This window comes from Pangasianodon hypophthalmus, chromosome 21 (genome assembly GCF_027358585.1).
Source record: "Pangasianodon hypophthalmus isolate fPanHyp1 chromosome 21, fPanHyp1.pri, whole genome shotgun sequence".
Taxonomy (NCBI): Eukaryota; Metazoa; Chordata; class Actinopteri; order Siluriformes; family Pangasiidae; genus Pangasianodon; species Pangasianodon hypophthalmus.
The window spans coordinates 4,636,964-4,925,321 of NC_069730.1; the positions used below are offsets into that span (position 1 = coordinate 4,636,964).

Consider the following 288,358-nt stretch of genomic DNA (forward strand, 5'->3'; position numbering starts at 1 on the left):
AGAGGTAATTATCATAATAATAGTGGTTTATTTTTTTTTTTAAATACTGTTTGGCTTTTAACTTAGCTTTCATCTGTATTTTAAAAACAAAAGTCCCTGAAAGATCTATTTGGATTACTTATTAAAAAAAATGCATGCATGGATGGATATATGGACAGATCTATAGATGATACATAGATAAATAATTTCTTATTTAAAATAATTAAACAAAAGATTGCTGGGTGATATATTTAGATTATTTATAATAAACAATTAAAAAAAGAAATATATATATATTTTAAATTATATTTTAAATAAATATTTTTTTTATTTAAAATAATTATACCAATTTTTTAGAAGATATATTTGGATTATTTATAATAAAGAAACAAATAAATCAATTTTAAATAATTAAGCAAGATATTTTAAGTATTCATGATGTAAATCAATATTTTAATTTTAAATATTTATTTTTTTAATCCTGGAAGATATTTGTATTATTTATAATAAACAAACCAGCAAATATTTTTAAATGTAAAATAATTATTAATAATTCTTTAATCATATAATTATATTAATATAAGAAGATATATATTATAAACAAACAGATAAATCAATTTTAAATAATTATACAAGATGTATTTTTTAATCCTAGAAGATATATTTGGATTTTTCATAATAAATAAATACATTTTAAATTTAAAACAATTAAAAGTTTGAAGATGTATTTGAATTATTCATAAGTAAAAACAATCAGTCTATCAATTAATTAATCAATTAATCAATCTTATTTAAAGTAATATAGTGACCTGCTTGCAAAAGGTTCCTGAAACAAAATCCAGTTTCCGTAAGAACCACCAAAGGTTCTTCTATGAACTTTTTATTTATTTATTTATTTATTTATTTTTGCTGAATCCAAACCAGAAGTGTTTGAACGACGGCGCGCGCTTACGCTGTCATTCACAGCAACCTCCTACATCAATCAAACATCAAACATTAAACATCAAACAGTTCGGCGGCTGATGACGTGTGAAAAAGCGCTGGGCGTGTCCCAATAATCTACAGCCAAAGCGTCACGTGACCGCACTCAAACAACAACACGCTAAAATAATCGGCCACCTGTATGACACGCGCTGTTAGTACAGTGAGCCTGCTGTCCATCAGTCCCACCTTCCTGTAGGAGCAGAGCAGAAGCTGGAGGAGGTGGGGAAGAAAAAAAAAAAAAATCACGCGCTCCGGTTACGCGAGAGATGCGCGCGCCACCCTGCACGCTCCCACTCGTTACGCTCTTTTGCACAGAATTAATTTCGCCAGGAAAACGCGCGCGCTGATTCTGGCTGGGGGGCTGAGGGTCGTCTCGGTAGAGTGCAGGACGTAGTTTGGAAACATGAAGGACCGCACGCACGAGCTGAGGCATGTAAGTAAAAGCTTCAGGATTTAACGCCACTTTTACTGATTTGTTGTTCTTTCTCAAGTTGCGCGCGAGGCGAGGTGTTGAGCGCAAGCGGTGGCAGTCTGAATCCAAGAGCACGCGCACGCGAGCGGCTGTGAATATGCAAGTAAAAATAACTGCTAGTAAAAATAAATAAAAAAAAACAACAAACAACCCACACCACCTGTTTATAATCCAGTATAAATAAATGAGCTGATTTATGTTGGAGAGACAGTGCAGTCCGTGTGATGGGACAGATGCATGCTTATTACTATTATTATTATTATTATTATTATTTTTTGCACACGCCCGCTTTTTACACGTTATCTTCATAGTCTGGTTTCCATGGACGTGAAATGCCAACAAAATAATAATAATACTAAATAATAATAATAACAACAACAAAAAATCACATCTAGACATGTGGAATAGTCCACGCCTGTAGAATTGGTTGCCAAATCTGAAAAGATGAAGCTGGAAGTGGCCTGATTTACGCGTAACGGCGCTCAGCGCGTGAAAATCTAAAATAGGAAAGTGGCCCCGGTGTGAAGCGCGGCTCCGGTTGCGCATGCTCCGTATTCCCGAACACGCTCTGCGCCTTTTATTTAAATCAGCAGGCTGCAATCTGAGAGTCCCAGCAACAGTGTTCACGCCAGGTTTGCCGACTTTCTGGACTTTTTGTGCAGAAAAATGAATTCAGAAATGAGATTCAGGCTCGGGGTGGCTTAGTGGGTAGCACCCTTGCCTTGCACCTGCAGGGTTGTGGGCTCGGTTCCTGCCTCTGCCCTGTGTGTGTGTGTGTGTGTGTGTGTGTGTGTGTGGAGTTGGCATGTTGTCTCTATGCTTCAGGGGTTTCCTCTGGGTACCCCAGTTTCCTCCGCAGTCCAAATTTAGACTGCACTGTATACTACTGCGCTGTAGGCTGATTGGCATCTCTGAATGGTCTGTAGTGTGTGAATGGGTGTAGTAGTAATGTGACCTGCAATGGGTTGGCACCCCTTCCAGGGTGTCCCCTGCCCTGTGCCCCAAGTCCCCTGGGAAAGGCTCCAGGTTGTGTAAGATAAGCAGTACAGAAAATGGATGGATGGATTCACCCATTCTTGGGGTGACACAGAGGATAGCGTTGCTGCCTCATAGCTCCGGGTACCTGGTGAATTGTGCACTGAAAGGAGTGTGCGAATGTGTGTGTGACTCCAGTCTAGACTGGGGTGTTTTTTCATTTTACACCCAGTGTTCCGTGGGATAGACACCAAATCCACCTGACCAGTGCTGCTGCCTTAAAGCTTAAAGAACCAACAGTTCCAGGTTCGATCCTGAGCTCGGGTTACTGTGGGTTTCTTCCAGGTTCTCAGGTTTCCTCCCTTTTCCCAAAAACATGCCAGTTGGTGGATTGTCTACATTAAATTGCCGCCTAGGTGTGAATGTGAGTGTAGCTGGTGCCCTGCGTATTCTCACCTTGTGCCCAGTGTTCCCAGGATAGGCTCCAGATGCACTGTGACACTGACCAGGATAAAGCACTTACTGAAAGTGAGTGAGTGACTGACTAAAGGCTTTCAAGATACATCGGTGGTCCATTTAAGGTGAAAAATACTAAACGAACAAATGATGTACCCTTACATCAATGATACAAATCCAGCGACAAAGCAAAGTTCAGTTTGGTACCTGTATTTCTCAGAGTGTAACTAACCAACAAACCATTTGATAAACATTATATGGAGGATCTCATATTCTAGCTAACAAGTAATAGCCACCAGTTAGCGTTAGACACACTGTATTAATATGCAAACAATTTTCAAGGCTCAATTTTGGACCCTTGAGTCACAGACACTTTGTTTACTTATGGCGCTTAGAGTCATCCATTCAAAATGGCTGCCACTGATGTTAATATAGATTTATAATATTTAAATTTCATGTTTAAATGTAATGCATCAATGATAGAAATGTTCCAAATGGCATAGATTATATTAATCTGGTTCTATCCTTATCTAATCTTTGCATTAGTTTTATTATTATTATTATAAGTAGTTGTTGTTCTAGTAGTCCTAGTCATCGTAGTAGTCGTAGTTGTTGTAGTAGTTGTAGCAGTAGCAGTAGTAGTAGTAGTTGTAGTAGTCATAGTCATAGTAGTATTAGTAGTAGTAGTAGTAGTAGTAGAAGGACTCGTATTAGTAGTAGTATGAGTAGTAGCTGTAGTAGTAGTTGTTATAGTAGTCTTAGTAGCTGTAGTAGTAGTTGTAGCAGTGGTTGTAATAGTTGTAGTAGTTGTTGTAGTAGTCATAGTAGTAGTAAGAGAAATAGCTTTAATTGGAGCTTTAATTGTTTCACCATATTTGAATAACGTCTATAAGATCGAGAGCATCGAGACCGTCTCACTTGTATCACATAAGAATGAATAAGCGGCGTTTATTTCCTTTCTAACCACAGACTATAAACATTAACCTGACTATAAATTCCACATTTGTACAGTCGATTTTTATGTATAGTCACTGTTAGGTCCATCTGGTACATCCATCTGCCGTGTCTAGACGGAAACACGTTGTAACATTTTTATGTATTTGCTATTACGTGTTAGTATTTCACATTAGAGCGCTGCCCCTTCAGTCCTCTGTACTTAATCACTCATATACTGGGCAACAGTTGGGCCTGCTGGAATCCTGTTCTGCTAAAATAATCCAGCAACCAGGAATGCAGTTACACTTGTTTTTTTTTTTTTCGTCTACAGCATTGTAAGCTCATTAGAAAATCATTGACTGCTTCAACTTCTGTTTGACTGAACAAATATCACAACCGTGAGTGGAGTTTTGTCTCACTGATAAGGGGGCAGAAACAGGCCTGCCTCTGGCCTTTGGAAATTCAAACTCTGCTCTGCGGGAACCTGGCCACATATTGATTTTTTTTTAAATGACAGGGTGACTAATTTTCCTCATGGCTGTGGTTTGTTTTCATGCTATTGACTGTTTCGGGCAGAGCCTATTAGGTCTGTTTCTCCTGCAGACCTGGTGTGTGTGTGTGTGTGTGTGTCTGCATTGGTGGGTGTGTGGTAGGTGGTAATGTGTAGGCTGCTTGTGTAGAGTCAGTATGACTTTTCTCATGCCTCAGCTTATTGTGTATGTGTATGTGGGCATGTTTTTATATTAGTGAAGACCAAATGTCCCTACGAGTATAGGAATATCAGACAGTTTTGACATTCTGGGGACATTTGACTGCTTTTTGTTTTAAACAAAAACGTTTCCTTTTGTTTACTGAGGTTAAGGTTAGTGTTAGATTCAGGTGTAGCGTAGCATTAATTAGCTGCATTAATAAGTCAATGAAAGGTCCTCACAAGGACAGGAAGGCAAATGTGTGTGTGTGTTTGTGTGTGTATTTACAGGTCACAGAAGCTCTGAATGACCTCGGGTCACGGAGGGGAAAGGAAATTGTTGTAGAGGGCCTGTGAGCTGTAAATAATGAGACAAAGGGGAACAAAATGGAGTAATTTGATGGTGGCTTCCTGGGTGAATTGTGCCCAGGGGGGCAATTGACTCCTCCTCCTTCATAACGTATTCTTCACTGTAACCTGTAAATGAGACAGCGTCCAGCAAGAGCTGGAAAGGCATGACGGGTGAAATAGATAGGCAGTTATAATGGGTGTTAGAGACAACTCTGGAAAAATGAGAACTGGAAATTTTTTTTTGATTCTTTCCTTTTGAAGCCCTGTCCACTTTTTCCCCCCATGATTAGATTTGAATTATTTTCTATAATTTCTGTGGTGAGCTTGTGTCACTCCTGTTGTGTTATGTTAACTCGTGTTATCCCACTCACAGATTTAACGCTAGTCACTTATGATATAAAACCAAACCTTCAGGGTTATATTGTATTATATTTGAAAATGCAAAGTTATAATTTTTTTTTTTTTAATTCCATGTTAATTTCACTAAATAATTCCGCTGTAACCAGCATTGTCTGAGCCACGGGTTGCACATCACTATCCAGTCCCACATGGGCCACTTTGAGGGTGGCTGTCACTGCATGCCAGCTAGTTAGGATACTCTGACTGGAGTTGAAGAAGAACTCTGTTGATGGGCATGAGCTTCTGTGCTGTGCGCTCTCAGTTCCAGAATCAATTATTTCTTTACTGTTGTTTATCAGTATTTAAATGCACTATAATGATGTCCTGAGTTAGATTTTGCTTTAATGATGGAAAAGGTGAAATAAAGTAAGCAAAAATATATAGTATAATAACCCTACAAGCCACAGTTGTCGTATATCTCTGTATCTGTGTACCAAAGCTTGCATGGCTATTAATTTTTACGCAAGCTTTGGTTCTGATACTGGCTTGTATGGTTATTATACTATATATTTTTGATTGTAGTCTTTACTTCGTTGGTCCTTATAGCTTCATCAAAATCTCTGCATCCCTGAATGGGAAAGAAAGAGTTAACGTGTTAGTGTGTGCATGTGTCTGTGTGTGTTAGACAGAGAGAGAGAGAGAGAGAGAGAGAGGCTAATATTTGTTTTAGGCACATATGGAAGCTCTCTTTCCAAATATAGCCCTGGCTATGAAACCTATTTAGCAAGCATGTGGAACATCTGTCTGTGGCCACTGTCAATTATATTTATTCATTAGGTTCTGGTTTATAGTTGTCAGCAGGCATCAGTGGCGGCAGAAGAAAGTGCCGCAGGTCATGCTGAGAGTAACGGCTTCCTGACAGGTGCTGTGAATCTTAACACCCTCACTGTTTAAGGTTGCTGTACCTAAACCTAATGACATTTTAGCACCAGCTAGATCTCAAATGGTGCCAGATTTCAGAAAATCAAAACAAAGAAAAGTGAGATTCTAGAGCACACTATAAAGGTTTGAGGGTCTTATTTAATCCCTTCCCTTCTCTTCCTTTCCCTTCCCTTCCCTTCCCTTCCCTTCCCTTCCCAAGAAGCTGTGTTAGGTGTATTAACACAAAGGGGGTCCTAACACTGCCTCATGCTTATATTCTCCAAAAATTACCAAGATATCTCCTAGGGTCTCAAAGTGACCGGCATTGATCAGACGACTATTCCACATGAACAGATAAAACACCTCTACTTGCCTAACTTTATATTTTATCTTTTATCTGAAGCCAGTCTTACTGAATCCTTACCAGGGAAAGTAGCTAAGGCATGCTCTAAAAAAAGTCACTAGAAGTCACAAGGTGATGTCATGTAATTTGCATATTCACTGAATCATCAATCATTTGAATATAAGCTGTTGCATGAAGAAGGAAGAATTTCAGAAACTATGTATTGTATATAGAATAGAACAGAATAGTGTTTTATCTGAATTGAAAATAATACATTACGAAGAACAAAGAACTGCACAGGTAGGACAAATGATTGTGATCACAAATTGGTCTTTAGGAATACTGGTGATCAGTGATTGGTCATTGGGGACAGTGATGATCAGTGATTGGACACTGAGGAGTAATGGTGATCAGTGATTGGTCATTGGGGACAGTGATGATCAGTGATTGGACACTGAGGAGTAATGGTGATCAGCGATTGGTCATTGGGGACAGTGATGATCAGTGATTGGACACTGAGGAGTAATGGTGATCAGTGATTGGTCATTGGGGACAGTGATGATCAGTGATTGGACACTGAGGAGTAATGGTGATCAGCGATTGGTCATTGGGGACAGTGATGATCAGTGATTGGACATTGAGGAGTAATGGTGATCAGCGATTGGTCATTGGGGACAGTGATGATCAGTGATTGGACACTGAGGAGTAATGGTGATCAGCGATTGTTTGTTGGGGAACAATAGTGATCAGTGATCGGTTTTTATTACCAGTGATAATTGGTGATTGGTCCTTGGAAATAATAGTGATCAGTGAATAGTCATTGGGAACAATGGTGATTAGTGATTGGTTGTTTTTGCAGAATGATGATCAGTGATTGTTTGTCTGGGAACACTGGTGATCATTGATTTGTTGTTGGGAAACAATGGTGATCAGTGATTGGGCGTTGAGAAAGTGGTGATCAGTGATTGATTGTTGGGAAACACTGATGATCAGTGATTGGGCGTTGAGAAAAATGGTAGACAGAATGACTTTCTGCACAGTCATAAGCAATTCATAAGTGATGATGTGGTTTCTAAACGAATGACTTTGTAGATTTAGAGGAGCCCATGTCTGAAGTTAAATCATATGCAGCATTCGTGGTCAAATCCTGGCACATCTTGTCAGGTGTGAATTAGCGTTTTATTCCATTGTAGGACACCCACACACTCCTTTGCAATAAGCTTGAATGTTTGACTTCTTTTTTCTGCAGAGAGATGCTCATCTGTGTTTGATATTAAAGTTGAAGCCCTTCATTTGCAGCCACCTGATGCTGTCTGGCCTTCTGGGCTTGAGCAGGTCTCTCACAGCGAGCAATGATACACTTTTACACTAATGTGTGCAATTAGGTGACTCACATCTTACTAAACCTGGCGGTTTTGTTCCTTGTGCTTTGGATTTGAAAGCCTGTGTGATTTAACATCATGAATCATAATCTGATGGCCGGAGAAATCTAATTCTACAAAATGAACCTTAAATCGATTAGATTGTGGCTCAAATTGTTCCTTCTTGAGGTTGTTCCTCAATAATTTTTTCAGTATTGTGGGTTTTCTCAATATTATGATCCTCACTGTCTTTTCCCTACTTCTCAAGTATATAAGTATTCTCAATATAAGTATTCATGCCTCTTGAACTGGACAAAATTTAACTGGCATTATATCTAATGAATCTGTACAAAATAGCGGTAACACTGAAATGGGGGGAAAAAATCAATGTAGACATTTGTGATTACCTATACAATGGTAACATTTGCATTTATTATTTGTGGAGGTTATTTGTGGTTGTTTTTCGTGTAGATTCATAATATATGATCCCAATTATGTCCATTTTAGTTCCAGGTTGTAACACTGTATAAAAGTTTCATGACTCTAGTTTAGTCATGAAATATATCAACGAAAATATGTTGTTTGGCCAATTTCCGTATGTTAATCTAGACCGAAAACATTGTTCAAACCCGAAGAAACGTTTTTATTGACCATTTGTTGCTCATTAACCCGAGGGTAAATTTTTGACTCACAAACTAGACAATAGGACCTGTCTGTCTCTGATAGCCAGATTGGTGATTATCCTCAAGATGCTGCAGTCTGAGCCTCATAAAGAGTTCTTTTTGTTTATGCCAAATAGGAAATGGCAAGTGAGATCCACATTAGTGCCGTAAAAAGGCACGAACCAGATGGAGTTGGATATAAACCACTGCCTTTGCTTGGATTCACTCTTCAGTGTACTCTAGCTTTGGTCAATCTTGTATTTGAAGATTTGTGTAATTTTCTGTTTGTGTTGCATTTAAATGACATTGTGAATCTGTCTTTAGCCATTATTTGAGAAAACTAACTAAAGCTGGTTTTAGACTGTGCTATTCCAAGGGTCTTATAAGATTATTAATTGTTAAGATGATCCTAATAATATCTTCTATAACAGACTGCATGATAACATGTTCTCCATGCCAGATTATACAATGAAGATCCTATAACGGTAGACTTGCGGAAAATTACTGTTCTTCGTATGTTCATTGTTATGATCATTCAGCATGATCTGAACTCACGTAGAAAACAAGGTCGCATAAACAGAAACATTCTTCAGAGCGAGCTTGCGGTAATAAGGATATTTTTTCTGTCCATTTGCATGTTTCATTTCCGTTTCGCCATTGGCTGCTACATTATTTGTAGCTGTCCCGGGAGTATTGCACCATCCTATGCTGTTTTCATAAAACATTTCTGGACAACACTGCCAGAACTTTGTCATTGACTATCTTTTGGACATATAATGTGAGCACGCCACATTATAGATCATAAGACCGCCAAGCTCAATCGGAAACACAACTTTAAAACTGACTTAAGTATTGATATAAAATAGTGCATTCGGGGGACAGTGGCTTAGTGGTTAGCACTGTTGCCTCGCACCTCCAGGATTGGGAGTTTGAATCCTGCTTCCACTCTGTGTGTGCAGAGCTTGCATGTTCTCCCCATGCATCAGGGGTTTCCTCTGGGTGCTCCGGCTTCCTCCCCCCATCCAAAGACATGCACTGTAGGCTGATTGGCATTTCTAATTTGTCCGTAGTGTGTGAACGAATGTGTGCGCTGTTGTGCCCTGCAGTGGATTGGCACACTGTCAAGGGTGTCCCCTGTCTTGTGCCCAGAGTCCCCTGGGATATGCTCCAGGCAACACTGTGAACCCTGTGTAGGATATGTGGTACAGAGAATGGATGGATGGAATAACTCAGGAATACTTGTGCAACCACAACTTTTATGTTATATATTTGTAAAAGAAAATTCAAACTACATTAGATTTTTCTTACTATGTGCTATTTTGTGTAGTTTCATGACATAATCCCAATTTAGTTCATTACAGTTCTAGGCTGTAACACTACAAACTGTGGAAAAAGCTTAAGGGGGTGAATACTTATGCAAGGCACTGTGTATATTGACAGTAGGGACCAGCGTAAAGGATGAATATATTAATACGTTGCTCTTTGTTTGTTTTCACCTGTCTGTGTTCGTCTGTATAATCCTGATTGCCTCCCACTCACAGTTCTGCTCCCGTATGCAAACTCCATCGTGTGAAAGAGACGCTTTTAGCCAATAAGATTCTGTTCTCTGAATATTACCAAGCAAGGTCTCACAGTAGTCTCTCAGAATCGCTCTGTAATTTTATTGAATTAGAATTTTATCTCTGAAATTTCATTTGCACCAGTCAGCATTTCATCTTTCAACTGCATCGTAACTAAAGGCTTCTAGCTGATCTTATATAGACCATTCCTAATGAATGTTTTATTCCAAACTATTCTGTTATTTTTTTTTTTTTTAATGTTTTGTTTCCCTTGGGTTTTATTATGAAGCTGAACACCTGTAAAATTTGTCATCCATCACAAGGAAAAACATAGAGCTTTCAAGCTCTGAAGTAAAGACACATTATACAGTTCAGTGTTACTGACCTCTAAAGTCCATGGTCTCCTCTCATGCAGCACTGTCCTTAGACTTTTAACATGACAGGTTTATTAATATTGGAATGCATTCACGTACTATAGTGAGTTACGTTATTAAATTACAGAATACAATAATCGATTGAAGCTTAAGAGGAAATTGATATTCAGTGAGAAGTAGGTCAGTGAAGTAGGTCAATATTGGAATGCAGCCTTGATTTTGACAGATTTATAGGTGTGAATGTTCCTATAATATTATAATAATATATTCCTATATATATATATATATATATATATATATATATATATATATATATATATATATATATTATTTTACACAAGATTTTAAGGGCATTTTCACATCTATAATTTTTTCTGAGTCTGAATCAGAGCGAAATTGAACTTTTAGTTTGTTTGCTATTAGGTTCGACACTGAACGTAGTTAAACGAACCAAACCAAAAAAATCTTAGCGTAGGAGTGTTTAGGGCTGAAAACACACACTTTAACCTCTTTCACTGATTGGGCAGAAAAATGGTGATGGAAAAAGATAAACACTTTACTAAGTGCACATCACAAATCCCAAAAGCCACCCAAGCATGGCGAATATAGAGCCATGTTTAGATCATAATTAATGCATTATATAAATTATCTAATATAAAAAAATAATAAACTAGTTTTATTAATTAAATCATATAAACAAGTTTAAATCATTTTGTGTATCACATCAAATATATGGAGGGTTGAATTCAAATGGATTAAACATATGTGTGTTAAAAGATCCTAAAAGACCAAAGTCTTAATGTGCACTGAAGATTTTTCAGGCAAAACGAATCCAGTAGAAATGCTGTTTTATTTCATAGATCTCCAAAAACCTGTGCAGTATTTGGGATAGTCAGAATCAGTGCCTCTTTACTGGCTAAATGCGACGCCAGACATCAGCGTGTGATACGGAGGGTGTTGGTATCTCTGCCGCCTGAGCGAGAGACTACACGCCAGAGTGTTGATTGATGAAGATGCAAATGCCACAGTCGGTGGTCTTTTCTTTTTCCACAAGACGACAAGAACGTCAGCATGGTGTAATTGGATTTGTGTCGCCACACACTTCGGGGTCGGTCTGCAAAACACTGTGTATAAAACCCAGAGGGAGAGAGAGGAATGAGAGGTGACGGCGCATCACTCTCTCCTTGCCTGCTATCTGTCATTACAGGCCACTGCAGGCTTAATGACATTTTCCTCTCAGACTGAGGCAGAGTTGCTCCTGCGGGGAAAATAATTCCCTGTTTCCCTGGGCAACTAGATTACATGAGCAAAGTGAGCTAGCTGAGTGTGGCACGGCACGCAGGGTGTAACGCTTTCACCTGGATATGTGCTGAGAGTAGATTTTCTCCTCACAATCGTCTAAAATTTTATCACCGTTACTGACAGCATGATTTGCAAACTTTCCAGAATTCTTGTCTGATAAACAGAATGATTGGATTACCTTAACTGAGCAGGATACGCATAATTAAATTTCAAAATCTGCCCAAATCTGTCATAGCATTATGAATGGGGCAGATTTTTTTCCCAGGAGCACACAAATATTGTGTAAAAATGCAGTTTTTCCAGACCACTTCTTCCACATGGAATGTATAGATAGTGATGACATTTTTAATATGTTCATAATTGCATAATATTGTGCGTGTTAATCATCACAGCATTTGTATCACAGATTATCGGAACGTTTATGGTTAGTAAAATCTTGTCATCACATACCTAACGTAACATATCATCCGATATCAATTTCTAGATAATTATTATGTGTATTGTGTATTCCTTGATGTTTAATTTGAGATCTCAATAATATTTGTAGCAAAATTTGTTGAAATGATTATTTGCTCAAGAACATCATACTATTTTTCCATTGATAATGATACTTTTTGTCCATTTATAGTTACATTAAATGTTGTAGAACATCCATGAAACAAGTTAGTTCATGTTCTCACTTATGTTAAAACAGCTATAAACTGTCATTACCTCACCAGCCTCTCTTTTGTCTCTCTCTCTCTCTCTCTAAACAGCTTTAGTTCTTACTGATACAAGCTCTGACACTGGAGACTCCTTTCAAAAATAAATGTCTCCTCATAAAAAAATGAGCCATATCAACAACTGCACATCTTTTTAATGGTTTTGTAACACAAGTCTCTGTGTAAGTTGTTACTATGGAAACAATGATGCTTCTAAATCACACAATTAGAAAATCTGTATTTTTGTAAATGAATAAAAATCTCTGAGTTGGCATTTTATCATAATAATATTCTCATAATAATATTCTCATAACTTCTTTGATGTTGCTTTGGAAAACCTGAGCAAAATGAAATATTGTGATGTTCAGTGTGCACCGTGAGTGTAATTTTTTTTTTCATATCACCAAATCAAAGTAAAAATATTTTAAAAGAATGAAGGCGTGAACAACAAAGTACTGAAATAATTAAAATTGGTAAAGAAAATCCCAACAATACCCATCCCTTTATATACTATATGCCCAAAAGTTTTTGGACACCTGACCGTCACACCCATATGTGTTTGCTGAACATCCCATTCCAGATTTATTCCCCTTTTGCTGTTATAATAACCTCCACTCTTCTGGGAAGGAGTTCCACTAGATTTTAGAGCGTGGCTGTGGGGATTTGTGTTCATTCAGCTACAAGAGCATTAGTGAGGTCAGATACTGATGTCAGGTGAGGAGGTCTGGGGTGCAGTCGGTGTTCCAGTTCATCTCAAAGGTGTTCAGTGGGGTTGAGGTCAGGGATCTGTGCAGAAGTTCTTCCACACCAACCTTAACACACCATGTCTTCATGGAGCTCGTTTTGTGGCATTGTCATGACATCTTAGTTCCAAAGAAGGGAAATTTTATGCTACAGCATACAAAGAAATTTTATACAATTGTGTGCTTTCTCCTTTATGGCAACAGTTTGGAGAAGAATCACATATCGGTGTGATGGTCAGCTGTCCACATACTTTAGGCTATATAGTGTATTATACGGTTATTATATTGGACACAAAATGATGTTAATACCTTCAGGATGCAACAGCATGGACAGATATAGTGTGTATCGTATGGTTTCATCAAATATCAAATCGTAGCCTTAAGAAACAAAATTGTATTGTATTGTATTGTATTGTGTGGAAGCCTGAGGTTTACACCTATAAGCAATTTATGACAGATGATGACTAGATTAGGTCTAGGTTCTAGGTTACTAGATAGACTCAGAGTATTTTAAAAAAACACAATATTATGATAATATTGTAACCAATAAAATGGTTAGACAGCTATGAGTAATTAAAATTAGGACAACATCAAAACGTTAACATCTTGTGTAATTGGCCATTTGTTGGTTATTTGTTCTCAGTTGGTAAAGTGCTGTAACACCATAAACACAAAAGGGATAAACTGGCAACGTATATGAAAAGCCTGAAAATAACGTAGGATGTGCATTGAGGAAAAAATAACAAGTGTAGCAGTGAGCGGGAGGCAGCCGCAGGTAACTCGGTCCATGTTGTGTGGGCCGTCTGCTGTAATGAGACTCGGATTGAGCTCAAGCCTCCTCCCTATTGTCTGCTGGCTTGAGAGAGAGAGAGATAAAGAGAGAGAGCTGGGCAGAGAGAAAGCAAGCCAAACTGAGAAGCATGAAGAGAAGGGCGGAGAGAGATGACAAAGGACAGGAGAAGAGAGTAGGTGGATGGAAGATAGCAGATGGGGAGGAGAGGACTGGAGATGCATTCCCCACTTGTGTTGCCTCTCTCTTTCTATCTGCCTTGCTCTCACTGAAGACTTTCTGCTATATTTCATCATTAAGTCCACAGGGCACTCAAGTGAACATGGGAGAGATCACTTCACAGCTTTTACATCAGCAAGGTGCTGGGGCTTGCAGTGACATTAAATGACATTAAATGAGCATTACCAGAACATATTTGGTTACTGAACTCATATTTCCAAACCCTAGTTTTAGGCTAGATTGGACTTGTAGGTGGACTCTGTGATCACGGTGAATTGATCATAGCCAGTGATGTGACTCATTGTTAATCACCATATATTAATGATTTGGGTGTGTTTTGTATTTCTGCCTTTTTCAGCTTCAAAGCTGTCTGAATTTCACTGTTTGAATATTCTTTGGACTTTCTGTCCAAATTTCTATTGCAAGTTATGACATAAAACATTTTACATGTTTTTTTTTTTGTTTTTTTTTAAATTAGACGTTAAAATTTGCATGTAGAAATTTACAACTTATTCCAGACCCTATTTTTCAGGCTTAATCTCCGATTGAATCTGCTGAATCTATTGTACACACAGGGTCATATTCAGAGTTGAGCTAAGCATGGGTAGTGAGGAGTTAATACCAAAATTGTGCACAGGAGTTGAGTGCAACTCTTAGTCAGAATCTTAATTAAAGACATTGCTTATATTAGGGGCCAGATTTTTTTTTTATGGAAAAAATTAAGATCACTCACTTCAAGTGAGCAGTACGTGTAGCAGATACATGCTAGGTCAGCTTTATTTACAGTAGAGCATGTGGAATTAGCAAAAACATTGGCATCATTTTATTAATTGGACAGCTCATTATAGCAAATGAAAAGCATGATAAAATAGCCTATATCTCACACACATTATTTCATTACCTACTGTATATTTAGTAACTAGTGGTTTCATTAAATTGTGTACACAACTACCTGCCAGCACATGATATAAAAAAGTAAAATGCAAAATAATAGGATGTGCTGGATCAAGTGCTATTTTATAGGCAGCTGAGTAATGTTAAATTATTCAGCAGCCTATAAAATAGCACTTGATCCAGCCAAGTTTAAACCAAATTTAACCAAAAGCTTATTTAATGCTTGCCATCTTCTCATTCTTACAGTATATCATCATATTACTATTTTTTTTACTTTTCATTATTAAATTGTTTCTTGCTTTTATGTTACATTGTACCGTATTTGACTGCCTAGAAAAAATACGATCTTTAGTCCGTATTTTCTATCCCACATCTGTTTTCAGCCTTAAAGACAAGTGCTTATGTCTAAAGGTGGTGATCTAGATGCTACTGAAAAACTCATCTCTACTCGACACTTCTTCTCAAGAAAATTCTGGAAACTTCATAATGTTAATCTAAGGTAACGTTAATAACAGGTAATGTTAATAATCTGAATAAGGAACCCAGAAAATCAGTTTAAGTACCTGTATAACTCAACTCTGAATACGAGGAACTTTCCCTGTGTAAATATTGACATTGAAGCCAAGGTGAACATGGTGAATGTTTATGTCATTCCCGGGTAGCAATGTAAGAAATGTAAAATCAAGCTAATATCACCATTGTGGATCAACAATAAATCCCAATCTGACGCATAAGGATTTATGGTGAAATTGTGATATTTCTTCACCATAGTGTTCTTTGTTTATGAAGGTGACACTGTTTCACCTTTCGTGGTTTATGTATAGTGACACTTGTAGCGTAGCGCTTCTGATAACGTTCACTCTGTCTGTAGCAGGTAATCTTTCCGGTAATTCAAATGTGAATAAAACGTGAATACATGAATGCAGAATCGTATATTGCATTTCAGTAGGAGTAGGAGATGATTTGTCACATGGCTTCTGTTATTACAGAGTGATTCATTCATTCATTCTCTCACACAATTCTTTTCCTTGAATTGAATTGAATTGAATTGAGGGTGATGAGAAGAATTGACAATAGCATCTGTTCAACAACTAGATCTCAGAATATGTCAATACTTTCAATGATTTGTTAATTATATTATCCCAGATTAAATGTTTTTTTTTAATGATATTGATTGTTGGTTCGAAGAATACTCTCTACCCCTGTGTCTTCTCTCAGTTGTATTGATATCTTGAGCATTTCTACATTGTACATCAGGTCCTTTTTCCAAGGACTCCACAGATTTTTCTTTTTTTTTTTTTCACTCAAATTTGATCATTGTCTAGGACTCGGAATAATGAGGGGTATAAAGAGGTAACTGTGTTTCTGCTAGACATGGCTATTTGACCTTGCTTCCTGTTTGGTTCGTTCACTTCTTTCTTTTGTTCACGTTGTCCATAAGTTTTTTTTTTTGGTTTTGTATTCCAAAAGTGTTGTCTTTATGTTTTTTTTGCCAGCATCTTATCATTATCTAACCTGCTGTGGTGAGAGATGTGTAGTTGGATTGAGAACCTTTTGTTGGACCTGGCTGTTTGACCTTGCTCCAAGTGGGGCAGAGGGTTCTAGTGGGCTAATTGACGAGCGAGTCGTTTCAATCTGTTGGAGATTGGCTCTGGGCGGAGAGCTGCTCTTCCCCGGGGTGCTGTACACCACAGAGAGAAAGTCACTGTCCTCTGAGGCTTATTGCTGTCTCAGAGCTGCTACCCTACATGTCCTAAATAAGGAGATGAAGTAAATGATGCTGTAGAATGAGTCTAATAAGAAGCAAATGTGACTTATCAGAAGTGGCATATCTCAAGGCTCTAGTACAGGCGCCAATAAACACATATAAACTGGCCATTTGAGATACGTTAATCCAGGAAATGAGCTCTGCACTGTCAGAATTTATCTCTTGGTCTATACTAGTCTGAGACGTTGTAGTATCATTGCTTTGAATGACTTTGTAATTAAGTATGATTAGAAACCATTAACAGTATTGCTCAGGATAGCAGTACTGAAAAGGGTACAAGGTGTCAAATTGAAAACAGATCCATGAGAGACCCATGCTGAAAAACATGAGGATTATCAATGAGATAACTCTGCCATTGCATCTTAATTGCTATTCTCATTTAAGCGCTTTGACTCAGGACTGAGACGTAACTGTGTTTTGTAGTGTAATACAGCACAGTTTAGTGGAATGTCAGTTGTAATGAAATTAATTTTAGCATTGATTTATGTAATTAGTGCCAAAATGGTGGTCCTGTGTTTGTTTGGGGATTTTAGAAAACAAGGCCACCATTTTAAAGTGTTCTTAATCTGGTATTGGTTCCAGATTTGGTATCAGTTGAAAGTTTTGTACTGTGAAATAAGCTTGGCTTGTCTTATCAGGTTGCATTGCACAGAGTAATCCAATAATCTGTCATCTGTCCAATGTTGCTAATGATAATATGAGGTACATCTGCCCTGTTATCTATACACAAATTGTAATGCTTATCATTTGTGACATGTGGACAATGTGCTACACTGAAAAGCATAGCCTTCACTGCATTGCTTGATCTCTTCAGTGAAAAAACAGGGGAATATATATATATTTAACTTGTTCCTTTGCTAATGCTAGGTTAGACTAATATAGAACCCAGTAGCTAACACACATTGACTAGGCAGCAAGTCAGTTTCTACCTAATTATAAATATTGGTTATTTAGATGATATTTAACTTCTGATTAATTTATTAGCGAGCTATGTAGCATGAATGTGACCACAAACTTAGAGACTGAATGATGTTTGCTGTAAAATGAAAATAATAGTTTTAGATAAGTAAGAAAAGTTAGTTTTCACATGAAAACGTGACATTAATTTTTTTCGTCAGATGAGAATTACATCAGTTAAAAACATTTACTATTTACTTTTTATTTTCTATACTTTCAATTCAGTTCAGTTCAATTCCATTCAGTTTTATTTGTATAGCGCTTTTAACAATGGACATTGTCACAAAGCAGCTTTACAGAAATAAATAGATTCAAATTAAGTTAAACCAAAATAAAATAAAATAAAAATAAAATTATACTTTCATTATGTATAAATAATTAAAACACCCTGATTAAATGCCACACTTACACCTTCTAGCTTGAAAGTTGGCAACTCTATGTATACTTTTATACATTCATATACACTGATACATTAATTCAAGACAAAGCAGTATGTTTCTTTTTAATGTGCAAACTCCATTCATATTGTATATTTAAGTATAAATACACCTCAACTCAGCACTTATGTATTGTTAAACTTCTCGTTAACAGATGAACAACAGAATCTATAGTAAGATGGCCAGTCAGATTTTTGTTCTTCAGAAATATTGCTGGAACTAACATCCTGAAACTAACATTTTTTATTAATAATAGTGTGGTCCAGGTTGGGCTTCCCAATGAGACATGTCTTTAGTAGGCATATTTGATATTTCCAGTATGAAATATATATCTGTCTTTTTCCAGTTGGTCATAATTGAAAAGCAGTAAGATAAAAATGACTACCATGGGTTTAGCTGAGCTCAGGACTGAACTGAAGGAAGATTAGCATGTTAGCAAAGCTTTATTTATTGTCAATAGACAACATGATGTTCTACAGCTTGTAAACTCGTTGTGAACGTGCTTAATCTCTTCCTCTATTGATAAATGTCTTCAATTTGTCGTTAAGATTAGATTAGGATCTGTAAGACATATCTGAACAGTTACAGCTCTGGGAGCACATATTGACTACTTATAATCCTCAGCAGCGGGACTGTAGAGATCTGTAGTTGAGCTAATATTGGCTATTTGTCTTTATTGGATTCTTTGCAATACCATATAAGTTTGTTTTCCCTGGCTATTAGGTCATTTTCCAATTTTCAGTTTGATTTATCTGAGTAGCACTGTGCAGTTTTTATATAAACTGTTTATCTGAAAATTGCATTATTGTAATTTCAATATCAATATCCTTCCACGGTAATTTAATTCAATGTAATATTTTTTTATTTCTCTCTCTCTCTCTCTTTTGTTTTAATAAAGTTACAACTCTACACATTTAGACCTACCTGCATAATAGAGAAAAAGTTCCTTGCAGACTTTTTTTTTTTTTGCATTTTTTTCCACCTTTATTGTAAAATTGACTTTATTACTTAGCTACAAACACGTGCATAGTGATTTATGACCTAAGTCTTGTGACTATGTATGACGTATGATGTATGATTATGATTAAGGTTATGATTCATTGTGACCTGACCAGAATAAAGAAGTTAATGAAGATTAATAAGTTAATGTTTAAATTTTGGTTGATAGTGATGTCGATAATGTTGAAAAATGTATTAAGCTAATGATAAAATTAATACGTCAAGTGAAAATCAGCCTCTTATGGAAACACCACATAAACTTCAGGTGATCATATGTTTTTCCCATGTGATTATATGAGTAATACACTATATGGCCAAAAGTACTGTATGTGGATGCCTGCCCATCACACCCATATGTGCTTGTTGAACAGCCCATTCCAAAGTCAGTCCCCCCCTTTAGTGTTGTAATAACCTCCACTCTTCTGGGAAGGAGTTCCACTAGATTTTGGAACGTGGCTATGGGGATTTGTGTTCATTCAACCACAAGAGCATTAGTGAGATCAAGCACTGATGTTGGTGAGGAGGTCTGGGGTGCAGTTGGTGTTCCATTTCATCCCAAAGATGTTCATTGGGGTTGAGGTCAGGGCTCTGTGCAGGACACTCAAATTTTTCGACACCAGCCTTGGCAAACCATGTCTTCATGGAGCTCGCTTTGTGCATAGGAGCATTGTCATGCTGGAACAGGTTTGGGGCTCTTAGTTCCAGTAAAGGGAAATCTTAATTTTACAACATACAAAGACATTCTAGATAATTCTGGGCTTCCAGCATTGTGGCAACAGTTTGAGAAAAGCCCACACATTTGGGTGTGATGATCAGGTGTCCACATACTTTTGACCATATTGTGTACTGTATACTTTATAGTCTATAATACATCAAGTTAATGACAGTCCCTAGCAGAAATACCACATGCATTTTGGTATACATGTTTTTCATACATGATCATGTGACCACACGTGAACATGCGTTTCAGTGTTATGCCCTGAAATTGAACATGAGAACTCATGTGAACATGTGTGACATCATGTGAATAATGTATGACCGCATAAAATAATCGTTTTTTTATGTGGAAAAATGAAAAATAAATGAGTAGTGAAAAATAAAACCACAGGCCCTACATGTGAACAATGTGTGAAACAAGTGTCAAAGCCACATGTGTAAAGTTCACACAAGAATCATCCTGTTATTAACATGTGAAGTTTTGTCTGACTTTTCTGTAAGTGAGTGTGAAATGGGAATAATGGGAATCATAATACATATTCTTCTGCAGCATGATAGTTTTCCGAGTGAAATGTCCAGCAAACGGAATTAGATATTCTGAAATGAGCACAGGTTATCAGAGGAAAAAAAAAAAATTCCTACCAGGTCTTGTGCTCGTCGGTCTCACGGCGTCTTGATTGAATAACAGGCTGCTAATAACTTGACCTGCTGTGCTAATCAATGCAGAGCGCAGCTGTAATGACTCACGGTCCACAACTTTTCATGAGCACGAGGTGAATAGAGCCAACCGCCGCTCACTTCATGTCATCTTCTGTATGGAGCCCAAATGAGACATTTAGAGCCAAAATGAAGTTAAAGTCGGTTTTTTGTGCGATTATATAGTTTCAATGGTGCACAGTAGTATGAACATTATAAGATTAGAGAATTCAACAGAAATCATCTTAAGAGTTTGGAAAATTCATCTCATTTAAGTTAATTGCAGATGCTTGTTTAGGTTACAGAGGCACCAATCACACAGAGCCACAGTCTCCTGTTAAAAACACAGTTCAGCCAAAAAAGGAAATGAACTCATATGTAATCAGTCATCCAAGCCATTTTGGCTATCTGAAGTTTTCTGTAATTATGTTAAATGAAGGTGTGAGCAGCAGCGGCGCATGACCATATGTTTTGGTGAGGCGGGACGACGTTAATAACAACATAGCCTCGAACAAAATTAAGTCGAGAAGCTATCACAGTTAAATTATGCTATAGACTACTGTCTAGTGACGTTTTAGAATAACAGGAAGTTGAGTTAGCAACACACGTACAGTCATCCACCTGAAGAGCTGATATTATTGACCAGTGTTGCCAGGTTTCAGCTCAACAACATCTTAAAAGACCTGAAAAGACCTAAAATTTCGGACATTGGGAAATGGAAGCACATTTTTCTCAGCCTTTGTGTGGGAAACAAGATCACCGTGGTGCACACATATTTCTGATGTAGGGACATTACCCACGCCATAATCTCCCTTTCCTTCTCCCAGTCTTTGCAACATAGTGTATCTTATAGTAGAAATGGTTCTGTACATCAAAGATACACCGTCTGCATTAACATGTTGTCTTTGTTTGCGTACATTTATTAGGTTTAATTCTGATTATTAAAAACAAGTGATTGCAAACTAGACTAATATGGTGTAAAATAAGATAAGATAAGATAAACTGTATTGATCCCACAGTGGTGAAATTCACTTATCACAGCAGCTCACAGACAGTTAAAGTGCAGGAAGAAAGAAAAGGAAGGAAGAAAGAAAAGTTAAAACTATAACTTTATATGCACCCTTAGGAATAATAAAAGAAATAAAATTATATAAAATTTATAAAATATTGCACAGATGAACAGCACAGTAATGCAGTGTTGTAAGAAATAAAATTATATAAAATTATAAAATATTGCACTTTGAACATTACTGTAATGCGGTGTTGTAAAGTCTGACAGCCACTGGTATGAATGACCTGCGTGAACGTGAACCTGGCAACCCTGTTATTAACTGTCCTGTCCGGTGCTCCTTTTTCACAGAGAGAGCATGGGGCAGCGTGATTTCTGTCCCAATGGGCCTCTATTAGTGCTTGTTGCAGTTCCCATTTTTGATCACTAGGTGTCAAAAAATAATAAATAATAACTATATACAGCTAAACAGGGCAGTTCACAGTTGTGCAACTTCTAGAAAGGTGAGGGGGAGTGGGAGGTCTATGGCAGAACCTTTTTGCTTTTGAATTATTATTGTATTTCTTTTTTTTTTTGCTGTCTTGATGTAGGATGCTGACTTTTGCACTCAGCTGTGTACTTATTTGCACTTGTAAGTCCCAGACGTAGCAAAAGAAGCTTGAAATGTATTTCATAATTGGAGTCGCCTATAAATAAACTGCCTATAGATAGCGTGACTAATTAATCTGTTGAGAACTAAATCCCGCACTGTAATGTCATGACTTGTGTAAAGCGATCCTGGGAAGCTCTTTTACATTGACATTAAGAGCTAATGTTAATTGGATGTTATTTGTCTCTCAGGGTAAGGAGAATGAAGAGGAGGAAGAGGTGGCAGTGGGCATGGAGAAAGGCTTCATGGACGAGTTCTTTGAACAGGTACGCTGTCAAGATTGTGGTGTTCTCTTACCTGCTCCACATTGATCTGGTTCCTGGAATTTAAAATTAGAGGAGTCCTCAGAGTCATCACACACACACACACACACAGGTGGTATCGTTCAGTGTTTGATTAGAAAGATTGGATGGGTCTGCCTGCTTTCATCTGCACTGAAGCTTAAAATCCCGCCCGGGATTTCCATGTGAAGAAGATTCATCAGCTTCCCACAGTGGGTTTAAAGAGATTTGCGGTGGAATTTCTAAAAGGAAAAGGAGCCAGAAGCTGCGATTTCCTTTCAGAACTGAGTTTATTCTGAGGCAGAAAATCATCAGTGGTCTGAACTTCTTATTCAAACTGTTTTGAAAGGGTAATACTGTTACATTTGAGGCATGCTGACATTCTCATTTGCTTCCCTGGTTCACATTTGAAGACATTTACAATTACATTTATTCAGTTGCCAGACATTTTTATCCAGAAATACTAACAATGCAGACTGAATTACATCTAAATGTACAGCTAAAAGAGACTAGTACAGTGATACAAGCGCGTCCTTAAAATGCACTGTATTCTTACACTATACGTTATTGACTTCATTATGTAGTACCTGGATTTTTTTTCCTGAAACACTTTAAACAAGTTTAGCAATAAAACTAAAATGACCTCACTTCACAGGAATAACCGGGCATTTTTAACACCAAAATGTTCGGTCTCAACACAGTGTTGCAGCATTCTTGCTGTTTTCTGGCCATTAACTCTTTGGGGGTGCCTGTTTTCAGCATTGAATTTATTTATGATGTCATACTCCACAGTAGTTGTTAATGGCTCATATGAAAGTAGACACTCAGGGCTTTAAGAATTTGCAGTTGCATACATATTTCTTTTTTCCCTAGCCGACTAGGTTTAAATGTTGTAATTTTATTGTGGCAGTTGTGCATGATGTTTTGTTATCAAAAAAGTCTGTTTTGTCTCTTTACCAATGTTATTGTGGAGAGGTAAGAATCGTTTACCCAGTGGGTGCTCACACCCCTCCTGTGGACATCGCCCTGCTCACCAGCAGCTAAACACAGAGTCATGATACTCTACACACAGAAACCCAACAGTGTCCTGACTAATCTTATAACAGACTTGCAGCGATAAAATAATAGATTTGTTTGTATTGATCGAAAATGTCCGATAAGTCGATCTTGGCATGCCAGTGTACTGTGAGAAAGGGTTTCAAACTATGACCTCCATGAGTGAATCTTTTTGGACTTAAATTGCTTCACTTCAATGATATCAGCTCATCAATCTGAAAGATTTGTTGCAAATCTTTCAGATTTGTGCTGAGTATCTTCTCCCTTTTGTCAAAATGATAGCGATCTTATATGAAAAGGTTGATTTCATACTTAACCTACTCAACAAGGGGTATTCAACAAAAATTTCTAGGTTCAACTATGTACAATCCAGATAATCAACTAACATGACTGAATTGTGACGTCAGTTACGGTTTAAAGCTTAACCATTAGTTCATGGCATTAAATGAGACATTTTGAAGTGGTTTTGTTTCATAGAAGCCCCTTCAGATTAGTACCATGGACTCTGAACAGGTGAGACATATTTGTCTTTTCTGTGGTCTAATGAGGTGCCTACAGCGAAATAATTTACATAAATGCGATTGGATCTGGTACACAAGCTGCAGTGGTTCATGTTTAGAAAACTAGAGTCATGACCAGACCTACGGCAAGGTTCTTCGTATGTTTATCATCTCTGCCATCTTATTTTCCAGATTCAGTATGTGTGTCTTTTTAAAGCAAAAAAACAACCAAAAAAATCCAGATTATAGTATTCATGTTTTGAATGCACAGAAAATAAAATAATAGTAAAGTAATAAAATGTGAACATACTATAATCCTTATGTTATAATGTTCACCACACTCGTCATTGTATTTTATAAGAAAGAAAATAACAAACTTTTTGTAATAGATGAAGCCAGTCAGTACTATATCACTGTTATTGATGTCTTTAATGAGTTCTCCTAAAGTTATAACTCATATTTGGCTAAAGGCAGAATTCATATACTCAAAATGGAAAATTCATTTGACTAGATTCATATTTCAGTAGCGTTTGTAATCTGAGGAGTCAGACATTTCCACGTTAACAGCAAACCATCACATCAGACCAAACGCATACTGAATGCATTAGGTGAAACTGTAGCATATGTGAAATATATTAGTTTTGCAATGTAATGAAAATTAATCTACACCTTCTGACCAGTTTCATTCAAGAATTCAACACCACTGTGCTATTGTGCTATTGATATTGTTAGTGTAAAAATATCGCAGTGTGATTTAAAGATAGTATTGCTACACACTGTTACACACTGTTCTACTGAATGTAAACATTTATGGTCAGTGTCTTTATTTTCTTTACAACTCCCAGAGCAGCTCATACTGTATATTAAAACAAATATTGATTCCTGATAAAATCATCCACTGAGTCTTTTATATATAAAACCCAGCTGCTACAAGGCCTGTCCTAGTTTTTCTCCCAGCAGTCAGCCAGTGGGTTGTAGTCGAATACTATTTTGATATTACAGTAGTATTGTGTTTGGTAGCTTTTAATCCATGTGTAATATTTATATTCTAAGATGAGCATAGCCTAAATATTACATCCAGGGCTTGTGTCATTTCTGTTCAGGGTAAAGATAATGAGGCAGGTTATGAATTTTGCCAACAGACAAAACAAACAAACAAAAAAATCCCATTCTTCATAATGTTCAGACTTTCAGATCAAATCAATATGAATATATATCCATGTATCCATATAGCAGCATACTATATCATCATAGTGTCTGAGTGTATATAATTATTTATACCACAGCGCTCCTGAATTCTCGATTCTGATTGGTCAGAAGGTTGTTATAATATGTTATCATTTCTAGAGTACAACTTCTACAGAGACTTTCAATATGGTGGACGCTCCACGTAATCTAAGTCTAATAAGGAACAAATTTTAAAAAAAATGTGCTGCTATTTAACAAAGAAAAATATGTAATTGTTGATATAGGGAAGGTTTCTGTATGAAGATGTTTATTTAACATTTATGGAAGGAGTCTCCAGTGTCAGTGCTTTGTAAGTCAGTGAGTTTTCTCACTGCATTTTTTGTCTCATTAACTTTAAAAGAGTGAAAAAAAAAGAAGCTGGTGAGGGAATGACTGTTTATATGTGGTCACTAACTTGTTTTGCGGACGTTCCACAACATTAAATGTTACTATAAACAGTTAAAAGGTATTAAAAGGTTAAAAGATGTAGTTTGTTAGCTTTTTTCCTATAAGGACATGCTGTGAAATGTTTTATTCTGCTCATATTTACCACAGTGATCAATTCCTTACTTAGTATAACTGTTGGCTTAGCCTCACACCTCTGGGGTTGGGGGTTGGAATCCCGCCTCCGCCCCGCGTGCAAAGAGCTTGCATGCTCTGCTTGTGCTTCAGGGGTTTCCTTCGGGTATTCCAGTTTCCTCCCCCGGCGTGCATTGTAGGCTGACTGGCATTTCCAAACTGTCCAGAGTGTGTGTGTGATTGTGCCCTGCAGTGGGTTGGCACCCTGTCCAGGGTGTCCCCCGCCTTGTGCCCTGAGTCCTCTGGGATAGGCTCCAGGCTACCCTGCAACCCCCTGTAGGACAAGCAGTATAGAGAATGGATGGATGGATGGATTTCTGCCTATCTGTAAGTGATATTTCATTTCATTGGTGTTTTGGGGCATCTGAAGTGTTAGATAATCATATTTGTGCCTTGATCACATCTCAGTGATGATGACTCAGCTCTCAGCAAAGGTGACTCAGCTCTCGATGTCCTGCCTTAGTCAGGAGGTTAATGTAGCTGTCATGTGAACACACACTATTACACACATCAAGCCCACGCTTACATCTGTACTCCTTGCAGTGCAAAATGTAGACAGCCACTCTCAACTTGATTTTCATGCTTGATTGGAAGCATCAGGTCACACATCTGGCTGTAATTGCAATCACTGCCTTTTACTAGTACTATTTTACTATTCTGGAATAGTACTAGTCTTTTACTATATCTTCCGTACCATTTTTCTATCGATATCTCCTACTGTAATGTTGAATCGTGTCGTTAGTGTTAACCGGCAAAATGATTTCAGACAGAAAATACCATTATATTTCAAACGATATAGCATTTGATATGAGTGTATCAGAGCTTTAGTACATTGTTCTACTAGTTAATTAATGGAATGGATAATTAGACCTAGCTAGTTTGCAAGCCAGCTAGTTTGCACAATATGAGTTTATTCTAAGGGTTTATCTGTATCTGTTTAGGTATTTTTATTCGGAATTTAAACTGAAGTGGGCGTGGACTAAAATGAAAATCTCTAGAGATGTGTGTGAGGAACTGATTTTTTTTTAAACTGTTATTATTTTTCTTTGTACCTCCCTGCCATGGTTTTTATATTTCCCAAAATATCAACAAACTAATAGCCCAATTAAACCATCACAACCCTGACCAGGCAGTTACTAAGGATGCTGTAAATGCATTAATGTGAACGTGGTCTCTATTTGTCCTGAAGCTTCATATCTGATCAAATGCTTGTATCCACATTGTTGCTTCCCATGGGGTCCCAGTGCCCGTGCACACCTCTACTCTCAGCCAGATGCCCTGCGGACATTTCTGGCAAGCTTTCAAAAAACCTGCACCTCATATTCACATCTGTATTTGTAACACATTATCAGTTTATTCTGAATAATGTGTTTGTATTTGGTTACGTCCCTTTTCTGTTGAAAGGAAACATATTGCCATAGAAAACGTGTTCAACAACATTGTACTTGCGAGTGTCCACTTGTATGAATGTGCATCGCATGTATCTCATCTTTGCCATAAGGAGAAGTTGTAAGGAGAAGTAAAAAAAAATGCAAGGGGTAGGTTAATGGTGTTGAAATGACCTGAAAGCATCATGAATACATTTTGTAGTGACGTAGAACCACATAAAACCACTTTATTGCTTGTAAGAACTGCTGCTGTAATCATAAAGACTGTCCTGTATGCATCTCAGGATTCACAATCTGCTCCTATTGAACATCATTTCAACACACTTAGGACAGTTTGCTTTATATTTCTACTGTCCACTGTCACCCAGAAGAGCTTCCCTTTTATGTCAGGTTCCTTTCCAGGTTCCTCGTGTCATCTCAGGGAGTTTTCCTTGCCCGTGTCTCCTCTAGCTTGCTCATAAGGGATTAAAAACCAACTTTCTGTAAAGCTGCTTGGTGACAATTGTTAAAAGTGCTACACAAATAAATTTCATTCAAATTGAATTAAATTACAGAGCAGCATTGTAAAACCTTACAGTGTAAAACATGGTTTGGCATTTTTACAATCTATTCTTCAAGATTAATGTACTTGTAAGTGATCAGTGCAGAGACTGGCTTTGTAAGTGATCAGATTAATCACCTGCTGCCGCTCGATTGTGATCTTGTGTTCGACTAATGAAAACTTCCTTGAGAATTTCCTAGCATTTCAGTGGTGTAATTTCACAATCAAAAGCTAATGTTGCTTTTCCAGGATCATACAGAACAGAGCAAGACGTCTTTGCTGTAATGTGTTTTTAATGGGGCTGTTTAATTGGAACAGTCTGCCACTTCAGCTCATTACATTTCCTGGCAGGTAAAATCGAAGGTGGGCCAAATAAGCTTCTTATCGTGCACGATTTATTGCTGTTAGGTCACCTGCCAAATGGAAGAGCTCTCAGCTAGTGGAAAGGATAGGAAAGTATGAAAGATAAGCTTATGTTTCAATTACAGTGTTATTATTATTATATTAGCTTAATTGAGTACATTATGTTCTTGCCTCTATAGAGTAGTGTAATCTTATTAAAAATGAACACTGATAAAGATAAGGATAAAGATACACCGACTGATATCTTTACACTATAATACTGATATACATACTGTGTTACTGTCACACAGTTGGAAATTGTGCTAGTGAACATTCCCAGTTCACCAAGAACATTCCAGACTAATGTTGCATAGCATAAATTTGTCTTCTTGTACATAGGAAGTGCATTCAATGCTGCAGATACTTAAAATCCATCCATCCATTTTCCATACTCCTTATCCTGCAAAGGGTTATCCATATCCAATAAAATCCATCCATCCGTCCATTTTCCCTACTCCTTATCCTACACATATCCAATAAAATCCATCCATCCATTTTCCATACTCCTTATCCTACACATATCCAATAAAATCCATCCATCCATCCATTTTCCATAATAATTTACCCTGCACAGGGTTATCCATATCCAATAAAATCCATCCATCCATTTTCCATACTCCTTATCTTACACATATCCAATAAAATCCATCCATCCATCCATTTTCCATAGTCCTTATCCTACACAGGGTTATCCATATCCAATAAAATCCATCCATCCATCCATTTTCCATAATAAGTTACCCTGCACAGGGTTATCCATATCCAATAAAATCCATCCATCCATCCATTTTCCATACACCTTACCCTGCACAGGGTTATCCATATCCAATAAAATCCATCCATCCATCCATTTTCCATACACCTTACCCTGCACAGGGTTATCCATATCCAATAAAATCCATCCATCCATCTATTTTCCATAATAATTTACCCTGCACAGGGTTATCCATATCGAATAAAATCCATCCATTCATCCATTTTCCATACACCTTACCCTGCACAGGGTTGCCCAGACGGAGTGCCAACACACTGCAGGGCACACTCACACACCCACAAACCCATTAGACACAAACCCACAAAAAATCCCCCCCCCCCCCCCCCCCCCAATTTTTTTTCAAATCTAATTTCAGTCTTTTCCATTTGCTATGAGATAGAATCAAATTCATTTTCTTTTTTCTCTGATATCCAGTCCACCATTTTTTCTGGTATTAGCCCGATACCGATTCTGTGTATCGGGTCAGTGCTATCCCTAGTAATATTGTTACGTGATGCAGCATTTTTGCTAATATTTACTCAGTATGTATTATTCACATCCTCACTTGGGGATTTTTCATTATAAGGTTGTCACAGAGCCGCCATCTGTAGCATCTGTCCTTGAGCCCTGCAGCATCTTTACTCACAGAGCCTTTGAAAGGAGGTGTTGGACACACACACACACACACACACACACACACACACACACACAGGCACTTGTTCTTCCCAGGCTGTGCCCATGTCATCATTGACTGGACCATGCTTGCCATACACATGCAATCACACCCATCTTAGCCAATTTAAGGCTGCCACATTGAGCTTTCATTTATCCGTTAAAGAGCACTGGGTCTGCTTCTGGCGTCATACCAGAGACAGAGAGAGAGATAATGCATGGATGTGAGTGTGTAAGGATGTGCCATCAATGAGGGTCAAAGAGTGCAATTAAACTCCCCACTCATTCAAGGGTCTGTCAGTAATTAACAATTCAAGGGCAGATTGGACAGGGTGGCAGACAGCACACAGACCACACCAGCCTTTTGCCCTTGACTGTGACTCCCTCCCTTATGCTTCCAACTGCTATTTTTAAAAAGGAATTTCAGAAATAGTGTTTTTTCCAGTCACACACTGAGAGAGATCAGACAAGGCAAGAGCTCAAGTGCTATTCTTTGTAAAAGGGTCACTAATTAACGCTCATTTTGTGTTCATTTCCACTGAGAGACAGCAGCTCTCATTGTAGCTAGTGCATTAGTGAGGTAGAGCAATTAGTGCGATGGCCGACACAACACGTTCCTAAAAATAAACCACAACTATTACTGCTTTCAGAACTGTTTATTGTGAATCCCTGTCCAAATCCCCCAAGTTTAGTCTTACTTACAGCGGTCAGTTCCATAAATGAGGACTTACGAAAAATTGCTTATTTCAATATTTACGTTTATTTAAACTAAATAAATTACAGTTTCACTCAATTGCATTGTGTACTACACTGATACAGTACATACAAAGCACAAAAGCAATTAATCCCATCTCATTGTGTCTGCGTAATTGTTAAAGTAAGGAATAAAACATGACAAAGTGTCTATCACGTGAAGCAACATGAAGCAGAGTTACTGTTAAAAACCTGAAGTTGATTATTTTCCAAAAACTGCCCATCCTGTTCTATTCAGCAATTTGCCAGTGATGAGAATTTTCATTTATTAAAGAACAACATATTGTGGACCATCGGCAAAAGAAGTTCGTTCCTGATATCGCTTACATTATAGCAGCTATAAACAGTCATTCCCTCACTTTCGCTTGAAGTTACAGAAAAAAACAGAAGAAATGAAATTTCTGCTCATCAAGAAATTGCAAACCTCTTGACTTTTGTTGCAAAGCTCTGCCACTGGAGACTCCTTCCAAAAATGTGAAATAAACATCTCCTCAAGGAAATCATCATATCAACAATTATATGTTTTTTTTTTGTTGTTAAATAACAACACATTTTAAAGCAGTTTGTCATTAGGCTTATATTATGTGATGCGTCCACCATACAAGCCCCTGTGTAATTAACTGTACAGGGTGTTGTCACGGTAGTGGCGATCACCCACAAGCCATTATAAGTCACATGCCCACTGCATGCACCATGTCACATGACCACAAGCACCTGTATCACATTGTTGTCTAATTAGCACGAGTATTTAAGACACACATTGTATAGCACTCCTGGTTGATTTTTAGTCATTGTCACCCTTATTTGTATCATGTTTATGTTGTTGTCTATCCTCACTGTTTCTCGTTCATGTTTTATAGTGTGTAAATTAATGTTTTCCTGCACTTCCATCCTCCTCCATCTCCAAATCATGACAGGTGTCTGAAAAGTCAGGAACCAATGGGAATATGTTGAGCAAAATCAACAAAAACATGATACAGAGGCTGAGAAAATGCGTAGAGCATAAGGGTCGACAGCATGTACAGCATATGTTGTATAAATAATAAAAACAAAATTAAGTATTGTGTAGTTGTATTCTCATTCGTTCCTGACTTTCGGGACACCCTGTAACGTATCCAGAAATGTATTAAAAGAGCACGGTATAATAAACATGTGATTTGCGTTGCACACGGAACTACTGTCAGACTGCTGTTACACAAAATTAATCAATGCCTTCTGACCAATGGGAATCAAGTATACAACAGTGTAGTAGTATAATAAAAAAAAAATTATGGACTTGAAATGGATATGGATATGAAATATTTTTTTCCTATACTTGTTTACATCTATCTATTTAAATTCCAATATCTATTTCTGCTTTGCTGCTACTGTCGTGGCTGTGTTATTGCGATGTTCTTGTTTTGTATGAAGGCGCTGTCTATTACTTCTCAGTTTGTATACTAGCCCTAATTAGGCTATATTAAACTGATGCAACCTCAGGTAAACAAGGTAGATGATCATGATATTCTCATCGCCGCATTTAAAAAAGAGGTATTCAGATGTTTGCAAAGATTATTTTTAAATTGTTTCTAAACTTGTATTGTTCTTTGGCACAAGAATGCATGGTGTCCAATAACAATACATAGAAATATAATGGCACTTTAAGGCCTAACTATGGAACAGGAAACTTTCCAGAACAATTTCCCCTCTATAGAATTTTAACTTATTAATTATTTACATTATTTACATTGACATTTAAATATTTGGCATCCGCTTTTATCTCAAGTGAGTTACAATGAGAAAGAGGATACAATCCAAGCAGACGACAGTTCAAGGCCTTGGACCCTCAGGACCCTCTGGCAATCTTAAGATTTAAAATGACAAGCTTATGATCACTCGCAGAGAAACCTAACCACTTTTATGTCATTTTTAATATTCTTTCTCGGTATTCAGGAGCAGCAGATGAGAAATGGAAATCAGCTGTAACTTAGTAGCACTATTATCGCGAAAGAAATTCACCATGTAAGACAAGAAATAGCTAGAAGGAAAGAAGAGAGAAAACAAACAATAGTTAGTCGAACTTTATATTTCAGCCACTACAAGAAAAATTAGGCTTTTAAATAATGAAAGTGAACACGTAGTTTGCTTAAGTGGCTTTTCTAATAGCGATTGGGACTTGTGCTAACACTCTGAGTGTAGATTAACTCACATCATTCAATGTCTTATTAAATCAGGACCTCAAGGAGGCACTGGAGTGAAAAGAGGATCGATGAGGAGGGCAGATGAAGGCCTGCAGCTAAGCATGTGTGTAGGTGTGTGTTTATTAGCTCGAGGGGTACTAAATCATGAGTTCTCAAACTTTTTGCAGCCCTTTAATTGTAAAGAAAAAAAATCTACTGACCCCCTCAGTACAGATTTATTTTCTGAATATAATACAATTATTCTAACATTAGAAGTATTAACACTATATAAATGTATACAGTTATTGTGTGGCTATTTATTAGAAGCCAGGTAGCATTTAATTCCTGAACCTTCCAGTAACGGAACACATTTTTATTAAAAAATATTCATTAGATTCAGGTTATTTATAGGCTATTTGTTTTTGAGTTATTGAGGTTTGGATTAAACCCATTCAATTCAAGTAACCAGTCAAGTAGATCAATAACTGCAAGAACTCAATTATAATTTTGGTAATGATGTTGTGATTTTCACCACTGTAACAAAAAAATTATCGACCCCACAGTCTGTGCTTTCCGGACCCCTCATTATGAACCATGGTACTAAATGAACCAAGGGGAATTTGTGCTGTGGCATATGAAACTATGTCTGATTAGCTATATGCTATATGTGATTAGCAAGAATGGGATGTTGATACAGCTAACAATAATACAACTAAAATACAATAAATACAACAATATACAAATGTAAATGTCGTGGTTCCACGCAGTATTCTGTGAAGGTCATCATGGCTAAGACATAGTTGATACTAGGGGGGAAATGCAATGACACTATCTGTATTTATAGCTGTATCTTTTCAGTGGTTTTAAATATCTGTATCTCTGATTTAAACTCCAAGTGGGCATGGCCTAAACCAGATGGGTTTTTAAAATAAATAAATAAATATGAATGCTACCACTGTGTTCCCAAAAACACTGGATTAAACCCAGATTTAGAAATGCCAGCACTATCAGCAAGGTGTGCATTCTGTCTTAGACAGTTCCTCAGCCTCAGCTACATCACTCAAGCACATCATTGGTCGCAACTAGCGGTGTGTGCGGAACTGTTTTTTTAATCCGACTTGCACAGTTATTATATTTGTTTGTACTGGTTTGTGATATTTTCTAATGAATTTAGTCGGTTCTATTTCCCAAAATATAAACAAACTAGAAGCCTAATTTGAAAAAACATGACCCTGAAGAGGCAGTTACTAAGGATGAATGATTGAAAAAATGCATTGTGCAGAGCTGCAGCAAAACTCGAAACTCTAGCCTCAAACAGATGCCCTTTCCTTTGCAGGAAGCTTTAAAAAAAACGTATTTATATCCACTAGAACCTCCCAAATAGCCCTCGATGAACCTTTTTCTTTTCGAAGATTGCAGGAACCACCATAAATGTTTGGGAAATATACAATCCTACAGTGCTGAATAGTGACAGGGCCTCCATGTAGGGCTCCGTTTTATAGTTTATCAAATATAAAGGACTTCACAGTATACGAGGTATTATTTTAATTTTACATCCTACTATTTTTATCACACAACACCATGCTGGGACAGAAATGATGGGCTGAATAGGTTGCAAAATTAAACTGCATCCCCACTTCAATAGCGGCAGAAACATTGAAGTGTCATAGAAAGAAATAGGAAGTGGAATTTCATGCAGAAGCAATAGTATCTGTTCTGCTTGATTTTTTACAGTCTGAGATTTTCTTCCATAGTCTTCTTTTTTTATCCAAAGAACTTTTTTTTTTTTTTAGCTCTAACAAAAATAAAATGAAATTAGATAATAATTGTAACCAGGTGCATTTGTCCCTGTCTTTCCTCTGTACATTTTTGTGAAAAAATAAATGAGTTTGTATTTGGAACACAGCCAGTATTTACAGCCGTATTCTCTTGTATCTTGTTTAAAATGCACGCATGTGTGCGTGTGTCTGGTGTGAAAATATTGATATCCTACAAACTCATTTACTTAATGACCCTTAAAATGCATCTGCATTCTGGAGCTATTCGTGGCCTCCGCGGCGCACCTCAGCCTGGTGTTTGATAAACCGAGCTCCCAGCGGAAACAAGCCAATTATCAGTGTATTAAAAATGCAGATGTATTACGCAGGCTATTAAGGACATAATGAGTGATTTTATATGGCAGAGGAGAAGAATGATGAAGAGGATGTGGGATGATATATGTTGCAGGATTAATGAGTGTGATTTTAATGTTTTTAAAGAATTATATAAGAAAATTACAACATTAGGACCGTGAGGAATATAAAACTGTATCACTAACCCACTGTCTCAGGGCAGAAGGATGTTGTGTGTATAAAATATTACGGTTTGCTAAATCATATGGAGAAGGTGTCACGCTTAGGTATCTATTTTTGTTAAGCAGATTATCTTCTGTCAGTGATGTCAGCAACTGGGCAACACGTCATCAGTAGGTGAATTTTAATTAAGTCACTTTAAAGTGGTGGGATGATGTCTCATTTGGTAATTGTATTTTTTCTCTCAATACCTCCTGTCCTTGGTTCAGGGAGTAGCTAAGAAGCGAGGAAAGGGTTAACTTTCTGACTAACACTGCTTAACTTTAAATGGTGAGTAATGTGTCTTCATCACCGCCAATTGTTTCCATTTCTTTCCAGTCCAGCTGCCATCCATCCAACACCTCCACTGGGTCAGCCTTGGCAGCCCAGTTTTTTCTTTTCTGGGGGATTTTCTAGGTTTTTTTTTTTTTTTTTTTTTATCTCACTACTCCACTACAGCAGGCCCTTTCCATAGAATGATTCAGATAATTCTTTCATAAATGGCAGCCAGACTGTTTGGCTGTCATACAGCTTATCAAGAACCAGCTTCAGTGTTTCTACCTCTATAACACAACTGGTTGTGCATCCAGTATTGTCAAGTGCAGACAAGGGTGAAAGTAAAGTGTTGCATTTTTGTATTTTCAAGCGGAAGTACTCAGTGAAGTTCCAGCCTTTCCACCTCTGGAACCACAGCCCACTGGCCACTCTGGTTACATTGATGGTTCAAAATCCTACAATGGTACTCCTTCATATAAAAATGCAGTGGTCATACCCTTCGTAAATGTTTTGAACAGGGACCATATATAGAAACTACCAGAAAACAGATGAGTAAATTATTTTTTAAACATTTTATTCAGTATTTGCACAATTTTGATTTGTTTAATACCAGGAATCCATGATGCGCCTCATGCTCATGAACCTCATTCCGCTCATTCCCATCATGTCCCTGAAGCTGCGGTACTCTCCGGGCCTGAAGTACCACATCCTGCCTCTGTAGTGGGGATGCTCGTACATGAGCCAGTGGCCGTCCATAATGTGGCACGAGTGGCATCCGCCGGACCAGTGGTAGCGATCCATGATGGAGTCGCAGTCGTCAGTCACGTCCATCATCTGACCCATGAAGTTCTCCCTCTCGTACATCCTCATTCTGTAGGAGCCCCTGTACTGTTTTATGGGGAAAATAAACACAATTTTTAGGAAATGTGTTTTATAAGTAAATGTTGAGAACTTGTTATGCTAGCATGTAGCAGAGTTTATTAGCATACCATTGGGATCATGCGGCAGGACCTGATCCAGTTATTGCCCCAGCCCCACATGTTCATGTAGTCAGCGTACTCGCCCCTCCTGAGGAAATACTGGTTTCCCATGAAGTTGGGGTGATCGTACACCATCCAGCAGCCGCCCTCCACCCTGCAAGAGTGGCAGCGGCTCAGGTAGGAGGACATGTCAGAACAGTCACCGCTGCTCTCATAGGAGCGGCCCATGAAGTTCCTGTCCTCGTAGAAGATGATCTGTTTTTTGGGTAAAACATTTCAGGAACTGAGTTAGGCCAAAGCAAGATAATAGAACTGTCATGTTCTTGTTACAAATACACTAATCTCCTATAGGCCAAGACCATGTTTTTAGATTTAGAATAAAAATTATTTCATTTCAATATTAGAACCCCTTTGTGGATCGAGACCTTGAACAGATTTGAAAAGAGAGGTCAAACAAAGAGCGATTCTAAAGACTCCTATGAAAGGTACAAAGAAGACTAAGTGTACCCTGCCCAGATTAGGGCTTCTGGGCCTTTCCCCTGGAGCCAGACCTCAAGGAGAGCAATTTGGTGACCAGGCCACTGACATAACCTGGTAAACGCAGCCAGAAATGGCAACATGGAGCCACTTTATGAGCTCATCACCTGCAACATGGCAGTTGGGGGTCAGTTAGAATGCGAATTGGCTTGGCATTGAGATGGACTAGACCCTGTGATGGAAACTGGCTTTGAGAACAATAATAGAAACACAAAGTTTTTCACATGATACAGGATCCACCTGATACTATTTGTAAATACAAGATGGATGAAATGTCATATAGAGTAAAAACGACTTTCTGTTTCATATTTCTCTACACTTTTATTCCACTTTGTTACTCTCTGGTGAATATAGCCAGGACGTTTGTATATGTATATTTGTAGTCAACTTTAGAATGGAGCATTTTCTCCCAAATAGTAATAGTAAATTATAAATCTTTAATTAAAACTCTGGTACTCACCCTAGCCATGGTGATGTTCTTCGTCACAGCAGTGGATTTGGTAGTTGGAGCAGTTTCCAGTGGGTGAACTGACACTGTGCCACATTTAACCCCTGAATTTATACCTGACCAGAACAAAACAACGTGCACCTCCTATTGTGAAATGTCCTGAGCAAGCAACAGTGAACAGAACTGAAGTGCATTCGTTACATTTCCATGTGCCTCGGTTCTCTATAAGACTTCACAATGGGACTGACTGGTGTGACAAAGCAGCTGAAATCCATTCTTTTTAGTTCGTATGTCTGTTAAGCAAACTGTACACAATTCATACACTAAGTACATAATAGGCATGTTAGCTTTATTATTATTACTTCTATATGTAAACAGCATTGTTTTTTTTTCATTAGATGTTTCTGTTTTTAGCTGCAAGAGAGTTGCTTAATTTGTGTAATTTCCTTATTTGCATGAGGCTGAGCACTAAAGGCAGCGTTTTATAATAACTGCACTTTACAGTGTGCATATATTCATGGGCTACCAGAGGATAGTTACTTATAGTATTTAAAAAATTATATTATTATCTAAAAAAATGTAAAAAATATAAATACATGTAACGCATGAACACATAAAATTTGGATAGAATCTATCTATCTATCTATCTATCTGTCTGTCTGTCTGTCTGTCTGTCTGTCTGTCTGTCTATCTATCTGTCCGTCATTCCATCTGTCTGTCCATCCGTCCATCCATCTGTTCACCTGTCCATCTATCTGACACATTTGATAATTAACATTTATCTTTAAAATTGTTATATCTTTGCATGGCTTCTTAAATTTATCATTTTTGGAATATTTATAATTATTATTATTTTTTTGTGGGGGGGGAATTTAGATTTTTAACCACTGCTACATCAGTTGTAAACCTGACCACTCGTCTTGTACATGCAGTAACCCAGCCGTCTCTAGAGCAAGCTTTCTTAATTTAAATACTGATGAATCTCGGAGATGGCAATGAATTTTGATGAACTACATTCGTTTAGGGATGATATTTCTTTATATTTGTAGGGCTCTTTTTTTCGCTAGCTGTTTCTCCAGCAAATGAATAAGGAATCAGAGACTAACGGTACTCAAAGCTCCTCATAGGAATCTGTATATCTGATTAACTATAATATTGGATAAAATGCTGCTGTCATTTTCTTGAGATTAGCATTACATTGAAAAGCATGAATTAGTCCAGCAAAAGAAACGACTCTTCATATTATGAGATTTTTCAAAAAAAAAACCATTTTTATTTAGTAAGGCACAGCACTATCCAAATGTCTGCGTTCATGAAAGGAAAACTACAACAGAGCACAAAGTCAATCCTCACTAGACTTGCAATAAAGCATGTAATAATAAGCAAGTCTTTTCAAATTAACTGGAGGCAAGTAATTAAAGTACAATTTTCACAACTGTATCCAGATTTATTTATTTATTTATTTATTTTCCTGGGAGAAAAAAGACACCCCCCTTCCCACAACCATATCCTGAGAAATCTCAGAACACATTTGTCTGTTTAATGACTCAGCTGCACGAAGTGGAGGTTTTACTGATGAAATGAAGGAAATTGAGAAGTTTAGAATTGCCTTCAAAGGTTCCTTGTTCCATGATCCCATTATATCTGTTTCTGTGAACATCTGCAAACTTCATGGTGGTCTACAGAACCAGAATTTTCTCCTGGTTGCATTCTCAAGCTGAATTTTGCACTTTCACGTTTTTGCAGACTTTCAGGACATGAGCTGCTTCTTTTGATCCAAAGCTGGAGATCAGCTTTCTTCTTTATCTGATAATGTTTTGCACAGGAACGAAGGGTGAAAAGTTTAAGATATCAGATTTACAGTGTAAATGCTTTCAATAACCTTACTGTTGGGCTATATTGGAATAATCCAGCTGCCTTTGTTGGATTTTAGTTTTTTATTTCAATAATAGATCTAGTAGATAAATGGACAGGATATAAATTAGTAGTGGTCAATCTCTGCAATGCCTAAATGTGCAGGAATTACCCAAAAAACGTAAAAGCTTAATCATGCAGCATTTGCAATTATAGGAACTTGTTTATTTTTGTAGTATTCTGTTTACATGGCCACTTGAATCATGAGATAATGAGGTAATGATCAGGGGCCCATTTATTAAAAGAATCATGCAGTTAAGACCATCATGACTTGGAGAGTGTTTAATTTAATGCTCACTTTAGCATTTAATGATAATCTTGGTGGATTTTTGGACATTTCAACTTATGAAATGAATTTTTAACCTCATGCTTTACTTCATTATTACAATCTCACTCACTTCTTGCTGCCATTACTGTTAACTTGTCAAACTCCAGAAGTGCACATTTCTTAAAATGGTTGATGTTCTATTTAATTGGACATGAATTACAGCTTTTGGGACAGAGCAAATATGACCAAACTGCAGCACAAGCACTTAGGTATATAACAGACATTGATTTAAGAACAGATAAGTGGCTTTAATGGTTTATTTTGGACCCATGTTGATTAGGACATAGGCTTACGACATTGACTTGATTCGGTAGAGAAGGGCTTGCGAACGAATGCAATCCCAGCAACATATTTCAGTAGATTGAACCCTCAGTGGATTGAGCACTCAAAAATACGTTAACAGACCTGATCAATGTATGACGTTGCTGGCTGTAGTTCAGCGACTCTAGTTTGAACCATTGTTGCGGCTTGTTGCAGACAATCACATGCATTTATATCAATTATATTATTCAATAATATTATATAATTATATATATATGTATCAGCTGAACTCAGCTCATTCAAAACTTTACACAGACTTTCATAGATTTAACCTTTCGGATCTGATTAGTGAAGTGATGATGTGGCTTATATTCTCCACTTCAAGTTCAAAACAGATGTCTCATCAGTTCAGAGTCCGTGGTGATAGTCACAAGTTGTAATGTGAAGTACTAACATGAAACAAAACATAACCACTTCAAGTTGTCTTTTTTTTTAAATAGCCACAAAATAATCACTAAATGGTAACTGCTGTAACCACTCTGTCATATTAGTTGCTTGATCTTTGTAAGCTAGGAATATTGTATAGATGGTGTTTCAAAAATTGTAGTTAAATACCCCTATTCTAGAGGTTTCTAGAGGTGTACTATAATTGTAATAGTCCTGTGAAACCCAGATAATTAAACAGCCTTCCATCGCTGGAGCCCGTCTACATCCATTCAGGAGTTAGCACAAAAGACAGACCAGTAAATTAATTTTTAAACATTTTATTCAGCATTTGCACATTACAGAAATCGACCTGTTTAATACCAGGAATCCATGATGCGCCTCATGCTCATGAACCTCATTCCGCTCATTCCCATCATGTCCCTGAAGCTGCGGTACTCTCCGGGCCTGAAGTACCACATCCTGCCTCTGTAGTGGGGATGCTCGTACATGAGCCAGTGGCCGTCCATAATGTGGCACGAGTGGCATCCGCCGGACCAGTGGTAGCGATCCATGATGGAGTCGCAGTCGTCAGTCACGTCCATCATCTGACCCATGAAGTTCTCCCTCTCGTACATCCTCATTCTGTAGGAGCCCCTGTACTGTTTTATGGGGAAAATAAACACAGTTTTTAGGAAATGTGTTTTATAAGTAAATGTTGAGAACTTGTTATGCTAGCATGTAGCAGAGTTTATTAGCATACCATTGGGATCATGCGGCAGGACCTGATCCAGTTGTTGCCCCAGCCCCACATGTTCATGTAGTCAGCGTACTCGCCCCTCCTGAGGAAATACTGGTTTCCCATGAAGTTGGGGTGATCGTACACCATCCAGCAGCCGCCCTCCACCCTGCACGAGTGGCAGCGGCTCAGGTAGGAGGACATGTCAGAACAGTCGCCGCTGCTCTCATAGGAGCGGCCCATGAAGTTCCTGTCCTCATAGAAGATGATCTGGTCAGACAGAAAGAATACATTTTACCAACAGGAATTTAGTGAGTTAGGCCAAAGCAAGATTATAGAATTTCAAGTTCATAAATTTCATAGATTAAAAAGATAAACAGAGTTTTCCCTCAAGTAAAACCCCAAGATAAAATAATTCATCTTTCATCAATCTCTGGTGCTCACCCTGGCCATGGTGATGAGTTTGTTGTTAGGCACAGCACTGGATTTGGTAGTTGGAGCAGTTTCCAGCTGGTGAACTGATGCTTTGCCACGTTTAACCCCTGAATTTATACCTGACCAGAACAAAAAAAAGTGCCCCTCCTATTGTGAAAAGTCCTGAGCAAGCAACAACACATACGATTTACAGTGGAGGTCACTGGATAGCTGAAGAGCTTTTGTGTCACGCAAATATCTAGAAGATTAACTCAAATGTGTAATGGATACAATGACCTGCTCTGATAGGCGTTCGGACATTTCACATAATCTAAGACTAATAATAACTAGATTTTTAAAAATGTTTTAAAAAAAATAATAAAAATTTGTTGATATGGTGAAGTGTTCTTCAAGGAGACTTTTTTTTTAAAAACATTTTTGGAAGGAGTCTTCAGTGTCAGTGCTTTATAATAGTCATAGGTGAAGCTATTCCTTTCATTTTTCCACCACAGGAAAGTCTTCAGGATAAAGTTCATTGAGCTTTGCAGTTCAAAAGATATGCACTTACTGATACCATAGAAGAAGTAACACGTTTCATTAGTCCAATTATTAATTCAAATTTGAAGGGCTCACTCTTTAAAAAAAAACACTCTCTGTACTTTATGAATATTAATAAATGACATATTATATTTTCCTCAAGCGCAAAGTGCGCTAAGCCTTCAGGGACTAGAGTTGCCTAATGAAATTATGATAACAATTTGCCATTCCTCTTTCAGCATGCTTTAGGAGATATTGGCAATTTCATACAGAAATCTTTATGTTTGTTATTTTATTATTGGTGGTAGGTATGTGTCAATAACCAGTTATACAATATATCACAATATTCAATATTATAAACACTTAAAAACATCATACGTAGCCTTGAGAGGCTGCATTTCTGTGCAGTGCGTCCCATTTACAAGACGGTATTAGGACAGGTGTCTTGATTTTGATTAAGTTCATTGCAGTTTTTGAGATTTATTGAGATAAAGTGTATTGCAGAGAGAGAGAGAGAGAGAGAGAGAGAGAGAGAGAGAGAGATAGTATGCTAGAGATAGTATGCTTTAGTTTTATTACAGAATTACAGAGGAGCTTAAAAAAGCAGAATGAAGAGACTTTATCACAGTTCATTCTAGGCAGGTTTTAGGGTCTAATGGATTTTCTTGGACACCTTTAGTACCCTTTACCTGATTGTTCTCTCTCTTGCTGTGTTTTTTTTATTGCTGTTAACTGTTCCACACCAAACAGTATGTTCTACAGTCCTAATACCCTGACTGCTATACAAAATCAGCTGTATTTTCATAGCCATGCTCACAAAAAGGTTGCTAAAGTAGGTAACATTTAAGGGCAGTATTTTTTGTAATCTAAGATAAAATCTGTAAGAACATTCCAGATTGTGGACAAATTTAGACAAAAGACAGGTTGAGAGTTGTGTGAAAGCATGGCAGAAAGACTCGTCTCTCCAGTAAGATATTGTGGTATTCATGATAAAAGGGTTGTCAATTATTGTGATTAAAATTTAACATGTTCAGCCTACTAACCCACACACGCTCACTCAGTGCATCAAAGTGAATTTATATACACAGAATCACAGAATGAAGGACCGTTTTTAATTTCCAAAGGCATTACATGAATGAGATCAATCAATAGGATCAGAATGAGTCATATGTGGGTTTTTGTGTTGGATTCCAAAGCTCACACAACCTCTCTTTCAGCCAGTGAACAACAAAACCTAAGGGTGAAGGCTTTTTGTTTCTTTTTCTGTCTCTCTTAGGTGGAAGAGATACGTGGCTACATCGACTCACTGGCTGAGAAGGTAGAGGAGGTAAAGCGGAAACACAGTGCCATCCTTGCCGCGCCAAATCCAGACGAAAGTAAGATGCTACTTTATGAAGCTTTATGACCATATTTGTAATTGTTCGTCATCGATAACAATGCAATAACATTATGATGAATAGTTGAATAGTGTATAAGTCATCAAGGGATTACGACAGGGTTATAACAGGCATATCTGAATACATGAACTAATACACAAGCATGGGTCAAAAACAACAAGAAACACAAAGCCCTCTCTAAAGTCTGTTCTTAGCTACAACCTGTTTACACTGCCTTAGTTAACTAGCCTAGAGGTGTGTATCAGGATTGGGATCCAGGTAGATCCCCCCAAAAACTTCACAATAGTTGGTGGTTTTTACTTGAGAGTGTAAGAGCGTAGAGTGCACTCAGAGAGCGAGTCCTGGAGAGCAAATTTGGGCTGTGGATGGGAGGGATGGCATACTCTCTCTCCCCTGTCAATCACTGTGACACTAGCCAATCATAGGTGTCTATGAGCTCATGTATGTGGAAGAGGGTAGATAGCGCTTTCTGCAGTTCAGAAACATTCAGTGTTTGGCTACACATGTCTCAGAGAATCACAAAAATAATAATTGTGGGACCAGGATTAAAAAAAAACAGTCTTGCCTTCACCTGTAAACCAAGGTTAATCTGTCTTACAGGGACTTGTTGCAGTGCTCGTAATAGTTCTCAAAGCACAGAATGTTAAAATTTTGTAAACTCATGTGCATTCATTTCAACCTTCTAACTGAAAGAAAATGATTGTGTTACATTCTTTCTATACATAAATTCAGTCACTGCATGTCTTTTCTATAGGTCCTTACATTGGTTTACTATCTGACTGTGGCCTTTACGTAGCTTTCTATGTATTGTGCTGTCTCAATATCAGTCTTTCTATCACACACTATTATTATGCAACATTGGTGTATCCTAGTACAGCTCATCTATTTTCCAGCGGCCTCTATGAGTCAGCAACATGTAAACACTACAGCTAAGCTCTCTTTCTCATTTCTAATGTTTTGACTGATCCGGTTATAGATGGCCCACGCGGGCGGTGCCAAACGCACACAACTCCTGCCCACATGCTCTATCGATGGACTCTTTGACTCTCCCACCCCACACATTCAGTCTTGCTTTGTGCACTTTGGAAATATAATGGTTTAGAGACGACCGCTTTCTGCTCTTTGAGAGAAGGTCCAGGAAGCGATATGTCATCAGTTGTGTTTAGAAATGTCAGTGTAATTAACTATGCGCAGATGGAGTTCATTACACAGCACCGTCCTACTGTGGATAGTGGCGTTGAGGAATGTGTCATTCACTCCAAAATGTGTGGCATCATTGCGAATGAGTAATGAACAGCTAGTATATTTTTTATTCTCATTACAAATCAATTTGATTTGTTTTACTAATTGATTTTCTACTATTTATTGATGCTATATCACTGCAATAAACAAGTAATTGGAGCTTTAAAGTAGGAAGAGTTGAGAATGACAATAACTCTTTATACCACAGCATTGTTGAATTCTCAAATCTGATTGGTCAGAAGGTGTGGATTAATGTTCTATAACAAGGCAAATCACAGGTTTATGTTAATGCACTCGTTCTAGTATGTTATCATTTCTTTAGTAACATCTAACTAAAACATGCTGTTATTTAACAAAGAAAAATGTGAGGAGACATTTATTTAACATTTATGGAAGGAGTCTCCAGTGTGAGGACTTAGTAACAGATAGCAAGTTTTCCAACACTTCAGGACAGAGGACTTTACACACTTTCTCTGGTGTCTTGGTAACAATGACAATTTTTTTTTTGTCTTATTAACTTCAAGAGACGTGACATTAAGTGTAACTATAAATGGATAAAAAGTACATTTTAATCAATACAAAATTGTAATCATTGTCATATTGCTGTGGTATTAGAGGAATGAAACAGTCCAGGATGTGCTGTTATTGGAAAATAATTAACTTTGTGACCCCATTGTTGATTATTTTCCTAGAACAGCACATCTCCAAGTGTTCTAACTTGGTCTAGTCATTAAACCTTGCGAGGTGAAACATAAATCTGTCACCTTTTTTAAGTTCTTTTCAGAGAGTTCTTTGACTGGACATTTTTCGCTGTTCCTCTTTAGTCAAAGAAATGCCAAGGCTGAATTGTCTGATGTCTGATTTGTCTGAGAATACACAATGTACTATTGAGAGACACTTAGACAATTTGCAGCTCATCACAGCTATTGCTGAACATGTCTGCACTTCTACATTTCTGCCTCTGCATTTCCTGTCTTCTTTTGTTCATCTGTCTCTTTCCCTAACACCATTTTTTTTACCCAGTGCTGTAATGACTACACTTCTATTTATTTCTTTTATTTTGTCATTTTAGTCATGGTTGTTCAAAATGGTACATGCATACTATTCATACTCCTCTCCATCCTAAATATTTCCAGTATACCAAAGACACTCAGATTTCCAAGTATGCAACCAGAGCTAGAGAATATTCATGGTGTATATGGTGTATTCATGGTGTATCCCACAATGCAACACAGTTATTTCATTTTCAAATGCTGGGAAACTGCAATGAAGAAACCAGCAGCAGTAATTATTCATGTAAATTATTCATGTAGCTTAGTTGTAAGCTAGCTTTTTTTTATTTGCAGTCAAATAAACACATTTAATATTAATGTTCTTGTGAGATCTTTAACTGTTAACTTGCTGTCATAACTTTTTGTACAGAGAAGAAAATTAGCCATTTATGCTAGTTATATCACGTGATATAACAACGTGAAGGACATTGTTATAACATGTGACACAACTAGCATAAATGGATACATGTGTAGGAAGTAAGACAAAAGTGGTTTTGGAATAGTATAAAGCCTTTCTCTGCTTTTTCAGTTAATCAAGTGAAACAGTTAATCAAGTGGCATTACTGTATAGTGCATCAAATGATAACTCAAGAATACTGTACATTATACAACAGTTAGTTCTGGTCCACTAATCTGATTGGTCGAGATGCGTTTCAAGAGTTTATATATTACCTATAACTACACTGGGACCTTTCATTGTGTGTGCCACTCCGCTTGTCTGTGTTCGTCATGTAAAAATTCCACTTCCTAGTTCGAAACAGTTACCACAGTAGAGTTAACGATGTCATCAGCAGACATGGCAAACAGTACTTTTCAGGAATATATCTCTTGATTAAAATATGAAAGCTTGTCAGATGCAAAGGAAGAAGGGATACCAATTTCACCAGAACCGTCTTTACCGGGAATATACAAATCAACGTGAGTTAGCTACCCAGCAAGCTGATGGGCTATAACATGAGTGTGGCTTTCCAATAGCAGAGCAAAACCAAACAGATCATTCGGCCATATATTGTCCGAAATGTCACTTACTCAGTATTAATTTAGAAATTAACCACACTCTTGCTTGTGCAATATTGCTGAACTATATTGCATAGAACTACAAGTAATAGTATGTAGTATACACTATATGCTGGTGCAGTATGCAGGATAGAGAACACAAGTAGAGCATACTGAACACATCCTATATGAACAAGGGGGCTTCACTTAGAGATCTACTGAAAATGGTTAAGCGTCAAGTGTAATTAATAGTCATGGTGAGGTTGATTATTGGATGTGGGGGTGGTGGGTGTTATAATATTGCATTTTCTTTTAAATCTACCGGGGTACTTTGTAAGCTTAGAGCAATTGTAAATATTGATATTGATATTGAGCAGTTGTAATATTGATTAAACCTGGTTTGTGGTTGGACATCACTCTGAAATTTGAACATAAAAGATATGGACAGGCTTAATTAACACACACACACACACACATTATACACTTGCTTTTCCTACATGTTTAAACATACAGAAATGCAAATAGATGCCCACTGTTAATACATTCTCCTGCATGTTCTGTTATTTTCCATCTCCCAGTCATGAATATAAACAAGCTCCAACGCTCAGGACCGATGTCAAATGCTGAAGTTTTAACTCTTGTCTGTAATTTAAGTCTACATTTTTCCCAGCAACTCCCACACTCCTTCTTCATTCCTTTCTCTTTTATTTGCTCGCTGTCTGTAATATACAGTCATACTACATGAATAGGCGAGTAATAATGATGTAGTTATGATAATAAGTAATAATAATAATACAGCTGAACAGATCCATGTTGTATCTCTACATCCTAAATAAGTGAAGGCTACAAGATTTATCGTCTCATCTTTTTGGCAATATTTGCTAGTTATGCAAAAGCCTGGAAGTTTAATAATCATCTTGAAGGAAATACAGTAACTGTGTTTTCTTGCACTGTTCATTCCTGATCTGGCAGTAATCAGGAAATTGCATCTCCGTCGCAGCCTGCGGCTGGAGTGGAGTGTGCCAAAAGTATTAAACAAATGATCTGCCAGCAAAATATTATGCATCAAAATCTAAAAACAGGTGTAGGAAATACAAGTACTGAGAAATAAATCAAACTTTTTTTTTTATTTGTCCAAACAGTTCCTGCTGCCTTTAATACTCTGTTTTACTTTTTGTATTTTTTGCCACATTTTTTTTTCTCTGAAATCATTTCTTCTTTCTGGATTTTGGGTAATGCTTCTGACATTTGGCACATTTTTCATTAGTCAGGTTGCAGAAGATATGTGTGGATGTTCGTCACTGAAATGCCTTAAACCTTAAACAGGTTATTGCGAAGAATAAGAAAGCCTGCTGTCTGCTTTTGCTTTAGAAACATCCAGACCTGGTTTAGAGTCTGGAGTGTTTTCACACTTGGCTCACCACTTTAGCATTTCAAGTGGACTCAGAGTAATGATTTAGAGCTTTTTATGCTGATGTGAACATATCGAACTCAGACTCTTCCAAAATAATAAGAATAATCTGTTTGCAGATTGCACAGAAGGCATGTCTTTGAGTGTTTTTATGGCAGTCTTTAAGATACTCTTCTGAGAGGATTATTTTAAGTCATTCACAAGTCCGTAATCTTCACTGATAGCATTAGCCAGCTAAATATCATGAGCTACCTGACAGGAATGAAATGTTTATAATCTTTACTGATTAAGCTAGACAGCTAAGCTATCCAATAAAGCTAGTCAGCTAACTAACATGAGCTAAAGTTACAGAATTTTTTAAAAATATGTTTATAAGTCATATTTATAAATGTTTATCATCTTTACTGCCAAGCTAGCCAGCTAACTAATATGAGCTGTCTGATAAAGCATGAAATAACCTGACAGGATTTCTGAAATCCTCTAAGTCTTTTTCACAAATGTTTATAATCTTTACTTTTAGCTAACATAAGCTAATTAACTGATAAAGCTAGTCAAGTAACTAATATGAGGTAATCTGGCAATATTCTGTGAATCAGTGTTCTCATAATCTTTACTGCTAACCTAGCCATCTAGCTAACATAAACTATCTGACAAAGCAGCTAACATGAGCTACCTGACTTCATTTCTGAGAGGATTTTTTTGGAAGTCATATTCACTTCTATCGTTATTTAACTTTACAGGACGTTTTTTAAAGTCATTTTCATACCTGTTTATAAACGTCACTGCTAATGCTAGATGGCTAACATAAGCTAATCTGACAGGGTACAGTTAATTTGAGTTGCATTTTGTGAAGGAAAATGGCTGACACTTGCAGCTGTATTGTCTCATAAATAGATCTCAGCATTAGGTAATGTCCATAAGGAGGCCAAGTTAAGCTCTTCCTGTGCTCTTACATGAAAAAAGAGGGCATCTGCTGAATTTAAAGATATATATGCTTGGAATTTTAAGTGTAAGAGCCTATTCTAGGTGTGTGTGTGTGTGTGTGTGTGTGTTTGTGTGTGTGTGTGTTGCACCTCCAGGGTTGGGGGTTCGAATCCTGCCTCCGCCCTGTGTGCGTGGAGTTGCATGTTCTCTCCGTGCTTCAGGGATTTCCTCCGGGTACTCCAGTTTCCTCTCCCAGTCCAAAGACATGCGTTGTAGGCTGATTGGCATCTCTAAATTGTCCGCAGTGAGTGAACGGGTGTGTGAGTGTGTGTGATTGTGCCCTGCAGTGGGTTGGCACCCCATCCAGGGTGTCCCCTGCCTTGGGCCCAGAGTTCCCTGGGATAGGCCCCAGGCTTCCTGCAACCCTGTGTAGGATAAGCGGTACATAAAATGGATGGATGTGTGTGTGTGTGTGTTTTTCTACAGTCTATATTTGTGAATGGTCTGGAATGTTCCTGTATCTTTATTTGAGATCCGATTTAAGAAAGCTGTCAATGCACTTCTTGTATTCAGCTGGTTTTTTTTTAATGACTTTTAATGACTATCAAATGTTTCATTGCCTGTAGCCTCTTTGAGAGTCATCTGCTGTGTGATGCAACCAGGTGTGACGTGTGTCTGAAAAACGTAATAAGATTCAAGGTTGAATCTGTAAAGAGTTCTTGATGAGATCTTAGAAGTCAATATCTCCATTAATGGAAAAATGGAGTTCACAGAGTACAACTTTCGCTCGTATCAGACTGTTTATCAGCCTACATGTCAGGACAGAGGTCTGAGCAGTAGGAAGTAAATCCATTTGAAAAAAAAAAAGAAAAAGAAAACAACTTTTACCTTCTGGTTGTGGCAGGAAAGAACCGCTGAGACCCATTGAACCCAGAGGAGGTTTATTCTGCAGATTGCACTTTAACACTGCTTATTTCTTGCTGTTCTGCTGTTAGTTACATGGCTGGCAGCCGTTCCTTTTTTGATGGACGTGGGCTGTTATTTTCAATGTGCTGCCTTAAATAGCTGACAGGTCTTTCATAATATTTCTGCCTGTAAATAGTGTACCTTCAAACTAGTAAAAAAAAAAAAAAAACAGTGTAATAACTGTACAATGGTATGCTTTTTGTATATTTCAGTATTGTTTTCAGTCCCTTATTATTCAGTTATTTACCATAAACTATATTGTTTAATGAATCACATTTTCAGTAACTAATAGGATAGATATGTAGAGGACATATCCTCTTGATATGAAGTCTTGACCCGCCAATGGGTTTAAAGGGTTAAAACAAGCTTGTTAAGAGGATACTATTAAGCATGATTCAGACTAAATTGAGATTAAACCTTTCGAGAAAAGCCAACAATTTATTTCAATGGGAAAGGAAATTAACGTCTGCTAGAGGTTAGATTTGCTTCGCACCAGATTTGGGAACTTTAACCTGCAAATTCAAAATGTGAACCAATAGACGTAGAGGATGCTAGTCTTTTCTTTCTGAAAAAAAAACAAAAACAAAAAAAACTGCTAATTATTAAGTTTTAAGTAATTTCCCACACCTACAAAATCACAGAAAACAATCAACTTCTTATTTTGCCTGCTATTAGAAATGCAAAGGAAGAATAAAAATTTCTGTGTATTTAAAAAAAAAATCACTAACCCCAATTATAGCCCAAGATTATTATTTCCTAATTAAAGTATACCATAATTCAAATTTTTACATATTTTATTAGTTGGATATGAACAAGTACAAGAACAAGAACAAGATCTTTGAACAAGGACAAGACCTTTCTTTGCTGATGGCTGCAGAACAATGATTTCCAATGATCTAGAGACCTTAAAGTTTTATCTGGTGGTCATTGCAAGGCCATCCTTAAAAGTGGCAAGCATCCAGACAGCATGGGCTGTCGTGGCCCATTAAGAAGTACAATTACACAGAAAATTGATTTATAGAACAGGACATAGTTGTACACTTCAACTTCACTTCTACTTTATATCCTGGACATGACTACGTCAAGAACTTTGTGTGTATGTGACTGTGTATATACTATATATTTGTGTACTTTGAAGGTCTTGTTTGTGATTTTAATAGTAGTCTGCTGTTGACAGTCAACATGATTGACTGGTACTGATAGGTTGGTGGGTCTTTTTTTTTTTCGAATCTGAGGTCTATAGAGACTGCAATTTTGTCTTTGAATTGATATTTTATTGACAGCTGCTGAACTGTAATGAGATCTTCACCAGTTATTACAATAAAATCTTCTTGACTTCGAATTCATTACTTTTATTTTTCAATTTTTATCCCAGTGCTAAATTGAAATCAGAGTCTATACATATCCCATTTGCAAATCATGGTTCTTTCTTTTAAAGAAAATATCAGTATCTCACGTTGGCGTGCATTAATCCGCATCGCATAAATCCGCATTATAATACGCTGCTTCTCCTACACAAACTTAATATTATAGCCACTTGACTCGTGTCTTAATTAAGCTAATAAGCAGCGAAACTTCCAAACCCACACACACTTTCACACTTCACATAAAACTCTTTTGATGAAAATAACAGCACTCTGAAATAACCCCGACTTTATGAACTTCAGGCTTAATAAGCAGAAGAATGGGAATAATGTTGCAGACAAATGGTACTCGCATTTTTTTCTATAAAAGACAAAGGTTTTTGCACATAACCCACGCAAATGTGCGGTTTCATTTCACATGCCAACGCCTCATGTTACATAACTAACCGAAGGGAAGACGCTGTGGCTGTTATTGGCCTTGTGCTGAGGCGTCTGTGTTTAATGATGCTATCTATAGACTCGTCTTCTGCTGGTTCAGGCGTTTTGGTGTCTGCACCTCTCCCGAGCTATTGTCTAGTCCTCTTATACAGATTTACAGGGCTGTGGTAATAGAGACCAGGGTGGAATGGCATGAAAAATTCATGGTGTGATGAATAACAGTGCAACGCGGTATCACAGTTTTCAGTTTATGGTGGAAGAAAAGACAGTAAAAACGATATAACACAATAGAAGCAGAAGAAATTATTACATTATTTGCTTAAGAAAAACAGACTTGTTATGAGGTTGCTTTTAGCCTACAGTTGTCAATCAAAATGTTGCAGATGTAAAATGTTTTTTTTTTATTACCCATGATTCTTTTATACCATAGTGATGTTGAATTCTTGATTCTGTCAGAAGGTGTTGATTCATTTTCAGTAGTGCAGCTGCAAATCACAGGTTTATATTAATCCACTCTTTCTAAGACGTTATCATTCCTATAGTCACTAATTCACAAGACTTGTGTAGAGGACACTCCACATAATCTAACACCCTGTTCACACCTGGCATTGGCATGCCCCCTGGGTGATCAGGTAACAAGTGAACAGCGCTAAGTACAGGTGTGAACGAGGTCAAATGTGTCTCGAAGATGCATTGCGATCCGATCACTCAAACCCCACTGGTGGTCTGGGACGCATATTGCTGCATCACATATGTAGTGTGAATGCAAATACGTCTCCACGCATCCCAGACAGCATTGAAGGACCGTCTAATTGACTGCATCATTGCCATGGCTGGAAAATATGTAATTTTTGCAAGACTGTTTGGAAATCGTGCTGAACGTAGAGCTCTCCACCTCTAGGCTAATGGATAAAGTCGGCACTATAACAGCAGAGATGAAAGCAGCTGCTTTTCATAGCTTCATTCGTCGTTTCATCCCGCATTCATTTCTAAGTTTCATTAGAAGACCACGCAATTAAAACTTTTGAAACAGCCTGTAAAGGTACATGAGAGAGGATTTGCAGGGCGTTTCTGCTTTTCTAACATAAGTGATAACAGGAACATTTAAAACAATTTAAAAAGTACAATGTGACGTTGTTTAATAAATAATAAATTGTAATTGTTGGCAAACTGAAGTCACATCACCGCACCGTCACTGATTTTCCTAGAACAGCACATTCCAAATGTTTTATTCTTTACGTAGCTTTACATAGTAAGAGTCATAGCATTTCAAATATGACATACTGTATGTATTATATTCACTATACAGTGAACCACTTGCTATTTTCCTAACAGAGGCTCACATTTGAAAATCTGTATGGAATCACATGGAATTGAAAAGATACGAAGATTAAGTTTAGGGTTAGAGGTGGCTTTAGTGCTTTTTGTTCACATGAAAACTAACCAAATCCAAACACTTCGCGCTCATTTGTTTCAATTTGTACAAATTTCTCATGAGAACAGGGTGGTTTTTACCTCAACCGATATCCGTTATTTTATATTATTATTATTATTATTATATTGTCACACCTCTAGTGTATTTAGAGAGGACGTGTTCATCTACAGTAAAAATCAGTACAGCTATGTCATAAAAATTAGATGAAGTCTTACATATTTATTCATTAAAGTATTATTATGCAATCAAAGACAAGCGTTTTGTCAAGTATCTCAGTTTGAAGCCTGGAAGTCACTTTTACAAAAAGATTGTCTTTTAAACTTTGACTGTAGACTATAATGAAGTAAAAATCACATTTTTATATATTTTCTTTCTCTCTCAGCTACATTTATACTGTACGTCTTGATGGCACGACTCAAATACTAGCCTCGCCGCACAACTTATCCTCATCTCCTGAATATGTTGCTGTGTTGAATCAACTAGTGTAAGACCCAATGACCTCAAACTAATCTTAGTATCAATGGGCAGTTTTGTTTTGTAGTTTTGCTTTCATGGTGTTTACTTTGGAACATTTTAGTATGTATAGTGTTAATGCATTATCACTGTCTTATAGTGTGAAAAGAAAATTTGCTTTCCATTGACATTTCTGAGGAAGCAAATGAGAGATAGAGTGAGTTAGAGAGATGGTTATTTAATTCTTGTAGAGCAGGTGATCATTATTTATAATTACGCTTCATTATGAATTTTATGTTACTTAGTATTATTTTTACTCATTATCTATAATTACCCCTTATTATAGAATTATATTTTGTGTGTGTGTGTGTATGCTTGTGTAAATCTCTTGCTCTTGTTCTGTCTAATCAGAACAACAAGCATATGGACTTCAGCAGATCAATACGGAAGAGCAACAGGACAGGACGATCAATGCATTTACACTACAGAGACAGAGAGAAGGATACACACACACACACACACACACACACAGAGACAGAGAGAGACAGAGAGAGACAGAGACCAAGAGACATGGGGGTAGGAAGAGCTATTTTTGGAATCAGGATTGCAGAGATAGATGTCAGATTTCCTTTGTATGTAAAAGTAGCAGTGTGAAAAGCAGCATGTGCCAAGTTTCTAAATCTGCAACAGTTCTCTGTGTAAACAGTGATGTGAGGTGCAGCAGATTTAGTGCCACTATTGTCTGTTTGCATGTCTGTTAAACTGCTCAGCAACACACAGGAACAGCTGGAGTGATGATGCTAAAACTGTACAAAGCTTAGTTTTTGAGTTAAAGGAAATCTCCAGTGTTCTTCTATCTGCTGCAGTTGTAGTTGTGTGTGATTACTACGCACAAGAATTTCGACACGTTTCCCTTAAAACATCCATCCATCCGTCCATTTTCAGTACCGATTATCCTACACAGGGTCGCAGGGGAGCCTGGAGCCTATCCCAGGGAACTCGGGGCACAAGGCAGGGGACACTCTGGATGGGGTGCCAACCCATCACAGGGCACAATGGGCAATCACACACCGTGGGCAATTTGGAAATGCCAGTCAGGCTACTGCACATGTCTTTGGACTGGGGGAGGAAATGGGAGTACCCAGCATGGGGAGAACATGCAGACCCCGCGCACACAGGGCGGAGACGGGATATGATGGTGCCGGATCCCGGAGGTGCGAAGCAAACGTGCTAACCACTAAGCCACTGTGGCCCCCTGCCTGAAAACATGATTAATACAAAAGAAAGGAAGCCTAAGGACAGCTGTTGAACAACTTCAATCTTGAAACTTTGATTTCAAACAAAAGGGATTTAAAAAAAAAAAAAAATTATCGTCAAAAATTGTATAGATTCTTCCACAAGTAGGACTACTTTTGTGGTTATATGTTACTAGCATACACTGAAAATATGGAATATGTGAAATTGTGGTCAGTCAGATTAAAAATATATGTATTACATATAGTTTACATCAAAATATTAAGTTTCTCATCAAGACGTGACTTCATTGTTTATACTAAACTTAATTTAAACAAGTTTCTAATTACTAGATTGAATTATGTAGAGTGAGCGTGATCAATTCACGTAGTATTAACGTAAACCAGTTACATTATGAAATCCCACGAGAATGTTAACACTGACGGGAACTGTAACTGTAGTATTAAATTAACGCAATTAAAATGTGTGTTAGAATAACGCAGCAGTAAAGTGGATGTTGTAGAACACCGGCAATCTGAGTTCAATCCTTTAGTTTAGGTGAGAGTTTGATTTTATTCAGGGCTTTGAAAATATATGATTAAATCATGTTGGATGTACGAAGAACAAATTGTGTTAATGTAACTCAATCCAATCATGTGGAACTGATGTACTCATTTGAATTAAGTTAAAAAAAAAAAAAAAAAAAGAGGTTTTATTTTTAGTATACTTGTGTATGTGTGTATGTGAATGTGTGTGTATGTGTGTATCCGAATAGGCAAAACCTTCAGGCAAAGTGTAAGTTATTTGAACTGCTTTTTACTGTATTGCTCCATTGTTGGATTGTTGTATAAGTAAGGGATAAAACACTTGCGGGTATGCTGCTATAGAAAAATAATCAATGTCGAGGAAGTGTAATGCGGCCCAATGCGAAGTTGTTTCCATGAAATGATGAATCAACTAATTATTATAGAATTTGCATTCATATAAATCTGTGATCTGCCTAAATATACTGAATTAACTAGTGAAATATTTGTTACTGTGACATAAAATCTACACTCAAAAATGCTAATAATGGATGAGAAGTAATGATTAGCATGAATAGTTTAATGCAAACTCACACCATTCATCCATTATTCACCACATTTTTGGATAGTTCCTTCAATTTAGGACATTATTACATTTTCTTACTTTTCAGCTGTGAGAAAACATCCTTTCTGTTTGTCATTCCTGACAGAAATACTCTGTGGTCTAAAAGTTTTATCTCAAATTGTATATTCAAATTGTAACTACAAGTAAGAATTTCAGAAACAATCTTGAAAAAGATGTTTTCAGTCAGACCACAAATAACAATCATATTCTTTACATTGTCGGTTGCTTTATGCATATTTTTTTTTTACAATATGGAGAAATGTTAGCAAGAGAAATCAATCTAAATCAATATCTAATTCAATCAATCTAAATCAATAAATCAAAACTACTCAAGTGGGAAAGGAGTATTTAACAAAACAATACACGTATGCAGCATTTCTCTAGGTTTCGTCTATCTACTCATAAACAGTAAGATCCTAGCCTGACAAAATGGCTTCAATTTTTATCATAACATCAAGACCTGACATTACAGCTGTTTTTCACCACATGTCCCTACATATATTCCAGACCCTCCTAACAGTCAGCTCAGGGAAAGAGAGAATTTTCTGCAAGAATGAGTGTGATGAAGACGGATGGCTCCCCGCTAGGTTTAGACGACGTTGTTTTGATAGCTCTCGGATCGCATCTATCTGCCAAATCCTGGATCTGGAAGGCCTTCAGGCCATGTTTCTCACCAGCTACCACACAAGCACACAGGACAAAAAACCCTGAGGGAGAGGTTGGAAAGGCTTTGCTGCTTGGAGACTGTCGAGCTGTCAGCTTGGATCAGTATGATTGAATATATTTTGGGTGTTTTTGAAGTTGAAACATGGAGATCATGCTTTAAGACATTCAAGGTTCACCAATTCTGGAGGGACTGTTTAGTGGTTTTCCTGATACAAAAGGGTTTGATCTTTTTTCGCCAAGCTGAAGTTGAAAGTGTGGTCTAGTACCGTATCAAAAAACATTGATTAGAACCTGGAGAACTGTAGAAGATCTAGAGACAATAGTGAATAGTGTAAATAAATGGAAGTACTGTTAGCTGTATTGCTTCAGTCTTTGAAAAAATGTTGGATAAAACTCCAAAAGAACAGCTTTGGTCTGACTTTTTCTCATGTCTCGCATCCTAATACCTTTATTTTTAAAGGGTAGACGTTGTCATTTTTAATTTGTATTGTATAGTTGCAACTTTTAACAATTTACTGATGGACTTTTTACCACATCACTGTTGAATTCACAAATCTGATCATTATAAACAGATAAATAAAAAAAAAACATGCTGTTATTTAATAAAGAAAAACAATCATTGCTGATATGGTGTAGCTTTCTGTAGGGAGATGTTTATTTAACATTTATGGAAGAAGTTTCCAGTGTCAGCACTTTGTAACGGTCAGTGCGTTTTCCACCAAAGGAACGTTTTCAGGACAGAGGTGTTTACGTTTTGCAATTCCTCAGTAACCTGATTGTATTTTTGTCTTATTAACTTCAAGAGTGAGATAAAAAAGACAAGCTTGTATGGCAACTAGTGTTTATAGCTGCTATAACATAAGTGATAACAGGAACTAACAACTAACTTGTTACTTGGACATTCCCCAATATTAAATGTAACTATAAATAGTTAAAAGTATGATGGGCCATTCATTAATAGTAATTGGCAAAATACTATGGTATAAGTGGAATAAAATATTTTCGGACATGCTGTTTTTGGAAAATAATCAGCTTTAGGGTATAACAGCATCACACTAGTCTGCGGTTGATTATTTTCCTATAACAGCATGCCATGTTGTGTTATATTTACTCAACAACTTCCCATAGATTTCTATTATAAGTGATTTTTGAGTTAGTTTGAGTTTGGTTTTTTTTTCTCAGAAAACAAAATTCTTGTCTAGTAATAATACATCCTCTACAGCTGTAGTGTGTAAGGATTAGGTTGTACAAAATGGAGTACTCCTTTAAACTTGAGGCTTGGATGAGCTCATTCAAGCGTCGCATCAGAGAGCTGCTCTCGTTTTCTTGCTAAGTGGTCTGTGACTAGATCTCTCAATCTGTCTGCGCTTCAGGGCTAAAATGAGAAACAAATGGATGAGCCGAGGCAATCTGAAATTGCAATTCAATCCAGCGCATTCTCGTGGTAGACTCAGGCCAAACAAAGTAGCGTAGCTATGACAACGCAAACATAATGAGTGTAATAAGCAGGATCTGAGGCTTACGATAGGGAATATCTTTACGAAGTGGAATCCCATGGCTGCCTATATTGATGCGGAAGTGGATTTCAGTTACGTATGAAAATGCTTCTCACATTTCATATCGCATTCAGAGGAAGGGTAAAACACACACACACACACACACACACACACACACATTTGTCATACTATCTTTGTGAGGACCTTCTATTGGCATAATTATTAATGCAGATAATTAACACTATGACTAGATCTAACTCTAACTGTAACTGATTGATACCTTTTAGTTTTTCTTGTGGGGACCAGCCAAAGATCCCCAAAGGTCAAAGCTGCCAGATGTTCCTATCCTTCCTACCAACCCTAACCTTAGATCTAACCTAGATCTTACCCTAACCTTAACTGTTTTTCTAGTGGGGACCAGCCAAATGTCCCCAAAAGGTCAAAACTGTCACATATTTCTATCCTTGTGGAGACAATTGGTCCCATATCAAGATATAAAACATGCCCCCCTCCACACACACATAGGAGCCTCATTTTCTTCTAAAATGTAACCTCATTGGCACTTCGATCCACCAAATGGCACATTACACAAACTGGAAGCACTTCTGAGGTTGCCATAGCCACATTGGTCTATTTGGTGGATGGCATGTCCTCATCATAGTAGAGTCATTACAGAGTGTTGAGTCAAACATCAGAGGACACACAGACAGCTTTGGGTGCACTGATCAAAGCTCTATTCCTCTTTGATAGCAGCCTGCCGGCTTCAATGGCAAGGCTGTGTGTACACTAGATGCTGGGTCATGATATTCCCATTACTTTCACATCTTAAATAATTCTCACAGTGAAAGAACTGAACTCTTTTACATCTGTTTCTGGAACTTGCTATGCCCCGTCTCTCTATCGAGGTCATTATGCTTTGCTTTATTACCCACGGGGAAGGAGATTATAGAAAAAGCAGTGTCAGTGAGCACAGCTACCGAGCTCAGATGGCGTAAGGTATATTGGCTTGGGAGTAAAATATGATGGCAATTTTGTGCTGTTATTGGCTCTCCCACTCAGATGCTTCCTGTTGAGAACACGAGAGCACCGTACAGTCAGAGCTTACACATAAACAGTGTCCTTGTTTGTCAGATGCAGAGATATGCACACACACATACACATGTGCACATGCTTACAGCTAGTGTGGTGTCAGTGGGAGCAGCTGTGGCATTAGTGAGTATGCCGGTCACGTCTCATCTCCACTGATGTGAGGTCTGATAAACCCATTTGAGCTGCCTGTAGGAAGCCTTTATCTAAAACACCTCAATGTTATCAAACTCGCGCAGACCCTCGACCACAGCGGAGTGTAATATGAGATACTAACATATCCTCGTTTATAAATTCACCTGTTACCGTATAAGTTTTATTCACTAATTCTGCCAATTCCTAATTTTCAGCAAGGAATTACAAATCGAGGCACTACTCCAGTTGTCCTGTCTTTTAGAAATCTCTTCCTTTCTAAAGACCTCCACGTGATGCTACATTAAAATCCCATTTCCACTGATGTATCAAACAATTTTCCTCCATTACAGTCATTAATTCTTAGTCAGCCGATCTAATTAGCTTAAGCCATGCTAAATTTCCTTTGTAGGCTTTCTTTAGTTACAGATCATCCCTCATTCCGCTTCTTCCTCTCTCAAATATGATCTTTATCCATGTGGATAATACGTTAATTTTTCTGTCTATGTACTGTTATGTCACAATAGCGCTCAGATTGATCAAACTGGTGCTGTGTTATGTGAAGGTGAACCAATGGGATATGTAAGGAATAAAATGTGTCTTTATAGGAAAATAATCAACAGTGGTGGTGGTGGCGTGATTCAACCTGATGCGTTAATGTTACCGCTCTGAAGTTGATTATTTTCCAATAACAGTATGTCTTACATTTACATTTACATTTATGGCATTTGGCAGACGCCCTTATCCAGAGCGACTTACAATAGTGCTTTGAAGTCTATCAAAAATACATTCTGATATTGGCTCGGTAGGTCACAAACTAGGAATACCATCAGTCCAAAACTCTGTTGGGAGTTTTTTTTTTTTTTTTTTTGTTTTTGTTTTTGTTTTTGTTTTTGTGAAAGTGCTAATTTAAGTATTTTATGAAGAGGTAAGTCTTTAGCCGTCGTTTGAAGACTGCCAGTGACTCAGCTGTTCGGACATCTAGGGGAAGTTCATTCCACCACCTTGGTGCCAGAACAGAGAAGAGTCTCGATGCATGCCTTCCTTGTGTCCTGAGAGATGGATGGACCAGTCGAGCAGTGCTAGAGGATCGGAGGGAGCGTGGTGGCGCTCGAGGTGTGATAAGTGCTTTGAAATAAGTGGGTGCTGGTCCGTTTTTGGCTTTGTAGGCAAGCATCAGTGTTTTAAATCTGATGCGGGCAGCTACAGGAAGCCAGTGGAGGGAGCGCAGCAATGGGGTGGTGTGGGAAAATTTAGGAAGGTGTGTTTTGGTCTTGAAGTGTTTTGCTCCTGTTATACCACAGGAATTGGCTAACAATTGCAATTTTTATTTATTAAAGAAAGAAATGTTGGATGTCTATGAAACAAGTTAGTTCCCATCATCTCTTAGGTTATATCAGCTATAAACACTCGTTCACTTACCAGCGTCTTTCTTTGTACACTGTACAATACTGTAGTGTGCCTTATTTTTGCAGCATGTTCACGAATACAGCAGTGTAACAAACTTGACTGAAAGTGAAAGACAGAGAGACAATCCATGCCCAGAGCATGCTTTAGTACAAATCCAAGCATACAATGTGAACTCACAATCCAGATCAGTCTTGGTCACAGTACAATCAGGCCAAAGGACGATCCAATAGAATAAACACCAAATCAGGCAAAGAGTCAAACACATCATAGACAAACAGAGATATAACAAGGTGCACAACTTAGACAACCTAGTCTTAGTCTTGGCAAGACTTCGCAAAAGAATGACTGGTCCAGGTGTGTTTATATAACGGAAGAGTGAGAAAGTGAACCAAAAGCGCTTGGCAGAGGTTGTGTGAGAACTGCAAAGGGGTAAAGTCCTACACTGGTTTTAGAAGTGGCCTTGGAGTCCAATTATATTTTCTAACCACTCCATCTTTACGTGAGTCCAATATGGAGTACTTTGGTCAACCTGGGGCTGCTTCTGGATGACTGAAGATTTTTCAAGCACACTAATCATATTCACTTGTTCCCCAGGCGTCGCTCGCAGCTGAACTTGAAATTCACTTTGTTAACACCATCCCCTCGATACTCCAGGACGAGCTACTGATTTCTAGCTCGTACATTATTTATGGCCTGCTACATTGTGCTGAATGTGTTAACACTGGTGCAGGATTTGCACTACAAGGATATGGTCGGCCATAAAGAAAAGACAGGCTTGCTGAGGTTGAGTAGGATGATGGCCTTTGCCTGTTTTTATACACCATCTATGGCAGCAGCATTAGGCACATCTGTATAATTATGCTAGGTCTCTGTAAGGACTTTACAATGCTAGCACATCTTTGAGAAAAGGGGAGGAAGTGAGTATAGTATATCTAGTTGAGATGAAACTGAATATAAATATTATTCGGAATGACCAGTAATGTTTTAAATGAATACAAATTCATATTTGTATATGCACTATTCTTTTTTTCTGTATTTTCCAGTGCATAGTGGTAGGTTTCATATTTGATTAAATAATTTTTTTTAAAGTTTAGGCCACACCCACTTTGAGTTTAAATCAGAATACAGATAGTGCCATTACATTACACCAATAATATCTAGTCACATACAAACAGTAAGAAACATTATAAGGTTCATTGGCTCTCAGTCCAAGTCCTGAGACACACTGTAGTTTTTTTTAAATATCTAATTTAGTGAATTGTCTAACTAACATACTTGAAAAAAAGTTAGATCATGAAAACATACAAAAATGTGCAGGTCTTTGATATACTGTAAGATCCTTCTTTATCTTGGTCTTAAAGATAGAAATGACCCTGAAACTGTGATTTATGTATCAGTATATCAGGCCACGAAAACAACCTTGCAGTCGATTGTGGTGACATTCTTTTAAATATGACTTGGTTTTGCAGTACATATAAACCTCTATCTGTCTGGATCTTTGTCCTCCAGAGACCTATACAGCTACCATAAATAATTCGGAAAAAACATACACACATATCATTGCTTTAGAACCCAGTTCTTTTTGCGTTTATGGACAAAGCTAAGATGCCAATTTGCAACCGAGGAGTGCTATGCTAACAAGCCTAAGAAAGGTGCGAACACCAAGAGCTGATGATAAGAGGTTGCAGTGTAGCTGGATTTGTTTAGCATTATGTAGTACTCCGGCTTTAACACTTTCAGGCTTCTCGAACCCTGATAGTAATATAGAATTCACACTCTAAACTACGACACTTCATCTTGTCCATTTTCTTCTTGTCATTTGCACAGCAGCAAAAGTAAACCAAACATCTGTTATTTATATACTCATTAATATACAGTTAATTAACACTGAATTTCAAATGACTGCCTCTGGTAAAAGAGGCATCAGGGAGCATACAGCTAAATCGAACAAAAATCACAGAAGGACTAAAATGTAATTTCTGGTTTAAGAGAAATCATTTAGATTCTGCTATAGTTTGCGAACTGTGAAATGTTTGAGGATTTCAAAAATAGGTAATAGTTTGGTGTAGATGGAGATACAGTGTTCATGTAGATATAATGACAAAACTCCCATCTTCTCCAAAGTAATTCTTTCTGCTTTAAGGAAATGTGGTATTTGTTCTGACTAATTTCTAATTAAAAAAATGTCTTGTTTAACAAAAGCTATCCAAGCCTATTCGGATTGGATTCGTTTATCAAGGGGAAGTCAGTAATTAATTTTTTTTTCACATCTCCTGATAAAAATCAGTGATAAACATCTCGCATACAGACAGCAATAAAATTATCACAGGAGAAGTGAGTTTCTAGTGGATTGTATTTTCTATGAACCCAGATGTTTGTGTCACATGGTCATATGATCACGCTTCATTCACAGGATGGCAACCAAGTGGTCGAAGAGGCACTGGTGTGAACCAAAGTTTCAGCAACAATTTGAAAATACAATAAAATAATAATCACAAAGTACACAAGAACCATCCATTTTTCGTTTCGTGACTCGGGAAGTGTTTGATATCTGGGGTTTGATATCTGGGGCACTGATACATGTGCTATGAGCCTAAATATGGCAAGTAGCAGCAATCAAACATCTTCTTTTCCAGTATGAGGCGACATCTGCGTAGAAAATCACGGACGTGCATCTAGATGGGATTAAAATTATTAGACGACTGCTGTATTTAGAGAAAAACATTAAGTAATTCGGCCTGTAGTTTTCTCAGAGGAGGCCTGAGAAAAACATTGACATGGCCAATCTGGATGGAAATAAAATCACGGAGGAGCTGTGCAAAATAGGAAATTACCCCAGGACCCCATGTACATTTAATCCTGTCTGGATAGGGCTAAAGAAAAGTATATAATCATTGATGATGATCATTGAAGTTTTTTTGTTAGGAGACATTTATTTAACATTCATTCAAGGAGTCCCGGGTGTCAGCCCTTTGTAACAGTCATGGAGTTTTGCAAAGTTTCCCAGCACAGGAAAACCTTCAGGACAGAGGAGTTTATGCTATCAGGTTTGACAGGCTGCTTTTTTTTTAGAGAGAGAGAGAGAGAGAGAGAGACAGAGAGAGAGAGAAGATGTTGGTGATGGAATGACTGTTTATCGCTGCTATAATGCAAGTGAAAACAGGAACTAGCTTTTCTCATGGACATGCTACAACATTTTTATATGCATAAACCATGCATATAAAAATGCATGACATGCCATTCACTGATAAATTTAACATTGTAATAGTTGGCAAATCGCTGTGGTATAAGCGGAACAACACACACCAGACCGTGCAGTTATATGAAAATAACAACCATTTGTACCTGGTAACAGCCCTCCACTTTTGTTTTTAAAAGATCTTTTATTAGGCTTAATAATGAATTAGCCCTTACTATAGAAACAATAATGACTGTCAGATTCTGACCAGTCTGACTGCACTATAGTCCATCCATTTTCTCTACCACTTATCGTACACAGGGTCACAGGGAGCCTGGAATCTATCCCAGGGAACACCCTGGACAGGGTGCCAACACATCACAGGGCATAATCACACACACCCATTCATATACTGCAGACAATTTAGAGATGCCAGTCAGCCTACAACACATGTCTTTGTACTCGGGGAGGAAACTGGAGTATCCTGAGGAAACCCCTGAAGCACGGGGGGATCGTGCTAGCCACTAATCCACCATGCCCCTGACTGTGTTAGAGTATATTATAATAAACTGAAAGCTTAGTATTTTCAACAAATACGTTCACCAACTAATGTCTAAACTTTTGCAAACAATTTACGGAAGACACTGTAGTCCTTTATGTGGCATTTTGTCAAAATTAGTGCTAGCAAAAAAGCTTAGCATTTAGCAGCTTTCTCTATCATATTTTATGAGTTGGACTTTAACTCTCTATTTCTAGTTCAATAACTTGTGAGCTTTCATAAGGTCGTATAGATATAATGCATGTTTTTGCAGCTCAGCATTTATATTAAAGGGCATGGTTTGATTGGCAACTAGCTAAGTGGGTTAACAAGGTTATTCCTGTGGTTTTTTTTTATTCATGGAACATATTGATACAGAGAAAAATACCTATATTATAAGATACCATGTGTTTATACATGTCTTTTTTTTCTCTTGCTGGCTTAATTAGTTTCATTGATTAACCTTTTTTTTTTAGCTTTATTTTCCAACCATCACACCGGTTTCTGAGGTCTGAGGTAAATAATTAATGCTAAAGTCAGACTTAGAATGAAACCAGTGCACAATGATTTGACCAACTGGATAGAAGGTCAGTAGTAGTTCACTCAGAGTAAGGAGACATCGCTCACTCTCTTCATCTCTTTATTTCTTGCTTGTATATGAGAGTTGTGTGTTGAGCCTCGAGGCAAATCAGAGGACGGTTGTAATGAGCAGTGAAATGAAAAGCCCTCACTCAGTTGTGACTCTTCTGCCACTAGCATCTTCTTCATTTCGGGTCTTTTTCATTTCATTGCTTGAAGTGCGGCTTGAACCGAGTTGTGTACGCTCTCCGTATGAGTGTTTGGTGTTCCTTTGACGCTAGGAGAAAAGTGCATTAACATAAAAATAAGCGTTAAAAAAAAGAAATAAACAGCTATGGGTTTTTGAATAGCATAGTTTTCATTCCTGATTCATTTCGCTTTTCCATTATATTCATCTATCAGTGGCGTGTGCCAGTTGTAGGTGCTATCACACACCCACAAAGTGTTTATTATTTACACACACCTGGGCCTGGTTCTTCATCCATAAACACACACACACACACACTTGTGTGTGCCACCTGTCCTCGTAGATATTGGCATAAGCTGGTAAAAGTATTTGAAGCTTATGTCTGTCGTACATCTTTCATGTGTATAGAATCTAAATATAAAAAATAAGATGCAGGAAAATGAAATGGAAATGGAAAATGAAATTTACACCCCATATAGGAGGCCAACGAGAATAGCGCACTTACTTTATCATATTTATTTTATTCAATATGTATTCATTTATTCATTATGAAGTAACATAAAATTGAGTCTGTAAATCTTTAAGTCACTTTCAGCAGTGATGGTCCAACAGAGGGAATAGAGGAGGAGCTGCATTTAAGTGCTATTTTTGTTTAAGATAGATAGATACTTTATTCATCCCAGAGGGAAATTTCCTGCCAAAAGTTGTGCAATACCAGTTACTGAAACAGACGTTTTGGTGTTTTTCACACCATTCTGTGTAAACTCTAGAGACTGTTGTGTGTGAAATTCCCAGGAAACAGCAGTTTCTGAAATACTCAAACCAGCCCATCTGGTATCAACAACCATACCACGGTTAAGGTCACAGAGATCACATTTTTCCCCATTCTGATGTTGGATGTGAACATTAACTGAAGCTCTTGACCTGTATCTGCATGATTTTAATGCTTCGTGCTGCTGCCACATGATTCGCAGATTAGATGACTGTATAAATGTGCAGGTGTACAGGTGTTCCTATTAAAGTGGACAGTGAGTGTACACAGACTGCACTGACAATCAGACTTTTTTTTTTTCATTTAAAATTGGAAATAAACAGAAAGCTTTAGAATTTTGAAATGTTTAAAACAAAGAAAGTAATGTATGTAAGTAAGTTCAGTATCTTGAATATCTTACTATTCAAGATGTTGCACAGTTTCTAGGTCCCTATTTCAGTGTAAGCAAATTTGTGATATTGGCCATGTTAGCTGCTTTGTACAAAAGGTCAGATTTTCCTCATGCCTAATCTCTTCTATTGAAGCATGTGTTCAGAGGACACGCCGATGGATTTGATCTAAAATGGTTCATGAGGTTTTGCACAAACCATGCCAGCTCAAGTGCACACTGTCAGTAAAGCAAAAAGGGGACAGACAAAATTCTAAGAAACTCATGTGTTCTCTCAATACATGATATTTCAGCATGATAACTCAGAATTTCAAAGATTCTACTTTTCACTCAAGCTGTTGCGATATATATATAGTGTTATTATCTGTCTAAATAGTTTAGAATGGCCAGCAGGTTTTTGCCCAAATGTCCAAATTGAATTCCTTTAGAAATGCTGTAATGCTGTAAGGCAAGAATAAAATTAAAAATATTGTACTAGGTGCAAAAATCATATTATGCAAAAACAAAACCAACCAACAAACAAAAAAACAACATAGCTTAGCTGGCCTACACATCATAAACTTACATTTACAATTTTATTAACCTTTTTTTCCTCAACAGATATGGTTATAGTGTTTGCTTTGCCATTTCTGAAGGTTATTCATTAAAAAAAAGATCTTGTGACTCCACTTAATGTCATTAATCTAAAGAGGATTGTAGTAGTTGCACTAAAGTGACAGTGTAAATCATCACAAGTGCATTAAAATCTAAATCCAGTAGCAATAAGCCCTCTATTGTATATACAGTCTCCTTGAATTAGCATGCAGTAACATACGTGAGCAACACAAGGAAGTAACTCTTGTAGTAATTACACTGCTCTGACTTCAGTGATTAAATCAGAGATTGAAAATTACTGTTTTTTTTTGTTTGCTTTTGGTATCACCTCTCCAAACAGTTAGATTTGATTCTCATTAAAGTTTAATTGAAAGTAATTATGCTGAACCTAATCAGTCAGTTATCACAGAGATTATATTAGTGTATTTCTAGGAAGCTGCGCTACTTCACTCACACTTACGGTATAGAGACACATCTCCATCCTTCTTTCCTATACGTGGATTACACACATATAAGAAGTGATTGAATCTAATTTCACTGACATCTATAAGTGCTGATACTCTGTAGCAGCAATAAATGGTTAATCAGGTCTTTTCTATTCATTGATGTAACAATTTTGCCCCCGGAACTCATATAATCAATGACATCTTGAAAATATGATAGTAAGCACTCTGTTTTGGTGCCAGCACAAGCGTAATTTGGTGGTTAGCAACAACTTGTTGCAACTTCAGATGTTTTTTTTTTTTTTTTCTTTTTTGATAGTTGGAATCTTTCCAGTTCTCACTTAGTCATTTGAGCCTGACAGCAAATTTCTTTCCACTCAGTGTAATTTGTTTGCAATTCTGCACTTACGTGTGTGTGTGTGTGTGTGTGTGTGTGTGTGTGTGTTAAGCCCAGGCATCCGTCTCTTCTCTGTCTATCGTCCATATTTAATCTGGACCCTCTGTGGCTTCTTCTCTATGGAGCCAAAATCAAAACAAAAGGAAGAGAGACCTTATGAGAGGACAGAAGCTAGACAGATGGTTTCTAGAAAGTGTATCATATCAAGATTATGCCTCAGTCTGTCAAAAGGATCAAAATGTTTCTTAAAATCACAATGACTTATTATAACCATCGCAGATGTTTGCCAAAACTGGTTTTATTTTGGAGCTTAGTAAGGCAATGTTTAGGTCAGGCTACTGGAGCAAACCACTTACAATAGACCAAAAATTCATATTAATATATTTGTATGTATTCTTATGTATTGGGTTACATCCCTAAACTATATCCATTTTCAGTTTTCTCCATAGCTCATGTGTATTTCTTTGCTATTTCGTGGGAAATACATTTTCTTTACCGGTCACAGAAGAATCCCACTGCTGATTTGTTAGTATTGTACATTTTAGTAAGAACAGGACAGAGGGATGTCTGTAAATCCCTCTGGATGCTATGCGTGCTATAAATCCTGGACGGTGTGCTGGTAATTTTCTTCCCATTAACACACACACTCATCTCCTCCGACAGTGCTGCGCTGTCAGAAATGTCAGCTGGCATTCATAGCCGCACACAGATGCTCCAATTATATCATATTGCCACAGTGTGCTACAGCTGAGGCCCTTTGCCAAAGGGGCTTATGGGATTTTAGGTCCAAAGCTCCTCGACCTCCTAGCAATATTATACTTTAGAAATACTGTGAAATATACAGAAAATTTGTTTTTGGAGAATAAGAAGGAAATTGGCAGTTGGTGTATGAATTTGGATTTTCCACCAAATGAACGTGATTAAAGAAAGTGCTTGTGCAACACTTAACTGGTGTTTGGAATGAGATGCTTTCATCACGAAACAATATACAGTCGCAAGGTGGAGCTCAGCATTATCTGATGTCGAGGTGTAAAAGGGCCAGATGTGATCTAGCTCCATTGGACAAGGTATGCACGAGCCAAGTGTGACACTGCTCATCCAACACAACACTATTTCCAGCCAAAGATCCAACCCAATTAGAGAGTGGTGAATGAGATGACACGCTTGAGCAGCTAAGCTCTCAGTGCCCTTGTGTATCAGTGTGTTTATCTAAGGCCAATATAACCCATGCACCACCTCGTCACCACCTCCATGATCACCAGTCTAGGCCAGGAGTTTTAAACCTGTAGGCCATGATCCTATAGACCACATTGGTGGTCCTGCACTGAGGTGCCAATAGTTTTAATAAATTTCATTCCAACTCTGCTGCAGACACTCATGGACATTTTGACAGCCATTCTGTTTCTGATTACGGGACTGAATTGATTAGGGTTATGTCAGTTTCTCCATGGCACATAGCTATCCAACAACTTGATTAAAGCATAACAAGCATTGTGTGAGGAGATCACACTTAGCTAGCAAGGTTTTAGATAGCTTTAGACAGATTTTACATTTACTGGCTTCTTAAACAACATGATCTTTGCAGGAAGATACTCATGGCAAGTAAAAAAATATATATTTTCACTTCATTTTGGTGAAATAAATGGATGTTTTCTTAAAGTAGTGATCAAAAGTATGTAATAGGCAGGAAAAAAAAACACTTTTGGTCAAAAGACGATTTTTTTGACAATGTTTTCCAGAATTTAGCCACAGAGACATCTAATGGGTTTTCCCAGACTGCCACACATATGTCTGTTTTTGTTGAGACATGCCGCAAGCTAAATTTCCCATGTGGAAAATTAAACAACAGCACTGAGCTGAACCTAAATGGTACATGTTTGACATGTTAACTAAGTAGAGAATTAGATTTGAAAATGGCCGAATGTGTGCTTATCATTTACGAAACATCTGTTTCCAACACGCTAATACATCTCCTATTCATGCCTGTAAAAATTTCAATATTTATTTGCCATTTATTTGTATCCAGATTTTCAGCAATTCTAAAGAAACCTACTTCAATCAATCAACGTAATGGGTTATAGCAGTGAATTCAGAATTCCGGTTTCCTTTCTCTCTCTACACACGATCTGTCTCTCAATGTGTGTCTTGATCTATTTCTGTGTCTGTGCATCTCTCTCACTTGTTCTTGTCTGTCCCCTCTCCTTCCTCTCTATCAGTTAGCTGAAAGTTGATTAATGGGTTGGCTCCCTTCTGTTTGAACAGTCTCTTTAACTCTGTCTCTTATATAACATGCCCGTGTCATCTACAAGCTTCCAGCCTGACCTCATCCTTCTGTTAGCTTGTCTGTTCCTGTCTCGTTCCTCTGTGAAAGAGAAATAGAGCAAATGATAAAATGATATGGAGAAAAATAAGAGGAGGAAAATCTTGACATAGTCATAGAACATAGTCTGACAGCTGAGAATCTTATAATCAGTGGATTACAAAATGAAGTGCAGAGATGGAAACAATTGGGGAGAGAAGAAGCAAGAGTATAACACAGACAGATGGTTAGTGTCTCTGATGTTCCTGCTCAGTTTGGTGCCACATGGGTCTTAAGGTTCATACGTAAATGTGTACACACTCACATAGGCGCACACTCACAAATACGGCAGCAACGTTACTGCTATCTATTCATATGGCAGAGACATTATTGCAATCTATTCATATGGCAGCTTCATTACTGCCATCTATTCATATAGCAGCTTCATTACTGCCATCTATTCATATCGCAGCAACATTACTGCCATTTATTCATATGGCGGCTTCATTACTGCCATCTATTTATATGGCAGCGACATTACTGCCATCTGTTCACGTGGCAGAGACATTATTGCCATCTGTTCATGTGGCAGCTTCAATACTGCTATCCATTCATATGCCAGGTTCATTACTACCATCTATTCATTTGGCAGAGACATTACTGCCATTTATTCATATGGCAGCTTCATTACTGCCATCTATTCATATGGCAGCAACATTACTGCCATTTATTCATATGGCAGCTTCATTACTGCCATCTATTCATGTGGCAGCAACATTACTGCCATTTATTCATATGGCAGCTTCATTACTGCCATCTATTCATGTGGCAGCAACATTACTGCCATTTATTCATATGGCAGCTTCATTACTGCCATTTGTTCATATGGCAGTGACATTACTGCCATCTATTTATATGGAAGCGACATTACTGCCATCTATTTATATAGGAGTGACATTACTGCCATCTGTTCATGTGGCAGAGACATAACTGCTATCCATTCATATGCCAGCTTCATTACTGCCATCTATTTATATGGCAGCTTCATTACTGCCATCTATTCATATGGCAGTGACATTATAGGCATCTATTCATATGGCGGTGACATTACTAAAGAATAACATTAGGAGCATGTGTATTGAGTAGTAGAGACGGTGATATATAACAGAAGGTAAAAAAATGTAATTACTAAAAGTTCTAAAACAAAAAATGACAAACACAAGGATTCATATGTGTGCACTGATGATGAGGAGGAGCTACTGCATAAGGTTACACTTGAATACAAAGTGTTTGCGCGGGTCTTATCCAAAAATCTTGGTTTTTCTCATCAATCTCATTGTGCTTTGTAATGCCAAATTTCGGTAATAAAACAAACCGAAATTAAAAGGCAAACACATTACCAAATAAAAAATTATAGACCACAAAGTAACAGAAATAACATCAGCAGCCATAGCAGTAATAGCACATTCATAACACAAACAAATTTGCAATGGATATGTGCAGGTTCATGATGAGACATCAGGGTTTTCAAAAACTTAAATTTTTCCTGTCTAGAGTTGTAAAATGTCTCCACTGTGGAGGGTGTTCCAAAAAGGTTCATTTTTTGCTGATCCAAAAAGTTTGTGTGTGTGTGTGTGTGTGTGTGTGTATGAGAAGCCCAAGCGCAGAGAAAAAAAAATTATTTTCTAAAATGTCCATGTACGTGTGGATGAGGCCTTATACACCCCGCCCTGTTTACTTCTTATGGGAAATCAGTGTTGCATAGCTTGCATTTGCATACTGAAAAATGATTGGCTCTTAATATTCATGATGCAATAACACATGCTTGTCACAACTTTATTAACTGATTTTCCACTCTTATGTACAAAATAATCCGACATTAATAGTACTTAAATCAAATATTTGTTTGAAATTGGTCTCAACTTCATTATTTACAGTAAAACGTATACACAAAGCTAAACAAAGCTAAACTGTTGTGATCATTGTGTACTGTATGTGGATCATACAATGATCATAAGAGAAGTTCAGATGTGAAACAGGAATATAATTCTCTTTGCCTGCGCATAATTGGTGGCAGAATTCTGTTTGTAATTTTAAAATACTGTTCTAGCAGGAGTACTTAACCTCATAAATTCACAGGACCTGTACATATACAAGATATACAACCCCTAAGTACTTACCTTACGACTAGTTTCACTACTGAATAATTAATTAATAATTTAATACTGAATGAGTATTCAGGTATGATATTGCAATGTGGCAGTAAACACACAGTTTTTTCCTTCTCTTTTCCTTACTGTGTGTGTGTGTGTGTGTGTGTGTGTGTGTGTGTGTGTGTGTGTGTGTGTGTGAGTGAGTGAGTGAGTTGAGCAGTCAGTGCCTGTGATAGAGCTGTGTCAATGTGCGCCCCCGGAGGCACACATGGAAACCATGGCTCAAGGACAGCTTACCACACAGAGTGTGTACTATACACACATATTATCCCTTAGCCACACTATATTCCTACCTATATATACATATGATTTTCTGAGCTAGCTAGCTAACAAAAGATGATTTCTAAGAGGACTCTATCAGGACTGCTAACACTAGCCAGCTAGATAATATTAACTAGCTTGACTGTTTTCATAAACATTCATACTTTGTGTCAGTGTTAGCTAATTAGCTAACCCAAGAATTGACAGAATTCTGACAGAATTTCTGAAAGGAATTAAATCATATGCATAACTGTTGATAATTTTATTGGTAATGTTAGCTAGCTAGCTAACCCAAGCTACCCTGAAAGCATTTTTGAGAAGATTTTTAATTAATAGTTATAAAGGTTTACCTCTAACAGTAGCCAGCTAGCTAACATGAGCTAACCTGACCAAATTTCCTAAAGTAAATAAGTCCTATTCATAACTGTTGTTAATTTCACTTGTAACGCTAGCTACATACCTAGCCTAAGTTAGCCTGACAGGATTTCTAAGAGTATTTTTAAGTAATGTTTATAAACGTTTACTTCTAGCTAAACTAAAATAACCTGACAGGATTTCTGAGAGGATTTTTAAGTCAAATTCCTAGATGTCTATAATATTTACTTCTAATGCTAGCCAGAAAGCTATAATGCATTAACCTGACATGATTTCTGGGAGATTTTTAAGTTATTTTTATAGAAGTACATAATATTCACTGCTAATGTTATCTAGATGGATAATGAACTGCAAAAAGACCCTTCTCAGTAGGGCAGACCATGTTAATGAATCTAACTCCCCTGCTCTTTTACATTTTCTCTATTTTTACACAGAAACGAAAGCAGAACTGGAGGAGCTGATGACGGACATCAAGAAGCTGGCTAACAAAGTGCGCTCCAAGTTAAAGAGTGAGTCCTTGTACTTCAGATCTAAACACAGCACTGTGTAATTGGAAAAATGCTCAGTTCCATTCAGAAAGGTAAATAAACCCATTGCCCTTCTCCTTCTGCTGAATCTGAGACATCCCAGACATCCAAGACATCTGAGACGAGAGCAATAGAATGCTTCCCTGCCGGTACTGATCGAGGCCTCGGCTCTTATTGTCACTGTGATAGCTGTGACTAATGAGTGATGAATAGTTAACGTGATGGTGGAGGCGCTGCGTTCCAATATATTTCAGTCTTTAGCCTCCACAGCACAGCTGCAGCCATATGACAGGCTAATGAAGAGCTGATTGGTGGAGGGAGTGAGACACACAAATGGGCACAAGGGTGCAATGGATAAGAGATGGCAGGAACCACATGGGGATATTTTCCCTGTTTTATTTGGTTTTGTTTATTAGGCCAGTCAAGCACACAGAAATTCTCTCTCTCTCTCTCTCTCTCACTCACACACACATGCACAGGAGTGTGGTGATCTGTTCAATACTACTTCCTGCATAAAGAAAATGAAAATGTCTGTCCATGTTGGCACAGTTGGTGTCAGTTACTCTGTCTTGTTCGCAAAGAAGATTTAACAGTTATCTCATTTCAGACTTTTTTGTCACAAACATTTTCAGCGTTTTCCTTTGAAATGAATTAGGTGTGAAATGCAATAGAAAATTGACAGTATGAAAACCATCCAAGCCAAGACGATGGTTATCTGCTTAGTTTCAGAGACTACGATGGCAACCCAAGAACACAATCACTGATCATCATGTCCTTGTATTGTTCTACAGAATGTTTACTCTTTAAAAAGAACTATTTTTTTTGTTTTAAAAATCATTTCAAAAGCCACACTTGTTAATAGTATTTTTGTGACTGTTGTCATCTACACAGGTATAGAGACACAACAACATCTATAAGTTAGCTGTAGTATTTACTTTTTTTTTATTACCTTTTGTTACAGTAATACAGGAGACACCGGAAAGTCAGTGGTCAGGCCAAATGTGAATAAAATTTGCTGGACAGAAAAGCAAATTCACTGAAAGGGAAAGGACATAGACTGTGACACCTGACCATCACACCCATATGTGGTTCTTCCCCAACCTGGTGCCATAAAGTTGGAAGCACAAAGTTGTCTAGAATGTCTCTGTATGCTGAAACATTAAGATTTCCCTTCACTGAAACTGAAGAGCCCAAACATGACCTCATCATTAAACACGTCTGGGATGAACTGGAACATTGACTGCACCCCAGGCCTCCTCACCCATCATCAGTGCCCGACCTCACTAACGTTCATGTGGCTGAATGAGCACAAATCCCCACAGCCATGCTCCAAAATCTAGTGGAAATTCTTCCTAGAAGAGTGGAGGTTATTAGAACATCAAAGGGTGGACCACATCCATGTTAATGCCCATGGTTTTGGAATGGGCACATATGGGTGTGATGGTCATTTGTCCACATACTTTTGGCTGTATAGTCTACTTTTGTCTTGCATTTCAATGGATGTGGGACTGTAATGTCTTTGGGCCAAAAAAATGGAGCCGATCATTATAAAGTAGTGGGCACAATGCAATGACGGGAATTCTGGCTCATTCCAGTGAATCAGATCATTTGACTTGGCGCACCAACAATTCAATCAGAAACAGCTATTTGCCTTTTTTCCCTAAACTGTAAAAAGTATGAGATTTAATAACCTGCAATTGTTCTTCTCTGTTTCATGATATCTTACTCTATCTTCTATTTAGCAAAAAAAATTACCAAATTACCACACATTGCATTTCGCAAAATGTATTTCAATAATTCATAGCAAGGCACTACAATTGTGCAGTGATAAAAGCAGTAACCATCCCTGCATTGTTATTGTCCCACCGTGTGTCTGCTTCATTAAGAAGATTTATTTCCTCTTATCCTGACAATTGATCTCCTCCCATAATACACTCACCTCGTTCACACAGCTGAGAGTCAGACATGCGTCTAACCATTCATACAAATGAACAAACACTCCAGATGTTGAAGAGAGGTTTCCATGGAAGCATTTAAGTGGATATTGAAGATAAATGAGTGAATAAATGAGTAATGGCATAGCCTACATCTTTGGGGAAAAAAAGAATGAAAGAAAAAACGTCTGCTCTCTTGAGTCAGCTCTCAATGCTCAAAGAGTAATATTGTTTATACTTGTTTTTAAAGTTTTTGCGCTTTAGATTACACCATGTGTCCTGGCAAGTAATCTTATAACTACAATAAATAAATAGTAACTACAACAACTTTGATAGCAGTTGATAGCAATCTTCAGCATTTTATTATTGTGTTGTTAAAAGTAATAAGAATACAATTGCGGAGCTCCTGGCTATACGTCATAGACTCTTGGAGGATTTGAAGACTCCACTTTGAGAACCATTATGTGTGCCTGTCAGGACTGGATTTCCTCTTTTTTTTTTTTTTTGCTGTCACTTCATTTCTGTGTCAGCTGTCACGAATAGAAATCTTCTCAGTCATGTGTTTGCATGAGATTTAGAGCTTTAGAGAAGCTGTAAATGTTGAATGGATTCCTGGAGGCAGGGTGTACAGTACCCCTGAAAATCCTCCTGAATTCATTAAAAATCTGTATGCAATTAAGTAAGGATTAATACACCACAGGGTGTGTTGTTATAGGAAAATAATCAATGACTGGTGTGACCCGACACAAACCTTAGTTACTTTTACCACCAGGAAATTGATTATTTTCCTGTTATAGCATGTCAGGTGTTTTATTTCTCTTATACTACAGCAATTTGACAATGTTAACAATTTCTAATTATTAAAGAATGATACGTCATTCTCTTTTACTCATGTATTGTTAAGGTTAATGTTGTGGAATGTTTGCGAAACATGCTAGTTCCTGTTATCACTTACATTGTGACAGCTAGATATAGTCATTCCATTCATCACCAGTGTGTTACCCTGGTTGTTCTGTCTATTTTGAAGCTAAAAGGAGAAAAAATGTAGCTTATCATGTTACCGAGAAAACACAAAGACCTCCACTCCAGACATCAAATGTAGTGCCCTTGAATGAATGTAGAGACAACTACCAGTGTTTTCCCAAGGTCTCTCAATTCTGTGACATTGTGCTCTAATGGTTTTCCGCATGGTTGTCTCCTGTGAGGAAAGACACGCCTGAGAACACTAAAAGGCCAGGACCTGTGATGCTGGTCATTTGAAGAGCTGACATTTGGGTCATGTGAAAGCTTATAGGACCTGTCAAACTTGTACAGAGCCACCTCCATTTAAGAGCAAGCAACATAGCAAACACATGACATACTCACGCACACATACACACACAGTGACATGACTAACATTTAACCCCTGCTGTGCCAATAACAGTCACTGCCTTGGAAGTACTCCATTACCCCTAACAGATGATCGGTGATGCCATGTGATGCCATGTAAGAACAAGATAAGAAATTACACTAAGAACAAGACAAGGAAGTGTTGGGTGGCAAGTTGGTGATTTTCACAGATTTACGGTTCCCATGGCAACGAGCACTTTTTGATTTTGGTCCTATCTCCACCCTTCGTCCTGTCATTGGCTTGTTCCACAATTTTGTGCACCTGTTCTGCATTTACTCCAAGATTAGCAACAAGGCACTGTAGTACAGGCAGGGCAGCAACATTACTGCCAGAGTTGTTGCTCCACTGCTGATGAAGAAGTCATTACTTTGCCTCCTGACTCTGCTGAGGATGTCACTGCACTGCCTCAGATGAAGATGTCATCATTCCAGCACCAGCCTCTGGCGAGGACGACGTCCTCCAACAGTGGATATTGTTGCTATACTTGGAATAAACACAGAACAGGTGCACACAATTGGGGAACAAACCAATCACAGGATGAGAGGCGGAGACAGGACCAAAACAGTAAACAAGACAAAATACAGAAAGCAAACATCCGGTTGTGTATATTTTGCGTTTTGTGTATATTAGAGATTTTCTCATATCTAAATGATGTGATGTAAATAAATACAGGCCCATACCCTCAGCATTTCCTCCAAAGCCATGCATGCAAAACATATACACACATGCTAGGCTAAATGCTTGTCTCCTAGTGTATGTCTCCTATTTACAGATCCTGGGATGCCACGAAAAATAGAACTGTGTTGATATAGTGTTGACGTACTGCACTTTTAATATCCAGACAATGTACTAGTGTTGATTATTGAAATAAAATGTAATTTGAGGTTTAAAATTGAACCTTTTGCTTATTTGGAGGTACCTCATGGTAGCTTGACATTACTGTTTCATAAAAAAAGTTAGTGTTCGAGCTGAAACATTGCAAACCAGCAAAAATTAAGCACTACATACTCAAAAACAAAGTGTAGTATGTAGATTATAGAGCGTAGTATGCCATTCAAGCCACTAGATTTTCCATTTAAGCCATTTTCCATTATTTTCCATTTATGAAAGTCTGAGGAGAACTTCATCAAATATTGCAGAAAGTGTTTTGAGTTCAAATCACTCACCACACCTGCAAAATTCAGACTTGAATGTATCATATATCTTATATTGCATGTGTGGTGTTTTTCTCCCAGGTATCCAGCAGACCATCGAGCAGGAGGAAGGACAGAACAGGTCTTCAGCTGATTTGAGGATACGGAAGACACAAGTGAGTGAGCTTGACTAATGCTGTACTAAATCACGCAGATATTCATCATCATTAAATTTGTACCAAAATTAAATGCACTAAATTTAACCAGCCTTATTAAACTATGAAATTGCTACACATATTTTACTATTACATCAATAAAATATCTTCCAGTTTACCATGAAGTGCAATATGAGGCTGTAACTTGGTATCGCTTAGTATACAAAGCAGGGTATGCTGGTGGTGTTGCATGAAAGTAGAGCATGTAGAGCATGTAGAGTAGATAAAGTGTTGAATTTATTGCCATATCGGTACAAGAACATCACTCGGGTCACGTTTTAGCTCACTGATGATTTCTCCCTTTTCTTTTCCCAGCACTCCACTCTGTCACGTAAATTCGTGGAGGTGATGTCAGAGTACAATGCGACGCAATCGAGTTACAGGGAGCGCTGCAAGGGCCGGATCCAGAGACAGTTAGAGATCAGTGAGTGCACACACACACCTAAAAGACAGAATATTTACTGTAGATGAATACACCCATAATGACAAGAGGAGGAAGAGTCAATAAATGTTGTGGTTTGGGAGGAAATGACCACATTGTCACATTGACTGTGAAATGGTAGGTATCAGTATTTTTCCTCCATCATGCTGTTTCTGTCTGACTTTCTCCAAAATCCTAGTGCATCAAAAAAAATATTTAGAAACTCACTTTATTATCCAAGTCCAGACTCATGCGGAAGGTGTGGGAGCTCCGCCTGCCAACGATTTTCTTTGGTTGACATGAATAATCAATTTCAGATGTTTCTGCTCCCTAGCTTGATCTGATTGGCTGCTGACAGAGAGACATATGTGCACTCAAATAGTGTTGAAAATTGCCATTAAGTTATTGACAATATTGTATTTTCGGCAGTAACACTGATAATACACATGAAATGTTAATATTAGTCAACTGATTTTCACTAACAGTTGCTGTAAAAAAGCTCTAAAATCTGTGTGTGAGCTGATGAGTCTAGTTTAGCTAACAAAATCTAACCTTAATATTGTCTACTGAATATGCAAAGATAAGGTGTGCATTTAATAGGTTTCAAACATATATCCCAATTTTTACTAGTAGCCTTGAAATTTGCTTAGATAATGCAATGATGATAACATCTTATAGGGTGTAAATATTGTACTTGTTCTTTCTCATGATCTATTTATTAACTGGAGTAAAACTAATGGGAAATGTTAGCATGACATAAGGTCCTGAGACTTTTAAGTGGTTAAATGGAATCTGAACTGATTCTAGTTAATCAAGTACTGTAGGATTAGCCTAGTATTGGGTCAGACATGCATCTTCTGTGTCTTATTGCAGTCAGAGCTTTCAAATCCTTAAAACCAATCCAATGTCATGCCATGGTTCGTTAATCTGATTGGTCGGGTATTAGACAGTGTTTATGGGATCTCTTTAGGGGTGCAATGGAAAAAATGCTAATCTGCCTCTACCTGGCTGGCAGGCTCCAGTGTGCCGGCTGCACCAAGCAACCCCAGGCTCTTAGTGCTTTCCATCTGCTCTTTCATGGGCACCAGGGGGCTTCGTCTGTGCTGCAATTTATCGAACTCTCAGACAGCGAGGCTTTGTCAGCTTTTATGTAAAGACTGTATGTAAGAATTGGTGTTAATAATTGGATGTACTTTGGTGTAGGGTGTACCATTTATTCTCAGCGGGTTAAGGCACTGGCAATGAAGCCTTACAGTCACCAGCTGGTGTGGAAATGTTGACCACAATTCAGTGGCAGCAAGGAAGATGAGGAAGAGACAGAGGCAGTGAGAAAATGAGGTCAATGTGTGTGTGTGTGTGTGTGTGTGTATGTAACACAAAATGTAACACAATGCTTCACTTTAATTTTAATGCACATTCTACAAGTATTTAAATCCCAAATATATTTATTTCACAGCACCCGAATTTAATTATAATAATTTCACATCTTAATTATCATTTTTAATACCCTGAGGCAATGGAGGGTGTTAGAGCTGACAACTTGGCATAAAATTTGGTATACAATAGGTGGAATCCATGTTATGGCTGAAATATTCTCTCAAATTGAATATGATGTAGCATAGAAGCAAGAGATAATGAAAAAAAAAAGTTTAGACTAATATGATAAGCAAGATTTTAAATAACGTCTAATAGCTTAAAATACTGAGAATATGTTAAGGTTGATAGTCATGAAAAGATACTTAATGATAATTTTGTTATTCTTAGAAAATTTATTAAGATAAGATATACCTTTATTGATTAATTAATACTGATTAATTAATCTGGAATATACCCATAGTAATTGGCTGCCAGCTTATAAATGATCACGCTAGTACATAGTAGTACACTGCAGATTCGAATAATAATGAATAATGACTATCACTTTTATCCAATTATAATTATGTTTAATGTTGTGGAACGTCCACGAAAGAAGTTAGTTTGTTTTATTGTTTTCATTAGAACACTATTGTAAATAGTTTGTTTATAGTTCGTTTACTGTAAATAGTTCGTTAAATAAATCGTTTTTCCCTTTCTTGAAGTTAATATCATGAAAAAATATAGCTTGTCATGTTACCAAATTCCTTTATCCTGAAGACCTTCTGATACTGGAGGCTTTCTGACACTGGTAATAAATATATCTCACCACGGAAAACTTCAGTTTATGAAAAAATTAGTTTATGTGGAGCGTCTGACTCACAAGTCGAATAGTGCAAGTTGCTACTATAGAAACTATATTGTATTAGAACTTTAATATAACTCTATAATCTCTATAGTGATTTGAATTACAGCTGGTACTACTGCCAGAAAATTAATCAACAATTGGAATCAAGAATCCAACAGCGCTTTAATATTTCGCTCATGGCTTTCCATAGTGTTTTACATGTGAAAACGAGACATGCCTTGATTTGGGCGAAATTTGTAGTTAATTTTGAGGTCTGAATACTGATGAGCTCAATTTCTATTAACTATTCACATTTCCCTCAACTCAGCCTTGTCATTATGCAGCATATCTTGATAAGAATATTTAAAGCATTATAAATTTTAATAAGAGACATGCACCACTGAAACGGAGTCTATTCTACAATGACATGCTGTCTTGCTGGAACCTGGACCTTCCCCCGGCTCTGTGTTAATTAACTCTGCTCTGGCTCTACCAGACATTTCCACTGGTGTAACCTCAATGTTCTAATTTTACACACACTTACAGATCTAAATACAAAGCTGAACTGGTGGAAAACCCTTAGGCGAGCACCTGTAGATTTGGGTCTATGTTTTTTTTCAGTGACACTTTTTTTTTTTTAGGTGTTTCAGATCTTCAGTCAGCAGTGTGCTCAGTGACGAGGATGAACCACTGCTGTTTGTTCTTTGAAAGTCTGGGCCTTATCAGGACGAGCAGTTGCGTCATCAGGCTATGAAACGTGCACCTTGTTATCGTAGTAAATGAGGGGGTTGGATGAAGGGAAATAAAAATGCGGTGACTTTAATATTCACCCTGAATGATTTTTATGCACAGATCCCTCTGGCATTCAAATGATATTGAAGCCACTTTGCATTTCTACAGAGAGCAAAATACTCCAGCGAACACACAATTACAAGGATTCTAGGGTTATAACAAAGCAACTCAATTACAGACTGGAGCACTCATCCCTAGAGCAACTTCATTTAAAATACCTTTGCAATGACGCGTGGATTTAATAGCTCTTAAAGTAATAGAGTTCCTTTATGCCAAGCCAAGATGGATGCATTTGAATACATTTTTAAGACCATTTCCAGGAAGTAGGAATGCAGCCGAATATGAATACATTATTCGGATTGGACAGATAATGGCTTCTAACCAGATATGAATAGGACACACTATTTATTTTAATTTTTTTTTTTAGAAAGCTTACCAGAAAGGTTTTCAGGACATCTGATTGAGACTAGAGGTGTGCATCTAGACTGGCTTCGCACTGAACACAACAAAAAAGTCACGTGAGCAGGGGTTTTTACTTCCATGAGTGTGTGATTGAGCAGTCAGATAGGAAGCTTGAGGGACAAAGAAAGACCGTGCAGTGATACTTAGTACATGCCTGATCTGAGTTGCGGTTTGCAGCTTGTTTCATTTTCTAGTTGAGACCAATTGTGCACTCTATTGATATAGCTAAGGTTGAGGAACTGGGAAGCCCCCACCATGCTGATAGTGCTGGTATGTCTACCTCTGGTTTTCCCTGTGTGTATATATATATACAGTGTGTATATATATAATGTGTGTGTGTGTGTGTGTAAACAAAAAACCTTCCAGTATAGCAGATATGGATATTTGATAGGGACATTGCATTACACCATTAATAGGAAGTCATAGACATTGTATGTGGTTAGAACAACAGGGGTATTGCTGTGCACATCATGATGACCAGTATGTTATAAATAGACACTTGCACACATTTTGGCTGTTACACCATATTTAACATTCCAAGACTGTGTTATGCAGCGAAATGTTGCGAGACAAAGTGTGAAAGATGGTACAAGTTGAACCTGCTGAAAGCTCATCACTCCATTTTAATGATATGGCTGAATTAGGGAACGAATCAGGTTCCCCTGGTTGACGTCTCCATAGCAACACACTGGAGTTCTCACGGTCTTTCTTTACACAAACGAATGTCAAACCAGTAAATGATGTGTGTGTGTGTGTGTGTGCGTGTGTCTGTCTGTGTGTGCGGGTGGTTGGGTTTATGCAGTGTAGGCGTATGTATAAGCATAAAGGAATATGGTGTATGGAAGATTTATTTTACAATGAAATTCTGAACTGACATTTTTAGTTTAAACATCTTTCATTTACATTTTGGTCAGTTTTCACTTTGGTCAAAGGTTACCCACAATGCCTTTCAGCTACTAGCTGATGTCTACCTAAAGAGAGCAACGCAGCAGTGTTTTAGTCCTTTAGGCTGTCCAGCTCTCTCACCTCCTCATCTGTACACTCAAACAGATTAGCGTCCAAATCTTCAATTTTCATGCTAATACTGCAGTCAACACTATCGCACTTGCCATCTGGTAGATCATAATTAGCAAAGACAAGTCTCTGCTTAACTTAAATAGCCGCATTGCATTCTGGAACTCCATTATTTCTGTGTTGGAATTTTTCCATTAATTTGATGTTGAGTTTCTCTGGAAAATGGTGAGTGTGAAAAGATGCTTGCTCCATTGTAACTGCACTAGCAACGTCCCCTGGTGATGTTAAGTAGGAGAAAACTGCTAACTTCTCACAGGAATAATGAAATACAGCACCAATCAACAAATTAGCACCAGACACATGACTAAACACATGACAAATACTTCAATATAAACATATTTAATGTGTTTCAAGGAGGTGCTTATGTCATTATTACATGATAAGTTTTGATCTGTGAGTCTTGGCAAATGCAGACAGTTCATTTCCTGTTGAACATTTTACCCTGAGCTGCTTTGTGGCTAGTACTTAGCACTTAGCGCATGTGCATGCAAGCATGTCAGAGTGTGCACAAGCAGCGTATGTGAATGTGAATGTGTCTGTATGTACACGTGCATCCTCCAGCGTGGGCAGGCTGCCTTCGCTGGGCTGCTTAACAGCTTTTTCTCCAGCACTAATTGCTGCTCATTTGCTCGTCTCCACAGTCGTGAGGGCTCTCCACCTCTGCATACTCTGCATCTCCGACCCCCCGTCCCTCCTCCATTCTCCTCCCTCCATCCTGTCCCAAACAGGATTCTTCCATCCTAATTATGGAGCATCCCACATGCACTGCTGCCGTTGCCTAATGGCTGTGTTTAGCCTTTATCTACCCCCTAACCCCCCGCAAACCCCAACACACTTAAACTATCACGCTTTGATAGTCGCATTCACTTATTACACAAGTACATCACTCACCTTTATTCAAATGCTTTTCCATGTCCTCTTTACCACAATCGCATATGTCATTATCCAGTGCATTGTGTGTAATTGCTCGGCTAATGCTGGAGGACAGTTGCTCTGTCTTTTACCTGCTGTGAGTGACTTAAGATCATAACGAGTCAGGAGGTGGTCTAATGGAGCTGCACTTTGTCTAATAGAACCTTAGACATCCACTAATTTGTTCCTTTACGATCTCATAGGTGGTTTTTGACCATTAAAAGCCACGAGTACTAGGTGGGGGTTGGGTGGGCTATAAGCAGCTAATACACTCTTGAATAATACTCTCTTTAAAATAATACAAAGTAGTGATGCTAATAATGATTAAACAGAGTTATAATATCACTAACCAGCCCTTATAGTAGCTTTAATTCATTGTTAGCAGCAGTGCTAGCATGTTGAGGAAAATGTTTCCTTTAAAAACTTTATATTTCTTTTTTTTTTTAAAAGTATGCCATTGTCTTAAAGTAGTCTCATTCACTAAAAGTAAGCGCTAAATAAGTTTTTAAGCATGCTATCATTATCATGTATCAGGTAACTAGCTAATAGCCTCTCGGTGAAATGGTGGTTTATTTTACCTTATTTTCTTCTTAACACATATTTGTATACATTTGTAGTAGTTATGACCTACCTTGCTTCTTTGCTCTTTATGTTTAGCGACACTAACCAGTTAGCTATATACCTTATTTTAACAACCTGTTACCTAGTTAGCTACTGTGTTTATGTTTCACTAATGTACTCCAGTGGCAGTCCTTAGCTTAGCTAGCTTAGCAAGAGTTAATAGCAAGCTGACACTAGTTAACTAATTTTTGTGAACTTTTTCTTTTTGTAATGATGGAAAAATTCTTTAACATTTATTTCAGCATGTGATACCACATAACATCTGCATAAGTAGCATAGCCAGAGATTGTGGATTAGCAAGATGACAGCCATCTGTAGAGGGGTGGGCCGAGTCTCTCTGTCTGTCTTAGTTTTCGAGTTAGTTTATCCCTGGCTCAGAACTGAGGAGATTGCAATGGCAATTGTTGTCATTCTGTATTTTGCACATTTTTTCTTCAACTTTATAATGTCATGAAGCTAATCATTTTCTTCATTGATTTCTTTAACCTCTGGCGAAGATACCCTTGAGTATTTGCTGTCAGATCACGAAGTCATGTGGTCGGTTTAAAATGTCAGTCAAAGGGCCTGTATTTGTGAAAATAGACAGTTCTTTGCCAGTGTTTACTGATTAAATGTACCAGACTCTCTAGAGAAAGCTAGACCTCTGGCTCCAAGACTAGCCACAAGTCATTTAAATGTGGTTGGATGTGTTTGGGCAATTTTGGCTCAGATTAAATGCTGTAAAAACCTTAAATGTAGCAGTTGGGCCACTTTTGGTCTACAATACACTTGCTATTGACACAACTGACCTTTACGTGCTTACTTTATTTAGCTGTCAGCTTCGATGCCGAATGAGGGGACTAGTATAAAGAAGACAGATTGACTGAGAAGTGATTGAAAGTCATGGTATAGAAAAGGAGAATGAATGAAAGAGAAGGAGACCATGTCTGTATATGGTCATCACTCGATTTGCAGAGGCTTGTGGGAATGAGAAAGGCAATCTATCCTGGGTACGACCTTGCTGCCCCCTCTCTGTCCCGGACTCTGGTTATTGTATGCGCCGTGTAATCTAATCAGAACAGCTCGTCTGAAATGGACACATAGATCACTGTGCAGTCATCACTCACTGAACGAGATAAGTGCCCTAATTACTGATGGTCAAGGGCACAGTACACAGCACAGCACCTCTGGCCTGAGGGGTTGCCATAGCAAGGCGTCCTTTTTCCATAATAATACAAGCATAAAGTCTGGTTGGAAATGGCCCAGATGTTTAAGCAAAGCTAGTTTTCATTCATGTAGTGCAGACATCCTTGGAAAAGACGGACATTATTTATGTATATGACCCTGTGGAGGGTGATAAAGTCCAACCAAGAGTCTGGTCTTAAGAGTCTGCAAAGGTCAAATTTTTTTTTTATGTCGAACTTTTTTCCTTTGGCTTATCCATTTGTTTTTCCTCTGGTTGTCCATCAGAGTGTTTACACACACATACACACACACACACACACACACACTGAGTCATTGAGACCAGAGCAGCTGAGCCTGCAGGGAGGCCGTGTTCAAATGTCATAGTAGAGCTGCATCAGTATTCAGGCCATGAACACAGTCATCATCCCCTGACCTCCAAACACCATCAGTCGCCATCACCATATCCCCTCGTTCCATCTCTCATCTTTCTCTCTCTCTCTCTCTCTCTCTCTCTCTCTCTCTCTCTCTCTCTGTCTCTCTGCATCCTCTTCTCTGACTTTCTTCCACTCTTTCTTCTCTCACCTATATCATAAGCCATATTTTAATCCTATCTCTGGGTAATCACTGTCTATGATTAGAACGTGAACCCCATCCTCTTCCTATTCCTTCCTCCTCCAGGACTTGCCTACTGCATACAAACACATAGAGGTAGGAGACACACATATGCACTTACTGTCCACTTTATTAGGAACACTTGTACACCTGTACATTCGTGACATTATTCAATTAGGCAATCATGTAGCAGCAGTGCAATGCATGAAATCATGCACATGCAGGCAAAAGTATTAGTTAATGTTCAAATCAAACATCAATATGGGATCTCCCTGTCTATGACTTTGGTGCTAGGCCAAGGGTGGTTTGAATATTTAAGAAACTGCTGATCTCCTGGGATTTTCACACACTACAGTCTCCAGTGTTTATACAGAATGGTGCGGAAAACAAAAAACATGTTCATAGGGCTTCATGAAACCTCCATAAGCCATTACTGACATTATATTAACCTACATTAGCATATTCCATATTCTAATAGGCATCAAGTTGACATAACAACCGAGTCAAGTGACTTTTTTTTTTTTTTTTTCATTTCTTGATATAAGATTGTAATGAAATGTCATGACAGCTGACATTGTAGGTCATACTAGTGAATGCCTGTTATGTAAGAGTCACATGAGGTCATGATGCAACACTTCAAACATGAACACCAGACAGTGTCATGTCAAGTATCATGACAGTTTCAAGACAAGTCTTATAAGCAGAAGTATGCTGATTACTTAATTAATGACTAGAGAAAGCATACATAATTTAGTTATGACTTATTTATGACTGTTATTGTCAAATCCTTTATGATGTAACAGTGTTATACAGCAGGTTTTCACACTGATGTTTCCACCAAGTGCCAGTCTCAGGAGACGCACAGAGCATCTTCAGTGAATGCCCACGCTTGTGCTAGTTTTTAAGTTATGTCATCTTATAACTATTCTATGTCTGTGTCATACCAGAGGTGGACTGTGCTACAGAGCTAGTTGTCATTAGTTGTAACATAAGTTAGAAACCAGAAAGTTAGCCTAGAAACTAAACACATAACATGTTGTCACGAAGAGCTTATGTAGGTGCTGGGTAGGACTATGAATATAGCAAAAAAAAGATAAAGAATGAAGTTTTTTATATAAATGATGACATAAAACAGGTACTCTTGTGGTAGTACCATGGATTCAGACCACGATGTCACTGCAGGCTTTATTATGGGCACATATATAAGGCACAATCACACACACACACACACAGCAGTGCGAAGTGTTTGCATTCCTCCAAAATCATCTGGCCGATAATTTAGTGCTGTTTGTCAAGCAGAAACGCCTCCATTTCTGACACCGCATGCGAACAACCTCCCTCATGCCCTCCAGGGCGCTAAAAATGAAGTCGAAACACCTTGAAGTTTTGTGATAATTAAAGCAAAAACTACAGAAAGCCCAGACAGATTCTCCCTGGGAAAGCTATTTTTTGGAGCTGTATTTGGAGACAGCTGGTCCTCTTCCAACAGCAACATTCTGCGATATAACGCTGATTAAAGTAGTGGAGAAAGACTGGAAATGTAGTTATAGAACAGCTTGGAGTTTTTTTTAACCATTTCAGATCCATTACACCTCTCACAAGCCATCTATGATTTTCTGCAAAATATCCATGAAAGATTATACACATAACTTGTCATCCATCAAGGGATGATTTATCACTTATATCACCAATTATAAATTTATTAGCTAGCTCACTGTGCTGCTCAGTCCCATGTTTTGGTTGCCTGGAAACCTAATGATCAGCTGGTTTGCTAGTTATGTAAGTGCGTTAATACAGAGTATAGGACTATTATCCTCTTCTAACAAAGTTTCTTGTGTAGCACATCATGTTTGTGCCCTCTACAAAAAGTCAGCGATACATTGATCAACGTTATGAAAAGAGGAGTTCCGTCCTCAAATCGTACATAAAATATATTTTAATCTTTGAATATATTTAGAATTTTTTCTTGATATGTTTAACATGACTGTTACTTATAGCAGGTTGTTTACACATACCTGCCTGTTCCCCATTCTAAAAAAGTTGTCTGTTCATGCTAATTAATCTGGCTAATAAAAAATGTTGTACCATCAACCAGCGATGTGTGTAGTGCAGCAGGTGGTGGGATTTGTAATAAGTAGCACATGCTATAGGTAGAGCATTGAGGTGTGTCACAGCAAGGTGAAGCACATTACATTTAACCATAGCTACGTACCAAATGAAAATGCTTGTTTTGCAGAAGTCAATGAGGAGTAAAGTTTTTTCCTTTCTCTGGTTACATATTGAACATACTTGTTTAAGAATAGCCTGGACATGAAATCGGCTCCCAGAAAGACCTTATCATTTATTTATTTATTTATTTTTAAAAAACACCACTGCTGACTGAAACTGGGTGAAACAAAAGATGTAATAGTTTCAAATTTAGTACTTTTGACGTTTATTATAACTGAGAAGGCTATTTCTGGATCCACAGAATGCTTTTTTTTTTTTTCAGTCCAAAATGTTCTCTTGCTGATTTTGACGCAGATTTTGATACGTAACAGCCAAAGAGCATGATTCTATTCTTCTGTCTCTGAGACACTTTTTAAAAGAATTTCACTGCCACAGTTGTATGTCTCAATCGTTCTCTTTCTTTTCTTTCTCTCACACACACACGTACCTGTTATTGAATTAGAGGTACATGCAGAGCACTGCTGCTGTCCTGTGTGTGACGGGCCTCCTCTCCCACCCGCACCCCCACAGTTCCATTAATTCAGCCGCACTCACTAATTAACCTTGAGATCGGACAGGTGATTAAGGGATGCAGATGGACCTTTTTAAAAATTCAGCGCAATGGGGGGAGAGAGAGATAGATAAAGCCTAGGGACAGACAGATGAATGAGTCAAACTGGGGACTGATTAAGCATATCGATTTCCTAAAGGGAGAGATGGGAACAGAAGTACACTTGACATCTATCGATTTGACATAAACAAAAACCCAAAGGTACAATGGGGTCCAAAAGTCTGAGATCACACTGAAAATCTGGGATTGTTTTTTTTTTTTTTTTTTTTTTATTTAAAACTGGAAATAGTTTTAAAATTTTGAAAATTCTAAAACAAAAAAAAAAAGGAATTGTGCAACATCTTGACTATTCGAGGCTCACAATTTCTAGGTCCCTATTCAAATGTAAGCAAATTTGTGATTATTGGCCATGTTAACTCCTTTGTACAAAAGGTCAGATTTTCCATGAGAATTATCCCTTCTATTGAAGCATGTGTTCAGATGATACACCAATGGATTTGAACATGGATCATCAGGTTTTATACAGACTTGGGGGGGACATACCAAATACTAAGAAATTCTGAAATTCATATAAATATTTCTAAGATTCTACATTTCCCTCGTTATTGCTGATAATATCATTTGTAATGAAGACCTTTGTGTTAAATTGAAAAGTATGCCAGACAGAAGCCTTTTCGTGATTGCTCTCAGACTTTTGGACCCCCCTGTACAGTACATTTAGTGTGCTCTTTGCCTTTTCAGTTAAATATAGTGCTATAGAAGGTAATACATCATGTCATGTTCTTAAACAAAGAAAATTAGAGGGAGAGTGTATCACCATTTTATTAAAACTGGGCTGTTTTAATTCATGTTTAATTATTCAACCAGTGTAATTTTTCTTGTGGCTGATTTTTAGTTACATTATTTCAGCAGTTATTTTACAATCTTATATTCATATTTTTTTGACAGTAAGCTCAGAAATTTGTCTCCCGTGTAAAACTGAAGGGCTTTAGTGTTGAAAATTATATTCTCACAAGGAAACGGCCAGGTGGCTAGTCTGGACATGTGACAGCCTTTGCACCCACAGCCGTGTAGCTACCACCGTCTACTCAGACACACACACACACACACACACACACATTCACATTACACACCAGAGTTAATGCAGAGTGTGTATGAGCTCAAATGAGCAGCTCTGGCTGATGTCCTGTGGTGCCATCTCTCTCTGCTGGCATGACCACAGAGCAGCGTCTGGCTCTCAGTACTCACTGACCAGCAGGATATCCTCCATTCAAGCCCAGAATATTTTACTAATATGACTCATGTACTAAATTATTTTTAGTTAAAACAATTGAATACAAAACAAATAAGAAGGCACCGATCCAATACCGGGCTTATGACATGAATGAGTATTGGATGTGACACATTTTCCAAACTGATCCACTGATATAGAAACACTATTGATCCCAAGGGGAAATTATTAAAATATTTATCTCTTTTATCTTGTACGTGAGCACAATGTGCCAGACATTTTACTTTTTTTTCTTTTTCTTGTTTTTCAACAAAAGCTTGTCAACAGTCAACTTAATTGCTAAGATTCCCAGAGCTCTGATATTGGTAAAGTATTGAAAATAGAAAAGATTGGAGTGGTTCATTCCTTCATACAAAACATAAATAAAACACCAATCTAATAAATGCAAAAAACATTGTACACTGACTTCACATAAAGAGGTTACGAGGTGTAGTTTCTTATTTGCAAAATATTTTGTTTATACAAATTCACTTTTTTTGCCACTAATGAACAGATCTGAATTTTGATCTAGGTATATGATTAAATTATGGGAGAGTTTCCAGAAAATGGCTAGCAGATATTTTTTGTTTTATCTTGAGAAGCCTCTTAGCCTTTACTATGAACAAAAATAAATAAAAAGCAGTAATTTATGAGTAAATCTGTAGGAAAATGTGGCATATTCTGGTGTAGTATACTGGGATCACTTATCTGCTACCTAATAAAATGGCAACTCAGTGTATTAACAATATGACCTTTTAAACATAAGCAACAAAACTTCAGTGTACTGTATTATCCAAAGAAAGCTGGACTTTCCCAAGCCATGTGGTAAAATGTCACTTTAGATTGGTGGAAACAAAATTCACATTTAGCATTTGGCATTTCTGAGGGGCATTCTATAATCAGAAATGTTAAAGACAAAAGGCTTAGACTTGAGCCTTTGCAAAGACACAGGAAAGTACAGAGGGAATGAAACAAACAAACTAGTAAATGGAAACATGGTACAGGTGAACACCATCAGGGAAGGAAATAAAAAAGGTAGATACAGAGCAAACCAACACATGGTACTTTTGTTATCAGAGCTGAAACATGACAAGCATGCTTTCTGTATGTATTTATAATATACCTGTTTATCATATATGATAGTGTATTACGATCTATTTATATTTTAATGTGATCAGTGACTGAATGTGCTTTAGAGCTGGGAAGTACAATGATGTAATATCAATATCATGATAAATTATTTTACTATACACTTTTTTCGAGATATCGCATGACTTGATCACATGGTACGTGATTTAAAAAAAAAAAAATTCTTTGTATAATAAAACTACACTCTGGAAGCAGCTGATTTGAAATTAAAGTTATGTACTGAATCTTTAAAATTGTATTACGATACATTGTGTATCATAGAAATGTCTTCAAGTATTGTAATATATTTCTGTCATATCACACACACTCACACACACACTGTCACATAGTCTAGTCATTTGTTAATAATATTTGCCTATTTTATTTTCTTTTTTCCCCTTTAGGCAAGTATCTGGCTGAGAATATCATACAGATGAATTTCTGTTGTATATATCATGGATGAAATTCGATTAAAATGTAATTAAATTGTGTAAGTTTTGTAGTACAGCAGTTTAAACCTCCCTTCTGCAGTCAGACTTGTTTTTGTGCTGTATGTGTGTCATGGTCTCCAACATATTGAGGTCAGGGAATGTAAGGCACATTATATGCCTGGTGCACTAAATGTATTTGTATGTGTGTGTGTGTGTGTGTGTGTGTAGCTGGAAGGAACACGACAAACGAGGAGCTAGAAAGCATGCTGGAAAGTGACAACCCAGCTATCTTCACTTCGGGGGTAAGTGGAAATTCACAGCGGTCATAACGACTAAATAGGTCATAGCTAAGACAAATTTTAATGAGTACATTTTGCACCTAAGAGTGGTCTTAGCCATGCGTACAGTTATTTGAGGAATGCAACCGAATATGAACAGATAATTTGGTATAAAATACAGATACAAATAGGAGGTGCACAAAATGTTGTTGTGGCGTTCCAAACAAAAGCTTGAACGGTGGATTTCTCCATTACAGCATATCTGTTGCTTTATCTCTTTATGGGATAAAATTAATTGATTAAAATTAATTACATTTTAATGTATTTTTAAAAATGTAATTAATCTAAAAAAAAAAAGAAATATTCACTTGTACATCCAATCCTTATGTTTTCATCATTCTTCAAAGTTATTAAATGAAAATCATTAAAATCATATAGACAGTCTAACAGTGCTATTTTGTTGTTATGTATCGTGTTAATGAAAAATGGCTCCTTTTTCCAGCAACCATGTTGTGTCATGCTTTTCCAGTTCACATTTAATTAAAAAAAATAAAACCTTTCTGGTTTGTGCCACGCCGACTTCCAGCTGGAATCTGAATACAGATATGGACATTTGGCGCAAACTTAGAATTTTGCATTAACGCTGAAAAAAGGACCGTACTAATGTCTGCAGGAATAGTAGTTTCTTCATTTGTTTTTGCAATATAACTCAAATTTTAAAATGCAAATGCAAATAACATTTAGTCAAGCCCTTTTGTTAATTAAAAGGTAGCAGTATTTCCAGATTTTGGTCGGTTGTATGTTCGTGTGCTTGCAAGTATGAGAGATGTATTCATCTGCTCCAGGCGTTACAGGGGTTCAGGGAGCTATTGAAATTCCAGGCAGAGAGGTTTCAACCCTTCTAGCAGACTGAACAAATCTCAATTGTTTCATTTTGATTTCGGCTGTGGCACTTCCTAACAAGAGAATTGCCAAAGCCAGAGGTCAGAAAGTTTGCTGAAAATTGATGGGGAATGAAGGAGACCTGCTGATCGTGTGTGTGTGTGTGTGTGTGTGTGTGTGTGTGTGTGTGTCTGTGCGCCTTCTTTTCTTTAGATCATCATGGACTCCAACATCACCCAGCAGGCCATGAACGAGATCGAAACCCGGCACAATGAGATCATCAAGCTGGAGAACAGCATCCGCGAGCTGCACGACATGTTCATGGACATGGCCATGCTGGTCGAGAGTCAGGTAAGAGAGCGCTCCGGAACCTTCTCCTTTCCTCCTATCACCTCAAAACTGGCGCTTTGTAGCTCGGCTATGGTTTCTACTGACAGATGGCCTCTCCATAGGAGGGGGATTTATCTCACTGCTGCCCCATTGCCATGGCATCACACAGAAACACACACATACAGGAACACTCTGGCAAGCACGCTGTGCGTCTTTGAAAACCTTGTTAGAAAAGGCCAGTATGTGTTTCCGCTAATTACATTTACACTCACCAAAAACTGCCTCAGTGTCTGCTTGTATATCTCATCTCTCAGTCCACCTCACCTCTGAGACCCACCTCATCTCTGAGTCCAGGAAATGACATCATATTGTTTACTGCCTGAAAAAGTTAGCAGCAGCAAAAGATCTAAAATCAAAGAAATACTCAAATGTCTATAGTAATTTTATCAAGGTTTGCGCTACATATAACTACACACAGCTAATGTAGCCACTTGGCCAATTTTCCATCTTTAACAAATCCTGAATAATATAATAGTTGTAGTCAAAATTGCTACTTCTAGGAAACAAAGAAATAAAATAGCAAATACATAGCAGATATGTTGCAAGTTTCTGTTTTCTTCAGTCACACGTACCTACAAAGAAAGAAAAGTATCTTATGATACAGAACAGCTTAAAGCTGAAGAATAAAAACATGTACGCAGTAATGTGTTTAAAGCAACAACAGCACAGAAAGACTCTGTAGATTCAGAATCAGAATCAGAAAGAGCTTTTATTGCCAAGTGTGCTCACCTCACACACACAAGGAATTTGACTTGGTATGAAGCTCCCAGAACACATATACCAATAAGACAGCGAGACATATAATCATAAAAATGACAAATAATAATAATATGAGAATATGTATACTGTATGTATATATACAGTACTGTGCAAAAGTCTTAGGCACATGCAAAGAAATGCTGTAGTGCAAAGATGCCTTCAAAAATAACGAAACTAAATGTTTCTACATTAAAAAAATACTATGAAGAGCAGTAAACAGTAATAAATGAAACAAAGTCAATATTTGGTGTGACGATCCTTCGCTTTAAAAAGAAAAGTAGTCTCAGGTACAGTTTGTGCAGTTTTATAAGGAAATGAGCTGTAAGCAGCCACAGCTCTTCTGGAGAGTTTGACTGTCGACTCGCTTCTTAGTTTTGCAGCAAAACCCAGCAGCTTTCATTCTGTTTTTATCTGAAAAGTGTCTCTTATGTAATCTGCTGCTTTTTTTTACTGACATACAAACATTTTCTGTAACATTTAATTTTGTGCTGGAAAACTAATGTTTGGAATCTAAAATGTTTTTGTACTGAATCAGAAATGTAGAAGTCATAAAATAAAAATCTATAACAAAGTTTGTACTAAAAAAAAGGGTGCCTAAGACTTTTGCACAGTACTGTATATACACCATACAGTAGACACAGTAGGTTTAAACAGAATAGATATATGTACAGATATGATATAATACAGCTAGTGTGGCCAGGTTTCTGGAGAAATAGTCTGTACAATGTCAGTATGTCAAATTAATGTCTTTGTCCTAAACTCCTACTCTCCTAATCATGCACACAGTTGGATAATCAATCTGTTAACCTTTTTTTTTTCTTAGAAATTCTGCATTAAGAGCCAAGATTATTGCTGCAACCTAAATGGTAATCTACAGAATAGATGCAAATCAATTAGATGAAAATAAAATTATAAAGGAGTTACAGTAGCTCTTTTAAGCGACTCAGAATTCCAACATGGCATGGTCAGGAATTAGGTTTGACACCGCGGAACTAAAAAAAAAAAATATATATATATATATATGTATATATATATGTGCGTTCAGTTTGTTTCATGTGAGTATTAAAGGAAAGGTCCACCCTGAAACATGTGAAATATTTTTTTAATTGAAATATTTATGATATACTTAGAGATTGTGGTACCAGTTAGTTGGTTGGTGCTGTATGTTTATGGACATCACAGAGGGACAGTTTACAGGTCAGCTGATCAACCAGATGATGAGCATGATGGTGTTGAAAACAGTATGAGCATTAAAGCTGAAGCTTTGGAAGCTGATCTGTTTGAGCAGAGTGTACAGATAAGAGACAGACTAAAGAACTAAAGCGCTGCTGCATCGCTCTCTTTCGGGGCTAAATCTCAGTGCACGATGATCAGCACGTAGTTGAATGGCATTGTGGGTAATGTAGGAAATGGTTAAAAAAGGGAAAACGTCAATGAAAAAAATAGGATTTAACAAAAAATAAATGTTATTACAAAATAATTCTTGGACACCACAAATTAATTATAAAGACTAATATGCAAGTCGTTGAGGGTGGATTTTTCCTTTAATGCAAAGCTTTTATATCAATAATGTGCTTTTATGAATATCGCTTGTGAATTATTCATCTATGTTAATGGTCAGAGTGAAAGAGTCTATTAACACAAATGTATTTGATTTAATAATTAATCTGACTAACCTGCACCCTCTTGTTCTCAATTCCCTGTGAAAATGAGGTGTGTGACCTGCACAGAGTCTGCGTTTTGCTCGGTCTTTGCTGCTCTCTTTCTTTGCTGCCTCTCTCTCTCTCTCTCTCTCTGTAATAGGCCTTTAATAGTGTGCTGTGAACTTGGGATCTGCACTAACCTTTAGAGGTAATTCATGTGTTAATCTAAAATCACTTTTACATGCATACTACTTATTTTCAGCAGCAAAGTGGCTACAACATGCCACTGCCTTCAAATGCTTTAACCTAAATGATTTGGTAATTATTTACATTAACACTTCCTGAACTAACATTACTTACTGCATCAGTAATGTAAGAACCATAAGTTATTTATTTCTTCATATAGATGTGGATCTAATGATTGTGAATAATGTGTGCTATAATATTTTAAATATTTCTGAAAACTTTGAAATTGAAGCTCCAGTAACACTGTGTAATGATGGTGACATCATTTCCTGCAATGACCGTTAGTTTTACGAAATCTAAGATTGGCGCAATACAGTTTTTTGGCTGTGTAACTGTGTTTGTATTCCAGTTAATTTTGTTGATAAACGTTCTTAAAAGAAGTTACTGGAATGTCGAATGTTACTCGCGTTCAACTCACGCTCACAAATCACAGAGGTGCAAAGAAATAAGAAAATCGGACAGATTGCTAGGACAAGTAAACATTAATAAATCATGAACGTCATCATTAACAAACTATAAATAATCACTTGTAGGAGAATAATCAGTATATCCCAGTGCAAACTGGAGTTACTGTTACCACTCTTAAGTTGATTGTTTCCCAATAACAGTACTTCCCAAGGTGTTTTATTCCTTTTATAATAAAATACTTCCGATTTTGCCAATGATTCAAATGTATACTTTTTAATAATGAGTGACACATCATACTATTTAACTCATTTAACTGTGACATTTAATGTTGTATAACGTCATTCCCTGTCCAGCCTCTCTTTTTCTTCTCTCTTGAAGTTTAGACGAAAAAGAACAAAAATTACTGCAGAGTGCAAAGTCCTCTGTCATTGACTACAGTTACATGCACATCAATATTCTGATATTAATCAGAATTTGGCAATATTCTGATTAGTACTGAGTCATGTAAATGCCGTAATCCGATTGCCCGATTCAGATTAAGAAAATATTCCCAAATGATTCCCCAAATTCCAATTCCCTCCCCTGGAATACGCCTGTTTGAATTGGAAATTTGTTGCATGTAAACACCTTATTCAGAAAATCCACTGAAAGGAGATATATGCACATGCTCAGTTCGCAAGGAATTGTGGGTGCTAACAGATGCTTAGCTGTAGGCTAGGTATTCAGGAATGGCGACTCAGGCTTGCTTAAAACAACCATGTATACAGGAATATTCCGATGCCTGTACGCACATAAACATCGTATTGGGAATACGGCTGCAACCCGAATAGAGACCTTAAACGGAATCTTATGTGCATGTAAACATCAAACCTACTGACTGTTCCAGAGTACTTTGTTAATGTTTCTTATGTAGTACTGTTAAAAGTGTTACCAATTATTCAATAACAGGGATTTATTTGTTTTATATTTAATTTTCCATTTCCGCTTCTCACCATCTACATATCTTCCTACAGGGTGGGCTCATGAACAACATTGAATCAAATGTGCGTAATGCCCAGGAATATGTGGAAAAAGCCAAAGAAGACACTAAAGCAGCTGTTAAAGTGCAAAAAACAAGCAAGGTGGTGAGTAACACCTTAATCAGTCCACAGCTGCTGTCTAAAATCACTCTCTCTTTCTCTCTTTCTCTTTTTCCTGTCCCTTTCTTCCTTCTTCCCCACTTCCTTCCCCTCTGTCCGGCTCGCTGCGCTGCGTGTGCACGGTCAGGGAGAGATGATCGACCGTATAGAGTATAACGTGGAACACGCAGTGGATTACGTGGAAAGGGCCGTGTCAGACACCAAGAAGGCAGTAAAGTACCAGAGCAAAGCGCGGAGGGTGAGTCAGACGCCCATCATGACCATCATCATGTCCGTCCTTCCGTTCATCCTTCCATCACGTATCGTGTTGTGCCGCTGCTTTGCTCTGTGCTCATGCTCATGAATCTCAGACTGAGACAAAAATGAGTGAGGTAAAAAGGTGTTCAAGGAGCAAAAAATAAAGTCAAACAAAGGCTTATTGCAGTTTTTGAGTCAAGAAATGACATTTATATATTTATACAATCATGTTTTTCCTATTTCTTTCCCTTTATAAACCTGAGAGCCACTGATAAGAAGTGTCTTTCCTTCCCCAACTGTAAACAGAATACAAGAGATATCGCAAAAAAAAAAATAGCAGGAATGACAAGTACTTAGCAAGTCATTAATGAGGTTGAGTATTCATTACTCATTAACTACTCTATATTCTTTGCACACACGCCAAACTTCTATCACTAAAGCCCTAAAGTAGGGCTAAGAACCGCCTACTTTAACACTTTAACAGGACGAGGCTGTTTGACTGACACTGCAAATGACCAAACACAAATCTTGTATTTTTTTTTTATCTTTTTTTGTTTTTACTCAACACTGTTTCCAGCAAACCTGGAATACCTTGACATGATGCCTTGGATTTTTTTTCTCTGAAAAGTTTTTAGTATATGAAAGTACCATTAGCCAATAAGATTGCAACTTTGAAGATTCTGAAGCTTGTAGCCTGCTAAGTGTACAATAAGTGTCCAGACAGTGGATCGCAGACCGAGCATCTGAGGCGGAGACCGTCCCCTTCCAACTCTTAAGGATCTTATGTGTATATATATATATATATCTCCAGTATCTCCAAAATATGGTTCCATAAGGACATCTAAACCCATCTCTTTCTGTCGCTTTCACAGAAGTTGATCCTGTTAGGGGTGTGTGTGGCATTTTGTCTGCTCATCCTCATCATCTCACTCGCTGTTGGACTCAGCTAACATGCAAAGAAGCCGCAGTGTACTGGAAAGTCAACTTTACATTACTCAACCACACACTAGAAGAAGCCAGGATGGGTTTCTGAGTCTGCTCTGAACCACATGTTGCAGCGAGTTTGGATAATTATTCTATCCATAGACTAGTTTCATTGTAATTATTTAGTATATTTCTGTATGGTTTGGGGTCATGCTCTGATAATATGCTAGCCTTTCAGTCTCACAGTAATGTAGTCATGATAATGTATATATGTATTTAATATACTGTGACAAAAAAACATTTTTACTGAACCAAAATGTAAATGATTTGTTTATAGTGACTGACAGTGAGATTATTTAACATGTTCACATCGTCACATTTTTCAAGTAATAGAATTTTTTGTCTGCAGAAAAATGTCACTCTATGAGCTCACGTGTAGATTGTTCCACCTACCTCACTCCTTTCTCTCATTCTTGTGTGTGTGTGTGTGTGTGTGTGTGTGCATTATGCCTGCTGTGTATCTGCATGCACTTCAAGAATGTGTAATGTTTGTGTCGGTCTAATACCGTTTTTGACATGGCCTCATTGACTTCCCCTGATGATGTGCTTGTGCACTACATGAATAAATGAATGAATAGACACTTGCACTACAAGGACAGGTATCATGGGAAATGGTGTACAGTGTATACAGTGTAGTCAGTTTCTATTCAGCTACATACAGAATCACATCAGCTGGCTAGATTTCCAACTAGATGGATTGCTAACTAGTTAGCAGGGTAAGAAGTTGGCAAAATAAAGTGATCACAAAATAATCACAAAGCAAGGTGGTGAGTAACACCTTAATCAGTGCTATGCATGTTTGTTAAGTTGCATAAATCAGTAGTTCTCAAAGTGAGATCCTGGGACCTCAAGGGTCCGTGATTTTTTCATTTAGTTACAGTAGTAGGGTAGTGGTAGTAGTGGTAGTACAATCCACCATTATCAAAGTAATTATAATTATTTTTGAATAGTTATTAGCCTGTTTGACTGGTTCCTTGGTTTTGAACAGTTTGACTGGTCCCTTGAATTGATTTGAAGTAGATTCAATCCAAACCTCAAAAGCTCAACAGTAAGCAGGCCTATAAATAATCAACTTACACCTAATGTGTTCTGTTGGTGGAAAGCTCAGGAACAGAAAGGAATAGAAATATTTCTCGGTATTATTGGACACATTTAAATAATGTTCATGAAATAAATATGTGTTGAAGAGGTCTGTGGATGCTTGATTGTTCTCGTTCACCATTTCAAGTTTGAAAACTAACCAAATTATGAGAAGCCAGGATCAGACATGTTAGTTGACGAGACAAGTAAGTGCTACAACAAAAGAGAAAATATACAGTATGTAAATATATTGTACAAATTTGTGAAAAAGTCCCACACCTAAAGATTGCACATCCCAAAACAGTCCCTTGCTTTAGTGCACAATCTCACCTGGATACTGTAGACCACATGTATCAAACACAAGGCCAAATCCGGCCTCGTTTCATTTGGCCCGAGTGAACTTGAAAAAATTATACTGAAACGGCCCATAGTACTCTACTGCTGAACATTTTCACACTCTGCAGAGTTCACAGCAGCTCCGTAGAAGAGCATACGGGCTCACAGCTCAGAGTGCTGAAGTGTGGGTTAAAGCCAACGCATGTGTGCTGCTCTTGATGTAAGTCACACTCGCATCTAAAAAACGAGTTAGACGCACGTCAGGTGTTGTGCTGGCAGTGTGCAACCAGAAATTCATTTCGATGGGATGAGGAAATATACTAAATTAAATCACGATTGTTTTCCTGTTTTGTACAATTGGTAAATGTAACACGCTCGTGCATTTCAGATGGATATCAGACAGCAGTAGGAGTGGTGATGCCACCAGTTTAATCACTTAAGGCATAAACTGTCTTTCCAAATTAATAACATAGCCATAAAATACCTTTATGACAGTTCCAATGATCATGATTAAAATAATGTTAATAATAGGGGGATATTATACCGTATATAATAAATCCTGATCTACTTTTCTTTTGTAGTAAACTCCAGCAGGCTACTTCACTGGCTCTCACCTCCATATCTCTTATAGCCATTATAGTCTAGCTTTCAAACAGAAACAGAAAAATGCATAATGAATGCATTCATTAAAAAAAACTCTATTATAATCTGTATAATAAATGTTATTTTCTAATAATGCATACTTTTAAATAGTTTCTGTTAGCCCTTCTTCTTCCTAGATACATCCTGTTCTGATTTCAGAGCCTAGGTTATAGGGGTTAATCAACAAAATATGTTAAATATTGACCCTTCAGTTCTCAGAAATATGCTGATTTGCTGATGTAAAACACAATGGTGATGTGAGAGTAACAATGTGGCGACTTTTACAAGCAAGGAAACAAGGAAACAGGAAAACGAAAGCTCACTGGTGATGAAAAGGAAAAACAGGAAGTGCAGCTTCATCCATGAAAATGAGAGAACGACCAAATCTCAATGAGAAGCTTCTCCACACATATTGAGCTGTTCCTTCAGAGCTCCAAGGGCTTGTCTAAGGAACCTCAAGGATTTTAAGTGAGAAATGACAAAAAGGAAGTCAAAGAGTGCAGGTTAAAATCAGTATTAGCACTGCTATTATCTTCTGTGAAGATGGCAATATCTGTTTGCGCCTTATTTATTCTTGATACGAGTCATAAACTCATAAAAGGAATTCTGACACCCCCATGTGGTGTGTGTATTGTGTGTATTCATCTGCTGCATGTCTGGCTTTGGTTTTGGAATACATTTTGTTAGCGACTGTGTATGAATATAAAGCTCACTCCCGTTTTTAATGTAATCCTTGTGCAGTAATTTTGCCTTATTTTTTAGGTCTCTCTAATAATAAAGGTTAGTAACGCTATTAAAATGATTAACTCTCCGATTCTTCTCTTTTCATGCTGCCTGGATTTCTTGTTAATGCCTTTGCAGAAGAAAATAATGATTCTTATCTGCTGTGTGGTGCTAGGGATCGTTATTGCTTCCACTGTGGGCGGGGTGTTGGCCTGAAGCACGCAACGATTCAAATGTACAACAAATGTAACAGCAAAACCATACATGCACACACTCGCACAGAAAAAAAAAGATAAAACACGCTGTTCCTTGGCAGCGTACAATCAGTAAAAAAATATTAATCATGTAAAGAAGGGAAGGAAGAACTGGTGTATTTTTTTTCCGCATGAGGCTCTATTTTGTAAACGTGCAGTTCTGCAATGTGTTGCCCTGGATGTCCTGTGTCCTTGTATAGAAAAAAACATAATAATAAATTTATTTTTCATTAAATATTAAAGTGCTAATAAGAATTGCTGTATTAATACAAAAACTCACACCTGATCACTGCCACTGTGTTTCCGCAGTGCTGAGAGGGCCACAAAGCTGAATCTGCAAATATAATGCATATTCTTCTTCCACAAATGATATTAAAGCGAGGATGTCAAAGATCAGACAGTTAAAAGTTAAATATTGGTGCTGCGCTGGGACAGTAGAGATCTTGAGACTGAATGAGTCCACTGATATTAATTTCCAGCTTTTTCTTAGTAAGTTAATCTATAAAATTGAACGACAAAAAAATCCAAAACTGAAGCGTAGTTCCAAAAACATTGCGTTTTCCTTCATCTAGCACACTGAATGCAGCTCATGAACTGCTTGATACTAAATTTCAATTTGAGTATCAATAAAATAGCTTAGAGTATGTATCGAAACAACAGCAGAAAAAGCACAAGCATTGATTTATACAGAGCCGCTGAGGTGACATGGTGGTTATTTTTTAACAAGACGTGGAAATGAATTAATATATTTGTAAGACACGAGACTCTGGAGAAGGTTGAGGTGAGGGCTCCATGTGCTGGAGGTTTTATTAGGAAAAAACAAAATCCATCATGAAATCAACATGATCAACACAAAACACAGGCACAATTGGCAAATCCAAAAGAACGAATGAGAAAACGAGGCAAGGGTCAAAGTACATGAATACCCTAAGAACTTAAACACAATGAATGGGGCAAGACTTTTTTATGATACGTATCTTCTAAACTATGTATCTCCTGGCCAGGATTTATTATCTTGCGGCCACGAGATACCAAAGTCATGGCCAAGAATTGTGTAACTTGAGTCCACAAGCTTAATATATTGTGGTAAAATCATAATCAATACGTGACCTCCAGTTAATTATTTGGGAGGAGCAGGCAAAAAAGCCTATTGTCATTGATAATTCATTTAACATAATGCAAATTAATAGTACATCCATATCACACACAGCCAGTGTGGCTTAGGGATGAAATGCAATTACACTATCTGCACCTGAATCTGTATCTGTTTAGCGTTCCAAATGTTCATATCTATATTCAGATTTTTTTAAATGAAACACTGGGGAAAAAAAACTCCTAGGTAGAAATGCTGGGATTGTAAGCAGATGGTGTCTGCAACCTCAGCTACATCACTCGAGTGGTCAACTAGAGATGTGTTCAGGACTGTTTTTTTTTTTAATTCTACTCACGCAGTTATTATTTTTGTTTGTACCTACTTGTAATATATTCTAACCAATTTATTTGCCAAAATATTAACAAACTAATAGCCTAATTTAAACCACCACAACCCTGACCAGGGAGTTACTAAGGATGAATGAATGGTGTTAATATATCATGCAGTTCATGTTAATGAATAGATGCGCCTCCTATTTGTATCTGTTTCAATATTTGTTTAGAACATATTATCTGTTCATTCTGAATAATGTACATTTGGTTACTTGTAGCCACAGTGGTCTAATTCAATTGATTTATTGGTGTCTTGCTTATTTTACAATAGTTTCCATGAGCGAAGTGAAGCATTTTCTAGCCACAAAATAGAAATAGATCTTGAGAAACTGAACTTGTGGCCTTAATATATTAACTCATGACTACACATTATTTAAAAAAAAAAAAAAACTTTAAAAAACCCATGTCACATCAGCAGCTCTGTAGATTTTCATATAATTGAACTGCACTGATTTCTGTAAACAGTTCATTCCATTTCTTACAAACTTCATAGGACCCTAATACGTCAAAAATTTCTTCCGTTTCCCCCTTAAATATTTAACATACTTTTCCAAAATTTGTATATTTACACCAATTTAACATTACTTGAGAATCCAAGTGAAGTTACCAGTTTGTGTTTGGAAAGCATTTTTAAATATTTAAAGGGGAGATATTGCCAGTATTTATGTGTGTACGCACTATTATCATCTTCTTCATTATAGCCCTTCTTGCAGCTGCTTCTTTGCCAGTGGCTATAGTTTCCATTCTGCCTTATTTCTGTATACTACATTTAGGTGTGAGTGTATCTGTGTGTGTGCGTATGTGACCTGCATGAATGAACATTGTGTGCATGCCAAGTGGGGGCCAAGTTTTGTATGTGTGTATTAAAAGCCTGTCGAAGTGTCTGTAATATGCCACTTGTGTCTTTGTTCTGTAGAAGGTGTACATTACTATAGTATTGGGGTGATGTCAAAGTCCCTCTGCACAGATGCTGCCAATGACAAAACTGACAGTGTGTATGGAATATGATGTGATTACTGAATATATATTGTTGGTGGAACTGATCAAGGTCATGATCCAGCGTTTCTGTCTCACTTGATAATAAGAATCTCAAAGACTCGAGCGAGCAAATCAAAAGTGCTATCCTGATTTATTCTTGTTTTGTGAACATTACCTAGCCGGCTCATTCGGGCTGGGTGAAAGAGACAACCAGACCACCTACTTATGTCACTGCCTCTGCGTTGTGAATTAATGTTATGTATGTTTGTTTTTGGGGTTTCATTTTTAAGTAAATCTTGTCTGAATACCAGTCCTACTCTCCTGTCATTATTTCCTCATAAAGAAAAACCTGGTGCACCAATTACTCTTTTCTCGACACAACCTCATGATCCTTTTTTAACATTCTGTATAATTTACTACACTTATGCAAAACATCATTTAGGCTCAAGAGGAGGGCTCCATCTCACTTTGTCAGGCAGTCCTTGCCCTTGCGTTACCAAAACTGAGAGGGGTACCTGTAGAGGTCAGTAGTGTTCCATCAACCCAAGGATAGTATGTAACCTTTTTGTGGCCAGCAAGAGAAAGTTCCTTAAGGCCTTTAATTTTCTTCTCCTGGCCCTTGATTCTTGCAGTACTCCAGGCTCTGTTCTTCAGCTAGGCCCAGACAACACCTTTCTTGGATTGATGGTGAGTTCAGAACCATTTTAGCAGAGACGCACTAAATGCACATATTGCTACCATTTCTTGTTGCCATGGCATCCAATTTGGCCTGGCATAGCAGTGGTGTTGTAGAAAGATCATGCTCATCAGCCTGCACATTGTTGTGGGCACTCACAAGTTGTGAAGGTGGAAAGGCAGGGCCTAGTATTCCCAGAGCTTTCTAAATGTGCTAAACAGCTGTGTTTCTGGTGCTAGTAGCTGCAAGTAGTTATGGATGAGCCCTCTTAATACAATGTACAAAACCTGGCTGTACCAGGGCCAAATTTAGCAATTTGTCTGCCTCCCTTGATGGCCTGCAGCCAGGCCACAGATACTCTGTAAGGCCTCTACCCATGGAGGCTTGGAGTTCTGTCTATTATTGGATGCAACTAATTGCACTAACTGTAGTCAACATAAGTGCTTTTGATTTTGATGCACTGTACAAAGTGAGTTCTTGTGTATTTTTATATGGTCTTAACAAAAAGTTTGTTTTCTATTACTGGTGTTAAACTAGAAAACTGCTAGGTGGCTACTTAGAATTAGCAAGAAACCTTCTTAATAACTAGCATGTTTGATCATTTTTAGCAGTGGTGTTAAGCTAGAAAATTATCCGGAAATCTATCCATGCTGTATAAAGTACATATGCCATAAATTATCTTGAACACTAACCTTATCTTGTTAGCTAGCTAGGTTGCTTGATAAGTAACATATTTGTTCATTTTCAGTAGTTGCGTTAAACTAAAAAATGTCCAGACAGTTAGCTAGCTCCAGAAGGTCTATAAGTCATAACTAACAATTTTAAATGCTAGTGTTTTGCTTGCTCACTAGTTAATGTTAGCTAACAACTTTGGGGATATTTAGCTTGCTGGTAGTACAAATATTTAGATATGGAAATGCGAAGGTACAAGTGTGTCAGCTATTAGATAGCTGGAATGAATAAATAGTGGAATGACGTAGTGTATTGAAAAGTTCTGCTATTAAACACTCAGTTTAGGATTTTGAACAGTAGCTTCTGCATAACATGGATGTGGCTGCCATGTTTAGAGGATGTCACCACAAGGGCTAAATAGTTGCAAAGTAACTCTAGAAGGTTGCTGTTGACCTTTTAGGCTGTGTTCCAAATGTCTAAATTTTGGTGAAATCAACCTGTGCTGAGCCCTTAAGTCAGAGGTTTGCAACTAAAACGGTCCAGATACAAAATAAATCCTTTCTTGCACAGGTCCAGATAAGCGACTAACATGACTGAATGATGAGAACACGTAACTTTTAATGCTTAACCATTAATGATTAGTTCCTGACTATAAATATGACAGTTTGAAGTGGTTATGGGTTGGTCTTTAGTATCATTTCATGTTAGACTCTGACAGATGGGTGAGATCTGTTTTAAATGTGGTGACAGGAGAATAAATGTATACTTCCCTGTCCATTCATCTTTAAACATTCTAGTTTTGTTGTCAAGACAATTCATGCCACTAGGTCTCAGTATAGAGCTCTAAGAACACCATCCTATAGAGCAAGAGCAAGCAAGCAATGAATGAATAAATGAATGAATGCTTTCCATGATTTTGCATTTATTTACTCACAGTTCTGTCATTCCACAATAATTATGAATGGCATTAATGGTACAAGTTTGTGTTCAGAGGTTTAGAAAGCATGTTTATAGTTGCATGTTTTCTAGTTTTTGTAGTATGTAATGCCTATGAAACTGGATCACTTACTTTTTTTCTTTTTTTTTTGGATAAGACGTGATGCTGATTAGAAAATCTGGCCAAATTACCCAGACTGAGTAAATATTCTTTTACTGTAAATCACTTACATTTTTCTGTTATAGTATTTTTTGTTTCTAGCATTTTCCAATTGTAATTGCTTGTTTCTGTTGCATGTATAGTAGTACATTCCATACAGTAAGTATGTGCCATTTGTTCTGTTTGCTGTAAATCTGTGTGTACAAGTAAACAAAGAACAAATTAAGAAATTCATTACAAAATAAAAAAAATGGTTCCAAGTTGAACCCTTTTTTGGGAAGCTCAGAACCCTTAATGATCCAAGAAACCCTTGAAGAACCCCTGCTTAATCTTTTCCCTTAAATCCAGCTCACAATATATCCAGTAGGTGGCAGCATTGTATTACTATACATTCACTGAACTGAAGTTTTTTGTAGAAATCGTCATATTTATGTCATATTTATGTTTACATGAGCTTTTCTGAGCATATGCTTTTAAAAACAAATGTTCAGTCTAGAACTCCCTATCATAAAGATTTCAAAGTAGAGCTGAAAGCTAAGGATGCATAACTATCAAAAAAAAAAAAAAAAAAAAAAAAGATCTAATAATTACTAGTAATCTAGTATTTCTAGTGGGGGGGCTTAGTGGTTAGCACTGTTGCCTCGCACCCCAGTTGTTGGGGGGTTTGAATCCTACCTCCCCTGTGTGTGTGGAGTTTGCAAGCTCTCCCAGTGCTCTGGGGGTTTCCTCTGGGTACTCCGGTTTCCTCCCTAAGTCCAAAGATATGCATTGTAGGCTGATTGGCATTTCCAAATTGTCTGTAGGGTGTGAATGGGTGTGTGAGTGTATGTGTGATTGTGCCCTGCGATGGGTTGGCACCCCGTCCAGGGTGTCCCCCGCCTTGTGCCCCAATTCCCCTGAGATAGGCTCCAGGCTCCCCGCGACCCTGTGTATGATAAGCAGCACAGAGAACGGATGGATGGATGGATCGTAATTCTAGTAATTACTCACATGCAGGTTTTTTGTCCCCCTGTTTTGGATTCTGAATGAACAAGTTTGATCTGATGTGTCATAATTCCTTGACACAAATCAGAAACATGATTTCACACATCTGCGATTTTTATACCAAAGTGTGGTTGAATTCTCAAATTTTATAGTGTGCATTAATTTTCTATAACAGCAGCTCGGACAGTAGTTCTGGCTGTAACATGAATGATAAATGGTTTACATTAATGCATGTTATCTTTCTATAGTAACAGCTCATTCACAGGGATTTGTACGGCAGACACTCTCCATATAATCTAAGGTGAACGATGAAAGGATTAAAAATGTGTTGTTTAACAACGACAACAAAAAAAAAGCATTTAATCGTTGATATAGTGAAGGTTTTTTTTAATTAGGAGATGTTTATATAACATTTATGGAAGGAGTCTCCAGTGTCAGCACTTTGTAAAAGTCAGTAAGTTTCCTGACATGAGAGTCTCTATGACAGGACTTTTGACAGAGGCATCTGTCATGACAGAGGATTCATGGCAGAGGCGTTTTATAGTTTCTCAGTCATATGACAAGCTGCATACTTAAGTGAGAACAGGAACTAACTTGCAGATGTTCAGAAAGATAGTAATTACTGGCAAATCGCTGTGGTATAAACAGTGTAACACACATCAGACTCCATTGTTTTGCAAAATTAATAGACAACGGCGTGGATTATTTTCATGTAACAGCACTGGTGTGTGTTATTCCTTACTTAACAAACACAGGTCACCTTCTTGTATTTTGCACATTCTGGTTTCTTAGCAATATGACAAGCTGCATTTTTTGACAGGCATGAGATGCATGTTTCATTTCATGAAAGTTTTTTAGAACTATATACAGTAGAAAAGGTCCAGATTTCACCATGTGATGGGCCACTACACATATACTATATATTGTACTGTATATGGCCTACAATCTTGGAAAAATAAGTGTTCATTGGATAATTACGAGTTCTTAGCTTGTACTTGGAGCCCCTTCTGACAGGAAAACACTGGTGTAGGGATCCTGAGGGACACTTGATGTACCCATAAATAAAAGGGTTCAAAATTTTCTGAGTGTATATTTAGCGTATAATAAATAGTATCAAACCGAAATGTTATTTTAGATATATTGACCGTACTTTTTGCTACATTTACATAAACATAGTACGCCAAAGGCTTCTGATACACGCTTCATAATCGTCCCACTGTTACTGGGATCAAATTTGTTGTGTAGCACTTTGGGTTTTGCTACATGTGAAAATGCATTCTCACTTGTGTGTGCTGTATTGCTTCATGCAAAGTGAGAAAAGTATGTACCACTGCTAGCACATGCCTGTCTTGCCTTTCTTTTACTTTCATTTGAATTTCTTTCATTTCTAAGGAACAAGTACAGCGCTGCATTCCAGGATCACTTATTCATACAGTAGAACCAGCCACATCATCTATACATGAAGTTATTAAACACATATGATTATCGATTTTCCATAAAACAGAAAGCTTGTTTAGAACTTACTATTAGTGTCTAGTCATAGAAAACCTGAAAAGAAATTTTTGAGGAAAAAAGATAATTTATAAAAAAAAAACACTAAAATAATAGATGATTATAAACAGTTTGTCAAAATGTATTTTATTTTATTTATTAATTTGTGTACCACAACATACTGACTAAGGCATGAGTTTTTTTTTTAATGAGTAAAAGCAATGAAGGTCAAATTTCTTTCACATTCTTGTTTGGAAGGTCGGTTGAGTTCACATTGTTCCAGCCCTTAAAAAAAATTATTTTAACGAAGATTGGATTCATTGAACTCCATACCTATAGAAAATGAAGACTGACTTAATGATGATAAACATAATGATGATGATGATGATATTAATAATAATAATAATAATAATAATAATAATAATAAACTGACTGCATAATGACATGATTTCATATGAACATGACTCACGTGGTGGTGTTTGCTGGCTGGCTGGCTGGTCCTGGAGAAAGCCAAGGTGTTTGGCAAGGTTTACATCTTTTTGTTCCAAAATAGACATCATAATGGTACTGGCAGTGTCACCTTTATTACACACCATATCTACTAGTAGTCCAGTCTTGTCCTCTGTCACACGGTGAGCCTGCAGAATCTCATTTGCTTCTCTGCCAGTAAGAACCGGAGGGTTTGCATCCCTGAGACCATCAATGAGATCTTTAAGGAGAGCTTCATTTACACCGTTAATGAGGCGAAGCCTGGCTTTCGAAAGCTCCACTGTTTTAAAAGAGTCAGCATAAAGAAAAACTATTCAATGCTGCAATTTAAGGCTTTGGGATTACATTTCAGATCATCTTGCCAGAAGATTTTTAATTTTTTTTTTTATTTCTCGACATCTCGTTTGTGCTAGTTTAAAGAGACTCACCTGCCATGTTCAGCCGTCAGTGAAATCTGAAGTTGTGTCTGTCTGCAGGAGGGATTTATGTTTCCACTGTAAGCTCATGTGTAAGTGGGTGTTTATGCAGAAAGAGGAAGTAGATAAATATGCAGACAAAGACCTATACAAATTTCTGTAATACCAACGACTTTTGCTCTGTATAGAAAGACTACAGCCTTGTGTTCTTATAGAATCTTTCCACTGATCTCTAACAGCGGCTTTGAGGTTTATTTTAATCATCCTAATACGTTATAAGAACAACTTACACAGGGACTTTGTATTTTAGATGCTCCACATAAACATATAAAAAAAAAAAAACATCTGTACTTTTTGATTTGGTGAAGCTTTCTGTAACGAGAGCCTTTATTTGGCATTTATGGAAGGAGTCTCCAGTGTCAGCGATTTGTAACAGTCTGAGTTAAAGCTGTTAATTTAAGTTTTCCAACATGGGTTATATTTAATGTTAAAAATAAAGAAAAACGTGAGGATGGTAAAGGAGTGTTTATCGCTGTTATAATGTAAATGAAAACAGGAGCTACAGTATAAACAGACATTCAACAACATTAAATGTAACTATAAATGGATAAAATGTACAAAGTTTTGTTCTTTAATTAAGCAGTCAATTAATTAATTAATTGCCAACACAAACCCATAAATTCAATCATTCGATTATGAATTATGAAATCATATTAAATTGTTCAATAGTGAATTATGAAAAAAAGAAATGGCAGTGTGTAAACAGAGTACAGGCCGGTCTATCTGCGTACAGCTGTAAACCATAAACAAATTAGTGCTCGATTATTACTAATATTATATATTATTACATTTTTTTGGCATAGAAAGGAGTCAAAATAATTTACTTTACTTTACTCCGTCTCTCAGCCTTTACTCTGATCGTTCATTTCGTGCTCTCAGCTGTCTGTGCACTTGAACCTTTATGGACTTTTGTGGGTGTCACTACATGCAAATGAGCTGTGTCTGGAATGCGCTTTGTATTTTATTTCTTAGAAATTCGGCGGAGAATTTTGGTTCAGTTTGGCTCATGCAAATATTTACACACATCTTTACTAAAAGATTGATAAATGAGGCCTGTTGACAGTAACTTTTTTGCTACATTTACTTAAGATTAAGACTCAGTTTGATTGTCATTGTGCAGAGTACGAGTACAGAGCCAATGAAATGCAGTTTTTCGCATATCACAGCTTGCTAGGAAGCTGGGGTCGGAGCGCAGGGTCGGAGCGCAGGGTCAGCCATGATACAGCCCCCCTGGAGCAGATGTGGTTAAGGGCTTTGCTCAAGTCATGTCAGAAGTGGGATATACTTAAAGATATGCCAAAGGCTTCTGACACAAGCTTCATAATTTGGTTGTGGAGTAGCTACTTTTGGTTTTACTACAGGTCAGTATGCATTCTCACTTGTGTGTGCTGTAGTGCAACATGAGAAAACTGACAAAAAGAAGCAGATATTTTACAGAAATACTATAATAATAAACGATGAATTATCATATTGTCAAAATGTTTGTGTGTGTGCATATATATGTGAGTCAACATGAGTTTTTTAAAAGTGTAAAAGCAATTAAGAGGAAATTGTCTTGATATTCTTGCTTAGGGGGTCTGACAGGTTCAAACAGCAGTTGTGCAAGAATCCATTTTCATCTTCAGTTTAGCTTCCCAACATCCGCATTCCTTTTTTTTTTTAAGTAAAAATTGGATTAATTAAACTGTATATAGGTACAAAATGAAGAGTGATTTAATAAACAGTATGACATTGAAAACAAGATTTCTTGTGAACATGACTCACATTTCTCTCTGCGTCTGTTGGGCTTGTCCTTTAGAAATCCACTTTTGCATCTTTTTTTCTTTTCTTTTTTTTTTTTTCTTCAAAATAGAGATCAGAGATTTACTGGAAGTGAACCCTTTAGTGTTAGTGCTTAGTGTTTCATGAGGTGATTACCAGTTTTGGACATGACTATCAGGCCTCATGAACCGTACACACTCTCGGACACGCACCTGAAGCACTTGACAGTTCTATAGCAAAGCCAAGTCATGTTCTTCCGGTTTGATCAGTCAGTCTGTCAGTCAGTCAGCTATGAGATGAATACAGTATATATACAGTACTGTGCAAAAGTCTTATGCAACCTTTTTTTTTAGTATAAACTTTGTTATAGATTTTTATTTTATGACTTCTACATTATTGATTCAGCACAAAAACATTTTCGATTTCCAAACATTAGTTTGTCAGCACAAAATTAACCGTTACAGAAAAATGTTTGTATGTCAGTAAAGAAAGCAGCAGATTACATAAGAGACACTTTTCAGACAAAAACATAATGAAGGATTTTGCTGCAGAAATAGTCTCCTGAGGAACTGTGGCTGCTTCTGCAAGATGCTTAGTAAAACGTACAGCTATATATATTTATCCACAGATGAGATATTTATCCACAGATGAGATATTTATCCACAGATGAGATATTTATCCACAGATGAGATATTTATCCACAGATGAGAGAGTTTTCCACAGATGAGATATTTTTCCACAGATATTTTTCCGCAGATGAGAGAGTTTTCCACAGATGAGAGAGTTTTCCACAGATATTTATCCACAGATGAGATATTTATCCACATTATTTAAAACCATATAGTTCTGAAAACTACAGACTTCCCTGAACTGAAATATGTTTCTCTTTTGCATGTATCATAACCACAAGTAAAGCATTTTTTTAAAAAAAACCCAAAGTGTAAAGGGAGAAAAACACATTTAAGTGTAAAGATGCCCACTTCTACATTTATAACCTAATCTATGCATGGAAAAACAAGATTACTGACCAGATTTAAGAGTGATACTTTCACATCAGGAAAGGAGTTCTCACTTTGAGTTCTCACTTTGCTTTTTTAAGCATCACCCAGATCAGTCTGTCTCATCAACTGTGGTTTAAAAAAAAAAAAAAAAAAAGGCATGATAGCCAGCAGAGGACGCACTCCTAATATAAAGCAAATTCATATGCAAATATTAACCAATTCATTCGTCAGCTGAATGAAACATGCACTGGGGTGGGCACTTCCTGTCTGCATGAGGTTATAAAACGCCAGATGAGCCATTTCCTGTTTCTTCATCACACAACAAACCCAACAGGTTTTAGAAACAACATGCTTATTACACACTTCAGAAATAAAAATGAAATCTGCTTCTTCTTGCATTCATAATGCATACATTCTCCTGAAATTTTAAACGACTTGGATCTCATGAATCTGTTGTGTTGGGCCAAAACTGAAATTTTATTTTCGGTCAAATTGTCCACTGTTTCACATGAACATCTATTTACTGAAGAATGCTTGCTGCAGAGTTTGTAAATCATGCCTCAGATGATCGAAACCCATGTAAGTGGCATTTCCTTCTCATCTGTGGTTATGAGAGGAGACTGTGGGTTTCCTGAGCTGCTGTTTTTTTTGTTTTTTTATACCAAGGCACCCTGGTTCTAACACACGTAAACATGTTTATTTCCTACATGGAATTGAATGAAATTGGATTTTTGAGGGTTGAAGTAAAATGTAAAAGGTGGAGAAGCTTCTTTAACGGAGCAGCACTGTTCAATTTATGTTAGAATTTGGAGTCTGTGATTAAGGCAAGTGTTTGAGATTTCAGTTTTTGTATCACATGCTTAATTTAACTACAGCTGAATGGTCAGACGTCACGTTTTTCAGTTTTCCCTTGGTTGTCAGTTTGGCATCAAAGTAGCTAAATATCTTCTCTTGGTAGATAAATAAAGATACACGACATTAACAGTAAAACAGCAAAACAAACCCATATCGATTTTATGATCAAATCTATATACTTGAGATGTAACGCAACACCACTATCTGTATGTGTTTAATGCTCTGAATATCTGTATTTAACCGGAAGTGGGCGTGGTCTGTATCAGAAGGAAGGTTTTTTTATGAGAACCTTTCTGCGATGCCCCAAAAAACACTGGAAAACACTGAAATAACGTTGGAAAACTGTCATTTAAGAACAAGAAACAATGGAAAGACAGTAATTAAATAAATCAGAAATGTGCGCGCACCACTGTTAACTTTGACTTTTCAAGATACCGTCGCTCAAAACTTGTTCTAGTAGGCAACTGTTTTAGAGGCATAAAGGTGTCTTCTAAACCAGAACCATAGACCCTGTTAAGTGTATAAAAAAAAACAAAACAGCAGATCGCCTAAATACAGATTTATTTAATGAGCATAATCCAACTATTCAATCATTAGGCTCATTATTTAAGTGTCCAATTATAGTCTGGCTATTTATTGGAGCTTTCTATTTCTGATCTTTCCACACACAAACAGATTTTTATCAAAATGATCTTTAGATTATCTTTGTTATTTATAGGCAGCATTATTTTTAAATTATTGAGGTTTGGATTAAATCCATTCAGTCCGCATGTTGAGTCAAACAGGCTAATAACTAAGAAGCTCAATAATAAATGTAATAACTTTAATAATACTAATCAGTTCAAAGTGTCAAAGAATTGTAGTGGAGGCGGATACAAGTGCAGATTTTTATTAAGTGCAGACCGATAACCAGAAACTGTGAAAACAAGAACCAAAAATTGAACAGAGGATACTAGGCAAAAACGTCCAGACTGTAAGTGAGACTATGACTCATAAGACGATACCTGAACACGACGACAACAAAAGCTTGACAGTCAGGTGCTAAAACACAGGGCGAAATGAGACACAGGTGCAAGTAATAGAAAACAGGTGACGGGACGTGTAGTTTAGTGATTTCTTATGTAACTTAAAACGTAAAAAATTAAAGTTACAGCTAATGGCTTACAATGGAATCTCACATCAACAGCTAAGATGGTGTCTACTGTACAATAAAAAAATGATTGTTCAATAGGTTATTTGTATAGTTAACAGTTCTTAGCTTCCTAAACCCTTTCTAATAAGGAACTACTCTGCTTAAGGGTTCTACATAGTACGTTTAACGGCTCCCCCAGAGGGACATGTCTACATAGGGGTAGGAAACATGGCATAAATATCATATCATGATATGAAAATTGAGCAAAACAGTACAGAAATATGAAAAACTTCAAGTTCAGAGACTTCTTTTATCAAAATTTCCCCCCCAAAATACAATTTTACAAGGAAAAGGAGGGAACGATTTCACAATTGTGTGGGTTTTTTGTAGTTATTTGTTATAACAAGTAACAAAAAAGTTACAAAAGCACTGATATCTGATGATCCCTACAACACTCAGAAAAAAGGGATCATGATATTAATATTGGATATAATATACCAAAATCAATAGCATATAAGGGGTCATGCTGTTATAGGAAAACAATCAACAACAGGATGGAGAGACGTGGCCTGACGCAAAGCAGAGTTACTTTTACCATCCTGACGTTTTTAACTTTCTTATAACAGCATGTCCTGAAGAGTTTTATTCCTCTTATACCACAACATCTCGCTGATAATGTAATTTATTCATTTAATTTAATGCGAAAAAAGTAAGTTATCGCTTACGTTATAACAACTATAAACAGTCATTCCCTTTCTTACACAGTGAAAGACAGCTTAAATAAAACCTAAATAAAAACATTTTGTTGAAATAGATTTCTGTTTGCTTAACGTAGTGATGTCAAAGTATATTACCGGATTTTGTATATTACTAGATTTTGGTCAAGACCAGATTTTTTGTCATTTTAACTAAAGGTAACGTTATGCGTATTGCAAACTCAATGTAGAATTGATTCTCGTAGGACGGAGCAATGAAATGGCCGACATTCTAGTAAGTACATTAAATAGTCATGAATTATATCATTTGACCTGAGTCTTTTAATTATGCTTAAAATATGCTTAAATGCTGTTATTTTAAGTTAGTGGTTAATCTAGGCAGCTTAAGCTTAAGGACATTTAAGTATCTTAAAAGTGGTTCAATCACAATAGGACCCAGCTAACATGGCTGTCACCAATCCCGAAGAAAAAAAAAAAGATGTTTTGCCAACACTTTGGCAACTGTGACCTTTAAAATCTCACATTCATGTAGACTTTGGATGTTTTTTTTTTCCTTGCTAGCTTTGGTCCAATGCTAGCTAGTCAGTAAGCCAAAACCACAGGTCAACCCCATATAAGTAAAACATTGTTTACTGATTGACGTTGAGGTCCATGCCTATCCAATGTTGTGTTCCATTTCCAGTGGCATTTTCTCTGGAGTGTAGTCACGATTAGGATTCTCCACATATCTCTGCAGCGTGCTATAATACTGCTCACCGCGATCATACGTGTATATGGTCGAGATATGCTCCCAGGCTTTGTGGTTTGGAAAAGGAAATGCCTCGGGGTCTTTGTTCTCGAAGAAGCTCTTGAGGTTTCGCTCGGCCAGCCGGGTGGCGTACTCCTCTGTGAACGAATCAAACTTCTCGGCCTCCTTCTCCATGTACACTTTCCAGAAAGTGAGCTGCAGGTAGCTCACTTGAGAGCGGCAGTTTTTGTAACATGTGCCAATCAGACCAGCCGAAGCAGAGCTCATGATCAGGATCCAGCCGAGGATCTAAGGAAAAAAAGATTTATGAATTATTCATTACTTACTCATTAATATGGAATTAATTGCCCAGTTATGCAGAATCAGAAAAATACAGAATCTGCTAGGAAAAAGCAACATCGCAGCTTTATCTATCACAGCTGGATTTGAATAAAATGCAAAGACATTTTTAAAATATTTTTTTATATTTTTGAAAGAATCATTTTGCATCAAAGGAGAGCAATGCTTTCTGGGTAAATATGTGTGCTCTGGAAGTGTGGTGATTTTGAGTCAACCTCTTATCTATAGCTTATCTAATGTGCATCAGTTTGCTGAAGTTGGTCAAGGCTACTCCACTAAGAGGAAGTGGAAAAGAAGAAGTGTTAAAAAGTATTAAAAAGCTTAAGACTCATCAAATGAACTGATTGTGTGAGTGATTGTGTGATTCCACGTTTGTGGTGTCATTTTGCTCTAAATTAGCAAAAAAAAAAACAAAATCTGGTTAACTAGCGTCCATGCTGGTTGGTCCATGAACGGTCTGGGGACATTAGGGACATTCTAATGATTTACTTAAATTTTTTTATTTTAATTACAATTTAATTTCCATCCATAATTTGGGTATCAAAGGTAGTCAATATCACAGTTTCACTGGAAATAAAGAAAAAAGAATGGCAGGATGTAAGTTTCTTCTTCCTGTGATCTTCAGGAAATTCATGTGATGCAACTACCTGTTGAGCAAGTGACTTGTGGAATATTCAAATATTTCACCAGGGTGAATGTGTTTGGGTAACAGTATTGAGTGAATGTTCTGGGACTAAAATGTACTTCATAACGTATAATGGATGACTTGCAAAAATAAGATTCTTGAAGTATTTTAATGATTATGCTTCAAAGTAAAGTGTAGTTATAGCTGGCTGTTGTAGGTTTTATTCATGTTTTTAAGTTAATATATCTGAAACATGCATATAGGCTGTTGTGAAAGACACTTTATGTGTATTTAACCCTTTCTCTCAGTACACTGGTGTTTTATTGGACATTTTCAATCAGTATAAACGAATGAATTATTTTTTCGCTGCCAGTCTGTTAAGATTAGTCAGGACACTGTTGGGTTTCTGTGTGTAGAGTATCGTACCTCTGTGTTTAGCTGCTGGTGAGCAGGGTGATGGGAAAGGGGAGGGGATGCCTCTGGTAAAAGAGTTAAACTGTCTTTTGGCTTTCAAAAATGGTACTCCAGTTTTGGAGTGGGAAAGAAAGCTTCCCTTACTTGTTAGCTACAGTAGCCTCAGAGCACCAAACCAGCACCAGTTTAATAGTAGGGGTAGTAATAGTAGTAGCAGAAGTAGTAGTTGTAGTAGTAGTAGTAGTAGTACCTGAGACTGGGCTTGTAGTATTCGCAGAAGCTCCTTGGAGTTCTCTGTCGCCATATTGGACGGTACACACAAGACTTTGGCCAACTCGTCCTTGCATGTGATAGTCCTATTTTTACAAAACCAGTTCACGAGTGCCTTGTCTTCCAGACCACTCACCGCACACTCATAGAACGTGCCATTCAGCAAAGCGATGCTGAGCCACATGATTGGTGCCACAAGTGCTCCAACAATCACATTAAAAAGCACAGTTAAGCAGCCCACACAGTTCGCCCTACAACAGAAAAAACAAACTCACAATATGATAACTACATTTCCAATGAGAAAAACATTACACTTCATGTGCTGTACACTAAGTAAGGAATAAAACACAACGGGGGACATCAAGTTATTGAAAAATAATCAATAACAGGGTGGTAATCACAAATCAGATGTTGATTATTTTGAATTAACAGCATGTTCCGTAGCGGTTCATTCCTCTTATATCCTAGTAATATGACAAAAATTATAATTTAATTTGAGTGCACAGTTAGTGTGACAATTGTAACCATAGTGTTTTTGGGATAAAAGCATAGTGTGTATCTTGGGGGCAAATTTGCATCTTCATAGAGCCTGGATTTGCTGATAAGCTTAAAGACTGTTTTAATGCTAATTATTGACCCTTTTTTCCGGAACCACCACAACAAATGATTATAATTATTCATATAGGGAAGTTTATCATCTTCCCTCAGTGCAATATAACAATGCAGTGTAACATGCACATAGCCCAGTATCTTTTTTAGACTTCTTTTACATTTATTTACCAGTGCTTTGAACTTTGTCATTTAAGTTGTCTGAATATTTGGTAAGCAATAATTGTTGTTTTAACCCTTTAACAGGCACACAATGATTTTTTTTTTTATTCATCCTTTAGATTAGGAGCTGTGGACGTCTATGGCTGGTAGAAGTGTCCATTGAGCACAACGGACCAGTAGTATGGTTTTATTTTACAACTACAAATGTAATGAATTTTGAATATTTTAAATATTCACATATTATTTTTATAATATTTTATAATAAATTATACTACATATCCTATACTACATATACTTAAGAAACTTTATTCTACATATTTTAGTAAAAAGCTCACAAATGTTTAACCCATTACCCCTCAATGTGTGAGCTTGCCTAATTTGTTGCTGTTTCTTTTTGTTAAATATGGGAAATAAACACTGAGGACTGTGTTTCATGAGTGAGGGTTATCTCTTTTACTGCTAGATTTTTTGATGCATTTTTTGATAACTGTTGTAAAACAGTAAAACTTATCTTGATAAAATATTATGCTTGTGAAAGATAAATCCAGCTCACAGCTGACTAACAGCTTGCAGTGAACTCCTGCTAAGTCACTTCAATTTAGCGACCAAGTGACCATACGGCAACACATTTTAACACTGATACATAAATACAGGGGCATGACTGTAATATTATACCTTCATGACGTCAAGAGTGGAAAGTCAGAAACAAGGTATGTGTTTTATATTCGTACAAACGGTTGATATTTTGACATGTTGACACCTTTGCAACTTGATGAATCAAGAGTATCGCTGGTGATATTTAAAAAAAACTGAAAGCACCCAATTGTGGATGTATTATGTTACAAACACTCATTGTAATCCATTGAGATAAAGGAGAGAATTTATGAACACTGTACATTGGTATTACAATGATAAATGTTTGTAATAGTGTAGTTGAGATGCCTGGTAAAGGGTTAAGTTACAACTAATGAAGAGATATGTTTTGCTATCAAATATACAGGGAAGCTTCTGTTAACCTTTTATTTACTCATTTGTTTACTTTTTTTGCCCAAATTTCCCTTTATGGACCAAAAAAAGTACATCTATCTATCTATCTATCTATCTATCTGTCTACAATCTAAGGCCAAAAGTTTGTGGACACCTAATCATCACACTCATATGTGCTTGTTGAACATCCCATTCCAGTCTTCATTTTCCCATTATAATAAGCTCCACTCTTCTGGGAAGGCTTTCCACTAGATGTTGGAGTGTTTCTGTGGGACTTTCAGCCACAAGAGCACTCGTGACGCCAGGCACTTATGTCATGTGAGGAGGTCTGGGGTTCAGTCGCCGTTCCATTTCATCCCAAAGGTGTTCAGTGGGGTTGAGTTCAGGGCTCTGGGTAGGACACTCGAGTTCTTCCGCTCCAAACTTGGCTAAATATGTCACTTTGTGCACAGGAGCATAGTCATGCTGGAACATGTTTTAGGCATCTTGCTTCAACCGAAGGGAAATCTTAATGCTACAGCATACAGAGACATTCTATACAATACAATTGTGTGCTTCCAAATTAGTGCCAACCTTTTCCACCATTTCCTAACAACACAACAACTATTCATGGTTAAACATGATCTGATAACTGTTTATTTTGTGCCTGTAAGGATCTCCTTACCTGTGAGGACAGAGCTTTCTGGGGTTGAGGCAGCAGCCCGTGTAGAGGCGCCACAGGCTCGTGCTCAGGAAAAGCCCAACGATGAAGAGCACGAGCGCCGGTCCGAGCAGGTACGAGAGCCCGTAGACCATGTTCTGCTCGACGTTGCACGGACACTGGAAGGATAAGAGCGAGAAGATCCTCTCTCCTCCGATGGTCGCGATGGCCATGATACCATATCCGATTTTGGCCTTCTGGTTGGAGAAGAAGCGCATGAGGGTGTTGAAAGAGTCCATCGTGGGTTTCAGAGCCGAGGGGATCATTTCGGAGCAGATCAGAATACCTGAAAGACGAATGAAACTTTTGAAACAGAGTGCGTTATTGCAAGTCTGCGGCCGGAAACCTGGCGCAAAACAACAACAACCCAAACTTCCAGACTAAAGATGCGCGCGCTGCTCTTATTGTCTTTAGTGTTTGTTCCTTTTTCTGTTTTTTTTTCCCCACTAAAATCTCCTCCCTGTAAATCTCTCTCTCATTCTCTCTCTCTCTCTCTCTCTCTAACTCCACCCTGCTTGTTATTCCTCCTCCTGCAAACCAGCTCATCTGGTTTTGCACTTCCTGTCCTCAAACACTCATAACATTACCCCGCGCGCGCGCCATGGCTAATTATAGCTCAATAACATGCAAAACTGCATGGTTTCATTTACGGATCTTGACTTTGGTTACGTATAATTTCCTCAGGAGTGCAACAAAAGAACAAAAAAAAAGTTTGTGTAGATCGGTGTGTGTGTGTGTATGGGTGGGTGTGTGTACATGAGCGCGCATCCTTTAGTGTCAAGGGTGCGGTTCAGTGTGCGCGCGCGCGGTTACAGAGCTGATTCTGGCACTGTGCTGCTGTATTAAAGAGGTTTGCATGTGTAAGTAAATCATGCAGACTCGAGATGGCACAGTGAGTTGAAAATCAAAGACAAGTCCATGCATATCAAAGGCTTTGAGATTTTGACTTGGAGGTATCAGGACTGGGATCCTGAGGGACCCCTGAGGGACCCACCAAAAAAGTTGCAGGTATGCGAGTGATCAGAAATGAAGCACAAGGAAAGATAGAACACCAGACTTATGAGGGCAACTTAACTACAGATTGCTATTATAAAAAAAAAAAAAAAAAAAAAGAAGAGCGTAGTCTCAAGCTTCTAAAGTTTCATCTTACACCATAACAAGTGTATGTCTGACAAGGTTTGAGTCACGTGTAGAACATGGATGGATGACTCCACCATGCAGAACTTTTCAAGCGCTTTGGATTATGCATTAAATTCGGACTGGTTTTTAGCAGAGTTCAAATCTTGATGTTTGAGACGGACGTTGCATAACACCGATTTTGCATTTGAGCTCATTATCTTGTTCAAGTATCTACCTACAGCCAAGTTGTAACCTTCTGGCAGAGGCAACCTTGTAATTTATGGTATTCATGATGCTATCAAGTCTTCACAAAACTTCACTAGACTCACAACTCAGCTTGGTGCCATTTGATAGCCGAGTTAGGTAAAGCTAACGCAATAGTATTGATAATGAGTAGCTAGATATGGAATTAATTGATAGTGTATATGTATTAATTCATAATATTTACCACATTTCACATCATTTCCAATAATCACTTTACAAAAGGCTAAACATGTGCATGGGTGAAAGATTTAGCAAACGGATGCTATCAGTGATAAACTACCGATAGCATCCTTTAACTATTAGCTAGGTGTAGTTCTAGTTAATTGAGGGTGTCCTTTAGCTAAACTAGTCCCACTGCATTTCTAGTTAATTGACGGTTAACCGTGAGGTTAAACTCTGCTGGTTGGGTTGATCGTCAGGTTAGCATGATTCACATAGCAAACCATTTCTACCCCTCCTAAACCGTATTTGCTGTGCTATTTCAAGCTGTTTCTTTGATTCCACTGGAGTTTTTGCAGTTTTCTATAATGCTATGAACTCATAAAGGTGTTCAGCTCAGCCATTGTTGTTGTACTGAAAGCAAAGTTACCCTACAAGGCTACTTCAGACATTACTTACTGGAATTGCATCATTATATGAAGAATAAAGACCTACGTCTTTAACAAGCACTTAAATGAGCATGACTAAAAAATGTACTCTTAATCCCTGACCTGTTTGTACTAGCATGAAGATGTTTTTGATGGAGACTACAAACCATGACTGTATGTCGCTCCGGATAGGTCGGCCAAACGATGTAAATGTTATACAAAATTCTCCTTTGCCCTGTCCAGCAGTGAAAACAGACCACCACAGGACCAGTATAGCAGTAACACTGATATGGTAGTGTGTGTGGGGCTGGTATGAGTGTATCAGATGGAGCTGATGGGTTGACAAACTGGCACTGGGTAAGATGATCACAAATTGTGAATGAAAGAGCATGAGCTACAGTAAGCATGTCTAATAAAAGTGTTAGTTAGTGTACACGGCAGTGGCGCTTCTTCCATAGGGACACGTTGAGCAGATTCAGTATATCACCATTCAACAAATGTTAATCTTTATAAAGTCCTCATTCACAATTCCATACATTTTACATTCTTGTTAAATACTAATTCATTTGAGTGCCCAATGATTTAAAAAAATTTGCTATTTGACACATATAAGCTATATATACTACTGATTTGGCCATTAAGTTTATATTATTGTGCCTAGTGGTCAAAAATGGGAACTGCAACAAGTGTAAATAGAGGGCCATTTGGGGCAGGAATCGCGCTGCCCCATGCTTACTCTATCAGCATGTTCGATGGAGGAGGAGCAGCGGACAGGACATTTAACGACAGGCTCACATTTTTCTACACCAAATGAGGCTAGTTTAAATATACTCAGTGCCAGCAAGGATCTTGTTTTATAGCAAATAAATGGAATTAATTCTAATAAATATCTGTGAGCACAGGAGTGTAAGGAGTGTAAGTGCACCCGCTATATGGAACACAGATGAACTAAGATATGTCCAAACTGCTCAAAATGAGCTGCTAGACTGTATGCTGGATGACAAATCTCCACTACCTCCACATTCACTAGATAGTAGCCTATAGCATAAGCAAGCGTGATAGTCTCCTGATTTAATTTTGTTTGAGGCCATGTTGTTGTCAATGATCCTGTCCCACCATCTGTGGTGATGTTCTGCTGCTTTTAGAGGATTTAAAACCTCGAAAAAATGCCTGATACACTCACATAACACATGCTACCATGTCAGTATCACTTCTTTTTTGAGAATGGTCCACCTCTCAAATAACATCGGAGGTCTTAGAGTGGTCTTGTTCCATTGTATTCTAGATAAATTGTACATAGTAACAGAAGAGCTACACTCAGACTTTGTCCACCGAAGAACTGACTGATTTGGTGGGTATGACTGATACAATAGCAAGTGAACAAAGTTATAAGCTAAGCCACATGATTCTGATCTCCAACCCTCAGAATCAATAAAAGCTTTCAAAGTTAATGTAGAGATGTTAATGGACAGAGACAAGATGAAACATGAGTCATCATCCAACTGCAACAGAGAATAACACCACTGTTAAGACCTGCAGGAACCTACAGTTAATCTGCAAAATCAATAATTTATCATGATCAGTGAACAGACTTTTCTATGGAGCCCCTAATGGGACATGGTGATGGAAAAAAAAAATGAGATGGGAGGAAAATTTAGATTTCAATGATTTTGCATTTGCTCGCAAAGCTTTTGTGGTCTCGAGAGAACGCAAATATCTTTGCGAGAGAACGTAAAAGCATGCGAACGCAAAAGCATTGATATATAAATTTTCCTCCCATCTCATATTTTTTTCCATCACTATGTCCCCGTAGGGGCTCTGTACTTTTCTGCTGAAATCTGATGTAAGATTTTTAAAACATCTTTCTACATTGCTCCAATAAACTACTGAAGTGATCCTCTTAAGTGCACTTTAAGCAATCTTCTAGCGTCCTTTCCCACACAATAACTGACCCTCTATGCTGGGACATTTAATGTTGCCCTCTTTGAAAATGAATAGTTCTGATAAACTAATATACTGGAAATACCATACTGAGTAGACTGATAATCACATCAGGAATTCATCACACTGTCCAAGCCCTAGTCTCTCAATTTAGTCCAGCATACCTTTAATAACATCTCTGTATTGTGTAAATTCTTCTCTACTACATGATTTAGCAATACTGTACTTCATAGCCTTTGCTTAGCTGATTGTGGTACAAGGTAAGTGATGTAGCTGGGATTTCTACGCATACCACACTTTGTTTAGCTATAAGACAAGGTGCCATAAAGAATAAAATTGCAAAATTGCAATAAGTCTAGACATGATGAATGCAAGTGTGAAAGTTATGAAATGATGCTATATGAAATAGGAATGACATTCAGGAATCTAAAATATAAATACGGCAGACATACAGTGGCTTGTGTAATTCTTCACCCTCCTTAAAGTTTTCCACATTCCACAAAGTTTTCCACATATAGTGTTACAACCTGGAACTGAAATGTACTTAACTGGTATTATATGTCATGAATCTACACAAAATTGCCTGTTCTCTTTTAGGTAGTAGATATTGTGCCATACTTTTTCCATTTTTTAATAATGGATGTTCAAACACTGATAACGGAAAAGCAATGTGTGGTGTGTGTTTGTGTATGTATGTATGTATGTATGTGTATACGCGCGCGCGCGCGCGCACACACACACACACACACACACACACACACACAGAGAGAGAGAGAGAGAGAGAGTGAGATCATGCGACACTTGTCCATATTTATTGAAAAAGACAGATACAAAACATGAGATGTACAAAGTAAACTTTATGTACAATATTTACAATCAGAGCAGAAGACAAACGGTAACAGCTTAATCCTCTTCCAGAATGATCATTTCGGCCTGACCAGCATCTCCCAACAATGCCAGAAGAGTCCTGTAGGCGTTTCTGAAACAAAGAGACCAAGCAACTGGTTTTATTTTGTCAAGTATGAAAAAAATCCTTACACTGAAACAAGTCCAACACTGGGTTCTTCTGATTATGCATGTTGACAACCCTTGCTCCTCATTTATGTCTTTCAGTAAAGTTGTGCCTAAATGTTATCATAAGCCAAACCAAATGAAAAATTTCTGCCTGATTGACAAAAGTTTCAGTAATCCTGGTTTTCTTCATACTCACGTAGATCACGGTAAATTCTGTGAATTCACGGCACAACTGACTCGCAATAAGCATGCCCACAACACTCTAACTCCTAAGTGTGTGCTAAATCTTCCAGTAATGCAGCTCAGCCACTGCAGAGTGCTAGCTACGACAGACAACAAACTCTTCCTCCTTTTATAGGGTGCCATTTCTTTTGTCCTAATTAAATGGCTAATCTTATTTATATTAATGGATTCATGGGTTTCTTTTGGATTACTTTCTTTCAGATCATTAATATGAAATGACCAAGTTGTCATTAAAATGTGTACGATCCGTGTATAAATTGCAGTAACTCAATAATTACACGATTCAAAGCCGATTAATGAAGGTTTATATTAGCGAGACTCCTTATAGGTAAATTTATACAAACTCAGGAGCTCTTGTAGGATATGAATGCTTATTCCAATCTCGCGGTATTTTCAGGAATATCACAGTTCATGTGTAAATGCTCCTGTAAATGATTTGCGAATACATTTTAATAAATGAGACCCAATCAGCGCGTCTTTTATGACCATTACCTGAGAGATGTGTTTTTACCGATTCCTCTCTTCTGTTCTGTGTTGCGTAAACTCTGCGAGAGAACTGGAATCAGAGTCGACACAGCTAAGGGATTGAGGATAGCGACCGTCTCCAAAGCGCTGTACATCTGTAGCTCATACACACCCTCGTTCTCCTCCACGAACGTTCTGGGAACACACACAATATAGACACGAGACATTTACAGTCAAAGTTCTACACAGCACTCTACCTTGAATACTAGTGTAACACACTATTTTAGTGCAGAAGGTATACTTCCTGGCATAGCACACATTGTATACAACAGGTTCACACCTGAGAACTGTGATAAGCTGGTCGCACGGTTCCTCTCTGGCTGCAGAGGAACATCTCTCCACGATTAGCTGCACACTTTCTGTACTCAGCTTCTTCACTGCAGCACACACAAACACATATACTTGTACATTTTATACATTTCAGAAGACGTGCCCCTTTTGTGCGCATGTGTGTGCAGATTTGAGCAGGTTGCTGACATCAAAATATCACTAATCCTGATTAAACTGCCCATGGCATTAGAGTCTTTATTTGATTCTGCATGTTGACATATTTCTTTTGATTTTCTGATTTCTTTCCTGACTGACTGGTTTTCTGACTGATTTCCACACCTCAGCTCACACCAGATCTAATCAGACTCAAAAGTAGCTTAAAAAACCAGCTCAATAAGAGACCACAGTCTTATTATGAAATAAGAAACCACATTTTTAAAAAAAAGATCATAAATATCAAACAATATATTATCATGATACGTTTAGACTTTTTTTTTTTTTTTTTTTTTTTTTTAACTTTTACATTTACGGACATTTCTACAGATGATATGTATCACAATACAGGATATAGGTTTGCAAAGAAACTGCCAGCAAAACAAATGTTACATTTAATAAATGAAACGTTTATTTTTTATAGACATCTTCATGTCTTTTGCATTCAATATTAAATTTACCACAAGAATTATGAATAATAGTTAGGAGCTTATTATGAATGTAAATTCACGGGGGCTTTAAGAATGCATTGGTTTTTGTCATGTTTTATTCATTTTATAATGTGTTATTTTTCTGTCAGGAGAGCAATGTCTTGGCTCATGTTTAGTCTGAAATGTGCAAATGTGGAGCAGTTTAGTGAGGCTGATTACCGCCTCAGCACATTCCTTGTATTGTTGTGATGGAAGACTGAGAACTCTGTGAAGGTTGTGTTAAACTTTTGTCTGGTGCCCTCTCATGGTACAATGAAAGTAATGACACCCTCACAGGGGATCTTGCACTGTACGATTTTAAGGCCTGATCTTCCTCTCATAGATAACAAATATCACACATTGTAAAATTATGTGGTTGTGAGGTATAACATACAACATAATGGGACATGCTCACTGGCAGGTGATTTAGTGCCACTGCGACCAACAGCAAAGTTGTGTCTGTGTCAGAACTTGTAAGCACTGCTATGAAGCTTGTCTAAAATGCACCAATAGGAGGATGGCATAGGATGATAAAACTCACACAAGAAATACAGTAGTGGCTTAGACTTACTTTGAAAAGTGGCTCTTCATTGTATACTCTGACATAAAGAACAAATGTAGTTGCAAGTATGTTACAGAATTTTTTAGGATTTCCAAGGATTCTTTCCTTGGAAGTTGCGAGGCTGTTACAGAATTTTTTTTAAAGGATTTTTTTAGGATTAATTTCATTTTATTTTATTTATATAAGATTTTATTAGCGCCATCTCATACAGTGTGGCAAGTAGTAACCTTAAAAGACCACTATAACCGCACAGTCTAAACCTGTCTATCCGCTCAGGGCCCGTGTGCCTGCAGGCTTTCATTCCAAGAAACAGGAGTCTCGGCTTATTCCACTTTCAGAATGAGTTGTTCTTGGTCCTCATGTGACTGTCTGGTATATCTGTTCGGCTGAAATGAAACCAGCCCTTTGCAGATGAAATGAAGTATTCTTGCATTAACGTCAGAAAATAAACAAAAAGCATGATAACACTGTGGTGTTATTGGTTGCCAGTATAGCAGTTTCCCTTACGTTTCTCATTTCTCTATCTGTTACTTTCAATTTCGTGTGTATGAAATGGTGTACCCAATTTAGAAAGTAGCTGCCTTGTCTTTGGCATTTTAGTGATAAATACATACAAAGGTATCTGTAAGTTTGAAAAGATCTTTGAAAACAAAATGTGTCACTGTTCCTTCTTTCTCTGGTGTTTTTTACAGCATTTTTTACAGTTTGGCTGATGCACTGGATTATACGATACATGTACGCTGCCTTCAAAAATCGGTCGAATTAGGAAGCTTGTAATTATTGTTGATGCAGTGTTATTGTAGTTTCGATATTTAATTCAGTTTTAATCTAAGTTTAGTTTTTGCTTTTTCTGTGGGTTTGTTTGGATATGCTTTTAGTTTTCACATATTTTATCTTCAATAATCTGAGTTCTGGGAACAGACTGAAAGTTGTGGTTCTGGTTGAAGGTTTGAGGAATGCAAGAATACACATCCCACATTGTGTAAGATTAACGGACTCACTTTTACTTCCTGCTACACCACACTTGAACAGAATGTTGTTCATTTAGAATTCTCATATGGATGAATATGTTAATGGTCTAGGCTCTTAAACCTGAAAACAGTGGCTTTCTGAACTGCACCAGCACTGTGTCAGTGGTAAAGTGTTGTGTGTGTATGTGTGTGTATCTGTTTCCCACCTTGAGGTTCATTAACAAGCATCATGCAGCGCAGCACTTGTGTGAGGGGCACAGTGAGAAGGGCGGGGTCAGTGTCATTATTACGTCTCAGGAGCTCCAATAGGAACATGAGGACAGCTGCCAATCGAGGAGGAGGGGCATGGCCTCTGAACTGTAGGAAGTTTTCCCTATAGACAGAGAGAGAGAGAGAGAGAGAGAGAGAGAGCTTTGCTTTATGTCATATATCTTTATACTAACCCCTTTAAACAGATAGAGAATAAGAACTTTTTAATTTGATCTAAAAATGCATAGAGATAACTATAAAGTAAAAACAGTTCTTCACTGCACTCTCGCTCATTTTCTCCAACTGTATGCAAATAAGTGATATGTAAATTAGAGACTTTTTTTTTTCTTTTACCTGAGTGCCTGCAGGATGTTCTTCCTCAGCGCAGCCCCTCGTGGTGTGGGTGTGGCCTCACAGCCAGCCAGCAGCACCGGGTGATTGGCTACTGCTCCAACAGTGGGCGTGGCTGGGAGGAAGCGGCTCAGGTACTGAGTGATGACGTTACGCAGCTGCTGCTTCAGGTACGACACCTGCGTTTGGGACACGCCCACTACTACAGAGAGACCCTGAACACACAAATACACACGTTTAACAGACTACAGAGAAAACCTCACTCTGATAATCAGCACACACACTCCCTCTACAGAGAACCGGAACACACACTATAACAAAAACACCAGCATAATAAATACACACAGACCTGCAGGTAGAGTGGCAGTGTGTCCCGAATAGAGGAGATCAGCTGAGGAGGCGGAGCTTTATCTTGCAGCAGGGAATGAGGGAGCAGCAGGACGTCTATGATGCGCAGGAGTAGGGACTGAGCTTTAGACGTGGCCAGCAGGGGGCTCCAGTGCTTTGCCACACACCCTGTGAACACATGCACACAAAATCAGAGGAAAGACAGTGTGTGTGATCAGTTAAAATTAGTTTAAAGTTTAACAAATCAGTGTAATTATTACTACTGTGTATCGAATCCACAATAAACCATAATATCCTCAGGATTATTTGCATCATATCAAGTGGGTGGGTTAAGGGTGAAGAAATTTGGCATGGAGACAATAGTAAAGCATAATGTGTGTGTTATGTGGACTTTTGCATATTTTTCATTTATTTAAATGCTTGATGTCTTTAATTCAACTGCCACAACGAGTAATATGTACTGTCCTATTCATTTTTTATACACTAATAATGTTGCTTGCTTTTTCTGTCCTGCCTGGGCTTCACTGCGCCAGTCTGCAGAGCTGCAGACATACAGAAGAAAAATGTCACTTTAATCCTAAAGTGTGGAGTGTGTATTACAGTGTGTAGTGTGTAATGTGTAAAGTGTATTGTGCCACACCAAGTGTCCAGTAGGTGATATGCAGCCCCTCTGCACTCTTGTTCAGCAGGTTGGGTTTGATGAACTTCATGATGTCGCCTACATACTCCAGCGCTTTACACACCAGAGACACACGCTCCGTCTGCTGCTGCAGCCCACAATACACACGACCTACACACTACACACAAACACACACATTCATAAATGAACCTTAAAGAACTAAATGTAATGAATTAAAAAATTGCGATATGTGTACGTGTGTGTGAGTGCATGTGTGCACCTTTATAAACAAGGTCAGGGCAGCTTTAGGTTCTTGCATAGCAGCGTTAGTGTTCAGTCCGGCTCTCTGAAGCAGTGACTCCACTTCTGGTAGTCTGAGGATCAGTGCGGTCATTTCAGCTAACTGCTCCTCTAAAGTCCTGTCTATAGCCACACACATTCATTCAGAAATACAAGGTCGATTTCACAAGGACATTTTGATGTTCGTCAAAAAACACATTAATTGTCAGTAATTTAATTGAGAAAAATGTGCTGATGAATAGCAATGTCAAAGCACGGTAATGTGGAACAGTTTAAAGAGGTTATATACAGATGACTTAAACGTATGATGGAACATACTGATGTAAGCTTGTTTTACAATGGTAAAATTGTTTACCATTGTATGTCAGTTAAAAAAGCCATTTATATACATGTAAGCCTATTATGACACTTTGTGCATTGAAGAAGAATCGTTTATAATGAATCGAGGAATCAACTATTTTCCCCCTCCGTAAAGGACAGAAACAAACTGTGTGCCTGTTCTGCTGTTGTGTGCGTCAGTGTTGTTGTGTTGATGCTGTTGTACGATACAGCGGATCCACGCTCTCACACACAGAGCCTGGGCTGAGTCACCAGCAGAGCTCATCTTATGCACTAGTTCCCTACACACACACACACACACACACACACACACACACACACACACACACACACACAAATGAAAAATCAAATTGATAAAAAATTTAAATCAAAATTTAGCAACAGAGGGAGAAAAAAAAACTAAGTTTTAAAAGGAAAACAGAAGGACAGGAAAGGAAACAAGAAAAGGGAAAAGAAAGGAAAGGAATGAAAAATGTAGGAGAGAAAGTGAAGAAGGAAGGAGGTCAGGAAAGAAAAAGTAAAAAAGAAAAGACAGGAAAGAAATGAAAAGAAGAAAGCAAGAAAGTAACGAAGGAAAGGAAGAGAGGAACAGACAGAAGGAAGGAAAGAAAAAAAGGAAGGAAAGAAAGAAAAAAGGAAGAAAGGAAGGAAAGAAAGAAAGATGGCATGTACTCTTTCTGCAGCAGGTTGTTGAGGTAGCGTGTCACCAGTAGGGGTCGAAGCATCTCATCCCAGCCAAAGCACTGAATCATGGCCAGGAGTGGGCGGGGCTGAAGATCCTGAGGGGCGGAGTTAGGCAAATCCAGGGCTAACAGAGTGAAACCTGGGAGAAGGAGAAAGAGACGGAGAGACTATACGATCAGTAATAAAAATCTAATACATTTGACATCAATCATAGCAACTGGCACAATTTACAATAAAAGTATTCCTCAGTTCTGTCCACCATGTTACCCAGGTTATCTGGTTTATCAAACTGTTGAACTGTAGCCTGCTCTGAGGAGGACACAGGACGCTCACTACACAATAAGGACGCTCAGAAGACAGCTGGGCTTATGTTGCCTTAAATCACGTGCTCAAAATGAAAGCTTCCATGATAGTGCACATCACATTATACCACATCAGAGATTAACAGAGATTTGACCTGCAGCGGCGTGCGCTAGCTCTTCCGGCGGAGTCTGTGAGATTCTCAGTGTGCGCAGGAACGGTAAGAAGTGAGTCCACAGAGTGACAGCCACCGCCAGGTGGCGCTCTTTAACCACACTGAGAGGAAGAGCTGTACTGGCACTTTGAGAACACTGCTGCACCCTCCTGCAGTGGAAACAGGCAGAAACACAAAGAGTGTCATTTTTACAGATGACACACACACAAAAAAAAATCACATTATGATCATTGTACAAACTGACATCACATTTATAAAAATATATTATGGTATGAGTACTCAGCCAAAACCCCATTTGAGTCTGTTTGCTACCGAGACTAAACAACCCATCATAGTTTTTATCCATTTATAGTTACGTTTAATGTTGCGAAACTTCCGTGAGATATGCTGGTTCCTGTTATAACATATTGGAACGAGCATATTAATATAAATCTTTGATTTCAGTTACTGCCGGAAACTACTGTCAGAGCTGCTGTTTAAAAAGCTTCCTCTGATCAATCAGAATTGAAAATTCAGCAGCACTTAATATTCATAAATATTAATAACTAATTGTCACTCACTCACACTGAAAACTTGTCCATAATAACTGCTAGCAAGTTATATGGATAGATCACACCCACATCCATTTTTCCCCCAATATGTTTTTTTTAAGGTTTATTTTAAGGTTTATCTCTAATGTTACATTTTCAGGTGTTTTCTCTACTCAGTGTTTAGAAATAAATATTTACAGCTAGCTGACTAGTCAATTTTGTGGGATACTAGTTAGCTCATACTAATTTTGTGATAATATTTGGTATAACAATTAATCTCAGCTTCAGTCAGTTTACTCTTTTCGAATGCCATAACTGTTTCTCTTTTTCTCTCCTTATGAAAAAAAGACCTGCAAACACCAAGAGTTATGAGAGGTTAACAGGACAGCTTAGAAGATATAACAGGGCATTTTTTGCTTTACTTTTCCATCCCCTCTCTCTCTGGATGGTTAGCATTAGTGCAGCTAAGCAGCTGAAGGATCTGTAATCTCATTTAGAGCAGAGATGATCCTCCTGTGTTGTCATTCAGCCTCAAAGCAAGAGGGCTAGTATCTCACACTCACTCTCACACACACACACACACACACACACACACCTCTGAGCCTTTTCAGCCAATCGATTATTGTCTGAATTCATTAGACTCTTTTACTGCGCTGGAATGGCCCTTTCACATCCATCAGCCCTACACACGCACACACACACCCACCCCTCTTAATCCCTTACTACACACATGCTTCTTAATCCCTCCACAGTGCAGCATCTCTCTCTCTCTCTCTCTCTCTCTCTCTCTCTCACACACACACACACACACACACACACGCGCGCGCGCGCACACGCGCACACCACCTGAGACCCCTCTTAATCCTTCCCTTGGTGGTGGTTCAAAAACAACCACACACACACACAGAGCACTGGTTAAAGCTACTCTTTATTTCTATTTTTTTTTAAATTTTATTATTTAGCTTTTTTTATTAAATTCAACTTACCAGTTGAGCTGACCCAGATTACGCTACAACCTTTCAAAGTGCATCCAATAAAATGAGCTCTAATATATGACACAGCAAAAACATAACTCAATGGAGAAGCAGCTAATTATTTGCTAATTGTTCAACCTAAACTAGCCATTCAATTGTTTGTGTGAGGCCATTACTTTGTCAAACAGAGCCTCATGATCCCGTTTTCTTGCCCCTCGTGTTTGATTTTAGAGGACACTCAATGCCAGGACCGTTTTTGTTGAGATTTAGATTCATGCTGGATTTAGAAACGTGCAGAACAGGCTATCTCTGTGAATGATCTGTTTTCAAACTGCTTCAATCTCACAGTTATCGTTCGTACAGTGCGTCTACATCCGATCATCTGTAGGCGTCCTAACATGTCATTCCAAAATGCCCCATAGCTGTTCAATTAGGTTGAGATCTGATGGCTGCAAAGGCCATAGCATGACAGATCATTTTCATATTCACAAAACCATTCAGCAAACCCTCGTGCCCTCAGCCACTTGTAAAAAATACAGTGAATGATGACACTTTTTCCCCACAGAACTCACTGAACACTGCAACCCTGCTATATCTCTACCTCCTTAGCTGTTGATGGATTGTACTTGCTGATACTCTGGTCACATCCTGTTCTGACATTCTCAGTCACATGAATAAGAGTTTTTCTTTTTTCATTACGTCACACTAATGCCCAAGCATCATGATGAACGAATATGACCACAACTTCCAAACCTATTTACCTTTATGTGCAGGCAATTGACTGAACCCATGAGGACCACAGCTCAGAGCTCAGATTGGCTGCCTTCGCAATCTCTATTAAACGCCAGAGAAGATGGTGCAAGCTGCGGGTTTTAAAGTTGTGCCAGAGTTGAAGTAGTCCCATATCTATGCCAGTTTCAGCAAATGGCCACAGTATTCTGGTTCTCCTCAATCATTCAGTGACACCTACAGTGATATGTTTTGAAAACCAGCTCTCTGTTAGTTGAACACCCCAATAAAATGATAAAAGGAAGCAGGGAAGGGGGCATTACATCACCCAATGTTTAAAAATTCAATTATTTTCAGGAACACTAGTGTCTTGCTATGATTTGCATGACACCTGAGATTGAGAACAAGTAGCCTTCAAACCAGGTCCTTTCCAATATAGTGGCTGCGCTGATGCATCACAGTAACTAACAAAAGCCGCTAATGATGCATCTACTGCTTTGCATTATAATATACGATTGAGCAGTGTTTAGCAAGCAAAGCTTTATGGTCCCCTGTGACGTCACTCCAACCTAATTCTACAATACTAGTTACCAAATATGGTACTTAAAGCATTAAAGAATCAGAGCTCCACCCGTTGACCGTACTGAACCGGCATCTCGTTGGTGCATTAATAGATGCGGAGACACAGCCAGGGCTCATCATACTGACCCAGTTCGTAAAATGCTCTCACTGCCGCACACGCTCTTCCAAATGAAGTCTGTATCGTTATGATGAATGCGTTACCACCAACGCAATTAATGCATGATTAAGGGGGCAGAGTATAACGTGGGCTTCTGAAATCGTTAGCTTGATTAGCAAACGTGGAAAGAAAATTTGACCCAAGATTGATGCACATGCCTCCGACCAAGAGCCAATCAAACACTAATGGTGCTCATCACATTCCCATTCATGACTGTGTGTGTGTGTGTGTGTGTGTGTGTGTGTGTGTGTGTGTGTGTGTGAGGGGTCGAGTTGTCTCTGTGACCTGTCCTGCAGCTGCTAATCAGATTCTCACTAAGTGACTGATCAGCACTCAAACAAAAATAAGACACAACACACACAAATAATTACCTCAACATCAAACATCCTTGAATGAGAGCTGTGTAAACTACACCGTTGACCCTACAGTAAACTTTCCCACACACACACACACACACACACACACACACACACACACACACAGTTCTTACCACACATAGTGCTCCCATATTGTTCTTTTCGCATACCAACACACACAGTCTCTGTATGTGTGTGTTTATTGTGTGTGTGTGTGCTCACCGTAACTGTGTCAGTGCCATCTGTAGGAAGTCGAGCACCGTGTCAAGCTCTTTAGCGCCACAGGCCGGTAGTAGCAGGCCGAACCCCTCATTAATCAGCTTCTCCTCAGACAGACACAAGGTGGCGCTGCTCTGCCACACCTGGCCCACGCCCTCCAAGTAGGCGGAGATTAAACGCCACAGCTCTGCCCTCCTCGGCACGGGCGTAGTCTTAAGGTAAAACTCTCGTGCAGCACTGCTGAAGGAGGCGGAGATCCTTGTGGCTGCCCCGCCCACGTCCACACCCCGCTCCACAAACCCGAGCAGCAGAGCCAAACGACCCCGCCATGACATCACTGCTGTCGCCGCAGGCAACCGCAGGGCCAAAAGATCGAAGGCGCGGCCTGTGGCGTCCTCCAAATCGGCGCACAGCGACAAAACCAGGAAGAGGAGCAGGAAGTGATGTAGTCCGCTCTCGGACAGCTCAGCCATGCGACGCTCGTGGAACTTAGAGTAGATTCTACAGGGGAAAAGAGAGAGAGAGAGAGAGAGAGACAGAGAGTGAGACTGAAACAGAGACATATTGTAAAGGGAAAGAGAGTGAGATAGACAGAGTAAGAATGAGAGACAGACAGGCAGAAATGGAAAGGGGGCAGAAAGAAAGAGAGAGAGAGGAATAATGGAGACAGACCAACAAAGACATACAGATGGGGGGATGGAGAGAGTGAGACAGATAGTGGGAAAAGAAAAGGGGAAAAAGAGAAAGAGAAAAGGGCAACAAAGAGAGACATGGAAAGTGTGACAGGCTGACATGCACGTGTGTGTGTTTGAGACCACACACATGCAACAGACAGTGTGTGTAAATGAGTGTATGATGGAGAGTGTATCGAACAGTGTGTGTGTGTGTGTGTGTGTGTGTGTGTGTGTGTGTGTGTGTGTGTGTGAGTGAGAGAGAGAGAGAGAGAGAGAGAGAGAGCGATCCTCCAGGGCAGGAGGGTTAAATGGCTTTAAAGATCATGTTAAATGTCAGAAACAGTGAGACACACTGCTGTAGCTCTACAGATATACACGCACAAACACACACATATTCACACAGAAACACACATCCCTCACTGCAGCTTTGAGAGGGGGCTAGAAATCAATACTGCCCCCTCAGACACTGACACACACCACACAGTCTGACAGACTGAGTGCACTACCACTGACTGTTTTATTCCATCACTTATCAAACGCTAAATCTGAGCGCCAACTCTCACACTTCCACGGTGCACTGCCACTTTAAATGGAATGTAACAGGCCAGTTTGGAAAATGAAAAAAAATGGAAAAAAAAATGGGAAAAAAAACAAAACAAAAAAGGAGTTTACTGGTCATCTTTTCCACAGTTAAAGCAAAAACTGATTCAGGTCATGACTGTTTTATTAGTGTAGTAAAGAATGTGTCAAACACAGGCTACAAATTACATTTCCAGCTTCAATTCTTTTTAGGCTACACTGTTAATGACAAAAACAAATAAATCAGTGCAGTCCATGGACAACCTGGACGATCTGGCAGCTCTGAAAACACTGAGAGCGCGCAGCATGGAAGCTCATGTCCATCAACAGCCTAAAGCTCAATAAGCTGCCTTTCTTGGATAGACAACACCGTCTACAGCAGCATCAAGGAGGATTTTCTGTCATGTTCAACTCTGACCTCAGTAGAATCCAAAACCGAGTCTGGATCTGTCTCTAAACTAGCGGAGGGGGATCGAATATTGATGTGCAACCCATGGCGCAGAGTGAATTATTAGTAGACAACTAATACAAAGTTGCAACCATGAATCATCATTTTTTTTTGATCCTATATGATGCAACTTCACAAAAAAACCCTAACGCGTTGTAGCTTTATGTGCTTACGCTGAAAAAGCATCCAAAAAAAGCTCATTTCCATGATAACTTTTTGCAATAAAAGACGTTAAACGTTAAATTGTTTAGCGTCCCTGAATTTTTATCGTTCACCGATAAAGCGTAACTGATTAATGTTGATTAATATCCTCAATTCTTTAGCAATCTTCTCATATCTTCATCACTAGGAGCTCTAGTGAATTGATATAAGAAGTACAAGAATATTAGAACCATATATTTACCCCTTTGCCTTTGCCGGACATTGAATGAGAAACATCATCCTCGTTTTTTTTTTTTTAATTCCCACCGGCCTGTTTGTTTATCTGTTTGTTTGTTTACCTGTTTGTTTGTTTATCCCAAACAGCTTTTCACCACAGATGAACAGATGAACAGATGCTGCAGATTCTAGAGTCAGAGCTGAACACACTCTCCCTGCTGGTCTTATTAATGCCACACACACACACACACACACACACACACACACACACACACACACACACATACCCCGACCCACGCTCTGCCGCAGGCTCTGTGTGTGTATGTGTATGTTTGTGTGTGTGTGTGTGTGTGTGTGTGTGTGTGTGTGTTGGATCCTGACCAGCTCGGCTCCCGCCCCGGTGCTGCTGGAGAAGCGAGCGTCTTCGTTAAGGAGAATTAACCGCCACGCTCGTTAGCTAATTAGCCTTCGTGTGTGTTTCACGTTCCAAACAGCAGGAAGTCATTATGCAGATTTATTCCATTCCAAACACACACACACACACACACACTAGCAGACAGACATAGAGTCAGACCGAGCCCCACACACACACAAAAAACACAGAAAGACAGACACACAAACACACAGACAGACAGACACACAAACATACAGACAGACACATACTGACCTGCCCTTGATCTGCCTCCAGGGGGCGCCGCTCTCCTGCTTCAGGTGCAGCGCAAGCATCCGCAGGAAAATAAGGAAGGAATTGGTGGAGCGATAGAGGTGGGCGTGATTAGTGGAGTTCAACAGGGCGGGGCTACAGCAGCTCTTGGCCTGTTCCAACAGAGCCAGTGGGGTGGAGCCAATACTGGCCAATCCAGACACACCTAACCAAGGTACTGAGAACGATCCGTTCTGTGGACATACCAACACAGACAATCCAAAAAAAAAAAAAAAAACAAACCACAAACTAAGAAAGTTTCTAAGATACTAAGGATACCAAAAAGTTTAAGAAAGTGTGACGCACCAGGTTTTTGCTGAAAAAATCCCAAAGTGTGTTGATGGCGCTAAGGCTGGGTACCCACACCATACTGAGAGTCAAGCAGCAGTGCACGTACATCCGCATCTGCTCCTCCTGAACCGCTGCCTGGACACACACACACACACACACACACACACACACACACACACACACACACACACACACACCACCCTCAATGTATATTTTGTGCATAATATAAGCACATACACTTCAGTGCTGATGAATGTTATAGGCCCAATGCCTCTGTAACCAATAACACCACAGTGATGGCCTCCAAAGTACGGACTTTAGATGATAAATTGTATCACACTGCAAGTTTAAAAACTACACATCATTATTCATACATTTAATGCAATTAACTGCAAGATGTGTAGGAGTATAATAGTGTATAAACACACCTTGACGTCACAGCTGGACTTCAGCAGATCACACACAAAACTCCAGTTGTCATCCAACTGTTTCTGCAAAACATATTAAACCTTTTATAGGTATATAACCATTTATGAAGTTACATGCAAATAAAAATCATAAAACAATGATAATGGTCAAGATGATTTCAAAGTATTATTTCATAAGGCATATGTACAGTTTAAAGACAGTAGGTATACAAAGAATGGCTCCTTTTTGGATGCATTTTGCACTATAAACAGTTTATGTCCCTCTATTATACCTCATGTAGTGCAGTTACTGTATATAGAGGAACGAGTGCTGTATTATAAATGGTTTGCTTTTGTGTAACAGCCTTATATATGCTCTAAAGCCCAAATGTCTTCCAACTGAATATATAGTACATTAAGCAAATTGTTGTTAGAAGCCATCATTTCATATCCAATGTAGTGAAGTTAAAAGTAATATACTGCATTCTGTTCATATACCATTGCTTCACAAACTGCTGTGACATCATGGAGCATGTGCTGGCTATCGTTTATACTACATTATACCACAGCACTGATGAATTCTCGACTCTGATTGGTCTGAAGATGTTGACTAATTTTCTATAATAGCGTCTTGGACGGTAGTGCTTCAAATTACAGGTTTATATTAATGCTCTCTTTCTAATATGTTACATTTTCTGTAAGGAAACGTTATTTAATGTTTATGAAAGGAGTCTCCAGTGTCAGAGCTTTGTAACAGTCAGTAAGTTTCCTGCCCCAGGAGAGTCTACAGGAGAGAGAACCTTTTGCGCGTTCTGATTAAAGGAGGCTGGTGAGGAAACAACTGTTTATAGCTGCTATAATGTAAGGGATAATAGGTGCTAACTTGTTTTATGGACATTCTACAAAAGTAAGTGCAACTATAAACTAATAAAAAAAAAAGCTAATTGTGTCATTGTTCCCTGTGTGTTTTATTCCTTACTTATTCATGATTATCATGAACTTTGCAGAAAATTGTCTGGAGTTGAGTGCAATCTTATGTAGATCAAATGGCAAAAAGGTTATTCATAAGAAAAATACAGTTATATAATATTGTGGTAAATAATTGGGTAATTAATGTTATATGGATATTTAATATTAAATACCTCTTACCTCACTTTGAAGCACTCCGTTACGGTTGCACATTCCAAGCTGTGCGAGGTGTGCGATCAGCCACCATGTGAATCCGAGCGTGTCTTTACAGTGTGTTGCAACTCCTGATGGCGCCCCCTTCAGGATGGAGTCGAGCAGTGCATTCACATAGCCCCAGAATGACTGCGAAAACACCACACAGTACATCATGAGGTTTCCATTAGAAAGTCAGCATGGGCTTTTCCCAGTCGTTGGTCTACACCAGATACTTGGCTATAACAGACATATTGGAAAAACTGGCTAAGTTAGCTAGCTGACATTACTGAGTGTTTGCAAACCAGTGGTGTGGAGATAAGTGGAGTACTCGACTGACTGCAGCTCTCTTGCATTCAGAGCACTGTGACCAGCTGCTGTGCCCTAGCATTCTGAGCATTTTGATTGGCCGGTGGTCAGCGCTCCCGAGAGCGTTCGATAGGACACGTGAACTTGTAAAGAGTGATTTTTATAACAGTAATCATCATTAATATTAATATAGCTTTATATAACAATATTTTTTTTTATGAAATGAAAGCATCTGTGATAGAGCACATTAATATGATAATATAGTCATTAATTACTATAAATCATGAAAATTGGAATATAACAAAATGAACAAGACACAGTAACAACAAAAATCAAACTGGACAAGCATATTTGTATGTTGATCTGGATTTAAAACCATCTATAGAGCTTCTATCTCCTAATGTTCTCTGAAACATTATATAATGCTTTAAATGTAATAAGCTTGGCTTTGTACTCAATATGGAACTTAACAGGCACACGATGTAGACTGAATATGAGTGGGTTAATATGCTGTGACTTTCGTTTCCTGGTAGGGCACGGGTTGCCGCATTCGGAACCAGCTGAAGCTTATTAAAGAGACAGCAGGGCAGCCTGCAACACGCTGCCAGTCCATTCTAGTGGTTATTTTAGCACTGGAAAATTAGCCTACCGACAATTAATTCTCAGGAGGCCTTTTCTTGTTTACGGATTTTAGTCACCAGTTAAAGCTTTAAGCCTATGTTGACTGCAAACCTAAACCATTCTACCCAACTATGGCCTTACATTTCTGACTAATGTTACCAAAATCAAAAAGGTTTTGCAAGGATGATAGAAAAACGGGAAAAACTACAAATTCCTCTACAGAATAAAATTATCCAGAACGTCGGTGGAATCAATAATAACACATCAGTGAAGGCCTGAATATCAAGCTAAATGATACAAGTGTGTCACATATGTATATGTGTGTGTGTGTGTGTGTGTGTGTGTGTGTGTGTGTGTGTACCTGCGTGTGGAGAGTTTTGCTCCTGTGTTCCAGAAGGTGGATAAGGAGACTCCAAATCTCTTTAGTGCAAACACATTGATAATGATGACTTATCAATGCCTCAGTCGGTCTCACCTTAAGCAACAGAGGGAGATATTTTCCATATGTGCACACACAAAAGTATTAGCTGTCACTCATTAAGAAGATAACTAACACAGAAAACACAGGCATCCAGTAACACACCTTTTACCTCAATGACAGTAAGCAACGCTCAACAAAACTGCAGACTACGCCTCACAAAGACACACGCATACCCACCTTGCTGTACTTGTTCATTGCTAGAGTAATAAGGTCACACAGTAGGTTGTTGAGGTGATCTTCGAACAGGCTGACATTGGTGAGAGTTTCTCCCGTTAGATCAACAAACTGACTTGCATACACAACTTGACCTGTGGAGAGAGGAACACGTCACACACTTCAGATTAGCGACATGACCGCTATGATTCATCAGAAGAACGCTACCAAGATAGGAATTTTTTGTCTCCCCAGCTGTGAAGACAATATAAGGAGAGACTGGGTTCAATTAAAAATATTTCTTGATCATTAAGAAATCTGGTAAATTGGTTAAAAAAAATAGTTAGCTCGCTATTAAATAAGCTAGGGTTCTTTTGATAGAACGACTCCAAAGGGACAGTCACACTATTCATATTATTTCTAGCCATGATAGCATCATGGTCACCAAAGTTTGATAAATTACCCATCATTTTCTGTCCCAAAATGTGCAGGATCTCCAGTATGGCCCAGTGGACGTCCAAATGAAGGTGCAGTAAATGCCATGATGGAGGGAAAAGCTGAAGAAGGAAATGATGCAGTTAATGTCTTTCGCCAAAGTCCAAAATCCAAAAATATATGAAGAGTTGCTAAGGAAGAGAATGGCATATTCAGCAGCTAGGTAAATTAGTGTATGAGCTACATACAAATATCAGCACACTCATCTGAAGCCTGATGCAGTATACAGGGACGTTAAACAAACATGAACCTTATCGTCAGGAGATCACAAACTTGACTCACAGGCATTTTGCCACAGCAAAACTGACTAGGCTTTCTCAGGGGGAGGGATTAAATACTCATTCTCCCCTGTCAATCACAGCAAAACTAGCCAGTCACGGGTGTCTGTGAGCTCATGTATGTGGAAGAGGGCAGATAGTTCTTTCTTCAGAGTGTGGTACGTGGCACTGTGACACAGCACAGGTCTATAAAGCTGCACTCAATGTGTTTATGAGAAGATTTCACATTAACATTGTTCTGGTGGGAATATTCACAACATGTCAGAGTTATAGTATGTGTTGATGTTTCTCAAAATGGCGAAACCCAAGGATGTTCGGTTAGTGGTCAAGTAAAGTTCTCAGGTCATTAACCATTGCAATAGTGAGCGTATTGTGCAATTACCTTCTCACGAATACACAAGTTCCATTTAAGAGCACAAGAAATGCTTATCAATACTTGACCATCAAGTAACCCCCATAGTCAGAACATATTCAGCACTCAGGTTTAGAGCTTAAACCTAAAATGGCCAGCGTTCTATTGAGAATATGTACCTTTCCCTGGTGATGGATGGTGAAAGCACTTTGGACGTTTGCCGGTAAATCTTTAAGTCGGCCAATGAGCAGTGTGATGCTGAACAGCTGCTCCACTAAAGTGGAGGGAAACTGCGCCTCCATCTGTGAGAATGACGGGGAGAACTCTTCCTCCAGTGGATCAGGTGCCTCCACAAACCTGAAAACGATAGCAAGAGAAAAGCAAAGTCACATGATTTTAAAGACAGAGGGAGATTGAGCAAATCCTTTTCCCATCCCCGGACTCCATTTCCACCTCCACCTCTGTCCCTGTCCTGTCTCTGCAGGTCCAATCTACCAAATTCCTCAGATTCTCAGCTTCCTCCATGCAGGCTCCATGTTCCTCCCTACAGGCTCCAACTCCTTCCCAAAACCGTTCCCCAAAGTCCAAGCACCACCTAACTAGCTAACAATCGCTCAAGTAACAATAGACAGTGCATGCACAAACCAACATCGATGATCTTCATAATCTTTGTAGCAATAACATGGCAAAGTGTTGTTGCAGCAAAACACATCAACATTTTCATTCACCCCGTATTGTTTATCTTTTTATATTACACCACAGAAAGAGACTTTAGAAAGAGACAAGCGTTACCTGTGAATAAAGACTTTAATGTAGGTGAGAAACAGCACGCACTGCTGCCTCAGCTCCTCTGCTTCGTAATGAAGGCTACTTGCTTGACCTGAAAGAGGAGATGAAAAGTTTTTAAAGAGATAGACTTCTAACAATCATCCATACACCAGTGTAAGACTGAAAAGGCATGCTGTAAACAGATCACACCTATCAAAAATTTGCATGCTAACCGAACGTCTATATATGGTAGGCACGTGCCGATAATTGCTAATATATTTATGCTTGGCAGTCCCAGTGAAGGAGACATGGCATCAGCTTTCTTCAGTTTCAGTAAAGGAGGTACTGCTTTGTTCATTAAAACACCTGTAACACTGCCATGCCTAACACACTCATACCAGCACCACACCACCATGTCAGTATCACTGCTGGGATGAGAATGGTACATCACCCAAATAATTTCTGGTGGTCCTACAGTGGCCCCTTTCAATTGATTAATGGGGTAGTGGAGGACTGAAACATTTGCACATGGCAAAAAATGGACTACAGACAGTAACGGTACACTTACAAAGCGACCTGTATGGCTCAGGAGTGTAATTCTGCTTACCAAAATCATGTGAGCTAGACTGAACCAGAGTTTCCAGCCTGAAGACTTTTTGTCTGAAAAGAGTGAACAGATTGAGAAATTAAAACACAGCTGACGGTGTGGCAGTCGCACAAATCGCCCACGCACACACAATCTGCACTCACCTGAACAAGCCAAACAGAAGCTGAGTCGATTCCAGCAATGCCGTCTCCGTCACCCAGGAGAAGCCGAACAAATCCACAGTGTCGACTTCGAAGTCTGCAGGAGCCGGATCTAACTTCAACAGCAACCTGGAGGAGACGGGCAAGTATTTATATTTATCAACTTATTTATAGACACTAGTCTTCAGCTGATCCTTATTATTCAAGACTTGAGATTCCCATGGGAGTTACCCATAATGCAACAAGCAACAAATCAGTTTACAGCTGCAACATTAAGATGTTAAAGATTAAGTGTTTAGTGTTCTTGTACCTCTTTAGGACACCTCGGCTGACATAGCCGTCTGACGACAGAGTTTGCGCTTCTTCTCTTCCTTTCTCGAAAGCGCAGGAGAAGCACGGCGGCCGAGCGAGGGATGATTCGCCGAGCTCCTCGTCCATGAAGGGAGAGACAGGTGGAGTGAGGGACTGACTGAAATCGTCCTCCATTTCACTGTGGGAAAGTATGACATGTCATTGATTAATAAATAAATATGCTGTGGTATAAGAGGAATAAAACACTTTTGGATGTACTATTAAAAGAATATAATCAATTTTGGCATGTTCACGCTCAGCAGAGATATGGCACAAAGTGAAAAGCCTTGCAATGGACATAAACATAAATGAAAAAACAACAATAATGTATGGGATTTGAACAAAAATGTGAAAGAATTCTACTGGTTTGTTGTATGTATTGTCAATTATAAAATATTGAAACCGTGATGCAAAATGATTAGAAATCAGTGCCATATTCCTGCTGAGATCGTTTTCAATCAGATTGTGAGTGAATTAAAAGGACAAAGGACAATGAACAGTGGACTTTATTTAAGTTTTGAACTTTTCGTGATGTGTCAATGTGTAAATATTTTGTAAATATTATGTAAATGTATGACATGTATGAAACAGTTGTATATCCTGCGCACTGACCTTTTCAAATATGTAACTTTCTATACTGTAAATGTAAATAACTGATTGTAATAAGTTTTGAAATTATTCAAAAAAGTTTGATTAAAAAAAAAGTAAGAGTATCTGAGCCTCACATCTCTGTTATCGATTATTTTTCTAAAACAGCACAAACTTTTCTTCCTTACATATATTAAATGAAATATGTAACTTGGTAAACTAGTAAAAATAAAGTGAAGAGGCTATTCCGTTTCAGAATCTCTCACACAGCCAAACACTGGAATGTCTCAGTCATAATTAAAAAAATGTGATTTTTTTTTCAATAATTAGAGGATTATTTCTTGACATGTCTGATCCCGATCCTTGCAATGAGATTTCTTTCCTATTAGGATTATTATATTTAAAGTTGTATTAAATAGAGTCTGAAGTGCTGCTCAACACATAAACAATGAACGTCATGAATCCGACTTGGCCAAACAAAAGCTCACGTAGGAGGAAGAAAGAAAAATGACTTTGGTGCATTTGAAAGGAAGGCAGCCGATCGATTCCCACTCCATCCTGTGAGACATTTAGCTTGATTTCACCCCTTTTTTGCAAACAAATGTCAATTTATTACTCATGAATCCTTTTAATTCAAGGATTTAATAAAACACTGTTTAAAAAAAAAGTTCTCATTGATTTTATCACAGTATGAATAACATTAGGCACTATCTGATCGCAAATATCCTACACAGGCACGATACATAGCAGGATATAACATAATGATTATTATTTTATTTTAATGCTTTACGTAGATATATCCAATCAGGATTCATTTGTGATATAGCTACCAGTTTTCTACACAAGCACACTAGTAAATAAGGCTTTCAGTGCTTTTCAAAGTACATGCAATAGGAAGCTTTTTGAGACTTTAATATAAATGTAGTACATAAGGTATAAAAGGATTCTGGTCCCTATGTCAACTCGCTACTACAGTGCTTTGCATAAGTTCACTATTCCATAATTTGTAGTGTTAGTGTTAGAGAAGTAACTCAAAATATGAAGCTACCACCACCATGCTTCACTGTGGGGACAATGTTCTCGTGGTGATGAGTAGGCTTGAGTCTTCTGGCTGCTTCTCTGATTAATCAACTCTTTATCCAATCACTGATGTTTGGTTGTTTGGCGGACGTCTTCCTCCACCTCATGGTTCTGCCGTGTTCTTTTCATTTTTTTTTTTTTAAAGGATTTAAGTGTTTCACGGGATGTTCAAAGTTTGGGGCATTGTTTGCAAACCAAAATCTAATTTATATTTTCACAGAACTTGGTGGGATAGCTCGTTGGTCTTTATGATGCTGTTTTTTGTTTAGTTGTTTAGGTATGATTTCTTAAAAAATAAATAAATAAATAAAAACTCTGGGGTCTTTGAGGAACAGGGATGTTTTATTTTGAGATCATGTGTCACTTTTACTGCACACAGGCTGACTCTATTCCACTACATTATAGTAAATATCAACTATATTGATCCCCCCAACACACTTATTTTATTTATTTATTTATATTTATTTATTTTTGCACAGATTCATGGCATATAATCCAGATTAAGTCCATTTCAGTTCCAGGTTGTAATACTACAAAATGCTGAACTGTTCAAGTCGGGGGTAAATACTTATGCACTGTATGAGTGCCATACAGGTTACTTTTATCTCATTTCTAGTACACTACACTTCCAGTAAAGAGCCTTTTGGGATTCAGATGTCGACTGGTTATGCATAGGGAATAAAACAACGTTTTAACACCATATATAAACAGGATATAGAATTATGTTTTCTATCTGAAAGATAACTTAGCCATTTGGTTGCCTAGCTAGCTTCTTGTCAGCTAAAGTGAAGGAAGAAACTGCCATTGTGCGACATTTTGTACGCTTTAGTACGCACTAGGTAATATAAAAAATAATTTTACATATCTAAATGATATATTACCACAGAATAAAATGTAAATATCTTACGTTACCTCAGCAATGTTGACAACTCGCAGCTTTCATCTAAACACTGAAGTCCCGCGCTTGGGAAGCGCGCGCAGTGCGCATGCGTATGCAAATATCGCGACCCAAACTCAGCCTGTGGTTGGTCCAAAAGTTCTTCAGAGGGCTGAGCCAGTGCGCGCGCGTATGCAAATATAACCTCGCAACCTTGGCCTGTGATTCGCTCAAAGTTTTCAAAAAGGGCGTGGCGGAAAACGTCACATGGCGGAAAAGCTGCAGAATAAATGGTAGTAGTGAGGGAGAAATGTATTGGTTGGTTGCACTGACTATGACAGGAAGGTCAGCTCTCCGTTTTATTTGATCAATTTGATTATTATTTAAACCAAGTTTTACATTCATAAATCAAAATTCGGCAACAAAAAAACCTAACTTTTTACAACTGTCAATAACTCTTAAACAATATCTTTCTTCAATCTCTGAATTTTCTAACAAAAAAGCTGTTAAAATTTATAGTTAGTTATTTTAAGCTTTACAAGATATTTGTGTAACTCTTTATTATTATTATTATTATTATTATTATTATTATTATTAATTTATTTATTTATTTGGTTTATTTTCTTATTACTTCTTTATTTTTCATCTACTGATCCCCCGGGCGCTTTCAGATGTTATTTGCATGGTATACACAAGTTGTTCACCTGTTGTATACTTGTCTGACTTTCAATAAAGTTCTTATTTAAAAAATAAATAAATAAAATAATAATAATAATATAATAATAATAATAATAAATAATGGTAGTAGTGAGATCAGAGAGATTTGAGATTGTCTATTGTCTTGGTTTATAATTAAAAACAATTATTAATCGCTGTTATAACTGTAATTACTATTTAGATACATTGATGGAAAGTGTTTCTCCACCATGCACTTTTTGTTCAAATAACTGAAACCATTTGTCATTTATTTTATTTTTCTTCGCACAAATTTCTCACGAATTGCTCTTTTTTTCATATTTTCATTCACATCATTTCTTTATATACATTTCTTTATGCATGTATGTGTCTCGAAAAATGTCTCTCTCTGGCACCAATTCCTCTAGGTAACGAAGTGCAAAAGTTAGCGCAGAATGCAGAATGTGCACTTTTAAAAAAATAAATGACCTACCTCAGAGGTCATGCATAATAATAATCTTCCTTTAAAAAGCAAATGTACAGTTAATACCATACAATGAGTCTACATAATGAGTCATATTTTACTCTTCCCCTAAACGGCCTTCCCTTTGTGCTGTGATTCAGGACGGGCCCCTTTATCAGGCTTCTTCTTGATCAATTAAAGTGGTGAAAGGTTTTTCCCTCCGGCCCTTTCAGTGCTTGGCCCAGGAGGAATAGAGAGTTATCGTTCTTTCTGTGCGCAGAGGGGACAGGAATAAGTGGACTGTCTATAAAAATGTCCCTCTGCTTTATCAGTGTCCCTGTAGGGCTTTGGGTTCAGCACTTGATATTCGGCTTGTGGAACAAATAATCTATTCTTATTTCCCTCTTTTTCTCTCCGTCTCTCTCTTTGCCCTTGGCCTGTTGGATTAGTGAGCGTTCATCCTAGCTCAGCAGAAAAGAAAGCTCAGTTGAGATAGATGTGTTCAGCATGCGAGGCTTCCTTTTAACCCATATACTGTTTGAGTTCCTGCGCACTGCAACGCAACCCTCAGCTCAATAATCATACTCAGCATTATTTTATCAGCTTAATGCCTTGTTCTAATTGTATAAGATATGCTCATAAACCTGATTCTGACTCGAAGGACATGTCTCTTAAAATCCTGTACTCACTTTGATTGGGGTGTATATGTCTTTATTGGCTCATGTTTATCTTAAATAATAAAGAAAGTATGAAGTACGTCATTATTTGGTGCAGTACTATTTAAAAAAAAACATTTTGAGCAATATATCTTGCTATCTTATGTAATGTTTTTACGCACAAACTTCCAGATTATGCACACAGCTTTGAAAGAGCTCAGAACCTTGCACAACTTCTTCTGATCATACATGACTTCAGATCAAACCCAATATGACGGATGACAGCTCAGCTCGACTGCCATTGGATATCTATCCAGATTGCATCTTCACACGAGACAGTCACCGTTTCCCCTGCACTACAGGATGTTAAGTTGTAAATATTGATAAAAGTTTAATATATAGGATTTTATATCAGAGCACCACAAAAAAGACTTTGAGTACAAACAAAACAGATTTTGATTGGATTTTACATACCCTATACAGCTGGATAATCTAGGAAGATAATCATTTAAGACCAGCCTACAATATAATCAGGATATCTTTTCCCAATCTCTGGGAATTGACCCAATTATCCTATAGTGTGGCCGAAGACATGTTTTGGTCACCCCCAACATTTAGATTAAAACATGCCACAGTCTAACACAGAGTTAGGCTGTGTCTTACAGGTCTTACTTTCTTTACCGGACTTTGCTTTTATTCTGAAAATCAAAATAACCGTGTTGCTGTAACAGTGTAAAAGGTTTATTTTTTTGGTAGACAAAATGAAATCGTAATCCCAATCTAAAATGCAGGCAAAATCCCCAAAAAAACCCAAACCAATATAAACATGGCAAGGCATCAGGCTCAAAACACAATCACTGAGCATGGCAAGACTTCGCCAAGAAACCAGGAGCTTTGGCTGCTTAAACACGTAAAATCCAGGAAGTGAACAGGAAGCGTAGTTAGAAGTTGCACTAATACTTTGCTGGTGACTGTGCCCTCTGCTAGCGGGAAGGAGAAGTATACTGAGAGCTGGTTACAGCTGCATTGTGGGATGCAAAACGTTACAAAAATAACTCTGGACACAGTGCGCCGGTAGTACATAATCTGTGTATCTTTGGTGTACTGGAAATATTTATGTATTTCACATAGTGCATACTATGAAGTATACACCCTAGAATACATAGTATGCCAATTGACACGCAGCCAAAGACGCATGCTTGTGTGTATGGGTAACAGCTGGTGCTTGCCTCGCTCAGTGGGGTTTTGCTATGTGTTACCTCTGCATGGAGGCTGTAATCATAAAGTCTATGGAGCGTGATTCCCTCAGGGATTTACAAACACACACACACACACACACACACACATGCACACACATACATATACACAGACATACACACACAGCAGCCAAGTGACTGATTAGGGCAGAAAATCCTCAATTGGCTGGAGGAGACAATGCTATAGAAGCATCATGCATCTGTGTGTACGTGTGTCTCACACTGTTTCACTCTGTTTCTGGCTCCCTCTTTTTATTTCTCTCTTTCCTCATACTCACATCCTGCTAATGATGGCTTTAACGCCACGTCTCTGATTAAATATTCAACAGAACTCAGCCGCAGTCCTTGAGCCCAAACCAATCAGATCACAGCGGTCCTCCTGTGGAATCTTCACGGAGACCAATGAGAGTGCCAATGAGAGGGTGTACAACTTGTAGAGATGTTGATGTCAGTTAAAATGTGTATGTGTGTGTGTGTGTGCGTGGGTGGGAGGATGAGATTGTAAGTGCTTTAATACAGCATATACTGTATATGACCTTTACTGCCATGCATTACACAAAAATTTACACACTCACACACACACTTCTCTGAATTGTCTGAGTTTTAAACACAGCTAGTAGGTCACAAGATAGAGAGTAATGCTAACAGGTTCCTCATCTCTGCCTCCACAACGTAAATCACAATTACACACACACACACACACACACACACACACATATGCACACTCAAAATCCCTGACAATTAACACTGTTTTTTTGTTATTACACATTACTGTGGTAGATACTTGAGCACTTCCAAAATAATTCTAATACAGACACACACTCATGTGCAGATTCACACACACACACACGCACACACACACACACACCAGACAGAATCTGAACTGTTCTTATTAGCCTTTTACTGATTTGAAATTGTTCTTGGTAGAAATGGCGCTTATCAGTAATATTCTTTTATCTTTAGTGGATGAATTGTTTGCGAATTATACACTATATAGTGGAAAATTTTTTGAACAAAAATACAATCACTGCAATTGTACATACACTTTGTGTCATGTGGCATCATTTAACATACGCTTCTGTACATCAATCACACTCAATGTTTCTTTCCGGTATTATACTGCTCTAAGAAATTGCAAGTTACAACATACAGAGGAAAAAGTTTTTGCCAAAGACTGTTTATATGTGTGTGTGTGTGTGAGAGAGAGAGAGAGACAGAGAAGAAAATCACCTCTGAGTAATCACCCTCATTACGTTCACCCCCTAATGAGTCCATATGGAGTTTTAGGATTTCATTAGGCTGTTAAAATGACGCCAGTGGCTTTACTGTGAGTTATTAGGTCTGAAACAATACAATAATCGTCACCTAGCATTGCGGTTTTCATTAGATTTGCATCAAAAGCCTTTGTCAAGTCGGTAAGATTACCAAGAGATGGGTTTATTTGGTTTCCGACTTACTGTTATTTATAAAAATAGATAAAAGGACCCTCAAGAGATAAAAACATTTGTGGTGGCCATTTTGAATCTTTTTTTTTTTTTAGACCACATAGTTTAGTGTCATTTCATGCAAGTGTCAGACTCAGGAGTTATTGTGTTATTGTTATTGTGTGTTAGAAGTGAGTTCGATGACCTGGGATAAAGCCTGGTGTGTTTGCAAACAAACAAACAAACAAACAAACAAAAAAAACTAAAATCAACTAAGAAGCGTAAGAATAGTACAGTAAAAAAAAATCAGGCTTCTGGTAGAATATTTTTAAACGTTTGGTGTAAAAAGAGATATATTATTAATATAAAAATGTATTACCTGAAAAAAGAATGTGTGTGTGTGTGTGTGTGTGTGAAGGGATGTGGCCATGCTAACTGACCTCCTGTGCAAGTTACACACTTTGTACACTGCCTGAGCCAGAGTGTTCATGTCCTGTACACACACACACACACACACGCCAATTACTTATTCTCTGTCTGTTTAAAGGGGTTAGTGTAAAGATATATGACATAAAGCAAAGCTCTCTCTCTCTCTCTTTCTCTCTCTCTGTCTCTTTCTCACACACACGGTACTTATTCTCTATCTGTTTAAAGGGGTTAGTGTAAAGATATATGACATAAAGCTCTCTCTCTCTCTCTCTCTCTCTCTCTCTCACACACACACGCGTCTTTCATGTCCTGTACGTACAGCTAAACCTTCCTCAGACCTTCTTCCACACACTCTGACTCACACATACACACACACGGTGGCTCTGTGCGGATTGTTCACGCTCTTTTGGTTCTCTTTAGACTTTTTAATCTCCTCCTTCTTTGTGACAGCAGACCCGTGACGAGCTGTCAATCAACCCATGAGACAACACAATGGGAGCACCAAAGCATTCAGGAACACGGAGGGAGGGTGTCCACATGGCCTCTCTCTCTCTCTCTCTCTCTCTCTCTCTTGCTGTCTGTCTGTCTCTCTTATTCACTCCCTCTCACCTTCTGGTTCATTCTGTCTCTCCACCATTTCTCCATCATTTCCTCTCTCTCTGTGTCCCTCTCTGTCCCATTAGTAGTAGTAGTAGTAGTAGTAGTAATAATAATAATAATAATAATAATAATAATAATAATAATTTTACCATCAATCATTCTGAGCATATACTGTATACATGTGTGGATTTATAGTTTTATTTACATACTGTAAATAGGATGTAGAGCTTCTGAATCCTGAAAGCAATTTTATTTTTTTTAAAAAATAGGGATTTTTTTTCTAAGGACAAAAACTGGTCTGTCTTTATTTTATATACATTCTTTAGGGGTGTCAATACTTTTGGCACATATGTTTTGGAGAAAAAAATACTATTGACTGGGTGTGTGAGAGAGACTGTGGATGTGGTGTTCTTTAAATACAAAGCACTATCTGTGTTTTGTATTTCATATTAACAATTTACGATACAAAATACGATTTATCTATTCATATTTTATTGAATGCTGAGGATCTTGTTCAGGGAAATTTTTCTCTGTTTCAGGTTTGTTTTTGCTACATTGCAGCTATAATCTTTGCTTTATAGGTTTCCTGAAATTGAAATGCAGCACAATGTTTAATAAAGGATTAAATACCATCCATCCATTTTCCGTACCGCTTGTCCTTCACAGGAACATGAGGGCGTCCATTTTCCCAGCATTCCCTGTCTGTTGAACGTGCCGAGGTGGAAAATGACATAATTCCGACTGGAGAATTACCGCTTAGGATGTAATGCAGCATTATATTTTACATAAACTTGTTCATATGACTTTTCAAACTTGCACCAATTCCATATCTCTGAAGTGATATTTGAACCTTTCGTTGCTACGGGTTCAGTCCTCGGCGAAGTCCTGCCTGTTTTTTATTTTTTATCCAAGCTTGCAGTGTTTGGGGCTAACGCAGGCTGTAGGTGGCGTTTATCAGGTTAAGAAAGCTGTGTTTTTCCTTCATATTGATTTAAACTTTTAAATAGCATTTATAGATGTTTTAATTAAAAAATTTAAATTTGGAAATGCTAATTGAGCCTACCAGGCATGTCTCTGGACTGGGGAAGGAAACTGGAGTACCCGGAGGAAACCCCTGAAGCACAGGGAGAACATGCAAACCCTGAGGGGGGAGTTGATCCCCTAATCCCAGAGGTGTGAGGCAAACATGCTAACCACTAAGCCACCATGCCCTCGACATAAATACCACTGATTTCTAAATTTAGATTTAGAAAAAAAAGCCAATATGAAGCATAAAATACCTTAATAGTGCTGTATTTGTTCCAGAAACATCTGCTAACTTTGAAATAGCTATGCTAGGTGTACTTATTTCGCTTACTTCCAACCTGATGGACTTCAGTGACTGCAGTACAGTATCTTACACACACACACACACACACACACACACACACACACAAAATAAGCCAAGAAATGAATCATCTGGATTACAGCGTGAAAATGCTTTAATGGAATGTCAGTCTGGTTTGACATTGCTAAGTCCTTCACCTAGCGGCTAGCTAGCATAAACTGCTCACTCTCTAACTAGCGCACATGCGATTTAGAAAACTGTGTTCTGCCTACTATGACTGACATCCTAATATCCCTCAGAAGCAGTAAAGCTAAAAGGGCATCTATGGGGGGCAACCAAATTACTGTGCCACCCTGTTGGCTTCACGTCTGCTTTCACACACACACACACACACACACACACACACACACACACACACGAACACACACAGATTTCAACTGACTCCAATACATCTATCTTCGTCTGTTCTTGGAGTGGAGCTGATCTTCTCCAAGGTCTGCTCTGTGTGTGTGTGTGTGTGTGTGTGTGCGCACCACGTACCTCTGCAGTGAGCCTCCTGCAGAAACGTGATCACCAACACCTCAATTTCAATCTGCTGCTTGGAGAGAAAGAGACGTGAAAAGAATATAGGTTTTAGGAATATTCCTAATCTGTACCTCCTGCTTCTGTAGTGTGTGTGTGTGTGTGTGTGTGTGTGTTATTAGTGTATTAGGATAAGAATTTTCCAGTACAGATTAAAGAAGATGAAAACATTTACACTCTAAATGCACTTGAAAGATTAAGGGTAGTTCCTGAATTCTGAATTCAAAACAATTATGCAACAATGTCACAGCTTTATGTCATAAAAATAAAGAATTTGATTCCAGGGTGGATTTAGTGCTAAATTTACAAATAACTTCTTAGTATTCGTAAAAAAAGTGATTTTCAAAATCATGTACGTAAACATAAACATTTAGTGACAGAGCTCTAAAGCTGCCCTTATGCTAATGAGATGCTAATGTGGAATTCATTAGAATTTATTCAAGGATTTCATTGGACACTAGCCGAGTGGGCGGGGCTTTGTACTGGAAGATGCTCCATCTGATATCTTCTCATTGTGTCTCGCTGTGTCTGTCTCCCGTCATTCGTTTCTCTCTGTCTCTCTCATCTTTTTTTATCTCTTTCTCACTCTGCCTCTTTCTCTCTCTCTCTCTCTCTCTCTCTCTCTCTACACCTCAGTTTGTATTTTTCTTTGCACAGAAACACCTGCGACAGAAACCGAAATAATACCTCCAAATTCTCTGTTTAAATATCAGTGTGTGTGTGTGTGTGTGTGTGTGTGTGTGCGTGGAGGTGAGGTGAATTCAAATGAGTTCTACAGGTCCCAGAGAGTTACAACTTCAAAAGGCCTCTCCAGGGTCTCTCTCTCTCTCTCTCTCTCTCTCTCTCTCTCTCTCATACACACACACACAAACACACACACACTATATATGCTCACTACATAGACTATATTAATGACATTTGCCAAAAAAAAACAAACTATTTGAGATTCAGAATCAGAAATATCATGAGAATCCTTGTGTTTTTCTTGTTTTTCATTTCCAGCACAACATTCTTTTTTTCGTTTTACTAGTAAAAGTATTAAGTATTGGCACCCTTGCCTTCATTTGTGTCACTCACGGCCATTAAAACAAACTCACTCAATCTCATCTCGCATAGGAGCCTTAAGGTGGAGACATACCTGTGTTTTTATTTTGCATCAAAGCAAATTAGGAGTATTATTTTTTACTAATCATTCCCATCCCTAATCCCCACCTCACAACACCCAGAGAATGTATTTTTCCATGCAACTGAAATCGATTGCGGGTTTGTGAGAAAGCAAAAGTGAAGAAAAAGAGACAGAGAGAGAGAAAGTGAGAGAGAGACAGTCAGAGACAGAGAGACAGAAGCAGGGTGTGTGTGTGTGTGAGAGAGAGAGAGATAGAGAGAGAGACAGAGAGAAAGAGACAGAGAGACAGAGAGAGAGAGACCGAGATGGAGAGACAGAGGGAGACTGAGGGAGAGAGAAGAGATAGGGAACGTGAGAAAGTGTGTGTCAGAGAGAGGAAGCGAGAAAGACAGAGAAAGATAGAGACAGAAAGATGGAGAGACAGACAGAATAAGGGCATAGAGAGAAAGAGAGAGGGGGAGAGCCAGAGAGAGAGAGAAACAGAAATTGAAAGTCTTTGTGCAGTGTATTGATTTAACTTCGCTCTTTTTGTTTAACCAAATTCCATTTTTCTCTGACTGGGATTGTTTAACAGTGAAAGTGTGACAAATCACACACACACACACACACACACAGAGACACACACACACACACACACACACACACACACAGAGCTATAACAATGAAACAAATTATTTTCTTGAACTTTTTAAACTGCATCTGTTTGTGTGTGTGTACCTCAGTTGGATATGCTGTATATTATATTAAATAACTCACCTATATATTATTATGCTAAATAATAATGTTAACTTGCTTGGTATCAAATTTGGCTAGTTCTAATGTCAGATAGCTACTCCAAGCTATGCCAAAATAGGTAGCGGACTAATATTGGTGCATTGCTATGTTCAGGAAGTTTTTTCTCCTTAAAATGGAGGAAAAAACTGCACGATAATCATTATAATAATCGATCATTGATGTCTCTTCCAAGTACTCAAGTACTCGAGTACTTGTGCCCATCCTTTCTCACGGCCATTAAACCAAACTCACTCGAGCTACATGTATTTTCTTAAATGCTATTCTTTTCCACCAAAAAAAAAAACAAACTTATAACTGTAAGAACATCCACATAAGCACTTTGTGTTAAAGCTATTCTTCTAAGTGGCATATATGCGGAAGAGGGCGGATAGCACTTTTCTAGAAACACTTTGTTAGCACAGCTGATGAATAATGTTTGATGTTTGTCCAAAATGCCCTGTTTCTCTGGAAACTTGTACTACACAAAACTTTTACTACTTTGAGAAATTCGTACTGAAGTATGATTACGATTGCGATTAAATTTGAATTCAGAGTGAACTGGAAAAGACAACCTACAGTGTTCAAGTGAGATTTGCAATGAGATGAGACCAAACAGCGCAAAACTGTTACAGACTGCACACTATACATATATGCCGTATGTGTGTGTGTGTGCATGTGTGTGCGCGTGTGTGCATGTGTGTGTGTGTGTCTGTGTAGGTGTGTGTTCAGCAGCAGGATCACTACACTTCATCAGATTAGAATGTGTAATCATGACACTTCCCGAGCAGCACGCTGCGCCGGAGCTGGTATTCTTAATTTAGTGCTGTTCTGTTGTTCAGCAGGGTTGGAGGTGTGTGTGTGTGTGTGTGTGTGTGCAGGAAGGGAATATTGTATGCATCTATCGAACTGTATGAAAGTGTAGATTTCTTCTCCTCTCTCCCCCCTACTGTTTTATCCATCCAGCGCTGTCACGGCGGGAGTGCAGCCAATCTGTCACAAGCTCACCTGCACACACACACACACACACACACACACACACACTGACAGGCAGAAAATGGATGTAATAAAGATCGTTTCTGCATGGTCTTCACATCCCTGATATATCACCACCCAGAGAGAGAGAGAGAGAGAGAAAGAAAGGGAGAGAGAATGTGTGCTTGGGATGGACACTGTGTCATGGACAGCAAATGATGGGTAAAGTGTGTGTGTGTGTGTGTGTGTGTGTGTGTATGTAAGTGTATGGTGTGTGCTTGCACTGGACCTGTGATCCTGCTCACACCTTACATCTTTTTCTGATCACACACACTGCTAACCACCGACAGAACAAGCTAGCTAGAATACAAATACATTACTGAGAATGAACAGATGATGTGTTTTAAACAGAAAAAAATAGAAAGCTTGTCAGGCATCTGGTTTGAGACTAGAAGTGTGCAATGAGGACGCAACAAAAAGGTCACGTGAGCGGGAGGTGTTGATTTTCATGCGGGCGTGAGTGATCAGTTAGAGATGAAGCTTGCGGGACAAAGGCTACATCCACACTAATCCGGATCGATCTGAAAACTGCATTTCCATTTTAAAACACTCTCCGTCTACACTTTCTCTCCGCACTGAAACGTCTGAAAACGCTTACATCCCCATGCTGTGCATGCGTAAAAACGTAAGAAGCTTTGGCCTACGTCATTTCCGTCAGGCGCTTATTTAAAAATTCTATCTTGCAAGGTTGTACAATGTGTCATCAAGGAAGAAAGGAAGAAAGAAAGAAAGAAAGAAAGAAGACAAACCAAAATGAAGGGAAAAGGGCAAACCAAAGAAAGAAAGAAAGAAAGAAAGAATGAAAGAAAGAAGACAAAGCAAAATGAAGGGGAAAAGGGCAAAATAAATAAAGAAAGAAAGAAGACAAAGCAAAATGAAGGGGAAAAGGGCAAACCAAAAGAAAGAAAGAAAGAAAGAAAGAAAGAAAGAAAGGAACGAAGAAAGCAAACTAAAATGAAAAAGGCCAGAAAGGAAAGAAACAAACAAACAAACCAAAAGAAAGAAAGAAAGAAACGAAGAAAGAAACGAAGAAAGCAAACCAAAATGAAAAAGGCCAAAAAAGAAAGAAAGAAAGAAAGAAAGAGACAAGCCAAAAGAAAGAAAGAAAGAAACCAAAATGAAGAAAGAAAAGAAGGAAGGAAGAACTTCAGTTTACAGATAGATAGATAGATAGATAGATAGATAGATCATGGAAGTGCTGCACAAACAGAACTTGGAGATGTCCATACTTTACCCTGACCTGGAGAGAGAGAGAGAGAGAGAGAGAGATGGTAGTGAAAGCTCCATAGCCTGTTGAGGGAAATGTTATATTGGCAGCAGTGCAGCATATATAATGGAGTCATATCCCTGTGTGTGTGTGTGTGTGTGTGTGTATTGGGAGTCGCTGTAGCTCTCTGGGACCTGTGGAGCTCATTTGAATTCATCTCACCTCCACACACACACACACACACACACACACACTCTACCTGCTTGGCTCTCCATCATTTGCATGAAATAAGATGGAAACGGAGGCCTTATTTATTTCAGCTCAAACGCAGTGTATTGTTACAGTTCAGAACTCTGAGTGCAACACTGAGGACTGTTTTTTATTTTAGCCGTTATCAAACATCTGCCGTTTTTCGAAATCTGTATAATTCAGGAGATCATTTTCTCCCTATGGAGCGCACTGTCATGTAGTCTGTGTAGAATATTCACACTGAACGAGTGAACTGTCTCTTCCTGCGTGCGGGAAATTTCAACTACAGTGACGTGTTTGCTCTGTAGATATCAGCAATAGCTCTTTCTTTAAATAATTTCTTTTATTTCTCTGCAGGCCTGGAATATGTCTTTACCTGGAAATCGTTACATAGCGAGGTTTAATGCTGAAAGCTGAAACAGACATCCTGACTACTAAAATGTGTATGTGTTCTGGTGCTATGGAGCCAGTGGTGGACAAAGTACCAAAAAAACCTGTACTTATGTAAAACTATGAGTACAAAGTCTTACTCAGTTAAAAGTAGAAGTATGGAGTGAAAATTTTACATGAGTGAAAGTCAAAAATATTAAAATATACGCAAGAATTCAACACTAAAATGTTCATATTCATTCATAATTCAGAGCTAAGCACATGTTCAGCTAACTGACTTGCTAGTTTGCTAATTAATCAGTCATACGGAAAATGTTCTGCTAACTCAGACAAACCTAGAATTTAGCTTGCTGATTAGCTTATGTTTGGAATGACCGCTAAGGCACATTAGCAACAAAAAAAATTCTTACTCACTTATTCTCAATAAACACTTTATCCTGTCAGGGTCGCTAGTTACTAGTTCATAACTAATCAGCTACTTTAACAAACTAGCTAGCTAATTTAACAAGCCAGTTTATAAAACTTAGCTGATTAAGTTGAACTAATTTACAAAACATAACTAGCTAATCAAGTTAACTCGACTTTGATTCGATGGTGAATTCTAAAGGCAGATATTTAGTTTAATGTGGGAGGCGAAAGACTCTTCTTGTATGAATCGCTAAGAAAAAAATACAATCGCATAGTATTTGAGATGTGCAACGAGTAGGTCAAAACAAAAATGTAAGGAGTAAAAAAGTATGTTTTTTCCATGAAATTTACTTTAGCAAGAGAACAAGTGTTCAGATTCAATAATACTCGAACATAGTATATACACTTGAGTAATAATACTTCAGGTATACTTTAAATTAGCAATAAGTAGGCATATTAAAAGTAGGCTAATCCATAAATTATATTCTTAGAGTTCTGGTGAGGTCATCTACAAAATATGTGAAGCCAAATGTAAAAGGGTTTTTGAACATTTGAGGCAATTCTGATACATTTAGATAGTGACTCATGTCAAAGAGTTTTAAGTGTAAATGTTAAATTAAAATTTTACATTTTACAATGTTTAAATATATAGTTAAATACATATCCAAATATTAAATATTAAACATAAATGTTAAATTTTAATATTTTAATATTAAATATAAATCTAAATGTTAAATATAAATCTGAATGTTAAATGTAAATGTTAAATACAAATTTAAATGTATATTCAAATTCAAATTAAAATGCATATTCAAATTCAAATTTAAATATAATTCTAAATGTTAAATGTAAATGGTAAATATAAATTTAAATGTTAAATATAAGTTTAAATGTTCAATAAAATTAAAATGTTAAATTTACATGTTAAATATAAATTTAAATGTTAAATGTAAATTTTAAATATGAATTTAAATGTTAAATCTAAATGTTAAATATGAATTTAAATGTTAAATATTAATGTTAAATATAAATCTAAATGTTAAATGTAAATGGTAAATGTAAATGCTAGGTTGTAATGTAAATGCTAGTCTTGGGACAAGGTTGTGCAAGTCCACAGGTTGCAGTGTGTTTTGTTTGGGTTTAGGACACTCGTCTGGATCCCAAAGTCATCACTACAACTGGTAACTCCTTCATCCCACTAAACGCCAAACTTCATTAAACAAATGCAGTATGATAAAAACATGACCGTGCATGACAGAGAAATGTGGAAATATCTTGAGGAGGGAAGTGATACACTGAGGATTCTACTGTAGGTAATGCTAACATAGTCCATGCTAAGACACTGAGCACGTGAGTGAAATGCAGGACTTTACAAAAATCAGAACATTTCAAAAAGACAACCAAGTGTGCACAGTAGAGGAACAGGAAGTGTTACAATTCTACCTAGTCTACCATACATCCAGTGCAGTAGCATTTGAAACACAGATCCTTTCTCAGTATATAATACATTGACTATGTGTGTGTGCATGCGCTGTGTGTGTGTGTGTGTGTGTGTTTGCGTTTATATTTGATGTATAATACGCTCTCACTGTTTACCTAGGGTTGATATGGGTGGCTTTCGTGTGTTTGAGTGTGTGTGTAGTGGGACAGATTAATGACAGTGCCAGGAATGGCTGTGTGTGTGTGTGTGTGTGTGAGGCCAAGTGTAGTGGGTCAGATTAATAGCAGTGCCAGGGCCAAGGGAATATGGGTGGTTCTATGTTTGTGTGTGTGTGTGTGTGTGTGTGTGTGTGTGTGAATTGATAGCAGAGGGAGTGTGTGTAGCGTTCTGGCACTCCATCACGCCCCCCAGAGGCCAGTGTCACTGCTGCTAATGTGCTTCTTAATTACATTCGGTTTGCAAACAGCCATCAGCGTGTGCGTGTGTATACACACACACACACTCACACACACAAACACACAGACAACTTACACTAATATTTTAACAGCAGCTGAGGGCGAGAGCATTGAGCTCTGTGTGTGTTAATGTCGACTGCACTGTGAAATGGAGTTATATAAATATGAGCACACTGCTAAAGCCTGTGCTCCAATGGTACTTCCTTGCCAAAAATAAGTACCCCCTTAGACTCGCAAAGGTTTTCACTGATTTTTAAAGCTGTTTTGTTAAAATATGTGTGGTGGTCTGGGGATGTTGCTGTAGCTGAATTCTGGAAAACAGCCTAAAGAGAAAAAAACCCAGGTTTTGACCAAAATTGAGTTTTTCTGCCAGTAACGTTCCCCAAAAAAACCAATGTAGAAATGTATTTACTTAGTTTCTAACTTTTCACACTAGAATATGATTATCTGAGAGTTGTAACCTTGACATTTCGCAGATTCCCTTGAGGAAAATGTTTTTTTTATTTGTTTGTTTGTTGTTTTTTCCCCCAAAACTGCAACTTTTATTTAAAAATGAAGTGTGATTGCACACCTGTGGTTGCTGAGTCCAAATCAGAGCAATTTTATACTTTTGATTTGGGTGCAATTTGGCTTGTTTTGTTTTCTCACAGTGTAAAATCAGAAAAATGGCAATAGAAAAAGTTAAACTAATCTTTACCATGTGAACATAGAAATCATAAAAATCACCCAAGCACGGAGAACACAGAGCCTGTGTGCAGTATATTACAAGATAATTATATAAATAACTAGTTTAAAACATTTTGAGAATTATATCTAACATTTATTGTCTTTTTTTTGTTCATTGGTCCAAATACTTTGCAGTACTACAGCTCTGTCCTTTGGCTCAGTTTAGCAGCTGACAAAATACTGCAACCCAAAACACACAGTATGTTTGGTTCACTTCCTGGAGTTGAGTCGATTCAGAATCAATTCACATTCTCAGTGCAATTGTATTGAATCACCTAGAGCTGGATTGGACCTGGACCGAGACCGCCTTGCTCAGATTCTCTCGGATTGGTTGTTTTGGCCCACACCCGAGTGTGATTGCTGTGTTCTCACCTGCCTAAAGAGTCACACGAAAGAGGAAAATGCAACACGGTTCGATTCAAACAGACTAAAAACACTGCATACAGCCTTAAAGAGCTAAAAGGATATTTCTTGGTTTAATGAGATTAAGGTCAGGGTTAGATTTAGGTGTAGTATAGTATTAATTAGATACAGTAATTATTATGTCTATGGAAGAGACCCTCACAAATGTGTGTGTGTGTGTGTGTGTGTGTGTGTGTGTAAGCACTGTAGTTGTATTCATCAGTGTAACGGTGAGGCTCATGAGGGATGAAGCTGTTAGTATTTGGTACACCAGCTATGAATCACACACACACACACACACACACACACACATACACACACACACACACGCAACCCACTGTAAAACAAAAGATGGGAATGGAAAACACAGCAATTAAGTGATTTGATTCCTACTTGGACTTTTCCATCCTTTCCTGCCACACACACACACACACACACACACACACACAGAGCAGCCTAATGGTAACTCAGAGAGAGAAATATAAAGAAAGAGAAAAATAGAGGGGAAATAAGAGGAAGGAAGATCTGAATCATGTTCAAGTCCAGAAGGAATTGTTTCCGGGTTGTGTCCTAATCCATTCTGGGTCATGTCCCAATCCTAAAGCCATTCACGTGTAACCATAACCAGGGTTGCCATGGTTGTATATTTTATACTATATAAGGCTAGTTTTAGCTAGGTGCTAGTTTAAAATTAGTCCACGGCTGCCAAGATCATGTTACAAAAAAAAACGGATATTAAATCTAATCAATTTACACTAATATAGGTTATGACAAACAAAGGGAAAGTGTAAGCGCAGACTGTTTGTGTCTATGATGTACAGAACTATAATTGTTGTAAGATATATTATAGCAAAGATTGGGAGAAGGAAAAGGGGATTTGTGGAGTGGATAATATCCATTCTTCGGAAATGTGTACGCATCACGGAAAAGTGAGAAAAAGAAGAAAAACGTGTCTCCCTTTTCCAAACTTTTTGGGCTAGTTTAAGGTCTTTTTGTGTGATTTGTGAGATGTAGTTGGTGCTTAGACCTGGCAACCCTCACCACAACAATGCTTTTACCAATCCTACCTAGTATCTAATGAGCCTAGCTTACTGTCCAGGTTTGATTTATTATTATAAGTAATAAATATTAAATAATGATTGGTTTCATTTTGGCAATGAGAAGCTTTACATTGAAATTTTGAAATATTGGCAATGAAATATTTTTGATTATGTCATAAATCTCCTTGTATTCTTTCACTAACAAAGCATTTTTCACCAGAACTTCATCCTCCATGTTTGTTTTTCTCGCTTAGTCTCCAAACTTCGAAAAAAAACTCGGTGGTTCTATGAAAAGTTTAACTTTTGTAAGGTCTCTGCTCACAGCCGCGTCCCACAGGATTACATGTAATATGTGTGCTGGTGGTTGAGAAACTGTAAAAGCAGCCTAAGTCATGTCTAACTCCTGCAGGAATTGCCTCCGGGCTGTGTCCTAATCCAGTAAGAATTATTTCTGAGTGCTCTTGTAGCCCAGTAGATAGTCGTAGTGAATATTTGGGACATCTGATCCATATCACTGTGTGTTACAGTATTTAACTCTGCAGTCTTCTCATTAGCTTTATTATTAATTACTTCTCATTTAACCTCTCATTTATGGGATGTGTCCTAATTCAATAATCCAGCATCACTGAGCTGTATTTAAATGAATTAGGGATCGTGTCTGGGTTGTGTCCTAATCCTTTAGGGATCGTATCCTAATTCACTAGGAATTGTCATGTATTATTTCAGAAGAAATCATCTCCCGGTTGTGTTATAATCCTTTGGCAATTGGAAGTGGAACCTAGTCTGGGCCACATCCTAATCCATTAGGGATTATTTCTGAGTTATGCCCTTATTCAGTGGGTGTGAGCTACGGAACAATTAAAATAAAATGTACCGTGCAGTTAATCAGGATTGCGTGTGTGAACTCTATCCCTCTCTTTCCTTCTACCCTTCATCTCTTTCTCTTTCTCTCTCTCACACACACACACACTCCAGCTGTGTATCCTGTGTTGGTCGTGAGCTCTGCACATTTCTATCCATCTCGCTGTTCCCGTAGGCGTTATGATTGTCATGTGTGTGTGTGTGTGTGTGTGTGTGTGTGTCCATCAGGGCAAGGAGAGATGAAGGCAGCAGGGAAATCACTGCAGGATGCCTGGCAAACACAAACGCATGCAGACACACACACATACACACACACACACCAAGAAATTACATCATCACCATCACCTAGTTAATTATGGAGACAGAGCAAGGCAGTGAGAGTATAGCCATTTAATATTGTCTTTAGGACGTGTCCTATTCCAGTAATAATTATTCCTGGGTTGTGTTCTATTCCAGTAAGAGTTGTCTTTGTTCATGGAAATCTGCCGTCCAAGATGGCTGCCCTAAAGCGAAAAGCATTTATGCTTATTAAGGCGTATCTAGAATCTGATTAATATCTCATTATGTGTCCTTGTGGGGTTCCTCCAGGTTCGCTGGTTTCCTCCCACTTCCCAAAAACATGCTGGCTAGTGAATTGGCGACTATAAATTGCCCTTAAGTGTGAATGAATGTGTGAATGTGTGTGTGTGTGTGCGCATGGTGCGCTGTGATGGACTGGTGTCCCATTTAGGGTGTATTCTCGCCTCACCTAATTAATTACTATTGGGGCATGTCCTAATCCAGTAAGAATAATCTCTGCGTTGTGTTCTGTTCTAGTAACAATTGTCTCTGGGTCATGTCCTAATCCAGCAGGAGTCAACTCTATATTGTGTCCTATAGTACAAGGCATACAACGTGTCTCAGGTCATGTCCTAAAAAGGCGTGCCAGGTCATGTCCTAACCTGGTGTTAATTGTCCCAGGAGTGTGTCCTAACCCAACTAAATGTGTCTCTGGCCTTTTTTTTAGTCTAGCAGGAATCATCTCCAGGCCATGTCCAGGTCACTAAACAGTCTCTGGACCATGTCCTATTCCACTAAACAGTCTCTGGACCATGTCCTATTCCACTAAACACTCTCTGGACCATGTCCGAATTCCACTAAACACTCTCTGGACCATGTCCGATTCCACTATTCACTCTCTGGACCATGTCCGATTCCACTAAACACTATCTGGATCATGTCCTATTCCACTAAACACTCTCTGGGCCATGTCCCATTTCAATAAACACTCTCTGGGCCATGTCCCATTTTACTAAACACTCTCTGCACCATATCCTATTCCACTAATCACTCTCTGGACCATGTCCTATTCCACTAAACATTCTCTGGGCCATGTCCCGTTTCACTAAATATAGTCCCTGGCCATGTCCCATTCTACTAAAGATAGCCTCTGGGTTATGTCCTATCCCACTAAACACTCTCTGGGCCATGTCCTAATCAAGTAAGAAGTGTCTTGGGAGCATATGACAAACAGAAAATATCCCTTCTGTATTTTGATGGAGTGTGTGTGTGTGTGTGTGAGAGAGAGATGGGAAAATGAAGACCGTGGAAATGTTTGTTCTTTTCCTCCCTGTGGTTGATGCGGCTGGCACGCCGTCACCATGGTGACAGTGATTGTGCTCTATGTGTTACAGCAGTGGCCATAAAGCATGTTCAGAAGGGTATGTGTGTGTGTGTGTGTGTGTGTGTGTGTGTGTGTGTGAGACAGAGAAAGGGTAAACCTAGGTCCTGTTCTTTGTATGTCGCTTAACAAATCCAGGATAAGATGACGTATTTACTAATCATGATAATTCCAAATGTGTTAATTTTTTTTTTAAATACATTGGAGAACTGGATCCTGATTGATCTGTTTGAGATAAAAACACACTCCCATTTTGCCCATTTTGAGATTTGAAAATAGTCAACAATTGGCTAATGCAGCTACGGAGGCCTGGAGAGGCCATTGAAAATGTTCTTTTTTTTTGTTTCCTTGCACATATTGTAGTGCAGTTTAATGTTTAATCAGGAAATCATGATGCTTGCGTAAGATTTAGCTTAGTTTGCTATTTCTTATCCTCAAATAATTTTTTTCTCTGAGAATCCGCTTATAATTTAATTTAAGTAAGTGTAGTTCAATTTCCATTTATAGACCAATATTTAAAAAAATCCAACAACTTTACAGTAAGAAATAATCTAGCATCTAACAGTCTCTCATACTAATTCTAATTTAAAAATATCTATCCATAAACAAAATAGTAGAGACTTCTGAACTCCACCTAAGCTGTAAGATATTGGCTCAAATCATTGGCACGTGTTATTTAGATACCGTTTTGATCACGTCAAATCATCAACAATCCAATCCAGCTAACTCGGGAAATCCACTGATGAGGAATATAGTATATTAGCTAATACAACTTTAGCTTCATTTTAGACCCAGATCTAGACGAGTATTCCTGAACTGTGATGGAAATAAATGTAAAAGTCTAATGTAAAAACTAAACTAGCTAGTCAAGCTAGCAAGTTCTACAGCTAGCAAACCAAGCAGTGGGGCGAATCCTAAAATGGCATCTTATTGTCCAAATTATTCTTATTAATTATTATCTTATTGGAATATGAAATGTAACAAAATAAGGAAAAGCCAAAGGGTCTAAATACTTTCTGAATAAACTACTTCAATAAGGCTACAGTCAAAATGCGTCATCGTGGATATTCAAACTGTATGTATGACTATAGAAGAAGCCATTTAAGAGTCACTTTATGTGTAGCTGCTCTGTTTATCCAAGTACTTCCACATAGTTAATCCGCAATTAACCATGTTTCCTCTGTATTATCTCCATCATACTGTATATCTCAGGTATAAGGACATTTGTACTTAATTATTACAGTTAATTTAACCGACTCGTGTCAGAAAGAATATTCGTGACTCCCTTGTTTTTTTTCTTCTTGCTTTTATTCCTTTACCGTCAAGGAGACTGGCTTTTTAATTGAAGGCTGGACTTGAAAAAAGGCTGGACTGCTATGTTAAAGTTCATACTTCAACTTCTTACTGTCTCAACTTAAGTGTGTGGATAATATCTTTAAAGTAACACAGATTTCTATAATAAATTATGAACAAAGCTAAATTTCATCACACATAACACAGTAGATCTCTTGTTCCCTGTAGATCTCTTGTCCTCTTTAATTATTAGTGAGCTCCTTATTCGCCTCAGCACTTTTTAATGATGGGGTGATTAATTAATGAGAGGGAAAGAGACACACTCCCTTGTTGCTTTATAGTATTTTTATACTCAAAAGCAAGACTGCAGAGCTCATGTTCAGGTTTTGCGTTGTTTAAACTTTCAGCTTTCAGTTGGTTTTTTAACCAGTATGCTACAACGTGGTTATTGACTCAAGGTGTATTTTATTTAGGGCAATCCAAGAATCATCATTAGTGTCCATAGCATGGGACAAATGTACAATAACATTTGGCAAGACTTCGCAAAAGACTTAGCCTCAACCTGCTTAAGACTGGGTCTTGACTTGATCTCGGCTAGTCCTTGTCTTGAGAGTGGTGGTCTTGACTACAGCTCTACATCAGAGGACATAAGAATACAACTAGTCCTGAGTGAAACACAGAACAGGTGAATACAATCAGTAACAAACCAATGACGCGACAGGAATGGAGACAGGACCAAAACCAAAACAAAAACACATGCTAAAATATGCTAAAATATGCAACGTATGCACTGAGAGGGGGAATTCATGACACACACATACACTGGCATTAGGCACACACGTACACTTGCATCATCAATGTAACATATTAGATTTGGTGTAATCACATTTAAAAGGTAAAAACCTGTGCTTATTTATCAATTGTGTGCCCTTGCTGCTGTGTGTTCCTTCTGAACAGTCTTACACACACCTCCACTTGTGTTGCAAGTGCATACTCATGTGACATGTGATGCACACTTAGTTATGGGAAGTTGATGAGGGCATGCTGAAAACAGGCAGCTATATTTAATACTTCCTGTGAGGTTTGCTTATTAACACCTAGTCATGTAGCAAAGAAATGAGCACCTACAGTTAATCTGTGTGTGTGTGTGTGTGTGTGTGTGTGTAGATAGAAAGGGAAAACAGAAAAAGCGAGAGAAAGCGACTTATTGTGCCACAGTGTGACTCTGATTAGGGTAACAGACACTGAAATATATATATATATATATATATATATATATATATATATATATATATATATATATATATATATACATACATACACATACAGAAAAGTCTTGCTGTGTGTGTGTGTGTGTGTGTGTGTGTGTGTGTGTGAGTGTGTGTGTGTGTGTGTGAGTGTGTGTGTGTAAGCGTTAATTGGGGGTGAAAGAGCAGCAAGCACTGTTGATGTGTGGACACACAGTGCCAGAGTGTGAAGAAGCCTCAGGATAAAATGTCACATCCGAGACTGGGAAAGAACACACACACACACACACACACACACACACACACCATCTGCTAAAAGTCGAGCTTTATTATTCGCTCTCTTCTCTGCTGTGTCATTTGTTTCTGAAAGAAAAACGTGAATTCCACCAAACAAGCCAAAGTAACCAACAGTGGAAGCCAACAGCCACCAATTAGCTTGAAGTCTTCTGCATAAACCTTTTTTGCATAACCCCTTTTTCCTCTCAATTTGGTAATTTTGTGAATTTTTCTTCACTAGCTACATAGCTCTACCTCATGATCAACAGGGGAGGGTGAAGGCTAACATGTGCTTCCTCTGAGACACATGGAGCCGCCTCATCTTTTTGCTCATACTGCATCACAGGGCAGTGTAACACACTTAGAGGAAATCGCTATCTGCCCTCTTCCACATACATGAGCTCACAGAAGGCCATGATTGGCTAGTGTCGATGTGATTGACAGGGGAAACTGATGAGTAATGTTGTTAGCAACACTCTAGCTAGCTAACTGTGATGAGTGATGTATATTTACCTCTTCAAAACAGCAAACTGTATAGTCGATGTTATAGATTTAACAAGCGAATATATCTGTACTAGTATATAAATTAAAAGTAACTGCTCTGACATCACATGCTAAACTCCGGGTTGAGGAGACCTTCCCGAGTAGGACTTTTTTTTTTTTTTGGATTTTGCTAATCCTGTGTCAGAAATTCCAGGTCACGATTTTTAGTCGAACGCAGCATATCTCAGTATAGAAGCCGATAAACATATATTCATATATTCTGTAATGATGTCTATCACACTCGCAGCATTGCTTTGGCAAAACTCAATAAGAATAAAGAGATTGTAAGGAAAAGAAAAAGAGAAAAAGACCCAAACAGATGGACAGAGACAGAGAGAGAGAGAGAGTCATTAATATCTGCTGCACAAACAGAGCTCTTTGCTTATCTTCATTCCTGATGCCTTTTCCTCTGCTTCTCCTTTCTGTACTTTTCTTCTCTCCTCCTAGCTCATCTCTTTTACCCTCGTCTATTCTCTCCATTTATTCTCTTCCTTTTTTTCTTCTTACCGTCTTCATTTTCTTCTGTATTCTCTTCCTCTCTTCTCTCCTTTTTGCTTACCTCTGTGTCGCTTATCATTTCTTCTTTCCTCTTCTCTCTCCTCTTTTCCTTATTTCTTTTCTCATCTTTTTTTGTTTTGTGTTCTCCTCTCATTTTCCCCTGTTCTCATCTTCTCTTGTTATTTCTTATATTCTCTCTTCTTTTTTCCTATCCTCTTTGATTCACCTATCTTTTCATCTCTTCTGTTTCCTACTATAATAAATTATCCTTTGACATGTTCGTGAGTCCTAATACTGCTCATTACACACACACACACACACACACACACACACACACACACACACAGTTTTCATTCTGTTTATGTGGGTTACAGTGATATCTGCATACCCACCCATATCCTTAAGCGTAATCTCAATAACTAAAATGAATTCTTTTGGCTTGTTTATATTTTATGTTAATAATAATATTAATTTTATGTAATTCTTCATGGGGACCCAACAAATGACCCACAAGGGCAGAATATATTCCTATATATTCCTGGTCAGAATGTATAAGAATGTATAAGTTCCTGTTATCACTTACATTATAGCAGCTATAAACAGTCGGAACATTTCAAACAAACATTTCCGCACAGAAAACATCACCATATCAACAATTTCACACATTTCTTAATTCATTTATGTCGAACACCCGCTATATCCTATAAGTCCCGGTGTTAGCTGTTATAGAAATGACTGCATTAATATAAACCTGTGATTTGAATTATAGTTGAAACTATTGTCAGAGCTGATGTTACAGAAAATGAATCTACACCTTCTGACCAATCAGATTTGAGAATTTAACAGTGCTATTGTATAATTAAATATTATGTATTAATATTAATGTATTAATATATATTCCTATTAATCACGGTGACGTTTGGTCCCCATAAAGAGAAAAATACTGTACATGCTGTGCGCAGGGACCTTTTTTATTGTTTTAACACATTCACAACAGGTACGCGGTCAGACGCACACTCTATCTGAAGAAGCGACTGAAAATGGTGAAGTGAGGAACAGAGCGATATGTCAATCCATCCATGGTTCGCTGATTCCTTCAGCTGTTCTCTTCACCACTTGTCATGTTAAACATAGTCTCTGATACACACTTCATACACTGTGTTGAACTAAACACTGATTCTTTCTCTCTTTTTCTGTGTGTGTATGCGTGTGTGTGTGTGTGTGTGTGTTACATGCTTTTATGTCTGATGTCTGATATTGCAGGGATCCAAATTTGAACAGAATCTGGAGGATGCTATGAGGATGCTGTCAAGGTCACTTCAAGACATAAAACAGGGAACAAATGAACAAATAGCAGCACTAGTGATACTAAAAGACACAAAAAATGTGGCAGAGAGGAATTAATTCAGTATTAATTTAGTAGTTAACTTAATTTAACTTAAAATTAATTTAATTTAGTAGCTTATTTTGCAAAAAAAAGAAGAAAAAGAAGAAAATGCAGAGAAGAAAGTGATATGGATGACATTTTCTATTCATTTTCACATTCGTAAATTTGTATAACTATGCTTATTATTCTTTGTACATTGGTACTGAGTCCTTGTAAGCATTTTATAAGCTCTAATAATGTGCTATAAATAATTCCTTGAGAATTTATAATCATGTTAGAAAACACACAGAAAAAAACACAGCTGCTCTTTCTTATCTGTATCATATCGAATTGATGGTTAAATGCTCATGAAATGTGGACTGTCATGAATATGAGGACTGTCAGAAACTAGTCAGGACTGTTGCACAGACTGCAGCACCTGATATCTGCACTTGGGCCTCACTCTTCTGCCCCCATACGCTATACAGCCGAACGTTTGTGGACACCTGACCATCATACCTACTGTATATGTGCTTGTTGAACATCCCATTCCAGATTTTGCTGTTACAATAACCTCCATTCTTCTGGGAAGGCTTCCCACTAGATTTTATTAGATTTAATGTTGGGTGAGGAAGCCTGGGACACAGTCAGCATTCCAGTTCATCCCAAAGGTGTTCAGTCGGGTTGAGGTCAGGCCACTCAAGTGCAAGTTCTTCTACTCAAACTTTGGCAAACCATGTCTTCATGGACCTTGCTTTGTGCACAGTCATGGCATTGTCATGCTGGAACATGACAATTCGGTCCCTTAGGAAAAGGGTAATGCTACAGCATACGAAGACATCATATAACACTGTGTGCTTTCAACTTTGTGGCAACAGTTTGAGGAAGGCCCACATATGGGTGTGATGGTCAGGTGTTCACATACTTTTGGCCATATAGTGTACATACATAGTCTTTACCAACAAGGTAATGGTAACTGTTTTAAGGACAGGACTTCCCACCTGCCATGTTGAACATTGGGCTTCATCTACTTCCAAAGTCAACCAAATATCACCCAGTGAACGATCTTTATTGCTAATAATGGCTACTTGAAGAAAACACATTCATTGCCGTAAGCGGTTATTGCTCTTCATCTAATCCAGTGTAGTGCTGATGTTTGGAATTTTTGTTTTCATTTTTATATTTCTGAATCCCAAAAAAGAATAAACAGAGTCTCAGGAGACCAAAAGTGGATTTTCAAGAGCAAAAACGCCTTTTTGCAAATAAATCTGTGTGCGTGTCTGTCGCGGTTCACTAATTAATTCCCATGTCGAAGGTTTTTCTGAGCCTCTTAGCCCAGTCTCTCTCTCTCTCTCTCTCTTCCAGTTTTTATTCTGCTGTGATACAGAGGAGAGGTTTTGGAATAATTTGTCCCAGAGAGAGCAGCTCAGTAAATCACACATGCTTTGATTTAGCAAAGCAGATTTAATTTTGTTTGCTTTATACAAACCCAGTGTGTGGTGGCATGTTTTTATATCTTAGTGGGAACCAAATGTCCCCACAAGAATAGGAACCTCCGAATATCTGACACTTTTGGAGGTCAAAAGCAGCCATTTGGCTGGTCCCCAGGAGGGAAAACCTTTTTGTAGATTTTATTGAAAAGTGAAAGAGCCAATATCTTTCCTTTTGGTTACTGAGGTTAAAATTAGTGTTAGATTTAGGTGTATCATAGCATTTGCATTAATATTTATGACAATGAAAGGTCCTCATAAGGAAAGTAAAGAGACTTTTACTCATGTTCATGTGTAAAGTTAACCAGCTGACACAAAATATCAATTTAACATTTCTATATGTGTGTATGTTCCCTTTATCAATTATCAGTAGACTGATAATCTCTGTGTGAACTTTTAAACTTTAATAATTTCACATTCAGTATGTTTACACACAGCCTGTAACCTCATGTATGCGGAAGAGGGCAGACAGCACTTTGCTCTGAGCGTGTTATCCTGTGTTACCCCACCCTGTGATGCCACATGAGCAGCAGTTTGAAAAGATGTGGTTGAGTGTTGAGAAAAAGAAAAAGAAAAATTCCCCTCTCTCTGATCACATGGCCTGTACTGTGGCTGAACTAATTAAAACCTCAGTTTTAGCCAGGAGGCGAGACATTTCCCCAACAATCAAACATACACGAGCTGTATTTAACCACTGCTGCTCATAAGCCCAGTAAAAACATAGATAGAGAACTCATTTTTGTGTCCAAGTGAAATTTTAAATGAATCTTCCTTGCTGTTACCTTGATAAAATCATTTTTTGATGCTCTTTATAATGTATCATGTTGAATATAGGCTCCATGTATTGCTGAAAATAAGTCTTATTTTGTCAGTATTTACTGTAGTCAATGACAAATCTTTTGTTGAATCTCTAAAAGTCTTGTAAATGTTGTCTCGCTTTCTCGCCCAAAACGACCTCCAGGATCCTAGCCAGTCTGACTTCAAAATGACCTGCTCCACAGAAACTACCCTTGTGGCTGATCCTGAAAAGATTCCTGCTGTTAGATTAGGCAAACCATCATCGACCCTGACCCTTCTTGACTTCTCAGCAGCCTTACACACAGTCAATCACAAGAATCTCCTGTCTGTCCTCATGAGCCATGGATTTAGTGGCACAGCATGGTGGAGCTTTGCCTTCTACCTGGTCGGGACGGTCATATCAGATGATCCTTCATGTAGACTCTCCCTTGGAGTCCCTCAAGGCTTAGTGCTTGGTCTTCTTCTGTTTTTCCTCTATACTCGATAAGAAGTTATATCCTGACATGGTGACAGTGACATTTTCATCCCACTGCTATCCTGATAACACTCAACGTCTTCTCCTTTCCTCCCTCAGAGACTCATGTTTAAGCTTGCATCTCTGCATGTCTAGCAGATATCTCCTCATAATATCTAGCAGATATCTCCTCATAATGTCTAGCAGATATCTCCTCATAGCAGATATCTCCACCTAATACTGAATCCTAGCAAAAGTGAGCTGTTGTATATCCTTGGAAATGCGTCCCCATGTCAAAGTCTTGGAAAACTTTCTGATCACACTATCTTTGGTGAACTCAGGTGCTTGTCCAGTCCCTAGTCATCTCAACATTGGACACAGCATGTCGCTTTTGGCAGGTTCTCCCTAATCACTCCATTGCTGCATTCCCGCCACTGGCATTCTGTAGCTTTTCACCCTGGATTTAAAACACTTGTCCAACCTACCTGAAGACATTTACGAAACCCCACACTGTACCACGTTCCATGTGAGACACATTTATGGCTTGACTTGAAATGTCTTCCCTCAAAACACAAGGCTAGACTTATATTCTGTAATTGTATTAACCCCCACTCTAACAGGGTTGTAGCTTAGGGCATTTTCACACTTGGTCTGAAAACTCGAGTACACATTCAGGACTCATTCTGGGCTCATTTTAGGGAGGGGTTTTGCATTTTCAGGTTCGCATTCACATAGAAGATTTCCTTCTGACCCGATTGCAAAATTCCATATGACATTTTTGGGCATGCAGGTTTGCAGAATCATAAGCACTAGGTTCTGTTTGCTATTTTTATTATTTTCCTGTGGAATCAACACTTAGAAACACTTAGAAACAGCAAAGAAAAATGCTATTTTGGATGCAGGATTTGTCATCATGCAAGAATACCTGCAAACACGGAGCTGATCTTGTATGCAGGCAGACATGACACATGCATTTTTCACCGTGCTAAGTGTGAATGCTCGTGCCATAAAGGTGAACTAATTACAGTGCTCCAGTGCTATGAAAGCCTGTCTTATATACCAATAATCAAAAATAAAAACAGGAAGTCATGTGACAAGTTGAACCAATCACGTTACTCGGCATGCGGTCCCAAGCGCAGATAGCTTCCACATCTGATGTAGACCATGCTATGTATGATTCAGGTGAAGCGAACCCCAGACTACCATTTTCAACAGGACCAGGGATCAGATCTCTGGACTGCTCTCGGGCTTGAAAAAAGTGTTCACACTTCAGTTTAAAGGTACATCTATGGCCAAGTCCTAACCTCCAGGCACAGGCAGCTAGGTCTTGAGTTAAAATATCCTTTGTGCTTAGTGGAATCAATCTTGTATCACTATTTCAGATTTCTGTTTGATCACTAGACACAAAATAGACCAATGATCCAACATATTTTACAGTAAGTTTGCATGATTTTCCTTGTACGCAGTCACGATTTTCCACCAAACATCAAGATGGTATGGGCTTCATGGCCAAAAAATGAAATGAAAGTGTAGTTTCAGGGACATTTAGTGAAGTTCAGGAGCCGGATTTTGTATTTTGGGGTGAGGAAGGCCTTCTTTTGTGCAACCCTTCCAAACAGTTTGTTGTAGACATGGCACCTAATAGCTTTTATTGGGCAGAATGCTTGTCAGTCCTAATTTATTTACTGTTGCTAGGCACTATGCACTTCACACACACACAGACACACACTCTTACATCTGGGCCAGATACGTATGAGCACAAGAAACTTTTAACTTTATCTAATTTCTTTGGGAAGAATCAGAGAAAACCCGAGTAGTCACAACATCAAAGGAGGAAAAAGATCAAAGAATTTTTTGTAAATATGAAACACAATGTAGGGGTGTGTGTGTGTGTGTGTATGTGTGTGTGTGTGAGAGAGAGAGAGAGAGAGAGAGAGAGAGAGAAAATGTACAGTATGAAAAATGAGCATGGATTCAGATGACCGTGTTTGAAAAATGATCTGGGCTTTATGAGGCTCTATTAGAATGTTTACATTGCATTCTGTATCTGAAGAATTAATTGCCACCATTTGGAAATTAAATGTGCATTACGACGCAATTAACAACGCAAATGAGTCCTGTACTTCCTCATCCACACACACACACAGAGAGAGAGAGAGAGAGAGAGAAAGAGAGAGAGAGTGTAGCAGTAACATGTTGTGCGATATTTTCCAAAGAAACATCCATTAAGAGGCGCACGGTAGGTTGTTATTATTATTATTATTATTATTATTATTATTATTAGTCATAGTAATAATTCATATACATAAAAATATAGATGGAAAAATTACCGATTGGTGGACAGACACATAACACATGGAAAAATACAGACATATAGACACACAAGACACAATGGAAATAATACAGACAGGTGGATAGACGGAACATGGAAAAATACAGACATATAGACACACAGACACTTGGAAATAAAACAGACGGGTGGATAGACAGAAACATGGAAAAAATACAGACAGACAAATAAAGAGTTAACAGATACATGGAAAAAATATAGACCGACAAATAGACAGATGTGGAAAAAATACAGATAGAGTGATAGACACATGGATAAACAGACATAGATAAACAAACAGATGCAAGAAACAAATGCAGACACACAGATAATGAGTTAGCAAGACACATGGACAGACGGTCAGACAGACAGACATCTATTTGTCCTTCTTTCTGTCTATTGATCTGTCTGTCTGTAATTAATAGTGTCCAGTTCACCATAATGTCAAACGTATTTCACATTAACAAGCTGCTTTTTGTCATACTGGAATTTTAGGATTTTATTACAAACACTATAGGTGCGTGTGTGTGTGTGTGTGTTTGTGTGTGTGTGTGTGTCTGATTTGGTCCATAAAACCTGAGCCGGCCATAACCTTCCCTCTTTGGAGAAAAAAAAAAACAGATATAAAAGTTTATAGCATGTGTTTTAGTGCTGCCTGCTCATCTCCAACACACACACGCACACACACGCGCACGCACACACACACACACACACACACAGCTGACGGATGCCTCGTGTCGCACACGCTTTAATTGGTCATAAATTGACCTGGAGAAACGGCTTCTCTGCTGGTGCTGGAATAAAGAGAAAGAGACAGAGAACGAGAGAGACAGAGAACGAGAGAGACAGAGACAGAGATAAAGAGGGCACCATGTCCAGTAGAAAGCTACTCCCTATATAACTGCACTAAGTAGGGTATAAAATAAGTTCCTCTACACCCTACGTAATGCACTTCGTGTCAACAGAGAGCCACATGGACTAATGATCCCTACTCACTATATAACTGCCCTACATAGGATATATTATATAACTGTTCCTACACCCTATGTAGTGCACTATACATCCAGGAGGGAACCTTTTGGGACACAGCTCCTGACTTTCTATATAACTGTACTACAGAGATAGAGGAAAAAATGTACAAAAAGATTTCTTGGATTTATTTATTTATGAATTTCTTGGATTTTTCTGTTTCTGCCCCCAGCAAAACATCAAAATTGTGACTTGGCATGAATTATGCATTAGTGGAGGCTGAGATGAGGCCCCTGGGGGGACAAGGGGCTGCCCGAGCGCGTGCCTGCTCAAAACCCCCCTGCTGTGACAAACCTGCCCCCCCACAGGAAGCACATCACTCTACTTCCTCTGTCCCCGAGGGCGAGACGGCATCTCACACACTCATTCAGCCAGCCTGTCAATCAAAATCACACATACACTCAATGAGCCTCAAAAGGCCAACCACACACACACACAGACACACAGCATAAGTATGTATAGTACACTTAGGCTTGCAAACAAACGGATGCAGATGCAAGATGCCTCCTCCTCATCACCTTCATCTTTTTCATGTTAAGACGCCTTTTCATAAGAGCGGTCATGTGATTCTGTATGTTGATGATGATTTCCTTTTTTGTTGTCGGCCAATAGCGTTCAGGATTCTTCCCATGTCTAAATCTAATCCAAGGTAGCTAGCTAGCTTGATGATGCACCCATCCATCCATCCATCTTCTGTACAGCTTATCCTACACGGGGTTGTGTGAGAGCCTGGAGCCTATCCCAGGGAACTCGGGGCACAAGGCAGGAGACACCCTGGACGGGGTACCAACCCATCACAGGGCACAATCGCATTCACACACTCACACACCCATTCACAGAATACAGGAAATGCCAATCAGCCTACAACGCATGTCTTTGGACTGGGGGAGGAAACTGGAGTACCGGAAGGAAACCCTTGAGACACACAGGGCGGAGGCGGGATTCAAACCCCCAACCCCGGAGGTGATGATGCACCTATTTAAACCTAATTAAGGTTTGCATGGGAGGCAAAAACATGTAGAAAAAATGTTTTAAACAGTAAAAGACAAACCATACTAAGTGTGCTAAAAGTATGTTTGGTCATATTCCAAATTAAGGCCTTGGAATACTACATGGCCTCCATAAACAATATGTTGTAATTGTGTAGCAAATGCTTCGCTCATTATGTTGTGTACATGGCAGCTGGTCGAACTCAGCGGCGAACTCAGTGGGGTGGATGAAAAATCGGCGAAACCAAGCCTGTGTTTATTCTATCCTAGCATTTCAGTCATGTGATCTTTCTGTTGCGATTGCCATATTTTGTACTGAAAATCTAGTTGTACTGAATTTTCATTACGCAAACATGACTACAGGTGATAGATGGCTAAAATTACTAAATGGTACTTTGTCAAAGCTGATAAAAATAGACTGTGATACTTGTGTACTTTCTTTCAAACTGATGATTCCACTTAAACTTTCAGAAAACCTACAAAACTTTGTGTATAACTCGTGTTTCCTTATATATATTAAACTCTGCCTTTTCTGGAAAGTGCCTTAAACCATTTAACAGCACAGAAGCCTACCAGCTCTTCACGTCCGGATGATTACAGGATGTTTCATTAGTAGGGGAAGCTAGGTCGATATTAGTTAACTATCTACCTTTTGCTAATGTTAGCAATATTTGCTGCCGAGATAATTTTCTTACTTGTCCTGTAATGTAGCTAGCTAGCTAGCATAGCTACGAGGCAGCATGATATGGTTGCATGATCGGCTGCACTGCTGCTTATTGAGGATGTATTGTATGTCATTAATTATCAGTATAAATGAGAATGAATTTTCTTATTGAAGCACAGACACAATAACATTGATGCAGTCAGTCCTCTATTTGGTCCGCAAAATGGCAGTGAATATACAGGCAAGGAATGAAAGACTCTTATTACCTACCAAGTGTTTGTATGTGTGTGTGTTTGTGTGTGTGAAATAGTGTGAAGTTCCCCACTAAGGTGACCCTAATGTCCAGTTCACAGCCAGCCTCAATCTGGCCTGAGCACTTAATTATGCTAAGTAATCTTAATTAGCTTAAATTAAATGAGGACGCTGGAGGAAGTGCCGGGTTGTGTCTTTATTACACGTCTCAAGGGAATGAAAAAACGGATATGCGGCATCCTTTCAATGTCTTATTTACTTTGCAAACGTGTCAAGAATAGCCCAATTATTGTGCTATGAGATGACGAGTGCGATGGTGTTGATGGCAGTATTAGCATAACCATTGATGAGGAGGTGAGAGAGTTGGACAAACTAAAGGACTAAAGCTCTGCTGCATCACTCTCTTTAGGTAGATATGAAGGGTAGGCTAAATCCCACTGGCACCACTACCAGCAGGTAGTTAAATGGCATTGTGGGTAATGTAGGAAACTGTTACCAAATTAAAATAGACCAGTTTATCGATGAAAGGAGTCTTTTACACCATTGAAGATCACATGTTAATTATAAAGATTAATATGCAAGTTGTTCAGGGTGGATTTTGCCTTTAATGTTCCAGTTGTATTGATGTAAAATCTAAAGGGATACAACTGTGCGGAGTACAGAAGAGATAAATGGCACAGTGTGTGTGGTCTGTGTCTCACTGCCGTGGATTATAGGATTACTGAGATGTAAGAGAGACAGAGAGAGAGAGAGAGAAAGAGAGAAAGAGAGAGAGATGTATATCTATTTGTTGGCCATCATAGGCAATGTGTGAACAGCGTATTGTTTTTTCTCCAATGTCAGATGTACAACTAATTAGCCTTATTAGGTTATTAAGATGAGAAGTCTTAATTAAACACACCGACACACACACACACACACACACACAGGCCTCTGGGAGGTGTTGACATTGTATTCATAGTAAACTGAATCTTAGCTGTGTGTTATCTTAATTCAGTGCATCGTCAGCGGTAAAGACTGAAATGTCAAAGCAAATAATGTCGCTGAGAGTAGAAGGCCAGGCTGAACATGCCAGTGTGTGTGTGTGTGTGTGTGTGTGTGTTTGAGCACGCAGTGGTGTTGCTCACCTCTTTCGAGATCAGATGAGCTGCCAATGACTCTCCATTCCAAAAGCTGTCACTCACACCACCTCAGCGCACAAGACTACCACCCCACCTATACACACACACACACACACACACGCACACTCACACACACACACACACACACACACACAGCATCCCATTCTGAAAAGCAGATGGTCGACACCACACAGCAAGGTCTCAAGGAGGCCACAGAGGCATGAAAGAGTGAAAGAATCCTCAGACAGTTAAAAGAGAGAGCGAGAAAAGGAGAGAGACAGAGGGGAGAGCGAGAGACAGTGGGGAGAAAGAGAGATGAAAAGCGACATTTTTTTCTGCCGCTTCACTCAGTGACAGCCTGAAAAGGAGCCTATGGATCTGTAGATGTGATATGTGAAGAAGGAAGAATTTCATGCAGTGCTTGCTGGCTAATACAAGAGCCTGTCAATCACTGATTCAGGCAGACATGAGTTGAAATTCTCTCTCTCTTTCTCTCTTTCTCTCTCTCTCTCAAACACACTCACACACACTATTTCTGTCCAAATTTAGCTAGCTGATAACCCATAGACGAATGTTTTGTATAGTTAATTGCTGGAAATAAGTTAGATTTCTGTCCAAGTTGGTTTGCAAAGTCTCTTTTTCCCAAAATAAAACGACACTGCAGAACAGAGGGTGTTGGAGGGGGTATTGGTGTAAGTACTGGTATGAGTGTGTAGGTTGTAGGGGGATAGATCATGTCATATGGAGAGGATGAGTGTGTATAGGGCAATGATTATATTTTTTTGTTGTTGTTGTTATACACACACTGGATTATATATGGGTGGCACGGTAGTATATATAGTGGTTAGCACTATTGCCTCACACCTCCAGGGGTGGGGTCTCGGTTCCTGCCTCTGTCCTGTGTGTATGGAGTTTGCATGTTCTCCCCGTGCTTCAGGGGGTTTCCTCCAGGTACTCCGGTTTCCTCCCCCAGTCCAAAGACATGCATTGTAGGCTGATTGGCGTGGTTAAATTGTCTATGGGTGTGTAGTGTGTGTGTGCGATTGTGCCCTGTGATGGGTTGGCACCCCGTCCAGGGTGTCCCCCGCCTTGTGCCCCAAGTCCCCTGGGATAGGCTCCAGGCTCCCCGCGACCCTGTGTGGGATAAATGGTACAGCAAATGGATGGATGGATGGAGGGATGGATTGTATATGACTATGTTGTGTTAGGAAATAGTGTGTTGTCATGGGGTATATTATGGTATATTGGGGTATATTAAGCTATACCGCATTTTATTGGGGTGGATTTAGTTATTATGGGATGTATAGGGGTATACAAGGGTTTATTAGGAAATATTTGTCTGTTCTGTGATATATTGGGGTGCATTATTGGCCTATATGTTGGGCTGTGTTGTAGTATATTGGGGTGTGTTGGGAAATATTGGGTTATTCAGAGGTACAGTACTAAGTATTAGGTTATAATTGTTTGTATTGGGGTATATCAGTGTGTATTAGGATATACTGGGATGTAGGTGGTTTCATTGAGTTGTATTAGGGTATATTGGGTTGTACTGTGGTTCCTTGGGGTGTCTTGGGATATACTGGGTTGTATTAAGATTCATTGTGGTGTATTAGGATATACTGTGCTGTATCAGGTTATCTTATGATATATTGGGTTGTACTGAGGTTTGTTGGGGTCTATTAGGATATACTGTGTTGTATTGGGGTGTATTATTATACATTGGGTTAAAGTGGGGTTTATTGCAGTCTATTAGTTGGGTTGTATTGGGGAATATTAGTGTGTATTAGGATATATTGTGTTGTACTGAGGTTCTCTGGGGTGTATTGAGATATAATGGGTTGTATTAGGGTTCATTGTGGTGTATTAGGATATACTGGGTTGCATTAGGGTGTACTGGGATCAAGGTGTATCTGTATCAAGGTTCAAGTAGAATATATTGGGTTTTGTTGGGGTCCATTTAGATGTATTAGGAAACATTGGAGCATAGTGGGGTATATTGCAGTATAGTGAAATATACTGGGGAATTTTGGAGTCTATTGGAGTATATTTGTACCAAATGGGGTTTACTGAGGTGTAGAGAGGTATACTGTGGTTTAGTGCAGTATGCTGAAGTATATTAGGGCATATTAGAGAATAGTAGGGTTTACTGGGATGTACTGGTATAGATTGGGTTCTAATGGAGCCAATGGAAATGGGTGTATTGGGATATACTGTGGAATCTTGAAGTCTGTTGGAATAAAGTGCAATGTACTGGGTTTTTTGAAGTACACACACATGTATATTACTAGGAACTGAAATACACTAATGTACTGAAATATAATTATTGCATAGTGGAGAATACTGAAGTATATCAGGGTGTACTAGCATATATTGAAGCCGCTGTGTTGTGAATAATTGATGTAGGCTATTTGGACTGCAGCCGGCACCACACGACTCTCTCCTGCTGATCTACATGTGTTCACACAGCACGAAATCTTGCTGGCACAAATCCACAAGCACTTTCTTCTTTTTTTTTTTTTTAACTCACTCTCTCTGTGTATCCTATAGTATCTCTCTGAATCATGCCCATGTCCATTCCGCAATCTCTTCTGCAATTTCTCCCGCTAATCTTCCTCTTGCGCTGTGTAAAATCATCCATCTCTCTTTCTCTCACCATTTATCTCTGTCTGTTTCTTTGTATCGCTCTCAGAATGTACATTTTCCCCTGTCCTGCTCTCTTTATTCCAAACTCAGCATGGGGTTTTTTTGTGTTCTGGTCTACTGTTTTGATTCACAAATCATGATAATGATAATGGTAAAAAGAAAAAAAAAAGTGACATAATTAGAATAAAGGAAGTTGTTCAGAAGAGTCTTCTGCTATATTATTTTATGGTGCTTAATTTTAGAGAATTTTAGCATTTCATCATAGCTGACTGTGGTATTGTTATCAGGCAAGTCTCGAAATCTGTGTCGTTAAAGTATTGTAAATGTGTTGCTGTGTGTAGCCGTGTAAAAATTGTTTTTTCCCAGACAGCCAAATATACAGTTATCAGTAAAAGGAAAAGATGTACATATGCTTATTCATGCAATTATCCAATCAGCCAATCGCGTGGCAGCACACAAACACCAGAATGGAAAAAAAAAGATGTGATCTTTTATCAGTTATTTTGACCGTGGTATGGTTGTTGGTGCGAGACAGAGTGGTTTGAGTATTTCAGAAACTGCTGATCTCCTGTTGATCTCCTCCTTTCATACACAAAAGTCTCTAGAGTTTATACAGAATGGTGCAAAAAACAAAAAGCATCCATTTAGCAGCAGTTCTGTGACTGGAAACACCTTGTTGATGAGAGAAATCAGAGGAGAATGGCCAGACTGATTGGAAAAGCTACAGTAACTCAAGTAACCACTCTTTACAACCGTGCTGAGCAGAAAAGCATCTCAGAATGCACAACACAACAAATCTTGAGGCAGATAGGCTAAAATGGCAGAAGACCACTTCTGCCAGTCAAGTAAAGGAATCTGCAAGGACTACACCAAGCATTGGGCATTGAGTTGTAATGTATGTGTAGATCTGTATGTGAGTGACAACCGTCATTGGTTTCACCTCCGCCCTCTTCAGGACATCTCCTATTGGCCATTGGTAAGAAAGTGGTCTGTCAAAGTCTTAACTCTGGTAAGCTTTTTAACCAGGTAGCAGAGCATTGTTTTGGTGTCTGCTGTGTCATTGTATTCTCATTGCAATCAGTGGCACAAGGTGGTTTACTAATGAACACCAAAATGTCCTTGTGATCTATAGTGTGCGCCTGAGACTTTCAAAGAGTATGCTCATCTACAGTGCCTCTCGGGATGTACATGTTTATTAGAACTGTAGCAAAAAAGCAACAAAGGAACAAATTGAATTTAATTTTAAACCCAAATTTAATTTTGTAGATGCGTGTTGTTAAAGGGAGCGGTATCGACTTTGTGGGGAGAGAGGAGTGTGTCTGCGGAGAGTCGGCTCTCTGCTTGTGGTGAGAAACATTATTGATTCACCGCTGACATCCGGCAGCTTATTTACCAACAACAAATCGATGCTGCCCTCCACCAAGGGACGCCAAGAGCTGTTGTTAGAACCACCTCTGTTGTGTACTGTTACAATGAGAAGATCTGGAAATCCATCTGTGTTTGCATTGTTTTCACTGCCACCATGAAGAGCCTGCATTATGTTTCCTTTTCTACAATGACAAGAACCCTTGAAATGATCAACCATGGGATGATGGGATGGTGTGATGCAGCCTGAACACCCCAAAGCTGATTATTTTCCCATGACAGCACATCCCGAAGTGTTTTATTCCTCGTATACCACAGCAACATATAAAACAGTGTTTACAATTTATTAAATAACAACACATTGTGCTTTTTATCCATTTATAGCTACATTTAATGTTGTCCACATAAACAAGTTATTTCATTGGTATCGCTTACTTTATAGCAGATACATTGTAAATATCAGCTCACCAGCCTTTATGTTTTCTTTTTCTTGACTTTAATAAGATAAAAATACCCAGCTTGTTGTGATACCGAGAAATTTATATTTAAATTTATAAAAATGTATCGTTTGCCATGTCCACCGATGATGTCACTAACACTACTGTAGTAAGCATTTTGAACTAGGAAGTGGAATTTTATGTGGCAAACACAGACAATACAAACAGTGAAACATCCCATACTAAATATAAGCACCACTGGAATGCCGCTCGACCAATCAAATTAGTGGACCGGAACTAACTGTCGTATAATGAAGTTCAGTATAGTTACTCTAACTGCTTCACTAATTCACAATTTTGGCTTTTAACTCGAAATCACACCTAAGACAATTAACTAGAAATGAATCCTGGATGCATTAGTGACAGCAAGACAGTCGACAGTCCTAAACCAACAGTGCCTAGGAATTGGTATAATAACCCCAAGAGCCTATCATACCAAGCAGAAGAACCCTAGAACCTAGAATATTGTCTATGCTAAAGGAAAAGATCCAGATTCTTTATTGGTTCTGTTACAATGATCAAACCTACAAATAAAGAAAAAAATGTTGGTACTGCTCATTTCCAACAAATCCACACATGACCGATGACAGTGATGATGTCTGTATGGTTTCTGTATTAGAGTGATACAGTACAGGAAATTGGGTGTAGGCAGCCATTTTGTGCCTAACACTGTATGTCTATCACTCTCCGAAAGCTTTGTTACTTTAGCTCACTCCCTCTCTCATTCTCACTTGGCCGAATCTGACCACTGGGTTCTTCTCTCTTTCAATCACACTCTCGCAGTGTGTGTCCTCCAAACACACAGTCCAGCCCAGCGTGTGTTCGCTCTGGAGTGTGTGCATGTGTGCGTGTGTGTCACGCCTCTTAATCCAGCTTCTACCCTCGTAGTGTGTCTAACAAGACAGCAGAGGCACAGAAGGTCTGACACACATCACTGACACAAGATGGCTGGAACATACACACATGAAAATCTTTACAAAGCAGCGTAAATGGACGTTTGTTTAGAGATCACAGAACCTGAGAATGATCCGATTATGGAAATGACAATGACTGAGCGGGCGTGTCTTTTTAATCAGAATAAAATCTTCAGAACTCACAAGTAATTCATTTCCAGTGAATTAATTTCCATAATCTATATAATAATGTGTTTGTTAATCAATGATGTTGTAAGCAGAGTTACTGTTACCTTCAGGTGAATCCTGATTGGTTGAGGTGTGAGGGTGTGTCTGGTTGCGTATCCAGAAATGTATAGTGCGTTCAAATTGAAATTACTGAAAACATTTTGTTTTTGAATACTAACCAGCCCATGATTTCGTACCGCCAAAGACAGAGCAAATCACAGAAAAGCGTAGAAAATCACTCATACGTAGAAATAATTTACTGTGATGAATCTGCAGATATTCGCCCCCGATTACGCGTGACTTCTGTTACGAAAGTCTGTTCTGACTTTTGTGAGGAGCCGCTAAGTAACTCAGTTACCTAGCAAGCGATAGCCTCCTGGGGTAACTTTAGCCTGTAGCTGCTAGCACTGAGACTGAAGACCAAATTACGCAGCAGATCTTACAGTCTAACTGAAGTATTAGTTCTTGTGTCCTTGACATTTTGTTTTTCACAAGGTCATGCTAGTTTGATCTTCGTGTTCTTGCTACAGATACAGAGTCTGAAATCACACCTTGTCTTACCAAAATGGAGGTGTTTCCCATTTTGAAGTAAAACATAGTTCAATTATTTCAATTAATTCAATGCACTCATGAAATCCTGCAATCCTTTCTTCAAAAAAAAAAAAACTACATAATGCCCTGTAGTGTTTGTAGGGAAAAGAGAGTAGTGCATATTTTTAGACAGCCATACCACAATTTCAAAATGTGTGTGCCTGTAGTGTGTGTGTGTGTGCGTGTGCGTGTGTGTGTGTGTGCTGGAAATACCGAGAGGAAAACAGAGAAGAGCAAATTTATTCCATAACAATCAACTTAGATTTGAAAGATGACACATGATGTGCTGTACAGTTAGAAAATAGTCATTCAGCATGAAAACATTTTCAATAAAGATAAAAATACAATAAAAATAAATATAAGAAAATAAAAGTACAACTAAAATGAATACACAGAAAGCATGATAAATAATACACAGACCACTATAAAATGTGGAATGGCAATGAAATATTATATTTGCTGTTATGATAATATAATGCTGTTATAATAACCTCCACTCTTCTGGGAAGGCTTTCCTCTAGATTTTGGAGTTGTGTCTTTGGACTCACCAAGAACACCCCGACTGTTGGGAAGACAGAGCATTTTTTTTAAAACAGAGATTATTTAATAAATGCTATATATGGAAAATGAACATTTTGTAAACCCCATCTGCTCAGCTGCATACTGTATAACCTTTAGATGTTTGCGTTCATTTTAACCTGCTAGCTTCAATTAGAGCAGTGTTACAGACGTTAGCGTGCATCTCCAACCATCTGCTCCACAAATAACAAGCCATGTGTGCTTAAATGTGTCGCAATTAAATGAGTGATTGCAGAGCACTATCCCCCTCTCTCTCTTTTGCTCGCACACCATACACACTCCAGTACACCATATATATGGCATCGCCTGCTCTTTTTCCAATCGTCAACTGTCCAGTTTGGGTGAGTCTGTGCCCAGGGCAGCCTCAGATTCCTCTTCTTGGCTGACAGGAGTGGAACCCTGATGTGGTCTTCTGCTGTAGTAGTCCATCCAGCTCAAGGTTTGATGTGTTGTGCATTCTGAGATGCTTTTCTGCTCATCATGGTTGCAACGAGTCAGGATTTGAGTTACCATAGCCTTCCTGTCAGCTCCAACCAGTCTGGCCATTCTCCTCTGATTTCTCTCAAGAACAAGGCGGTTCCTCCAACAGACCTGCTGCTCCATGGAATTTTTTTGTTTTTCACACCATTCTGTGTAAACTCTAGAAACTGTTGTGTGTGAGAAAATCCCAGGAGATCAGCAGTTTCTGAAATACTCAAACCAGCCTGTCTGGCACCAACAACCATGCCACGGTTAAAGTCACAGAGATCACACTTTTGATGTGAAGATTAACTCAAGCTCTTGACCTGTATCTACATGATTTCATGCATTGCAATGATGCCACATGATTGGCTGAATGGGTAAGTGCATGTATACAGGCATACAGGTGTGAGTCCGGCGTTATGTGTATATGGGACTTATTTATTTATCTTGTAAAGTACAAATACAGTAAAATACAATAGATCTGTTTGGTTAAATAACAATTAGAAAAAAACTATACAGTTAGTGTGTTATTCTGTATAAATCCATTAAACTGCTGTTTATTTGGCTCTAAATATACTTTACATTTACACAAAACATTTATAGAATTGGATTTAATAATCCATGCTTATAGAATATAAGCATGGAATATAGAATTTATAGAATTTCCCACTGATTATTAAATTATTATTATTAATTTATATAAATAACATACTAGCCTATATATATGATGCCTTTAGGGCTAGTTTTTTCCATTAAACTGTGATTCATTTGGATATAAATGTAAAATACATTTGGAATATAAATAATTGCATATAATAGAAAAAGGCATAATAGGAAAAAGGTTTTTATCTATTACATTCAATTACTTAAATACCAATTCTATTTTACATTCATATCCAAATGCACCACAGTTTATTGGCTTTATAATACAGCAATTAGACTGTATCGCATCTGGCTCTAAATATATTTTGATGTAATAATAGAACAGACATAATTTGATATAATAATTCATAATAATAGGATGTATTCATTCATTTTCCCACTGTTTTTTTATGTGTGTTTGGGTATTTTTTTTGTTGGATGAAATGAAATAAAATTATTTCAGCATGTGATGGAGATGAATGTGTTTCAGTGCACAATGAAGAAAAGCTGAAGCAAATCCTCAAATAAACAGCGAGCAGGTTGGAGATGATTAGATATTAGAATCCAATTTGATTTCACTTTATTGTCGTTGTGCATATAATGGAGTAGAGGACAGCATTATGCAGCCTACAGGACTGGGTACAATCAGAAAGCAGGGATAATGCGCCGGTTGGCTGATGTGCGCATGCGCGACGCCGTTTGATCGTCATGGGAAGAAAAACGGCGCTTTAGTTCGTTAACAATGGATACCGTGCAGCTATTCACCTCTCCCTTTTTTAAAGATCTAGGGGGCACTCTCTCTCTCTGTCTCTCTCTCTCTCTCTATCTCATTCTCTCGGCTCTCTCTAACTAATACACACACACACACACACAGGCACACAAGCATGGATGCACACCAGGGTGGTCGGTCTTTTCAACCCCAACAATCACCAGCCGAGTTTAGAGAGGGACAGATTTAACGATGTCTTTGTGCTGCCTAATTGCATTGGATTACGAGATCCTGGTGAAAGATACCCCACCACCATCACCACCATCACCACCGACAGAGAACACTCACACACTCTCACTCACTCTCGCTGTGTGTCTGTGTGTGTGTCTGTGTCTGTGTGTGTGTGTGTGTGTGTGTGCGTGCCCACCTATGTATGTGTGGAGAGTTTAATGCTGGAATGTGTCAAATAATTCCTCACACTCTCTGATAGCAGAAAAATGTACCTTTCTTTGTACTCTCAAGTGTACACCTTTTGTACCTTTAATTTGCATCTTTCACCTCAAAAAGTGGATATACAATACCTTTAAAAATGATTTCAATAAATGATAGGGACATAAATGGACTGTAAATAGTTTCTAACGCTTCAAAGGTGCACTGCATGTACCTTTCTGGGTAAAAGATAGCTACATAGGCTACAAAGCATACAAAACATGCACTGTTTAAGGTACCAGCCCAGCGACAAGGAAAGATACAGTTTAGTAGAGAGTACAGCCTGCCCCTGCTAGTAGGCTAATAGCCATGTGTCTTTTGATTTCACCCGATTTACAGCCTGTCCTCACAAAACGTGCTTAATTATTTTTTAACTCCGTGTTGGAACATGACGCATGAAACCCCGCTGCTGTACAGGGAGACAGTTATCCAATTAGACCATAAAAAATGAGAAACTTTATAGCATGCAGGTCACATAATTACAGTTAATTTAACGCTTTGATTCTCCCTCTCCCATTTTTATTCCCTTATATGTAGTTTGGGCAACGGCTCGCGGAGCTGCATGATAGCCTAGATGGGAGTGGACGTGAAATCACAGGCGCTTCCTAATGAATCAGCACCGGGCTTTGCGCATCATTTATGCACTGTTAAGCCATGTAATTGAACGAGGCCGTAGTTTGCATATTAGGCCATTAAACGTAATGTGCTCTGGTTTTCTCAGGACACGGAGTGTTTAAGGCTTTGTGGTGACACGCTAATGCGATGAATTATGACCCTAATTGCACACAATTGTTCTTTTGATTTGGCCGATTTGGCTGTTAGCCGAGCGACGATGTTCATTATTGCACCGGTGGATTTCCGGACCACGCTGAAACCTGAACGGTTTGGCCACGGTCTGCGTAAATCATTTAGTTCATGCGCAAAACCCTGCTAGTATGCATGACACGACTCTGTTCACACAATTTTAGGACCTTGAGCAACATTCTAGCGTTCAACAGGCGCACCGTTAGCTGTACTCATGTAATCATTCCCAGAATTCCATTAACTGTGGTGGCACCACAGAGAAAATAACCAGGTTTTTTTTTTTTGCAAATGTCATTTTGCCTCTTTTTGAGTTCGCAATCTTCTACATAGGGGGTGTTGTGATGTCAAAATTCATTCAAAATATCTTACATAGAAGTCCACAAGCTGAAGTATCCATTTGTTTTGCTTTTTATATCAGCTAGTAGTTTATGTCTTGTTTATATGACATAGCTAAGTGCTAAAGGCATCAAAAATCTAAATTCTGTTATGACCCTGAATAATTTTTTTTTTGATTTTGCATTAATCACCTTAAAAGTGAGGTGTCCTTTGATACCACATTCATTGCATAAAAATGTTTAACGTTGTAATTTCCTAAATTAAGTACATTTAAAGCAATCAGAGCAATTTTCTAATAGCAGTGGCACTATCCAGGCGTTCGATTGGTCCACAGGGTTTGGGTGTAATATCCCTGGTAATGCAGACTAGAACAATCGAAAGTGGCATAACAAACCCAGCAAACATCACAGGTACCATGCAGGAAAATGGATCTGATGCTGTGGGTTGTGTGTTAGACCACTCAACCCCAGTCATTCTTAAGATGGCTGCCGCAGCTAGCTTATAGCCTGACGTAGGCTCATTTAAGCTAGCACAGGCGAAACCAGACCCTCCCACCAGAGACTGCTGCCGAGACTGGAATTTAACGTCGTGGCTCAACTGGTGGATGCAGCTGTAGAAACTGTCTTCTCACACTCATCTGATAAGGATTTGCACAGTCTCATATCCTGAGTCATTGATTTCATCACAAGCTGAGGTCTGCTAGGCGAGTAAGGTGTGTCGACATTGGTCAGCGTAGGAGAAGTCCGAGTCAAACAGCTACATTGAGGTATTGAGCACATTGCCAGTTAATAGTGCATGGTACGTCAAAGGAGTACTACTCTACGACGCTAGCAACAGATTAGCCACAAGCTTCTATTGGTCCATACTGTGTTCATGTAGTCTGATCCAGGCAAGAAGTAGGAAAGGATGTATGCTGCGGTTATACGTCTAGCAATATCCAATGAGCTAACCATGTTTAAATTCTATTTGTGCTTGGGTTACTAGTTAGCTAATGCGAAATCCATTTTCAACAACTTGGTTATATAATAGCTACATTTACAATTGTTTTGAATCTTGTTTATATAAGTTAGCCAACAAGATTAAATTCCATCCATTTGCTGTATCTCTTTATCCTACACAGGATCACAGGGAGCCTGGAGCCTATCCCAGGGGACTTGGGGCACAAGGCAGGGGACACCCTGGATGGGGTGCCAACCCATTGCAGGGCACAATCGCACACACACTCACACACTACGGACAATTTAGAGATGCAGATTAGCCTACGATGCATGTCTTTGGACTGGGGAAGAAACCCCCGAGGCATGGGGAGAACATGCACGCTCCGCACACACAGGGCAGGGGTGGGACTTGACCCCCAACCCCAGAGGTGCAAGGTAAACGTGCTAACCGCTAAGCCACCAAATTTTTAGATTATGTATATTAGCTCGGTAGTAGACAACAAGTACATTTATTTCGCATTTGGTTTTGCTAAATTTGATACACAGCAACAGGCTAGCCAACACACTAGCCATGGGTTATGTAAGGAATAACACTACTCAGAACTTGGAAAAACCCCACCTCCGACATGGAAAAGTGCAATTGAACGGCCATTCAGCTCGGAATTCCCAGCCAGGCAACGTAGACCTAGTCTGAATTCTCTGACATAAATGCATCTCACGTCACAACAATATAGCACTAAGCTATATTCCTTTGCATCATTTTATACATGATTAAACTTGATTTTGCTTGATATTCAGCTTTTACTGAGATATGTGTTTAGATTTGTAACATAATTCTGTTGATTTCAGACCAATTTGACTAAAGTGATAAGACCACTGACAGATCATTTTTAGTAGCAAAGATAACCAAGACACTTGACCTATCTTATATGTCATTTCTCATCACTAATCACTCAGAAATTCATGTAGATCTTCTTTATATTCTTATCAAATTCAGAGACAAGCCTTAAAAAAATGTCCTTGCTCTGGATATCCATGAATTCCTGAGCCGGGAAAATCGACATGGAACTTTCCGAGTTCCGAGTACAATGGACTGCAGCATAAAACATGACGGGGTGGTGATGACTACCAGCCTGAAGTGGATTATTTTCCTATAACAGCATGTCCCAAAGTGTTTTATTCCCCTTATACCACAGCGATCTACCACCGATTGCAATTGTCAATTTATTAATGGACGACATGTCATAGTTTTTGACTTTCTGACCCTCACCAGCCTCTTTTTTTCTCTCGGTTAAAGTTTATAAGAAAAAAAAACACAGCTTGTCATTTTATCAAGACGCCAGAAAGCAGAAAATTCTCTATCCTGAAGATTTTCCTGTAAACTTACTGACTGTTACAAAAACCGCTGACACTGGAGACTCCTTCCATAAATGTTAAATAAACGTCTCTTTACAGAAAACTTCACCTTATCAATGATTTTTTTTCTTTGTTAAATAGGAACACAGTTGTTTTTAAGAATCCATTTAGCTTTAGATTATGCTGATGTGCAGATTGTGTAAACGAGTTGTTACTATAGAAACGTTAACATGTATCATTTGATTCATTTACACGCATAACAGTGTGCTGATTTAAACTTTGAAATGTAACTATATCTTTGTTAGGATGTTACTAAAAGAATTTATTCTTTGAAACAATGATCGGTTTGTACTGATGGCTGGTTGACGGAGTTTAGTGTTTTTGTGTAATACATCTCGATTTCGTTTAATATGACAATAAAGAGAAGCTCTGATGAAACCAGAGTGCCCCCCACCCCTCCACTTCCCTCCTTCTACCTATACACACACACACACACTCCTACACTCTTAGTCTCTCTGTCTTCTCCCATTCTGTCCTCTCGTACTCTGCGCTTTGTCCAGTTGAAAGCTGATGTAAGTAGGCTCTTAGATGCCCCAGAGGGGGGTGATGGGGGGGCCGCTGTTTGATTTGCCCCTACCCTTTCCCTCGGCCGGTCTCTATAGCAACCCCCCGAGCTGATGAAGAAATGTACGGTGGGGGAGAATAATACGGTGTGCTTTTGCTTTCAGCACGGACATGGACAGCTGGTCAGTCTGAGACACCTGCAGCCTGCTAACACACACACACACACTGACCACCTGAACTTCACTGTGTGTGTGTGTGTGTGTGTGCGTTTTCTTCTCCCTGTTCTTCATTTCTCTTTCAGTCTCCTATTGTTTCTCTTTCTATATCTCTCTATCAATCTTTCTGTTCTTTAATATTTCCAACCAAGAACAAGAAAATGAGGCTACAGTGGGTTCACCAAAACTGTCCAGTTGAAGATCTGACAATTTTATTTGATCCTTATCCAAACTTCATCTGTCCAGTTTCGGTGGATGTGTACCTACCGTAGCCTCAAATTCCTGTTCTTGGCAGAAAGGCGTGGAATCTGATGTGACATATTTGACGTATTGTGCGTTCTGAGATGCTTTTCTGCTCACCCCGGTTGTAAAGAGTAGCTATTTGAGTTACCGTAGCCTTCCTGTCAGCTTGAACCAGTCTGTCCATTCTCCTCTGACCTCTCTCATCAACAAGGTGTTTCCACTCACAGCACTGCTGCCGCTCACTGGAAGTTTTGGGTTTTTTTTTTTTACAGCATTCTGTGTGAACTCTAGAGAGTGTTGTGTGTGAAAATCCCTGGAGATCAATAGTTTCTGGAATACTCAAACCTGCCCATCTGCAGTCAAAGTCACTATGATCACATTTTCCTCCATTCTGATGTTTGATGTGAACAGAAGCTCTTGACCGGCATTGCACTTCTGCCACATGATTGGCTGACTGGATAATCACATGAATGAGTGTGTACAGGTGGTCCAATAAAGTGGCTGGTGAGTATCTATCTATCTATCTATCTTTTTCTCTCTCTCTCTCTCTCTCTCTCTCTATATATATATATATATATATATATATATATATATATATATATATATATATATATATCAGATTGTTATATTATCATGGCTTTTGTACAACAAAGTTTCACTGTATTTCCTTGTCACTGTCGTCTTTTCTCCTTTTTCTTCTTCTTCTGCTTTCTTTTGAATGGAAATGAATATTTTTAATCTCATAAGCTAATAGTCTATATAATATTAATTTCATCTAAAGATTGCTTTTTAGAAACTGAAGAAAAAGAATTTAAATCTGTTAAACTGTTTTAAATGTCTATTTTTTATTGTCTCAGTGCTTGCTCTCTCTCTCTCTCTCTCTCTCTCTGTCTGTTTCCTCACTCATATCTAGTTTATCTATGGATTACTGAGATGTGCATAAATTGTATAAATGATATAAAGGAAATGAAAGAAGGCAGAAAGAAAACCATTGTCTCCAGAGAAGAAAGACATCTTTAACCACGCTCATAAACAAACAAATACACACAGAGGATATTCATGGGGAAGAAAGGATTTTTAACTTATTCTGTAGTACACTTAAATGAAGCGAGAGATCAAGAGTGTGTGAGAAAGAGAGAGAGAGGGAGAAAGAGAGAGAAATGAAAAAGAAATGAGACAGTACATACACAGAGACACAGGGGAGAGACATACAAAGAGACTGAGCTTGCGTGAAAGATGAGAATGAGAGAAGCAGAAAGAAAGAAAGGCAGAAAGAGCAACTGCAGAAGAGAAGAAAGTGAGAGTAAGTGACAGAACAAGAGGAACAAGAGACAGAGACAGAGATACAGAGTGACAGAAGAGTGTGAGACAGAGAGACAAGAGGTGAGAGACAAATAGAGAGAAAACTCTGCAGTTTGCAGTAAAGGCTCATCTGCTAACCAATCAGCAGCTTCTGGAGGCGGGGCTTCGGTTGAAAACATGTGTGTGTGTGTGTGTGTGTGTGTGTGAGAGAGAGAGAGAGAGACAGAGAGAGCAAACGTGTGTGTGTGCGTGTGTGTGTGTGAGAGAGAGAGAGAGAATGTGTGTGTGTGTGTGTGTGTGAGAGAGAGAGAGAGAGAAAACGTGTGTGTGTGTGTGTGAGAGAGAGAGAGTGTGTGTGTGTGTGTGTGTGTGTGTGTGTAGGTGTGGGTGGGTGGGTGTGTGTGTTTTACCTACGTCTCCTCTGTTCACTGCTTTTCAGTCTCGCGCTGCTCCTCATGGCCGCGACAGCCTCCGCCGCTCACTACAGTCTGCTCAGCGCGAGCGCGCCGGTGCACGCGGACTCCGGCGGCATGCAGCAGCACGCGGCTCCGGGGTCGGCTTACAGGCACGCGCACGCCGCCGCGCTGCTGCAGAGCGAGTTCGCGCTGCAGAACAACGGCGGTGCGAGTCACGCGCATCAGTGGATCGCGGCCGCGCTCTCTCACGGCGGGAGAGGAGGATTAGGAGGAGGAGGTGGAGGTGGTGGGGAAGGAGCCGCGTGGACGTCCGCCGACATCAAACCCACGATCCGTAGCACCGGAGACGAGATGCACGAGGACAACGACAACAGCGACGACAACAGCAACAACAACAACAACAACAACAACAACTCAAGCAGCGGGAACTTACAGCACATGCTTCATCATCCTCATCATCCTCATCACCATCATCATCAGCATCACGAAGAAGACGCCGGACGCGCGTGGAGGAGCGCGAGCGGTACGGCGGCGGCTCACCTGCCCAGCGTGGGCGCGGCGACCGGGCAGCAGAGTCTCGCGTACTCCGGCGGCTTTGGCGCGCTCAACGGGCTCGTGCCGAGCATTCAAGCGCATCACCAGCACCATCAGGATCACGAGCACGAGCACCATCATCACCACAGCCCGCATCTGCGGGAGCACCAGCACCACCACCGGAGTCTGCACGAGTCGCCGGCGTCGGACGAGGACGCGACCCCGACGTCAGACGACCTGGAGCACTTCGCCAAGCAGTTCAAGCAGCGGCGCATCAAGCTCGGCTTTACGCAGGCAGACGTCGGGCTCGCGCTCGGCACGCTCTACGGCAACGTGTTCTCGCAGACGACCATCTGCCGGTTCGAGGCGCTGCAGCTCAGCTTCAAGAACATGTGCAAGCTCAAACCGCTGCTCAGCAAGTGGCTCGAGGAGGCGGACTGCAGCGCGAGCGGCGGCGGCGGCGGCACCGGCCTGGATAAGCTCGCGGCGCAGGGGAGGAAGCGGAAGAAGCGCACGTCCATCGAGGTAAGCGTGAAGGGCGCGCTCGAGAGCCACTTTCTGAAGTGTCCCAAACCGGCCGCGGCGGAGATCACGAGCCTCGCGGACAGCCTGCACCTCGAGAAGGAGGTGGTGCGCGTGTGGTTCTGTAACCGGCGGCAGAAGGAGAAGAGGATGACGCCGCCCGGGGTGCACGCCACGCACGGGACCGAGGAGGCCATGCTCGAGCTCAAAACGCAAAACGTGCAGTGATGGAGGGAGAGAGAGAGAGAAAGAGAGAGAGAGACCGGAGTGTGCACGGAACTACAGCAGGATTTACTGTGCGGAAACAAAATGCATCACTGTGACAGAGGCTTAAGTTGGAAACACACACACACACACACACACACGAATCCGCGCGTGCAGGGCTGCTTTCCTATTTCCGCCTTTCCTTTGCAGAAAACTGTTACAGTGTTGTGACCAGCCTGCGGATGATGAGTACATTTTAAACCTTTTTTTTTTTTTAAATAGCCCCCATTTTTATAATTATTATTATCATTATTATTATTATTAATTATTATTAGGTTTGGGTTATTGGCAGAATGTAATAATAATAATAATAATAATAATAATAATGATTGGACAGTGTGTAAATAGTGTATAATTGAAAGAGGGTGATTATCTCTTCACTTCAGCACTTTTTTCTTTAAACTTGCTTATTATTCTTGATTATTTTTGTTTATTTTTGTATCATTGTTTCGATATATTCGATATGTTATAACCTTCATCTTTGGTTTCCTCTTTTGCATTTAGCATTTTTTTAAAAAATAATAAAATATTTTATAAATTTGAATATACAGTGATACATGACGGAGTGTTCACACTATTGTATACCCCTTATACGACTCTGTAAATATTTTAAATCTGATTTTTAATAACGTGCTTTTTAAACATAAAAATTTAAAGAATCAAACTGAAATATTGCAAAGGCTGCAGTTCCGTTTGTTGTGTATTTTATATTTATATTTTAAGGAAAATCTGTGAAACAAAAGCAATGACATTATTATCATTATTATTATTATTATTATTATTATTATTATTATTATTATTATTATTAGAGGTTTATAGGCTGTGGTCTTTTTGTACCGTTCATTCAATATTCAGATCCACTTTTAAACTGGATTGAGTTCCTTATTTATACTGATCGTACGTGTCCCAATATAAGATTTTTATATTGTGAAAATTGGCACAAAAAAGGGATTTATTGTGCATTATTTCTTTTATATGATATTATTATATTAATACACATTTTATTTATGTACAGTACAAATCTGCTTAATATAAAAAAGATCATTTTTATTATCTTTACATCCCTATTAGATTTGTTTAGATTTGGTCAGGTTTAAGTTTGTCATCATTCTAATAATAATAATAATAATAATACCAAATCTCAAAGTGTTTCACTTTTGTAAGATATTCACGATAAAGCACAACAGTCAAACAATCTACAATCACTATTACAATTTCTAAACCATATATATTAATATACAAATATAATTAAATGCTTGGTTTATGACATGGATATGAAGTTATGAAAGAAATATCACACTTTTAAGAATTTTCAGGCACTCGTTTTATGTTTCAAAGGACAACCCAAGAGATTGTGCAAGAGAATTTGCACAACAACACATACGTGACTTGATTTATTCATCACATTTTTATTTTTTATAAACTTTTCTACACCTCCTTCTCCAGCCAGGATTACACTGGCACTATCTGGATGTCACAAATCATAAAAATCATAACGTTGGGTGATATAACTGAGGGCAGGGTGCTGTCAGACCTGAACATGTCTTTCTTTTTAAGTATTTCTGAACAAAAATGGGCCAACAAATAAGAGACGGTTGTTAAGGTTGGGTGTAATGAGGTATTCTGGCTATAAATTGCTGGAAATATGATAATATCAGTGAGACTCTGATGGAGAATTTCCAGCCATGTCATCCTGAGATGTGGATGTGTGCTAGCAGAAAGAGAGGGGAACAGAAAGAGAGACTAGCTCTGCAAAAAGCTAAATTTAACTTCAAGCACTCTTCTGCCAACCCAAAAGAACAGACCGAACTAAAAGCCTCGCAAAAACACCCACTTCTAAAGTCTCGCAATGACAGTTAAATGTTTATTAAGTTCCCTTTTCCGTCACTGCCACTCTTGTTTGAAAATAATACACTCCTAATGCTATCTGAAAATTATCTATTATTCCGCAAAAGCTAAAATTAGAAATAGAGAGTAAACACTGTTAAAAAGGAAGGGTACCTATGTGTACATTTTTCGTAATAAATCATATGGATCTGTGATTGGTCTAAAGCTCCAGAGCCTGTACTTTTGGGAGATCATAAAGTTATAAAGTCATTCCAAGCCCCTGAATCAGTTTTATAAAGTAAAAAGAAGTGTTGAAAAAGCGTTTTTTAAATGAGAAAATATGAATTTTGGTATTGAGGTAACACATTAGACCCGATTGTCTTACTGTATATAATCAGAAATAATCAGAATCAGCCATTTAAGAGGAATTAACCATTTAAAAACCATTTAATAATTATGCTTCGGAGTGCAGGAGTACTTACAAACAAGTAATAGGACATTAAATCTGGTGGTTTAATATAAACGTAACTGTAAATTTAAATGTAAACAACTACAAATAAGACCTGCATAAAAGAGCATTGCAGTAAGCGGAACTAGACATGATGAAAGCATGGATGAGGTTGGAGGGAAAGAAGGAATTTAGCAGAAATGACATCATGATTCATGATATGTACTTATTGTCATTGTCATGATTGTACTTATTGCTCATAGGTTTTGCATTTTGTTTATTTAATTAGAGAAAGTTCACGTTTTGATATCCTCAAGGCATTGACCGAGACATTACAGTGCACGCGTCATTGTCGAGTATGACTGGTGTAACTGTGGAGCGAGAGATCACACTTCTGCATGATGTTACGCATTATACAGGTACACCATGTTCTCTAGATGCTCCTAGTACAGGTAGAAAAGACAAGAGTGCCATTCCATAGACCAGGAGACTTAAAAAGGGACTTAAAAATATGTCAGATTGTCCATTTAAAGGACCCAAAGAAGTATTTCAGCGTCTTGAACTGAGTACTTGAATAAAATATTGTACCGGAATTGATAAACGTGGAAGAAAAAACTGCCCATAGTCCAGTGACTTGAACCATCTCAGATTCTGTAGCAAATCCTCTACAGAAACATCTCAAGTTCTGTAGCAGATCCTCTACAGAAACATTTCAAGTTCTGTAGCAGATTCTCTGCAGAACCATCTCAGATTCTCTGTAGGACCATCTCAGCTTCTGTAGCAGATCCTCTGCAGAAACATCTCAGATTCTGTAGCAGATCCTCTGCAGAAACATCTCAGCTTCTGTAGCAGATCCTTTGCAGAACCATCTCAGCTTCTGTAGCAGATCTACTACAGAACTATCTCAGCTTCTGTAGCAGATCTTCTACAGAACTATCTCAGCTTCTGTAGCAGATCCTCTGCAGAACTATCTCAGCATCTGTAGCAGATCCTTTGCAGAACCATCTCAGCTTCTGTAGCAGATCTTCTACAGAACTATCTCAGCATCTGTAGCAGATCCTCTGCAGAACTATCTCAGCATCGGTAGCAGATTCTCTGCAGAACTATCTCAGCATCTGTAGCAGATCTTTTACAGAACTATCTCAGCATCTGTAGCAGATCCTCTGCAGAACTATCTCAGCATCGGTAGCAGATCCTCTGCAGAACTATCTCAGATTCTCTGCGGGACCATCTCAGCGTCTGTAGCAGATCCTCTGTTGTGATTTATCCAATCATATGCATTTATGTAACCATTGAACCAGAGACTAGCTACAGGGCAGGAGACATTAGGTCAGTTTTCACACACTTTTCACTTCATCAAGCCTCTGGGGTTTGATTAGTGAAGTGATGGCAACTAAAGTGTTTCATTTTTAAAAGATATTCATGATAAAGCACAACAGTCAATTTACAATCACCATATAAAATTAAATGCTTGATTTATGACATGGATATGATATAAGTGAAATATCACACTTTTGAGCATTTTCAGGCAAAGTGGCGAAGTGCCACTACAAAACAAAACATTGTCTTATTTATAGCCATAAAATTATCATTAATGGTTGAGCATCAAAATGTAACTGTTGACACCACGCAGTCACGTTAGCTGCTTATCTAGATCTTTATAAGCGGATCTGGATCGTTTTTCCTGAAAATATAATTTGAAAATGGCCAAGATTTCATACTGTAATCCAAAATTCTTCCCCCGACTCACCAAAATTTTCCAGTCTAAAGTGGGTTTAGCCCAAACTTCTGAAAACATTACTGCATTTATTTGTTAAAAAGACACAAAAATGAAAAGATAAATGCGGTAGAAGTGAACATTTTACAGCAAAATGGTGTTTTAATTCACTGGAAATTAAAATACAGTGAGATCTCAGCGTGCACTCTTACTAAAATGATTCTTCAGGGTGTTTTTTTTTTGGTTGGTTTTTTTTTTTGTATAGGTGAAGATTCTTAGCTTCCTAAACCATTTCTAATGAGGAAACACAAATCTACATAGAGCCTTTAAAGGTTTGCTCAGAGGAGCAACCGAGGAACCATTCAAGGAGCCGATAAACCGTTAAAACACCTAAACTCCATCTTGAATCATATTTAACATGTTTATATTAAAATATCTGATTAATATGTGCTTACTGATTCCGGTGCTAATTTGAGGACATTGTTAGCGAAGCTACAGTTAGAGTTGTGTTTAATAAGAGGGAAACAAAATCATTTCAAACGTAACAGATAACGGTCAGGTCTTGTTGTAAGCTCGTAAATACAAAAGAACAAGAGCGTCTTTTCTCACTCACCATTTTCCACCAGTGTTCAATGTCATATGAATGAGAAATCCAACATAGAAGTTGTATGAGACGTTGGTGCAAACATTTGACTCAAATTTCCAGAATGCGAAAAAAGCTATGGAGTTATGACAGAACATCGACTCGGCTGATTAGCAATGTATCTGGTAACGAGTGGGATAGCTTTAGCATGAAAGTTGAAGCTTTGGAAGCTGATGAGGAAGCGATAGAGCTGGACAGACTAGATGGGTGGGTGGGTAGGTAGGCAGGTAGGCAGATAGATAGATAGATAGATAGATAGATCACTTTATTCATCTATTCACCTATTACAGCAGCACAGAGAGTTAGAAGTATACTTATGTAGTTTAGCATTATACATGAAACAAAATAGGAATGAATATATAAAGGACTAAATATATACTAAAGGATTAAAGCACTGCTGCATCGATGAAAGACGGTTAAACTAAAAACATCGACTCAGAATTTCATTACAGAATAAATCTCAGTTGCCACTGAAGATCATGTCTTAATTACAAAGATGAATATGTAAGTCGCTAAGAGTGGATTTTTCCTTTAAGGGTTCTAGATATCACCTCATTTCTAAGAGCGTAAAGAGAAGCAGCACCTCTGAACATGACACTGACGGCCATTTTCAGAGGCCGGTGCTGGTTTTGTAGCTGCTGCCTTACCTGGAACCAAAACTGGTTCATTTCCAGCACATATGCTGCAGGTCTGGAACCAAGAACCTGTAATGTTAGGGATTTGAGCCTAACACTGTTTCATTGCCATGACATCCACTTGAGTAAATTTTTTTACATGGGATAATAAATATCCAAATAAATCAGTTATACATATATCTAGATTCTTTTATATTTTCTCTTTTATACTTGATGTATGAATTATGATTCTGTCTAAGTACTGTGTATATTAAAAAGTAAATGGATTGTCCATGAGTTCAAAAAAAAAAAGGTTAAAATAGCTTTTTTAAAATAAAATAATACAAATAAATAAATCTTCCATTTAATGTCTAAAATTTTTTACATTCAGGTCTTAAAATATGTAATGCTGAAAATTTTTTATAGAAAATATTATTTCTGAACATACAACTTTAACATTTATACAGTTTAGGACTGTTCATGACACAAGGACGTAAAAAAAAAAAAAAATCTTCCAAAAAACACAAATTTAAAAAAACAAACAAAAAAATAGTTTTAAAAAATCGAAGGCAATCCACAGAGTCTGGCACAAAAGCGTTTTTTTACTTAAAATTTTTTTTTTAATGTATAAAGTTATTAAAGATTATGAATGAAATAGTCTGTAGCGATACAGAAGTTTATGTTAATTTATAGTAAGTGATTTGGAGGTGATTTGCATCTTAAATTTTCCAAATAAATAAATAAATAAAATTTCCAAGAGCCTTACACTGACTGTCTGTAAGTGTGGTACTATGCATGAAAGGGTTAATATCACAGCAATGAGAGTGTGGGCAGAGGAAAGAAGAGCTAATGGCAATTTTAATACACTGAATAAACAGCTAAACGCAATAAAAACCTTTATTTGTCGTATGTGGTTAATCTTTGTCTACGGTGATGTCCGTGCTGTCCATAAACACTGCGGAATTTCACTTTGAGCTTTGAAAGCTAGAAGTACAACCTGTAAAGTCCTCTATGCTTGTTATAAATATATATTATATGCATAAATATAAAGTTTTTTCTGTACAGCCACATGATGATGTAATGGGTTTAGCTTTAAAATAGTGAAAAAAAAATGAGCAGGTTTCCTGAAACAGCTCCATCTTAGTGTCTGAAAAAAGTATCAGTGCTGCTGTCTCAGTCATTATGTAGTTATTGGGACACGTCCTAATCCACAGTAACTTCTTCCTGCTCACGTTTATATCAAGCTCAAGCATGGGGTTATGGTTAGGTTATGATTATCCTAAAGATGTTTCCATGATTCTTGATATATATTGAGTAAATTTCCTTGAATTGTAACTTAAAAAAAAAAAGAATTTTCTCTTAACAAACACTTTTTCAGGAATAACATCTGCAAATGAGAACAAATGATCCATTATACATATCATACCAATGTCCCTTGTTTTGATGCTTTCAGTGTCTAAAGTAGGGTCAGGTTTCATACCACAGTGTAGCACAGGTTTATAGCAAAGAAGAAAAGTGCACTTCTTAGGACAAATTAGGACACGACCGTCAATACAGTTACACATTACAAACTTACATCATCTTTCTAAACTGGTGATATATTGAATATCTGAATATCACATGCAAAATATCACTAAAATGTTATACATTGCATTTCATTTTTAAATATATTTTATAGCCTAGATATAAAGTTCATTTAGAGGACTTGGGGAAAGCCTAAGAAACAATTAAATCATTTCTAGTGTTTACATTTTCTCAGTCTATATCTACCTTTTATTATTATCAGAACCTATTTTTATTATTATTATTAAATTTTGTCCATTTGCCTGCCGTTTTTTTTTTTGTTTTGTTCTGCGACTCACACTGTTCTTTCGTTCATCATGGGTGTGTTTTTGAGTAATAAAACAAAAGGTGTGTGAGAGACTTTCTACTGAAACACATATTTGTGTGCTTGTCATCTTTCTCTGAACAAAAATTACTTATTTTTATACATTGTATTATTATACATTACCTTTTTATTGTGATACACAAGGAGAAAATCATTTTAAATATAAATTATTATTATCATCATTATTATCATTATTATTATTATTATTATTATTATACAAAGAATATTTTTACAGATTGTACATGTTGTTTTAATCACAACTTGTTGATGTTTTAATCACAAATTCATTAATTTTTTTTTCTTTCCATGTGCTCTCCAGGTCCATCACTGTCTCCTCCAGTACAACTGAAAAAAATTATCCTGAGACAGAAAATAGGGTTTCTTTTAAATAAAATTGTAAGTGTGGAACTCATTTTGTATTGTTTAGTGCCCCCTGGAGGAGAGTACCACACATTACAGCACAGCATCACAAACATTTACAAGCTTTGCTAGTTTGCCTCAACAGCAGTATAAATTTAGTTTGGATGCCATGTTAGTTTGGAGGCAGATAGAGTGATGGGAAAAGGCAGACACCTTTAAAATGCCTCTGAAATATTCAAACAATATTTAATAATATCACAATTTTTTTTGTACACAACGTTCCAAAGCAGCATGATCACCAGGCAAAGATCTTTTTAATGGACATGCTGGATAAAAAGGCAAGAGCGCTTGCATGTATGTGTGTTAGTCTCAGTTATTAACTGTGTTGTGTATCATTTAACACAGCCATATACTGTATATCAGATATTCAACAAATGTTAATGTTAATAAGTCCTCAATCATAACTCTATACATTTTAAATTCCACTGAAATATGAATTAATTCTTTAGAGTGAGCAATAATTTTAAAAATGTTATTTGACAGATATAATCTGATGTTCCGTTGATCTGCTCGCCTTTCTAGATGTTGCGCAGCCATAGCACAGCGATAGCACAGCCATAGCACAGCATGCTCACTTAGTGCCATAGTGTTATTATTAAACCTAGTGGTCAAAAATGGGAACTGCAACAAGCCCTAATAGAGGCCCAATGGGACAGGAATCACGCTGCCCCATGCTCACTCTATGAACATTTTCAGAGGAAGAGAAGCAGACGGAACAGTTAAAAACAGGGTTGCCAGGGTCTGGTTTTTATGCCAAATTGGGCTAGTTGAAAAATACTCCGTAGCCACCAAGAAAGCGAATAATCAGAATTTAATCTAACATTGTATCAAATATTTCTATGAACAAAGGCAATGTGTAAGTGCATATAGTGTGACTATGATGTACAGAAGCCTTTTTACTGTAAAATACACGGCAAAGTTTGGAAGTGGGAAAGGAGGATTATGAAGCGGATAACACCGTCCGTACATCAGAAATGCGCGCGCACCACGATGACCCACGCAAAGGCTGAGAAAAAGAAGAAAAATGTGTCTCCCTTTTCCAATGCTTGAATTCTTTAGGCTAATTTCAGGTATGTTTTGTGGTTTTAGGATGTAGTTGTGCTGGAAATTTTGCTGAAACCTGGCAACCCTGGTTAAGGAAATTACCTTTTGTGTTCACTTGGCTACTAGACTGTATGTTGTCGACTCTCTAAACTGCAACTCTAAAAATTCACCAGATAGTAGCCTATATCATAAGTCTGTCAAATTAATTTTGTTTGAGGCTATGTCGTTATTAATGTCATCCTGTGCCACCAAAGTCTACGGTCACAAGCCGCTGCTGCATCAGCATGTGTAGCATGTCATCAAAACATCATCTCTTCCCCTGGAGGAACTCGGCCTTACTATTATGAAACCATTTTGGTCGCGCCTTTTAGCAGGGGGTCTCATCATAAAACTATTACACACACACAAAGCAACACAAACACTGAAAGACAGATCGGCACGACTATTCATGATTGCAATTTTTAATTTTTTTTTTTTCAAAGTCGAGTCTTTCTAGCCTGTAATCATGCTGTGCCTCTTCCGAATAGCGAGCATGGTAAACAGAAGAGCTAGCTCTTTCATTCAAAGGCATACAAAACCTACAGTTTGTCCTTTTGTGTAATTTGTACTTTGATTGCACAGTTTGCTTAGTCTATTGACTTCAAGTTGCTCTGAAGGCATTTTGAGAAATCAGCGACTGAGAAAGTAATCCATATCATTCACATTTATTACAATCGCAGTTGTGTTTCTCATACACACACACACACACACACACACACAAACATACACTCTTTCATCTCTTCTTTAATATAAGGCACTGACACACTGTTTAGCATTCAGCATGTTATTCGAATGAAATGGAAGACCTTGCAATGAACACACACACACACACACACACACACACTGTTGATGGCACATGTTAACTCACAGCTTCAATAAATAATCCAATTCTTAGGTAACAAAACGCGAAAATAAAACCATCAGTAGTACAGAGCTGGGTTCAAAACACTGCCTGGATGTCCAAGAGATGTCCAAGTGCTATTTTTATTTCATCAGTGATTAAACACGTAATTTTCCTGTTAACCCTTACTATCCAAGAATTATTATCCATTGCTGTATTTCTGATATGCTCCTAAAAAATTATCTAAAAAATAAAAATCTGTATTCGGATAAAAATCACAATAACACAGCAGGTATTTATACTGTATGTCCTATAATACTTGTACAGCCACCAAATCAACCCTTCTAATCAGTACACCCCTCCCCCGACTGGTGCATGTATAGTCTAGGTTCGTGTTTGTCCTGTTAGTGTTGTAGATCGGTCCTGATAGGATGCCATCTATATTACAATATAGATATTTAAGATATTTAAGTTTAACTACTAAAATGAAAGCTTCATTCGTTTTACAGTAAATACTTGCGCCTGGTCTAGAAATAACTTCAAAGGGGGTGTTACCAAATTGTTTGCCGAGTCAGAACATTCAAACATTAACACGAGACAGTGTTGGGACAGTGTTAATCGTTTTAAGCCAAGTGCACACTACACGACTTCCAAAACCTCAGAATCAGACATGAGATATGTCTATCACTTTCTATTGACTTTGTCACTGTTTTGTAGGGAAACAAGAAAAAAAGATAAAGAAGAGCAAATGTTGTGGAAATATTGGTTGTGGAGATGTGGACAGTGCATAGTTTAAAAAAAAAAAAAAAAAGGTAACTGTTCTTATACTGCATGCCATCAGGAATCATGTCGTGTTATGCCATATATAGAAATATTGTTATTGTGCTTATATTTTGCCCTCTTGCTCCCACACAAACAGAAGGATGATAAACCGGATTCAGGGATCTGCTGCGCGTTCCAGCGGATGAATCTGATTTCCTCACATGCTCTCGTTGGCTGTTTCTCATCACTGCACTTGCAGCTAGGTACAGAGGGGTTGAACTATGCAATTCGATCAATTCAAACATGCTTGGAAAAAAATAGGAGCCTTGGTTGGTCGTTTGCAGAATGAGAAACTCGTAATGCTCATATTTGTCCCATAACTTTAAAGGGAAACACTGAAAATCACTCTTCCTGCATTTTTCTTTCAGAATGTGACTTTTCTCAGTGTTTTAGACAGAAAATTTCACAGGAAAGCCACTTTATAAGTTGTCTATAAGACAGAAATGTGTAGACAGAAGCCATGAGGTCAGGGACATTCAACCCCCAACAGGACCTTCCTGCTGTGCCATGTATGCCAAAAGGCCCAGTACAGTCTGCCTGGACATCTCCGGAAGAAGTACACGCAGCACTGTACTGAAGAAGAGATCAAGGTCACTGAGTTCCTTCAAAAGGGCAGATTCTGGAGATACTCTGAAATTGTCTCCATCTTCCAGAGCCATGATCCCTGTGGCAAGCTGATTAAAGATCTGCAGGAGAACGGGAACATGGTCACGGACTTGCCAAGTCAGCCAGAAGCTGTGGGTGCAGAGGATCCTGCACCCTCCTCAAGCCAGCCGATGGCCACAGGATCGGAGCGGTCTCTGCAGAGCACTGTTTAAACAATTATTGAGGGGAAAAAAAAAAAACTAAAATCCAACAAATCTAATTTGCATTCTACATTTATTATAGATTCAGCTGATTCCCAGATTCCCAGAATTGTAGTGCAACAGCAAGTTTGATACTAGTATTTAGTATTATAGTGAAGTATACTGTGTATTATTAGTATTAGGATTAGTATTATAGTGAAGCGTACTGTATAAAATAAATTTTAAAAAATTGTGTTGTCTGTACACTTTTCTTACTATATTACCTTCCCAACAGAGTTTTTCGACTGATGGTATTCTTAGTCCATGTGAACCTAGAGAACCAGTATCAGGATGTATTTACTGATAGAGACTTCAAATCACTTCTGTAAGTCGCTCTGGATAAGGGCGTCTGCCAAATGCCATGAATGTAAACGTAAATGGTGCTGAACTGTCGCCACGCGCCAAAATTAGCTGTCGAAGGGAAATGGGTTAAAACTGTGTAGTGTGCACTAGGCGTTGGACCTGATTTATAATTCTGTGTCTTCATATCTGTGAGCATTTGCAGGGATCGTGAGCAGGCGGTCGCACTTTTGTCCGTCAACGTAATGCAAACCTGTCCGCTAGGGGGCAGTGTTACAACACCTCGTACACTGCATTTAAGAATAATTTAAAGAAAAATTTGTTTGCCCGAAATGACCGCAACTGAATGACTATCATTCCTCAATTTATGTGATTTTTTTTTTTTAAAAAGATCACAGTTTATTATTATTTATTATTATTTTATCTTCACCTACATGTACTTGAGACAAAGAAGGCTTAATCGCAAATTCCTTTTTGCACTATATAGCATTAAGTTAGTTCATTTTTACACCAGACAATTATTATTCATTTTCAGTCTGAATGGCTCTTGGTTTGCGAGTTGCCTGTTGTTAAAAAAAATAAATAAATAAAAAATCAATATCTATTTCTTATGTTCATCAAAAGGAAACAATAGGAGTGTTAAAATGATTGTTCATATTTCAGAGAATTTGAGCTTACTTTGCACTGCGATGTAGATATGGATTTTGCTCTCTGCAAATAATAAAGGCAGAATTTAAAAAAAAAAAAAACCCTGAGATTACAAATGGCGACTTCAAGAAATTTGAAGAAAAAAAAAAAAAAGCGTGTAAATCAAGTCAAAAGTCGCAGGTGATTTCTAATAAACACAATGGATAAGAGAGAGCTGAGCTCCTGAGAGCTGGGTAATTTCTCATCCAGTATGGTGTGTGTGTGTGTGTGTGTGTGTGTGTATGTATTACAGCATCTCCTTTGACCCAGTATATCATGAAGTTCCAGTTTTGTGCTCATTGTGTGTTCATCTTGTGAACAGCAGACCACAGGGTTCTATTGTCCCACTGAGAAGAACATCATCAAAGTGAGTAGGGTTAAAGGTCAGGGGTCATTGGGTGAAGCTCTTTTTGATGGAGACGTTTGGGAAAAGTGCGCCGAGCTCCTGTACGGTCCGCGTGTCAATCTGCGAGCAGAAAGAAACGTCCAGCAGACGCAGGCGGGGACATGACTGGAGCAGCCTGCGTAGAGCAGCCGGGCTCACCAACCGTGTACCTGCATGTGCACACACACACACACACACACACACACACACACGCAGTGACTACACATTACAAACACCTCTGAATCCTTATTATGGACAAATGTGAAAGAGAATGTGTAACATGTTCTTCTCAGAGAAGACAATCCCATAATTCTGTGTGTCTGAAACAGAAGTGTAAAGTGTAACAGTGTTATACTGATCTGCAAAGTGTGTGTGTGTTTTAGTGTCTCTTCTCACCCAATATATCGAGGTGCTCCAGTGCAGGACAGTGTGTTGCGATGTGTTCCAGGTCTGCGTCACAGATATTGCGGTTAGCGGTGAGGTAGAGTCTGCGCAGGCGGCTCAGTCTGCGCGCTGCATGTCTGAATGAGGCAGATCCACCATGGAGGGCGGAGCCGCTGTGGAGGGCGGAGCTCCATCCCAGGTCGAGTTCCTCCAAACCGCTGCAGCCCGACACTAACTCTGCGAGGCCGCGCTCGCTCAGACTCCTGCAGCGCCACAAATCCAGAGACGCGAGGGAACGACAACGGGCGCTCAACACACTCACCACCACATCGTAGTCCTCAATCTAGAGACAGACAAAGAAGGACAGAACACTGCCACATCGTACGTCCAAAAGTTTAATTAATTCCAAAAAAGTTACAATGTGTGAACATTTCAGAATATTCCAAAGTGGAAGAAAAAGATGATTTCATCAAAAAACACTAAATAGCTACGAGAACTCACCATCACGCAGCTGCCCAGGTTGAGGTGTCGCAGTTCAGTACAGAAAGTCAGGATGCTCAATATGGCTGTTTGCTACACACACACACACACACACACACACAAAAAAAAAAAAGCAAAAGAGAGCATTTTTATTACGGACCACAATTTTGCAGCCTGTTTCACTGAGTAGAACCTCATTATTTCTTATTTATATACAACTATGCATTTGGAATATAGGCTTTTGCATCTTACTTATAGTAAAAATACACTGAAAAGTAAAGAATAACACTTGTGTATAGGAAAATAATCAACGACAGGGTGGTGTGATGTGGCCTGACATGAAGCAGAGCTACTGTTACCACCCTAAAGTTGATTATTTTCCAATAACGGCATCCAGAAATATTTTATTCCTCTTATTCCACAGCAATTTGACGATTACGATTTTTAATTTATTACTGCACGACATGTCACACTTTTATTTATTCATTTAGAGTTACATTTAATGTTGTGGAACGTCCAAGAAACGAGTGAGTTCTCTTATCAGTAAAGCTACAGCAGCTATAAACAGTCTTTCTGTCTTAAAAGTAATAACACCTAAATCCTACAGTGGAAAATGTACTGAATGTACTGAAACAAAGCTCTGACACTGGAGACTCCTTCCATCAATGTTAAATAACATCTCCTTACAGAAAGCTTCAGCGCATGCGCGACAATGTTTTTGTTAGAACGAGTGCATTAATATAAATCTCAGAGCTGCTGTTATAGAAAATGAATCAACACCTTCTGACCAGATTAATAAGTAAATATTCATATAAATCAGATCAAATTAAACATTATATTCGTGACTAATCAGGATGAGCTGAGCAGAATGTCGGATTAGTATTTACTAATACTGATGAAATGAAAGCTCGTGCACTCCGACTGTATTCATGAACCCTGAACCAAGAAGGCATGACAGAACAAACACTTCTTATTAAATAATTAAAGAAAACAGATCCGTGAACCGCAAAAGGCTGAGAAACTCTCGTTCTGAGGAGTAGAGATGTCAAAATAAAACTATTACATGACTTCATGGTCTGGCATGTATCACTGAGATTAAAAACACAGGGGTTTAAAATTTCAGAAAAAAAAAACACATCTTAATTTTCACACAGACTAGCTGAGTTAAAAACACGTCTGTTAAAGCACAGAGAACAGAGCTATTGTTCTGAGCTCGGGTTAAAACACGCCTCGTGTGAAGCGTGTGTGTGTATGTGTGCACTTGGGTGTGTGGTGATGTTTCTTTGACTGTACATCTCTTATTCTCCTGATGATGAAAAAAAGAAATGTGTTAATTATATCAGTGACAGCATAATAAGATGATTTGAGAGTGGAATAGATATAGCTTACACAGATAGTGTGTGTGTGTGTGTGTGTGTGTGTGCGCACATAAGTAAATAACACCCCAAAACACCATGCGAAAAGATCAGTTGTGTACTACAAAAGGGGGCATTAAGAGGCCACAACAGCCCTGTATCTCCTCTGTGCAAGATAACACCAATCTGGTGCAGCGTTTATAGTTATTGTAGCAAAACACTTATCAATATGACTGATATCTAATGATTCAGGCCAGGCCAACTGTAACATAATCATAAATATATACAGTCAGGTCCATAAGTATTTAGACAGTGACACAATTTTCATAATTTTGCCTCTGTACACCACCACAATGGATTTGAAATGAAGCAATGAAGTGTAGACTTTCAGCTTTAATTCAAGGGGTTTAACTAAAATGTTGCATTAACTGTTTAGGAATTACAGCCATTTTTTTTTTTTACATAAGCCATTCATGAGGGCTTTGACAATATATTCCTACCTCCTCCAGAGTGTTCTTGACTTGGCTAGATGTTGTGAAGGAGTTTTTCTTCACCAAGAAAAGAATTCTGCGATCATCCACTTTAGTTGTTTTCCGTGGTCTTCCAGGCCTTTTGTTGCTGCTGAGCTCGCCAGTGCATTGCTTCTTTTTAAGAAAGTACCAAATTGTTGATTTGGCCACTCCTAAAGTTTCTGCTCTCTCTTCTCTGATAGGTCTGTTTTGTTTTTTTCAGCCTAATAATGGCCACTTTGACTTTCTTCAACACCTCTTTGGACTGCATGTTGAGAGTTCCCATGAACAGCTAATAAATGCAAATTCTACACTTGGAATCAACTCCAGACCTTTTATCTCCTTAATTTGTCATGAAATAATGAGGAAACAGAACACATCTGGCCATGAAACTGCTTATCAGTCAGTTGCCCCATTACTTTTGAGCCTGTGAAAATGGCTGTAACTACTAAACGGTTAATGCAATATTTTTGTTAAAGCCCCTGAATTAAAGCTGAGAGTCTACACTTCAATCACATCTTGATTGCTTCATTTCAAATCCATTGTGGTCAAATTGCTTCACTTGAAATCCACAGCGCAGTCAGTTTTCAACTTTCAATCCTGACGCATGGATCATGACTGCACTCCTACTTTCACCACTACAAAGATTCGCACTTCTGCTGATTCTCTATTCTGATTGGTCAGAAGGTATGGATTCATATTCTAGAACAGCAGCTCTTATGGTAGTTCCGGCTGCAAGGCAAATCACAGGTTTATGTCAATGCACTTGTTATCATTTCTATAGGAATACACAAGGACCTGTAATAAAAAAACGCCCCATCCATCCATCCATCCATTTTCCATATCGCTTATCCTTACAGAGGGTTGCAGGGTAACCTGGAGCCTATCCCAGGGGACTTGCGGCACAAGGCAGGGGGACACCCTAGCACAATCACACACATATTCACTCATCCATTCACACACTATGGACAAACTGGAAAAGCCAATCGGCCTACAACGCATGTCTTTGGAATGGGGAGGAAACCTGAGTACCCGGAGGAAATCCCCGAAGCACGGGGAGAACATGCAAACTCCACGCACACAGGGACTTGCATAACAGATGATCCATACAGTATAAACAGATTTTTAAAAAAAAAAAAAAAGTGTGTAAATGCTGAGAGTGTGCAGCTTTCTGTGAGGAGATGTTTATTTCACATTTTTGGAAGGAGTCTCCAGGTTCAGTGTTTTGTAACAGTCAGAGATAAAGCTGTAATTTTAGGTTTTCCAACATGAAAAGTCTGGCTTTCTGCTTCCTCTGTAACATGACATTCCAGAACATTAACTGTAGCTATAAATTGATTAAAAATGCATAACATGTAGGTCTTCAATAAATAAAACTGCTTGCGTTGGCAAATTACTGTGGTATAAATGTACTGTTTTATTCCTTACTTAAAATATAACATCAGAGGATATCCACAAGAAAAATGCCGTTACGTTGAAAGTCAGAATAGCAAATAGATAAGTGATATTTTTTATGTCTGAGCAGTGCTTCAAATCTAGTTAAATCTGATTAAAATAATTAAATCAGATTAAATAAGTAAATGCCTGGCTAGGACAGATTTAAAGAAACGTGTCGCTCTTGGAGACAGCAATCCCATAATTCTGTTCAGACTGAACATGAGAGAGTGATAAACATAGGAGTCAGAAATGTTCGAGTTGGATGTTTGTGTTCATACGTTCACTGTTGCTAACGTAACAGCACCAGGGCCGCTCACCTCGATCTTGGTGCGGTACAGGACGAGTCGGCGCAGACGTGTGAGTTTAGCGATTTGGTTGAATGCCTGAGGTTCGAGACGGTCGCACGATGCCAGATCGAGCTCCTGAAGGCTCGTGCACGTCTGTGCGATCACCTCCAAACACATTTCGTTCAGGAAGTGACAACAGGACAGCTCCAAGGACACCAAGCCTGCTCCGCACGCCCTGATAAAACTGAGACAGAGAGAGAGAACGATAGAGTGAGAGAGAGAAGTGGAAAAACACTATGAACAGTCATGCAAAAGAGATGCAGCCACTGGCTATGTTTACATGCACATAAGATTCCCTTTAAGGTCTCTATTCGGGTTGCAGCCGTATTCCCAATACGATGTTTATGTGCGTACAGGCATCGGAATATTCCTGTATACATGGTTGTTGTAAGCAAGCCTGAGTCGCCATTCCTAAATACCTAGCCTACAGCTAAGCATCTGTTAGCACCCACAATTCCTTGCAGACTGAGCATGTGCATATATCTCCTTTCAGCGGATTTTCTGAATAAGGTGTTTACTTGCAACAAATTTCTGATTCAAACAGGCATATTCCAGGGGAGGGAATCGGAATTTGGGGAATCATTGGGGAATATTGTCTTAATCTGAATCGGGCAATCAGATTGCAGCATTTACATGACTCAATACTAATTAGAATATTGCCAAATTCCGATTAATATCAGAATATTGACGTGTATGTAAACATAGCTAGTGTTAGCCAGCTAATTAGTATGTCTCAGTACAGGTACACGCTTTTGCTACACACTCAAAAGTATATACTTTTTCTTCACTAAAAGAGTACACACTTTTAGTACATAGTATAAGTACGTGAAATATATAATTTAATTTACCGTTCCTTTGATTTATTTTTCCACATTTCGTTTACTCTTCTCCAAAATGTACACGGAGTTGTGGGCAATATTATCTGAAAAAGTATCCACGGTTCCACACTTTGAAAATTTACCCGAAATAGTAGACCATCCGGGTAACTTCAGGATACTCATTTCAAAATACTATGATTCGGGACACACTAATTCTAATCTCGGATACTATTTAGGACGGATAGTAGACGAATTGAGACTCGGGGATGGTCCCCATTTACTCTGTCGAGAAAGAAGGGTTCACTAAGTTGCGCAAAAATAGTAACAGCGCCATCTATAGCAAATAGTTCAAACAATGTTTTTTTTTTAAATATCTTTTCTTTTTATTTAAAAGAAGAATTGTTTGCACTATTTGCTATAGATGGTGCTGCTACTATTTTTTCAAAGTCCATTCTAATAAATAAAAACTTCATAAATTGCGTAAATTTTCAATTGCATTATGTAAGAACATAAAAAAAAAATCAAAATAGTAAAAATTTTGAAAAAAATTGAAAAAATGAACGATTCTCAAAAAAATTCTTGAAAAAAAAAAAAAAATCAAGATTTTTTTTTTTTTTTTTGCAATATCACCCAGCATTACTAGTTTTAGTCAGTATTTTGGTGATAGTACATGGTCAATTTTGCAATGAGACGATCAAATTTAAGCTCTGCCATTGCATTTGTGCATTTGTGAACCTTGAGCGTGGAGAACCTTCATGTTCTCAACAAGCAATACTTGTTAATATGAACTCTATAAGAACCCTTGTTCTTTTCAAACTCTAGTTTTTGGGACATAATCAGGTGAAAAATGATCCCAAAAATTGATAATAATTACAAAATTGGACAGGAAAAAGGAATCATATAGTAAGCAGTGAAAGGTGATTATCATGATGTAATATCGGTGCTACATCTTAAATCATCTCACCTGCAGAATCCGATGGGCGTGACGCCTCCTCTGTTTCCAGTCCAGGACATGTTGAGGCGCTGCAGGAGAGCGCAGCGGGATTGTAAGTGTGCCAGAGACAGATCGTTCAAGCGGAACCAATATGGCTGCAGGCTGAGCTGAATGTACTGCAGCGGGTCGTAACAGTGGCGCTGTAGGAGCTTACAGCTCTGAGCCAGACGACACAAATCTGGCACGGCCAGGTGACTCACAATCAACTGGATCAGCTGGGGAAAGACACAGTGGATTTATTATTATGGCACCAGCAGTTTGCTGTTTTTCTAGGCCACAAGCACCTTTGCACTGGTCAAAAATGAATTTCTGAGCTGACGCGGGTGAAGCGGTGAAATCCACCAGTGCAGTGGAATTTTCGAACCAACTTTGGTCATGTTTTACCACCTCAAGCACAGAATTATACGTTTGTGATTGATCACTATTTATGTCACACCACTTAAACATAAATAGTCAACTTCATCCAAATGCAATAGAATTCATTATTTTCTCAGTAACAGATAAGAACAAACAACTCACATGTGGCTTTTAAAGATCAATTCAGACACAAGGACTTCATGACGTGTCTTTTAGTTGCATATAAGCTTCTATTTCAACCAGCTTTGGAGTTTAGATACATGGACATTTATGTAAACTCCATAGAAATCCATCTGATTCTATAAAAAAATTGCATTACTCTATTAAATTAACCAGTTTATTTACATAACAGTCAACATTATAATACTGTTATGATACCAGTAACACTCTCAGTCATATTTGCACTTCACTAATTCAGGTTATTTAAATTATAGGTTCCCAGATTACCCCTTATCCTGCCGGGAGCCTAAGAAAGCAAAATCGGCCATGCTCTCTGGGTGGGTGGGATCTCATACTTTCTCCTCCCTGTCAGTCATAACAACGCTAGCCAATCATGGGCATCCATGAGCTCATGTATGTGGAAGAGGGCAGATAGCGCTGTCCTCCAAGTGTGTTATACTGTCCTATGCCCAGGAATTTATATATATTTATTTAAACCTGAAAATAAAGCTCAGAGAGTTTAGTACAAATATACATATTTACAACTCAGATAGATGATGATGTCGTTTGTTCCACAGTGCTGTTCTGTTGCTTGATCGACAGTTAAAATCAATGAATAATATAATACGAATTAGACTGTTGTATAATATGATATGGCTTCAATCATGTGCTGTAAGACTGTCGTTAATGCGTGTTTGTATAGCTGCATGCTCAATTTGTTCATCATAAAACAGAAACAAAACTTAGCAGACACAACTAAATGTCACCAGAATACATGTTTCTGTCTGTGGTGTTAAAAACATACAGGGAGGAATAAATAATGATGCCGCAAGTGTGTGTTCTGGGATTACAACAGTGGTCTAATATTACTGAGAAATAAGAAGCCCTGGGAAACAATACACTCAAGAATCCTGTAGCTAATCTCTAAACAAGCAGGAGCGTGTCAAACACAGTGTCAGCTGGCACCTAATAGCTGTATAGCATTACAGATGTAATAAAGTGCTAGCGGTTTGGCTATAAGATCTGAGCCGGGCTAGCAGAACACATCATGCTGCTATTTCTAAAGTGACGTCCTAATTATCCAAAAATGATGCTACACATGATATAATAAGGAGTCAAGTCGGGACTTGAAGCGCATTGTGTTGAAAGCATCCAACAAAGAAGCACAACCATTTTGGATCTCGTTCGTAAAGCACTGATGTCTTAAAAATGAACTGAATTGACCTCTCCTGCGTGACGAGAAGCCGATTAGAGGCCTAAAGCCTAACGTTAAAGTAACAGAGCTGAAAGATCGTCCACTTTTTCAGCAGCCATGTTTCTCTTCCATTTATTACATTAATAGAATTGAAAATAGAAATACCATTTAAAAGACAAGGCTAAATGTTTAACCATCGCTTGACGAGACAGTCTCAGAAGACGTTTTCATTATGGCTAATAATATCACCGCTGTTGAATTCTCAATTCTGATTGGTCAGAAAGTGTTGATTCATTTAATATAGCAGCAGTTCCAACAGGAGTGTTTAATTTAAATAATATGTTTATATTAATGTGCTTGTTCTGATACGTTGCTGTTTTTATAGTAATAAGACATTCACAGGAACTTTTTTGAAAATGTGTTATTGAAGAATAACACAAGAAAAATTTATTTTGAATTTTTTTTTTTTTTTTTTTAATCATTTATGAAAGGCGTCTTATCTTTATGGATGAAGTTTTCCACCACAGGAAAGTCTTCAGGACAGAGAACGGAGTAGAAAAAAATGTCTCTGCCTATTGTACTACTTAATTTCAACATCAATAGATCCACTGAATTTAATTTTTTTTTTTTTTAACCTGGGATCCCTGCACAAGCAACAATAAAAAAAAATTGTAAGCTTACATCATGCCTATAATAAACATTGAAATAAGCCTATGCTTATTGATCTTCAATAAACTTCAGCATAAACTTCATTTCCTTTCATGTTATTGATTAACGTTAATGCTGCAACTGGACTAATAATTTTAATTAGGCAGAAAGAAATGATTGCGACAACAGCATGTGTGTTTTTTTTTTTTTTTGAGTAAACAAAAATACAAAACCTTTCTTTTATTTATTAATTTTTTTTTTATATTGAGCGATTTCTATTCTTGGGTGATATTTCCTAAAAAAAAAATGACATTGAGGAATGACATCATTACTTCCAGATCCTCACTCTTGAGGTCTGTAGCATTATAAATTTGTGCTATACTGCTACATGTGTTATAAACTTATCATTAGGCATGTGCTGATGTTCCATTTGACGTATTCTGCCCAGGTAGCATTTTGAAAAGACATGTAGTCTAACAGTTTGTAAAATTTTGGACAAATCTGAAGGCATCCTGGAAGTGTTCTTCATGAAGAACCCTATAATTCCAGTGGCAATCTATCCGTTTGCACTAGAAGGTCACGATAATATCATTTGCTGTGATGCAGTGTCAGTTATCGTCACCTCATATGGTAGTTTGTCGAAGTAGCCGTTGCCCAGGTTGACATCGTTGCTGGGCATGTCGCTGTCCTTGCTGGGTTTGGTTTTGGCGATGATGGATGTGGGGATGCTGCTGACGTGGTTGCGCACGCCGCGCAGCACAATGGCGTCCAGCTCGGTGTAATAATCCAGTAGAGAACTGTTTACTTCCAAACGCAGTAAATTAGTGGCAAAGCTAATCTGACGGATGGGGGGGCAAAACTGACGCGCCTGAGGACTGGTGACTTTGGTGGGCTCCCCCGCCCACAGCACCTCCCATCTGCACACATGAACAAGAAGACATCATCACAACATTGCCTGTTACTCATACATAGTCATAGAAAGACTAGAAAACACACTTCATTGACTTCATTCCCATCATCGTTATCGGTATGCTACTGCAATGAAGAGTTTGTCAAAATAGTAACAGGAAACCATAGTTGGTGTACAACTTGGACAACCTAGACACTACAGTAATATGTTATTGTTGTTGGAACATTGTTATTGTGATTGGAAAGACACCACATTGGCAGCTGAAAGCTTCACTAGCGCTACAATTTCGTTAGAGATCCGAATCCAGAACCATCAATACACTGGTTGAGAACCTGTGTCCATTTTCCATCACATTTCCATTACAAGTTCTTTGGAGCATGTAGGGTAAATACAGGCTAACTGATTCCTAAAACACCATTCAATATAATAATCAAAGTTGATTTTCTTTAACATAAAAAAGCAGCCATGTAGTTTACTTTATGCAGAGATGCGCGTGATGCTGTCGGTTGTCCACCTCACTGGGCTATTAAGCATGAGACAGTGAGTTTGTGGGCCTGCAGTAACTGTAACAGTCGACCCACGTTAATTCAAGGGAGCCAATACTTTAATCTTGTTGAAAGATTAGATTATACATATTACACCCTGTGTAGTGAGTATAGACAGCGAATAGAAAGATAACGGAAAAGAGAATGAATATCACAGGCACTACACTATTACTATAGGGCACAGTAGACAGAAGGATCATCAGGACAACTCTTTGAAGGCTGCGTTTGATAAATCAATGTACTGAACAATTTCTAATTCAGAACATTCGTTCTTAGGTAGCCTACAGTCACATGGAAATGGAAATAATGCTAAAATGCGGGCTTGAGTGGAAAAGTGCTATAGGTATAACAGATAGCGTTTCATGTTTATATATTATGTAGTACTCTAGTGCATTGGTTCTCAAAGTGGGGACCCCCTGGGGTAGTGGTGTGCATCAGGACTGGGAGGTGTTTACTGCTAATATTCATTTATAACTGCATTTATAACAGTAACTGCTTTATGTGGTTCAAATTACTTATTTGTTTATATTTTGACAACCAACTAAATTCGGCATAAAATATCATAAGAGGTGCCAACAATAATAAGTGTGGGAGCAGGAGGGATCGGTGAAACGTTCTGCATGAGTGGGTGGGACTGGTCAAGTTTGTTTGCAGATGCGAGCGTGATTTGATCAGGATTCCAGCAGGCGTGGAATTAAAAAAACAGTCCGGGCTCCTGTGTGGAGCAACAGAAAAGCGTTCACCATATTAATGCCATAGCCATATGTTGTCGTGCTCTTGAGGAGGGAGGGATGGCATTACTGTCTTCCCGCCTGTCAATCAGAGCAACGCTACCCAATCACGGTTGTCTGTGAGCTCATGTATGTAAAACAGGGTAGATAGTGCTTTCCTCCGCGTGTCCAGAAGTTCATAAATATGCACTGGTTAACGGTTGATAGTCATCGTGTAACAGGCAAGAGTTAGCTAGTGGGTGGGAACTGGTGAGACCAAATTGGCAAGAAAATGGGGGGAAACATTCCTGCGCACATCCCTACACACAGGTCCCTGAAATATAGAGCCAAGGAGTGCATGAATTTTTTTTATTTAGTTGCACTGCTGGAAATCACAACCAACCATTACCGTTACATTTATTGGGTATTTATAGTTATTAACTTGTTTGATTTGGTTTCATCCAAACCTCAATAACTCACAAAACAATTCAGCCTATAAATAATGTCAACTTGGATCTAATGCAATCTGTCCATGGAAAGTGTAGAAATAAAAAGCTCTAACAAATAATAATAAGCAATAATATCACTGTACATAATTTATTGTATTATTGTGAACAATGAGCCTAATATTTGAATAGTTGGATTACGGTAATAAGAAATCTGTTTTGAGGGAGGTCTGTGAAATTTATTTTCCAGTTAAAGGAGTCTAGTAGGAGCTCTAGTTAGCTTTACAGGATCTTACTCTAAGGTTTCTTCATCATAGCTCCACTGATGTGTGTAAAGCTGCCTTGAGAGAGTAATGAATAAAAAAAAAAATCATTGTAAAATATTTTTTTCTTTGTATTCTCTTTCATTCACCTGACATCAGTCGTGTGGTTTTCAGCGTAGGGGTTAAGTGAGCAGGCGAGGATTTGGACGATGGCCCCGGGGTGGTACGTCTCCAGAACGGTGACGGCGGTGGGGAAAACCTGCTCCTCGAACGCCACCTCGAGGAAATCTCGGCTGTGGAAGGAGCATGGCGTGCGGCTGAAACTCAGCTCTACGCGCTCGTCCTCCCACCAGCGTCCGTACGTGCGGAACACAGCCGTGTGCGTGAAGTCCCCTGAGCTCGGGAACACGCTGGGGGCTCCGGCTGCGTTCCACATGGTGTACGACATGCTCCCTTCGCCGCCGTAATGCGAGCTGAAGTCCAGTACTTCCTTGCCGTACTGGTCCAACTCTGCCTCCATCTTCGTGGCGATGGGAAGATCTGTGCGTCCGCAGGGAAATGCAGCATCGTTGCGTGAGCCGCTCCTGCACCGACGCCAGTGCACAAACACGAAGGAAGACACGCCCAGAAGAGAGAGCATTTGGAAGGTATGGAGCACAGGCAATATAGGAAGTGTGCAAACTAAGTGAAAGGGGAGCTATACATTATATAAGGCTATTTAGCTACAACTAAGCTACTTTCTAGAGAACATTGGCACTTAGATGAGTTTTATTTATTATAACATATATACATAACTATATCATAAGCTACATTATGTGCTGAGAAGCGTAAAATAGGGAGCCTGGGGAACACACAGGGGACACGGGGTGGTGGTGGCAAGGTGTCTACATTCCTACAGGCCGAGTTGCATGCATGACCTGCGAGACAAACACACACACACACACACACACACACACACACACACACACACACACACACAGTGAGAGAGTTAGAACAGCAACATTACAGCACACCAAGCCTCATCAGATCTTCATGTATGACATATTTTTAGTTTTATTTGATTTTATTTCCTTGTGTCTGTAAACGTGTCTTTACACAGCTTTACATAGACCACGAACAGGACACAACAAGCATTGTTAACTACAACACAGACATTTTCATTCTTTTACAGGCAGCTTCAGAATTATTGGCACCCTTCAAGAACACAAACAAAAATTATGACTTACAATCAACATTATATATACACATTATATACAGTATTTCAAATTTTCAACCTCAACCTCAAACTAACAACGCTGACCTGATAACTCACTGTAAAATATGGTGGTGGATCAATGTAAGTACCAGAATATCTCAGCACAATACCTGGTTGCCACTGCCAGGAGGTCAAAACCTCGAATTAGATGATTCCTTTAACAAAATAATGACCCAAAACACAAAATTGGTTTTGCAACGGTAACTTCGGTGTCTGGATTTGAGCCGTAATAAAGACGTGGTCTGGATTAAAGATGCACAAATCTAAGAATCTAATAGAGCTTGAAGAAAGCTCTACCTTTACAAAAAAAAAGGCTTAGTGCTATTATTCTGTCAGAGAATTCTCCATATTAACTGAAGGAGTGTTTTTTAATTTAGAAAGCAGAATTTTACAGAAAATATTTACAATACTTAAGAAAATTTTATGCTTGAAATAAAGTATCGCTAAAATAATACTATAAAGGATGTCCATATGTTTAGGCTCTAAGAAGGGTGCCAATATTTTGAGTTGACTGTAACTACATTTAGCTTGGGTAAGGTTAAACAGTCCAGCAAGCAATTCACTAAGTAAGGAATGAAACACAAAAGGGCATGCTGTTATAGGAAAACAATTAACGACAGGGTTGCACATGTAGCTCGAAGCAAAGTAAAATTGTTAGCACCCTGAAGTTGATTAATATCCAAAAACAGCATATCCTGAAGTGTTTTATTCCTCTTAAACAACAGCAATTTGCCAACAATTACATTCTGTAAGAATTAAAGAGCTTCATGCCATACTTTCACTTGTCTACAGTTATGTTTAATGTTGTAGAACGTCCACGAGATTCGTTATTTCCCGTTATCAGTTATGTCGTAGCAGCTATAAACTGTCGTTCTCTCACCAGCCTCACTTTTTTTTTCTCTCTTGAAGTTAAAAAATTCAAATCATCATGTTAATGACTGTTCTAAAGCTTTGAGACTGGAGACTCCATCGAGTCAAGTGCGGTATTTTTGTATAACAACTCGGGCTGGAGTGGTTTATTGCGCTTATACCACAGCGATTTGTCAACGATTACAATGTTTAATTTATTAACAAACAACACGTCACATGTTTTACACTTTATAGTTAGAGTTAATGGTGTGGAACGTCTAAGAGGCAAGTTAGTTCCTGTTCTGATCTACGTTATAGCTGCGATAAACAGTCATTCATTCATTCAGCAGCCTCCTTCTCTCTCTCTCTTTCTCTTTCTTTTCAAAAGCCTGTCATTTTACTGAGAAATCAGAAAGCGTAAACTCCTCTGTCCTGTAGCTTTTCAACCGAGACTTCTTCCATAAATGTTAAATAAATGTCATCATGTTTTTCTTTATTAAACAACACTTAAAAAAATAAAAGAAAGAAAAAAAATATGTTTATTGTTAGTCGCAGATTATGTGGAGCATCCGGCATAGGAGTCCCTGTGAATGAGCTGTTGCTATAGAAACGATAACATTATTAGAACAAGCACATTAATATTAATCTAGCGTTAACGTTACAGCTGGAACTACTTTCCGAGCCGTGCTGTTACACACCTTCTGACCAATCAGATTCAAGCATTTAACTGCGCTGTGGTATAAGTTTTTTTAAAAATACATTTATTATTAGTCTTAGATATGTGAAACGTCCACTGTACAAGTCACTGTGAATCAGTGGTTACTATAGAAATGATGCTGTATTAGAACAAGCGCTTTAATATTAACCTAGCGTTCACGTTAAAGCTGGAACTACTTTCCAGCTGCGCTGTGGTATTAATTTTTTTTTTTTTTTAATACATTTATTATTAGCCTTAGATTATACGAAGCGTCCATGGTCCAAGTCACTGTGAATTAGTTGTTCCTATAGAAACGTTGACGTATTAGAACAAGCGCATTAATATACGCCTGTGATTTGACCTACAGCCGGAACTACTTTCAGAGCAGCTGTTCTAGAAAATAAACCAACTGACCAATCAGAATCGAGCATTCAACAGTTTTAGAAAGTGGATCATTTAACTAACCCTCATGCACAACACGTAAAGATTTGGGGAAAAAAAAACAAAAACAAAACAGAACTTAGATGTCAATTTACTTTTTTTACTTGTGATAATAAAGTGCTTAGGACTGTATTTAACATTAGCGCTGATGCTAATTTTAATAGGAGCCTATCTAGTTTTTAAATTAGCAACGTATTTTTTTTGCTAGCGAGATTACTAAACAAAATTTTAAAAAGAATACAATAAAAACCAGCTTTTGTGACCAAAACAGTGATATAATCCGGCTGTAAGAGAGGAGAACAGTTCACCTGTGCAGTGTCAAATCAGCAGAATTAAGGAGCAGCTTCTCAGTAAGCTAAACGGCTAAGAGCAAAGCAGCAACACGGCTAATAACTTACAGCGACTCAGACTCCGGAAACCGGAAGTCCATCTCTACTTCCCTCTGTCCCTCTACACATATATTCAACTATAGTCAATACGCGAATTTACGACTATTTACATACATATATATTATAGATACTCACGTGTCATTGCAGTCGCTCATATTGTTTACTTCCTATATCCACATCCGGGGAAGCGGTTTACGCGCTAAGCATTGTGGGATTTGTAGTTCATGTCGAGCTTAGTAAATGATTCTGCTTGCATAAATCATAGAAATAAAGCTGCACGGGAGAAGTGCAGCACTGTGTAGAAATAAAAGAATGATTAAAAAAAAACATAATAAGAAAAAAAAAACCAAAAACATATTCTCTATGTAATCATCATATATTTATTTATATAATAAATAAATTAATTGATATATTAAATATTATAATAATAATAATAAATGTAAAAAAATTTAATAAAATGTAAAAAAAAATAAAAATATAGAAAATAATAAACATAATAAAATATAATAAATGTAATTATAATTATATAATATATATATATATATATATATATATATATATATATATATATATATATATATATATATACACACACACACACACACACACATATATATATATAGCGATATTATAAAAATGATATTCTAAAATTAAGACTATTTTTTTCTTTAACAATTTGTGGTCACATTCTACTGAGTCTATTTATATAACTGAAATTATTTGTTTTATTATATAATTTTTATATTTTTATATGCACAGTATGCAGTAAACAGATAAACATGAATGGATGCAGTAGTTTGCGTACTGTTTAAATCTTTAATGAAGACGGTTTATATTTATAGGCCTGTAGTAAAGTAGTCTACAGTATACCATCATTCAAAAACCCAGAACCTGTGTGTGTGTATGTGTGTGTGTGTGTGTGTGTGTGTGTATGAGAGAGAGGGGCTTTTTCACCCAAATGTCCAAATGTCTAACAATGCCTAACAGCTTAATATGTCTGCTGGATGTGCTGAATAAAACATTCTCCCAACACAAATGAACAGACAATGTGTTAATTGTGACATTTAGCTATTTTCGCCATAAATGCCCGTTCCCTGGTGCCATGCCCAGCTGCGTCTCGTGGGGTGTGGCTCCGAGCTGAGTGGCGTGCGCAGAGAGTCACCCTCGTCCATCACGCATCACAAGCCTCTTTTTGAGAACGATGGGATTTTTTTTGGCATGACATTTACATTTAGAGGGATGAATGGCTCGTGCAGTCTCAGAGGAATTGAGCCACAAAGAAGAACAGAAGAGAGTCAGTGAAATAAGAGAAGCGTTCACTCCTTCTCTGTTCTCACTACAAAGGCTGTTTGTGCACCATGAATGTCTAATTATCAATAAATACTATTTGGGTTTTTGTTTTTTGATTCCGCAACCTTTACTGTTGCTAATGGGCTGTTACTGGGGTCCAGTTGGGCTGCCCAGAAAACACACACACACACACACACACACACACACACACACATACATTGGCTACAAGTGGGTAACCCAGAAAGTGTACACTTATTCTATATTATCTGTATTATATCATTTTGCAGCAATAGGTGTGTTTTGATCAATTTAAGATACGTTACTCTACATAGTGAGGTTCGAATGAAATATGGTTTGAAGTATGTTTGGATCTACAGGCCAGACAAGGCAGGCAATTGTCTGGGGCCCCGCATTCTGAGAGGGCCCCCGAGGGCTGATCATTTAAATAATCAGACATTTTCATCTTAAAATAATGTGCAGCAACATCACAGAAACCCCCTTTGCAAGGCGCTATCTCGTTTGAAGTCTTGTTCATGCTCCTGCTCCACCGCTCCAAGTCAGGTGAGCTTTAATTCCTGAAAATGAAGAAAAGAATATGAACATATCTATCTGGGATTTTGTTTCCTCACTGAGGTTTGATTTCCTATTTGTAACACACTCAGTGAAGCTGTAGAAATTGAAAAAAAAACAAGCTGTAAAAATGTAATTTTAAATGTACATTATATAATGGTATCTCTGGATAACATGAAGACGTAAAAGTAACAACAAAAATCTGCCAGAAGAACCCTATGCGTTTATTCTGACAGGGGCCTCCACATAATCTAGGTTCACCTCTGTGTATTTGCGACCATCTCTGGCAGCGTTTTTGTTCCCTCAAACGTCACTAAGACATTCGCTTTTGTTTCCTCTTAAAGGTGCTTGAAGAATGTAAGTGCAAAATGCATTAACTGCAAAGATGGTGTGGTTAACAGGGCCCGTGATGGAGAGGGGACCCCAGAAAATCTACACATATGGGGCCCGCATAGGCCCTTGGTGGACTTGTTTCTGTCTATCACTATCAGAAACATAATGTTCTCTCTGCATTATTAATCTGTAGCAGATTAAACTGCCTTTAATGTTAATCATATTACATTTATCACCATAAATTACAGCAAATTAAAATAATTCTTTGACATTTAAAAAAATTCCTTTATGACATTTAATCCACAAATACTGCACGTATACTGTGCATGTAAGATTTAGTATTTAGTGCACTATGACTGAAGCATTAAATGGGCTGCTATATGGGTTCTGCCTGGGCTCAGAGTGCGGTAATATTATGTTTTTTTCCTTATATATTTCACTAGAACTGAGAACATTGACTGTCAGAAGTATGTATTTATGTTTTTCTTGTCTTTGGTGAAAGATTAATTATGGAGGATTGGTTTTGTGGTGTTTAGGTTGCAAAAGCCCAGAAACTCTTAGCTAATGAGTAAAGAGTGTTTCTGGTAATTCCATACAGCAAAACATGTCCTTTCTGCTTATTATTCTTCTCTTTACGCAGCACATGTTTTTTGAGCAAATCATTAAATTTTATTGTTACGAATGAGTACAAACATTCAAAAATTCCAGTATTAAAAATCAGCTGCTCAATGTCCGATTCGTTTGGATCTTGTATTTGCGACCATCTCTGGCAGCGTTTTCGTTCACTTAAACATCACTTAAACGTTCACTTTTGTTCCCTCTTGAAGGTGCTGGAAGAATGTAAGTGCAAAAAGCATTAACTGCAAAGATGGTGAAAAAGAAAAAAAAGCAGTGGTGAACAGGGCCCATGATGGAAAGGAAGCCATGCGCACAGCATCTACTAGCAGCTAAATCAAATGACTTTCAGAGATAAATAATTAGTTTTAGATGGTTTTGGACAATAAATTGTATCCTTGTCATCTGAAAATCAGGTAACCGTGTAAATAAAATATGAATATTTCTTCACTTTCCTCAGGAATCCTGATGTACGTTGGGATGGATGAATATTCCCCCTGTCCTTAACACATTCTGATGGGATTTTGGAACATAGTTAAGAAATTTGAGTGTTATTAAACTCTATCTATTTTTTGTCATTGAATAACATTATTGCTATATTTAAGAAAAATATTCAAGTTATTCTACTGTTGTTATTAGTACTGTTATTAATTAGAGGTGTAACGATACACTCCAGTCATGATTCAGTTTATGATACTGGCTTCACAATTCACTTGGATTCTCAGAATTATTATATTTTGCACAAAATTTGAATTAAGAAAAATTATGACTAAAAAGACTCCTTTTTTATTTCTTAGCCGTAAATAATGCAAAAAAATGTGCCTTTTTGTCTGTATGAAAGTAATAAAATAAATATGAAAGTAATCAAAAATTGCTATGAACAGATATTTAATATTGTAAACAATATGTACTACAGGTTCATCATATGTTAAAAATAAATAAATAAATTTATAAAGTCACCCAAAAATATGACTGAATAAACAAATTCTCTGAGCTGGGGAAAATGATCGATTGAAACATAATGAGTGCCGTAGCAGGCCCTGAGGTGTCAGAAATAGAGCTCCAAAGTCGGCTAAAATGCCCGACTTCCATGTCCTTGTGCAAATGCACCGTAGACTGCAACAGCGTGGGGCTTGTGCCATTTGTGGCAAGCATATATAAAAAACAAATTATTACAAATTATTATATGCAAATTATTGTGTTGAAACAATGGGGGCAGTAATCTGCATTTTAATGCAGCATTTTATATTTTTTGTATCCTTTAATTGTGTCATGCATGAAGAAAGTCAACCTTTGTGTTATTTACCTTTTTTCCTCTCTAGTAAGTAACAGTTGCTTATCCAACTTGTGCGGTTAAGTCGGTCAGGAGGAGACTGTGGGCGTTGGAGGTATGATATGAGAAGGGTATGAGACACAAAAGAAGTTTACCTTAGAGCAATCATTTTTATTTCAGCAATGCTTGAAAAAAATATAAATAAAGATACAGCCTTGAATGGAATGTAGCTTATCCGTGCTATATAAACTAATAAAAATTTTCCGTAAAACATATTCCCTACACAACTTCTTCACAAACTGCATATCACTACTACTGTAATAATAGTGTGCCATATGTGTAAACATACGGAGGCACCGTATAGTTTCACTTCAATACAATCTTTAAAACCTAACACATTTCTTAAGTGGTGCTATTTTTCTGCAAAACATTGGTTTCGAAAATATTGGCACCCTTAAGCTAATATTTGTCCCCTGGAAAGAGGGATAGCACTGGGCCTCTTCCTGTAATGGTTAATGAAAAGTCGTCTTTTTTTTTTTTTCAGACCAGGCTTTACCTGGAAATAATGGCAGCATTTTACTGCTGTAGCAGTGTAACGCTAATGATATTACTATTTCAGACTTCCTTATCATGATATCATAATACAGGTGTAATAAATATCTGGGCTTTGTGCTTTGCCCTTCAGCCTTGAACGTATCAGTGAAATAATAAACACTAATCAACAGTGTACACAGAAGATTTGAGCTATCTTTTATTATCCATCAAACGCCGCTCATATTTATTCATAAATTCATCTTGCCTATCAGAATATTTGATTCCCACTCAGCGAGCATTTTGATTATTAAAGCGTTTCATTTTTTATTTTTTTTTTGTCTAAATGACAGAATCTGCAAATGTAATTAACACGATGCGATAACGCTGTGAGGGACTCATAACCTTCATCTTTCCCCTCGATACTGCAGTTATCATTTTCATAAAATTCATGCAAATGGCTGAGGAAACAAGAACAACAAAACAAAAAACATAACAGAATGATTCAGTTCTGATTAAAGCTAATGTCATTACAGAGATATGAACAGGACGCAGTGACCCTTCAGCAGTTTCGTTGCTAACTTTTCATTTCTGATTCGTCTATTATAATCAGTTGAACAGATCAGATATAAGACTCAGCAATCTTTATAGATTTTAGCTAATTAGAGATGAGCGAGTAAATGACCTTGGACTCCTCAGGGATTCTTTTCAAAACCACATGTCAAGTGAGTATATTCCTGTACACCTGCTCATACATACAAGTATCCAATCAGCCAATCATGTTTCAGCAGTGCAATGCATAATATCATGTAGATACAGATCAAGAGCTTCAGTTAATGTTCAGCAAAAAAGTGTGATCTCTGTGACTTTAACCATGGTATGGTTTGAGTATTTCAGAAACTTTCACACACAACAGTCTCTATATAGAATAGTCCGAAAAGCAAAAAACATCCACTGAGCGGCAGTTCTGTTGGTGGAAACGCCTTGTTACTGAGAAATTTCAGAAGAGGATGGCCAGACTGGTTTGAGCTGACAGGAATGTTAACTCAAATAACCACTCTTTACATCCGTGGTGAGCTGAAAGGCATCTCAATTCAATTCAAGTTTATTTGTATAGAAGTTTTTAACAATGGACATTGTCACAAAGAAGCTTTACAGAAATAAATACATTCAAATTAAATTAAATCAAAATGCATTGTAAATAGGTGAATTTATCCCTAATGTGCGAGCCAGAGGCGACGGTGGCAACGAAAAACTCCCTGAGACGTTATGAGGAAGAAACCTTGAGAGGAACCAGAGTCAAAAGGGAACCCATCCTCATCTGGGTGATAATGGATAGTGCGATTATAAATAAAACTGTGTACTACATGGACAAATAGTGCAATTGTGCAACCAGTACATTCATTACAGTTTTCACATGAAGTCCGGTTTGTTGAACCTGACCAGTGTCCACTGATGGAGACGTGAGTGCAAAACTCACTTTGGGGCAACTATAGCACCAAAGCCACCACAGCCATTGCAGTCCCAAGCCATCATAGTACAACTCCCCGTATGAGATCCCCAAGCCATCTCCATGGCCCTCATGTGGCACCATCCCCAGCAATCCCAGTGATCTTCAGGGCGTCCATGTGGGGCCACCCCCAGCAGTAGTGAGCGATCTCCAACTGATGAGAACTTCAACCAGAAGTAGGGCATCAGGATGGATCAAGCAGGTCCAGAGAGAAGAAGGGGACAGGATCACTGGTATCTCAGGAGTAGCATGTGTAGCTCAACAGAAAGAGAGAGAGAGAGAGAGAGAGAGAGAGAGAGACAGAGAGAGAGAGAACACAACACGTCGAACCTTGAAGCAGATGGGCTACAACAGCAGAAGACCACATCAGGTTACACAGCCAAGAACAGTAATCTGAGGCTACAGTAGGCACAGACTCACTGAAACTGGACAGTTGAAGACTGGGATAAACATCAAGAGAGGTAATGATGAAGATGATGATGATGATGTATACAGTTATGAGGGTGCAGGATCTATCTTATTTCCATCTTAATAAAGAGCCAATCATCTTCTTGTTGTCGTGGATTATTGCTTTTGAGCCACTTATAGCCACTGTCTTACTATATTTATACTAAATATCTTTCTATTCATTGTACATCATTTTCATATTAGAATATATTCCTGTTTAGGCTACAAGTGTGAGCTTGGTGTTTATAACAATTAACATCAGGTTTTTTCGTTTTGTTTATTAGTTTGTTTTCACCCACACATGAAGCATCAGACTTCAGCGCACACATTAAACCGCATTTCCAGCTCTGAAGGCGGTTTGTCGCTCAGCCTTGACGTCAGCCTCGAGGGAATCGTCTCTCTCTCTCTCTCTCTCTCTCTCTCACCGCCGTTTAAAATCATGATTACTAACAAACCAATAGCATTCTCTTCAGCTGCAATGGACCAGCAGATTAGAAAATCCGCATTCCCTCTAAACGCCTGCTGATTCTCATCAAAACAGCACAAAACATTCAGTGATTAAGAGCGCGATGAGGCATGCTAATGCTAGCACAATTTAGCTGCTAGCGTGAGTGCTGGGATTTCGTTCAGGCAATAAGATGCATTTAATCATATTAATGAACGTCATACACTCTCTGAGGCATTTGTATTGAGAGGTTAGCATTAGCATGAGAACTACAGACTCATATGTGTTAGGAAAAAAAGAAAATTACTACATTCTTCTTACGTCATCAGTCAGCGCAATGTGGGTCCGCGTAAACAGAACATGGGCTCGCAGAAATGGAAACATACACTATATTACCAAAAGTATTCGGTCACCTGCCTTGACTAACATATGAACTTAAGTGCCATCCCATTCCTAACCCATAGGGTTCAATATGATGTCGGTCCACCTTTTGCAGCTATTACAGCTTCAACTCTTCTGGGAAGGCTGTCCACAAGGTTGAGGAGTGTGTTTATAGGAATTTTTGACCATTCTTCCAAAAGCGCATTGGTGAGGTCACACACTGATGTTGGTCGAGAAGGTCTGGCTCTCAGTCTCCGCTCTAATTCATCCCAAAGGTGTTCTATCGGGTTCAGGTCAGGACTCTGTGCAGGCCAGTCAAGTTCATCCACACCAGACTCTGTCATCCATGTCTTTATGGACCTTGCTTTGTGCACTGGTGCACAGTCATGTTGGAAGAGGAAGGGGCCCGCTCCAAACTGTTCCCACAAGGTTGGGAGCATGGAATTGTCCAAAATGTTTTGGTATCCTGAAGCATTCAAAGTTCCTTTCACTGGAACTAAGGGGCCAAGCCCAACTCCTGAAAAACAACCCCACACCATAATTCCTCCTCCACCAAATTTCACACTCGGCACAATGCAGTCCGAAATGTACCGTTCTCCCGGCAACCTCCAAACCCAGACTCGTCCATCAGATTGCCAGATGGAAAAGCGTGATTCATCACTCCAGAGAACGCGTCTCCACTGCTCTAGAGTCCAGCGGCGGCGTGCTTTACACCACTGCATCCGACGCTTTGCATTGCACTTGGTGATGTGTGGCTTGGATGCAGCTGCTCGGCCATGGAAACCTATTCCATGAAGCTCTCTGCGTACTGTACTTGGGCTAATCTGAAGGTCACATGAAGTTTGGAGCTCTGTAGCAATTGACTGTGAAGAAAGTCGACAACCTCTTTGCACTATGCGCTTCAGCATCCGCTGACCCCTCTCCGTCACTTTACGTGGCCTACCACTTCGTGGCTGAGTTGCTGTTGTTCCCAAACTCTTCCATTTTGTTATGATAAAGCTGACAGTTGACTGTGGAATATTTAGGAGCGAGGAAATTTCACGACTGGATTTGTTGCACAGATGGCATCCTATGACAGTTCCACGCTGGAATTCACTGAGCTCCTGAGAGCGGCCCATTCTTTCACAAATGTTTGTAAAAACAGTCTGCATGCCTAAGTGCTTGATTTTATACACCTGTGGCCAGGCCAAGTGATTAGGACACCTGATTCTGATCATTTGGATGGGTGACCGAATACTTTTGGTAATATAGTGTATTTTAAGGTAGCTTGAAGTAACAAAAATAGTTTTTCCTTTCATTATTATGTTTCGTTTACGTTTCGGCATTGCCACTAGCGTATTTGTAGCTATAGATTTGCGTCATCATATACCGTCCTTCTATTGGTGGCTTTCAGACGAGCGTCGTAGCAGCGATCACATGCTGAGGTTTTGATAAAAAATCTTCTGTCATTGCCATGAATAAGAATTAAGAACTGTAAGAAGCGTACAGTGTAAAACCCGGCTTTAGATTAAACATGTTGCTGGCATTGTTATTTGGAAGTAAGGGTGTACAAACTTTTGCACTTCTTTTATTGATAGGGACAAGGTGGAGGATTTCACTGTTACATTAACACATCATGTAAGAGTTATGCATTTTAGGGAAATAAAGTTTGGAAAGCTTCTGGTCAAGCTCAGTTCTTGTGTCGCTCCACCTCTCACACAGTGTGTGTGTGTGTGTGTGTGTGCATGTATGTGATTGTGTGTGTACGTGTGTCTGTGTGTGCTTTTGATTGTGTGTGCGTGTGCCCATGATTCTGTGTTTGTGTGATATTATGTGTGTGTGTGCGCGTGTCTGTGCGCATGTTTGTTTGTGCACGTGATTGTGTGCATGTGTGTGTGCACACTTTTTGTATGTGTGTGCGTGATTGTGTGCATGTTTGCACGTGTGATTGTATGTGTATGTTTGTGTGTGCACGCTTGATTGTGTGTGTGAATGTGTGTGCACGTTTGATTTTGTGTTTGTGTGCGTGTGTGTGCACGTGTGTGTGTGTGTGATTGTGTGTGTGTGTGTGTGCGTGATTGTGTGAACATATGTGTGTGATTGTGCATGTATGATTGTGTGTGCACACTTGATTATGTTTGTGTGTGTGTGATTGTATGTGTGATTATGTGTGTGCACACGTGATTATGTGTGCATGCTTGATTTTGTGTGTGTGTGCGCATGTGTGTGTGTGTGTGTGTGATTGTGTGTGATTGTGCATTTATGATTGTGTGTGCACGCTTGATTGTGTATGTGTGATAGTATGTGAGATTATGTGTGTGTATGTGTGTGTGTGTGTGTGTGTGATTATGTGTGTGCACGCTTGATTGTGTGTGTGTGGGTGTGTGTGTGTGTGATGGTGTGTGTACAGGCTTGATTGTGTGTGTGTGTGTTTGGACATGGATGAATAATTAAGTCGCGTTCAAATCCACTGCGGTTGTGGTGTAAAGGGACAACGAGACAGATGGCACAGCGCAGATAGGATCCAACACACACACACATACACACACACACACCCTCCACCCCCCATCAGAACCGAGCTCGCGCCGCTGACACCGTCCTCGCGCCTTTTGTTTCTGCCGTTTTTAATTTCGGAGACCTGATCGAGTGTGACGCGGCGTGTTTACCGCGCGCGCGTCTGCTTAACACCGTGAAGCGGAGAACATAATAGAAATTAACATAAGACAATCTTCCGGGGCTCGCGCGGTGCCGAATTAATCCGCCAGAACACCGCAGAGGTTAAAGCAGCTCCGCTAATAAGCGCTCTGCCTTCAGGAGAAATAAAAAAAACAACAAGAGGTGAGACGGATAAAGCTGCTAAATTTCCCCTCGGAGTCGCGAGCGGATTGTTTTCAGGGGCCGATAATCGCGGTATTAGGGCAAAACTCCGTATCAAGAGGCCAAGAGAGGAAAGCTTGAGGAGAGAGATAAAGTGCATCCCTTCATCCATCCATCTCTCAGGAGCAACCTGACACACTCTTCACTCTGATCTGTGAAATATTACTGCGCGTGCAATAGTATCATCAGTCAGCTCCCCCATCCAAAAGTGCATTTCCAGAAAAGTAGTTTGGTTCAAAATCCTCGACGTGCACACTGTTCCCTAATCCTGCACAAGCACTGTGTGTAGGGGAGAGCAGGGTAGGTTGTCAGTCACATGGCTAAGCTGTCATACAGTTCATACCTCCAGCACTAGAGGCACTAACTCAAAATCTGACTTCATGTCATGTCTGATGTCACCTCAATTTTCTTATTTTTTTAAGTTCAAAAGTAAACAAAACGGCATTTCACAATTAATGTAAGAAAATATCTTTGTTAGGTATGAATGTTCAAAATTCTACAGATGTCCCAAAAGTCTCCATACATACAAGAAATTAGTGAAGTGAAGTGACTTGTGGCCAAGTATGGTGACCCATACTCAGAATTTGTGCTCTGCATTTAACCCATCCAAGTGCACACACACAGTAGTGAACACACACACACACACACACACACACACACACCGTGAACACACACCCGGAGCAGTGGGCAGCCTTTTTTACTGCGGCACTTTTTTAGCAAAATGTCCTCCAAAATGTTTCATATTTATAGTTTATATTATTATTATTTTTCTTAGATAGCCTTTAATTCCATGTATGGGTCACCATACTTGGCCACACGTCACTTCACTAAGAACGCCTTTGACAAAAGAAGAACGTATTGAACTCATTGTCATGGCTGAATTGGGAAGCTGTGGCAAGGTTGTGATGGACTTTAACAGCAAACATGGCAAGCACATCACACGACACTGCTTCCAAACTTATTAACAAATTCATAAAGACTGGAAGTGTTGAAGACCAACTGAGAAGTGAACGTCCAAGAACATCCACTCATGAAGGCACAACTGATGTGGTGCTGGCAAACATAGTCCCCTGTGTATGGAGACTTTTGGGAGTAGAGAAGAAAATAAAGTGATACTTTAGCTACAGTCGTATGTAACAGGGCAAGTTTTTACAAAGGCTTTGGGGGTATGAGACCTTTAGCAAAGTCACAAAATGACACATTGAGTCACAGTATTTGACGTAAATACTAACCATCCTTCATGGAACCTTCTTGCCAAGTTCCCACCAGTATCTGGTGTCTATAAAACTAGAATTACATACATAACTAGCGTTATATTTCACACCTTGTGACTGTCAGGAGCAGGATAACCTATGCAACAGTGTCATGAGGAACCGTCTCACCTTAGGACAGACTGGAAAGGTGTTCAGAGATGATGTTAGGTGATGAGATGATGTTAACCTTATACACTATATGGCCAAAGGTATATGGACACCTGACCATCACACCCATATGTGATTCTTCACCAAACTGTTACCACAAAGTTGGACACACAATTATACACAGTTATATAGAATGTCTTTCTATGCTGTAGCATTACAGTTTCCCTTCACTGGAACTAACAGGCCCAAACCTGTTCCAGCATGATATTACCCCTGTACACAAAGCGAGCTCCGTGAACATATGGTTTGTTAAGGTTGGAGTGGAAGAACTTGAGTGTCCTGCACAGAGCCCTGACCCCAACCCCACTGAACACCTTTGGGATGAACCAGAATGCCGAATGCACCCCAGACCTCCTCACCCAACATCAGTGCCTGACTTCACTCTTCTTTCGCTCTTGCAGCTGAATGAACACAAATCCCCACAGCCACGCTCAAAAATTTAGTGGAAGGCCTTCCCAGAAGAGTGGAGGTAATTATGAAACAAAGGGGGACTAAATTTGGAATGGGATGTTCGACAAGCACATATGGTCAGGTGTCCTCAAACTTTTGGCCATATAGGATAGAATCTTGAGAGTTAGATTAGAAAACATTAGAAAACAGGCCACACACATACACACTCATGTTCAAGCAGTCAAAATTAACTGGATAGACAAACAAAATCTTAATTATTTAAGAAAACAGCGCCACCTGTTGGTGTCGTAGCTGAAGTCGCACACAAACCACACACATGGCAAGCAGCAGGAGGCAGATGGAAGGGTCACGGTTTGTGCCAGGCGGTCAGAGAGCCAGGAGATGAAGCCAGCAAAACACACACACACACACACACACACACACGCACACACATTTGTTTGCTCTGATTTGTAGTCAGGGTGTTGGGGGAGTTCCCATTTAATTTCTCTCTCTGTTTACCCACATAATGGGCTGAGACAGAAAAAGTGTGTGTGTGTGTATGTGTTTGTGTGTGTGTGTGTGTGTGTGTATTTTTTCTTTCACTCTGTGGACAAGCTCTAAATCTACTCAACTACAACTAACTAATGCCCAGTTAATGCATCAGAGCGTGAGGATTTGCAAACATCTCCATGCCAGGTCTCATGTGTAGCAGGTCCCAGATGTTTGTCCAAAAACCCAGATGTTTTCTGTAAAGAAAATATCCCACTTCTCTGTCTGGATAAGAAAATACTCAGATTCCTTTTCAGTTTGGATGGTTTCATGCTTGCATTAAAGTCCACAAATCTTCCTGACAATCACTTCTACAAAATCCTCATTAATATATGTTTTTTTTTTTTTAAATTGTAGTTCCTTTTTTATTTTTGAACTATGATTGTAATAATCAAAATATTGTCTGAAGACGTGAAGAGGTCATGAATGTAGAAATATTGTTTTGCCTATAGATTATGACTTCGGGTGAGGAAGAGATTTGATGTTATATATTTTCCGCGGTTGAATTTTCTGATCTTAATTGTTGATTAATTTTCTATAACGGAAGCTCTGACAGTAGCGCCAGTTTTGGTTTAAATTATTATATTAATGCACTCCTTCTCATCTAATCGATAATATTTCTATAGTAATGGATGTTTCATAGAGACATAAACGAATTTTAATTCAAGTGTGTAATTGTTGACGTGGTGAAGTTTTCTGTATGAAGACGTTTATATAGCATTTTTGTAAGGAGTCTCCAGTGTCAGCAGGTAAAACTGTAAGTTTTCTTACAAAAGAAAGTCTTCAGGAGTTTCCAGAGCCTCACAACAGGCATTTTAATGTACAATTGTCTACTGTGTATATGACAAATAAAATAAAAATAAAAAAGCTTTGAGTTTTGTGGTTTCACAGTAACGTTACATGCTGCATTTTTTTTTCCTTTTCACTTCAAACAAGAAATTACAGAGAAGCTGGTGAAGACGTGACTGTTTATACTTTGCCATAATATATTAATAACTGTAAGTTTTTTCTTGGACGTTCCACAACATTAAGTGTAACCATAAATGGATAGAAACTACAACATGTCATTCTTTAATAGACAAAAATGGTTACCATTATAGCACTGCTATACCATACAGTGCTGTTTTTAAAGATGAAATATAGAAAGCATCCTACGCTTGTGTCGATGAGGATGTTAGAGACCAGTCCATGGTTCTTGAGCTTCTTCAGGAAATAGAGTTTCTAGTGGGCAGACCATACGATTGCGTCTAGAGAAATCCTTCAAAGTTTCAGATAGAAGGATTTCTGTTTCCGGATAGGTTCCAAGTACCAACTTCTCCCTGTCTGAGGACATACAACAAACAATCCATGGGGAATTTCTTTTATTTACAATGTAGAGAAAATTAGGCAGAGCGAACAGTGTGTGTGTGAACGTAGAGACAAGTGAGGAAGACATTTAAAATCTTCTGCCTGTTATTATTCGTGTTTCAAATTATCATTACAAATGTTGTGAATTTCTGTTACAATATAAACTACTGTATTTCCATCAGCTACCGCTGAGCACCAGCCACACACACACACACACACACACAGAGAGTCAGAGAAAGACCACAAAACACACCCAATATCAGTGCACTTCTTATCAGCAGCTCGCCATCTTGAAAAATGTGCAAAATGATTCAGCCAAATAATAATAATAATAATAATAATAATAATAATCACATTATACCCAACCAATAAATAAATAAATAAATGCATAGATATATGATATATAAATAAACGTATGTTCTGGAGTTGAGTCTAGGTAACCAATTAACTGCACATGGAGGTAAGATGATTATAATCCTGCTTCTCAAGCCACTCACACTTCACTTTTTGACTCTTATGGTACTTGAAATAATTAATTAATAATTGAATAATTAGAAAGTTTGTATATTCAGCTTCAAGTTTGAGAATAATTTCTAGGTCTCTAGTTCAAGGTACTACTGTGAGTTGATTACTAGCAAGCTAGCAAACTACAAACAATTAAAAACACACACACACACACACACACACACACACAAAGATATTTGTGCATCTAATAGAACTGAACTTCAGCTGCCTTAAAGTGGAAAATGGAGTGAAGTATGTGAGAAAATAATTTAATATGAAGCGACAAAGTACATCGGTGGCTTAGTCCGTTAGGGGCTCGATTCCTGCCTCCATCCTGTGTGTGTGGAGTTTTGTTCTCCCTGTGCTTCAGGGGTTTTCTCCGGGTGCTTCAGTTTCCTCCCCCAGTCCAAAGACATGTGTTGTAGGTGTTGATTGGCATTTCCAAATTGTTCGTAGTGTGTAAATATGTGTGATTGTGCCCTGCGATGTGTTGGCACCCCGTCCAGAGTGTCCCCCGCCTTGTGCCCCGAGTTCCCTGGGATAGGCTCCAGGCTCCCTGTGACCCTGTGTTGGATAAGCGCTATGGAAAATGGATGGATGGATGGATGGATGTTGACAAAGTACATTCTATACTTTTCTACATTAAAGCCTGTATTGAAAAGCAGAACATGAGGAGAATGAGCGCCATCTTGTGGTTCCAAAAAGGAACTCCAATGCTGAACAATTCAAACACACTTTCTCTCTCTCTCTCTTTGTGTGTGTGTGTGTGTGTTAGATGGAAAGTTGCAGTTATATAAACTTTAACCACAATTCTATTATCTATTACAGCTACAGGGTAATGACAGACAGGACACACATTTTTACAATCGATCAACCAACCAACCAATCAGTTTAAAAATCCATACATTCATACATACATAAGTCTAATAAATAATCGGTTCTGGGATAAAATCTTTTTGTCCTTGACAGAAAAGATCTGTGATGTGAGACCTGGGAAACATATGCACAACTTGTGAGGGAAAAAAAAAAAAAAAAACACTTCTTCAACAAGTATCAGTTGTCCAATATGTACAGCATCTCAGTCCACAGTCTGAGTGAATGAATTGTATTCAGGAAATCCTGGCACACACACACACACACACACACACATATATACACAGCCCACTGTGTTTGAATTACAGGTTGCCATTATAGTGATTTAAAATGTCACCTTTTGTTTTTGGTTATTTACTCGGCCTTCACAGAAGAGTTTCAACCCTGATGCTTTAATTTAGAAAAAAAACAAAACATTATGACATGCACACCACACACACACACACACACACACACACACAAAGCTCTGGTATGAATTGCATGTATGTCTCAGGAACTCTCAGTGCAAAAATTCTGCTCCTGTAAAATGAATGTCATTCAAGCTTTGACCTTGACGTCCGATTGGTCCACCTCGAAGTCGGAGTCGGAGAGCGAGCGTCCCGAGCGGTCTGTGTCTGGTGAATGTTTGTTTGAAAGAGTGTGTGTGTCCACTTCGTCCAGCGTGTCAGCGCAGGAGAACAGTCCGTGTTGTGTAGGAGCGTCCATGTATGTCTCTGAAAACAAATCCTCATAATCTAGCACCCACTCGGGCCAGAACTCGCGCCGGATCCGCTCGCAGTATCGCGCCAGGTTCGGCAGCTCACCTGAGAACAGGCAACATAAACATTAGTCCTGAGAACCTCCATGTGACAGAAGAGTACATTCTAAAGTCTAAACTCTACATTATAAAAGCCTATAGAGCAGAACTGGTGCCAGAAACAGAGCGAGGGAGACAGGTAGGGATTGACAGAAAGACAGACAGATTGATAAATAGACAGACAAACAGAAACCTAGCCAGATAGATGAATAGACTGACAGAAAGTGAGAGAGAGAGAGAGAGAGAGAGAGAGAGATAAACATATCTAACACTATTATTTTATGCCACATAACTAAACTATGTAGTCACATGATACTGTATTTAGTGCACATCATTGTCTGGTGTAGGGAGTAGTGAGCATTGTGGCATTTGAAACACAGCCCAGTGGAAATGCGCAGGATAAACATTCTACAAATCATTTTTTTCTTTCAAGAGAAAAGCAAGAAACAGGCTGTGATGGGATTAAATGCTAGAAATATAACAGATAAACGATGTATACTTGGTCATTACACTGCAATTATGTGTTTAGTGCTATTTCATGTTTTTAAAGGAAAAGTCCACCCTGAAACACATTAAACATGTTTATATTGAAATGTTTGCGATGTGTTTAATGTTTCCCGTGCTAATTTATTGGTTGGTGATGTATTCCCGTTATTCCCGTCAGAAGATTGTCATGGTGTGCCGTGTTGATAATGTTAGAGCAGTCACAATGATGTTTAATAGGAGAAAAAAAAAATCAACAAGCTTAAACATAATGGTCAGGTTTCTCTGTTAGCTTCTCAAAACAAAACAGAACAAGCTTCGTTTCTCACAAACTTTTTTCCAGAGATGTTCAATGTCATACTAATGAGAAATCCGGCATACTAATAATGAAGACTCAGGCTAGTTAGTGATCTTTAGTGAGATGACGAGTGCGATGGCATTGATGGTTTAAACTTATTAGCATGAAAGCTGAAGCTTTGGATGCTGATCTGTTTGAGCAGAGTGTACAGATGAGGAAATGAGTAACCTAGACAGATTAAAGGACTAAAGCGCTGCCGCATCGCTCTCTTTAGATAGAGATAAAGCGGGGGGAAAATCTCATTGCACCACTATCATCAGGTAGTTGAATGGCATTGTGGGTAATGTGCTTGATGGCAACATTTCGGTTAGTTAATGGAATCATAACAGATCGATTGTTGGAAATTTTCTTGGTGGAGCTGAGGGATAATGATATCCAACATGACAGCGCATCCTATCAGGTGATATTACGTAAGTTACTTAACATCAACGTTTGTTGGTATTAGAATGATTCTGTGAGAATGGTAAGGTTCTGGGGGTACCGGAAATTTCTTTTGAAATGATATTATTTAAGATGGCGGATTGTATTTCTTAAAGTTATTAAGGGCCTTAATTTGTATTAAATTGTATGTAATTACGGCTTTAATAAGTATTATAATTATTAATTCATTATTCATTATTACTATTATTGCTTAAACACTTTTGTAATGATACCATGTGATTTTCAGTGAGTTTAAACCTGAGTTTAGTGATTTTGCAAATAAACAACGGAAAAAAATCATGGTCTTGCACAATTTACAGAAAGCTGTGATGTGTATAAAGCCTGTGAATTTTCAAATATTCCTCATAGGGACATTGTTTGTGTGTGTGTGTGTGTGTGTGTGTGTGTTGTTAACCTTTAATGAGTTGCTCTGGTCTGGATCCCGGTAGTGTCCACATAGCCTGAGCAAGATGTCCAAACACTGCAGCATCCACGCTGGACACTTTAGAGCCCATGATGTACTTCTTATCTCCTAACAGACACACAAACACACATATACTACTGACAGTACACACTTGCTACAAAAAAACAACATGATGAGATGAGACTATCCATATGCAACACACACACACACACACTCAGCATGTGTCTCACCCAGCAGCGTGGAGAGAGTGCGCAGGTCTCTCTCTAGCAGTGTGTGGATGAGGTGTGTGTTGAAGCGGCCAATGCCATGGCAGTACATCTCCCTCTTCACCAGGCTGCCATTCAGCTCACACACACTCCACTGCAGCAGCTCACACACACCCAGCATGTGGCGAGTCTTCTCCACGTTCTCCACCCACTGACAGTATGCTAACGTCCTGCACACACACACACACACACACACACAGACAGGGCATTCAGGGTCTGAGTCATTCAGCTTATAGTCCTGAAGCCTTCAGTCTTAAATAGATGAGGAAGTGTCCTTCCTGACTGACGTACATCGGCAACACAATCCAGGGTTCATTACAGTGAGTTCCATTACAGTTATTTATAGCCCTACAACTCATACACACACAAAGACACACACTCCATCTACTCCATCTACGCACACACACACACACACACACACACACACACACACTGCAACAGACCTGAATCATAAATAACTGAATCAATAGCAGGATGGTGTCGAGCATCCGGTCGAGGACAGAGCAGAGAAAGTGAAAGACGTACGATAGAACACTATGGAGCTACACTAAATTATTGCAGTGATGATGGATCACGTTTTCGTTAAAACAATAACTAGTCATACATTTTTCCATTTGGGACAGCAGTCCAGTATGAACACTAACTAGGCATGAACTAGTGTGTTTGGGATGGAACCTTAAAATGGCTGAAATTCTAGTAGAAACGTGTCCAAGAGCTCAAAAGAGCAAAAGTGGCCGTGCTCTCTGGGTGGGAGGGACGGAATTATTCTCTCCCCTGTCAATCACAGCAACACTGACCAATTCAATCATGTATGCAGAAGAGGGCAGATAGAGGGCAGATCCTCTGGGTTCCCTGTGATGTAGCATGAGCAGCAGTTTGAAAAGATCTCTCAGAGGAGCTACATGTTAACCTTCACCTTCCCCAGTTGGCAGCTGTTGTGTACTACACTGTACTCACCAGTGTAAATGTTCCTCCACCATTTTAGTGATGGTGTGAGTGATGGCCTTATCCTCCGCACTCAGACTCTTATTGAGACTCGTGCCCAGCTTCTTCTCCAGAAACTCGATGATAAACTCCGTCCCAGACACACGTTCGTGGTTGTACTCGATCCATGGCATCGTGCCCTGAGCAGAGAGACGGCCGTCGAAGTAAGTCTGCACAGATACGAGGAAAAGGAGAGACAAGTTTATGCTAAAATGCTGCATCAGATATGCAACAACAGCACACAAATAACACACTGTGATATTAATGCACATGAACTATCCAGGGGCTGTATGTCTGTCCATCCTGTCTACCCACAAATATATTCCGCTCCAAAAGTATTGGAACAGCAAGGCCAGTTCTTTTGTTTTTCCTATACACTCAGGACATTTGGGTTGGAGATCAACAGATGAATATGGGACAATAGATCAGAATTTCAGCTTTCGTTTCCTGATATTTACATCTAGATGTGTTAAAGAATTTAAAACATGACAGCTTTGGTGGCAGACCACCCAATCTTTAGGTCAGCAAAAGTATAGAAAAAGAACGCCCTGTTCAAAATCTGGTTGTTAGTACACCAGTGGTTTCTTTCTTTTTCAGAACATTACAAACTGTTCTTCTGTATTGACTATGCTCAATGCTTGTGCAATGGCTCTGATTGATTTTCCCTCTTTTCTCAGCTTCAAAATGGCTTGCTTTTCTCCCATAGACAGCTCTCTGGTCTTCATGTTGGTTTATCCTTTTAAACAACAAATGCAGCCTTCACAGGCAAAACTCAGGGCTCAAACCAAGAGTAGACATTCAGAGCTATTAAATGTTTAAACAGTCAATCTAACAGAGCTTACCTGGGCAACAGGAAAAACCTGTCAGTCACTTGTTCCAATATTTTTGTTTACTCGAAATATGGGTGGCCTCAAACAAAGCAAAAACAAAAGAATTGGCCTTGCTGTTCCAATACTTTTTGAGGGGACTGTAGATAGCTATCTATATGTCTATCTGGCTGCCTGTCTGTTCACGGTGAAATGGCTCTCAACACTCCAGTAACATTAAGGTGTGTGTGAACGTGTACCTGATATGGAAGGTCCACCATTCTCAGGTAGGTCTCTATCTTCAGGCAGAACGGATAAAGACTCGGAGAGAGAACCGGTCGGGAGAACTGGTGGAGGATGATGGCGTCTGTAGAGTCGAGTTCCTGCTCCTTCCTGCAAAACGCACTCTGTTTTAATTCCTGTTCGGGTTGGACTAGTTTTACATGGGGGATGTGGTAATTATTACTAGAATATCTCTGGGATTTTAAGCGTATTTCTGTGGAAGGTGTGAATAATAAAATGGCCAGTGAGTGCAGATACAGGCAAGTGTGCAGGATAAGCACATTATATATTCAGACTATCAGGTTTTTATTCATCATTTCCCAGCAGAAAGGTGACTCAGTTGGCTGTAGTCATGACGTCACCAGCACTTCTTTTCTCCCGTCCATCAATCAGAGAAAAAACCCAGCTCCCTATTGGCTTTGCTCCGAAACAGAGCTTGAATGCAATCCAAATGATTCATACATCTCTCTAGTGTGGTGATACATCTCGATGCTGTAGCGGTAGCTTCAGCCTCTCTATTAATTCATAACATCATTACACAGGCAAAAGCAGTAAAACAGAGAACCTCGTCGATAATGTCCACATGAATCATTTAAACAGAACATTTACTTTGTTATCTGCTATATGAAAAGAAGGGAGATTTTCATACTGATATGCAACAGTGAGCCTGAATGTCTATCTATATTAATTAAAGACTTTTTTTTTTTTTTAATAAAATGATACTTCATTTTGAACTTGAAACATTTAGAAGAAATTCAGTTTCAGATTTCTTTTCAAAACACAAAATTCAGATCATTCATTCATCTTCAGCAAGTGCTTTATGCTAGTCAGGGATGTGGTGGATGTGAATCTGGAGCTAATCCGAATTCTAGATCAGACACCAGTCCATCGCAAGGCACTGTTCACCCAGACTCACACCTAGAGGCAATTTAACAGAGCCAACCCATGTACTGGTATATTTTTAGTCAGTAGGAGGAATCTGGAGAACCAGAAGGAAAATGCGCACGGACATGGGGGAGAACGTGCGAAACAGCAACCCAGACAGTGTCTCAGTGTCTCATTCCCATAAAATTCAATTTCATTTCAAAATTTGATTACAGATGGTTGGATACAAACGCAAAATAATAACATTCACATTCAGATTTCTATTCCAATTTCTAATGGTATGATTCTAACTCTATGGAAGTATTCTCATATTGTATTTGCAATTGCATTTTCTATTTGTGGACACGTACATTGTGGCATCATTCAAATAAAAAAATGCAAATCGCATATTACCATTTGTATTTTCCTTTACACGAATGTACAATGTCTACCAGATTTCAAATGGAAAAGCAAAGTCCATTTGCAATTGCATTTCCTGTGTCTTACGAGTTATGACTCTGTCATATCGAAATAGCAATAGCAATTACCGTTTGCGATTTTACTTCCTCAGCGTGGCGTATGGCGCCTGCCAAAATCCAAATGGAATCGCAATTAACTTTGCATTTGCATTTCTGATGCCTTGCACAGAAATCTGTCCATCAGTGTTGGGGGTGGGAGTGATACTTTGGCAGGCTCCATACAAGACACTGAGGAAGTGAAATCGCAAACGGGGTACGACAGGGTCATAACTCATAAGACACAGGAAATGCAATTGCAAATGGACATGGCTTTTCCATCTGAAATCTGGCAGACATTGTACGTTCGTGTAAACGAAAATACAAACGGTAATACGCGATTGAATTATGTCACAATTTATGCGTCCACAAATAGAAAATGCAACTGCAAATACAATTTTCAATTAGTTTTGAAAATAGTCTGAAAAATACTTCCATAGAGTTAGAATCATGCCATTAGACACCTGAATTGAAATCTGAATGTGAATGTTATTATTTTGCATTTGTATCCTACCGTCTGTAATCAAATTAAAAGAAATTGAATTTTGTGGGACTGAGACACTGAGACATTGTCTAGGTTGCTGTTTCGCATGTTCTCCCCCATATCCATGTGCATTTTCCTTCTGGTTCTCCAGTTTCCTCCCACTGACTAAAAACACACCAGTACATGGATTGGCTCTGTTAAATTGCCTCTAGGTGTGAGTCTGGGTGAACGGTGACTTGCGATGGACCTGCGTCAGATCTGGAATTCGGACTGGCTCCAGATCCACATCCACCACATCCCTGACTAGAATCTGTATAAAGCACTTACTGAAGATGAATGAATGACTTAAAATTTTGTGTTGTGAAAAAAAAATCTGGAATGGAATTTCTTTTAAATGTTTCAAGTTCAAAAGGAAGTATCATCTTCTTATTTACTATCATTTGAAAATAGTGCAGAAAATACTTCCATGTAACTCCAGAGTAATAATAACAGTGTGATTGAATGGAGATGTGTGTGTCGCTGTCCACAGTGCTGAAATCACTGCAGCACCAAATCACTGCTGTTTACTGCATATATATATATACACACACACACACACACACACATATACACATATACATAAACATCTAATCAATTCCTGTGGTTATGATTTAAGATATTTATATTTAGTCTCACAGATTTATCCCTCAAATCCCAGGTTATTCCTCTTCAACTCAACTGACAGCTTTTATTTTAGTCATTGATGAGCTGATACTTGAAGAGAAGGTCAATGTAAACACCAAGTAGCTCTGATGAGTAGGATAATGGCTTTAAAGTGCTTTTATCAGCAAGTCATTTCAAAGTATTGAACAATCACAAGATGGTGCTTTTGTTTGTTTTTTTCCAACAGGATATACTGCTGATTTATTATTATAAGTGCCATAATAAAACACTCAAATCTCTCTCTCTCACTCTGTGTGTGTTTGTGTGTGAGTGTGTGTGTGTGTGTGTGTGTGTGTGTGTGGGCTGAATCCTGAATGGCTCTCTACTCCCACTGTATATAAACAGAATCTATTGTACACTGTATGTATAATGGATCATAACATTATTACTACTACAGACAATTATGGCACTATGTTACTGTTAACTATTATAGATATATAAATATTATATATCTGTTTTTATTTTATAATAGCTCAGAGAAATATCAATATTTTAGCACTGAGAATAAAAAATAACTCTCCTAGCCTTATAAGGCTCCCTTAGATTGTTTTAGGATACCACATAACAGCACAAATAATATGCAAAAATATAAATATATATAAAAAAATGAATAAAGTCCTCGTACTTGATGGATAGCAGCTCGTAGAAGAGATAAGCAGCAGCAGCGAGCAGCGCTCCTCCGCTCACATACAGGGTTTTCCTCCACCAGGAGTCGGACACCCAGGCCGCAATCATCATCCGGCCACTTTCCTGAGGACGCACGCCGACTCTCAGAGCACCAAAGCCCGCAGGACAGAGTGCGGCTCTCGCCCTGATGCAGCACCACCGAGCGAAAGTCCGCGAGCCGCAGCAGCAGCAGCATTCCCCCGCTTCCTCCTGGATTCCCTCTTAGTCTTCATTGATGGAAATAAATTAATAAATGATATATTAATAGCTGCTGTTAGTCTTCATGGCAAAAAAAACAAAAAAACAACCGAAGGTGAATGTGACACCATCTGGAAGTCTCTTCCTGCACTGAACACCATTACAGCAGCATCCTCCGGGGAACCGTGGGCTGTATCCCAAATTGCACCCTCCTCCCTTCTCCCTAAACACTCCCTGCACTGCGTAACGTAGGGTACGAGCTAGCATGGATACAGTTATTTTGACAGGAATTTTTTCTCTATAGGAATAGACCTATTTATCCTATAGACATATGTTAGGTATTCATTCACAGGAAGTAGAAATACATTTTTTCCTTCTTCTTTAGTGCTTGCATAAGTATTCACCCCCCCTTCAACCTTTCCACATTTTGTAGTATTACATCCTGGAACTAAAATGGACTTAACTGGGATTATACTGTATGTCATCGAAAAAAATCGCCCATAATGTTACAGCCCATAAATATTAAATAAATATTAGAGTTCCTTGAAGACATACCTAAACAAAAAGCATCACGAAGAACAAGGAGCTATTGAAATAAATCCTGGACAAAGTTCTGGAAAAATATTGATCAGGATTTAGATCTTAAAGAAAAGATCCCAAACTTTCCCACAGAGCACAGTTAAATCCATTATTTAAAAAAGGAAAGAAAGTGGCACTAGCATGACTCCACCAAAAAAGAAGCAACAAAGAGGCAACAAATTTAAATCTCAACATGATGCTGCCACCACCATGTTTCTAGCTTTCTACTGAAATAATCACAAGTGGCACAATGCACCAAAATACTTTTTAATCACAACTGATTTGAAAGTACAAACAATATTATTAACCACATAATATAGTGTATTATGAGCAACTCTTTAACTCAATTTAAACCATAGTTCAAACAAACTGAAATGAATTCTCTTTACCCTAAATGTAACTGATCAGCGAAGACATTCTTAGTGTCTGTTTGATTTTTTTTTTTATTTTGCATTGGAGCTATCAAACTAAGGTGAGACGTTCAGACTTACAGCTTAATTTACTATAAGTCTAGTAGGCCTTAGACTTGTTTTTGACACTGTATGATAAAATGCTGTCTATCAAAATGGACCAAAGGATATAGTCGAGATTTTAAAAAAAATGGTTGTGTTCACACAAGCATTAGAATCAGAAGTGTTAAGGTGTAAAGGTTAATTGTTCATGTAACTACATAGCTGTATAATGATTGATTTGTATAGTTAATTTAATGACTTATTGTGATATTTTATCACATTAAATCATGTCTTGAGGCTAGTGGATTTTTACATGTATTTCTGTTTCTCTGTATGTATTATATCTATATTATGATCTGCAGTATCCTGTATTAAAAACCTCCACTGAGAAACTCTATATTGATTCAAATAAAAGTCTAATCCTCAGCGGGGGTCTGATGTGGTTGCTCCTCCTTCTGTTTGATGGCGTGCAGCGCGTAATTCACAGCTGTACTCTGCTGCCAACTCCAACATCTGGAAAGAGGGTTATACAGCATTCCTCGGACAGACTGGACACTAATTCCAGCTGAAAAAAAGAGACAGGTTGAAACAGAGAAAGAGAGAGGGAAAAAAACAGATTAGTGTGCTACACAGTGCTTGTTAGGGAATTAGGAAGTAGGGACCAGACAGCCATTTGGAACACAGTGCAAGTGTAAGGCTTTTTTCATACTGTTAGGAGGAAATATGTGCTTATATAAAAAAAAATAAATAAAATAAGGCTCCATGTGACCATAACAGTGCTGTTATTGATTTTGTTGATCGTACCAGCTAATTAGCTAAATAATCGATCAAAAATCAGACTCATTTCTCTTTGTGTTCCATGTTGAAATTGCTCCGATTCAATAAATCTTCCTTATATTTACTTACTAACAAAAAGTAAGGGAAGCATTTGCCCTGTCGTCGGGAGATCGCGAGTTCGAACCCTGAAGACGTCACAGCCATCTGTGACCAAGAGTCCAAGTGAGTAAACCTAGCCGTGGTTTCTGGGTAACCGAGACGGCATTACTCTCTCTCCCCTGTCAATCAGAGCGACAGTAACCAATCACAGCCATGTGTGAGCTCTTGTATGTGAAAGAGTGCGGATAGCGCTTTCCTTCGAGTGTGTTACGCTGCCAAAAAAGGTCTAGTAGCAGTGAAAGCAGCCTAAGCTGATCTAGAATGTTCCAGGCTTTATAATGGAATGAGTAGAGTTGTAGAATACAACCCTATACTGCAGAATTTACACTTTCTATTCTAATGTGCTCTGTGTTAATGCACTACACAGTTCTCCAGTGTGTGTATGTGTGTATGAGTGAGACTCACAAGACTCCAGCAGTGTCTCTAGCTCCACTGGGCTGATGAACTTGTCCCACTCGTGTGTCCCTCTTGGTATGATACGTAGCACCTGCTCAGCCATCACGATTCCCAAGATGTAGGACAGCTGAGTCCGGCTGATACTGGTGACGAAGAGAGACCCACCTGGCTGGAGACACACACACAAATACACACACAAGCAGAGCTCAGTATGGCCTGAGAAGCATCCCTGGGTCAGCGAGTGAACTTGCGAATATCATCTGGAACGCTATTCCAGAGTTTAAGGGTGATAAAAAAAGAAAAATCTACCACCAGCTGAGCTGCAATTGATTGTAGGAATCAATCAATCAATCAATGCCTTAGCATTATATATACATTATACTACATCTTATATTTACATAAGTAAAGCTAGTACTTAAATGTGACTGGCTGATCGAATCTGAATCAAGAACACTTGTTTGAGTGAAGTGTGAGCGTTACCTTCAGCATGCGGTAGCAGCAGTGGACGAAGGTGTCGAGATCTGCCAGGTGTTCGAGCACTTCCGAGGCCACGATCGCATCGAATGCTTCTTCGTTTCCCTCTTCCTCAGTAAGCTCTTCCATGGTGCATGCGCGATACCGTACCCGTTCTCTGAGCGCAGGATCGAGGGACGAGTGCATCTCCGCTGTCCGCACACTCACCTCCACCGGGTCAATACCCAACACCTCTGCACCCATCCGCCCTAAGGGCTGACGGAGCGAGGAATCAAAATGTAATGGAAATGGAATGTGAGAGAGAATGAGAAAACCTGAGTTTGGTTAAAAAGCTGCTGGTGGTGTGGGAGGTAAAGATAAGATGAGGTACCTCGGTGAGCAGACCTCCACCACAGCCCACATCCAGTATCCTGAGCCCAGCCAGGGGGCGACCCAGCTTACCCCCACCATGCACAGTCAACAGGTTATCACTGGAGGTCAAAGACCAGAAGAAAGGAAACCTTGTTTCTGTGGTTTATCATAAGACTAATTTAATAAATGGCATATAATTTCTAAGGAATAAAACACCTGAGGGCATGCTGTTATAGAAAAATAATCAACAAAGCGGTGGTTTGATGTAGATGCAAAGAGACGTTACGTTTACCAGCCTGAAGTTGATTATTTTTCTATAACAGCAGGTCCTGGAGCATTTTATTCCTCTTATATCACAGGGATCAACCAATTATTGCCATTTTTAATGTATTAAAAATGGCACATCATACATTTTACCAGAATATTTGTGTGGTATTTGTGTACTGACCGGATGAAGGGCACTCTTAGCTCATTCATGGCATGGAGAGGTGCACATTCACCTTGAATGTCCCACCATTTAGTGGCCAGAACCTGGAACTTCCTGACTTCAGCCGGGTCCAGAGTGCTGGACGAGACATGACGGACACTGTAGATATGGACACTAGAAGAAAAAGGGGTATGTTCATCACTCCATAAACTTTCATCATTATCACTAGAAACTTTATTTCAGACTACTCTGCATATGAGAAATTGAGGTTTATTCATGACAAGGAAATATGAATCAACTAATGACTATCCACTGCAGTTTAATGTAATAAAATCAATATATAATTCAACTGAAAAATAAAAATCAACAGCATAGGTAATCATAAACAATGTTTTGATCTGTATTAAACCTGATCTCTGATAAGTGTTTAATAAAGTTAAACCCATAAGAAATATTCGCATTAACTGTAACTGACTCTCTCACCCTCTTGACTTGCCCTCAGAGTGTGTCTGCTGTTTATGTCCCGTCCAGCTGCTGTGGGAGCGCTTCAGCACCGCACACTGACATTCATTTGGGTATTTTATCACAGGTATCGGCCATTTTAATCTAGACTTGATAAATACAAAGCCAGCAAGACGTACAGATTTCTTGGAAAACATAACTGCGAGTTATTTAATCTCACATTTCACGATACATTGCATTTACTTCAATGTGACCGCTCAGGTCCGTCTCCGAATTCCGTCGGGAGGAAACCGAGCAGTGTAAAACAGGTTCCGGTGCTCAACTCTATAAATTTATTTAAATAAAAATACAGTTTTTAAAAAAATAAATAAATAAAATAATAATAATAATAATAATAATAATAATAGTTCGGAATAAAACCATATACATATAATTTCCCACACTTTCCTCAAAAATAGTTAAGCAATTATGCTAACTGTAGTTTAAACCCATTCGTGGGAAAATGTGTATAGTCTGTCAGTTATATTAAAATTATAGAAACTACGGCGGCGGCCATTTTGAATCCAGAATCCTTTCATTTATTTACTTTAAAACGACATTTTTAGGGACTTATTCGTGTTTTATTAAATTGTTAAAGTGGTAATCCCTAACTAAATAGCAACCTCCTGTGGAAGTTTGGATTATTGCGTTGAAACTGTAAGAATATAAGAACAGACAGAAATGAGGTCTGTGAGGAAATTCCATGTTTTCTTCGAGCCCTAGCTCCACAGCTTTTATACCTGAAACAGCGTTTATACCTGAAGTTTGGGCAAACTGTGAACAACTCTGAGGAGAGAGCCGGGCAGTATTCCCAACTCGTTTCAGGGGAAGGTGTAGTGCATGCTCAAGAGGTGCTAGAAGTCACCAGATGACGCCATATGCTGATTTGCATATTCATTAAACCGCCACGCTCACTTGCATATCAGAATGGGTTACATGAAGATTTTCTGAATAAGCTACTTACAGAATTTTATAGTTTTATCGGAATAGAAAATAGAAAAATAGGATTATAATTTAAATCTTTGGTCATGGTGTGTGTGTGTGTGTGTGTGTGTGTATATATATATATATATACACACACACACACACACACACACACACCATGACCAAAGATTTAAATTATAATCCTATTTTTCTATTTTCTATTCCGATAAAACTATAAAATTCTGTAAGTAGCTTATTCAGAAAATCTTCATGTAACCCATTCTGATATGCATATATATATATATATATTCATATAGCCTTTAAGAACAACTTTGACAAAAGAAGAACATTTTGAAATCATTCTCATGGCTGGATCGGGAAGCTCTCGCAAGGTTGAGATGGACATGCAATTAAATGCATAACACCAAATGTTCATTGTGAGTGGGAGAGGCGACTCTTGTGTGTGTTTACAAAGAAATGGCAATCATATAGAGGATGTTTTATAAGTTACATTTTGCTAAAAAAGTGTTAATTTCTCCTATGTATGGAGAATTTTGGGTCACCCTGTATTCCATCCACCCGTCCTCTGTACCACTTATCCTACACAGGGTCACAGGGAGCCTATACCAGGAGACTCAGGGCACAAGGCACTGTGATGGGTGCCAACCCATTGCAGGGCACAATCGCACACACTCTACAGACAATTTCGAAATGCCAATCAGTCTATGACGTCTATCTTTGGACTGGGGGAGGAAACTGGAGTACCCGTAGGAAACCCCTGAAGCCCAGGGAGGACATGCAAGGCAAATGTAAATAACCACTAAGCCACCGTGCCCCCACATTCTGTATTACAATAGACAAAAACAAGCAGTGTTAATGAGCAGCTGGGAAACGGACATGAAGGAAAACAATTACTAATGGAATAACTCACATTTATTATTTGTTAATATCACCAGGAAGCAACAACAAAGAAGTGCACAAGTGGAACAAAGAATGGTGATCAGTGATTGGTTGTTGTGAAACAAAGGTGATCGGTCACTGGGAACATCTTGCAGAACTCGGTCAGGTTTTACACACAGTTGGTGAGATGACCAATCCTGCACTCTTAACCCATATGACATAAGCTGGAGAGCCATTACAAGTGCAGGACGGTTACTAACATCTGCTCAAAAAGTCACTAGATTTGTCACTAGTTTCCATTTTGAAATACAGCTGCTAAAGTCAGTTAAAAAGTGGGACAAAGATCAAGTGACAAAGTCACAAAATTGGAAACACTGGATCTGGGACACTGCAACGGGGTGCTAGGGTCTGACCGATTTTAATAACAGGGTACTACCAATGTAATTATATTTAATCAACAGCAATTAAAACATTAAAATGCCATCATAAATTATGTACCAATTTCATTTCACAAAGAAACTGAAAATTGTCCTAAATATTTAAACATGAACATAATCTGAAGAATATTAGGGGAAACAGCACCTCAGTGTCAGTGACTAACACACTGCCAACTATATTAATTCTATGAATACTATTAATACTGAATTTGCTTCTCATTTAAACTTTGCTATACTTGATACAGTCAAATGTTACTGAATTTTAAAAAAAAAGAAAGAAATGAATTGTACAACTTTGGGTGTGGGTGGCATGGTGGTGCAGCATCACAGTTCCAGGGTGTTTGATCCTGAGCTCGAGTTTGTCTGTGTGGAGTTTCTGTGCATGTCCTCCATGTCCATATGGGTTTCCTCTGGGTTCTTTGGTTTCCTCACACGTTCCAAAAAGTATGTTGGTAGGTATATTTGCTACACTACACTAGGTGTGAATGAGTGTGTGAATGTGTGTGCGCCCTTATAATGGATTGGCTTCCCATTCAAACTTTGTATGTTAGTGACTGTCATCAGTTTATCTCCATCCTGATCAACAAGCCTCATTCAGAGATCAACAAGCCCCCATTCTCCTAGAGCAAATCAGATTGCAACCTTCAAGATTCAGAAGGTTGTTGCCAGAAAAGTTATATATAAAAAAAAATCCAACAAAAAGACATACTCCCTGTATCCTGTGGGAGGAGCATCCAAGGCTGAGACATTAACCTATCACAGGTGTCTGTTAGCTCATGTATAAATTAGAGAGTTAGTTCTAGACTGGAAAAAATGGGTAATAAGAAAAACACGAAGCTCAAGCTGAACAGAAAAAAAAGCATTCTTATTTTATTGGACACTTTACATTAGATGAATTCTCTCCCTCGTCTCGAGGGCTTTAAAATGTTACAGCTTCGAGATCCTATATCAACTACTAATGCTGAGTCTTTCATAATACAAGGCCAAAATAACCTTTTTGTTCAAAACGTTTCATATCACAGACATCGCTTAAAAATGAACACATATTTACAGTGTGGGTTTGAGTGCAGAGTTCACCTACAACGCTGCCTCCATAACGAGACACGCCCCTTAAACTCATGGAATTTTAAAATAAGTGAGAAAGCGCAGGAATCCTCAGCGCCTGCGACGGCTCGGGGAGTTCGACCTGCGGAGAAACGGAACACACACGGAGGGAAGGTCAGTGTTATCTCACTCTCACACTCGCACAGTCACACCTCACAGCTTGTAGCATCAACACAAAACAGAACAAGAAGCAGGGTTAAATGTACAATGGCTCAGTACAACATGGATTACTGCTCTATGTCTTGAAAATCTATTTTAAAAAATAGATAAAATAGGTAGAAGTGCATGTGCAGAATTAAAGAGTTAAATTACATTAATGCAATGTTACACATCACAGACATGGATTAATATATGAAAAAAAGGAAAAAGGATAAAAATGGATACTACCTTGATCGCGATTTAGACTTGTGTTTGCGGCTTGCCTTCTTACCAGACTTGTGCGATTTTTCCGTTGACCTTGATCGACTACGTTTGTTTTTTTTAGACTTTTTGCCTTTGCTAACCTCGGGGGACGGGGATCTGCTGGAGTCAGAGTCCGAGTACTTCCTGTTTGATTTGGTCAAACTCTTTCTACTAGACCTGCTGTCCTGTCGGGAAATGGTGTCGCTCTCTCGCCGCTTCTTCTTCGATCTGCTCTCCTCCTCTCTGGCTGAGCTAGCATCCCTCTCTCTTTCTCGTTCCCTTTCTCGCTCTCTTTCCCTCTCCTTTTCCTTTTCCCTTTCCTTCTCTCTTGCCTTTTGCTTGTCTTTCTTTTTCTCTAGCTCCTTGTCTCTTTTCTTCTTCTCCTTCTCACGGCTTGGGCTCCTCTCTTTCCTCCTCTCTCTGTCTCTGCTTCTCGTTCTCTTCCTTCGACTGTGGCTGCGGCTGCGACTGCGCCGTCTATCACGGCTGCGACTGCGCTTCCTGTAGCGAGCAGAGCTCCGGTCTCGACTGCTCCGTCTCCTCTCCCTGTCACCGCGCTCTGAATGATTCCTGCGGGAACTCCGACTGCGGCTGCGACTGCGCCTGCGATTCCCACGTGAAGCTGAGCGACTGCGCCGCCTCTTCCTGCGCGGAGAGGAAGAACGGGACGAAGAGGAAGAGGACGTGGAGGAGGAAGATGATGACACAGAAGAGGAGGAAGACGAGCTGGAGGAGGAAGTGCGGCTGCGGCGTGACCCTGAATGCTTGACCTCACTAACCTCTGACCTCTGGCCTGACTCTACCTCCCTATCCTTAACTTCCTGTTTGTGTTTGGAATCTGACTGCTCTTCCTCATGACTCTCTCTCTCCCTTTCTCTGCTCCCTAGGCCTGGGGGTTCTGGAAAAACACAGACACACACAGACACACTTTATGACATACAGAAGAATGGCTAAAACATTTAGTTAAGGGTTTAAGGGGCAAACAGACAGGCTGGTGGTTAAAGGGGCAAACAGACAGGCTGGTGGTTAAAGGGGAGGATGAAGTGGCTGGAGGTTAAAGGGGCAAACAGAGAGTCCGGTGGTTAAAGGGGCAAACAGAGAGTCCGGTGGTTAAAGGGGCAAACAGAGAGTCCGGTGGTTAGAGGGGCAAACAGAGAGTCCGGTGGTTAAAGGGGCAAACAGAGAGTCCGGTGGTTAAAGGGGCAAACAGAGAGTCCGGTGGTTAAAGGGGCAAACAGAGAGTCCGGTGGTTAAAGGGGCAAACAGAGAGTCCGGTGGTTAAAGGGGCAAACAGAGAGTCCGATGGTTAAAGGGGCAAACAGAGAGTCCGATGGTTAAAGGGGCAAACAGAGAGTCCGATAGTTAAAGGGGCAAACAGAGAGGCTGGAGGTTAAACGGGCCGACATAGTGACCAGGGGGTTAAAGGGTTCGACATGAAGCGTGTGTGAACATTGCATACCTGGGTTAGTAATAACATGCTCCTCCAGCTCCTGTCTTTCCTGCTCCTTGCGCCGGAACGCGTCCTGTTTCTGACGAATCCGGTGCCGCAGCTCCTCTTCATCCGTATCAGACGAGTCCGAGCCCTTCACGCTACGCTCATCCTCACTCTCGTCTGATCCGTATGCCCCAAGGCCGCCTGCAGCCATAAAATCATTTATTATTTTTTTTCAAAAATCACAGAAAAATAATTACAGCCTGTCACTCTCCCTGAACCACACATGCACGCGCACACACCATATTTTCATGTTTTCCACAAATGAGCAGCAACAAGAGTAAAGGCTAAATATCAAAAACCAATCTTGCCTACGAGAACATGAGTTACACACACACACACACACATTTAGCCATAAACTCAACGAATCTGTCGGTCCATTCTGACAGCTTACACTTGTTTTTTGGTTTGAAGACAGATGTGTTTAACTCGCGCTAACATTCGCGTGTGAGATTAGCATGAATGTTGCATTACTATTACATTAGTGTAACGTTAGCATGAGGTTAGCATGACATCGACGTGAAGGTGTTAGCGTGATGTCTGAGTGAGGACAACTGTACGTTAAGTAACATTAGCATAAGGTTGACATGAGATTAGCTTGAAGTTATCATTAATGTGTTTTGCTGATAGAGCAGATATTTAAAAAGAACTTTCTCTCTCTCTCTCTCACACACACCCCCCCTTCTCTAATGTGGCCTTCTGGGTAATGAAGCATGCTCTTAATTACTTAGCAAACAGTTTATTAACCTCATGTGTCAACTCTAATGTTAATATACTGAAAAGCAAGCACATGACTGCTTAATAATCTGCTATTTATATAATAATAACAATAAAAAAAAATTTTTTTTTTTAAAAAAGCGTGACAATAAGTTATGCCTATCTAGATACCCCCCTCCCCTAACCCTGTCCTTTGACCCCTGACCCCGTCTGAGGAAGTGTGCACTTACCGAGGGAGGAGAGAGAAGCCAGTGCACTGGACTGTGCCAGCTGTTTTGCAGGAGCTTTGATTCACATCAACAACAGGAACAACATGTTAAAACACAAAGCCACCATTTTCTCTCTCAAAGCCTCTAGACAGGAGGGTACACTGATAATGCAATATTGACAAGCGCTGCCTTGGCAAGAACAAAATAAAACAAAACAAAACAAAACAAAAAATGGAGAGAAGAAGAGGGTTAACAAACACACATACACAGAGCAGTAGAGGGAGAGAACCAATCTGTACTAGTGAAGTGTGTCTCTGGAAAAAGACGTCCATTAGTAACAGGTCTTGCAGTTTTTTGTTTTTTTTTTGTCCTTCTGCTTTCTTTTTTCTTTTTTTTTTTTTTTTTGCATTTGCAGAGAATGGCTGATGTTATAAACATTAAATCAGCTCATCTATGTTAGGTTTTCACATTTGGGAAATCAAACAGTGCGTAAGGCTGTGTGAGCAACTGCGTCTTTCTTTCATTGCTAAAGTGGAAGGCACGGCTGTATGGGCAGAAGAGGAGAGGACTCAGACCTTTGCTGGCTTTGCGATGCGTCTCCAAGGCGACGCGGACGATTTCTTCATTCGTCACCTCGAGCAGAACTTCGGTCAGAAGCGTTTTGGTCAGCAGCATCTGTGTGACATGACGAGATGACCACATGAAGTATACTCTAGCGATACCATACTGCAAGTACCTGCCAATACTGTCTATAATTACAGTAAGTTTAAATTAAAGTTATGAATATTAGGTTTAATACAAGCCTAGCCCGTGTGTGTGTGTGTGTGTGTGTGTGTGTGTGGAGCTGACCAGCTGAAACTCTCGCTCCTCTTCCGTCATTTCCGGTTCGCTCTGCTCCTCATGTACAGGAGATGGGATTTTCACCACAACGCCTTCCTCTGCGTCTTCACCTTCCTCGCCATCCTCATCATCACTGTCCTGTAACACGAATAAAACACACTTGCATCTATTAAACAAAATTGGAGACCAATCAAACAGAGATTCACTTAATTTAATGCAAATTAGCTAGATTAGGTAATCAGAAAGGAGTCAGTGTTTAGCGTCTGTGTGTCCTCTCTCAGGCTTTAGCAGAACTGATTGATGTATCATGCTAATCGCTGATAAGAAAGTCACCCAACAGGCTGTGCCAACTCTGACGCAGGTCACAGTAGTGTTTGGGACACGCCCACCATCTGGATCAGGATTTCATAAGCACGCTAGGTATAGAGCACTGTGTGGTGAATAGGGTGTGGTCCAGGACACACTTACAAACTTGCTCTTGCGTGGCAGCCGAACTCCGTCTCCCTCCTCCTCTGCTGCATCGTTGTCTTTTTCCTCGTGAGCCATTTCTGCACGCTCTTTCTCCATCCTCTCCTTCTCCAGCTTCTTCTGCTTCTCTCGGTCCATTTTCTCGAGGCCTTCTCGAATCCATGCAGGCAGAGTGCGCCTTTTCACGGCATCTGAGTTAGAGATTGAGAGCAAAACATCAGGGACGAACAGCTGCTGCTGTCTCTGATAAACAGCATTTAATTGCATTTATGTATTAAAAAGCTGATATTAACATTATACAGGAGTATAACAATGCAAGTGAATTTACATCGAATTCAATGTTTTATAATTAAGGTTTTAGAATCATAGTAATACGTGTGTATATGCGTGTGTGCGCGTATGTGTGTAAAACCTTACCGATAACCGGTGCTTCTGTTTTGATGCCCATCTGCCCGGGCGATCTGGGTTGGTCTGGTCTGAATCCCGGCATCCTGTCTCGCCTGTTCTGGGGGCCATCGGGCCAAAACGGTGGGGGAAACCCAGTGCCAGTGGGTCCGAATGCTCCGTGCTGCACAAAAACCAACAATTTCCATAAGATATAAGATAATAATAATAATAATAATGACTAACACCGAATGCCTAATAATGGTAGCTTAATTTATAGTCAACAGATTCCACTCCACATTTATCACAAGTAATAACATTAATTCGAAACTTAATATCAATATAAAGGGTTTTTATCTTTTATATGCCTGCGTTAAATCTGAGTCGTACCTGATAATCGAACTGGTTGACTGCCATCGGAGCGACGGGGTAGTGTCCCGGCCCGCTGTTGAACCCGTGACTGTTCTGGCTGAAGACGTGATGCGGGTCGCTGGTGAACTCGACGCTGTCCTGACTGTTACTGTCCTCGGATGGATTCACGATGTCCATTGGCGCTGGAGCTGGAGGAATCCACGTCTGATCTGTGGGAGGCGGCGGAGGAGGAGGAGGCTGGCTGTGCATCCCCCACTCTATACAGGAGCAACAGTTAAAGAGAAAAATAACATCAGCAAACATCATGAAGGTGTGCCAAGTGTCATGGATGGCAATGGACATCTGATATATACAAACACTTCCCCTCTGTCCATTAGCTAAAGACAAGTGTTTAATGAATGTCTTCTAAAGACTAAAGCTTACTTAACATATTTGGCAGTGAATAAAATCACAAATCCTAACTCTTTCACACTGAAGTGATACAACAGAGCCACTCAGTTTTTTGTTTTTTTTTGGCAACCTGTAAGTGTTAAGTGTAAGTGTTTCTGACCACTTACAGGTACAGACGCAAAAGTATAGTGGGCGGGGCTTTACGGCAAGATAGACATGAGCTTAACCTTATGCAAATGAGAAGTAAAGTCATGTGGTGACTGGCAATGCGTCTGCCTACCCGGCTGCCACATCCTGTTGAAGCTGGAGTCATTCTGAAAGTTTGAGTGATTGTTATGAGTGTCGAGTCCTGCAGCGTCCTGTCCGTTAGGCGGCTGCTGCTCCATCACGGTGCCACTCGACTCCTTCTGCGCGATCCATGCCTGAGCTAAAGCGGCCCAGTCCACCTGACCTGCGACACACACAGTTGGGAGATTCCATGAGACAGTCCCATGCTACGGTTGCCTGGAAACCTTCCTGACTTTCACGAGAGAAACAAATCTACCTGGATCTTGCTGATGCTGGAACGACTGCATCCACTGCTGCTGACTCAGAGGCCATTGTTGCCAGGGCTGCCCTCCCTGGTCCCACATCTCCGATCTTCAACACACTCAGCCTTCGCAAAAACAAACAGAAAATTAACACCAGTGTAAATAATCCACACACGCCAACCATGCAGCTAATCTCAACCACTCTTGTTGAGATGGTTTCCCATTACATGACCTTTGGCTTGTGTTAGATAAAGGGGGGAAAAAAATAACAACAAAAGCAAGTTGGGGCAATTAGGAGAATTTAGAGAACAACTCAGCAGCTGTGAACAGAAGTGGATAAAGAAGATTTCAAACCTTAACACACACAGTTTGGTCAGACTGCTTTAATTGTGAGACTTCAAAATTTCACCAAATACACACACACAGTACTGTGCAAAAGTCTTACGCACCTTTTTTTTTTTTTTTTTTTAGTACAAACCTTGTTATAGATTTTTATTTTATGACTTCTACATTATTGATTCAGTACAAAAACATTTTAGATTTCCAAACATTAGTTTTCCAGCACAAAATTAAATGTTCCAGAAAAATGCATGTTATGTATGTTAGTAAAGAAAGCAGTATATTACATATGAGTCCACTTTTCAAACAAAAAAAACATATGCTGCACAAATAAGAAGCAAACGTGACAGTCAAAGTCAACAGAAGAGCTGTGGCTGATTCTGGAAGATGCTCAGTAACACTTACAGCTCATTTCCTCATAAAACTGCACACATTGTACCTGAGACTGCTATTTATTTTTAAAGCAAAGAGTCGTCACACCAAATATTGACTTTATTTCATTTATTACTGTTTACTGCTCTTTGTAGTATTTTTTAAATGTAGAAACATTTAATTTCATTATTTTTGAAGGCATCTTTGCTCTACAGCATTTCTTTGCCTAAGACTTTTGCACAGTACTGTGTGTGTGTGTGTGTGTGTGTGTGTGTGTGTGTGTGTGTGTATATATATATATATATATATATATATATATATATACACACACACACACACACGCACACACATCATGCACACCTAATAAGAAATAATTATGTACAATGTATTTTTAACTATTTTAATCATGTAACAATGTATTTGAAATGCTAGTCGATGTTAATGACAAACAATATGATAAGATCCGATTACTTGCTTTCCCTAAATGCAGCATTCAGAGCTAGTGTTTATGTTTAAATTTAAGGAGTAAGACACTGGACACTATCTGCACACCACTGATCAGGGATCAGTCTGACCTGAGGCTTGAGGCTCTGTGTATGAGCCTGAAGCGTGTGAGAGGAAGATGCTGAACATTACCGCTTCATCACAACACTCCACACTTGGGCTGAATAAGCTAAAGCTGGCATCTCTGTCAGCTAGCCAAGCGAGCTGCGACACATTTAATATCTGAGCTAGGAGCTATTCTCCGCTAATTAAAGCTACAACCGCAGTCATGAACTTATTCGCTAACAGGAAGTGCAAACTAAATGATATTAAACGTTACACTGAGTTCTAATAAACGCGTTATGCAGCGCTGCTATGCTAATGCTAGGCCTCAGGATGAACACACGCATACATTAAAGTAAAATATCACCTCCTGACACACACCGACGCCAATAACCCGCATTTTATAATCTGCTTACAGATATTCTAAAAATATAACCAGTTATTGTTATATAATGTTTGCATTTTTGCAAGCTCCGGTGCACTCCCCTACCTCTGATGCGGCCTGCACAGAAAATGGCGATTACTTAATAACCCGGAAGTGCTTTGCGCTGAGCGACCCGGATGTGTTTGAATGGCATCGCGCCCGCACGAGCGTGACCAATCAGAGAATATCATTTCATCCGGGAACTTTAGTTTTACACCCTTAGCTACCTAGCTATTTAACAAGTTACGTTTAATGTTTGGTTAGTTAACTAAGCACAGCGGAAAACTAGTGAAGTATTTATTTATTTATTTATTTACATTTTTGCCCCAATAAACGCAGAAAAATCTCTCTAAAGGAAGCCGCGGCTTCTCCAGACAAGCTAGCTTGCTGGTTAATAAACAGCAGGTGTATATGGGACTTGTAGTTTCTAAGACCAACTGTATAATACTTGGGGCACAATGTTACAGGCAACTCATCAACGACGGGGTGGTGTGAAGTGGCCTGACGTGAAGCAGAGACTGCTACCACCCGAAGAGTCTGATTCCTCTTACACCAGAACTCTGCCAATGCTAGCATTTTTTTTTTTAAATTAAAAAACAACATTTTTTAATCCATTTGTAGTTACATTTAGTGATTTGGAATGTCCGCCAGACAAGCTAGTCCCTCTTATTGCTTACATTATAACAGCTGAAAGTCCCTGACCTGATCTCTTAGCAATTTTTCTCTCTCTGGAATAATAATTAATAAGACAGAAAATGCAGATTGTCATGTTACTGAGAAACCACAAAGCTATGTGTCCTGAAGCCTTTGCAGTGTTGCAAAACTCTACCCCAGACTGTTATAACGCACTGACACTGGAGACTCCTTTACCTTCTCAAAAATTATAAGCATTTCTTTGTTAAAATGACAACATGTAAATCACAGGTTTATATTAAAGTGCTTGTTCCGATACGTTTCTATAGGGTGACTTGTATGGTGCAGCCACCACATATTCTAAAACTGTTTATAAGATAAGATAAGATATGATAAGATAAAAGATGTATGTTTATTGATCACCCGTCGGGGAAAGTCAAGTTGACATGGCAGCACAAGGAGGAGGAGTGACAGCAAAGAAAAGAAAAGAATTTCCATAAATACCTATATATTAGAAATCATAGAAACAATAAAATAGATCTGTGTGTATGTAGATATGCTAGAGTTCTATTTGTATATGTACATATGCAATATCCTTAGTATTTATATACATGTGTAATATCTGTGGAATGATAATTTACTGTTGAGTGTGTGTGTTTGTGAGACGCAGTCAGTGGAATAGGAGGTACTGGGTATTGTGGCATTGTAGTAGAGTCTAATAATAATCAGATCCCAGTGGGTTTTTAAAATGGCAGTATAAACAGAAAACAGTTAGTTAAAAAACGTTAGTTAATGCGTTAGTTAATACATTAGTTAATACGTTAGTTAATACGTTAGTTAATATATTAGTTAATACATTAGATAATACATTAGTTAATGTTAGCTAATACATTAGTTAATGCATTAATTAATATGTTAGTTAATGCGTTATTTAATGCGTTAGTTAATACATTAGTTAATGCGTTAGTTAATAAATTAGTTAATACGTTAGTTAATATGTTAGTACATTAGTTAATACATTAGTTAATGCGTTAGTTAATACATTAGTTAATATGTTAGTTAATACATTAGTTAATACGTTAGTTAATGCCTTAGTTAATATGTTAGTTAATAGATTAGTTAAAACAGTTAGTACATTAGTTAATAAGTTAGTTAATACGTTATTTAATGTGTTAGTTAATAGATTAGTTAAATGTTGGTTAATACATTAGTTAACATTAGTTGAAGATGGACATTTTGTTTTTCACTGAGATTTGATTTCCTGTTTGTAAAACACAACATGAAGCTGTAAAAAATAAACACTTTATGTTCTTTTAAATGTGTTTTGACTACTTTAAATGTACATTGTAGAATTATATCTCTGGGTAGCTTGAAGACATAATAACATAAAAAAAAAACCTCCAGAAGGGCCCCAGGCAAAATAAATGCACATAATCCAGGCTCGCCTCTGACCTTATGAATGACTGAAGTGAATGAGGAATTTTTGCTAAAGTGTTTGACCCATTCTGAGCACACAGAGGCGCTGTGTGACTTCTCCTGCAACAACCTCAGCCTGTGTTCAGTGTTTAGCAGAAAGTTTGATATTCTTACCTGCAAATGTTTGTTTTAAACACGGCTTTTAAAATAAGTCTAAAATAAAAAAAGTTCCATTTATCCAAGGGAAATGTCAAACGTTAATGATGTTGAAAAGTTCAACATTTCTTATACACTATATGGCCAAACACCATCACACCCGTATGTGGGTCGTCCCCAAACTGTTGCCACAAAGTTGGAAGTACACGACTGTATAGGACGCACCGAGCCCTGACCTTTCCTCCACTGAACACCTTTGGGATGAATTGGACCAGGCCTTCTCATCCAACAGCAGTGCCTGCTCTCACTAATGCTCTTGTGGATGAATGGGCAAATCCCCACAGCCTCGTTCCAAAGTCTAGTGGAAATCCTTCCCAGAAGAGTGGAGGGGTAAAGGGGGGACTAAATCAGGAATTTGAGGTTCAGCAAGCACATATAAGTATTATGGTCAAGAGTCTACACATACTTTTGGCCATATAGTGTAAATAAAATAAACTATCAAAGAATGATGTTAAGAACAGAACAAAATGTAATACTATATTAATAACTGTGCTTAAAAATAAGGTCATTTAACAACAACAGCAGCAACAACAACAGAATCGAGCATCAGCTAAAATGGCCCATAAAAGCAAAAGCAATTTGAGGCCATAAAGATTATTTATTCATAGCTAGGGGTTAAATGTGGGATTTAGGAAGTACGGGATCTCAACGCCAATTCTTTAATGCAACGAAGTGCATACAGGAAGAGTACCTTTCAATAAATTTATTCAATTCTCAAAATTGGTATGTAATACAGGTTTTGATTTATCTATGTTCCTGTCTTAAGTGCTAATAATAATTACAACTAGGTACCCAGTTTTCCATATTCCTAGTTTGTCAGTTTTTATTCTGTTATTATTATTATTAATCATATATTATTAATATATTATTATGATTAATAACTGAAATGAATAAATGTAATGTAACTAATGAATGTTTAGGGGGTCCTAGTGATGGGTCCTATTACTGAAAACTGTTCATATGTTATTGAAATTAAAATGTGATCCAGGATATATCATATTCATGTACCATAAATAGAGCTTTGAATTATAAAAGCTACCTAGCTTCCCATCTGTCATACACCTACACATAAAATGGTAATAAATAAATTAAAATTATTATTATTATTATTATTATTATTATTATTATTATTATTATTATTATTACTGATCAGTTTCATGTTATCATTCACACAAATCCACATGAGTAATATTTAAACACAACTTCTTTTTACATCATTCGCACTTAAATCTCAAGCAAAGAATTAATTTTGCTTTGTGTATTGGTGCATTTTATCTGATAACAGTAGGGGTTTTCTTGGAGGAAGCTATCTTAAACGTAAATGGCAAGACGATTATCTGAGATAACTGCTCAGATTACATGTTACATATAATAATGATGACAGTGGCATTTCATTTTAATGCAGCTCTAGATAATGCATGACATTACCATATTTCTTAGCAAATGTTGATTGCATCTATCAGATTTAGAAAGAGAGAGTGTTTCCAGACAGAGTACATTAGAAGAAAAGCAGGATTTTCTCCTGGAGGGAACCCACACCAAGTCTCAGAGACATTTCTGGGAAATGTGGTGCATTGTGAGTAATTGCTCTCTCTCTCTCTCTCTCTCTCTCTCTCTCTCTCTGTCTCTCCCTCACTCACTATTTTGTACGATCACTGTGACCCAGTGTTGGCAGGTCCACAGTTTTCCAGGGCTAAAAGGGGCTAAATTTTGAACTATTTCCAGAGATCGATTGGAGGTTTGGCATTTGGCATACATTAGATTAACAATATTAATCTTCTCCAGGTAAAATAGATTTTTTTAAAATGCAAAAAGTGAATGCACGCTCTAGTACATATGTATGCACTGTGGTTACAATTATGTATGTGAATCTATATATATATATATATATATATATATATATATATATATATATATATGAGAAATAACACCATGTAATTATGTGACTATAGTAAAGTAAAATTGCCAGCTTTTTCTCAGGATAAAGCTGTTGAACGAATGAATAAATGAATGAATAAATATGGTTATATTATATGTGTTTTGTATGGTGTTACTTTGTAAATTTGACAATGCATTTGTACGGATGTGAGTTTTGGGATTGTGCTGGTTCTTGGGCTGATTTTGATCTGCCAGCCCTTCCAGCCCTGCTGTGTAAAAAGCCACTCTAGCATTAATTCTGTAACAGCATGAGGTGCTGATGTTTAGAACTTTCCCAGCATTGCTTTGCACCACACACTGTAACAAGTAGGTTGTTGTTGCTGAATGTAGTGAGTCAGGGGAGGGAAAAGTGAACAGATGGAGAGTAATGAATGACTGTAACAGAGGTATAGTCAAAGGGCAGGTCAAGCTTCCGCTATAGGATCTGCTCAGTTCAGTGTGGGAAACTAGGTCCAGGATCTCCTGGTTCAATTAGGGGACAACAAGTCCAGGCTCTGCTCTAGATAGATAGATTGGGGGGTTGGGGTGCAGCAGATCCAGGCTATTCTCTAAGCCCTATTCGGTAGGGGACAGCGAGTCAAGTCTCTGCTATAGGTCCTGATCAATGGGGGACAGCAGGTCCAAGACACACTGTAAGTGGGCTAGAGCATGACCAAGTGCTGCTGTAGACCCTGTTTCAATGGGGGACAGCAGGTCCAAGACACACTGTAAGTGGGCTAGAGCATGACCAAGTGCTGCTGTAGACCATGTTTCAATGGGGGACAGCACGTCCAGGCTCTGCTATAGACCCTGTCCAGTAGTGGATAGCAGGTGCAGGCTCTGTAGTCCTATTTCAATGGGAGACAGCAAGTCCAGGACACGCAGTAGGCCCCGTTCAGTTGGAGACAGCAGGTCCAGGACACTCAGTAGTTCCAGTTCAGTTGGAGACAGTTATGTTTCAATCAATCATTTTCCCCAGGTCAGAGACTTTATTTATTCAATCAAATTTTTGGGAGAATTTAGAAATGCATTTCTTTTTTCAAGATATGGTGAAAATAGTATATTTTGTTTGAATAATTTTATTTGGTTTTCTACAGACAAAAATGCACATTGTTTTGCATTGTTTACGATTCAGAAATAAAAAAATAAGTCTTTTCAGTCATAATTTTTCTTCATTCAAATTTTGATGTACTGATGCCAGTATTGTGAATCGACTTGAATTGTGGCTGGTGTGTATTGTTAACTGCTAGTTTAGTGTTTCCTGATTTGAAGAAAAAAGGGTTTTTACCTTGTTTACTATGCAGAGGAAATGCAGTATGAACCCAGTTGAGCATTATGGGCTTAAAACAATAAAAAAAATATCACTAATGCAGCTCTCAAACTTCCTTAAGTGTGTGTGTGTGTGTTAATATGCCCCAATATTATTTACATTTACAGTATTTAACAAATGCACTTATACAGAGAAACTTATTAACTTACAGATAATGATGATAATGGTTATTATTATTATTATTATTATTATTATTATTATTATTATTATTATACCTCTGTATACCTCCGGAGATAATGTATTGGTCAAAACTAATGGTTTAATTGTCGAGCTATTGATAGATTTTAGCCCTCCCATCTAATATCACCACCAGCCTCCACTGGTATAGAGCCATTTTTGAAAAGAAATGCAACATCTTTTTTTTTTTTTTTTTTAACTCAATGGCTTAATGTACTACAGTGGTGGGAAATGTACTGACACTTCTGGATCCACCTGGGGAGCAACATTTATAGCTTAAAAGTGATGTAAGTATCTTATAATGGCATGATTAAGCTGGGTAATTGACCAGAGGCTGAGTAATGTTCAGCACCACTTATCTTCTGCAGAGTGAGACTGGACCATCCAGGCTGCATCAAGAGGACGAGGAGACTGTTTGCTCTGAAAGACCAGCGGTAAAGACCGGTAACAATACTGTTCAATGTTTGTGTACTTCATGAACCCATGCAATTCTTCCTGTGTACAGGATAAACAAGAAGCACAGCCCTCCATCTCACACTCAATCCACAGCAAGGGAACAGGTGAGCAGTACTTCTGCATTTAACCATCAATATATCATACCTTGTCCTTAGCTTTGTTTCTTTTTAAATGAAGTGGATTTTTTTTTTGCCATTTGTAAGCAGTATCTGCTTCAGGAAATAGGTGTGAGGAAAGCAGACCTTTAAAATAAAAATATTAGAAAACTGGAGCTGGAAATAAAGAAAATGAAAGAAGAACGTAGTGAAATAAAGCTTTAAACTTTGTGTTTTATTTGTGATTTTTCCTTTCCACAGGCTGAATGAAATGACTAAAAATTCTTTTAGCATAAAAAAACAAATTATTAACCAAGACTGAACCAACTGAATGAACCAAAGTAAGTCTTAGCATATATAGCCAGGTGGGTTCGATCTGACAGGGAGCCTACAGTAAGCCTACATTAACCCTTAACATAACCACTCTTTACAACCGTGGTGAGCAGAAAAGCATCTCAGAAAAGGAATACTGTGGCTAGTGGGTGCTGTACATCGAAACTGTACAGTTAAAGATTGGAAAAACATCACCTGGTTTGATGAATCTCAGTTTTTACCGTCACATGCAGAGTCAGAATTGGTGTCAGCAGCATAGATCAGTGTTGTGTGTCAACACTTGGCGGTGGTGTAATGGTGTGAGGCACACACTGGGCCCCTTAATATCAACTCAGTATCTCAAAACCTGTATCTCAGTGGTCTTCACCAGTCAACATGCACCACGAATCAATGCCATAAAGAAGAGAATAAAGAGAATAAACAGGCGTCCAACCCCTTACTTAAGTTAATATGGCTAGTCGTAATAAATGGCTAGTTGTAATAAATTGACTGGTGAGTGTATATATGAAACAGCTGTTTCACTTATAAACGGTATATACGTTTATATAGCCAGGCTTGTTTAAATAAGCCTAGGTTATCGAATTTGCTCACTTCGTAGAGTATTTTCTGTTACATTAATGCAGTGAATTACCAAAATAGCTAACTGTTTTGATGGAGCATGACAGCTGAACTCACATATTTAGCCAAATAGCTAGCATCAGCTAATATGATATGAGCAATTATGCCAAGCATTATTTTTCAAATGAGGCAAACACCCAAACGCAACTATTTAATTCACTCTTATATGGATTACCGTAGCTACCTAGCTAGCTAGATGCATCCAGAAACAAAGAGTAGTGGAGCGAGTCTTTTCTGTAGCTGGAGTTTTAGTTATTATATTGTAGCTACTTTATCAAAAGCGTACTTTGGCTGTAGTTTAGCTAGCTTAAATCATGAGTAGCTCGTAGCTGGACAAGACACAATTGCAAAATAGTTTCCCACCACTGCTATTGGAACACTGACGGGGAAAAAAGACTGAAAGAAATAGAGATGAACTTTGTGTGTACCTGCTGATAACTGGGTTTAAAACATTATTTTTTGCAATTAATTGTTTTAATTGTTTTTCTGATGTGAAACAGAAAACAGCGGCTTGAAGACTCACACACACACACACGCATGCACACACACGCACACAAACACACAGTTCAAACAGATTCAGGGCTAAAATATTCTGGTACTTAGCTGAATTCATGATGCCATCCATCTTCCCAGGCGGCCCTGAAACACCAGCCACAAAATGGCCACAAGGCATCAATAATCCACCATCATATGTTACAATGTGTTTAGGGGCTATCCTTGTACATTTACAGCATTTAACAGACACTCTAATCCAGAATGATTTACAGAAGTGCATTCTGGTCTTCATCCATATCCTCATGCTAGAATAAATGGGTGATTCGACTATTAGGGGTGCCATTTAGCGCTTGTAAATCGTAAAAACATTTAAATCATTTTTCAACACCGAGTTAACCATTTACAAAACATGCAATTAACATTAAAAAATGTATTAATGTATTTTTTGCATTGCATGGCTGCCACATGCTTGGCTGATTGGATAATACATTTTCAATGCTTTATTTATTTATTATTATTTTTTAAAATATCCAATACCTGACTTTTGGAGTCTGACACATGCCTGCCGCTTTTGTGTTGTAAGCTTTTTCCCATAGTGATGAATCATGTTTACAATCTGCAGTGTGTACTTCTGTTCTTCTGCAGAAGTACAGTACGGTGTGTGGATATAGTATAAATCATCTTGATCTTACCTGCAAGCTGCTGCACTGAAACAATATTTTAAATCAGCAGGTCACTCAACACTTTCATTCCACTTTCTTTCCTTCTTTCTTTATTTTTTAAAATTTATTTGCTGTATCCTTAGAAAAGCAGCAGTTGAAATTAATTACAGAACTAAATCAGCATACACAATTATCAAACAGGTGCCTGGAAAAACAATAATTATTATTAATTATATTCATATTTGTTTAGTGAGACAGTACAAACAGAGCTAAACAACAGAAAATGAAAGGCAGCTAAAGTTATTAGAAAAAGTTTTATTTTTTCCAGTGGTTTAGTTTTACCCCATTTTCTCCCAGTTGGGTCATTTGCAAATTCCCATCCACTAGCTCTCCCCATCACATGACAACTACTAACTAGGGAGGGTGAAGGCTAACACGTGCTTCCTCCAAGACTTGTGAAGCCATTTTTCAAACTGCTGCTCAGTCTAACACACTCGGAGGAAAGCGCTATCCGCCTTCTTCCGCATACATGAGTTCACAGATGCCCACGATTGGCTAGTATCACTCTGATTGACAGGTGAGAGAGAAAGTTTGCCATCCCTTCCACCCAGACGGCATGGCAAATTTTGCTCTTTTGGACTCCCGGCCACGGATGGCTGTAATATTGTGGGCATTCAAACTCACGATCACCTTACGATAAGGCCAATGCTTTTCTGTTGCACCATTTGGTAGCCCTTAGTGCCTATTTGTGATTGAAATCAATGTCATTCTAGAATAACAAGACTTTTGTTCAGACTGTTGTGGGAATGAATTGGACAGGAAGGGGTGGGTGGGGAGTTAATAGGACTACATTCATCCATTCATTCAAATTAGTGAATGTAATATAGTCCAACATTATAATTTAGAACTATGACAGTGAACAAAATCAAATCCAAAGGAATCTATGATCATTAAGGACTAATTAGAAGAATATTTAAAAGAATATATGCTTGTTTACAGCATAAGAAATGAGAGTTACCCCTCAGCCCCTGGCATGGGGACAATTCCACTAAAATGTACACCTTGTCTTTAGTGTGGATGCATTAATTTTGATCCTGCTTGTGTCAGTAGACAGAGTCAAAAGAAACAAGAAGAAAAATCTGATCTTTTCCAATCTACTATAAAGATGTCTGTAGCCACTGCTATAACTGTCAAAACTCATGATGTACTTGCCCTTGAAAGAGCCAATGTGCTGTAGGAGATTCAGTAGCGTGGACCAAAATGTTAGCGCAGGAAAAAAAACGCTGATCTTATTTCTTTATGAATCTGCAGAACCTTGTATACATCATGTCCTGCTGAGCTGAGAGGAACAAAGGAATATAATCTTGGTTATTAAGTTCTCTATGTGTGATTTACGGGTGTTACAGGTGTCTTATTTTCTGGGCTGTGTTCCAATTCCGCCTCATTCCTCATTCCCTATATCCTGAGATATACCACATTAGATTAAAGTGCATTCAGATCATGTGGGAAATTACAGTATTGATGGATTTTCTTGGTAAATCATTGTCTTTTGTCAGGATTTTCATGTCTTTCATGTCACAGATGTGAGCAGTTATGACTGAAATGACAATCGCTTTCTACCATTTGCCCCTGGCCGTCATTCATCACTAATGACCTGCTAAACCTAAACCAGTTTTCTATAAACATTAACCATATTTAAGTTGCTGAGTAAAATTTTCATGGGCAAGTTACTAGGTGGAATTTAAAACTTGGTAGTTACCTCAGTGACGTACTCTTGTCTTTGGGTTGCCTTTGGTAGCCAGTGTTATGAATGTCCTCTCTCAAAGCGATGCATGATTCCCAGCGTAATGGACACTGTTTGCGCTTGTTCATTGTTCTCCATGTGCTTTTATTTATGTTTGGCCATGTGCCTAGTCCTATCTCCCCCTGCCGCTGTCCTGTCATTGATTGTTCTATGTTAAGTCTTTGATTAGTTTGTCTATTTATACCCTGTTGTGTCTTAGTATTAAAGTCTTGTTGATTGTATCCTACAGTTGTGGGCCTTATTTTCTGTTCCATGTATTTTGATTATGGATTATCCTCATTTGATGTTACCTACATACCTGTTGACCCCTGTTATACTGTAGATATTGACTATGATTCTTACCCAAATAATACCCAAATACCCACAATGAGTGCACACACTTCCTGCGTCCTGCTCATTAGAACCAGAAGCAGCTTTTCTTCGCATATCCCAGCTTGTTAGGAAGTTGGGGTCAGAGCGCAGGGTCAGCCATGATACAGCACCCCTGGAGCAGAGAGGGTTAAGGGCCTTGCTCAAGGGCCCAACAGTGGCAGCTTGGCAGTGCTGGGGCTTGAATCCCCGAGCATTTGCCAGTGTGTTACACCAAGGGAGACTTAGAGCCCATGTAAAAGCAGGGTCTGTGCATATGCTCCTCCGTTTAACCAGATAATTGTCTTGATCGTGCATGTTGAAGAACTAGGACTAAAAGGCAATCATGTTAAGAGTCACCTCACCTATACACTTTGGTACTTTTTTTTTTCACAAAAATTAAGCGTGTTGTCACATCAGTGGTGTGGGTTGGAATGTAACTAATCCATACTGGACGCCTGCAGTGTGAATTCTAGGTAATTCTGTCATAACACCTCTCAATGGGAGAAGCTTTTCACAGGACAGCCATAGCATATGGTGGTGAGCCATATGAAATCCTTTTTGGAGCTTGCCAATCGACATGTTGGAGACTCGGCAAACATGACGAATAACATTCTCTGATCTGATCAGAATAAATTTAAATATTGTGGCCTCGGCATGAAGTGCTACACTGGGCAGAAACCCAACACTGTTCATGACCCTGCACTTCATCCCCACAGTGAAGCATGGTGGTGGTAGCATCATGTTGAGAGTAACTCTCGTGCTCTTGGTTACCCATGCCCCAAGCGTGAATGACTGGTGTCTCATCCTGGGTGTATATTCCCTCTTCAGCCCCAGTATTCATGTACTGTGTAAAAACAGTATTCATGTACTGTGAATGCAAAAACCTCATTTCATTCTACCTACATATCTATTGACCCCTGCTATACTGTAGATATTGACTACGATTCTTAGATTTACCCAAATAGTACCCAAATACCCACAATGAGTGCACACACTTCCTACATCCTGCTCATTGTGTTACACTCAGTGAGACTTAAAGTCCATGTAACAGCAGGGTCTGTGCATATGCTCCTTCGTCTAGACACCAGGTGTTTAGCCAGATAAATGTCTTAATCATGCATGTTGAAGAACTAGGACTAAAAGGCAATCATGTTAAGAGTCACTTCACTCCTTTGCTGGCTGTTCAGAGTTATGAGGCCTGACTCGCGTGCATACGGGCCTTCTTCACAAAGCACAGAGCCGTCTCAATTATGGAGTATTGAAATGTTGTCTTTCGATGTCGGCGAAATGCTTAGCGTCTGTCAGCTACTGTATATCACAACAACCACAACCACAGTTATATACTATACATAACCATCTGTTTTCAAAGATATAGACTACTTAAAAGATGCATACAAAGCATGGACTTATTCCTTGTCGTATTTTTCAGAACATTGCTAAATTTCATGAGCAAGCCTTTTTTTTGCCTTGATCTTCTGCTACTCTTAATGGTTTTTGCAGCATTATAAGGAACAAAACTTTCTTTTTAGTCAATAAATGTCATAAGAATGTTATTCATGTGATGGATCTATTTAATAAAACAGGTATAGTTTTCATATGAGGATTTTCTCTCCCAGTATAACTTTTCAGTTGCTTCTAAATAATTCAGATTCAGTAATAGAGTCTGCCTTTAATTATTTCTTCGTGCCTTTAGAAATCATTAAAGCAGAAAGGCTAATCTTTTTTTTTCATATTCAATTTCTTGTCTTAGCCCAAAATAAAGTAGTAACCATGCGAAAATAAAGCACCTTTTATATCATTATCAACAGCATTTCGATCCACAGGAGCTCTGTGAGACAAGTACACACACCCTGTTGTGTTTGTTTTACACTTTGTCTCTATCAAAGTCCATAAAGATGCAGAAACCCCACTCTTCCACTTTCTATGCAGTATGAACTTCATTTAAATTCATAACGTGATGATGTTTTACTGTATTGATACGTATACATACACTTACCATCCAATTTTTTAGGAACACCTGAACATTTATGCAGTTATCTAATCAGCCAATCATGCATCAGCAACGCAATGCAAAAAAAATCATGCTAACACAGGTCAAGTGCTTTGGGTAATGTTCACATCAAACATCAGAATAAAGAAAAAGTGTGATCTCTGTGACTTTAACCGTCGCATTGTTGTTGGTACCAGAAGGCTGGTTTGAGTATTTCAGAAACTGCTGATCTCCTGGGAATTTCACACCCAACAGTCTCTAGAGTTTATACAACATACAACAATACAAAATACAAAAAAACAGTTTTGTGGGTGGAAACGCCTTGTTGATAAGAGAGGTCAGAGGAAAATGGCCAGGAAGGATACAGTAACTCATATAATCACTCTTTACAACCGTGGTGAGCAGAAAAGCATCTCAGCATGCACAAAACATTGAATCTTGAGGTGGATGGGCTACAACAGCAGAAGACCACATTGGGTTCCACTCCTGTCAGCCAAGAAAAGGAATCTGAGGCTATCATGGGCACAGACTCACCCAAACTGGACAGTTGAAGAAAAAAAATGGTCTTTTTCCAGTCTTCAACAGTCCACTTCAATGCACAAATAAAGATATCATCAGCCTCTGAGGGGACATAATGTTGATAATAACAATTATGATGTTTCTCTGTTAAATAGCTCACCCCATAAATGCTTATGTGGTTATGTGTTCATAATGTAACTGCTAACGGGTCTTCACTAAGCTGCAGTCATTGTTAATCATATTACAACTGATAGCTGCTGAAGGTGCACTACATCACTCTGCTAGGGAGTTCAGACTAAGTGATAGGATCACAAATGGACAACACTATACCAGGGAATACATCTTGCTAGCATGCAGGACTTGCGCATGTTTATCTTGCTTTTCAAAAGGAAGGAGCCAGAAAAGAAAGAGAAAACAAGAAGATGATGAAGCAGAACTGTGGTAGATGGTGGAGATATTTTAATAATGAAATAATTAAAATGGTAATGGGCACCCAGAGCGTTCTATGAAAGAAGAGGTGCTAGTAATGTATAAAAAAAATACACTCACCAAAGCAGAAGAGAAGAGATGAGGCAGCTTTAGAGGACCAGAAACCTGCAGCTCTGACTGTAGTTACAAGCTACGGAATGGATACCTCCAAATGCTGTACACTTTATTCACTTTACACTTGAACGTATTGTGATTTAGGGATTGTTTGCGAAAGAATACAGGCTTATATTGTACAATGTGAAAAAGGGCAGTTTTCTGTTGAGATAAAATGATCAAGCAGAGCCTGCCTGAATAATTGTGATAAATCTAAATATTTGTGTTTTCAATAATGAGCTAAATAATCATAGTACTCATTTTAGCCAGACACACACACTTTAATTCACACTTTAATATTCAGGTGTGTGCCTCAGTTTCAGGTTAAACACACACTATTGACTTCACCAGAAATAAGCAACTTATGTATCATTACAGTAGCCAAGTGGCTGAATACACAGTTTCACATGAGGTACTCCATGAAAAGAGGCATACACACATTTTTCCTCTCAATAATATACGACAATGTCATAAGGTCATAAATAAAGGCACAGTAAACACATACACATATGAAATATGCACGAAAGTTAATATTTACAGCGTTGGATCCTATATGCAGTGAAACTTATTCAGTAAACATGCTAGACGTATTGTGAAAGTTTGAATAGAAAGGAACCATTTTTGTATAGACACATGTTAAACCATATCAGAGAGAATGATGATGTTATGGTTTAGTTGGAGCTTTCCAGCACTCTTATTTTAAAGCAATAGTTCAGAGAAATGAACATAATGTAGTCAAGACATGTTTGATGTTTCATGTGTTAGCTATCGCTTCTAAGGGAAGGCTTTTCTTGCAAGATTAGCTTTTACTCAGTAGTTAGAGTTTGATCATTGGGAGGGTTGGTGCTTTATCTTGCTAGATTGGCTTTTGGTCACTGATTAGCTTTTGCGTTGTTTCATTTAACTCTTTTGATTTTTAGATAAGCTTTTACTCACTAGTTAGTGTCGATTACCTGGTAGGCACACTTTTTCTTGCTAGGATAGCTTTCACACACTAGTTAACTTTCACTTCAGGTAGGTTTTTACAAACTAGCTTGCTTCTGAATTAGAGTTCTGGGCTAGTTTTCACTCACCAGGTTGACAACATACATGTGTGTATACATTGTATTTGATAAATACAATGTGGGAGATGACAAGAAACAACAACCTTGTGAGCGTTCAAGGACAAGCTTATGTAGATTTACACAAGATTAGCTCCACTTACTTTACATTGAAAGGGGAGACAGTGTGGTCAAATTCATATAGACATTGGCAAATGACCAGACTTTTACAGGACATGGTGCATACAAAACTAATATGAACATTATTACAGAACATGATCATTTATGGTTCTTGGGGTTTTAAAAATTTACTATACACACATCATCAATGTTGTCTTATTTCGTTTGGTGTTTCTCTCTGATCTTTGCTGGGGTTTTGGGCACTTTTGGATCACCCATTTAGATAGTCATTGGACTCATGTTTGTGTTTGACACCACACTATACTGTTGGCTTATGATTTATTTTATGGATTGAGTGTTTTATTGATGATTAAACTCTGTATCCTGAGTTTGAGGCCAGGCATTACAGTGGCAGTATTGTGTTTAACAGTACAGCCAGTCCGGTCACCTGAACGTAACCTCGTCAAGCTCTATGGGGAGATAAATAAAGAGGTCAGAGAGAGTAATAGGTGTCCATCCATCCTTTTTCTCCATGTTCCCATAGGAGACATGGTGGAGCAAGACTGGACACATTGACTGTTTGGATGAAGAAAGTGAGCTGCAGTTAGAGCTGTCAATGTCTAATGTTCATGACAAGGCTTTGAAAAGCACACAATTGCTCTACTGCATAAATTATATTTCCTCTGACCAGAAGGGATCACCAGCACAGATCGTAAAGGCAAAGCTTCAGATCTTCAACGTCAATGTTCTCATTTTCTGTCCACACAAAATACCCTTCACAATGCCCACAGTCCTTTGACTTGTTCCTGTTTCATCCACCAAGAGTTTCCTCTCATGCGCTAAATGGCCGCATTTACTACTAGGTGGATGTTGACATGGAAACCCGGCAGTGGAAATCACATCACGTGAGGACAGGCAGGAAAATTAGGGCAAAGATTGTATACTGTACACTCTGCATAAGGGAAGCTTTATGTACATATAGTAGTTTAACTGTCTTTCATGGTCCTTAGCCCAGGTCAGGCTTTATTATGTTCAGAAAGAAACTGCTTTTTTCATTTTGACACGCAGTGTGTATCCATTAAACGCTGGTACAGTTGGTGATCGGTGGAGTCTCGGCTTTGCTGCGTACTCCTTTAACATCGTTGGACGGAGATCCCCTGTTGCTCTGGCACTTGAACACTTGCTTGTATGCCTTCCGGAAATTTTCAGAGAGGAAAGCGTAGATGATTGGATTGACCGAGGAGTTGCTGTAGGCCAGGCAGTGCGCAATGACGCGGAACATAAAAGACGCTTGGTTCAAAGGGAATGAGCCGAACTCCACCCACAGATGGACGATGTGATGAGGGAGCCAAGAGAGGCAGAACACCACCACGACCACCAATACTGTCTGTGCCGTCTGAGAAAAAAACACACATACATAGAATTAACATCAATACAACTATTCCCATCCTCATCTTGTTGCTGATCTACTAAGAGAGCCCCAGAAACCCTTGCCTGAGAAGCAAGGCATGAAATGAATACAAAGCCATCCACCAAAAGCAGGTAAAATGTAGCACTCCATTTGACAGCCACTGTAACTCTTTAAACATTTCAGAAATTACTTTTTTACCCCATTTTCTTCCAAACTTTCCATTGGCAATTCCCATCAACTAGCTAGTTCTTCCATATCATACAGCAGCTACCAACTGGGGAGGGTGAGGGCTTCCTCTGAGTAGGACTTTGAGAAGACTCTGTTAATTTGTATATACTAGAGATCACAGAAGGATATGATTGCCTACTGGCTATGGATCAAAGGCTATAATTGGGTAATGGCCATGTGGCACCACTAGAAAGCCACAAAAAAAATTAATTTCATTTTTTTCACTATAGCCTTCATGGTCACCATAGAAATATGCAAAGGTACAATACTGTGTACTTACTGCCTTTTACAAGAGAATAAAGTGCTTTTTCAGAGCAACTTCAAGGCTTTTGGTTTCACAGAACAGCAAAGTCACTGAATCATATAAAATGGATGAAAGCATCTGAATAAATGTAATTTTAATTAATGATTATTAGCTAGAAATGGAGTTCCCAATTTTTAGGTTATTATAGTAATTTATGGTTACTGGCTACAAAATTAGCTATGCAATTAGCTTCAAAATTGTTTTGTTTGCATCTGGATTAATGAAGTGTTTGGGTGTTGGATGGGATCACAACTGAAAAAACAAAAAAAACAAAAAAACAAACAAACAAACAAAAAAAAAACAGGGCTCCCAGGTGTTCTGGAAAAGCCAGAAATTAATTATTTTTGGAGACATGGAAAACACCTGGAAAATGAGAATAGTGAGGTGTTGGAAAAAGTGCAAAACAATCAATCCACTGAGATTGTGGTTTTCGTTTAGTGTATTGTCAGCTGAGGGGAAGAAAAAATGGGAAAATAAACCCTAAAATAGGCTGCTACACTTTTATAGCAGGCTACGAGAACATTATATTACAGAGAGGTGGTCAGAGCCCAGGCTGCTTGGTGCTCAGCCAACAACTTCTCCCTGAACGTCAGTAAAACAACAGTGCCTGCGGAAAGCCAAAAAGATGATCACGGACAGCAAGCATACAGGACAATCGCTCTTTCAACTGCTTCCAACTGGCAGGCGCTACCGGAGAACCCGGGGGTGCACAAATAGACTAAAAAAACAGTCACTTTTCCCAAGCCATCATACACTTTAACAGTCAATGATAGCATAATTTGCACAGCCATCCTTTTTGCACACCATGTTGCACTTTCCACATTTAGTATGCACACTACCCACCCATATTTATGTATATTGTGTGTATCTCTTGTGTATTTGTGTGTATTTTTGCATCTGGAAAGTATATTCTTTTTTTTGCCCTGGATATACTTGATATTGCATTTACATTTCTATATTTTGTTTAGTAGATGTTATATGTTAATGTATGGATTTCTCAGTGGAACTACCATAAGAATTTCAAATGACAAATAAAATGACAAATAAAAGCCTTCGACTATGACTTTATATTGGCGTGCCTAGTAGAGTGAAGCTAAACAAACACAGTAATTATTTCCACTTATAGATAGTTGATCGATAGTTGTGTCATAAAAGATGTTTTTGTGAGCCATTTTTTCATTCAAATTTAACTTCATGTATGTCAAATTCAAAACCTTGACCACACCTGAACTCATTTAAGTGAATTGCTAATTCATTAGACATACAGCATGCATACAGTACATAACCTAATTCCACTAAAGTCTGGATTAATTGCTATTATTCTTATTAATAGATATGAAGTCAAAATAACGAGACAATAACTTGAAATAACAAGATATTAACTAGAAATGAAGAGTTCAGTCACAATAATGAGATATTAAGTCGAAATATCTTAAAACAAGATAACAGCTCGTATGTTGAAATAATGACTTATTAAGTCAATCTAATGAGATGGTAAGTTAAAATAATGACACATTTTGAAATAATGAGTATTAAGCCAAAAAAAGCAAAATAATTATCTTGAAATAATGAGTTATTAAGTTAAAATAACGATGAAATACTGGGTTATTAACAACAGAATGTCTTGAAATAATGAGATATTAAGTCAAAATGATATCATAGCTTGAAAAATTATGAGAATTATTGTTATTAAGTCTAAATAACAATATCTTGAAGCAATGAGTTATTAAATCAAAATAATATCTTGAAATTTTGAGTTGACATTGAAATAATGCGATATTAAGACAAAATAACCACATAATATCTTGCAATAAAAAATTAAAAATCTAATATGCTGCCAGATTATTTGATATTTTGTCTTTTGCTTCCATAAAAATATTGTACTATCATGGATTAGTGATAAGGCACCTTCTTTAAAAGCTTGCCAACTTGTAACATATTGGTATTTATTTATTTATTTATTTTCCCATTATACTTCTCATAGCCTGTTATTATTATTATTTTTCATTTTTTAAGTTTTATCTCTATATCTGTAGGTATTTTTCCCCCTTCAATTGGTGCTGCTTCCTTGTTAAAAAGGAGACTGGGGTATTGTTCGATTGTTTGAATTCTCATTGTTAATAAAATGTTAATAAAAACATTCTTAAAAAATCTGAATTCCTTACTGCCAGCTTCTAGATGATAGCTTTCCTGATCCCCAAACAACACTTGTAGCCTCTAAGCACAATGATTTGGTCTACATCGATCAGCAACAGTAACCAAACATGGGCTGGTTGAGTGTGACAGCTAGCTAGCTAATTAGAGAACAACTAGAATATCGTATCTATTCAATATTCTGCTATTAAAAGTGTATTTTTCTAAATGTTTTTTTCTTTTTTGTCAAAAACACACACAAGTGAAATGAAGGTCTTAAATCGTCTGTGAAATGCTGCATATTTGAAAATGGACATCAATGAAATGAGCATAAATCTGAAACTGGAAATATTTTTTATACTATTTGTGTTAGAATTAAAAGAAAAAATGATTAAAAAAAGAAAATAAAAAAAATCTAAACTTGTCTGAGCTATATAAGAACGGATGTATACGAACATCAAAACAAATAGATAAATCATTAGGACCTGTGTGTATGTCTTCATTAGTTTAATTTTAATTAGCTTGAATCATGACGTGATGAATAAGACAGGTGTTTATGGTGCTTTTTTATTAATAACACAAGTCGAGCTGAAGTTCTCTGTCTCTCTGCACTTGTGTGTGTGTGTGTGTGTGTGTAAATTCAGATAGGAGCTGACGTTTCGTAACCGCAGCGATAGTGCCGTTTCCTCAGCTGTATTTAACAGCACTGTTCTCAGAGAACGGAGTGAGTAATGTCCATCTGAACGCTGCTTTTAACCTTCATCAGTCACACTGATAAGAGAGAGGCTCCACTTTGCTCGGCTCACGGTGGCCGCACACGACGCATTGTAGCAAAATTAATCCAACACACGCCTTAAAAATAAACAAAACCCAAAGGGATGCTTCATCATATCATGTCATTATCTTATTTAACCACTCGGAACAGCACTTTATCATGTTAACGTGAGCAGTTTATCATTTGTATCATGGCAGACGGTGTTCGGTCTGTCGCGTCCGATTGTTAAATCAACATTGAAAATGGCGAAGCTTCAGAAAACGCATTGGGCTTAATAATTAATATCCATCTATCCATCCTCTGTACCGCTTTATCCTACACAGGGTCACCAGAAGCCTGGAGCCTATCCCAGGGGACTCGGGGAACAAGGCAGGGGGAAACCCTGGACGGGGTGCCTACCCATCGCAAGGCACAATCACACACCCATTCACACACTACAGACAATCTGGAATTGCCAATCAGCCTACAGTGCATGTCTTTGGACTGGTGGAGGAAACCAGAGTACCCTGAGGAAACCCCTGAAGCACGGGGAGATCGTGCAAACTCCACACATGCAGGACAGAGGCACAATTCGAACCCCGGAGACGCAAGGAGATGAACAGTTCTAAAACTTTCCTCTATGGCTTTGTTGACACTGGAGAGGAAACTTGATTTTTACACTCAGTGACAAAACCTGATTAGTTTCAGCGTAGACAGATTCACTCACATATCCATGTTAGATGTAATGCAACATATTGTAATAACATGGCAGGATTTGTCTGTTAATTCAGAAAGCGCCCCTTTCTGGGTGATAGGGTAAATAATGTATACCTTATACATCCGCGACTTTCACACGTGACACGTGTGTGAAAAATATCAGCCCAAATAGAGATCAAATATAGGGGGTGTGTCACTGTGTGTAATCACCTGACACGACTGTCACTCAGAGGCTAGAATCTACAGTCTGGGCTAGAAAGAAATCAGCCCCAGCCTCACAATGTTCTTAGCACTGCTGCTGGTGCTGTTGTGATTCGTTCCACAAATGGAAGCTAAAAATTAAACCTTATATTGATGTATTTTTAGCTTTGAAATACAGGTGGGTTTAGCTCCGGTAGCACATTTGTACCAGCACCATTTGTATTTTTGTGTAATAAAGGACTGCTGCTGAAATGTGCACGACCACACTGGACTTCCTTGCGCCTTATTTTGCTTTGTGCATTATAGCAGGTTCATTCTATTTGTAGAGATTTGTCGTTGATTTATTGCTGTCCTAAAACTAATGTATGAGTGTCTGATTTATGTGTTTTATATGTGTTAAATATATTTTCTGGTCAGAAAAGGTCATTGTGTTTTATGTGCTGTTTACTGTACACTGATTTATGGAATGAGGAAACACTAAAGCAGTTCATTCTTCTAAATAGGTTTTAGTGCCTGGTGTAACTCTTTATCTTACAGTTATATTACATTCCAACATCATAACTATCCCATTATACTGCATGATATAATAAATTTTAAAGAGGCAGTATTTAACACACACAGGATATCTAAATGTTTTTCACCAAAGCCCTAAAACATCCTCTTATTGCACATAGTGTTATAAATAAAGACTAGCTATGAGAATGATTAGACCAATTCACTGATGTACAAAATAATACAAGTGTGCGTAGGAGAATATCACCTCACATCTTGATTGTGCATGATTTAATAGATGGATATACTGTAATATAATCTATTGTATGCAAAACACCCAAACCCCAACACACAGAAGGCAATTAATCCATTGTAGCAGTTTAAAAGTTGAGCAATTCCCCAGAAAAAAAAAATACAGACCAGGTAACAGTGGCTTGTTATGCAATGCTAGCTAATGTTAAGTTCATATTACGTCAACTATCTAGCTTCGGTAGAGTTGGCGACTTAGGTTCAAAAGTTACGCAGGGAATGTTTCTTGTATTCAGAGTCAGGTTACGCAGCTGCTTAAAGGGATAATTCACCCAAAAATGAAAATTCTGTCATTGATTACTCACCCTCATGTCGTTCCAAACCCATAAGACTTTCGTTCATCTTAGGAACACAAATGATGGTATTTTTAATGAAACCTGGGAGATTTCTGTCCCTCCATTGACAGTCCATGTAGCCAAAGTTCATAAAGGCAACGTAAAAGTAATCCATGTGACTCCAGTGGTTTAAGCCCAATTTTATGAAGCAATATGAATGCTTTATGTGTGCAAATAAACTAAAATTAAGGCTTTATTCACAAAATATCTTCACTTCCGCAGAGATCTCTGATGCGTGTTCACGAGAGAACTATGACGCATGTGTGTTTGTGTTGACGTGAGAGCGGACGTTGGAAGTTCTGCACTGTTTACAGCAGAGGAAGAGGGACGCAAGCTTCGTTCGTTACATTCTAAGTTGATTTTGCTTTTGGTCTTGGTTTATTTTTCAAAATGGTGCTAAAGTGCGCATTTCCTGGATGCCAGAACCTTGAGAAACCCTCCTCTGCTGGCAGAAATCTCCCAGGTTTCTTTAAAAAATATCTTCATTTGTGTTCCGAAAGCCTTACGGGTTTGGAACAACATTTTTGGGTGAACTATCGCTTTAAGTCCATTTGCTGGGCCCATTCAGAATATGAAAATTGCCAACATCCGTTGCATAGCAGGTATTTGTCAGGCGGCAGATACGCACGCAGGTGCAGGTAAACAAAAGCTCCAAAATGTGTGAAAAAAACAAGGTCAGAGAACAGGAAAAGGTCAGGCAATGCACGATCAGCATGAACAGGGCAAGACAATGAGCAAAAACGTCAAAACCCGAAATGAGATCAAAACCAGAAGAGACTAGGACTGAATACAAGGCTTGGTAAGGACTGGTACGAGAACACAGAGTGTATACTTTGCAATGACTGGTTGGTGTGAGAGTCCTTATATGCTGTATGGCTGTGATTAGTGATTGAGTTCAGGTGTGTGTGCTCAGTAAGCTCATGAATGTGAACGTGACAGTTTCTGTGGTTGCTGGGTATTGTAGTCCGTGATGGCCATATCCGTAGGCTGTGTTGTGTTGTGTTTTGGGTATTGTAGCCAGTTGAACACCGTTTCTGGTGCTGACATGACAGTATTTTCAAAAATGTGCAAATTCTCTGTATTCTCTGTAGCCTAAAGAATTTACAGCCTAAAAAAACTATCCGTATTTTGAAAATACTCGTGCCGTAACTGTGCCGTGTTATCATGTGACTTGCAAGCCTGATTGTGTTTCATGAGGCCGTCAAGTCTAATCATACGTCATGAAAAAGCACAAAATTTTTGCATGAGCAAGTGAGCTGTTAAAAAAGTGATATGTTAAAAAATAAGGTATAATTAGTAATATCCATCCATTCTCTGTACTGCTTATCCTACACAGGGAGCCTGAAGCCTATCCCTGGGGACTCGGGGCACCAGGCAGAGGACTCCCTGGATGGGGTGCGAACACACCACAGGACACAATTACACACACAATTTAGACATGGCAATCAGCCTACAATGCATGTCTTTAGACTGGAGGAGGAAACCCATGAAGCACAGAGAGAATGTGCACACAGGGTGGATGTGGGAATTGAACCCCCAACCCTGGAGGTGTGAGGCAAACATGGCTACAACTAAGCCACCATGCAGCCCTAATTTATTCTATATCGAGCTTGTTTAAATAGCGTAGTGATAGAAGTCAGCTTAGTTAAACTACGTTGCTGCAGAACGTAGCATACAGAGCATTCTAGTTAAAGTTTCACATGTTGCTGTGCAATGTATGCTTATGACAGAATGTTAGTATTCAGTGTATAGACTGTGCTGGAAAAAAGACACATGCAAGTGTTTTTTTTTTGTAAAACTGGGTTGAGGAAGGATGGGCTTAAATCCAAGATCAGAATTGTGTGTAATTGAGGCAGGTCTAAATTTAAGGAAACTCCTGCATTACGTCTGGATAGTGCTAAAGTCCAGAGTTATGGCTGAGGATAGAATACCAATTTCGGTATTAAATCTTCATTGCACGCGTAATTCAACTCTGAATACAGCCCAATGTGAGAAAAAGGTAGCAATGAGAACTTCAGGATGCTGTAGAGATCGCCATGAATGCTATTTCCAAAATGGCTGTAGGCTTCACTGTAGGATTGTGGGTAGTTCGTATTTCATCAGATGTTAAGCAATTAAACACAGTGCTAAGACATAAAAAAGACTTCTACTAAAGCATATACCTTTGTTTATATCATATGTCATGATAAGTCAATTTTGTTTACTATTGCTAGCAAGTTTTCTTCAATCAAAAGCTTCTGAAGGATTTTCAGCTCCACTGCATCATGGGTTTAGCGAAATGAGATTTTTCGCCTGTAGGGGGACCAACCATGATTCACCTGTCCCTGCATTTTGACATTTGACATTTCCATGAAGTTAAATGAACTGTGTTTGGGGACCGTCTCAATGTTCAGGCCCCGGGCTTGTTGCACAGCAGTCACAGTAACACTGGTAGGCTAGTAGGCTATTAGGTGCTTAGTCAATGCCAGCAATGCTACATTGGCTACAGTTCATTTTTACATTTATGTCGCATTTACAGTATGTTTTCATCTAAATTATTTATGCCATTCAATATCAGCAAAAAAAAAAAAAATGCAGGTCAGCTAACTTATACATCCACGACAGTCAGAGCAGGTCTCAGGAACCCGTGCACTGCCAGGCCTAACAGAGTGTAATTGGATTTTGAAAGTGAGAGCAGTGGGTAAGGAAAGAGCGTTATTTAATAAATCCAGGCTGGAACAAACCTTTGGGGCTTAAATCCTGAAGATGCAGCCCTAATGATGCCATTCACAGTTCACTCTGTGATACTAAAGAACATTATTAAAACTTTAAAGGTGCGTTTAAAAGCCTTACCTTCCTCTTCGATGCCTCTGATTTTTTGGACATGTTCTTCAGCTTTTTGTGTAAGTGGTTTAAAACCTGCAAACAAAACATCCAAAGCT

General features: G+C 38.5%; 11 protein-coding genes across 19 annotated transcripts in view; 2 read left to right on the plus strand and 9 right to left on the minus strand.

Moving 5' to 3' along the window:
• Positions 1-1,049: 1,049 nt before the first annotated feature.
• On the plus strand, positions 1,050-104,693 carry LOC113543063 (syntaxin-1A). Of its 5 annotated transcripts, none has more exons than XR_008300653.1 (10): positions 1,050-1,396; positions 22,473-22,547; positions 43,057-43,156; positions 73,289-73,363; positions 77,941-78,014; positions 78,369-78,477; positions 92,148-92,221; positions 93,293-93,430; positions 97,539-97,902; positions 98,774-101,745. XR_008300653.1 is itself a non-coding variant. In XM_026941051.3 (10 exons), the coding sequence occupies exons 1-10, from the start codon at positions 1,367-1,369 to the stop codon at positions 98,849-98,851; spliced, it is 864 nt and encodes a 287-aa protein (XP_026796852.1). In that variant the 5' UTR covers positions 1,056-1,366; the 3' UTR covers positions 98,852-101,745. The 5 variants fall into 5 exon arrangements, 3 of the variants coding, with proteins under 3 accessions (XP_026796852.1, XP_053083525.1, XP_026796850.1); XR_004580320.2 differs by lacking the exon at positions 98,774-101,745 and adding an exon at positions 101,805-104,693 and having other exon boundaries at positions 1,054-1,396; XM_026941051.3 differs by having other exon boundaries at positions 1,056-1,396; positions 97,539-97,649.
• Positions 35,757-37,373, minus strand: LOC113543064 (gamma-crystallin M2). The gene is given in 4 exon segments (XM_026941053.3): positions 35,757-36,087; positions 36,189-36,434; positions 37,177-37,307; positions 37,310-37,373. Coding segments are annotated over 4 exon segments (726 nt in total). The 3' UTR covers positions 35,757-35,802.
• Positions 40,431-41,446, minus strand: LOC113543065 (gamma-crystallin M2). Its single transcript, XM_026941054.3, is given in 4 exon segments — positions 40,431-40,752; positions 40,854-41,099; positions 41,274-41,407; positions 41,410-41,446. Coding segments are annotated over 4 exon segments (702 nt in total). The 3' UTR covers positions 40,431-40,467.
• Positions 104,694-109,423: 4,730 nt separating the features above from the next.
• On the minus strand, positions 109,424-121,326 carry LOC113543015 (calcium homeostasis modulator protein 5). The gene is made up of 6 exons (XM_026940930.3): positions 120,551-121,326; positions 118,109-118,379; positions 112,032-116,768; positions 110,220-110,285; positions 109,772-110,071; positions 109,424-109,635 (listed from the first exon to the last, which is right to left on the minus strand). The coding sequence occupies exons 1-3, from the start codon at positions 120,850-120,852 to the stop codon at positions 116,388-116,390; spliced, it is 954 nt and encodes a 317-aa protein (XP_026796731.2). The 5' UTR covers positions 120,853-121,326; the 3' UTR covers positions 109,424-109,635; positions 109,772-110,071; positions 110,220-110,285; positions 112,032-116,387.
• A 3,961-nt stretch (positions 121,327-125,287) lies between these two features.
• Positions 125,288-147,585, minus strand: mms22l (MMS22-like, DNA repair protein). Its single transcript, XM_026940867.3, has 25 exons — positions 147,454-147,585; positions 144,833-145,012; positions 144,526-144,651; positions 144,383-144,435; positions 143,800-143,887; positions 143,187-143,364; positions 142,346-142,439; positions 141,907-142,037; positions 141,610-141,723; positions 140,307-140,468; positions 139,179-139,241; positions 138,766-138,885; positions 138,424-138,653; positions 135,681-136,178; positions 132,113-132,279; positions 131,644-131,794; positions 131,128-131,252; positions 130,613-130,755; positions 130,354-130,510; positions 129,715-129,881; positions 129,369-129,580; positions 128,972-129,138; positions 126,560-126,656; positions 126,247-126,414; positions 125,288-125,476 (listed from the first exon to the last, which is right to left on the minus strand). The coding sequence occupies exons 2-25, from the start codon at positions 145,006-145,008 to the stop codon at positions 125,401-125,403; spliced, it is 3,663 nt and encodes a 1,220-aa protein (XP_026796668.3). The 5' UTR covers positions 145,009-145,012; positions 147,454-147,585; the 3' UTR covers positions 125,288-125,400.
• A 48,604-nt stretch (positions 147,586-196,189) lies between these two features.
• Positions 196,190-198,433, plus strand: pou3f2b (POU class 3 homeobox 2b). Its single transcript, XM_026941328.3, is given in 3 exon segments — positions 196,190-196,577; positions 196,580-196,649; positions 196,651-198,433. Coding segments are annotated over 3 exon segments (1,242 nt in total). The 5' UTR covers positions 196,190-196,261; the 3' UTR covers positions 197,507-198,433.
• A 4,864-nt stretch (positions 198,434-203,297) lies between these two features.
• On the minus strand, positions 203,298-225,448 carry fbxl4 (F-box and leucine-rich repeat protein 4). Of its 4 annotated transcripts, none has more exons than XM_053227692.1 (8): positions 225,386-225,416; positions 221,769-222,203; positions 219,368-219,662; positions 216,357-216,601; positions 214,545-214,758; positions 210,948-211,019; positions 210,459-210,789; positions 203,298-210,232 (listed from the first exon to the last, which is right to left on the minus strand). In XM_053227692.1, the coding sequence occupies exons 1-8, from the start codon at positions 225,403-225,405 to the stop codon at positions 210,069-210,071; spliced, it is 1,776 nt and encodes a 591-aa protein (XP_053083667.1). In that variant the 5' UTR covers positions 225,406-225,416; the 3' UTR covers positions 203,298-210,068. The 4 variants fall into 4 exon arrangements, with proteins under 4 accessions (XP_053083667.1, XP_026796713.3, XP_026796714.3 ...); XM_026940912.3 differs by having other exon boundaries at positions 203,299-210,232; positions 221,769-222,536; positions 225,386-225,448; XM_026940913.3 differs by lacking the exon at positions 225,386-225,416 and adding an exon at positions 225,170-225,379 and having other exon boundaries at positions 203,299-210,232; positions 221,769-222,536.
• Positions 225,449-239,205: 13,757 nt separating this feature from the next.
• Positions 239,206-249,702, minus strand: faxcb (failed axon connections homolog, metaxin like GST domain containing b). Its single transcript, XM_026941302.3, has 6 exons — positions 248,595-249,702; positions 245,383-245,515; positions 244,290-244,486; positions 243,297-243,502; positions 243,058-243,174; positions 239,206-241,388 (listed from the first exon to the last, which is right to left on the minus strand). The coding sequence occupies exons 1-6, from the start codon at positions 248,705-248,707 to the stop codon at positions 241,123-241,125; spliced, it is 1,032 nt and encodes a 343-aa protein (XP_026797103.3). The 5' UTR covers positions 248,708-249,702; the 3' UTR covers positions 239,206-241,122.
• A 139-nt stretch (positions 249,703-249,841) lies between these two features.
• On the minus strand, positions 249,842-253,210 carry coq3 (coenzyme Q3 methyltransferase). The gene is made up of 6 exons (XM_026941238.3): positions 252,932-253,210; positions 252,470-252,622; positions 252,041-252,140; positions 251,677-251,925; positions 251,206-251,365; positions 249,842-250,429 (listed from the first exon to the last, which is right to left on the minus strand). The coding sequence occupies exons 1-6, from the start codon at positions 253,105-253,107 to the stop codon at positions 250,281-250,283; spliced, it is 987 nt and encodes a 328-aa protein (XP_026797039.3). The 5' UTR covers positions 253,108-253,210; the 3' UTR covers positions 249,842-250,280.
• Positions 253,211-256,054: 2,844 nt separating this feature from the next.
• Positions 256,055-263,951, minus strand: pnisr (PNN-interacting serine/arginine-rich protein). 2 transcript variants are annotated; one of them, XM_026941174.3, is made up of 12 exons: positions 263,866-263,951; positions 262,133-262,243; positions 261,869-262,039; positions 261,217-261,455; positions 260,860-261,010; positions 260,443-260,633; positions 259,984-260,112; positions 259,710-259,809; positions 259,156-259,209; positions 258,176-258,352; positions 256,702-257,614; positions 256,055-256,396 (listed from the first exon to the last, which is right to left on the minus strand). In XM_026941174.3, exons 2-12 carry the CDS (start codon positions 262,218-262,220, stop codon positions 256,366-256,368), a joined length of 2,244 nt encoding a protein of 747 aa, XP_026796975.2. In that variant the 5' UTR covers positions 262,221-262,243; positions 263,866-263,951; the 3' UTR covers positions 256,055-256,365. The 2 variants fall into 2 exon arrangements, with proteins under 2 accessions (XP_026796975.2, XP_026796976.2); XM_026941175.3 differs by lacking the exon at positions 259,156-259,209.
• Positions 263,952-277,290: 13,339 nt separating this feature from the next.
• LOC113543211 (galanin receptor type 1) overlaps positions 277,291-288,358 on the minus strand; it is a 16,467-nt gene continuing 5,399 nt past the window's right edge. The window contains exons 2-3 of the mRNA XM_026941291.3: positions 288,270-288,335; positions 277,291-279,949 (exon numbers count right to left, since the gene is read on the minus strand). Coding sequence (XP_026797092.1) covers positions 279,632-279,949; positions 288,270-288,335 — 384 coding nt within the window. The 3' untranslated portion in view covers positions 277,291-279,631. The remainder of the gene's footprint in view (positions 279,950-288,269; positions 288,336-288,358) is intronic.

Coding starts and splice junctions, on each gene's coding strand:
- LOC113543063 (XM_026941051.3), top strand. CDS start 1,367: ATGAAGGACCGCACGCACGAGCTGAGGCAT. Junction 78,015..78,368: donor TGAGGATACGGAAGACACAA/GTGAGTGAGCTT, acceptor TTCTTTTCCCAG/CACTCCACTCTGTCACGTAA. Junction 97,650..98,773: donor TGCAAAAAACAAGCAAGGTG/GTGAGTAACACC, acceptor TCGCTTTCACAG/AAGTTGATCCTGTTAGGGGT.
- LOC113543015 (XM_026940930.3), bottom strand. CDS start 120,852: ATGATCCCCTCGGCTCTGAAACCCACGATGGACTCTTTCAACACCCTC. Junction 118,380..120,550: donor AGAAAGCTCTGTCCTCACAG/GTAAGGAGATCC, acceptor TTTCTGTTGTAG/GGCGAACTGTGTGGGCTGCT. Junction 116,769..118,108: donor TACTACAAGCCCAGTCTCAG/GTACTACTACTA, acceptor TTTTTTCCTTAG/ATCCTCGGCTGGATCCTGAT.
- mms22l (XM_026940867.3), bottom strand. CDS start 145,008: ATGGAGGACGATTTCAGTCAGTCCCTCACTCCACCTGTCTCTCCCTTC. Junction 142,440..143,186: donor CCATCCATCACCAGGGAAAG/GTACATATTCTC, acceptor TTCCTTCTTCAG/CTTTTCCCTCCATCATGGCA. Junction 129,581..129,714: donor CACTGCCACTCTACCTGCAG/GTCTGTGTGTAT, acceptor TTGTGTGTTCAG/GGTCTCTCTGTAGTAGTGGG.
- fbxl4 (XM_026940912.3), bottom strand. CDS start 222,259: ATGCTCTCTCTTCTGGGCGTGTCTTCCTTCGTGTTTGTGCACTGGCGT. Junction 210,790..210,947: donor ACCTGGGCAGCTGCGTGATG/GTGAGTTCTCGT, acceptor GTCTGTCTCTAG/ATTGAGGACTACGATGTGGT. Junction 210,233..210,458: donor GGAGCACCTCGATATATTGG/GTGAGAAGAGAC, acceptor GTGCACATGCAG/GTACACGGTTGGTGAGCCCG.
- faxcb (XM_026941302.3), bottom strand. CDS start 248,707: ATGATGATTGCGGCCTGGGTGTCCGACTCCTGGTGGAGGAAAACCCTG. Junction 245,516..248,594: donor TACGAGCTGCTATCCATCAA/GTACGAGGACTT, acceptor TGCGTTTTGCAG/GAAGGAGCAGGAACTCGACT. Junction 243,175..243,296: donor CACTCTCTCCACGCTGCTGG/GTGAGACACATG, acceptor TGTGTCTGTTAG/GAGATAAGAAGTACATCATG.
- coq3 (XM_026941238.3), bottom strand. CDS start 253,107: ATGTTTTCCAAGAAATCTGTACGTCTTGCTGGCTTTGTATTTATCAAG. Junction 252,141..252,469: donor CTAAGAGTGCCCTTCATCCG/GTCAGTACACAA, acceptor TTTGACCTCCAG/TGATAACCTGTTGACTGTGC. Junction 251,366..251,676: donor GCTGCTACCGCATGCTGAAG/GTAACGCTCACA, acceptor GTGTGTCTCCAG/CCAGGTGGGTCTCTCTTCGT.
- pnisr (XM_026941174.3), bottom strand. CDS start 262,220: ATGTGGGACCAGGGAGGGCAGCCCTGGCAACAATGGCCTCTGAGTCAG. Junction 260,113..260,442: donor TGCCACGCAAGAGCAAGTTT/GTAAGTGTGTCC, acceptor TTCGTGTTACAG/GACAGTGATGATGAGGATGG. Junction 256,397..256,701: donor AAGTCTAAATCGCGATCAAG/GTAGTATCCATT, acceptor GTTTCTCCGCAG/GTCGAACTCCCCGAGCCGTC.